The sequence below is a fragment of the Mauremys reevesii genome, linkage group 4 (assembly GCF_016161935.1).
Source record: "Mauremys reevesii isolate NIE-2019 linkage group 4, ASM1616193v1, whole genome shotgun sequence".
NCBI lineage: Eukaryota > Metazoa > Chordata > Testudines > Geoemydidae > Mauremys > Mauremys reevesii.
Genome location: NC_052626.1, coordinates 122,274,058 through 122,489,248, shown reverse-complemented (window position 1 = coordinate 122,489,248; position 215,191 = coordinate 122,274,058). Strand labels below are relative to the sequence as shown.

The window sequence follows — 215,191 nt, the reverse complement described above, 5'->3', positions numbered from 1 at the left end:
ATGACTTTTGAGCACGTGGGGTTGGCAGTACTGCAGGGTTCACTCCAATACCTCAGTATCAGAAGAGGTAGGTAACCTCATGGTATGAAAACCCTCAGCAAAAGTAGCCTGTAACCAGCATGCTGGCTCCTTAAGCCAAATATATGCAGCCTTGTGACAAATTCTTAAACCTCATGAGTGGCAGGAACATTTCCAGTGGAAAAAGGAACCGGAAGAAACCAAGTGGAAGGGAAGAAAAAGGGAGAGATACAAGAAAAGGAGACAGAAGTAAAATAAAATGGGATGCAGACACTCCAGGGAAGGAACAGGGGGAATGGAAACTGGGAATCACTTAGCATGAAAGTGAGTTGAATGCAATGGGCCCCCACTTGCAAACCCGGGTGCCTAAATCCATATTTAGGGCACAAAAATAGCAACCTGATTTGCTGAGGTGCTGAGCACCCCCAAACCCCACTGCAGAGCCTGGGAACTGCAGGCACTCAGCACTTCTGATAACCAGGCTGCTTTTACTAAGGTCCCTCCCCATGGATTTTTAGGAACCTAACTTTAGTCCCTGGGTTTGAAAGTGTTTGTTATGCTGATATGTCGTCATGGTCTAATCTAGATCTAGGGGGCTGGGTGGGGAGGAAGGCAGGGTGTATTAGAAAGGGACAGGCCCATAAAGCTTGGCTAGTGGCCCATCTCCTTGTGCTAATGAACATCCTAGTGCAGGGTGCAAACTGCCATGAGCTGATGCAAAGATGGGACACCTCTGGGAAACACTGCATGTTCCCCTTAAGCTTCATTGCTCCACCTGATTCCACAGCAATAACTGATGGCTACAATTTCACTCCCCTGTATGTGTTCCTAAGTCTGTCCTCTCTCCACTGAATAACAGCTGTACAGTCATTCAGGCCTGGCCCCAGTCCCACTTTTACCCCAGAATTAAGGGATGGGTTTCCACCTTTTCCATGTCTACTCCCCTGCCCCCCCGCCGCAACTCAAACATTTCTCACTCTTCTTCCTGCCTTGTATGCAGGGTCTGAGCAGCTGCTTTACAGAGGCTGTCCTTGAAGCTGCTTATGGTGCATAGCTCAATTGCATATCTTACTGTTAAAGGTGAACGAGTGCTCTTTGCTACCACTTTACGGATGGAGGATGTTCCTATGGGCCTTTGGTTGTAAGAAGTTGGATTTTGTTTAACGACAGAAAAATCAGAATGATGGAGATCTCACTCCCCTCTTTTTGCTGGGGAACTGGACCCGATTGTTCATTATTAGAACGTTTCTGAACTAGAATAACTGTGCTCCCAATAGAACGCTCTGGAAGCCTTTTTATAAACACACGGACAAACTGGTCGGTTACCCCAGATCAAATTAAACAACACAATGAATCAGTCTTCCCCAGGGAGGTCACAACGGGCTGAAGCCAGAACTGGAGCTTGTCCTGCTCTCAAGTGAGTCAGGACCAGGTATTTCTAATGCAAAAAAACAAAACCGGAAGGAAATTTCTGGTAAGCTTTTGAGACACACGGGAGTGATAAAGGGGACAGAACGTTTTTTGTGCTTTTAACTTCATCTTTAATGCAAGAGGCTCAGCAGAAGGGAAAGACCCATCCCAAGGCTGACCTACCCTGTGTCTGGTTGACTGGGGCGGGGAGGAATCAGGTCTGTTTTGCACTATTCTACACCCTGCTAGACAGACTGAGAGGCAAAAGTTAAAACACTGTTTTATTTTATCCATTTATAAATACTGTTGTGTTTACAAGCATCATATAGCTGTGAATATTATTCCCAAACTTTCAAACACATAATACTATATAACAACAACCAGTAAAACAAATCATTCGTCTCAGGGTTTGAAAGGCCACTCAAAGTTGCATAAAAATACATTCTTCCCCACCATTTCATAAGCTTTCTCCAAGTAGTGTATTTACAACGAGCTGTAAAACTCTCCTTACGAAAGGTAAGTACAGCACACATACTGCTTGGAAAGGTGACACACCAACACCACAGTCAATTAATCTCTTCCAAGGGTTAGCATTCGAGGGGTGAGCACACTCCCTGGCAAACACCTGGCTTTCTCGACAGGATAAGCTCAAGAAAACGAAGCTCATCAGGTGTTTTGCCCTGCTGCAGCCAAAGCACTGCCCAGGGAACTATTTAAAGAACCACATCAATCGAGTAACCAATTCTCACCCCAGGCAGAATTAGGGGATTGGCCTTTAGGGGAAAGAGACTGAAGGAGGAAGAAGAATCAACCCTAAAGCTCGTCTGAATTTCAGGTGCAGCCTTCTGTGAACCGCTCATGGGATGCTCCGAGGGGCTGGAGACTCCACAGTACCTCAAAGCTGGGTCTAACTACAAACACTGCAGTGAACTAAGCAGTCATTCAGGAAATTGCCATTGCGGATTTTTTCCAACCCTATTTCAATCCCCCCCACCCTTTTTTAAAGGCCATTTTACTTTCTATGCTAGAACCCACTTCAGCTCCCACATCAATCCATCTTTTCAGAGGGCAGCGAAAGCAGAGAGAGTCGAGGAGAAATACTGGTTCCAAACAGTTTCAGGAGCTGCTCTGTGCTTCTGGATGGTAACAGTCTAATGGGAAAGGGAATAACCAAGATGGAAGTTTGGAAAAAGGGAACCTGCTGCAAAACAAAGGATTGTGAATCCAGCCAGAGTCGATCTGGAAGTGTCAGACAAGAACTCCAGCTTCAGAGATTCCTCTCACCAACGACAGCTGCAAAGCTCAGACAGTCTTCATTCTCTTCACCTTCCTGCAGTCCAGTATGGCTGATCAGCCTGTTAACAGCAACAGCAGGCTGACATAGGCCTTCCACAGCCTGCATTCACGGGGAGTGATCAGTCACTACCAGATCCTTTTACCCTGGAACAATTGCAGGTGAACCTCAGACTGGGGGCAAGACAACTCTTCCTCCCTCTGAAATGGGCTCTGGACAAGTCTATGCAAGAGAACTCCCCGGTGCATCAAAAGATCTGACCGCCAGCTAGCAAAAGGGAGCATTTCTTCAGTATGTTATTGCCAAGAACACAAAACAAAGCAACCCTATACACCGATGCTGGCGGCTCTGAATTAGAGAAGGCCTGGATGGTTGAGAACACGTACCTTTTCCACACAGCCATATTTTGTGGATCACCTCCGAATTCTGTTCAGCATCACAAAGATCCCAGACCTAGATTCGTTTTCAACACCCAATCGTGGTAAGGATAGCTCCCTTGCTGGCTCAGTGCAAATCTGCACTTTCTTTGTCCCAGTGAGGTCATTTGGAATTTTTCTGGCGGTTCCCTCACTCAGGGCCAGAAAGAAGGAGATAACATTTAAGCACTATGAACATATCGGCAGTGCAATAGCCTAGAAAAAGTAATAGGAGCTACGGCATTTGGTGGAGGAGGACAGGAGAGGAGAGAGAAGTGGAAACTTTAAAGCATATGTACATGACCAGCATTTCAAAGCGTGGCCTGAGACTCCGTTACCCTTGGAAGTTAGGGGCTCTACCTAGCTGATGGATGAATGAGACAAATCCAGGAAAACCTAGCCTTCATCTCTGAGGGCTTATCGGTTGCTGGAGACTCGCCCTAGGAATTGCAGTCAGCAGGGAGAAAGTCCTCTATTAGCAATGGCAAGATTTCTTCAACCTATCCTGGGCAAACATGGTGAAGTTCTTACCAGCTTGCTCAGCCCCAAGCATGATGGGTAGAATCAGGGTTGGAAAGTCCTTTCCCCTGCAGGGGGCTGAAGTGTGTTATGGACTGACAAGCTTTGTACAGAATGGCTTTGAAAACAACCTAACTTGCTTCTCACCAACTAGACTCTAGCACTAGAGTTCACGCCCTTAAATCAGGTCCTTCCAAACAGAGTTGGGACTGAACTGACCTTTCACCAATGGACACGTCACAATTCAAAGAGAATAGTACAATACCTGCGTCACATGCACTTTGTCAATTGATTGATTATTGGTCATACTCCAATGTCTTATGACTGATAGCTGTAAGGGAGAAAGACCTGTAATGGCTGGTGAAAGCCCAAACCAACTGGGTATTATCTGCTGCACTTTATGATGGAATGAAAGTGCTGTAAAATTACCTGGAGACTGTGCCAGCCAATCCGATTTCTGTATGGCCGACTTATTCACTGATCAAAACTAAAAAGACACCAAAACCCTTAACCAGTCTGAAACCAGCTTATTCGTAAGAGTGCAGTACACTTATAAAAACCTGCACCACTGCAGATAAGTTGCTCTCTGATTGGCTGAGGCACATTTGGCCTGCTCTCTAGACTAATCAATTCACTACTTCAACACACAGCAGATCAATATTGGTACAGCGAGCTGCTGTCACCACTGTCCCACATCAATATCCATTAGATAAAATCCCTGGTCACATGGTGTAACAGAACTGAAGCCACACTGACAATACACCTATCCTATACAGATTCCACTTTGCCTCTGTTCTCTTTTTAAAAAATGCATTGTCCTTTAATAGCTCAGAGGTCACTCCCATGCAATGACCTCCAATTCATTCATGTTTACTCAAAAATATGAATGCCCACCTTAATCTCGAGCCAATACAGCCCATCACTCCAGATCTGTCCCACACTGGCAGCTTTCAAGACTAGCTACATTCCCTATGCAAGTGGAGAGTGCTTTTTTTGCAAACTCTAGCACCTCTGGTATACCTCTTAGCAAGCTTTCAATTTTACCCAAAACTCACCTTTGACAAACAGGCCCACTCCCACTTCAATAAACCCTAGCTTTGCAATTTGTGAGCAATGAAACTGAAACCTGAGTCCACGCTAAAGAACATTTCTTCCTCATTTCAGGTTATGTCTGTGGTCCTTTGTTACCTACATGGCCCAGCTAGTCAAAGCCAGAGTAGCACAGAGCTTGCAGCATAAGGATTTATAAGAGATATAAAAGCACTTCAAAAGATGAAAGGGTATTTCTGAAGTTCAGCTTTGATGCAAGTCTTTTGTGGGTGGGAAAGTAGCTGTAAGAGGCAGAGGACTCCTCTCTCAATTTAAACAGAATTCTCACGCACACCCTGCACAGTCCACATTTCCCAAGTGTGTTTAGAATACACAGATCTAAACTTCCACATTTTCCTCCTCACCAAATTTCTATTTGACAGAGAAAATTCTAGGAGTCACTGCAATGCTAGGTCATCCCTGCACACAACCTGGCTAAAATCTAACCCTTGCATGCCAAAAAAATGGAGCATTTTTTATCCAGAAGAAACACTTCTCTAGATTTCACTGCCAGTTAAAAAGACAGGTGTGAATTTTGCTTGTTATGGGGAAATAATTTACCAGGAAAGCCTGCTAGATAAATTAAGAAGCACATTAAAACTGTCCCTCAGCTACTGCAGCTGCAAGTTATGCTAAGTTTCTTGGATAAAAATGGGTTCACCCCCAAGCAATTGCTTGGAAAAAGCTCTAGTGCATTCTAGGGGAGACCACTGGCAAATGCTATGGATTAAAATAGGGAACATTTTAAAAAAACTGCTTTCTATGCACTCTGCCTTGAGCGTAGAAAGCCGTGTGCCTTGCACCGTATCTCCTCAGTGGGATAGTTAAGTCAGCTGAGCCCAAGAAACATTCTGACCAAGCTGGAGTACAACAGCACTGTATTACTATGAAACGCTTGTGGCTCTGGCTAGTCAATGCCATTAAATTGTTGTTCTGAGTTCTAACCTAGACGGAGATTAGAATGATAAACCTAGTGCTAAAACAGACACCTAATTTAAAGTGTCTTGGCTTCACACGGTACTACATGAGATTCATGCCTCTTGCATCCCATATTACCTATTGCAGATTCTTCATTAGGATCAAGCGCAGTAAAGAAAAAGGATTCCCTGAATTTTGTCTTTTTAATGGTCCAGGTAGGTAATGGCAAACTCATAGTGCAGAATGGAATCCTGCAGACTGGGTTGAAAAAAGCAGTGGTTCTTGTCCAATGGAAAACATGTTGGTGAGAGACTCGCAATAGCATACCAGCCAGCTGAAAGACATTGCTCTTCGTAGGCCACTGACAGGTGTAGAACCTCTACCTCCATATACATAGGAAGTGAGCAAGCTCCTGTCACATCTAGACTTAACAGTCCAAATCTGAAACAAACAGTGGGCAATAAAATGAAAATTCCAGGGGGATGGGGAAAACCCCAGAGAACAAGTGCTTACAAGAGGAGAGCAGCGCTTGGGTGTGAGTAATTAAACCAGATAAGCATTTGCCCATTTTAATTCCTGATGCTATGAAGTTCTAGAAGGAGTAAAATGGATCTCTGGCTCAGAGACAGTGCTATGCAGAAGGCCCAGGTGTCATGATTGGTTTTGGTCTCTTCCCCTCCTGACTAGATGTGTTGCAGTTGCAACAACTCAATGCATTCGGAGGAAAAGTGGTGTCTCCCGTCACACACAAGTGATGCCACTGAGGCTCTGAAGTGGGTCTTGTCATCCTGCTCAGCTGAGAGGATGGTGGATGCACCACAGGAGTTGGAGAGTAGGTGCAAAACCAAGTTTTGGATACAAAAAATAGAAGGGAGATAAGAAACTCTGCCCCAGGCCAACACCTACTGACGCAATAACCGAGATGCTAAAGACGGAGTTAGACTTTACCCTGTTGAGCAATTATGAAAATAATATCCATGTTCAAGTTACTCATCTGTCCCTGTCAACATAGTGGCTAGACTCACATCATCTGCGCCAGCGCTGGAATCTCTGAACAAGGAGGGTCCCTTCCCGAACCCACCACAAATAGTCCTCTAACAGTAGGCTCAGCAGATGTGTTAACAAGTTAATGCCTGGCTTCCACTGGAAGCTAGAAAGAGACGTGTGTAACATCTGGAGGAGTCACCTTCTTAATGCCCTTGGAAGTGAACACTTCCAAATTGTTCTAAGTACACAGGACATGAAAGAGCCCTTTGAGATTTTCATCAAGGTCAAATCCTGTTGCTAGCTTCCAGCAATCAAGACAGTTTACCCCACAGATCTGGTTACCAGTACACACCCCACACTGGCTCATTCTGGCCACTATTAAATGAAAACAGTTACACCCTCTAATGACATGGAGCTGGCAACTGATCACCGCTTAAGGTTTCTCAACCTTGCTGTATTAGCTGTGTCAGGATTTGCCATCAAAGGCCGGACTATCCTTTTTGTAGCCAAATACGGCCTCTCCACCCTCACCCCCTATAAAGCCAACTCAAAATACACCTGTATTTTCATTTGTTTTTGCTCTTGTTGGAAATTAAAACAAGTACACCAGACATCTGCTCCGAGTACTTTGCAGGGTGCTATCCTGTAAGTAACACTAACAGACAAATGCTCGTCCTGTTGCTACTGGAAGAAGATGGGGGTTGGTTACTTGTGCATGCGTACCTCCCTGCATGGATATTCACACCCAGATTTGTTACATGTGCATATGAGGGCAGCAGGTGACCTCTGCTGCTTCAGTTTCTCCTTCATCAGAGACCCCGGCCAATATCAGTGATGAATCTTATCACAAGAGGAAAGAGCCCAGATGCAATTAGCAGATGCTATTACCTGGATAGTAACTGAGATAGCAACTGTGGAAGGAGTACAGAGTGACCCACGATCGCCTGAGCTGCAGAAACGAAGCATGGGCAAAAGGGGAGGGGGGAAGGAGGGTCTGAAACTGGGATTCAGAAATGAAGATAACAAACAGATTTAAAATCGTACGTTAAATAGAGAGTCAGCTACTGGGACGACAGGAGAACAGAGCCTCCGTGCAAAGCAGCTGTCGTCACAGTCTGTCACAGAAACAAGCCCTCGTGGCTTTCACAGCATCACATTGTAACCGGACCCCCAACGCCAAGTGGGCAGCTGACGTACAGCCTCAGTGTAACAGCTCCCGCTCATGTCCCCCCGGCCCCAGCTACAAAGGTTCTGGACCCGTCAGATCACTTCTACAGAGTCATTTCTGTATCGCTTATTACAGTAGAAGCTTCTCTGCTCCAGACTGGAGTCCAATGTGGACAAGGCTGGGTTTGTGGCGGGAAGTTTTGGCAGCTCAAACCCAGTTCTCATGTTTCTTTTCCCCTTGAATAAAATGTCCAAGATACCACAACATGCTTAAATTAAAATAATAAAATGGCTGGGGGGTGCATTCAGAGGGGTGCTAAGGGAATGTACAATGAGGGGACGGGACAGGGGAGTGCGAGGCGCATTGTTCCCACGGCTGAAAGGCTTGCTGTACTTTTGATTGGAGGTCAAGAGGCGGTTGGGTGGCAGGGTTGGCAGCTTGTGCACAGAAGCCCCCTCCTTCCTTCCTTCCGACGCCCTACTTGGAGAGTTTGCTGATGACACGGATGAGTGCTCCATTTTCATCTTTCAGCCTCTGATTGTCTGACTTCAGCTCTGTCAAAACCTGCACAAAGACAAAGGCAGGGGAAGGGTTACACGGCTCATTGTTACCGTCACAAAAGCCTCACCAGGCGAATGGGAGCCAGCGGCCGGTGGAGAGGAACATACACACTGAATTACAGCAGTTCTGGAGACTCAAAGCTGGAGTGACAGGGGATGAGCACGGCGTGCTTTCAGTACTGAACACTTCACATCTGCTGCTTGCTCATGAGATTTTCCAAAACCCTCTGCAATTCTGGTCAGCCCATTCGAGAGATGTGAACAAGTGCGGCCACAGAGGCAGCTCTCTGGAATGACAATGCATGGACGAGCCAAAGGACCCAGACTGGGAGGTTCGGAGACAGCTTTCTTTCTTAAAGTTATGCCAGCACTACATGAAATGAGTTAAGCAGCAGGACAAAGGCAGGGCTAGGATGAGGGAATCATTTTAGAACTTGATCATTAGATCATGAATCGATTGCCAATGGCAAGTTATGATCGACAGACTGACTTTGAGGGTGACCTGAAGTATTTTTAGAAAGTTACGTGCATGCCCTGTTTTTGCCTCTTTATGGTAGACAAGGGAGACCGGAAAGGTTTATGATAATAGCGTCCACACTATGCTCTCCCGTTGCCTCACCCTACTCTTCTCAATCTGGTGGAGTGCATGAGTCGACGGGAGAGCGATCAGCGGTCCATTTAGCAGGTCTTCACTAAACCCGCTAAATTGACCGCCAATGCGTCGATCCCTGGGTAAGTGTAGACAAGCCCTTAGTAAAAAATCAGATGCAAGTCTGGTCTTCCCTGACTTTTCTGTGTATTGCAAGCTTTCATACTGCACCTGAAGGAGGAGGAAGACATTGACAGAGCAAATCCTTCCTTCCTGTACAGTGTTCATTAGTAATTTCAGTTAATAGGTGTTAAAAATCAAAACAGTGGCAGACTATTCCCTTCTCCTCTTGGGATGTCATTGCACCAGTCCTCTGGGGTAAACAGTATGTTTTCAAAGCCTTCCAGGCCACACAAAGCTGAAAGAGGCACAAACCCATTTTTTCCCTTGCAGGTCAACTTTAAATGGCCAAGTCAGAAATTCCAGGTAGAGGACAGGGCAGTTTACGTCCAACAAGTTTAGTCTTGTCTACACTAAACTGTGCTACGAAAAAATTCTCATGGATCACACTGGTATAGATTAAGCGCTGGACTCATGGCTGCTACAATCGATTGAAAACTGGATAAGTTGATGATGATAGGCAACACTGATAAGTTATCCATGTCAATTAATATCAATGTCGAGATGGATTTTAAAAACCTGGGAAAGTTCCCCCAAACAAAATCACAAATCTTTAAGAATCTGTTGATTTTGCTCAAGTGCGGACAATCCAGCACACCCATAAGGAGTCAAGAATTCACTAGCTAACATGCAAACTCAGTTCATACCACAAACAGCTACTGGAAAAACAACAACCCTACTTCCTCATTAGATCACCTACATTAACACCGCTGCCAACAGACAATTCCCAAGAGTGAAACACACCATTACACACTATTTCCACTTAAGCAATTCCCTCCATTAACAGCGTAGCCAACAAAGCAGGCTTAAACAACTACAAATCTACACTGCCCCCACAAATGTCTACCACTGCACAACGGCATTCAGCATGCCAAAGAGAAGGTAACCATGCCATGTTGTCTGAGTTAAAGGCTGCATGATTTGTATGAGTGAAGGAGGCATAATGTGGTTGTGGGTTGCAAGGTGGGGTGGGGATTTGAGTGATCTTTTGTTTTGTTTTTAATGGCTGTGCTGGTGGTCTGTGTGTTGGTTTGAAAGGCAAGCATTTGTTTGGAGTATTTTTATTGGCATTTAAGCAATAGGTCAATTTTACCAATAAAAAACCAACTACTGTATATACTTGATCATAAGCTGGTTCATTTATAAGCCGACCCCCCCCAAGATGGATAAGTAAAAACAGAATTTTTTTATGACCGGTTCATAAGCCGACCCTATAATTCAGGGTTGGCAAACTTTGGCTCCCGGGCAATCAGGCTAAGCCGCTGGTGGGCCGAGATGGTTTGTTTACCTCGAGTGTCCGCAGGCATGGAGGTAAACCTAAGTAAACAAAGTGTCCTGGCGCGCCAGCTACTTACCCTGACGGGCTGGGACAGCAACTGGTGGGGAAATGTTTTGGGGGTGAGAAGCTGGGAGTCAGGGGAGTATCCCTGTGACCATCTCCCACATGACCCCCACCCCAGCCCAGGACCCCCACACTCTCCCCATCCCATCCCTTCCCACCTTATCTGGGGCAGGCCAGGGGAAGCTGTCTCTGGCCTGGCTGGGGCTGCTCCAGCAGGCTGGGCGGCACGGTTGCAGCCTGCTCCGGCAGGCCAGACCGGGTGGCGTGGCCGCAGCACGTTCCAGCAGGCTGGGCCGGGCGGCACGGCCTCAGTGTGCTCCGTCGGGCCAGGCAGCACGGCCACAGCCTGCTCTGGGGCCAGGGCCGAGCAGCACGGCTGCAACCTGCCAGCCCCGGAGCTGCAGCTGCTTCGGAGGCTGCGGGGAGAGCAGCGTGGCCAGAAGCAGAGAGACTCTGGCCCCGCCTCTTCTCTTCTGGATCTGCTGCCTCTTCTTGCCTCCTCTGTGTGTGTGTGTGGGGGGGGTGTGCGTCCCATCTCTCCCTCTCTATACCCATTCATAAGCCGACCCCCTTCTCTGGTGCTTCCCTTTCTTACTAAGGAAGTCAGCTTATGAACGGGTATATACGGTAACTTGCTACTGTTAGGTGGATGGAGAACACCGTACATCACTGTAGTCCCAAGAGACCAGAGCATTTGGGGGGAAAGCATTTGGTATCTGGTTGCTTCTCTCCTGCCTTCCAACTCAATTTGCACCCCAAGCAAGACTCAGCACAGCCACACACAAACTGCTGGGTCAACAGACCTAGGCAGTTTAATCACATTGGTTCCTGTTTGCATGTCAGGATTCAGTTTCCAGACAAGCAAAGCTTCCCGGAAGCTGGTGTCCTCTCTACATCTGTTTGGTGGATTCTGATGTATGGTGAAGTCTTGAACAACCCCAAATGGCTGTCGGGGACCCTCTAGTTGGTGTGTCTGGTTCGGGAACAGGTAAATCTGTCATGGGTTCCCATAAGGAGTGAAGAGGTTACATAGCAGTGTCTCAATATTCACTGTTTCCTGGAAGCTCGGAGCTTGGCCACGTTTTACAAGCAAGGTCCACCAGGGTTTGGCAATTTATTGCACCAGTAAGAATGCAACTTTAACAATAAAACAAGTACTTCTAAAAAGGTTCAGCCCTGCACAAAGAAACCAACTACTCCCAAGGAAGCTTCTGAAAGTAGAACAGACCGGACTGCAGAAAGCCAGGCTTTCAAAATACCATCCCTCCTCCTCACCCTTACTTGCTGAATGTACCGGCTCCCTATTTGTTTCACTGTAAAGCAAACTGGAGTCTTGTAAAGTAAGTTAGACACAAAGCAGATTGACAATGACTAGGAAAGGCAACTGAACACTTTTATGGTCAATACAATACTGAAAGTGAACAAGTTGAACCAACACAGCAGCAGGAATTCAGTCCTCAGGACATCCCTTCCAGTGTTGTTTGACTGGTGTAACAATATGGTAAAGCAAATCCTACGTGTCCAAGTATTGCATATGCACTTCACTTATCTGTCACATGTCAGGTACAAGTGAGGGTGTGACTGGAAAGAGTGATGGAGACCTTTCAAAGGGATAGGGATTTTTAAAAAATTAAATAAAACCCTTTGAGAAATGGCACCATCACCCTGATATATGGAGTGGTTAATGGGGATGAAAATACTTGTCAGTTTTCATTCGTTATCAAGGCACTTTAAAAAGGAGGATAACCATTTTTTTTCATTATCCAGATTGGAAACTGAGGTTCAGTTTCCTGTTTAAGCTGATAAATGAGTCAGCAGCAGAGCCAGGAAGGGACCATTAGATCATCTAGTCTGACATCCTGTTACGCAGGCCAGAGTATTTTGCCCAGGTACGGTTGTACTGAGCCTAAACTTGGGTTTAGCTGAAGTGCATCTTCCAGAAAGACATCCAGTGTTGATTTGAAGATCTCAAGAGATGAGGACTCGACCCCTTCCCTTGGTAGTTTCTCCCAATGATTAATCACCCACACTGATAAAGATTTGTACCTTATTTCTAATACGAATGAGGCTCCAAGAGCTGGAACACATTGCCTCCCTAGTTATATCTGAGTGTGCCCATGTACCTCTGAACTAACCTGGCACAAGACTGACAGGGGCTTGAAGGGGACACTTAGGATTTACATGTTTAGTTCTCTTAATTTTAACACTGAGCAAGAAAAAGCCGGACAGAAGAGACCTAACTGCATGGCATGTGATGCGCAAAGCTGATCGAAACAGATAACTCTGGGGCTTTCAAACAGTAATTGCTCTGCAGTAAATTTAACAATTGTGAAAAAAGCAAATGCATCTTGCATGCCTCCTACCTGCTCATGTTAACCTTTAAACAGATTGCTTGGGGGATATTGTAAATACTGCATTAAAGTCCCAGTCAACACATGCCCTTCAAAACACAGAGGGGGACAAATGGTTTCCTCATACAAGTAAAGTTAAAAAGAACACAGCTTTCAACTGCTAAGCGCCAGACTTTTATAACCAGCTCTCTCATTTAAGATGTGTAATGCTTATTCACAGTCTCCACAGGAGGACATTAACTCTGACTTCAGATAATCCTGGTGTCACAGGCAGTGAGTATTAGTTGCTAGCTACTGACTTCTGACACAGCTCTACCAAGGTGAAACAAGAGCGACTCATAGTACCTGGTATGCTCAATTACATGCTGCAATAAATGCTCCCACTTTAAGATATAATGGATGGTGCTGGCAAATTCACTGGAATTTAGAAAACGAGTAACACGTCCATTTATCAGCATTAAGAGTCCCAGGAAAGCATGAGGTTTTGAGTAGCAGTTTGTTATCCACTCCAGCCCCTACTGTGTCCTCTGCTCAGGAGTTTTTGAGAAAAGCGGGGAGAAGTTGAAGTCTTCCATTTATGCAGGATGATGCTCTCCAATCTCAAGCCCACACATGGAAAACGCACCCTTGGAGTATGAGTGATTTGCAAAAGCGATGAGGCCAGCATCTCCAAGGTGGGGCAAAGAGCAGAGAAGCCAAATGCAGTGTACTCTAAACCCTGGGGTCAAACACAAAACTATGTCATGCTGGAAAGTTGGGTTTTTTAAGAGTGGGCGGGAGGGAATCCTTTGCCCACCACCCCTTTGCCACATGCTGAGTTTTGAGCCACAGGCCTACCAAACACCTTCATGGAGAGTGAAAAGGGGCAAGGGACAGTTCAGACAATAACAGTAAAGACCTGCCTGGAATAGAGGAAGGAGGCGAGGTGAACTGGAGGGGAAGAAGCTATAGCTCTTCTGATTCTGAGGGCTCGGTGGCCGCTGAGAGCCTGGCTACGACCCGGGTCAAGGCCCTGTTTTCAGCCAACAGCTGCTCATTCATCTGCCTCAGGGTGTGAATCTGTTTGAGCTGGTGGAGGTTCTGCAGAGAGTGAGACACAGAGTGGACAGAAAGACAGACAAAACAGACCAAGGATATAATAGGCCACAAGTGTGAATTTAGTTCACAAACACTAGAAAAAAAAGAACAGCAATGTGATTGAAGTGGAGAGATGTGAAAGCACACAAGAGGCTGGACAACACATTGAAGTATTAGAAAGGAAGCCTCAGGCACCATCCATTCTGCTACAGGCTAAACCCACTCAAACAGCTGGTTTAAGAATGGCAGCGTTCTCTTGTAGGCTGTGTCCCATCTTACTGTCCTTGAAAGCCACATATGGTAACCCTGGACACGGTACCTGAACTTTCCTTACAATTTACTAAGAGAGTTTGACATCAGTGACTCAATGGCCACAGGGACCATGGTTTTGAAAGCAGCTCAGGGGCAACTAAGAATCTCTAACCCTTCCTCTTCACATGACCTCCTGCCCAAACAAATGCAGCTTTGTGTAGTAAAGCAGGTTCTTGTAGTAGAGCTGCGTAGAGGAACTTTAAAAATACAGATTGCAACACACGCTAACTCTACTGTCCTTCACTCTCCAGCCTGCAGAGCTATTTCCAACAGCAAAGGGAAGGCTAACCTGTACCTTACAGTCCTGCCCCTCACTTTACCCAAGTACCAACCATCCCCATACTACGACTAAAGCACATGCATAGTTCTATCAATGCATCTGCTGCAGCCCTGCAATTTCATCCTGTGTCCCTCACCACTCTGCCACCCTGAACGGCAGCATCTTCTACTCTGGTGCCTGGTCATCTACCATTCGTGCCAAAGTGCATGTGTTTGTGCATCCCCACCGAGATCACCACTCAATTCTTCTCTCAGCCACCCAAGCTAAATTTGAGCCCCGATCTCAGTCAGTGAAAATTCAGTGCCTCAAGCCACCCAGCACCCAATGAATTAGTCGTTTTTAAATAGAAAAATATATTTCTTCCTGAACAGTGCTGCACTAAATAGCACCCTAAACAGCAGGCATACTAGGAACGTAGCATTCTCAATTAACAAAAGAAATCAATGGACCCAGGGCAATATAGAGATGAAATTAGTACAGTTATAGCTGCTACAGGAGAAGGAAAAAGTAAGATGAAGGAATGCATGGAAGACTCACAGGAAAAGGAAAAGCAGTGAGAGCAACACAGACACTAGCTGAATATCAGCCATTATTCAGAGATGATATTGGTATTATGCCACGAATGGCAATACATATGCCAAGTTCAAGTGACAGGAAGTGACTGAAGACTTGTCAGGTTCCTTTTTCCAGCAGAACCAACCACTAGCCAGTCCAACAGAGGCACAGCATGTGCAAGCTACAAGGCTCTATCATGGAGATGGGTGCAGGAAAGTTGAGCAGAGACTGAAGCAGTCATGAGAAGAACAATCCTAAATTCGAAAGTGAAAACATCTAGGCCCTGATCATGTCGGCTTAAAATCTTGTGTTCCCTGAACATTCAAACAGTCGAATGCTCCTCCGAGTACCTGGGCATATGATGGGGTGGGTTATGAAGGGAAGCAGCCACTGGAAAGGTAATGCTATTGATGCAGTTTAGTCAATATGGTGGATTAAAAAGGAGGCCTCTATTCACTGGGACAGCTGGTCTTTCCCGCACCGGCAAAGAGCTGAAGGACTACACCCAATTTGCATCAAACAACGCTGACTACAGTCACCAGAGGGGCCACCGCAGGCTGGGACCTGTAGCGTCTGAGGGCAGCTGCAAATGGCATTTGAGATCCCCATGCCGTAAACCAATAGCAAATACCATTCAGATGGAACAGATGGACAAAGGACTTTCTTGAACAAGTCAGGAACCAGGAGAGCTAACCCTAAAGCCTTGGAAGATAAACATAAGCAGCAGAGGCGAACAGAGGAGAGTGGCTTAATGCCAGTGTTGTCAAGCTTACACTATGTGCTAGTTACAAGTAACAAAACAGCTACTGCTACTTAGCCTGTTTTTATATTCACCAGCACTATTCATTTTATGTAGCAGTGAACGTTTGATACAAGGGGCCAAATTCATCACTGGTGTCAATGGCAGTTTAAGTTATGCATTTGATGCAAGGAGAAAATTAGTGGGGATTTGCAAAAGGATTCAGCATTCAGTTGATCGGCAAAATGAGTGGAGCTTACACATCAACGGGAAAGAACAAACAATGGCCTTTAGCACATTGCAATGAACATGTGTAATGGAATTGGAAAGAAATCTCCTTATGAATCTCAGGGAGGCAATATCCTACACTAGGGAAATGAGTCAGTCTATCCCTAATTCGTCCACGCCAAACTGGTCTCTCACTATGAATATTCGTGCACCTTTATTAGGCCAGAGCAGTCAGCCTCAAATGTGATCTAAACTGAGAAATATTGGGAGACTGATGCGCTTACGATACTGCCTCAAAACAGACACCAAGAGAAAGTCGTCCCCTTGTGGCATTTCAGTTAAGCTGCAGTGTGTTTCACTGGAGTTGTGTGGCTGGCAAGAATAGAACAAACATAAAATAGATCTAAGACGTAAAATGAGAGGTGTGTATTTGAGAGAGGGCGCTATATTGATTTAGAGACAATGTTCATATTCCAGCACAGATATTGGATCTAAGCCTCAGAATGGGGACAGGGGGTGGGGGGTAATAGGAGCCTATATAAGAAAAAGACCCAAAAATCAGGACTGTCCCTATAAAATCAGGACATCTGGTCACCCTATCTATTGATGACCCCTTTCCAACAGCAAGCCTCTGAGTACAACACTTCCCCCCACCAACACTTTTATAAATTAAAATAAAACTTTAAAAAAAAATATTTAACACTATTATAAATGCTGGAGGTAAAGTGGGATTTGGGGGGGGGGTGGAGGCTGACAGCTCACAACCCCCACGTAACAACCTCGCAACCCCCTGAGGAGTCACAACCCCCCAGTCTGAGAGTCCGTGCATTCGAGCATCCAGCTATTTCAAGAGGGCTCAATGCATACGTATCTCACCAAATGCTGGGATCCTCTTCTGCTGCACAATACGGGCAGCCTCCATTGGATTTCAGTGGAAGTTTCCTGTATCCTGTTTTAGGAGAATGGACCAGTCTTGGGAGCTTGGGCACTGAATTCAATTCAGCATAAATGGTAATTTTCTTTCTGCTTCATTAACCAGGTTCCTGCACCTTCAGTCAGAACAGCACCACCTCAGATTTAGTCAGGAAAACTTCAGCAAGAGCATGTCTGTGGGCACATTTTTCTTCACGCACTGAAGGTTTCTCAGGATAAGTTATTTTCTTCTTTCCGCTATTCCCTGCTTTTTGGTTGCTACCTTAGCATCAGGCTATGTCCATGAATTGGGGGAACCAAGTAACTAGTATTCCAAAGCACAAGATGGGGCAGAAAAGCTTTCCACTCTGTATGCCCAAGCACTGTGTGTGATCCTCACCTGCTTCTCTAGCCCTAGAGAGTCTGCTACAAGGGGATTCAAGTCCTCTCTATTCACTCTGGTTGGGATCAGTCTACTGGAGGGCACCTGATGCACAGAGCAGGAGGAGAGCAAGACACATACCAAAGGAACAGGGAACTTGGAAATAGGTCAGACATACAATAACTCAAAACTTGTTATGACTAATGGAAGGAAACCTTCTGAAAATTACAGGATTAACATTAGTGCTAATGTCTCAAGATGTTTGATTATTGGAACAACTCACATCCCATGCCTCCATGTTAAGGAACACTAGTGAGCTGGCTCAACTGACACCACTTCAATTCAGTAGGCAGAGATGGTGGGAATACAGAAGATTAGCAAGCAAGGGGAAGATGAGGGTCAGCAGCTCCTCTCTGGTGGCAGTGTTGGGAGTGATGCACAGTCACACAGGTAAATGCTTTAGGTTTCATAGTGCCATTCACACGTTAGCGCAGGGGTTGGCAACCTTTCAGAAGTGCTGTGCCGAGTCTTCATTTATTCACTCTAATTTAAGGTTTCGCGTGCTGGTAATACATTTTAACATTTTTAGAAAGTCTCTTTCTATAAGTTTATAATATATAACTAAATTATTGTTGTATATAAAGTAAATAAGGTTTTTAAAATGTTTAAGAAGCTTCATTTAAAATTAAATTAAAATGCAGAGCCTCCCGGACTGGTGGCCAGGACCTGGGCAGTGTGAGCGCCACTGAAAATCAGCTCGCGTGCCGCCTTCGGCACGCGTGACATAGGTTGCCTACCCCTGCGTTAGCGATTAAAATGCTTATTCTCTTAAACCTCTCATTCAGCTGATAAGACAGTGTCGATTCTCTCACTTTCAGGAAAGATGTAAGATGCTAGCGAGTAGCCTGCTTTTCTAACAGTCCTGAGCGCTCACAAGCATTGCCTCATTTAACATTTCTAGCTCAGCAATTTATACCCTCTTAATGAGTGGCTGGCAGCTAAGAAATGCTACAACACAGCAGGGTCTGACAGCATTCTTATGAACTTTCTGCAAGAGTAAGAAGTCAAAATGCAATGGCAGCATAGAGGAGCTGCAGTCAGGGTGAATGTATCTTTTGTTCTATTAACACAAGGTCACTTTGCTGCTTTCTTCGGGAGGAGCCCAGTAAAGTGAGGCTATGAATGGATAAAAGCAGCTGATGAAAAGAGTAAGTGTCAGTCCAGGGGCTCTGGTAGGCCAGTCCCAGTACTTTGTCAGCATCAAATGCACTGAAGCACACAGAACTGACAGGCCATCGATTGGCCTGTTTACTCCGCAGGTTAAGCTGCTTTGTGGTCCACATGCACACTTACTTGGAGGAAGATTTACACCTCCGACTGCTGCAAACTAAGTGTTCATATAGACAAGCCCACTGTTAGTATGACTGCTGTAAAAATTGGGGAACATGGTTACCCTGAGAGTCACATTTTCATGGCTATAAGCAAGAACAATTTCTCTGGGGTGATGAAATGCTCACTATTTTGGTGCTTACATTTAAAATAAATGAATACATGTGAACATCTAGCCCCCACTCCCTCCTCTCCCACCAGCTATAAGTGTGGATTTCAAACTTTTCTGCTAAGCAAACTACTGTTTGAAGGTCCCTAGACAAAGACTCCAGCTGAGCTTTGTTTACCCACAATCAATCATTGCAATTCGGATTCTTCATTCTCCCTGCTCTATTCGGGTTCTTACATAGTACTGAATGCCTGCCTCCCTATGTGAGCATGCAATTATATGTGACAGCATCGTAACGTGGCCTTTCTGGGACACTGACATCTCCGGACTGTGCCCAGAACCTCACTTTGTAGGACCATCTCTGAGCCCTGCCTACAACCGGGGAGTCGAGATCCTTTAGTAATTTGAGTTTAAGATACAGGAATAGCCAATTGGAGCTTTACTTCAAAGACTCATTATGCTCAGTAAAAATCTGAAGCTCCTTTGAGCAAATGTGAAATTGGAACCATCTCCAGCAAGGCAGGAAATCGCTTTCATCACTGCAATAGGTTAGGGGGATTCAGCAGCTCTTAACCCTCACGAGGAGAATTCTTCTTTTTGTTTAAAGTGATGAAGCTAAGTCCCACTTGGATTGCGTTCAAAGGGAAATGAACCAGGGGGAGAGAGAACAAAGAGGTGCATTCTATCAGTCAGCATGAGTGTATTGCGTAAGATGATGTAACATTGCAAAACCAGCTTAAAGCCTTCGGTTCACTGGGACAGCACAACATGTTGCCTCCCCCCGCCATCAGAATAAGCGGACTCCAGAGCGGTGCCAGCCTGATCAGTGCTCACAGGGCTTTCAAGCGAGGGTGGCAGTCCTTCCATGCAGCTGACTGGCGGGAGAAGTGGCAAAGCAAAGGAGCCATTTGAGTGGGGCAGTTGCTGCTCTGAGAGGGCACGTGCTACTCAGCATCCCTGTAGATTTCAATGGGGGTAAGAGGGAACAAATATAGGGAAGTCTGACGACAATCTTTTGTTCCAAGATGACTTACTGAGATTTCCTTCCAGCAGCGTGCTCTCGGAAGGGAGGGCAGAAGTACAATCATTTTAAGTGTGTGACTTCTCAAAGCCACCATCACCTCCCTGACAAACTCCTTTGCTTTTCCAGTTCACATGAAATGAAACTCTGAGGGCTTTACTTTAGCTTGCCTACTACTCCAGGGCATGCAGGATCAGCACAACAAAGCTCACCCGGGAGATCACAGAGGGTTAGTTTCTGAAAGCTCTCTGGGAGAAATAGCTTTCACTGTTGTGGGATCAAACGGCACAGATCCAATGCGAAATGCAACTGACTGAGTGATCATATATAGCAATTCTAGTATCAGACCATGCTCTGACAACATGGCCATTAACTCAAGTCAGGACTGCATAAAGGGACACACACAGAGGGTTACATTGGGCACCTCCTCCCACACAACGTACTCCACTCTTGCATGATAACCTCTACAGTCATTAATCCTAAACACAGAAGGGAAAACGGGGTGAGCAAATTATTACATACCTTCATCTCCTCCTCCATTTCAGAAAGTCTCCGCTCGAGGGCTCGTTTCCCCTGTTTAGAAACATTCGAAACACTGATGATCATTTGGGGAAGAACTCAATACTTTTTCTTCAAAGAAAAAAATAGTAGCTTATATTTCTATAGTGACATTCACAGAAAACCACTGAGCTATCCCTCCTCCCCTGAAGTATCCCAAAGCACTTCAGAAAGGCAGGAATTACTTCATTTACCAATCAAGTGTAGCCATCATTGGGATGGAGTATGGCAGCTGAACTTGCATGCAGTGTTACTAGGCACAGTTTTAAAGACAGGATGTAAGAAAGCTGTATGTGCTTGAAATTGCAGGGGGAGTTTCAGGAGGCAGAACTACCCCCCCCCCATCAATGAATTGGAATTGAACTAGAGCCCAGTTATACCCCTTTTAGGAAACTGTATTATGGGTTCTAGTATCCACAATTGATCAGGACTTCCTGCTGCAGCACTGGCTTGAGCCCCCTCAGAGGGGAAGAAAGCCATTGATTCAAACACTAGCACCACTGGCTGCAGCACCTACATGTCTGCTGAAGAGCCATCAACTAAGTACTGACCAGGCTCATCCTTGCTTAACTGGAGAGATCTGATGAGATTAAGACAGTATAGGCTGCAAGCCAAGGAGAAAGAATGTTCGCTACAGTGCAAACTAAGGATGCTTGAATGTCAGGGCCAGTGCAAGGATGTTTTGCGCCCTATGCGAAACTTCCACCTTGCGCCCTCCCCCGTCCCCGAGACCCCGCCCTGAGGCGCCCCCTCACCCCATGGCAGCTCCCCCCCTCCGCCCTGAGGTCCCCCCCCTGCAGCAGCTCCCCACCTCCCACCCTGAGGCACCCCCGCCCCAGCTCACTCCCGGTTGCCCTCCACCCCGAGCACGCTGTTGCTGCTTCACTTCTCCCGCCTCCCAGGCTTGCGGTGCCAATCAGCTTAGGCACCGCAAGCCCGGGAGGTGGGAGAAGTGAAGCAGTGACGGCGTGCTCGGGACGAGGCGGAGCAGGGGTGAGCTGGGGCGGGGAGTTCCCCTGCGTGCCAACCCCCCTCTTACTTGCTGCAGGCAGCCCTCTCCGGGCCCCCCTGCCCCAGCTCCCTCCGCCTAAATGCCGGCAGTGACCGGGGTGGCCGAAGAAAATGCCGCCCCCCAAATCATAGTGCCCATGGCAACTGCCTAGGTCGCCTAATAGGTTGCACTGGCCCTGTTAAATGTGACCATCTCTGAAAGACATAACACTGCTTTGTGTTTGCACACAAGTAGCTCAGGTCTTTCACTTCAGGAATTGGATTTAAACCCCATCCTCACAACTAGCAGAAGGCTCCAAAATCTAATTAATCAAATACTGTGTAAGTAATGGGATTAAGACATCACTTTAGCCAGGAATGGCAATTTAAGTCTTTGATCTATTGCCGTGAATTGGACTGCTCAGATAGAGGAAGGGAGTGCTCAGAGGCTCATATTTCAAGGTACAAGATACTACCCACTTGACTGGAAAAGGTTGGGTTTTTTGTTGAGATGGTCCTTTGCGTTAGTGAAGACTGGGCCAATAACCCTTCAACACCACGAAAGGGAAATTGTGGTTCTGTAGCATCTTGTGATAAGGTAGAAAGTGAAGTTCAACTGTTTTACAGTGAGCAGAAAAGCTTGGGGAGCTAAAAATCAGAACTCATGTATTCTCCCAAGCACTATCCCGTGGAGCAGAAACAAAATGTGCCCATGTTTGTTATTAACATTTTACTTCCAGAAACTAACATGCATATCAGAGCCATAAGAGTCAAAGAATGGGACACAAACACATACCCTTTTCTCCATTTCCAGCATACTCGATCGGTCAGAGGTTTTTTCCTGTTTCTGCTATTTAAATTAAAAATAGAAAGTTATTAAAACAGAGTAGCATGCACAGGGACAGCACAAAGGGACTGCCAGAACCTCCATACCTAAGAAAGCTGTCTTTCCAAGGAGGCAAATGTAGTTAACATGAACAATCATACTTTCCTCTTCAATAGCACCTTTCAGAGAATCCAAAGCAGTTTACAAGCAAGCACAATTTTCTTTTACGGAAACCATACCAGCACCTCCAAATCATAGGTTCATCAGCCAACACCCCCTCCTCCCATCTTCCTCTCCCCCCAGTTCTGGAGACCCTTTCTCCTCCTTACCTGGGCTGCTTTTTCCAGTTTCGATTTGATATCAGCGAGCTCCAGCTGGGCTTCCTGCAGTTTTGATTTCAGCTTTTGGTTTTCGGAAAGCGCGTCCTCATAGAGCTGAAACAGGAAGCCAGGTATGCGAATTGCTCTGTGCCTATCATATGAGCCTGCCTAACAGCCACAACTGCATGGAGACATGTTGCTCCACAGCTCTGAACATCAGTAGCAGGTTTTATAGCCGTTTCTGCATTGCCACCACTTTTTAAGACTGGCTCAGCTCTTCTGCACTGATTTCCCCGCCCCCAAGTTCTAATAAATTGATTTTGTAAAAGAAATTAAGAAGATCCTTTGTGGCTTTTGTAGTTTCTTAAAGCCACAGCAGTGGACAAAGAAAAGGGACAGAATGGCTTGCCTGTCTTAATAATTTAATATAATAAAGAACTCAGAGGTTCAATCAACGTCTCTGAGTTGGCTGACCATACCTAAACCTATAATTCAGCTGAGTGTGTGTTGCTCTGCTCTTACATGGTTTCACTTCAAGGAGGAGAGAAAACTGTCAAGACATTCTACCAGGGAGAAAGATTACCAGCCTCACCAATTCCTGAGTCCATCGCTATTTCCCACTTCTCAGAGAGGCAAGACAAACGCCTTTAGGCAAACTATGCTGGAACGTTACAGTCCTGCACGTTGACTGGCTGTTAAGAAGACACTGATTTCTAATTCAGATGGAGTCCTCTCTCACCATACCACATTATTTAAAAAACTAAAATGAGTACCTTTTAGGGTTTAACATCCCTGGGAATTAAGATCACCTTAATCTGTTCACCTTTCACACAGTTGTGACTTGCTATTACCATATTTTATTTCATTTATTTTACACACACACACACACACACACACACACACACACACACACACACACCCCACTCCCTGCTCTGACATCAGGTTAAAGAATGATTTCACCCCTTAGCTTTAGTTATTGAAGGATTAAGGCAAGAGTTAAATTAGGTTCTTCCAAAATAGCTATATAAGGTGGTAGCTTAACGCCCATGAACGGATGAACAGATAGTACATTCCCCTTGGCTCATAATATCAAACAACATATTTTGGTCTCCTCTGCCAACTAGCATTCCAGGTTTCATCCTGTTGCTAATTCAAAGCAGATGAAGAATGTCATGAAAACCAGTGGTTATAAACACCGAGCAAACATTACCCAGCGATAATGCACGATAAGGCTTTCCAAAATGCCACTCAGACTGTGTAGCTACTTTTCAGATGTTTTCATCTGTCATTTGAGAAATTCCCCTGAAAAGGAACTTTGTAAACTAGCTGCATGTTGTTAACAAAACCAAACAACTCTGAGCTGGAGCACTTCTCCAGCCTGCTCGCCTCTTTCCTGTGTATTCAATCTGCTCTCACTCCCTGAACCTCCATGGTTCTTTATACCTTTGAAGGAGGGTGATTCCAACAGACAGTGAAGTCAAGAGAAACAAGCCCTGTGATGGCTGGGCTGATAAAATAACCCTTTGCTTGCAAGGTAACTTAGTGATTCCTGAAAACTCTCCCTTTTTGATCTTTCACAGCTCCTTCCAGCAGACCTCAGGTTTCTGCAAGAAGGCTACAGCTCAAATAGGCGAGGGTACACGGGATATAAATATTACATATAAAAGAGCCCTACTTTTTTATAGTCCCTGTTAGTCTCCTCCTCTGTTCTACTGCTGAGGGAAGCCAGGCGGTTCTCTCTTCTGGTGTAAGCGCTGGAGCGGCTGGAGGCGCGATCGCTGTACGAGTCGCTGGTGGTAGGGCTTGTACCTGCTGATTCCAACCTAAAAACAAACAAGACCCAACCCGAGTAGAGTAGAGTACAGATCAGCCTGGGAACAGCTAAGATGCGGTCAGTGTGACCACGACTGGTCAGGACTCAAGACTCATCTCAACACCTACCAGAAGCAGCTCAGAACAGTCACTGATATAGCATCACTGCTATCATTCTGGAGCTCAGTGCAAAGCTTAAATAAAGTTCACATGAGAAACTCCTGGCCGATGTGGTTGCCTCAGCTTGGAAACTCAGAAAATGGGGTACTAGCCCCATCCCCGCCAAACAAGGATATACAAGTGAGCGGTTTCTGCCAACCTTTCCCACAAGGTATGGTTCTGCCTTGCTGGTGGAGAGGTTCCCCACCCATTCAAACGGCAGTGAAAGGGATAATTTCTTTCCTCTTGCTGAGTCACTGCCTATGTGTCAAGTATCAGAGGGGTAGCCATGTTAGTCTGGATCTGTAAAAGCGGCAAAGAGTCCTGTGGCACCTTATAGACTAACAGACGTATTGGAGCATGAGCTTTCGTGGGTGAATACCCACTTCGTCAGATGCATATCGTCGGATGCATTGCCTATAATTTATAAATAATGGAGATATACCCATCTCCTAGAACGGACCCTGAAGGGTCATCGAGTCCAGCCCCCTGCCTTCACTAGCAGGACCAAGTACTGATTTTGCCCCAGATCCCTAAGTGGCCCCCTCAAGGATTGAACTCACAACCCTCGGTTTAGCAGGCCAATGCTCAAACCACTGAGCTATCCTTCTTTCTTTTTGAAAGAAGAATGGTTCCAAAACTTGTGTGAGGCAAGTACTATATCAAGGGAACCCTTTTTGGAATCAACCTAGTCCTGGACTCTGATCTAGGGGAAAATATTGGGACTGCCACAGGATGGGGGTGGCGTGGGTTTTTTTTTTGTTTTTTTTTTTAAACACACTCACCCATCCGGGAGTTCGTCGGCAATTCAGCGAAGTCTCCTTCAGTCGCGGACGGTCTTTGGCGGTATTTCAGCGGCGGATAATAAACCTTGCCGCCAAAGACAGAAGCACCCGCCGCTGAAATACCGCCGAAGACCGTCCGTGACTGAAGGACTCTCCGCCAAATTGCCATCGAACACCACGAAACAAAATATCGGGAAAAATGGCATCCCGACCGTACTCTGGTTGGGACATGGGACAAACTCCTCAAAATCACGACAGTCCCGATTTTATCAGGATGTCTGGTCACCCTACCCTGATCCCTGCTTCATCTCCAATAAGCAGGAAGTGCTACTCATTTAGAGTGCTGTGAATGTAGGAGGCAAGACAAATATACCATTTATACCTGTTAACTGGAAAGTGTGTATGGTAAAACTCTTACCTGGAAAGTCTTTCATGCTAAAGGAAGAGGGAGACAAAAGAAAATAGGATTAGCAAGTGAGACACCATTAACAGGTCAACTCAAGAATTGCAGCTAAGCACTTAGGAGCTACTTTCCAACTCTGAAAGCAAGCCCCAAGAACACTGTTAAAAGCTTTTCCCCATTTATCCAAACTGTATTATCTCACGTAGCCAAACCACAAATCTCTGATCTTTTCCCATAACTTCTCAACTGCTATGACTTCACTGCAGCATTTCAGGTTTCAGCCTATCTGAAAAGGAATGAGAAGTACTGAAGACACTGGGCAAAATCCAAGTTTCCAAAATCATAACACTGTGGATGACTGTCAGGGCAGAAAGTGGAGTCGGATACGAGTGTGTGCGTCTGTCTGTAACAAAGACTGCAATGAGATTCCTTTACATGGAGGCAGTCCATTGGCTGTATGTTAAACTTCCTCCATCTAGTTCACATTAGGCTGACTTTAATTCTGTCTCTACCACGATCAATGATGGCTTACCTTTTACATATCCTTAAATGCAAGCCTAAAATATCCATTAGTGAAGACTGCTACTGTGTGTGCATTGCACCCAAAATCTCATTCATGGAAGGGATATTCGACATGAAAGTCATAATTCATTGGTTGTCAGATCTCCCTTAGATCTGCAACAAATGTACATGTGCTCCTCTCTAAATGAACGCATGCCTTCTAACACTGATGGAAGAAGTGTCCATTGAGTGAGATAGATGAGAACAGCATGGGAAAGTATGACACAAAGACAACCCTCTCTCCATCCCTCTGCATATTTGTGTTAGACTCTGAAAATCTGCAAATTGGCATTGTTTTCATGGCTGAACATCTCCCACCTAAAGCAAACTTCCAGCAGCAGGAATGCTCTATTCAGAAGTTACTCAAGAATGCTGAGGGGACCCAGCAGTACCTGAGCATAGTGAAACTTTGGGGGACCCTGACTGCAGAGCACTGGGCAAGATGATTTGGAATTTTTGGTGCAGAGTATTTCCCCTCCAAATCACCCTTGCAGTTCCTATTCTTAGCACTCCATCTGCTGCAGCCCACTTGTGCTCTTAAACCAAAGACAATCTGAGCCAACCTATACATAAAATAAATCAGAGCATAGTTTGGCTTGGCACAACAATCTGCTACAGAGGTTAGCTGCGGTAAGCCACGCTTGCTAAAAAGAGTCTTCTGGGTTGGAATGTTCTCCATTACATACAAGTGCAGAAGTCAAACAGTAGTGGCATAGACGACACAGCATATACCATCACAAGTACGGTCCCCATGCGTCCTTCCATCATCTCTGTAACCCTTGTGTTTATTTTATAGACATTTATCCAAGTTTTAATTTATAGAATCCAATGCCAACTGGACCACAATTTTCCGTGTTTTGAACCTTGTGTTAGTTTTCTCACCTCTAAAATGGGTGTAAAATGCTACTATACCACAGTATTAATGCTTTACATCCACTGTACTAGTGCAAGTGACAGCACAAAGCAGTAGAGAAGTGTGCCCTGTTTTAATCCCACGTCCCTCCCCCCAGTTAACTCTCCTTTGTTGGACTTGAGCTAATCAAATACGCTGACAAATTTAATGTCAAAAGCCTCACTTGAGTGGATTGGATACCTTGTTGCCCATTTTCAAGAGGTGAGATCTGAAGCCTTTAAGGGTGTCATGGGCTAAGACCCAGGATTTAGCTTGAAGTTGCCTCTTAAACTAGGGTTGCCAACCCTTCAGGATTGTCCTGGAGTCTCCATGAATTAAAGATGAATTTTTAATTAAAGATTATGTCATGAGATGAAATCTCCAGGAATACGTCCAACCAAAATTGGCAACCCTATCTCAAACTGCTGGATAGTGAAAAGTCCACCTAGGCTTCAAAACTAGACTTGCAGTCTTGTTAGACCAGGGGTGGCCAACCTGAGCCTGAGAAGGAGCCAGAATTTACCAATGTACATTGCCAAAGAGCCACAGTAATACATCAGCAGCCCCCCATCAATCAGTTGCCCCTCCCCGCAGCGCCTCCCATCGACCTGCAGCCCCGACGATCAGCGCCCCGCCCCATCAGATGTTTCGTGGCGTGCAGGAGGCTCCGGGGGAAGAGCGAGGGCACAGCAGGCTCAGGGGTGGCTGCAGGAAGGGATGGAGTGGGGGCAGGGCCCGTGGCAGAGCCAGGGCTTGAGCAGTGAGCTCCCCTGGCACATTGGAAAACTGACGCCTGTAGCTCCAGCCCTGGAGTCGGTGCCTATACAAGGAGCTGCATGTGGCTCCGAAGCCACAGGTTGACCACCCCTGTGTTAGAGTGTTTAGCATCTCTATCAACGTCTGAAGTCCAGGGGCTTCTCCATGTTCATGGAGAAATACACAGCAAATGGTTCTATATCCTCTCCTTGGCTATATTATTCTTATGAACAGGCAGGGCGAAAAAACCCTGCTTACAGAAACTGAGCAAGAACAGAGCAACTGAGAGAAGCACCACATCACTGTCAACTTTCCAGCAGCATGAGGCCTGCATCCAGTTTAACTCAAGCACAACCTTAAGGTGTATCCGAAGCTTGTGTGCACTGCCACATTTGCTTGTACTTAAATATTCTTCATAATTTAATCTCACGTTTCTATAGCAACAGAGAAGGATTCCAAAGTGCTTTGCAAACAAAAACGCTGTTCAAACCGTACACAGGGACCACTTCATTACACGGCCACCTCAGGAGTGAAACCTGGCAAGTGTTTAGCTGTACAAAGCAGCTCTACATAACAGTTCAATGCTGGGGGGAGCGAACAGTGAAACCGCATTTGATAAGTGAACAGAAATTGCTTTGTTGGTTGAGTTCACCAGCAATGGAAAAAAGCTGCCATCAATTAGCTCTGTCTTCTTTCTAGTTACAGGTGCCGGATCCCTTGTGTTACACACACACCATATATTGGGCACCCTTGTTTAGGGCCAACTGCTAACTCTTGAAGTAGCTCTGCCATAAAAGTTTGAGGAGATTTTCAAGAGACAAATTACAATTAGGCACCTAACTGCTATTTATACTTTTGAAATTCTTACCCTTAGCGTGTCTGCTGTTAGGGAAATGAGCAGAAAAGCTAACCACTATCTCCATGTAGGCAGTTGTGTGGCCCCATCACCATAGTTAGGGCCCTACCAATTTCATGCCCGAGAAAAACGTCTGATGTCCCCTTGTTCCTAGAAGCGCCCCTGCAAAGGGGGCTCCTAGCTCCAGCTGGGGACAGACAGAACTTGTCCTTCCCCTGCATAGCTGCTCGGGGGGTGGGGTGGGGGGACACTAGATCCGCCTCCGGGTGCCTTCCCCTGCTGCAGGATGCTCTGGGACTGGGCAGCAGCTAGAAGAGGCTTGTGGAGTTGGATCCAATCTTCCCTGTGCTGCTGGGAGCACTCCAGCAAAGTGGGCTCCTAGCTGCTAGTCAGGGAAGGGCTGGGGCAGGACAGGACTTTCTCTTTCCCTGCAGGGCTGCTCTTGGGTATCCCTCTGTCTGCAGATAGCTCTGCACCCCCTCCTCCCAACTCTGTCCAGCTCTGAAGGCAGCACAGAGGTGAGGGTGACAATCCCATGACCCCCCTACACAGGTTTGCGACCCCCACAATCTCCTTTTGGTTCAGGACCCCCACCATTACAACACTGTGAAATTTCAGATTTAAACATCTGCAAATGTGAAATTTACCAATTTTCAAATCCTATGGCCGTGAAATTGCCCATAATGGACCATGAATTTGACAGGGCTCTAACCATAGCATTTGGGTACCTCACCAACATTACTTTGTTCTGATGGCCAGCAAGATAAGGAAAGTTTGTTCTTCCCCACTGTACAGGTGGTGAACTGAGGCACAGAGGGATGAGAGGACATTTTCAAACACACCTCAGTGATTCAGGAGATGGTCCCATTTTCAAACGTGTCAGAGCACTTGGGGACCCATATTCCTCTGATCTTCTGAGAAACTTTGGCTCCTAAACTGCTTGAGCTGTCTTTGGCAGAACTAGGAATTGAACACAGCTCTGACCTTCCGTTCACTGCCTTAACCACAAGGCTACGCTTCGGCATGTGTCTTATTTTTCTAAGAGCCTTTGGTTGGAGCAGCTGTAATTAAGAGGCCTTGCAGGGAGTTAAGTTAAGGAGGAAAACTTCCACATTTTACTGGCATCTCAAACTCAAGCCTCTGTTTACCTTGAGTAGCCTTCCTGCTTCTGTCCTTACTGCCTGACACAACAAAGCCTCCTTGTTCTTTTGTAAGAGGCTCTAGTAAAACTTGCTTCTTAAAACAAAGTATCTCACTTCAGCACAAAAGTCAGACAGCTACCCAATGTCTTCTGGCTCCATCTTCTCCACTCAGCAGGGCAGAGGAATTAGGGGGTGATTAACAGCCCTCTTGTTGAAAATGATTCATGTGTTTTACAGACCAATATGCTAATCCCTTTCAGTGACAGCTTTCCTTACAGGTCATGGAAATAATCCACTTAATTTGAAGCTTTGCAGCTATTACATCAGGACTGTTTATGTTCTGTAACAGCGTTGAGAAAGTCCTCAAATAACAGGTCTCTTTTCCTGGAGGGCAGTGTAGGGGAAGAGGGGGAAACCATTTTGAATTGGGGAGAGGGGGGAGAGAAATCACCCAGTCACCTTATGAAAAGCAAAATGTGGTCACTTTGTTCACAAACCAGGGAAGTCTCTCAAGCAGTGGGGAGAGAGACTGAATGAGATGGGGGTGGGGGGAAGGGAGATGGGATTAAAAGGGAGAAGGGAGAAAAGAAACAAGAGCATTGTGTCATCCCGGCTCTACTCCCTTCCATGAGAGCATCAGGCAATATCCTTTCAGGCAGGGCTCTTCTTACTTCATTAGGGCCAAAATTACTGCTGGGAAGGACACTGCAGGGCAGCCCAACAGGCATTTAGGAACTGACAAGACAGGAACAGCCCCCTCGGTGGTTATTTTAAAAACATCTTTATACCACAACTTACAAAGCCATGGCTTCCTGACGCTTTTCTCGATGGGTGGGTCTGGGTGCACACTTAATCTGTGGGGCTAGGTCTTGTTAAATTAATCCAATTTATTATAAGAAGTTCATAATTTACAGGAAATCATTGGATTTCAAATTTGTACCCCAGACTGCAGCTCTGCAGAAAGTTTAGCATCTTTCCCAAGGACATCATCTTCTTGTGTCCTTCCACTCACAATCATAGTTTTTTTCCCGTTCTGGGCACATGATGTGTCCCGGTCTGTGGCTCTGGAGAGGTTCTCCATGGTATACGGCTCCTCCGGGAGCTAGCTGACCAGCAGATGGTCCATGGCCTATGTTTCACCACAGTCCCATGTCTGGGTCATTGGTAGCCCCATCTGTGCAGTGACTTTTGAATGGCCATCTCTTATATGGAGGTGCTTTAAACAACATCTCCAGGTCAACCAATCCTTCCCTGCACCTGTTGGAAGGCATTCGGCAACACTGATGTGCCTTTTAACACCCTCAGTGAGTATTTCTAGCTGCATGTGCCCCACTGCCAGTCACATGGCCATCAGTGATTTTCTAAGAGATTTCACTGGAGCTAGAAAGTGGGGGTTATTTCAGGCAGCTAACTGCCACATAGCAGATGTCTGGTACCTTCGACTTGATGCAATCATTCTATTTTGCTTGTGACTGATCTGCTGATATCCGGCGGAACAATTCTGGCAAGCCCATAGAGGCTGTTCACGTCTGGTGGCTTTAGACATCCTGTGATGTAACGACAGCTGTCATTCAGAACAGGGCCCAGCTTCTTTGCATGAGCCAATCTTTCCCACATGGGACGTGCGTATTTGGCCGTTGAATAGCAAAGTGCAAGTGGGGTGGTTCTTAATGTTGCTGGGTTAGCTTCCCATTTTGAATTTGCAAGTATGTTATTCCGAAGGTCTTGAAAGCCTTGGATGCTTTCCCTCAGCCTATTTATAGTCCGGCAGAGTGATCCAGTTCTTTTGTCCAAACCTGGAGGAACCTGCACTATAACCCTAATGTAATTAAAAGTTGAAAAACATTTTCCCTCATAAAACCATGCTTACAATTGACCACAGGCTTTTGGGTGTGTACGGGAGGGGAGGAATCACTTTTGAGACTGACATTTTCAATGGTTGGTCTTTGTCCAAAGGCCAATTTTGTGTGTGTGAAAGTTTCAAAAGAAAAGTTTCACATAATTTTAAGATAGTGGAAGAAAATAAATTTTCCCCCATTGTGAAAAAAAAAGAAGGTCAAGCATAAATTTTGGAACGGGCTTCACCAAAGGAGCTGAATTGTGAAAATCTGTCTGAACATAATCCTTACGGAGGCAGCTTTGAAGCAATGAGTATTTTAAAACTGATGATTGAGAACTTAAAGTATCTACTGTAAGTTTTCAGTTGTGCACTTCAGGAGAATACACCAGGGATGACTTGGGAAAGAGTAAATGTCGGGGCAAATTAAGAGGCAAAAGCTAGGCCAGTGTCATTTGTTCAAAGACAGACATCCAGATGTACTAGTCAGCACCCCAAAACGGAGGCATCTTCTTAAAAGAGCTCAACTCCCAATATACCCAGTTCTTTTGAAAATCTGGCCCAATTGTGGGCAGTGAGCTCATCTGAAATTCTGGCCAAAACTGCATTGGGACAACTGTCTTACTGACCAACGCTTCTCCCCCTACCAGTTTTCCCTTTGAAAAAGTTGTAGGAAAAATGCAATAATATTTACAGTGAAAATGCAGTGTTAACTCAGCCTCACTGCACACATGATACATGAGCAGTGGAGTGTGGTGTGTGCTTCAGAGACCTAGTCCCTGCCCCAAAGAGTTGGGAATCTAAATTCACACATGAAAAGTAAGGGCTGAAGACTTCAACCTCCTAAAGAGGAAAGGGGTGGGGAGCAGGAAGAGAAGGAGGAGGAGGAGAGTAGAAGGACAAAAAGGTTACCATAGTACAATGAGAGAGTTATTCAGTAAGACATGTACATACAAGTGTGGTATTTTCCATTCCTGTTTTTTGTTAAATGGATACCTTACATTATGCTATGTTAAAAGTATTCCCAGGAGTGCAATGCAGCTATAACTATCAGAACCTTAACTGTCCTTTTTATTGGCCATTAACACTGCATTTTCAGACACTATATTGTCCGTTTTGTCCACTTCATTCCATTTTTCTCAGGCCTTGCTGAAGTTTAACTAGGAACAACTGTAGCCTTACAACTTCAAGCTGTGAGATCATACATCTCACAAGCCAAAGAGGGCCAGGTTGGGGCAGTATTCAGATAGGAGACCAATGAAAACCAAGGAGCTGTGCTAGTGATACAGATGGCGATATGCTTCCTGAGTTGGTATTAAACCAATGTGCCGGCATTTCTTCAGGAAGCACTGAGCCCTAGAAGGTGCAGTCTTTTAAAGATGTAAAACCAGAGCACGGTGAAAAGGAGAACATATTGGCACACACTCAATTTTCTGGTAAGCCGTAGTGCAGTCTTTTAAAGATGTGAAACCACTATGGTCACATACAAAGGAACTACTCAAAACATCAAACCCTGGGGTCAGGTAGCAGCAACAGCACCATGTTCAATCACAGTGCAGAGGATGCATTATATTGTTCTTCAGCAACCTGTCTAGCCAATCCAGAAAAGGGTACTAATGAGGCCCAGTGGGAATCTCATCCAGATGAGATTGATTTGGTTGGCAGAAGGTAGGGCCTCTGAGGTGGGCTGGTGCTAAGGAACCAAGGAGACCAATATAGCAGTATTAGTTATCCTAATATTGCTCTGAACTTTCCCACATGAAGCTATTTCACTCCAACCCTCCCTGCCCCAGGATATTTCATTGGGCTTACTCTCTTCCCTTTTCTAATTAAAAAGCAGAGCTAGGTATCAGCAGTTTATTAGTTTGGATAGCAATGAGATTGAAAAGAGCCCCGGACAAAACCATATGGTTTTGATTTTAGAAACGTGTTTGGATTATGGAACACTGGAGACTTCCTTTAAAAAACTCAAAAGCTTTTACAGCTATTAGAAGTTCAGTAAAGTATAATTAAAACCAACCTCCTTATAGAAGGCTTAAGATAAAATGCAACCCTAAAAGGCAGTGCCAGAAGGGGCTCAACCTTTTCTTTTGCCAAAACAGAAATTGGCCTAATTGCCTTCAATTGCATTCTTCTGTGGCCAAGATCTGACCCTGCAAGGATTTTTTTGGGGGGGGGGGGGGGTGAAGGGGGAAAGAATCTAATATTTACATTTCTTCCAAAGACAATACATGGGCCAGGAACATTTTATGCTGTATCATCTCTAACTCGTCGAGCTTGGGAAAATCTGGGCTATTCTGGGATGTTTTACACGGGACTTGTTTTACTGTATTTTATCATAGTGTCCAATATCCATGATAAAATGACTATCCGTTAACGAGATCCTGGAGCACAGCTCAAGCCATACCCACTTTGTCACCTTTCCCAATGAAAAGGCCATGTTTTATGCACCGCCTGTAGTTTAATCTTCTGTTGCAAAGTATCCGCCCAGTGATCCTCATGAGTTTGGGTTTTAAAACAACTTGAAGCTCAAAGACTTTAAGGTATCAAAGGACCATCATGATCATCTGGTCCGACCTCTTGCACATTGCAGGCCACAGATCCTCACCCACTACTCCTGTAATACTCTGGTTGAGTTACTCAAATCATGGTTTAAAGGCTTAAAGTTACAGAGAATCTACCACTTACATTAACAAAAACCAAAAAAGTCACCTGCTTTTACGGGCATTTCCCTCTTCCCCACATGTGCATAACACCCAAAGAATTAGGAGGCATTGTTTGTCAAGAAGATACCACACACACACACCCCTTTCACCTTGTCTATGCCCGCTTCCCACTCCCAAGATTTTATACAGTTGCTACCACTGGTGCAGCTCCTCTGGTATGGCAGTGGTAAAAAATGACAGCTACCACTGGTGCCTTGTTCAGACTAGAGCTCTCTCTCACCATTACTACCATAAGAGGAGCTGCACTAATAGTAGCTTTGAGGAAAAGACCTAGGACATTACTGTATTGTAGGTTCTCATATCCCTATTCATACATATACAGATCGGACAAGTATATGATTCAGTCTAATGCCGCTTACCCCACGGATTTATTTAGAAGTGCATACGTTACTTAAGAACTGAAGAGTGCGGTCTTAGAATGGGAGCAGTATAACAAGGGCATTCATTCTTAAAGGACTGTCCTACTGGCGTAGAGTACTTTGATAACGCTTCTTGAAGTTATGGTATCTCTGGAAAAACAAGCCTACTGACATGACAGCTACATACTTCTGGAGCTTCCCGTTAGCTAGGGCTGAAAAAGAACACAGCTTGCCTTCTAATTTTAGGTATGTGTGAGTGCAAGTGTTACAAGTCCTGTGCATGTGATTAATAACCCTGTAAAACCAAACCACCTCCAAACCCCAATAAACCTAATGCAAAGTATGTTTTCCCAAACTATAAATCAGCAGGCTTAGCTTAATAACAGCTGCTCTTATTGGAGCACATTAGATGATCATCCAAGAATGAACAGCAGCTTCAGAGACTAGCTGAACAGCTTAGACAATTAAACATGCTATCCTCGTTGTAAATCAGAAACGAATACATACTACTATAATTCTGAGTGACAACTGTGTGTGATTAGTGAGCTGCTCCAATCCCAAACTGGGCCTAAAATTCAACCGTAATACTACAGTTTGCATGACTTCCAGTCCTACCCTCAGTTCCTCGTCTCTTCTCTTGCACGGCCCTTTGGCTTTACAACAGCTGAACTTCATTATCACAAACCCACAGGGATAAAAGTCTGCATGTAAAATGTCAAGCTGGATTGTATTTTAATTTAGTAAAGGCCACAATTCAGAAACCTGGTTTTGTGGCTGTTAATTCCCCCCCCCACACACACACTTTTTTTTTTGAAGGTAGATCAGATTTTATTGGTGAAAATTTTAATTTTGCAGAAAAGCTATATGATCTTAGCCACAATCCTCCAGACACGCAGCTTCAAGAGGAAATAAAAAGCAGGCACCCAAGTGACACAGGAGAGGGAAGGCTTTTTGCTTCTAAATTTCAGAAGGTCATAGGTTTGTACGGCTGTTGTTTCTTCTCTGCTCCCCTCCCCTTCAAATACCACATCTAGGCTTTTCCAAGTTTTAGTATGGGGGATTTAAAACACACATTTATGGCGCTTGGAAACTGGCCAGAATTCAAGTTGCCTAAAGCAGAGCTACTCCAACTTTCTGAGGGCGGAGCACACTCAGTGGTGTTGACCTAGGAACACTACCCCTACTTTTTGCAAAGGGGTAACTGTGGCAACTGCAACAATCACATGAAACAATTACACAGAAAAGTAATTTGGAGAATATTGGGTATGTTTAGCTGTCTTCAATGCACTAAATATCTTGCCCCTTTAGAAATAAGTTGGTCATACTGTCCCCTTTCGTTCATTTTATTTCTCTCTGCTGACAGCACTGTGTTATCACATAGCTATGTTCAGACCATCAACAAGTGCTCTGGATCACAAGAGGTTCCTAAACAGGTCTGTGAACCACTGCTCTAAAGATCATGAGATTAATATCAGTAGTTTTAGTGAGCAGCTAAGCTAATAAAGGACAGTATTTATGCATGGAATTGGAGTTAAAAATTGGGCAAAATAAAATGCAATAGCAACTTATGCATTTTGTGGCATTCAAAAGCAATCTTAATTTTACAATTTGTTTTACAAGTGAAAAATTGATACAATACATATATTGCCACTAGTGATATACTCATCACTGAAATGTGTGGACATGCAGTGAAGATGCAACTGGTGCACATTTCATTGTGTTACTTTGTTTAGGGACTACAGTACAATATGGAGGTTGGAGGAGTCTTCTGATTGGGGTAACAAGAACGGAAACAAACTCAAGCATGAAAGCTAAATGGCCAGTTTATATGCAAGCTGCTTGACAGCTAAAACTGAACCACCAGGCTCTTCAGCAGCAAATATCAGCAGTAAAAATGGTAGCAGGTCAAATGGAGAATTTTAAAAATCTGAGATAGGATGCTGGGTTCCAATCTGCAACCAATCACTGACTACGGTAACAAAACAAGCTTCTGAACATGCTAACTTTTACACCAGATTAGAATTCTGCCTATTAGACTTTGCTCATTGGTATAAAACTCAGATTCTTCATCTGAAAGTCTCCCATTATTCCTTCCTTGCTCTCACCAATAAGGGGTAAGGGAACATCATAGTGGCAATTCAAGTGATAGATAGATTACAGGTAGCTAGAAGGCCAGTACAATCCATTTCCAGATGCAGCCGAGTTATACATGAAAAGTCACACGGAAAAGCTAGTGCAATGCTCAGGAATCGGAAAGTGACTAAATGTGAAGCAATTCCTTATTCAGCCATTTAAGCAGCAGCTTTGTGGGGGAGCAGCAGAATTGGAATTGAGCAATGTTCACTGGTGTACAGGAACAAATATACATACACCAAAGAAGAAGAGTTTTGTTTTATGTTAAAATAAGTGAATAGCTTCAATCTATAGCTAGTCTGTTCCTTGTGGCTGTCTGTTTCTAGACTTTCACTCCAGGACCTCTGGCCCCAAAAAAGCATTCATCCCTGCTGTCATAAACATACAGTTAAGGGTTAATTCCTCCTTTACCTGTAAAGGGTTAAAAAGCTCCCATAGCCTAGCTGACACCTGACCAGAAGGACCAATAAGGGGACAAGATACTTTAAAATCTGGAAAGGGAAAAAAAGTATTTTGTCTGTGCTGTGTGTGCGCTTTTGCTGGAGACAGAAAAAAGGAGCCATCCCACTCCCATAGGGTAGTGAGTATTTAGAGAAGGAATGTATTAGATTACTTTTATTTTCTTGTTTGACAGTGCTTTCGCAAATAAGAGGGAGGATAAATTTGGGTTCTTTGTGTAACTTTAAAGTTTTGCCCAGAGGGAAACCCTCTGTGTTTTGAATCGGCTTATCTGTGAGATTATCTTTCATTCTAATCTTACAGAGGTACTCCTTTCACCTTTTTTCTTTAATTAAAATTCTTCTAAGAACCCGATTAATTCTTCATTGTTTTAAGATCCAAGGGTTTGGATCTGTGTTCACCAGGACTAAGTGGTGAGGGGATGGTCTCAAGCCTTCCCAGGGAAAGGGGTGTACGGGCTTGGGGAGGATTATTCTCAAGCAGCCCAGAAAAAGGGCGTTAGGGATTTGGGAGATATTTGGGGGAAGGCAGAGTTCCAAGTGTCTCTTCCTAAATATTTGGTTAACGCTTGGTGGTGGCAGTGTACTGTTAACCTAAGCTGGTAAAAATAATCTTAGGGGGGTCTTTCATGCGGGTCCCCACATCTGTACCCTAAAGTTCAGAGTGGGGAGGGAACCTTGACACCCCTTTATACCCTGATGGAGCTAACTGGATCCATCAGCATGACTTGACAGTATTCACATCACATCAAAACCCAATACTGGGACTTAGCACCAGCATCTAAGGTGACTCAGAGGAGCCCTGCAAATCTACATCTGTTATCAGTCTCCATACAGGCTGGCAAAAGGTACTCGTTTTGTGATACACATTCAAATAAGATGAGTCTCTACGAATCAGCTGTTGCGCCCACATACAGTGCTGGATTCTTTAATTGTGCCCACCACATCATGTTGTATCTTAGATTTGGTCTTTAGAATATCTTTGAACAGTACAGGCTGTAGGTTCTAAGTGTAAAACAGGAACATATTTATATAGTTTGTACATCTTCTGTGCAATGCACCCTCTAATTATGAGATAGTGTTCTGACTTGCTAAATGTCCCCAAGAAAGGATATCCATAAACTCATCTCCTAGACAAGAGATAAGCCAACCAGCATGTAGAAAAACAACACTGACCAAGTTAGCTCTCTATAAAGACTACAGGTTACTGTATTTGATGCTTAACAGGGTAACTGCAGATAGCATATAAACTAGTGCCCTCTAATCAGTCAGCACTCCAGGAGTAAAATGTCAGGAGGCCATTTATTTATCTAGTTCCAATTTATCGCAGTTAGAGTAATCCAACAAGCCATTTAGCAGAGAACCCAGAGAGAATATTTTCTCTAGGAATATTTACATAAAGTAACCTTTTCTGTAATTCATTTGCAGTTAAGAAGCAAGTCAAGTGACACTTAAGTAGTTTTACCTAATAAAAGAATAAAGCTGTTACCATTCATATCTGAAACAGGATTAAAAAACTTGTCACATGAATAAAAACCCTCACAAATCAAACAATGCAAAGGGACTGTCAGATCTGTTTGTACTCAAAACTATTCCAAGGCTGTAATCCAATTAAACACTTCTACCAAAGTCTGAGTGCACAAGGACAGTGCTCCTGGATTGGAAGTGACAGAACTCTGGTTTTGCTTGCATATCCACACACAAGATTTTATGCTGTTACTCATGTTTTAACATCTACGTTATGCGGCTCTTGTCTTTGTGCAGCATGTTTGCAGACTGAGTCGTTAACAAGTCCATGCACTAGCCTTTCTCCTTTTAAGACCTGGGTTAGAGTCTAGAATCACTTGTTCACATCACTAACCACCATGTAGCTTGGTGCACTTCAGTACACCCAGAAGCCTCTGCTCAAGAGAACTGCAGGGCTGAACTGGGAGAATTCTAGAGATATGAGTGGGAGCAAGTTGAGAGCCTTTGCCCTCTCCTCCCAACCAGATGCCACCATATCGAGAGTTGGAGATCAAGCATATGACCCACTCACAATGGAGACTGATCCTAACCAAGTTACTAGCGCACCCCCCACTGAGATAATACTTAGCATGCACATAGCACTTTAGATGGTCAAATGAGAGGTACACTGAAATCAGTCAGCATGGAATAAAATTGGAGCATCTTGAAATGTCGTAATTAAGGCAGTGAAGATGAGAATTCTGCTGGACAGTTCAAGGACTAAGTGGCCAATATGGAGGACTATTCCAAGATAAGACAGGAAAAAGGAACCTGTACTGCGACTGGCAATCTGGGAAGTAACTGATATGGAGTATCTTATGGACAAAGTATAGCAAAAAGACAGCATAGATTAACACTAGTCAGGGAAGGTACCACATGATTCAATGAAGGGCACAAACATAACTGATGGATTTAAAGTCACTGAGCTACTGACATGCTTTTTCACAGCCAGTCTTGAACAAGATGTATGGACCATTAGAAAGTAACGAGAACCTTATAAATGAAAATAACTATTGATAAAAACAGGTAAGGAAATACCTGAAAAAGCTGAATATACCCAAATCAGCAGTTTGGGAGGATATGCATCCCTGGGCATTAAAAGCCTTGGCTAACTGGTAATTATTCCTGGAAAAATAAAAATCACAGAAGGAGGTACCAGAGAGTTGGAAGACATGCTTAAACTCTGGGACAAAAAGAGGTGGGGGCCATTTGGCCTTCAAAGAGCATACCGGGGACTTTAAAAGACTTTAAATTAGACTCCCAACATTTTAAGCCCCAATCCTTTCCAACCTTGCCTGTCTTGCTCTGCGCAGGTTTTCCACATGCGTAATATTCAGCCCCTTGATATTGTGGAGTTACCTAACACTGAAGTAACCTATTAAAGCTCTCCTGGAACAAACTCTTGTCCATGATGGTGCAAATACTTTATATGAAGAAGATTCTGTTGGGGGAGAAGGAATCTGGTACAAAGTTTCCCCACGAAGAAGCTGCCACACAATTCCCACTATTATTTCATTGGAAGCTTTGGAGTGTTAAGCCACCCGGATGTTAATTTAGATCACCAAAACCTGAATTAAAGTAAAACCAACTAGTTAATTTTCTTTTGGCAAGCTGGGACATTGAGGTGAGCTGTGGTTAACTCTGGTATGCTTGATAGGATTTGTTTGGCTACTCCCACTCCAACACTATTGTGAATCGTCTTAGTATATGAAACAAAAAATAAAACATTTCAGGATTACTTGTTCTTGAACGACTCTGATGTGCCTAGGGAATTAGGACGATGGATGATCTTGAATACCATAACACAATGTGCTGACATAGAGGTCAGCTGATAACTAAGTGTTGGGATTCATCCTGAATTACCTCTGCAGTCATTTCAGTACCTGCAGTGATGCTCTGTGTTTTACTGTATGTTTCGCTTCTTTTTATTTGTAAAAGTTTATAATGAAGCGATGTGATCCCACGTCTCTGTTTTGTGATTAGGAGAGGTCTTCCAAATTAAGGGTGAAAAGACAACTTGGGTGAGATGGTACCACAATACAAAAGGAGAGACCACAGAATCTCAGAAGAACATTAAGCCAATTATGTATGGGTGCTGATAAATTCACTTTTCAAATGTCATTAATTATAAGGCCTTAAGATTAGACAAACCGAGGGGATCATGCAGTGCTCCCTGCTTTATTAAGATTGTCAAAATTTTTTTTTTCAAATCTGGGACTGGTACTGGAAGAAATACCCAAAGTAGGCCAAGTCGGTTAGCTAAATCCAACTTGTTTGGGGCTGTTATGCTCCATCTGAAACCTCTTCGGTAATTAACCATTGACATCCGTTACAGGAACGAGACAAAGTTACTTCTGACTGTCCTACACTGAACTGTAATAATGCTGGTGTACTTACAATCTGAAATCTTTTCACTGTTAAGTATCCCTGTGCTCTACCAGGAGCAGTGGCCTCACTAGTGCTATGAGAGCATTTCTCCCCTCATACAAATCCTCTCATTAGTGTTACAATCCCAAGTGAGCACTCTTCTGGGGCAAGCGACTCTAGATCAGGGACTGAGCCACCTGTCACAGAATCATAGACTATCAGGGTTGGAAGGGACCTCAGGAGGTCATCTAGTCCAACTCCCTGCTCAAAGCAGGGCCAATCCCTAACTCGGTTCTGTGATCTGCAGCTGAGCCACCCAAAGAGGCTGTGATCCTGTTCATGGTTACTCCAGATAAAAGGAGTTCCTAATCATTCTGCATCTTATGGGTTAGGTAGCCAGAGGGAGCTCAAGCGAGTGTCTGTGACCACAGCAATGACAGCTGCAGCCAGATGTGCATGTTATATGCTTCCCAGCACAAATGGTTGAAGAGGAGAGAATGAGTCAGCCTGGGTCTGAGAAACAATGTGGACATTGACCTTCTCTAATAAGTGGATGACTGGAGTATTTAAACATTCGTTTCAGTGTTCAGCTAAGAACAAAATTTAAAGGCTCTCCATCCACTATTTCCTCTCTTTGCCAATTGATCAATTTACTGTGCAGATGCAGTTGCAGAAACTGAATATTTTAAAAAAAGACCCATTCAGTTTCACGCAGCTTTGGAGGAAGATAGATACTCCCTGAGCTCCCAAATTAGCTCTCTGGCTCTGGCAATGAGCATCTAGAAGCTCCCAGTAGATGCAGTAATACAACTGATTGCCAGTGCTGGAGACCAACTCCCAGCATTACAGGATTAAATTTAACTGCTGGGGCGAGCAGCAGCCGGAGAGCATACAGCTAAAAGATTTATAGTGTCAATGACCGTTTCCCATAAGGAAATAGTGGTTTAAATGGCCTTTCCCATCTTTCTGAAGAGGATATTATGTCATTAAAATGTAAAGAGACAAGTGCATATTAGGCTTCTGTGACCACTTCAGGCTACCTAGAGATTGGTTTCACCTCTTCAGCCAAAGTTTTCCTGCTGGACTACGGTATGCATAAAATCTCTAGACCAAGGGCACACTGCCTACCTAACAATATTAGGGTGACCAAATGTCCCGATTTTATAGGGACTGTCCCGATTTTTGGTTCTTCTTCTTATATAGGTTCCTATTACCCCCCACCTCCGTCCCGATTCTTCACACTTGCTGTCTGGTCACCCTAAACAACGTGGACCCATGGAGAGTATTTTTCACACAACTCCAAAGCCACTAGCAATGTGATTGTAAACGTATTATTAAAAGCTGTCAGAGGGGTCATCTCCAAATGCAATGATTTGAAGGAATGGGACAATGCAAAATTACCACCACCTCCACCTAGTCATCTCTTCCAAGAGGCTATTTTCAAAGTTTTTGAAAATGACTCAGGTATGTCCCACTTCACAGGGCTGCTGGGGCTGAGCCCAGTTGCATGGCAAACTTCAGTGCATTTGTAAGATTTAAGTGCGCATGAAAAAACAAAGTGTAGTTTAACAAGCTGTTCAGGTTTTGCCTCATTTCCACTTCAAACACTTTTTGCTAGCAAACTTTCAGCCATTTTATGTACAAGGATTTGTGCTCACTGCAAAGAAACAGAAAGCAAACGCAGAGATAGGGTGACAAAGATTCTCTAATCATTCAGCCAAGTAACTACCACATGGGGACTGCGGAAAATACCTTTTTACAGGGTTCAAACCTGCTGCTACACAGGAGCTTTCCTGAGTTTATTTCATACTGTCACCCTGTGCAGAGAAACAAACCAGGTACTTAGGTCTCCCACTACAAGATGACAGACTGACTTCATTAATCTCTGGCTGTAACCAGCGCTGAAGAGGTCACAATGGAATACAGTAATGAAAACGCTGCTTACTCTGAGCGTCTTTGCAATCGGGGAGGGAGACGACGGGGGAGAGTCAGACTGAGACTTCCTGTTTCGGGTGAACTCCTTGCTCCTGGTGTACAAGGACGACATGGTTCCTCCGAAGCAGGAGTGGGATAGCAGCACCTCTGCAAGCAGCAATGAAGTCCAAGTCTTCACTTTCCTTCTGCTACGTGCTGCTGGGTAGCTCCTTCTCCCAAGTCAGATCAAACACACTTCATCATTAACACAGTTATGGTAATTTTAAAAAGCCTGCTGTTTGCAGTGTGATATTTTTAGGCATCAGAGTGTAGCTTTGTAGTAAAAACTGCCCCACAATGCTGCTTCCTGTTCAAGTTGAAGGGAAAGTGTTAAGGAATACCTGCGTTACAGTCCGGGGTGTTGCAGCACCGCCCTCAGAAGCAAGGCCTGCTTTAAGGTCTTCCACAAAAGGATGTTTCCTATGGATCATCCAAAGCCAGAATATTACTGAAGATCCCCCCAATAACTGCAGTAGGTAGAACTCCTCCAGCCCCACAAGGGTGAAGCCAAAGGAATAGCTAGTTTTATCCAAATAGGAAGCTTTTGCAAGAAACCTGTTTCACTCCACAGCACTGCCGATTGCTCTCTGCTGTAGCAGCAGAGCAGAGCTGCATGATTTAAGAGAAACAAAACAGTATAAATCAGGAACGAGCACTGTTTCAGAAAGGGGCAGTCCAGATGAAGTTGTGTTTTGTTCCGTCCTCCTCGTTACAGAAGCCTTTACACACACACACACCCACCCCTCCCCTCTTGCTATTTTCTGACATTCCAAATCCTTACTTGTTCAGCAAAGAATGCTGGAGGGAGGCCAAAGGCAAAGATTCACTTTCAACTTGGGATCTAGGCTGCCACTTGTAGGAAGAAGAAAACAGGCAAACTCCCATGGCGAAGAGAGCTCAGAGCTGGAGGTCACACAAATTCATAACACTATGCAAGACCTAAATTCCAAGCTACTATTTTGCAGCTGGCTAGGTCAAAGGCTGCTTACTTAGGAAGATACGGTAACATAACATTTCAGGCTACCATTAGACAGAATGCAGGCTTACACAGAGCATTACAGCACTTGGAGGACAAGTCGGGGTTTTTAAAAGCCTGGTTAGAGCTATGAGCAGGCAAAGCTGAGCCCGTCTGATGTGCTGCCATTCAAAGAGGTTTTTTTGTTTTTGTTTTTTTGTTTTGTTTTTTTTTAAAAGGTGTGTAGCTGGACAGCCCCTCTGCCTGGATTTTTTTGTTAACCTACAAACTCATTCATCCTGCCCTGCACCCTGCCAGTTGGCTTGTCAATTCTGGATACAGCCTTTATTGCACAAACTGGTCTGTTGGGAAAGCTGTTTTGAATGTTCAGTGCTGGCAAAGAAAGAAAAAAACACTTTGTACATTTGAATAAATGCACTTGATTGGCCGAGCAAATGCCACTCAAATCCAAATCAAATAAGCATAAACCGTACATTTATTTGAACGACTGCACATGAAGCATGCCCGAGGTGCTCTGGGAGGGGATGCAAGCACTTTGGAGGACAGGATTAGAATTCAAAACAGACCCTGGCAAACTGCAGAATTGATCAATAAAATGAAATTAAATAAACACAAGTGCAAAGTATTTGCTCAGGAAGAAACAATCAAATGCACAACTACAAAATAGGGAACAACAGGCTAGCGGGTAGTATTGCTGGAAAGGATATAGGGGTTACTGCACACTACAAATTGAATATCAGTCAGTGTGATGCAGTTACCAAAAAGGCTAATATTCTGGGGTGTATTAACAGGAGTGTTGTATGTAAGACGTGGGAGATAAATGGGTGGGGCCTAGGTTGAAGTTCTGTGTCCAACTCTAGATGCCACACTTCAGGAAAGTTGTGGATAAATTGGTGAGTGTCCAGAGGAGTGCAACAAAAATGATAAGGTTTAGAAAACCTGCCCAATGAGGAAAGGTTATAAAAACTGGGCATGTTTAGTCTTGAGAAAAGAACACCAAGTGGGGATCTGATAAGAGTCTTCAAATGTGTTATAAGGAGAACAGGGATCAATTGTTCTCCATTCCGGCTAAAGGTAGGACAAGAAGTAATCAGCTTAATTTGCAGCTAGGAAGATTTAGGTTAGATATTAGGGAAAACTTTCTAACTATAACAATAATTAAGTATTGGAATAAGCTTCCAAGGGAGGCTGTGGAATTGACACCGTTGGAGGTTTTTAAGAACAGGTTGGACAAACATCTGTCAGGAACAGCCTAGATATAGTTGGTCCTGCCTCGGGACAGGGGGATGGACTAGATGACCTCTTGAGATCCATTCCAGCCCTACATTTCTATGATTCTATCATTAAAGTCTTCTCATGTGTTAAGTAGGATCTCAGTCAAACACAGCATGTGTTTGAGAACGTGTGATCTCCCAAGCTTCTAACCCTACAGTGGTGTTCCTTATTGGAAACACATTACTCCAGGTATCTGTTTACTGGACTACTTCCATTTATCCAGCATTGATGAAGGAGCAGCACATTGCAACCAATGGATGGCGAACACCATAGGGCTTATTTACACTGACTTCTACTGAAGTCAACTATTGACAGAGGTGGTTTTGTGCCTGGAGTTAACCTACTTGTGTGTGGTATCTTGTCCTACCACCTCTATGAGTAGTTTATCACAGAACATGTTACTGTAAGTAGAACAAGCGTTTTTTCTTCCAGCACTTCTGTATCTGCCTGTCAGTCTAATACTCTACCATTTTAGCAAACTGCATGTCTGTGGAGTGTAAATATCAAGTGTATATTTGGAGAATAGTGCTTAGAGAGAACGATACAGAACTTAGACTTGAAATTCTTCAGTTATTCATCATATGTACTGCCTTCGCATGGGGGGAGGGGGAGGAGGGATATAATTTCTGTGGTACCCTAAGAAGGTGGGAAACAGTATATGCTTGAGAGACGCATTCTCCACCCAATAAATGAAGACATCTCAGAGACCAAGTTTACTTGATAAGTGATTGTGTTGAAGGGACAGTCACCCATTTTACAGGCAAACCAAAGTGACAGCTAGTGGGAAAGCTTGGGAGTGGTCTCATGTATCCAGACAATACTCCCTCATTTTACAAGATGGGAAAGGAAGCACAGAGATATTCACTGACATGCCTTCAGTCACACTGAGTCTGTGGCAGAACCAGGGACTGAACCCAGATGGCAAAAATCCCAGTCCAGTGCCTTAACCACATGACCATCCTCCCCCTCCTTAGTCTTGACTCAAACTCTGCTCTCTCTCACAGTTGGCAATAGTGCTATTTTGGTTTTCTAAATGGATGGTCATAGAACTCTGGCACATCTGTTTTTGTCTTACAAAGTCTTGCAATTGGAGGTTCCAAAACAGGCTAATTTGAATCATTGTATACTATCTTGTGTAGCAAACACGATGATAGAGTGTCATAACAGCAACAAGTCTGAAGAAGTCCATGCTAGTCACCAAGGTGGAGTTAAAGAACTCTGAATTGCACTCTATTGTTTCTTCATTTCCCAACAGTATGCTGATACTGCATTGTTCCTATGCAGTGATTCATAACCATTCATGGTCATATTCCTCTGGAGGGGGAAGGAAAAGCTCTGAATTCAGAGTTTAAGTGCAGTACAGTGATTGGCAGTGACCTTCTCAGCTTGATTATTAAAACCAATGCAAACACTGAGTTCTGTGCTCTTTACATATGCCAATTAAAGTTAACTACTCATCTGGAATGCAAGTGGGGCTAGCACTGAAAAAGTGTAAATTGTTCATAGAATCATAGAATATCAATGCTGGAAGGGACCTCAGGAGGTCATCTAGTCCTACCCCCTGCTCAAAGCAGGACCAATCCCCAACTAAATCATCCAAGACAGGCTCTGTCAAGCCTGACCTTAAAAACCTCTAAGGAAGGAGATTCCACCACCTCCCTAGATAACCCATTCCAGTGCTTCATCACCCTCCTAGTGAAAAAGTTTTTCCTAATATCCAACCTAAACCTCCCCCACTGCAAGTTGAGACCATTACTCCTTGTTCTGTCATCTGCTACCACTGAGAACAGTCTAGAGCCATCCTCTTTGGAATCTCCTTTCAGATAATTGAAAGCAGCTATCAAATCTCCCCTCATTCTTCTCTTCTGGAGACTAAAAAAATCCCAGTTCCCTCAGCCTCTCCTCATAAGTCATGTGCTCCAGCCCCCAGTTATTTTTGCTGCCCTCCGCTGTACTCTTTCCAATTTTTCCACATCCTTCTTGTAGTGTGGGGCCCAAAACTGGGCACAGTACTCCAGATGAGGCCTCACCAATGCCAAATAGAGGGGAATGATCACATCCCTCGATTTGCTGGCAATGCCCCTACTTATACAGTCCAAAATGCCATTAGCCTTCTTGGCAACAAGGGCACACTGTTGACTCATACCCAGCTTCTTGTCCACTGTAACCCCAGGTCCTTTTCTGTAGAACTGCTGCCTAGTCTGTAGCTCCCTAGTCTGTAGCAGTACATGGGATTCTTCCGTCTTAAGTGCAGGAATCCACACTTGTCCTTGTTGAACTTCATCAGACTTCTTTTGGCCCAATCCTCTAATTTGTTTAAGTCCCTCTGTATCCTATCTCTACCCTCCAGCGTATCTACCACTCCTCCCAGTTTAGTGTCACCTGCAAACTTGCTAAGGGTGCAGTCCACGCCATCCTCCAGATCATTAATGAAGATATTGAACAAAACTGTCCCGAGGACCGACCCTTGGGGCACTCCGCTTGATACCGGTTGCCAACTAGACATGGAGCCATTGATCACTAGTTGGACAAGGCCTAATTTTTGGCTAGAAAGGACAGCACAAGAATCACTCTCCACCACCCCATGAGAAGCAGAGCAAAGTGGTCAGCGGTGGGAGGGGAGGGAAGCAAGTGACTCCTTTAAAGTGTAATCACATTCAGACATACAGCTACCTAATTTCTTCCCCAGCTTTTAACACTGTTTCCCTTTAAGTTTTCCCAGTGTTGTTATCCAAACTGAGTCTTCTATCCCTCATGGTTCTGCTATTCACCATGTTCTGATAGAGACTGATGCTTCAATGTTTGGGATTGCTGCCTCAACCTGACTGGTTGTATGTTCTGCCTGGCCTGTTTTGAAATACTCTCATGTGTAAGCAGCAAAACGTTGTATTATGTAGCTATGTGTGTTGTTCTCCACGGTGATTTGATTGTGACTAGGAACATTTACATAGCTATAATTACGGTGATCTGTAGAACAAGGTATTTCAGAGAGAAAACATCTCTGCTAATGTCATGAACAGCCCCTTCTGACAGACTCCATTCATGGAGAGAGTCCTGGCAGGTACAGGACATTTACAACAATGTAAAGCAATTGAGTATAGCAACAGAAAAAGATTCTACACTCAGATCATTCCTTAAGTATAAATATAATACAGTCTTAATTACACCCAGCTGCTTCAGACAGCATACCATTTCATGCAGTCTTGTGCCCCTATCTATAACGGTATTTCAGGGAGAGGCAAGAGGCTAAAGGGAAGTTGGGTACAAACACAATACCTACAAATCACTCTGTGGATCTGATTAATAGAGGAGACTTATACAAATAATTAACGGAGAAAGCGTGATAAACTCTAACCCAACACTGCAGTGTATCAGAAAGACCAGGATGAAGCCCTTAGCCAAACAGAAAAATGTAAATCTTTTAGCTATAAAGCTTCGACAATAGATAATTTATTAAGACAAATACCCTTCCTAGGACATCAAGCCTTGAGCAAATTAGAAGTCTTCAAAGGATATGGAACCAGCAGAAGAAATCTATTCTGGGCAACAACCCTGCCAACTCTCTTCACTGTAGATGGGTTGCAGACTGGAAGCTGGAAACAGTTTATAAGATGTTCCCACACAGATTATCTATGATCCAACTCCATAACTCCCATGAATATTGCTCAGAGAAGAAAGAAGTGGGAAAATCCTTTTTTGAAGAGAATTTGAAGTCTACTAGTGAAACACTGAAGAGTAGGCAAGATTCAAAGAAAGAGACCAATGGTGTAGCATTTTTCCCATCTCTACCAAACCACTGCTTTGAAATCCCTATTGCCCTTCATTCCAGTTCCTACAGGCAACTAAAAATTTACCACCTTCCCCTGGATGCTTAAAATACACACGAGCACTGAATATGCACCATCCAATTTATTTTGGCACAACCTAACCTATGATAAAACTATTTTTCAGCTGTTCCGGTAAAACCTGATACTTTCACACTACAGCATATAATACAACAATCCCCTAAATCCCCGATTTTTGAGAGTTAATATTTTATTTATAGGGATTTCCATGTGGTGAGGAGGACTGCCCCGGAACAGATTTCAGAGAGTCATGTTTATTAACAAGGTTATTTCCCTTGATGACTCCCATAAAGCAAAAAGCTTCTGAGATCAGGCTACACTGAAGACAGCTTTGTGTACTACTCTGAGATCTCTGTAATGCCCATTTTAAATTCTTATTTTTAGACTGATTTTTTTAATATTTAACTTGGCAATTTTACCATTATTTCCTTGGGCCTAACTAAGAAGCATGCTCCTCAAGCCACGTGCCTTTTCAGTAAGTTACATCAAGAGCCCTGTGGTCTTAGTAACTCCTATTTTCCCTTTAGCATCCTATAAGGAGTTCTGAATGGAGAGGAGATTGTTTTAATATGGGGGTCAGGGCTGTGATCAGAAGGGACGAGTGGTGCAAAGAAAGTGGCAGGGAATATGCTACTTCATCTTTTAGTTTGGACCTACCATTGAGATTGTTCAGCTTTGCTTCAAGAAATAAAATAAGAGTGTCAACTAGCTCAACTGTACAACAGGCACCCAATAATCACGTCCATGGAATATAATTTAGATGTTTATTGCATTAAAAGGTAGGGCTGTCAAGAGATTAAAAAATTAATCACAATTAAAAAATTAATTGTAATTAATTACGCAGTTATTCGCGCTGTTGAGTAATATGTATCAGAGGGGTAGCCGTGTTAGTCTGGTTCTGTAGAAAGCAGCAAAAAATCCTGGCACCATTAGACTAAGAAGATGTTTTTTTGCATGCAGAGCTGGGTGTGAATATACCTTTGAGTAATAGAATACCATTTATTTAAATTTTTGATGTTTTCTACATTTTCAAATATATTGATTTCAATTACAACACAATACAAAGTGTACAGTGCTCACTTTATATTTATTTTTATTACAGATATTTGCACTGTAAAAAACAAAATACAAGTACTGTAGTGCTCTCTCTTTATAATGAAAGTAGAACTTACAAATGTAGAGTTATGTACCAAAACCCACTGCATTCTGCTGATGGCATCTGACTCAGATGATGAAAATGAAAATGTATCGGTCCACACTGCTTTGGATCGTTATCGAGCAGAACCTGTCATCAGCATGTCTTCTGGAATGGTGGCTGAAGCATCAATTGACATATGATTCTTTAGCGTATCTGGCACGTAAATATCTTGCGATGCCGGCTACAACAGTGCCATGCAAACGCCTGTTCTCACTTTCAGGTGACATTGTAATTAAGAAGTGGGTAGCATTATCTCCCACAAATATAAACAAACTTGTTTGTCTTAGCAATTGGCTGAACAAGAAATAGGACTGAGTGGATTTGTAGGCTTTAAAGTTTTACATTGTTTTGTTTTTGAGTGCAGTTATGTAACAAAAAACCTACTTTTGTAAGTTGCATTTTCATGATAAAGAGATTGCACCACGGTACTTGTATGAGGTGAACTGAAAAATACTATTTCTTTTATCATTTTTACAGTGCAAAGATTTATAATAAAAATAATATAAAGTAAGCACTGTACACTTCGTATTCTGTGTTGTAACTGAAATCAATATATTTGAAAATGTAGAAAAACATCAAAATATTTAACAATACAATACCAATTGAAATGTAACAGTGCAATTAATCACAATTAAATTTTTTAATCGTAATTAACTTTTTTGAGTTAATTGCGTGAGTTAACTGTGATTAATCGACAACCCTATTAAAATGTTATTTCACCTCTATCATTTCTGGAACTCAGTAATGCAGGCTAACTGCCTGATGCTCTTACTTATGCACATTATCCAGTTAGTCTTGCTCTGACTCATGGAAAGTTTTTAAAATCTGTATTCAAAGTTAGTTTTACACAACATTAAAATCAGGGTTCACAAGAATATTCTAAAGCCACATTTATTCCTGAGACACTGTTTTGTGGGAAAATTCCAAAGCTTATGAAATTAAGCTGCCCTGGCAGTTGTCCTTCTATAGGCCAAGCTACAAAGCCATTCTCTCAGCTATAAAATAAAATTAAAAGTAATTATGTTGGGATCAAAGAAGTTTATAGAAAATACATGGAAATTAATGTAAAAACCGAATTATCTGTCATGAGACAGATATAACATATACATCTGCCTACACTTGATTCTTGTGTTACTGGTTTGGTGCACAACACTAGACCCAGAGAATTGAGATGAATATTGAATTAGACCGGGGTTGGCAACCTTTCAGAAGTGGTGTGCCGAATCTTCATTCACTCTAATTTAAGGTTTCGTGTGCCAATAATACATTTTAACGTTCTTAGAAGGTCTCTTTCTATAAGTCTATAATATATAACTAAACTATTGTCGTATGTAAAGTAAATAAGGTTTAAGAAGCTTCATTTAAAATTAAATAAAATGCAGAGCCCCCTGGACCAGTGGCCAGGACCCAGGTAGTGCGAGTGCCACTGAAAATCAGCTCGCGTGCCACCTTCGGCACCCGTGCCATAGGTTGCCTACCCCTGAATTAAACAGTATACTAAGTTGTTTGTATTGAGTGCCTGGTGGTAATTTGGTAGGTTTGTAACGTGATCAGAAGTTATTGAGTTGCATGACTGCCTCAATATCACGATTTCCTCAAAAAATTCAGCTTATATCATTCCCTGTATATATTGAATAAACCCCACCATTGACTTCCACCGAGAAAAGGTCATGCCTTTTTTCCAATGCAGAAAGAGAGGCACTGACATTTGTTGAGGATGTGGGCTGCAAATGATCAGTGGTTAATAAGTTTTACTAGGGTTAGCCGAGACGTAGCTATTCTGAAATTAATATCTGTTGCTCTACAAATAGAGAAACGGATGGCGACAGCAACATTAAGTCCAGACAGCATGGAACACAGGTAACTGGAGTACAGGTCTGTAAGCATTCTGGTAAACAGCCACAAAAAGATTCTCAGATTCTTTAGGTCAGTGGTTCTCAAACTTTTGTACTGATGACCCCTTTCACATAGCAAGCCCCTGGGTGTGACTCCCCCTTATAAATTAAAAACACTTTTAAAAATATTTAACACTATTATAAATGCTGGAAGCAAAGCATGGAGGTTTGGGGGAGGGGGATAGCTCAGTGGTTTGAGCATTGGCCTGCTAAACCCAGGGTTGTGAGTTCAATCCTTGAGGAGGCCACTTAGGGATCTGGGGCAAAAATCAGTACTTGGCCCTGCTAGTGAAGGCAGGGGGCTGGACTCAATGACCTTTCAAGGTCCCTTCCAGTTCTAGGAGATTGGTATATCTCCAATTATTAAATTTTTATTAAGGTTGAAGCAAAAGGTGGAGGCTGACAGCTCATGACCCCCATGCAATAACCTCGCGACCCCCTGAGGGGTCCCGACCCCTAGTTTGAGAACCCCTGCTTTAGGTGGACTTGTATACAAATAAAAGTTTGAATCTTGTACATGCGATTGTTTATCCCATATTCCCATCATCCTTAAAGAAATGCTGCCTGAATTGCACTTTAAGCCTCTATTTCAGTGGGTGACCTTGTTTTGAGATTGGTAGCTTTATGACTTATGCATCATCCCAAGAGAATGAGTGTTTATTGTATTAGCGCTAGCCTTCTATTCTCAAAAGATATGCAGGAAAGTCTCCTTTAAGAGTAGTAACAATAACTTACTTTTGTTTCTACTATATGGGAAGAATGTACATTTAAAATCTGTTCCAGAGAAGTAACTATCCCTGAAAAATGTAATGTAGCACTCCAATAGGTAACATTAATACAAATAATGTCTTACAACATTTATTTAGAACCAAACAAGGTTATGTCCAGCAATAGAGGGTTGAACGGACTGTAGCAAAAAAATTCTTGGGCTGGCACTAGGCTCTGTTGTAAACATGTAAAGGCACTGCAGCAGTTTCCCATAAATGGAATACAAACTGTACAAGTGAATAGTCTTTCGTTTGCAGTGTACCAACTGGTGTTCCCATGAGCTGACTTTATCATATGTCTTGCACATTTCAGTCTAGGAAGGAAATGATCCATTTTCCCCCACTTTCCCAAAGTCACAGCAATTTCTCCTACTCACTCTCACCTCTGGAGTCGTACTTTTCCCCATTCTACATACTCCAATGTAACTGAAATGCAATAGCTTGTTTTCTGCTCATACAAAGGCTGGGAACCATAAAACAATAGCCATACTTCAATCAGCACTAAAACTAACTCACCATCATGTATAGTCATCTTAGCTCCTTGTTTCACATATGAAGTTCAAGGTTTCTGGACAAAGTGGTGCATGTGTCTCTGTGTTCTTTGTTTTTAAGAAATACAGAAAAAAGGCCACAGCTAAGAGCAATAAAAAAGCCACATGACCTGCAAGAAAGTGACTGGTCTTAGCACCTGTAAAAGTTTAAATACATTTATCTTCTAAACCAGGGGTAGGCAACCTATGGCACGGGTGCCGAAGGCGGCTCGCGAGCTGATTTTCAGTAGCACTCACACTGCCCGGGTCCTGGCCACTAGTCCAGGGAGCTCTGCATTTTAATTTAATTTTAAATGAAGCTTCTTAAACATTTTAAAAACCTTATTTACTTTACATACAACAATAGTTTAGTTATATATTATAGACTTATGGAAAGAGACCGTCTAAAAACATTAAAATGTTTTACTGGCATGTGAAACCTTAAATCAGAGTGAATAAATGAAGACTCGGCACACTGCTTCTGAAAGGTTGCCGACCCCTGTTCTAAACGTAACCTTACTATAGAAAGAAAAGATGAGGTGCACAAACTATTAATTAAAAGCAGCAAAGAGCTGCTTTTAATGAATAGTTAAGTGAATATCCACTTCGTCAGATGCAAGTATTCACCCACGAAAGCTCATGCTTCAAAACGTCTGTTAGTCTATAAGGTGCCACAGGATTCTTTGCTGCTTTTACAGATCCAGACTAACACGGCTACCCCTCTGATACTTTAAACTATTCATTATTCAAGCATAAAATATGTTAGAACAGAGCAGCTAGAAAGGTGGACATTTGTTCCCTCATTCTAGGGATTTCTCCAACTTATTTAGTGTCATGAACTAAAGAAGAGCTGGAGGGAGAATTCCAGTGTCAGATTCACAAACACCTGAAAAGACAGCAAAAGGGAGTTACAGCAAAATAGAACGTCCTTGGTGCCTGCAATCAAAAGCAACAATTCATGTTGGGAAACAGACTCCTCTTGAAGATTGGCATGGCAATGCCTATTCTGCCTACAATAGATGGTCTTAAAGACCGCAGTTTTAATTCCCTTCTAAATTCTGGGTAGAAAGCTCAGAAGCACAGGCAATGACAGTGCTGAACTCCCTCCTACCATCATCCCCACTGTGCTTCAGTCTCAAGAGGAGGGTTCACTTCTAGCGTTGGTTTGATTTTCGTGCCTGTTAGAATCTTGGATCTCAGCTGAAACTGAGCCATGTGTGACTACTGACCCATTAGGAATTAGATTGAGATCAAATGCTGATTTCACACAGGCAGCAAAAAGACGGTAAAAAAAAATCCCTTTTAACTTGTCTTTCCACATCCAGGTTCACGCCACAGAGTCAGTTCTGTATTTTACTCAGAAAAGGGAAGCAGCAACTTTAAAATTTGAACATGGCCTGACAAAAATAGCACTGCTCCTTTACACGGTCCATATACAATTCCCATTCAGGACAGTGCTCACGCAAGTGACTTAAAATTCCAAGCCCGTGTCTGCCACTGGATATAGCATTTTTTCAGAGTATAATATTTTCCACTAAGAGCAGCTCAACAATGATTACGTTATAGGAAATGTTACTCTAGTTTCCCTTGCCCTCAGTATAGCTCTTATACCAAAGATGCATGAAGCAGTAACAAGTCAAATAAATGAAAGAGGAACATAAGTTTCCAGAACATTGCTGAAGGGCCATACAGGGAAACGTGTACCCAAGGCCAAAGTAACACAACAATAACCAGAGGCAAATGTAGCACTTTTAAACCAAAGGGGACTTTCCAGAACATGAGAGCTTAATATATAAAAAGATATATGAAAGCTTCAGATGGCTATTAATATGCCTAAGACAAGTTTTATTCTATTCATCTCTGGATGTACCAGATTCCATGCGCCTCCTACCCAACCCAGCCATCCATGACTTTTCCTGTTCATTTGTATGGAAATAACCAGGGAGATATGGAGGATGGAACCAATCTGAAATACTTTAAATATGCCTGCTTTTTTAGTATGTAGAATAGTTGTAGCTGTGTCAGTCCCAGGATACTACAGAGACAAGATATTAGCTTACCCACCTTGCCTTTTTAATGGCACTGGAAACATTTATAACTAAGTCAACAAAATACCACTTCATTATGGTTTCTAGCCTATTTCTGAGTGCACTGCAAGTACATAAACTGGCACACCGAAAAGAACCCAAGCTAGATTGTCACCTCCTTTAGGAAATGTGACAATTCAGAGCCTGGGCCACATAGAAGGGTTCTCCAGCTCCAGCATGAGGGCAGCGGTCCACCAATTTCAAAGGAACTCTGTTTGGGACAGGGGTGCCCACTTGGGGCAGACAGCAGGATTGGGGCCTACGCCGATTTCACTTCCTCTTGCACGTTACCTTTTGTGCAACAGTGCTAGAGGTAAATTACCATTTACATCTCTACCTCGATATAACGCTGTCCTTGGGAACCAAAAACTCTTACCCCGTTATAGGTGAAACCGTGTTATATTGAACTTGCTTTGATCCACTGGAGTGCGCAGCCCCCTTCCCCTCCCCCCCGGAGCACTGCTTTACTGCGTTATATCCAAATTCATGTTATATTGGGTGGCGCTATATCGAGGTAGCGGTGTACTTCTCGTTATGAAGACAATCCCTCCCTACACCCATCCTTCCACATTTTGCCACTTTTGAGGCATATGTTGAGGGAGACCAATAGGTTATAACCTTCACTTTTAAAAACGCTTTAGGAGAATTGGTGAGGGAGACCTAGATATTGGTTTCCTCCCCAAGAGTATATTAATGGGAGTTTTATAATGATATTAATTCAAAACCAGCTATGAGGTATTAAAATCATAAAACCAGTAACAGTTCCTAACAAGTTTTGTCTAGAAAGATAAACCCTTTACATTGCATACTAGTTTAATGCTAGAACCATAGACACGCAGGGCTATAAGGGAACTCGAGAGGTCATCTAGTCCAGCTCCCTGTGCTGAGGCAAGACCAAGTAAACCTAGACCATCCCTGACAGATAATTGTCTAACCTGTTTTTAACAATTGACAGTGATGGGGATTTCACAACCTCCCTTGGAAGCCTGTTCCAGAGCTTATCTATCCTTAAAGTTTTTTCTAATATCCAACCTATTCAGCCTTGCTGAAGATTAAGCTGATATATCGTGTCCTCATGTATTTATAGAACCTCATACTGCCTTTCATGTCCCTTGCTAGGTATAACTCATTTTGTGCCTTAGCCTGATTTTGTCCCTACATGTTTGTACTATTCTTTTGTACTCATCCTTAGTGATCTGTCCATGTTTCCACTTTTTGTAGAATTCCTTTTTGATTTTCAGGTCATTAAAGAGCTCCTGATACAGCCATATTCTTAATGACGGGTTACTAAAATTGTAGCTTCAATTCCTTTGTCAAAATAATTCAGAGCTTTGCAATCCAAGTTCTTGCCATAAACTCTCACTTCCCTGGAAGTTTTGTGTTTCCAAGACCATGCCAAAACCTAAGTCCAAGATTTTCAAAAGTGACTAGTGATTTTGGGTGCTCATCTTGACACCTCTCAAAAGGGACCTGATTTTCAGAGGATTAAAGACTTATTGAAACTTGAGTCCCTTTAAGGCATCTCAAGCTGGACACCCAAAGTCACTAGTTGCTTTGGAAAATCTTGGCCTAATGCCACAAATGAAGTTATGTAATGGGTCTTTTCTGTCCTCTTTTCCTTTAAAAATGCTTTAAAATATATGATTTTCTGCAAATGCTACTATTTTGATCTTTAAATGATCACATTTCCTGTCTTCTATCAAGGAGGTCAGGATAGCCAATTTTTAGTGGGCAAACCTTCTCTTTAAGAGCTTGTGCAATTTTTCATCAAGATTTTAAGTTCTCCTAGTAAATAAATAGCTGAAGCTAGGAGCGGTGGACAAGATTTTGTGCAAAGGGCACCAAAATGTCACTGTGTACTAGCACAAATAGTAACGGGCACATAAAATGCACTAAGAAATGAACTACCCCTTACCAATGCCTGGTGAGACCAGGATGGATGACAATTTCTTCCAGTAAAGAGCCTTACAGAATAAGGAATTTACTTTTTATAAAATGGAAAGACAGAATACCCAGCGCAAAGCAATGCTAACCTCCAGAATGAGGAATTTAAGTCTATCAGAGTATAACCAATAATGACATTTCAATTATGAGGCCTCTTGCAGAAGTTAGCCATCAAGGGAAAATATAGCCAGTGCTTCAGAACAAGGGGAATGACTTTCTAAGGCCTAAAGTGAGAAGCAGCATCTACACACTGAAATCATTTAGAACACACAATTCTTCCTTTACAGGTAGGATGCTTTTTGGTCAGTCTGACTCCTTTTTTTCCCAAATGAATTTTAGGTTCTCTTTTTGTTCTACTTGTAAGCCACAAACCAATGCAGCCTCTCCATTTTCTTATGCTCTCTGTATACACAAGTTGCACACCACCCAGACATGAGCATGTATAATTTCTAGAGGCACCTGTAGGCAGCTAGGAGTGACAGCTACAGAGGAGCTTTGCCACACTATTCCAAGTATTTTGTCTGCTTCTTGGGGAATGAATAAAGGAAATGGAGGAAGCTTTTAGTAAGGAAAAAAGTACGAGCTAGCGTCTTCTGAAACCATTTCCTTCCACTATTTGGACAAAACCCATATAGTCTTCAAGAAATATACCCTTATAGCTACACAAATCTCATCATGTATCAGAGGGGTAGCCATGTTAGTCTGTATCTGTAAAAAGTGACAGTGTCCTGTGGCACCTTATAGACTAACAGACGTATTGGAGCATAAGCTTTCATGGGTGAATACTCACTTCGTCAGACGAAAGCTTATGCTCCAATACGTCTGTTAGTCTATAATGTGCCATGGGACTCTGTCGCTTTTTACAAATCTCATCATGACACTCACATTAACTTTCAGATATTTAGTAGTGCTTTCCTGAGTTATTACAAAGCAAAATCAGACATTTTGATAGGTCAAGTCAGTACCTCCCATTGGAGCAAATGGGTCCAGCTCCAGGCTAGTGCAAGCACTAAAATGCTAAATTGTTAAGTTACAAAAGGGGTAGGGAACCCACAAAACAGTCAACCAGATAAAGATGAAAAGAATCATAGAATATCCGGGTTGGAAGGGACCTCAGGAGGTCATCTAGTCTAACCCACTGCTCAAAGCAGGACCAATCCCCAACTAAATCATCCCAACCAGGGCTTTGTCAAGCCTGACCTTAAAAACCTCTAAGGAAGGAGATTCCACCACCTCCCTAGGTAACCCATTCCAGTGCTTCACCACCCTCCTAGTGAAAAAGTTTTTCCTAATATCCAAGTTAAGTTGTTAACATGCTATGAAGAGATATAGCTGGACACTATAAACAAACAGCCTGTTAATTTTTGTTTGGAAGGGTTTAGTTTGTAAGCATTCTGTTAATCCTTAAAGTAACAGGAATTTATTTCAATTATCTACGATGAAGTTATTGTTAAATCATATGCCTATAAACCAGTGATAATACAAACAATGCAGCGAATGTCCAGGTCCAGGTCCAGGTCATGACTTAAGGGTCATCAAACCCATCAAAGACCAACCTAGAAACAACTTATAAGCAACCTCCACAAATTAGTAGGTTTACACTAGACCAAGTCTGAAGGTACAGCATTAAACCAAGAAGTTGAAGCACAAGGGTAGCCTTTGGAGCCACCCAGACACAGAAATCCATAGCCACAGTCTTGTAAGAAGGTCAGTGTGAACTCCAGAAAGTATTACTGGAATTTTTTGTTGGTTTGGCCTCTCTTTGGACACAGAGCCAGGTTTAAGATGGCTTTGGCTTGCTTGCCTTCACCAAGCATATTGTTTCATCCTGCTCCTTCCATAGTCAGGACCTGGGTGATTATAGGGAGCAGTCTGAAGAGGCCATAGCATTTTATTTTACATGGAGTAGATTTGTGGGTGTGGATTACTCAGCTTTTCACAAAACATTTTTGTCCCTAAATGCCTGGTGCCTTAAATAGGAATTAGCCAGCTGCCACTTCACTTTTACTGTAGCATACAGGCCGATGACTTAAATGCTGTATCATGGTGATCCACAAATAGGAAGTCAGGCTTCCATCCTAAAACAGTGATGCTTAGGGTTGCCAATTTTGGTTTGGTTTGCCAACATTCCTGGAGGCTTCATCACATGACAATCTTTAATGAAAGGTTAATCTTTAATTTCTGGAGACTCCAGGACAATCCTATGATTTAAGAAAAAGCAACACATGGTCACGAGGCTGGACAAAACATACGAGAGATTCTGTGCAGATGGTGAGTAAAGCTTTAAAAATATGTGTACAATACATATTTATTTCTACAGTGCCCTGCCAAGATACTCAGGCTGGAGGGGTAGCTCAGTGGTTTGAGCATTGGCCTGCTAAACCCAGGGTTGAGAGTTCAATCCTTGAGGGGGCCACTTAGGGATCTGGGGCAAAAATCTGTCTGGGGATTGGTCCTGCTTTGAGCAGGGGGTTGGACTAGATGACCTCCTGAGGTCCCTTCCAACCCTGAGATTCTATGATACCAACATAATGCAGCCATCCCTAAACATATTAAGGGCTCCAAGGTTGAATGCTGTTGCAGACTAGTTTACTGCCATTTTTAGCCTCAACTTTTATTCAGATACATGTTGCCAACTACGCACATTTAGACTGCAGAACCACTTTCCCTGAAACATATACAATCCACTGTAGCTTTTTTGTTTGTAACAGGGCTACACAGAGCCAAAGTTTCTGAGAACTATCCCTATTCTGTGCATGATTAAGTGCCTCATTTCACTGTACTCATCTAAAGTGATACGAAGTTCCTCCCACGCTCCCTTGGACATGGGCCAGGATGGCTTCCCACCCATGTCATACCGCATCTGTGCTAGAAAGTGAATACAACGTGGTCAATATTTCTCCCCCCCCCCCCCTCAGAACTGGGCAGCAAACTGGTTTCTGACAGGAAGTTATGGTACATATTAACATTTTGCACTAATCTAGACAAGCAGGCTTTCCTTCTGGATCAGTCACTAAAGCATTCACCTATGGCATCTCTTGCTAATCAACTTCCCTTGCATCTGGACAAAACAGCCTGTGCTTTGGACATACCTTACCATATTAGGCAATCAGATCCTACGAAGGGGAGAACTCAAGATGTAGGCAGACCCTCCCTTCACCTAAAAGGGCAGGCTAGGAACTTCCTGTGCAGCAGCAGAACAGTTTCATTTTTGGAAGCAGGGAAAGGGAGGAGAATGAAAGGACAAACTCCATCATGGTTCTAAGTGATGGCCTTGCAGGGCTATTCAAATATGCAATCATACTATTAAAGACAGCACCTTTGTAATGGAGCCAGGGTCATGTGCTCTGAAATACAAGCTTCCAACTAGCTGGATTTAAAGATGTATATGTATTTTTTAAAGCAATGAGTTTGATTAGCCTGCCCCATCCCCCTCCCCCCCCCCCAAAGCTATGGTTCTGCAGCAGCTGTAACACTGCTACATGGCTGCTACAGTTTAATAAAAGGATTCTCAGATGCATCAGGTTTCACTTTGAATTTCTAGCTTATCCTGTAGAAGGGTTGAATTTCCTGAATGCGTTTTAATAAAAATGAGTTGGAGCACAAGCTCCTACAGCCTTGTCTGAGGACACTGTGTTAAAGACACACAGCACTCAAAAAGGTAAATGCTATGGAACGGAGTTTGGCTGGATGGTTGTAGCAGCAATTTCAAATACTCAGGAATCTTTTAGTAGGTAATAACAGGATAACATTCAATACAAACAGATGTGCTAAACCTGTAGCCATATGACTCACTTCTGGGTAAAGGTTCAAATCCATTAACATGGTTGTTGTGAAGTATTCTCTGGGCTGATACCAGAAGTTCATGTAAACAGGCCTTTTCTTCATCACCTCTCATTGTCCTGGACGTTTATAACTTTACCAAGTAAGCATTCACAGGGGTGCTTTATTGTATTTGTACACAGGCCAGGTTTACAGACAGTATTTCTTTAAGATGCTTAATTGTCAAACAAGTTTATCGGCATGTTCCTGTACTGAGAGAAATACTTGGCACAGAGCTGAGTGTTACAGAAAGCTTAAATGCCCATTGGACCATCTTTGGAACTTCTGGGCAAGGCACATTTTTTTGCCAGACAAGAATTCCACTGAAAAGAACTGCAGGGAAATAATTTCTCTATGAATCACAACCTTTATTCTACTTGTATTATATAAAATTTGCTATTTTAAGTTACATTTTTCTTCCATCTTTTTTAACCAAACAAAATCCTCGTCTAAACTTTGCATCCAGATTATCCAAGTCCAAATATTTGTTGATCTTCCAGGTTTTCTGACACACACCCAGTAGTAAGGACTTCTCTCTCCAATCAGCAGTGCAGAACCCCACACTACATTCTTCATCACTATGCCAAGTATTTCTCTCAGTACAGCAACATGCCTATAAAAACTTGTCAGTCAGTGCAGCATCTTACAGAAACTGATCTGGGACTGGTGGGACTCGGAGACTGGGACGAGACCTGAGAAGTGAAGACACTTGGACAAGGTTGTCAAAGAAAATGAGATTGGGATGAAGAGGCCGGGTTCCTGTGGAAAAAATACTATGATCATGTAACTAACAACTATACCATAATTCATATGCACAAGGGGGTTAAGGTAAAACAACCTTAACTCTAGAATTTTCTAGTTTTTGATTGATCAATTTTCACAAGAATGCTTGGGTTTTTAATATAGTTTGCATAATTTAATGGGTTTTTTTTAAAGCAAACATAGAAATTCCAGTTAGAACCTTTAGATCCACTGCACAGACCTCTGCTACTTGAGCTAAGTGAGTAACTGCTAGCAGTAGTAGGTTATAATCTCATCTATGGATCAGCACTAGAGGGGGACGGGACACTTTACCCATGGGTTTCACAGATATTTACTAACAGCAGAGGAATGGGTGGGACTCAGGAATATTGGAGTCCATTCCAGGCTCTGAAGGATGTGTCATTTAGTGGAACCAGGCTCTTCTGCCTGTCTTTCCAAGCTTGACACCGTCGGCCTTGTCCTCTCCAACCTGTCGAGGTCCTGCATCTTCCCCACCCCGGCTCCTCAGTCCAGTCCCATTCCCCTTGCCAACCCAGTCCAACTCTCCACTCTTCAGGCTTCTCATCCCAGTCCTAATCTGATCTGCTGCTCCATTCCACCCAGGTTTTCAGTCATCCCCTCTGCACACCAGCACCTCATGAGATCGGTTTCCCATTCACTCCCCACCAACCGGCTCCTCCCTGTCCAGTCTCTTCCTCTCCCCAAGTCAGCTTCACTAGGCTCCTCATCTCATTCTCCTCCTCCTGGTCCAGTTGCCTGCTCTCAGTTCTGGTGCCCGGTCACAACCCAGCCCAGAGCAGCAATTACATGAAAGACAAGTATAGTTCCCACAACCCTGAGCTGGTCTATACTCTGTTGCTCTGTTGGGATAGTCATGAGCAGTCTGGTCACATGCAGGAGCTATGAGGGGTTGGAACATGCTCATTGTGAGCAGATTTTGGGGAGATTTTAGCAACTAAACCCTAAGAAGTCTCTAGTGAGCACATAATAACTGAGGTTTTTCAAAGGCTTATAACTTTGCCAGCTTTTCACAGGAACAGCTAGCTCAAAGGCCACCAGCCTGCCAAATTTCAAGTTCCTGTTTCCAGAGAGCTTCCCAGAGAAAAGGATGACAGTGTGTGAGTACACACACACACCCCAATGTATTTTTCCACTTATGTCATTCTCCGAAATGGCTAAACAGTTTTGGCTGAAACTGCCCAGAAAAGTTTCTGTTTCAGCTTCAGGAGGACCCCTGGCATGGAACATTTCAGCTCAAATGATTAAAGCTTGGCAATCTTTAGGCAACTGAAAGCAGATTCTAATAACGGGAATTATGGTGCTACTGCTCTGTCTACAATACGGAGTCTGGGAAGAACATCTTGAGTACCATGTTTTTAGTGCTCTACAAGGGAAGGCTGGCATGATCAACTTTATGCAGTTGTAAGATAAGCACAGTCATCCCATTTGCCTACCAGTCTCAGTCTCTATCAGATTCACTTGTTCCAGGCTGAGTCAAAGTGGGGTGTTTTTAAGGAAAAGACAAGCGTCCATGACAAAGAAAACTTAATTTAACACCACAGAACTGAATATGGATCCCTCAACAGTTGATTAAAACAGTGCCACCAACCGCCATGCCACAAAATGATCTCTTTAGCAAAATATGTGAAAGCCATTTGGACTGAATGAAATTGGGTTCTTTTTAAACAATAAAATCATATGCCCATGGTGGCATCTGATGTCAACTGCCAGTGAGGTACTTACGGAGCCTTGAACTGCTGTTATTTTTCTCCTAGTCTAACAAATGATGCACTGATGGTTTCAGAACAAACTGTTCAACAGACTCAGGGGTGGCTCTAGGTATTTTGCCGCCCCAAGCACGGCAGCTTGCCTGCGGGAGGTCCGCCAAAGCCGCGGGACCAGCGGACCCTCCGCAGGCATGCCACCAAAGGCAACCTGCCTGCCGCCCTCGTGGCGACTGGCAGAGCGCCCACAGTGGCTTGCCGCCCCAGGCACGCGCTTGGCGTGCTGGTGCCTGGAGCCGCCCCTGAACAGACTAAGACACGTTCCTGGCCCCAAGCGTGTCTCAGCCCAAGACAGACAAGACCAAAAACAAGACAAGATACTAGACTGTTTAGGCAATGGAGGATTTAGCAATTATAGATGAAAGAAAGGAAGAGGGATTTGGAGAATAGCAAGACTGTTTCAGCTGTAGGGGATAGAAGAACAGAAAGCCTGAAACCCAGAACAAGACAAGGATGCATGCATGGGAAGTACAAATATACTTGTTTTCTAAGTTAGAATGAATCCCTCTTACTCTATTGAGCCACATTCTGAGTTCAGAGATCTCTGTTTCCCTTGTGACCCGTGATAGCCACACTTCCCAAATTCTGCAGTCAGCCTTTTGATACAGTATATTAGACCCCTAGCAAAGCCTTTATCTCACAGCCACTATTACAACCCTTCAGGTTTCCTTTATAATCAGACTACACAGATCTCGTAGAACAGTAGATTCAAGGTGAATGTGTGCCATAGCTTCCCAAGGAAAGCTCAGCAGCTATCTGCTTCACAGAACTGGAGTGAATACCAGGCCTGGAAGCAATGTGCTGTTCAGACAGACACACTTTTCCTAACAAATACAAGTGAATTCACAGCAGTCCTGCTGCCATCAAAATGTAGATGACAGCAAGGTAGTTACGGCAGTGTACATCGTTGGATCCTCACTTACCCGAGACTCCTTCACTTCCTCATTCCCATCAACCTCGTCGTCCTAGAGAGAAAGAAGAAAACGAATGTAGCCATGTAAAGGTAATAACTTCTATAGCAGCAAGGTTTGGATTTCCTGGTATTTAGGTGACTAGGCTTTTCAAGAGAGAGAGGTGCTGATTCCTGATATCTAGGTAACTGTGAAAAGCTTTTGAGAAAGGGACTGTACAAAGGAACTTTAAGTCTCAGTAATCAAAGGCAGATTCTCAAAGGCAGGAGATGGTGCTTATCTCAGAGCTTCTCCAATTACCTCCCATTTGATAAACTTTAAAGGACAAGGTGGGTGAGGTAATATCTTTTACTGGACCAGCTTCTGTTGGTGAGAGACGCAAGCTTTCAAGCTTACACAGAGCTTTTCTTCCTGGGACCTTTCAGGCCTATGCACTAAGCTAACAGGATGCAGCCATCCTATTCAAAACCAGAAGCAAATTCACTTTGAATGCGGTAGAACAAATTCCCTTTTCTCCCACCTCAACAAGGTCACTCACATCTTTTGTCCAGAAAGAGATTCCAGTGCCTCTTCGCCTCTCCTTTGGCCGCCGCCTCTCTCGGATTGACTGCTTGTTTGGAGATCTATCATCTAAATCCTGATCTTCACACTCTAGCCAAACAAGGACAGACTGCTTTGATTTAAATGATTTACCTGTGTGCTTTTCTCAAAGCCCTGGTGACATTTTCAAACTGGTTTCCATCACCAAGAAAGGGCTCGTGTTGTACTACACTTCAGTCATTAAACATACAAGATGGAATCCCTCTTCCCCACTACACCTAATATTTTGCACTCCTTTCTTCTAGACGGGCCCAGACAGTGGCTGTCCCTTTATCTGCATAGCTCCCAACAACATGTAGGGGCATTAGCTTATCAGGATTCTGAGGGAGGAGTTACATTAGTCAAGTTCTCTACCACTGCTTCTTGGAGGATCTAGATATTCCCTCCCTGTAGATGGTCAAAGGAAAAGCCACCACCTCTTATTCATGTCTGCAAAGGCAATAAAAATGGACCACTTCATAAGGGATTTGAATGCCCTCTTTCAGTCATTCTGTTTACATGCACGTCTGACAAGCTGGCAGCCCACCTGTACAAGTCCCTTGCTGGAAGAGCAGGAAATAAACCTAGAATCTCAGACTATGTACACTGAGCATATTGGTGTTTAATGAATAAGCTTGACCCGAAATGCTTGGATTGTCTTCTCATTTTAGGAGGTACGTACCATTTTTCTCCATCTCAGTGGCTGTGCTTTGGAAGTCTGCTGGGTTCACAGAGTCAGGGCCCAGAGATCTACTTGTCTGGGCCAGGTGAGAACTTGTGTAAAGAGAAGGGGCTGACGTAGAGGGAGATACTGGTGTTGTGGGTTTGTCTGTTTGTGCTGGACACCTTAATCGCCGATAGACAGACTGTAAATAAACAGAGCCATAAATAAAGGTTAGCAGAAAGGTAACACCTAGGAGAGCTGGACTTTAGCTACTGGATGTAATCACTTGGTGTTTACAGCCCTCCACGCTGCCGTTGGATAAACCACACCTTGCCACAGACGACAGATTAGGAAAACAGCATAAAATGTATTCCATCTGGCTGGGGTGAGTGGAAGAAGAGGAAACAGGTTTTTGTTTGTTTTTAAAGTAATTTTGGATTGCACAGTCACAATCAGAACACAGCTTGAAGACCAAAGAGCAGCCTTGCTTGACCCATACTGCCAAGACTAGCAGGTATCCTTTATAGAAATGAACTGTTGAGAGTATAAAGGGGACAAAAAAGACAGGACCATTATATATCTGTCCCCACTAAAGTGTTTGTAGTACTGGCCAATGTCACTCCTGCATAGATATAGGAGACCATCACTACAGGACTTGGTTTGCAGTGGGATGTGGTATGGAGGTGCAAAAAGCTGTGAGCACATTTTATGGGAAAAGCCAATCTGGGCTATCGAAGATGGTTAGTAGAAATATCACAGACCTCCAAGTTGCTTGCTAGGTGTGTAATATTTACTAAAGAGTTGCTGGACTCAGGCTTCTTTTCCTGTCATGTGGTTGTTAATCAGCTTCCAAGTAAAACAAGGGTGCATGCCAATGATAAGATTAACGGTTGTGTAACAGGTATGGTTAATTCAACAACTCAATCCTTTCCATAGGAAGTCAAGTCAATGGTGAGGTTTTATACAGAAGGGGTTCCACAACTCATCTGTTTACAATACTTCTTGTGATGTTCATTTACTTTACTCCAGCTGGATGTTATTTTGCAGTTAGTATTCTCTATGTAAGAAAAGTCACTTGGGTTCAAGAGTCCAAACAAACATAATGCCTGAGGAGATGACGACCTCCTATGAGACTTCTCTATCACTCCCCTGCCCTTACCCCCAATCACCTGACTCCACCAACTACATTCAAAACATCTGTAGAGGAACATTAAGGAATCTGGTGACACCTTAAAGACTAAAAGATTTTTTGGGGGCATAAGCTTTCATGGGTAAAAAACCCACTTCTTCAGATGCTAGGCCTCAGTCCAGACCCTTATTGCCAGAAGAGAGGAATTGTGGCACAATTCTCCTTTTATTAGCCTTCGCATTCCATGGTATTGTTACGTTTATGATTTATTTTGTCTGACGAGACAAGTGTTTTGTCGAGTCGAGAACAAAGAAATAGCTGAGCCATAACACAGCAACACTATACACAGATTAATTTCCAAGAACCCACATGTCTAGATTAATCAGGCCTGGGTCATTTCTGACTGTACTAATCCTCCTAGTAGCAAGTCCACAGGAGACAGTCAGAATAATTTTACTCGATCTCAGTTGTCCCAAACCACTGAACTCTCAAGTAGCAGCTATTAAGGATAGAGAGATCACCTCCTCATCCTGGTTTCTATTCCACCAGGGCCGGGTCTCCTCCCGTCTCTCACTGCTGTCCTCAGTGCTCTCAGGTTTCTCACTTTGTTGTTCCTGAGCTTGCCGCTCCACTCGAGACCGGCTGAAAGTTCGCTCTGCCTCCTGAAGGTCTGTGAGTGTTACACCCTGGGAAAGGGTAAGATTGCATCAGTTACACATGCTGGTTTGTTATGTGCTTCACGCACCTGATAAAACCTCTCTCTTTAGTTAGATGGCGAATTCTTCAAGACAGGTCCCCACCTGTCCACATTGCCTAGCACAATGGGTCTTGATCCTGACAGAGGTCTCTTGCCCCTACCTTATATAAAGTAATAGATTGGGATAGCACTTAATACTTCTCAGCTAACATGCATCATCACTGGACTCCTCAAAAGCAAAATTGGTGCAGAGCGTCTAAGAGTGAAGAGCAAAGGAGCTTGCAATGTTACCGGCAACCAGAACTGCAGCCTTAGCTTATACACATTTGGAGGGGGTACGCTGAATTAACTGTTCCCAGGAACACTTACTAGAGCTCACCAGATGTGCCAGTCTGAGGGTTTGGACTATAGTACCCCAATATATACTTTCTCCAGCCACTTTCTCATCACAGGATTTTACTTTTTATTCTGTTATACACACACACACACACACACTTTTGATGGCGTTTCAGTCTGATGTATTCTAGACTAAGCCACAAATGGTAACCATCAACTACAGGCTTCAATGTGTAAAGTTACTAAATTCAGACAGGGAAGTAACATTCCCAGAAACACAAAGGACTAAAACCCATATGGCAACAATCTCGTCATAATTCACATGACTATCAGACAGATTATTTCCCATTCTGAATGTAGAACACTCCTACCTTCCTTGGAGATGGGCGTTAAGGAGCTAGCTCCTTGGAAAAAGACCTTGAACACTAGATTGATTTCTGGGAAGTTTACCCCTCTCCTGGGGTTCCATGGGCCACTATTGTGCATAGACTAAGTATGTTTGTTTCTGAATTTTTAAATTGCGCAGGTGATAGATTTGAAGCCCAGGGTGTTGTAGAAATAGGCACAGCTCTCTGAGCAGAGACTGGAATGCAAGATAGAATGTAAGGCTTGATCCACCAGAGCCCAGATCAGTTAGCCTTCCAGGCATGTTGCAAAGCGCATCTTCTCTTTTCACTAAGGCTGCTGAGAATGACATGGGCTGTGCTGGATATATTTATAGGCAGTTCTTGGTTTAAATTCACATTGTGGTGTTTAATTTATGGGATGGGTGCCTAGAGTTATATTCAAAGAAATTTGATTCAGCCTACTTTCTGAATTTCCCTACGATGCTGCTATGTGTCTGACTTCAGCCCTCAAAAACATCGGCAGGTATATTACGAACACTTCATTACACATTTTTCCAATAATGGGTGACAACTGAGTCTACTTATCTGGTATGTTTACTGAAGCTGATAACCAAGCAGACGGGGGGTTTTTATGGGATTAGTGATGGCACCTGTGCCTCTAACAGACCACCCACATTTTCCTTGAATTTTGGATGGTCCTCACGTCAGTGTAAATTCATAGTAATGTGATCATTTATATTTTCTCCATTAGAACACTGATCAGTAGAAATATTAACAATTTAAAATGAGACTGCTTTGTTCCCTCCCCCACCGAAACCAAACTAGCAAGTCATTTGGGACTTCCTACCTGTAAAAAGAGAAGTCATGAGCTAATTCAGTTCAAACTAAATGGAAGGATAAACAAAAATAGATCTGGGACTAGGGCTTTTTATTTCAAAAGTGCTAACTTTAAAAAAATTAAGGAAATTAGTTAGGGAAGTGGATTGGACTGAAGAATTTGGGGATCTAAAGGTGGAGGAGGCCTGGAATTACTTCAAGTCAAAGTTGCAGAAACTACCAGAAGCCTGCATCCCAAGAAAGGGGAAAAAATTCATAGGCAGGCATTGTAGACCAAGCTGGATGAGCAAGCATCTCAGAATGGTGATTAAGAAAAAGCAGAAAGCCTACAAGGAGTGGAAGATGGGAGTGATCAGCAAGGAAAGCTACCTTATTGAGGTCAGAACATGCAGGGATAAAGTGAGAGAGGCCAAAAGCCATGTAGAGTTGGACCTTGCAAAGGGAATTAAAACCAATAATAAAAGGTTCCATAGCCATATAAATAAGAAGAAAACAAAGAAAGAAGAAGTGGGACTGCTAAACACTGAGGATAGAGTGGAGGTTAAGGATAATCTAGGCATGGCCCAATATCTAAAGAAATACTTTGCCTCAGTCTTTAATGAGGCTAATGAGGAGCTTAGGGATAATGGTAGGACGACAAATGGGAATGAGGATATGGAGGTAGATATTACCACACCCGAGGCAGAAGTCAAACTCAAACAGCTTAATGGAACTAAATCGGGGGGCCCAGATAATCTTCATCCAAGAATATTAAAGGAACTGGCACATGAAATTGCAAACCCATTAGCAAGAATTTTTAATGAATCTGTAAACTCAGGGGTTGTACTGTATGACTGAAGAATTGCTAACATAGTTCCTATTTTTAAGAAAGGAAAAAAGGTGATCTGAGTAACTACAGGCCTGTCAGTTTGACATCTGTAGTATGCAAGGTCTTGGAAAAATTTTTGAAGGAGAAAGTAGTTAAGGACATTGAGGTCAATGGTAATTGGGACAAAATACAACATGGTTTTACAAAAGGTAGATTGTGCCAAACCAACCCGCTCTCCTCCTTTGAGAAGGTAACAGATTTCTTAGACAAAGGAAACACAGTTGATCTAATTTACCTCAGTTTCAGTAAGGCATTTGATACAGTTCCACATGGGGAATTATTAGCTAATTGGAAAAGATGGGGATCAATATGAAAATTGAAAGGTGGATAAGGAACTGGTTAAAGCGGAGACTACAACGGGTCGTACTGAAAGGTGAACTGTCAGGCTGGAGGGAGGTTACTAGTGGAGTTCCTCAGGGATCGGATTTGGGACCAATCTTATTTAATCTTTTTATTACTGACCTTGGCACAAAAAGTGGGAATGTGCTAATAAAGTTTGCGGAAGACACAAAGCTGGGAGCTACTGCCAATTCAGAAAAGGACCAGGATATCCTACAGGAAGATCTGCATGACCTTGTAAACTGGAGTAATAGAATGAAATTTAATAGCGAAAAGTGCAAGGTCATACATTTAGGGATTAACAACAAGAATTTTTGTTATAAGCTGGGGACGTATCAGTTGGAAGTAACAGAGGAGGAGAAGGACCTCAGACTATTGGTTGATCATAGGATGACTGAGCAGCCAATGTGATATGGCCGTGAAAAAAGCTAATGCGGTCTTGGGATGCATCAGGCGAGGTATTTCTAGTAGAGATAAGGAGGTGTTAGTACCGTTATACAAGGCACTGGTGAGACCTCATCTGGAATCCTGTGTGCAGTTCTGGTCTCCCATGTTTAAGAAGGATGAATTCAAACTGGAACAGGTACAGAGAAGGGCTACTAGGATGATCTGAGGAATGGAAATCCTGTCTTATGACAGCAGACTCGAAGAGCCTGGCTTGTTTAGCCTAACCAAAAGAAGGCTGAGGGGAGATAGGATTCCTCTCTATAAATATATCAGAGGGATAAATACCAGGGAGGGAGAGGAATTATTTAAGCTCAGTACCAATGTGGACACAAGAACAAAATGATATAAACTGGCCATCAGGAAGTTTAGATTTGAAATTAGACGAAGGTTTCTAACCATCAGAGAAGTGAAGTTCTGGAATAGCCTTCCAAGGGGAGCTGTGGGGGCAAAAGACATCTCTGGCTTCAAGACTAAGCTTGATAAGTTTATGGAGGGGACGGTATGATGGGATTGCCTAATTTTGGAAATTAATTGATCTTTGACTATTAGCAGTAAATATCCCCAATAGTCTGATAGATCTTTAGAGAGATGCTCACACATCCTGGAAAACTGTCCCAGCCAAGTTCAGACCTGGAGAATTGGAATCTGCTAACCCTATTCTTCCTGAAGTTTTCTGTTCTGAACAGTGTAATTCTATTGTTGGCTGTTAAAAGGATGTCATGTTTCACCTATAAGTAGCTGCATTTCAGCAAATTAAATGACTCTTGTGTATTGTTTGTGGTCACTTAGTCTGTAAATGGCTTTCAGACCCAAATGGTGTACAAAGATTTCTCCAATCAAAGGACTGTAAAGCTGCCTTGGAACCTTTTGTAGGCCACCACCCAACTTCCCTCCTGTCTCCCCAGACAAGTCCATATGTGTATGGTGATGGACTAGCAGAACAAGATACCACTGCCCATTAAATGCCAGTTTGCCTGCTACTCTGCTGCAGGGCCATCAGGAATTTCACTCCTCACCTGCGTAGACCTACGAGTCTGGCGGGCCTGTCTGGATCGGGCCTTCCTTAGTGACTCTGCTTCCTCATCCCGCACAGGAGTCAGATACGACCTGAAAGAAAGGGTCAAGAACACAACATAAAATCAGACACTTTTGATTTGCAAGTCTCAAAGCAATGACAGTATTCATGCCATTTCATAGACACTATTGTGTTTTAATGTAGTCAATGGGAAGTACACCTTCTGCTCGCATTTCCTAGGGCCACCAAGCACCTGGCTGATTGCTGCGGCTGCCGCGTTCATGGTAGTATCTTCAAGCAATGACTTCTGAAATGTTAACCTGTTAGACACATTCTATGCTCCCCTGTAAGCCAACCCCATTAAAAGGCATACTCTGCATACCGTCTGGGACCCCATACACCCCTACCTCCTTCAAGTCTCGATACAGAATTAAATAAATAAATCCAGAAATGTGTAATCTCATTCACAATCAGACTTCAGAATATAAACAAATCCTGCATCAGTATGAAGTCTGTTACAATGGACCTGTGCTGAAGTGCAGTAATACTAAAGGAACTCACTCCAGCATAAATATTGGAGTAAACCCCACCCAACCTTCTTATAGTGAAAGGTGACCCATTTAAAAGCAGACAGAAGAAACCACTTTATACAGCATAGTTAACATATGGAAAGATTAGATGTTTATATGAGAAAATACCTGTACAATAGACATGATTAAAGAGTTTTAGAAGGTTTCTCAACTTTCCTGCTTCAGGGCATAAGCCATCTACTAAATGATAGGTGTTGCAGGAAAACCTTCCCCTCTAGGCAGGTTATTTCATAATTGTCTATCAAGGATTTCCTGTACCTTCCTCTGAAGTTTCTGGTAGCCTTTGTACTCAACTGGACAGTGATCAACTAGCTGAAGGCATGCTCAGTGAAACAATGGGTTGTGGACATTCTTGCTTCATTCACTTGCTTCATTCAAACTGCAAGTGAATTAGTTCTAAAGGTGAACAGCTTGCTCCTGAAGTTCCATGGAATAGGGTCTTCTGGCCACATCTAGCCAAACACACCTTTCTACATTCTGATTATTGCTCCCCTCCTCCTAAACTCCTAAATAAATTCAACTGTTGAGAAAAGTACCTGTTTGGTTAAGCACTAAAACAGGAAGGGACAAAGTGAAGGTTGCACACCAATGCATAAGAACAGTCTAAATCAGTATGATATACATTTTCTAAAACCTTCAACAAGTGAAGAGTCTTCTACTCTGCACAGCACCCAGAGGCCGTTAAAGTAATTTATCTGAAGAGTACAGTTACAAAACATACAACAAATTAAGTACAACAGAGCAGTAGTGAAATTTAGCCAGTGAAATTTTGTAGCTAAGTAGATTTGTTAGTTTACTGCTCTTAACTGCACCTAATGTATGCTGTGCTGCATGTTGGAGAAACTGTAGGATTTGCTAAATGAGTAAAATACATACCAGTAAGACATCAGCCCCGTGGAAAGTCTAAGTAAATGAAGATAACTGGACCATTCCAACAAAGTTTAATTGTACATGAAAAATTACAGCATGTATCCAAGACTGTAGGGAAAAAAGGTGTCTAATATACTGTAATTGAGAAACAGGATGTGATCGGGTAAATTGAGATAATGCCTGTGTACAAGAGGGTAGAATTAAAAGGACACCAGAGGCTGGGGTTGGGACCAGCAAGTCTTCTAAAGAGTTGCACCTGTGATGAGTCTTAATACTGCTGGGAAGCCCTGCCTAAGATGGCTGTAGTATTTGGAATAATCTCCAGGATATCCTGGTGTTAACATATTTGTGATGCATTCATGAGCAGGAAGTTTTGTGTATGGTAGGGTGACCAGATGTCCCAATTTTATAGGGACAGTCCTGATATTTGGGGCTTTTTCTTATATAATCCCTGGATGGGAGGTGGGTAGGGAGTACCTTATTTGTGTTTCTATTCTATTTAGGTCCAGTAAAGAACGGAGGCAACTGTAGATTATTTTGTCTGAAAAAACTTCTACATAAACTACAATGATTTAGACATGTATATGTACATATTTATTTGTTTTTCCTAAAGTTAATTACCATATATACTCGTTCATTAGCCCGTTCGTTATAAACTGACCCCTCAAAATGGATAGGTAAAAACAGCAAAAACTGTATGACCCTTTCATAAGCTGACCCTATATTTCAGGATTTGGAAAACATTGGCTCCCAACCTGTCAGGGTAAGCTGCTGGTGGGTTGGGACGTTTTGTTTACCTGGAGCATTCACAGGCACGGAGCCCCTCAGCTCCCAGTGGCCACAGTTTGCTGTTCCCAGCCAATGGGAGCTGTGGGAAGTGGCACCACTTCCCGCAGCTCCCATTGGCTGGGAACGGCGAACCGCGGCCACAGGGAGCTGAGGGGCTCCGTGCCGGTGAATGCTCCAGATAAACAAAACAACAACGTATTAGATATTCAATTCAATGATTCCATAGAGTTTATCATCATCAAATTCTGGTGTAGACCTGTTTATAAGCCGAACCTCGCTCTTTGAGGTATCACTTTTTTCCCCAAAAGTATTCGGCTTATGAACGAGTATATTATGGTAAGTATCTTAGGAAAAATTGTCAGAGTGGCCACCAGCATGCCCTAGATGCAGCCAGAGAAACACTTTAGCGCGAACCTGAGACAAAGCTAAGTGCTTCTGGATAGAGTAATGCCTGGAAAGAGGCATATTCTGCAACCAAAGGAACAGTCTCCAGCTGTTTGATTATTGTTGTGTTCAGGGAAACAGGACTTTATGTTCATTCTTTGTATATAAACTGGATTGCCCCAAAGAACAAACCTGATTCCATCAATTTCTCCTAAAACAGCTAATATTCAGGGTCCTGCGGTTTAACTGTTTGGATCAGAAGGGCAACAACAAAAAATGTTCCCCCCAAAGAAGGAAGAGGAGATTCAGGATGGGGCACAGAACAGGCAGCAGTGAAAGTGAGCACACAGACCGGTGAACCCAAAGTACTTGGGGCAGGTCAACTTGTTAGCCTGCGAGACCAGTGTCTCCAAAGTGAGAACATGCCATGGAGAGAAACACCTCCCAAGTGAGACCTAAGCAAAAAGAAACACTGCAGAACAAACAACATGGTAACCCTTTGGATACCTAGGGATACTGGAGAAGGAGGCGAATACGCCTGAGGCATACAGCAGTTTAAGATGCTTGGGTTAAAAGTGTTAGTTTCCTCCTTGCTAGCCTGTAACAGCACAAGCATCTTTCAGGGTCCAGCCATCCAAGTCAATGACCTATAGCCACGTAGACGGATACTGCCTAGCTATCAGCAGCCAGCCACTTCTGGCAAAAACATCCTCATCCCAGCAGAAGGCAGCTATGTAGCTTGAAAGCTTGTCTCCTTCACCAATACAAGTTGGCCCAATAAAAAATATCACATCACCCACCTTGTCTGTCTGACAGCATGACAGCCAGCACCTTTAAAGCTTACTGAAGTTACCATATTTTATTCTAATAGTAACGATGAAGGGCCCTTCGCCCCAAAGATATTAAGGTACACGTGGGTCAAAACTCAACAACACTGGAAGTTAAACATTTGTCTTCATTTAACTCCCAGGCTCTCTCTTTCATCACAGGGCATTTGCAACATTCAGCTGGAAAGAGTTATAAACCCAGAGGATGCATTTATCTTAAAAACTTACGCTATGTCTACACTACAGCCTATGGTCAGCATAATTTATGTCACTCAGAGGTGTGAAAAAAAAATCATGCCCCCAGGAAACGTAAGCTACACTGACAAAGGCTTGCGTGCGCAGCGCTATGTCGGTGGGAGAGCTTCCACCACCCACGGAGCTGGTTTCATTATGCTGATGGGAGAGCTCGGCATGTCATCGACATACAGCATCTTCACCAGATGCGGTACAGCTACGCCGCTGCAACGCTGTACGTATAGACACGGCCTTAGTTACAAAGGGTTCACACCCTTGTAAAACTCCTCGTTATCCTGACTATTCATATAAAGACCGATATTCTCACAGCAATAATAATACTAAGAATAAATGCATTTTGTGCAGACAATAAGTACATGATTTCCATTCATTTCAACAATGGCGCTGTTGCTGACAGAGAAGGGCTATATTTCATGCGGCTCATTCTACCTGGAACTCCCCCAATGTACTGGGCACACACCCTCCTTAAATCCCATCTCTCTATCTCATGACTGACTCTCTGAAATGTCCTTAATAGACAATATTACAGGACAGCCTAGAGATCTGTTTGTTTTATTTTCTTAGAAGCCAAAGCTGAATTTTGCTTCATGACATCTCTGGCTATGGGTTACTGAACCCTGACAAGCTACGTAATCTGCAAACGTTCAGCCCACAGATAAAGCCAGCACCTTGAGTTCCTGCTCCTAAAAGTACAGCATCACTATTCAAAATAATGCAGCAATTTCATGTTAATCTTTTCAGCAAAAAAAGTGGAGCAGGAATCTGCCACTTTACAGATATTTATAACGTTGCTAAGCATCTTCAGGGACTTGTGACAAGGCAGCTAACCCATTATGCTTTTTAATAACCGAGGGTTCTTTTTTTTAAATGGGAGCGTTTAAAAAATAAATCCATTATCCCTAGAAAGGAACCCTTCTGGTAGGATAGCACAGAGAAAGCATAAACATGTTACCTCCTAACGCAGGCCTGCATAGCAGCTTGAAGGTCAGGACAAGCGTGGAGATTTTGGGAAAGGTGGCGAAATCCTGCAGGATCAGCACTGTCTCCCTGGGAAACTAGTGGAAACCTGCACTGCCGCAGCTATCCCCGCAAGCTCGAGGTAGGGAGAGACTTGCCATTTGCTAACACACGGCCTGCAAGCTTTGTGGGGGAGGCCAGACGCAAGCGCTGCAGGAAACAGTGCTGATAACAGTTCCCAAAATACAATCCATTATACAGATACATATTTTATGCACTAGACAGCAAATCAATAACTAGGTTTACTGGGGAGGAGGCAAAAAAGCTACTCTCCTGATCACACAAAAAAGCAGACATGGAATGTTCCTGTTCTTTGCTTCATTTATTCCATCCTGGCACTAACACATTTCATGCATCAATCTAAAGTTAACTATAAATACTGATTAAATCAGTAGCCACAGAAAGCCGGCTGAGGAACATTTAGGGATACCTGACAGGCAGGAGTGAGGGATATGTCAGACTCTGCAAGCACTTTAAACAGAAAATCAGAAAGGACTGAGCCTGCCAACGTTGAGTGATTTAATAAGCTGAGGACAAGGGGATAAGATTTCAGGATCTAATACTCTAAGTGTGCCTCAGCTTACTGTAAACAGCTTGTCTGAACAGGCCATACGCCATTTTCAGTCCCTGGTGTTTCTGCCTTAACATTGTTTAGACTGTGGTGAATAGTTAGGCTTGGAAGGATTCGATTTTTTATTGGTAAGTGTTGATTTCACTCTACACACAAGCTGACAAAAATATTTCCACCGTAATTATCAAAATTTACAGATAGGTAAAGTAAAAATAAAAATGCTACTCAGAAACTTAAGAGTCAAAATCCAGTGGGGGAGGGATAGCTCAGTGGTTTGAGCATTGGTCTGCTAAACCCAGGGTTGTGAGTTCAATCCTTAAGGGGGCCACTTAAGGATCTGGGGCAAAAATCAGTAATTGGTCCTGCTAGTGAAGGCAGGGGGCTGGACTCAATGACCTTTCAAGGTCCCTTCCAGTTACAGGAGATAGAATATCTCTATTTGTTTAAAAAAAACAACGTGATTTAGATTTCTCAATTAGGCTTGTTACAAATGGACTAGCAAATGAATAGTAACAGGTATGATTTGTTGATTTAAGGCTATTTACTTTGTATACTTTGATGTGAGGTTGAAAATTTTTGTTTTAACAGTTTATAAAGCTTTAACTTTCTCTACCTCAGCATCTAGTGTCATTAAATGTCTGACCCCTCATCATTTCCCACAACTGTGACATTTAAAAAAAAATCAAATAAAAATAAAAAACTGCTTTAAAAATCATTATTTGTCAAAACAATAAAAACAAACTGATTTCTGCCAGTCTATGACGAGTCATCCTGCTTCAGCTTGAATGTGAAAGTCTTAACACAAAAAGGTTTAAATGTTCATGAGTTAGGATGATCTATTTTGCAGCATGATTAGAAGGGTGACAGAAACAAAGCTGAAATTCTGCATATGCTCAGTTGTACCTGATACAGTCAAGGCCTGACCCCCCAAGATGAAAAGGTTCAGAGGACTTGCAATCTGTGTCAGCTCCTATTTAAACTACATGTGCTCCTTTATTCCTCCTCTTTTGCTGCAATGCTTACAAAGACTTGGACAACTGTTAGGCAGCTGGTGTGCTGAGCCCGCTGCCTCTCATGCCATCTAGTGTTTTCTCACTGCTTCACTGTGCTCCCCTATCTCTCTGTACCCGCCTGATGACTTTTGTATTTAGACTGAAGACTCTTGGGGGTAGAGACTGGCGTTGTTCTGTGTTTGTACAGCTTTGTCCATACCAGGGCTCCTTGGACTTACTGCAATACAAATAAGCGCTTTGCTAGGGGACCCAAGTGCTGGCTGTCCTTCAGCATCAGGTGCTGCACAGTCTTCCAAAGGGATGAGGAAATGAAACAGTGGAACTGAGTCTGGACTAATTCAGGAAAACTCACAAAGACAGCAGGGAGGAAAACAGCAAGGAATTCGAGCCGGTGAATGTTTTGGATAATGCAAAAGGCTAAACTACACTCAGTTAATAATTTGGCTGACATCTTTCATCATATTCCCCCAAACCAATTATTGGCTAAACCCTATAGAGAAACCTGAAAAAATGTGATGCGGCGGTGCCCCTTAAATAGACTGCTTTTGTGTGTGGGTGTGGGTGCGAGCTTAAATCCAGTTTCTGATTGGGCTTGTTTTCTTATACATCTTAAATTTTAAATATTCTTCAAAAAATGCTTGGGAAGGTTTTGGGTTTTTTTTCCTGGTTCACGTGGAGCTTTTCAGCCACGGAAAGATTAACTGACTGCAGGGGGGAAAGAATAAAGTATACGTAAGTGCTGTCAAGTGCAAGGCAAACAGAAAGAATGGAAATAATTCCCTACATTAGCTTTTTAGCTGCAACGTTGTCTAGATAGAGTTAGGATTTTCAAGCTAGCTTCCCTTAAAAGTGGCAATGTGATGCCAAAACTACAGGTCCCAACGTGCAATGCTGTTTAGTGTCAGATCTAAATGGAACATTGCATGCTGGAGCTGCGGTCTCCATAGGCTGCACCTTTGTGTTAAAGAAGGGAGCTGTTGCATGAAATGGAGCAGAATGTAAGTCAGCTGTAGCACGCCAGGTGGAACACTCAACCAGGCACAGCTTGGGTGCCACTGCCCAGAAAGATTTCAAAGTCTCTCACACTCTCCTCATCTTAGAGTGAGAAGCATTTCTTGAATGAAAGCAGTGAACCAGGGCTGGCTTCAGGGTTTTTGCCGCCCCAAGTGATGGGGGGAAAAAAATAAAAAGCCGCCATTGGCGGCAGCTCCACCGCACTGCTTCATTCAGAGGTGGCAATTCAGCAGTGGGTCCTTCCCTCTGCTGAATTCCCGTCGAAGAGCCGAATATGCCACCCCTCCTCATTGGCCACCCCAGGCACCTGCTTGCTGCGCTGGTGCCTGGAGCCGGCCCTGCAGTGAACACATTTCATCTACAAGGTAAAGCCACACAGCAAGCAGGACTGAAATTAGAAGAACTCTGACAATAGATATTTTACAGTCTGCTGTAAGCAGAGCAATTCCTGGGAAAACACACACACACACACACACACACACACACACACACGAACACTGAAAGAAACATCTCACCATGAGAAATTCAAATGGAATGGGGACACAGATGAAATGCTATCAGAGGGGCAAGGGGTGGAACAAACCAACCAGGAACAAAAATGAATGCCCAGCAGACACTGTTCAGCAGCCCTCTACTGCCACCTTATGGAATCATGAGATTTCAGAAATGACTGAATACTTGCAAAAGAAAGGTTAGCCAGTGGTTGGAAGCTTATTTAGTAATATTGGCAATATTTTCTATAACTTGTAATAGATTTATATACACTGGATAGCTAGCTAAGACTGTCATCCTTTATCCTACTCAAAGCCTTTAGCTTTATGCTGAAGATACTCAATATTAAATGCTACAGGGGCTTTGGGGAGCAGTAATTCCTACCAAGATGAATGGAAGGGACCTAGCCTTTATTGCTGCAGATTATGCCAAAATTGGTGCACAAAAACTCCAGTGCAGCAAACTCACTTGATTCACCACTCAGTGTTCACCAGCAGGTGATGGGAGTTAAGGCAAATGCAACGAACGGCCCATGTTTTTAAGCTGAATTAGTTCTCAGCTATCCACACTGTATATAGTCTCCCATGAATACACCAATAAGTATTTAGCCTTTGGGGCCATTTTTGGAGCGGTGGTCTGTAAATCAGACACATATAGAGAAAAAACCCTGAATGGACACCTCGCACACAGACAACCTCGCTATCAAGTACATTGAGCAAACAAATGGGACACACCAGTGCCTTTGATTAGCAAGGAAGAGAGGTAAAGAGGAACACATTGGATGCAAAAATCTAGAAGCGAAAGGCAGTTTTACCTGCTATTTGTTCCATTCTGTCCCTTCTAAGCAGTTCAGAGAACACTGGAGCTACTTAGTTCTCCTGTGTATTCCTCTAGATTCTTGCATGTGCTAGAAAGCCATGGAGGTGACCCTTTAGGTCAGCAGGCCAGCCCACAGCCTGGGCTTATCCGTCCAAATTCCAGTTTCTTCATCGGGACCGAAAACGCAGGTCGTGGGTGCCAAATAAAATCCCCACCCTGAACACTGTGGAGCAAACTCAGTCCGGGAGCTGAAAGCCTTGCAGCACACCTGCTTGCTTTCTGCACAGGAAACCAGGCTCTCGAGAAGAGTGACACCCCACCCCTCACCTCGACCTTTCGCAAACACAAATGCAGCCTGATTTCCGATAAAGCAAACGCAATCTCTCCTCTGCCGAACATGGAAAATCAGAGAGCCAAAAGAATTCCTGACCCTCCCACGTCATCCCACCAGCTTTTTATAAAAAGGGACAATTTTATCTGAAAGAGATTAACTGTAAGAACATAGCAGATAAGAGCTTTCAACAGCAGGTGCCTGATGATTACTCGCTTTATGTGCAGGGAGACCTTTTAACTTGTTGCTGTCCTTTGCTTACCCAGTGTGTTGCATGAGGAAAAATCTCTCCCTTCTAATTAAGCAGGTATGCCCTAAGCACTCTGCTCAATTAGTTTCTAAGGCCCTGACAAACTTCTACAAGAACTATAAGGAGGTTCAGGCAATTGAAACGCTTTGGATCAGTTGTTTTCAAACTGTGGGACACACTCCCTTAAGGGTTTGGGGGAGAGTTAGCAGCAGTACCAGGCAGCTTGTGCAAACCCCACATGGTGGGGCGCAGGCCAGCTCCCACGGGGGGGAAGGGGCAAGGAGGGAGCCCCACCTGCACCCCCCCCCCAACTAACCTCAGCCTGTGGGTCAGTGTCAACATCTGCCGATTTCCAATCTCGGCAGCCTCTGTCCCTAGAGACCATCACACGTGCCTTCCCCTACTCGAAAACCTAAGGGGCTAGGGGAAAGGGGCAGGTAGTAGCCCTGTCCTACTGGTGCAGCCTGACTGCAAGGTAGAAGCAGCCGGCTGCTGAGGAAGCCTAGGCTGTACCACTGGTAAGTACACCTCCATCTCGATATAATGCTGTCCTTGGGAGTCAAAAAAATCTTACCGTATTATAGGTGAAACCACGTTATATCGAACTTGCTTTGATCCACTGGAGTGTGCAGCCCCACCCCCTCGGAGCACTGCTTTACTGCATTATATCCGAATTCATGTTACATCGGGTCACGTTATATCAAGGTAGATGTGTGTCTGTGTATTTGAAACTTGCAGGTGTCGGTAATTTAATTAAGATTGTGTTAAGGTCTCCTAGGTTTATGAGTAGGCTGTCAAGTGTACCTTTGTGTGTGTCTATTTTTGTCTGGGTTGGGCGGGGTGCAACCAAAAATTGTAACTCAAAGCAGGTGGGGAGGCTCAGCTCAAAAGGTTTAAAACCTGCCGCTTTAGATTAAGAAGTGAGAATTTACAAAGTGGAAGTCCATAGTGTGGAAACCATTTGTGTTCAACCTTGCAATTCATGGAAATGATCAAATTAACATATATACAAAACTTAAATATTGATTTGAACCAAAGTTCTTAACATCTGAAACACCTGATATCAGAAAGGCACTCAAATGTTAGTGTGGAGACACTCGTGATTTGTTCTAGTGTCTATTCTGGATTGACATACTAAAATATCACTTGAAAAAAAATATTTTTCTGGTCTAACCCTCTGGAGACCAGATTCCCATGCTGCTTTGCAGGCGGCTCTAGAAAATAACACCAAGGGTTAACAGCCATACCAGGCATCCACACTTTGTTAGGTCATTGTGTTCTGACTCTGGACAAAACAAGAATCACGCGGTACAATGGTCTTGCCAAAATCTGCTCTTCTAAGAGCACTGACGAAGGAGGGCACAGGTTAAGTTATTAATATAGATTACAGAACTTACTTAGCTATCTACATGCTGCTTTAATTGACAAATGGATCCCTGGAACTCTCTGTGAAATTAAAGGAAAGGAGGAAAGAGAAGGCATTTGCCAGAGATGTTTACACAGCAACAGTCAACTTTCTTTGTTCACTTGAGAAAAGTCTATTTGAGAGACTTGCACTCTCTTTAAAGAGCAGGGTGTGATGTTAGAATAGGAGGGAGCAAACAATGCCAGGACTTTTCCCCCCAAAACCCAGAAAGACACAGGCCCAACACTGTCATTCACACTGATCCTGTGACTTAGGCCTGATGTACACTAGAAAATTAGGTTATTATAACTATATCGCTCAAGGGCGTGAAAAATCCACACCCCTGAGCAACACAGTTAAACCCCTGGTGTAGATAGTGCTAGGTCAATTGGAGAATTCTCCTGTCAACCTAGCTACTGCCTCTTGGGGGTGGGTGGTTCTCCCATCAGCATAGGCAGTGCCTTCACTGAAACGACGCAGCGCTTATTCAAAAAATAAGGGAAACCAACCATTTACCATTCATCTGAAACTGATTATACACCAACAGCTTGCTCTGTGCACTCAGCACCTTCCCCCATTTCAATGGATCTTTCATAGGGGAACACTGGAAAGAAAGTTATGTTACAAAATAGGAAACTGATTATAAAACCAACACCAACTGGCAGGGGAACTGGGATGGGGCAGGAGCAGTAAACTGAACGACTCCTAATTCTTGCATAAACTGATTAGATTTCAACTTCAGAAATGTCTCTTTAAACTACTATCACTGCCAGGAGCTCAAAGGCCTGGTCTACACTTATAACTCATACCAGAAGAGCTATGCCAGTTAAAAAGAAAGTCAGGTGTAATCAGCATAGCCGTGCTTGTATAAGCTTTAGCGCAGATGCACTTACATCAGCACTGAAGTGCTTTTGCTGGTATGGCTTGTCTCTCTTGGGGAACTGCGTAAATAGGGCTTCTGGTTTTGGGGGGGTTATTAAATTCATTTTGGGGGTTATTTTCAGCAATGTGAGCTTTATGAAGCTGTCCAAAATTAGGGGGATGGGGGGGAGGGGAAGTTAGGCCCTCTGTATATACTGTACTGAGTAATGTGTATGTAATGTAATAAGTCATCTTTGTAATGTTCCCTAGAGCCCTTTAATGTAGCACTGTTTTAATCAGCACTGTGTTAAAGCACACTAGGGAACCTTCAGCACACACCAGTAGGATCTACAAGGACCAATTAACATTCAACACATTAACATGCTTTAGAAATCATACCACCATAACCCACATTATGCTCCATGTTGATAAGGCCTTAGATACAAGTAACCAGTTCCACTCATTTCATTATTATTATTATTGAATCAGGGTGTTTTATTAGTGTTCATCTGTTAGAGCTGAAAATCAGAAGCCCAATGTGCAAGCTATGCCAGCAGACCCACTTTTATGCTGGCATTAGCTGTGTCATACCAGGCGGGTTTGCCAGCATAGCTATGCCAGCAAGACTTTTTTGTACTGTAGAAAAGGGACTTGCCCCACAACCCTTTCAAAAAATCCTAGGGGAAGCTCATCTCTCTCAGCACATGGCACTTCAAAACAAGTGGTCCACTCCACACGAGCTTTTCAGCCAGTCCCTGGAGTGTGTGGCCCCTTATAGCCAAAGGTTTAGCAACCTCATCTGAATCATCCCTGCTTGATGAAAGGCTTCAGATAAGTCCAGACCCCTGCGATGCTTGTTCTGGGACCGGACATCTCACAGCAATACCAGACAAATCTAACAGCGAGTCATGACTGCCAAGATCTTCCAGAAAGTCACGTCCATCTACAAGGGACATAAGGCACGTCCATCTACAAGGGACATTAGTAACTGGACTCAGAACAAGTGGGCTGCATTCAGACTGGTGGGGGATGAGGAGAACATGGCCACCACTCGTGACGCTCAATGCAAGGTAAGGCCGTGAGGGGTAGTGAGCACTGCAGTGAAGGGGTGGACACAGTTCCTTGGGAAAAAGCGATCAAATAGCTGGTAACAGTTGAGAGAAATCATTGTGACAGCTGCAGAAGGGACAGCCTCTCAGCCATGTGAAGATCTTTCACAGGCAGTAAGGGTCATCATAGCATCTCAGAAAAACAATCACCTGACCAACAGCATGCCTGCAGTTCTAATTAGAAAAGCTATGGGAGTCCTTACCATCCATGGCAGAGCACCAACCCCCAGGAAGGTTGATCAATTAGCCTTGCATATGGAGGGGAAGGACTTGCATGTGAGATTTTTATATACTGCTTCTATAAGCCTGTAATCCATGCCTTTCCGAGATTTTATTTACACAGTTTGGCCTAGACTGGACAAAGATTTTACAATAGGGAGCAATCCTGCATTGGCAGGAAATAATCTAGACAGCCTAACAGGTGTTCTCCATCTCCAATTTCTCTAATTCCATGAAAAGTCAGCTGGCAAAAATACTAGAACAGCACAGGAGGCAGAGCATCTTTCCAGCTAGTAGGCTCAGCAACAGAATGCAGCAGCAGAATTAAGAGGACATTAACATACAGCTGTATATTATATACAAGTTTCTAAAATCAGCTGTCTTACAGGACATGGACAGCAGTTTGGTACGGCATATTCCAACTGCATAGGATAATCCCCACATGGATTTGTGAGCTTTTAAAGGAAAGATGCAGGTGCTTAAGATGTGATGCTTAAGTGATTACGCAGCATTTGCCAATCACAACATTTTGGTAGCCAGAAGAACAAAGTGGCAAAAAGACAGCGAGAGACAGCAGAGCAAGCCAGCATTTAAGACAGAGAGGTGTGCCACCTGCAGTGGAGACAGAAGAGCATCCCAGACCACTTTTCTAGTCATTTATCCTAAACCTAACAAAGTGTTTCACTTTAATCTTTTGGCTTCAGACAGTCTAAGGCCGTATGTTATGGAGGCATCTCACTGTTCTAATATTATCCAATGGGCTTGTTTACATGTTATTGTTGCTAAGAGGAACTTGGAGCTTTGGAAACACTGTACCAGACCAGAATGCTATTACGACAGCTGCCATTGGGAGCTGAAATCCATATAACACTTCCCTGACAACTGTTTGCCATTTTCTGTTTTTAACAAATTTGTTTCTTTGCCAATCAGTGCTTCTCCACTGAGGTGACCCCACCGGCTTCTGCCATTTCCAAACCCTAGATCAAAACCTGCAAGCAGTCACCGTTCCAGTATCCCTGCTGTCACAAGACTCCACGTTAACAAATGAGGCAGCTTGAACCCACTGGTGCAAAGCATGAATGAAAATACTGCATTTGATTATGCAGTGAGGGGAGATGGGGCAAGGATCTGAGGGTTTCTCTTCTTTATAGTTAACAGATTTAAAAGATGGCTCACTAATAAAAATGCAAGGCACCTAAAAAGACCCAATATCATTTGTGGGAACTGGTTTTGCAATACAATTAACTTTTTAGCCTTGCCTGTCTAATTCCAATCACTCAGATATCTTGGCAGATTTCTCTCCCCAACGGCACTGCAATACTGTCAAATCAGCACAGTGCACTTTGACCAGTCTCCACAATATCCCACAATGGAGTATTCACGGTAATGACAGCATTACAAAGCATCTATGCAAGCTAATGGGGAAGAACTTGAAGGCTGTGTAACTGTAACGGACTATGGTTAAGTTTCCATTCGGACAATACATTAAACTTGGTCTGGCCAGTTGGTGCCTAACTCCCACCTGAGCGCAGGGTCCTGCTCACCCAACGGATCAGTCTGGCCACTGAGACAGATTCAGATTTTACAAACTGCAAGTTCTCATTTTTTCCCCAAACATAAGCTTCAGCCCTTATTGTTGCAAAGAAACGTCTAAATATGAACTGATGGGATACGGTCTTAGATAGTCTATAGTGTCTGAAAGAAGGGTCATGGTCTTCTTTCATCAAAACACGGTATTACCTCGGAAGCCTAGTGATAACATGTGACCTTAAGAATCCCTCAATGCTAGCTGGCAACATGTTCACTGTTCTATCACAGTACCTCTTACCAGGCCTGAAACTTGCTATACCTAAACACTTTGCAATCATAATTTCTATTTATAAATGCTGGTCATTAATATGGCTGTAAATATTGATTATATTTTAAGTTATGACTATATACTGAAACTATGTCCTTATAGTTTTTAATCCATCTGTTATTCCCCAGCAGGGGTGAAAAACTGCTTTTGCCAGACAAAGATGTACGTTCACATGTCTACCTAAATTCATAAGCCAAACAAAATGGAAGTTACATCTTCATTTCAAGTCAACACAAAGATGTGAATGCACCTTGGAGTCAGCACATCAGGAAGGGAACCATGGCAGGATGGGGAGGGTCAAAACAATGAGTTTTGGGAAATATAAGGAGATAAAACTGGTATTCATTTTGGTATTCATTTACTGAGGAAATTCCTTGAAGGGTGTGGCATATACTCATGAAAACTTGGATCATGGTTTTGACTGAAAACTAGCAGCTCTGTCAAAAACTGAATCCTTGGGAGAAAATCTACTTTATAAAACAAGAAAGGTAACAATCAATAAGTGTAGACCTAGAATGGCGTTTTACATTTTGTTTTATGTGGGTAACCATTCTGTTTCCAATATTCTTACCCACTATTCATTTGATTCATTTGAATCTCTGTTCTTGGTTACTAAACGTATTTGTGTTTTATTATAAATATGTCTCAGTGCTGTGGTGTTAAATAAAGTGCAACTCCTCAGCTGAATGAAAGAAGCTGATGTACATACTGTTCCCGTTGGGGACAGCAAACATATCCATTTCTGTGAGTGTCCAGTGGTGGGCTGAACACTGCCAGGGATGTTTTCAGAGGGGCCCAGGGGCTGAGGTATACCTTTTGTTACCTATAAGGCAAAGTAAGGGTTGGCAGAGCCCAGAGGAGATTGTCTGGATGACTAGCAAACCAGCTGACTACCAGTTAAGCACAACCAAGTCGGGGTCTGTCACTGAGGCAAGGGATAACTAGGTAACTAAGTCCTGGGTGGCATGAGGAACCAATGCACTGGCCACACAGACAGGATTTACACACAGTTTGCTGGTTTGCTAGAGATCACACTCCCAAGCACCAGTAAATTAGACTGAGATTCACATGTGAGAAGGTTGAGAATAGACAAGGAGAGCTTACAGTTTTTTTCTGTTTGTTTTGGGAAATGGAGGGCATTGCATCGCATGCTGCTCCCGGGGACTCGCGAGTGACAGCAGCAGCGGTGTTGCATCAAAGTGGGGCAGAGGGGTGGGGGTGCCAGGGCCCTGCCCGTTCCAATCCCTGTGGCCGGGTGCAGGCCCAGGAGCGTGGCCAGTGCTGCCAGTCGGACCATGGTAGGGACACTGGTGCTTCCCAAGGGGCCCGAGCTGCTGGACAGGAAGCAAAGCGATGAGCCCCGACTCCAAGCTGCTGCTGCCACCGGCCCCAAGCGCACTACACCTCCTGGGCTGCCACAACTGGATGCTGCGGGCTCGGCACCACCGGTAAGTAGGGCCCTGTGTGGCTGTATCTGCATCCGATCCACTATCCACAAAAATGGTCCAGGGATATGAAGCAGATATCCACAGATTTGCAGGGCCCTAGTGATACAGATTTTGGCTGTAGTAAGCAATCTAACAATTTCCATTATAATCCTTTCCCTTCCCTCATTTTTGAACCAAGCACAGAACTCCCCACTCAGTAGGGCTGGGAATTGAGGAAAGGAGTTAACTTTAGCTTACAGGAGTCTAGTTGCTTTAAACATTCTTCTCCCATTGACAGTAACTTGTCAAAACCAGGCTGATAATTAGAAATATGCAAATCAGCATTGTGTCTTTTTTATTAAAATTTACTTGACCCTGATGTCACTGTAAGACTGTCCTAGCACATTTCACCTGTTTGCATGAAGGAATGGTGCTTGTGTGATGTTCTGCACTTCCCTTTTTAAAGAAAATCTTACCTTGCATCTGAAACTGGCTACCCCAGCCCTATTTCCCTGCCAATCTTAAAATAATTCCACATGAAAAGGAAAACAGCAACAGCAGCCTCATGCTTGCAGCAGTTTTTTTAAAATGCTGCTACTCCTAGAGCATAACTGACTGTCTAGCGATCATACCAGAATTCAGCTTCTGCTTAGTTATTCCCTTTCCTCTTCCTCCCACACTCAGGTCTAGATTGCTGTGATTGTAGCTGTAGGTTGTTATTGCTGTTTGTTTTGTGAAACTAACATGTCTTAGACCACAGTTCACTGTAGACATGTGTCCACACCACACACCACCACTGCAATTGGCATCAGTGTTTGTCTTGGCAGAAAGGCCTAAGACACTGAAATCTTCTAACTAACACCAGGCACCACCCAGAAAGAATGATTCTATAAATTCTTATCTGTATACACCACAGATGAAGTGCACCATCATTCTGATCACTAACCTTCTTCGCTCCCTGGCTTCTCCATTTGAGGAGTCCGTTCCAGTAGTTGACGTGGCGTTGGCAGATGTAACACCATTGGCAGTGCTGAGTACAGTGCGATTTGTGATTACACCTAGTGGAGTGCTAGCAGAGATGTTCTCTGTATTTTTCTCTACAGTAGAGTCAGTTTGTTGCCGGTATGGGGCTCTGAAACATACAAGACATAATGGGATACAAAGCAAGTGAACTCGATTGGCTTAGGGACCCAGTACCTTCAAGGAAACATTAGAAGCTAGGAACAAGTTTTCTCCAATTCTATGGATACAATGGTATGATGGAATGTCATAAGAAGGCATTTTTAAGGATGTCTAGAAGAATAAGCCGTAGGAGGAAATATTCCTGACATCGCTGCTGATTACTGTAGAAGTGACTGGAAAATCTGAGGGTATTTAATTGGTCAATAAGCAGGAGGAGGGATGGTCTCAAAGCTCCTGCAATTCAAAAATAAAATCTCAGTGGCACTACAAATTACACATGCTGTAAAGAAGAGCTACCTAGAAAAATAAGGATGCATAGTTAATCACAAGTCAGGAAGTGACAAAGCTAAGGCTGTGTATGCAGTCTTATGGTATGCATTGTTAAAACAGTCTGAACACAATATATGCACTTTTTCAACTGAAATGCCTCATCAGCACCCACTGTTCAGGAGCTCATTATATAATGGAACTGATTTCCAACCAGTTTAGAATTCAGAACCTCCACCCCCAGAACTGTGTGTGTCAGTTAAGGACATGAGCATTCTACAGTGTTCTCTGAATGAGCCCGGAGCCCTTACCTGGTATACTGGCGGATTGATGCAGTAGTGTTCGCACTAAGAGATGTAGGACAGGAAGAGGCAGGTTGCCACTGGGTGCCCAATGAGGTAGATGAACCAATGGTAGTGGGTGAGGTAGCAGATGTATTACGATTGGCTGAAATGTAGGGACTGTTGAGGTCACTACTTCTACCAAATGAAGCACTGTAAAACATCACAAGATCACTCCCTTCAGCACATGGTTAACCAGTTGCTGACCATCACAGGCCCTTAGGTGAATTGGAGGGGGGATATTTAAATCTCAGCAAAATGAATGCAAGAGACATTAGACCATGAAGAGGTCATCGAAGAGAACACTCTGGACATATATCAATGATGGTCCTGCTCTGTAAGTCTAGGGGAGAGAATAATGGGATCAAAGTGAATCAGGGAAGTTCAGAGAACAGGCAAAAACAAGGAAAATCCTGCTCCCACCTGTAGCAGCACCACTGGCACCACCAGTAGTGTTCTCAAGCACTGGGGAAAGGTGGAGACAATAACAGAGGATCAAATCACTTAACCCAAGGAATATTATATATAGAGATAGACATAGACAGAAGTTGCCTGACCCTGTTTCCAGTTGTTTATAAGTTCGCCAAACTTTTTAACACTTTGGGCTAAAATTTTCCATGCAGGGTATCTGCCTCAGACTGGATATTTTTGGAACATTTCAGCAAAAATGGTTCAACCATATGCAAGACTGATGCTAGGGAATTATGTTTTGCCATGTCAAAAAATTCTTACAGCTATTTCACTGAGAAACTCTAGAACCTCCGTGCTTTGAAGCAGGGACTTGACATTTGACAGGGAGGTGGACTATGTCAGGGATGTTCCTTTTGCTGTTCAAGAAAATCCACCCAAATTTGGCTAAGTTACAAGCTTCAGAAAAAGGTCAGTTTGCACATGAGCAGTAGAGACATGCAGCTAAAATCTCTGAAGATTCCATCCTCACTGAGCCCCTCCCAGCTCATGTGGCTGACCTGCATATGCATCATCCTCATAAAACAACTGAGCATGCTGAACTACATAGCTGCTGAAGTCTACTGAGCATGTACAACATGGGATTTTTCCAAAGGCTTCTAACTTGGGTTGATTTTCTCAGGAACAGCAAGAGGCATATCCCCAACACAAAGGCCATCTGAGTCCATGCACTGAGATACTAACACTTAACAAAAATAATGTTTTTCTAACATGGACAAAACATATACTTCTCTAATCTCATGCTCAGAAACAGCTGAAAGTTTAAAAAAAATCAGCCAGAAGGCAGACACCTTACATGCAAAATTTCAGCCCAAATGCTAAACTTTAACCAAAGTTATGCACAACTGAAAATAGGATATGTATAATAGGGAAGTGGTGGTCAGCTTTAAACAGGAGACACTACTGGCTTTGCCTGTAATAAATTTGACCCTACCCCTTCATTTTGTGCAAGACAATGTCAGACAATTTGAGCTGAAACCTGAAACGGACCTGGTTTTCCCAACTGTACATGGAATACTATGTTCACATGTGGAATAGAAGTCCAGAGACTGGCAATGAAAGTGATTAATGGGAAGCCATTTATGCAACAGACTGAAATGATCAGGACTGTGTAGATCTCTCATTCCTTCTCTAAAGTAAAGAATGGTACAGACAGACGTGTTGGGGCACTTCTATTCACCCTCGATATAAGAACAAGGGGACATTCAATTAAACTCACAGCAACATATTTAAAACTGATCAAACCTGTACAACACGTTCAAAAGCCAAGCCTGGGAGCTTAAACTCGTAACTTTCCTAGACGTTAAAAATCACGGTCATAATAAAGACGCTGGATTTACTGAAAACTTGTCTCTCACCAACAGAAGTTGGGCCAATAAAAATTCTCACCCACCTTGTGTCTCATGCATAATGAAAATATTTTCAATTATATTACATGGGGCATACCCCTTCTATATTTTTGTCCTAAGTATGAGAGCCTAGGGAGGAGTAGGAAGAAGCTGATCGTATAAGCAGGTTATTCCATTTTGGAGTATCTAGCATCTTCCTCTGAGGTATCAAGTTGCTGTCAAAGGATGCTACACTTGTTTGATTTGCGATGTCAATTCTTGCATGTTTTAGCATCAGCAAGTGACCTGAACTAGACCTTTAAGGCCACTATAATGGAATGGAAAGTGTTATGGTTGGTTGTCAGTCAGGGACGCTGAGAATTGTTTCACCACTGTTGTGTGCACACAGGAGGAGATTTTGTGGGGGCAGGTGGGGAGAGGGAATGACACTTTCAGCATCACTGAGAAATATTCCTGTCATTTGCCAAGTCTAAAGAACACCTTCCGAAATAATAATGAAAACAGCTGTCCCCTCCTCACTAGCAGGAAAGTGCTTTTCAGCACTGATGCAGGGGGATCTGTTGCTGATAGCTGGGGTCCACTATGCGTTCGTTTGCAAAAACAGAGGAGCATTTATAGTTTAAATGAATGTGTTTGAGATCAATTAAAGCAACTTGTGCGGGAAATGCAGAGATTAAGAAGAAAACTAAGGTCTCAACATGGAGCAGTAAGGTCTCAACATGGAGCAGCCTTGTATTCCTCATTAAGCCACACTAAAAAATTGGAGATTTTTTCCCTTAACTATATTAAAGTATGGCACATCCATTTTAAAAGTCCATCCTAAGATAGAGGGAATTGATTTTACAGTCCGATTTAGAGACATTTTAGTACCAAGAAGTCAAGTTTCTAGTGACAAAAAGTTACCTTACGTGAAGGACAATCTGATTCCATTCCTCATGCTACACACTGGTGTATGAGACTAGAGTCTTTCACAACCTATAAGTCTTTAACATTTCATACATGATCTATAAATAGTTAGCATTTATTTGTTTCTCTGTACTTTACAATGGAAGGATGTTTGAGACTACTATACAAACTGATCACAAGTTCACTCTTAGTGCATAAGATGCACAAGTTATCACCTTGTTTTTTTGTAGCCACATATAGCTGCGCATTATTCCTATTATGTAAATATATTCTCCCTTCAGATGAATGCTTAAATGAGGCCTTTCATAGGAAATAACTTGACTGTGTGCAATTCCAAAAGTGGTCAGTGCCAGCCAAAACTTCAGCTAATGCCTCCACGTTTAATCATGGCACCATGGGGCAGGTTGGGTAAATATTCCTTGTAAATCTGATTTTGGATTAGCTGAGTCACAAAGCAAGAAAGTTTTAAAATCCCAGCAGAACTGAGGTTGTTCAGTAATGTTACTGACCTGAACCATGTCAGCTAAAGTGACAGCATCTATGTTATGTCTAAGAGACAATCTGGCAGCAGAGGTGAAAGTCTTGCAACCAGCTGCCACCTGTCTGTCTGTCAAGTGAGAGAGAAGCACACACCGCTGGCTGGCAGCATCAGATCCCAGGATAGATGTAAATTCATTGGAATGGAACACTGCCTCACAAGAAAGGTCTCCTGCTTTGAAAATATCCAGCTGCTTCCCCTTTTGTATGAACAACTTCATTTACTCAGCAGCTAGATAGCCATATCCTATGAAAAGGCTGAGCTTTGCTATCATCCCCTAAACACTAGAACACAAGTAATATGGTAACATTCACAAGACTCTCCCTCACCCCATATATTCAGAGTTACGCCACATTAAGGACAAATTATTCAGTTTGAGGGTCTAGCACTTGAAAAAAGCCTAATCTAAAATGAAACCTATCATCTAAAATTGTAGACTTTACTTCCCTTGCACTAATCGGTGATGGTTTTACAGACTGAAGTCTTAAGCAATACACTTGTGAGTGAGCCTGTCATTTCACCAGGCAAGTTCAGGGGTGAAAATTTCACCATCCCCCTTCACTAGTAGCAAGTTTCCTCCCTCTCTCAATTGAGTCTAGAATATAACGTTTGTCATAAAGGCCCCTGGTTCATTCAGTCCAGGAGCAGCCAATACCAGGTGAACCTCTCCCTTCCAAACTGATAATGGACAGGGCCAATTGGGAAAAGCTGTATGTGGAGCAAATTTCTTTCCTGACTCTGCCACCCCATCCCATCAGCAAGCAGCAGTTGTCTATGTAGAGTGGCACATGCACCTGCACAAAAGCTATTTTCCTGCTGCCAGAAGAAATGGACTATGTTGGCTGATTTTGGATACCAGTCACATTCCTCACAAGTCTGGCTGTTAATGCTCATGAACTCTGGAGCACTCATTTTCTGCTCAAGCTGCTGGCCTTGGACTTAAGAGAAGCAGCACAGATAGGAGAGAAGAGAAACAGGAATGCTCCAAGTTATTTTTGGATAGTTTGTTATCCAAAGTTGTGCAGTAATATGCAACACCATTAGAAATGGACTCCCAGACCTGTTTAGGGCCCCCACAAGACTGCATTTTACAATTCTGTTACTGCACCCTCGGCTTACAAGGAATTTTGCTTTTAGCGATCTAACACAATTACACCAATATAATTTGTTGAAAAAGTTTGCATCTGAATTATGTGAATGCAATTTTTAAAGTTTAGCCCAATATTTTAAAACCCATGAAAATCTAAGTCGCAGACGACAGGGTTTGTAATGAAAAAGCTAAGCAGGCCCTGATGTTTGCTGCTGGGTGCGGGAAAGCAATGAGGACACCAAGGCCAGCCACACTAATGCAGCAATTAGAAAGAAAGCAGCCACTCAAAAGCCTGAATGGCATGTTAAGAACTTCAGTTTTGCTCCGTAAGCAACTTATTGTAAATGTTACAGGTGATACCTTTTCAGGTAGGTAGATACGTAGGTGGAAGGTGCACCAGTCTGGGGGGCTTCGTTTCCCTTTGGCTCATCCCTCCATGGCTGCCGGGCGTAGGAGCCACTCCTCACCAGGTTAACAGCAGATTCTCTGTTGAGGCAGGAGAAAGCACTTCGGCAGTTTAAAAAGACTCTGGAGCCATGTTGTCTTGGTTTAGCGCACTGCCAAGCATGCAGGTAAGTGCTGGAGTCCAACATCCAGTGGCAAGAGCAAAGAGCCCTCCACATTCAGGCAATACAAACCTTTTCCAGCCACAATCCTGACTCACCACAGGGATAACGGGGATATTTTGATTAATTATTTCCCTTAAAATTAGCTCTAGTAATTGCCAAGTATTTATTACTTATTTAATGTCACAAGAATGCATAATGTTTTACACACACATTAACACAAGGTCTCTGACCACAAGCACTTGATCCAAATTCAGACTATTTATAGAAAATCACTTCATGCATTAGACCTAGAAAGATCTTGCTCTCCCTGCCTCTCTCCTTTTACCTTCTGAAACATCAAGGACTAGTCACTGCCAGAGACAGGATACCAGGCCACGGATCAATGGCCTGAGCCAATATGAACAGGAGTACTTGTGGCACCTTAAAGACTAACAAATTTATTTAAGCATGAGCTTTCGTGAGCTACAGCTCACTTCTTCGGATGGAAACCAATATGGTAAGTCTTAGGCTATTGATTTAGGAGCCAGGAGCAGCAAGTATAAATATTTAGCAACAACTAGAACTATGTGCCATGATTCAGAAACAAATGAATGCCCCTATGAATGTTAATGTGTGAAGGAGCAGGGGAATGAGAGTTCAGAATCTGAGCTCAAGTCCCTCACTCCAATGCTGGAAGGTAATAGGTAATAATTGGAGATATACCAATCTCCTAGAACTGGAAGGGACCTTGAAAGGTCATCAAGTCCAGCCCCCTGCCTTCACTAGCAGGACCAATTTTTGCCCCAGATCCCTAAGTGGCCTCCTCAAGGATTGAACTCACAACCCTGGGTTTAGCAGGCCAATGCTCAAACCATTGAGCTATCCCTCCCCCTATCTTGTGTGTTGTTCTCTGGCAATTCCCTCTCGCCAGCTATAGAAATCAGAACCTATTTGTAGCATGAGCGAATATACATCAGAGCTCCCAATTATTTTTCAATTTTGATGTCAAGCTATTCGTGCTGTTTTACTTCAAGCCTCTAGAGCAGTGGTCTCCAAACTTTATTGATCGTGCACCCCTTCCAGTAAAAAAATTTTGAGCACGCACCCCCAATATCTGTATAAATTATATATACATGTACTACTACACTAATATATTATGTACATTATAAAACATACAAAAAATAGAAATTAAAAAAGGATGAGATAAAGATGAAAAACAATATTTTTAAAAAATTGTTATTTATTAACAGTACGAAAAACCTTTTTGCTCTCACAAAAAACAATTATTAATATTTTTAGTGAGAGCAATGTGATTGAATATGCTTCATTATTTCTGAAAATCTTGGTTTAAGACTTTGTGATACAGCGATTCGAAGGTCTGGATTAGGGGTAGGGTGCGGGAGGGGGCTCAGGGTGGAATGTGGGGTCTGGGAGTTAGGGTGCAGGAGGGGGCTCAGGGCTGGGGCAGGCAGGAGGTACAGAGCACTTACCTGGGGCAGCTCCTGTTTTGTGCAGGGGGTGTGCAGGTGACTCTGCACAGTGCGGCACCATCCCCACGGCCATGATTCTGGGAGCTGCCCTCCCCGCTCCCCCGGGCAGGGCCACCCAGAACGCAGGGGCTTTAGGGACTGCAGGGCCCTGGGCTAAGGGAGGTCCCAGGGCCCTGGCCTGCAGCTCTAAAGCCCCTTTCGGAATGTGGCCCTGCGAGCACGGGCCGGAGGACTCAGGAGGAGCAGGGGCAGCTGCACAGCCAGTGGCCGGAGAGAAGCGCCACTTTCCCCTTCAAAGCACTGCTTCTCTCCAGTCGGCTTTGAAGGGGAAAGCGCCACTTCTTTCCGGCCACTGGCTGCACGGCTGCCCCTGCTCCTCCACGGGCCGGAGGACTCAGGGCCGCATTCCGAAAGAGGCTTTAGAGCTGCAGGCCAGGGCCCCAGGGCCACCTTAGCCCAGGGCCCGACAGCCCCTAAAGCCCCAGCGTTCCAGGTGGCCTTGCCTGCAAGGGGGGGGGGGTGTGCGGGGCAGCTTCCCCGCTCACTCGTTCCCTCCCTCCTCCAGCTGCCCTTCCCCCCACCCCCAGCGGCACTCCTTCTGCCACGCCCCCCAATGGATCGTCTTGCGCACCCCACTTTGGAGACCACTGCTCTACAGCATTCCATGAAGCACTGATTTGGCTGGTGTTAAAAGAAAAGTACTGGAAAAATTGTGTCACACAGTACACTATGAATACCATCTGCTAATATAGCCTGATCCTCCATCATACAGAGCACAGGACACTTAGCGGCAATCAGCTGGGTACAGCACAGTCTGAGGCACTGTTCAAAAAACACTCAGCTTTATCAGTCATCCCCCCTGTAATTTCAAATACAAATTGTCTGCTAAGATCCAAATAATGGTGGCAGTTTGAGACTGAAGCTAGAGCACGGCAGGCAGGATGTAACAAGAACAGTACAGAATCTATAATTGCTGTGAAATTGTTTCTCAGAGCCTATTTGGTGTAACTGCTTCACAACAATTATAGTTTGTGCTGGGTCTACAAATCAAGCTGAGCTCAAATCTTATTCCCTTTAGATCACATTGCACGGAACCCACTGGAGGCAGCATTTCCCCAAATAATCATGTTATGAGACAGATGCTGCTTCCATTTTTATACTGCAGCAGCAGCAATGGGTAACCAAACAAGACTTGGGGCCCCATCCTGCTAGGCACTTTATAGACATACAGAAGAGTCCCTGCAACAGAGTTCACAAACTTAAGCTACATCGAGAAGCAACTGGTGGACAAAAACAAATGGGATGGAAGAGATGATGTCTGAACGAGTTACAGTACAATAAGAAGGGGTCTCAGCTAGAGCTCAAATTTAGACTTATTTTCAAGGACAAGAAGGCACCTGCATAGTATCACAATGGAGGGGAGAAATACGTGTATAATCATTGTTTTCAGCATTTCACATTTTAAATTCTGAAAGCGTGCCAATAGTTTAAGAGTTTAGGGAGCAGATACTATCGCCTACTGAGGGAAGGGCCCACTAAGTTCACTTTTCATAAAATGTTGCCAGATTTCGAGCCATATCAAACACCTATGTGCTTGGGAGTGATGTGTGAAAACTATGAAGCATGAGCACAGAAAAAGGAGCAGGCATTTCCAAGGAGTGAATTCCAGCAGAATATTCCCCAGAATAAAATCTGAGCCTTAAATTCAGTCCAAGTCCTACCTGTTTTCCTTTTCTTCTATGTCACCCGTACTGCTTAGTCTTCTAGGGGCTATGGGGGCAAAGTAGTTTTTGCTATCCTTATCCTGAAGGAAAAAACAAAAATTATTTCAAGATCATGTATATTCCACAAGGAAGTTACATCTTCAATGGCATTCAGCAACACCTCCGAATTACAGTGTTTCCATTCTTGCTTCTAGAAGTGAGAGTCAGTTTCTAATTTTTCCAAAATTGCCAATATTCAAGGCCTTTGCTCTAAGTTTAAAAATTGGCATGGAGGAGTCAGCCTGGAACCATTTCAAGAAATAGCCCAAAAGATCTGTTTTCTAGAATTACCATATGTTTTTTTTAAGAGAGTTGGCTTCCCTGGCAACTAGCATGATAAAGGTGAGGCTAGTAACTGAGGGCAGCTTCTAAATGAAGACAGATCGTGTGTAAATGAGCAGCAGAGCTGAATGGATGGAGAGCACACTGAGGAAGACTTTAGATTCAGAGCAGCACAATACCTACTGTGAACACAGGTCACTCACTGGCTGGATTAGACATTCCCCACTAAAGCATGTGGGATGCCAAACTGCCGGGGGATTGCTAAGCAGGCTCCAATTTAGGTAGGAAGGGGTAAAAGGAATGCTTTGGCTGAACTCCAACAATTTTGCATGAACTACCAACATAGAAAGTAAGATGGCGTACTTTTCAAAACAGGAGGAAAGTATAAATGTACTAAAGCATCTGAACACATGCAAGCAGCATGAAAAAAAGCTGCAAGAAGAAAGAGGAGTATTAAATTATGGAGATTACAAATAAGTGGCCATAACTGAAACCCAGTGGGATGACGCTCAAAAGTGGGATGGCATTACAGATGGGTAAGCTGATTGACGCTGCTTGGTAAGCACCCCTCAGATGGGATTCACTACAAACTGTTTTGAGGGAAAGGAGACCTTTTCTTTGTTGTCTAAGAATGCAGAAATCCGGGGACTCGATGAAGAGCGGTAGATGGAGGAACCTCTCTCTCTCAGTGCCTCCCGGGAAGCAGCTTCGCTTAGCATATTGTGGCTGCCAGTTTTCCGTAGACCAAGCCTCCAAGATGAGGGAGATTCATCCTTTTGCTCCTCTGATTTGTTGAGCAAACTGGTGAACTGCGGTGGGAGAAGACAACAGCGGGTAGGAAGCTAGGGTTCTGCAGACAGTATATAATTTAACTTCCCAGCGAATTTTACTAAGTAGGTTACACTTTAAAGCATGAGATTCAATGCAGACTCCAGCAATAGCTAGACACATACACACACACAATTCTAATCTGTAAATGCAAGTTAAGGTTAATTAGGATATAAAGAGGGAATAAAAAGGTGTAATATAAAGGTTTTGCCAGCATGTGTTTAAGGGTGCACTACTCAAGAATGGCAAAGGCACAAGTGCTTTATGCAGCTCATCCCACATGAGTGCAAGTGAACACTTCATATGAGAAACCATGCAACCGTGTATTCTGTACATGCCGCTCTGTATTGGTTTTATTATGGACTTCAGTATACAACCACATACTATTTCCTCAAATATACAATTGTTTCACAACTTTGTTTCAGCTACAGATATGTAGCATGTTGTAGTACTGGCATATTACTCTATGTATGCTAGAGAGATCCATGAAAATAACCAATACTAGAAGAGGGAGGCTCCTGCAGAGCATCTGCCTCCATCTACTTATGTGCAAGGTTATAGGAGAGATGTGTATTTTTTTTTTTTGGCTGTACCTGAGTAGTATGCACTCATTTTATTAACACTATTGCAATGCATATTTACAATGGGACAGAGTTAGTTTGCACATGGGACCTTAATTCTGGCATTTCGAGATCTGTGTACTTAACTCTGCAACCTTCATGTTTTTTTAAATGTGGTTTTGGATGGATTTCGCTCCAAAGAAAAAAAAGCTGAACACTACCAGATTACCTTAACCCACGTACCTCATGGAGACCTTACAGCTATTAGATTTTACCTTACAAGACACAGTGAGGCCATTATACTGACATTTCCCAGCAAGAAATCTAGTCTGATGGTAGTGAGACACAGGAAAAGCTCAAGAGGCAGGAGACAGTTGTTGTAAGTGAAGTTGTGTTAATTAAGGGATTTCGGTTAATCTGATGAGTGTGTGCAACAAGGAGTTTATCTATAAAACAAACATACACCTACTCTGTGTTAACCCACTTCAATTAATCAAAAGTCTCAAACTACTGAGATTTCGGATTTTCATACTTGCATAGGAAGCGCTCATCAGCTTGAGGTAGCTGCAATGCTTTGCAGCAGGGAAAGGGTTAACTGCACTATTCATAGTTGCTCGCTCTCTCTTCCTCATCACTTGCCTGGTTAGGTAAATTTAAGTTTATGCCATAGGGAGTGCTATCTTATTTGCTCTGGGCAAGCAATTAGGCTGACTGGCACATACAAAACAATTCATGACTAACTATGAAACCTCTTGCATCTCTCAGATCTATTAGCTCAGTCTCTAAATAAAAAAATAACCTAGCATATAACAACCTGCACTTCAGTGTATGAACCTGAGACATTAAGCACAGGGCCACCAAAAGGAATGCAAGATATGAAGGTTACTCAGCTGTAACTGGAAGTTCTTTGATGTGTACAGTCCCTATCTGTATTCCAAACATGGGTACACCCATGTTCTTTGTGCCTGAGGCCAGAGAATTTGCACGTTGTCTCTGTAGGTCTGTGCCTGAATCCTAGAGCCCAAGGGTGTAAGGGGAGGTGTGGACCAACTGCTTCTCCAGTTCCTTCGCTATCCCAAATCTAGTCAGGATCAAAAGCAGAGGGAAAAGAGGGTGGGTAGTGGAATACAGATTATGGTCCCATCGGGTATGCACAAAGAATGCTAACTCCAACATGCACCTACTCCAGATTCATCTATCATACCAGGAAAGCCATGACCTTGGCAAAGATTGTTACTTTGGTATTCATGTAGTCTCTGTCTGAAGAGTAAACAGCCCAAAGCCAGCCTGTACACAGAGGTGAAGCCTGGTGAATGGTGTTATGCAAGTACACAAGGCCATGCGGCCTAGCAGAGAAAGACAAACCTTGACTGTGGTTTGAGGTCTGAGGATGACTTGACTTATCAAGCTGTTCATGGCCTGAAATTGGTCCATAGGGAAATAGGCCCTTGCTTAAGTCAGTTCTTTGGTTGCTTCTATAAAGTCTAAGGTTTTTGTGGGACTCAAAGTAGACTTTGTTTACACAAATTCTCAAGGATGTCAGAACGTGGATCAAAGATAGGGTTGCTGAATGAACCTCCTGATTGGATCTGCCTGTTAGGAGCCATTCATTCAGGTACAAGAAGTTGGTATAGCTGTTTTGACTCATCTGGGCCACCACCATTGTGAGGTAGGCCCTGTTGCCAGTCCAAACAGAAGTACTCTGAGCTGGTAGTACTCTTGTCCCACCAGAAATCTGAGGAACCTTCTGTGGGGCAGATGAATGCCCACATGAAAGAAAACATCTTTCATGTTGAGAGCCGTGAGCCACATACCCTTCTCCAGGAAGAGAATTATCAATGCCAATGTGCACATACAGAATTATGATTTGCAAATAAAAATATTCAGCTGATGTAGGTAGAAAATGGGTCTTCATCCTTATTTTTTCTTGGAGACTGAAATATAGGGAGTAGAACCCTTTTCCTAGATGCTGAGGTGGCACTTACTCTATATCCCCTCCTTGGAGGGGACAGTCCACCTCCTTACGGAAGATTTCCTCTTGAGGGTGGTCCCTGAAGATGGGCCAGGAAAGGGGTTTGCAAGGGGGAAGGAGAGATAAACTTGATGGCATAGCCAGAGTGGATGCCATCCAATCCACACTTATACATTGTTATTGCCCTCCAATTGTGGGTGAAAAATGCGAGGGGGCCACCAAGGGTTTGGGGGGCAGTTGGAGATGACATCAATAAACGTATGTGGTTCTCAAGCATCCTGTCAAAAGTAACCTCTGGTTGGTGGATAGGGTTGAGTGGCTGCGTTTGAAAGAGCTGCTTACCTAGGGCTTTGCACCTTCTGACATTGCACGGCAGTTCGTAAGGGTGCTGGTGGTAGAACAGCTGAGGGAGATGTCTTGGTTTATACACCTGCTTGTGGTGTTTCCTCTTTGGTGCTGGTTATAAATGCCCAGGGAGCGGAGGGTCATCCTGGAGTCTTAATGAGTGCAGTGACTCATCCGCCTTTTCGTTACAGAGGTTAGACTCAAAGGGCAAGTCCTCAATGGGATTTCTCCCTGAAGAACCCCAAAATGTGAAGCCATGATTCATACCTCAAGTATCACTGTAGCAATAGCTCTAGATGCAGTATCAGCAGTGTCCATTGCAAATTGAAAAGAAGTCTTAGCTACCAGTTTGCCTTCCTCGGTGAGGGCTTGGAATTGGACCCTGTCCACTGATGGAGTGTCTTTGAACTCCAAGAATTTGGAGTAATTTGTAAAATTGTGCTTTGCTAACAGGACCTGGTTGTTAGCAATTCTCAGCCTTTTTCAGGGTGGGGGTGCAAGATGCAGAAGTATGCCATACCGCCCTGGTTGGTTCCATGATAGCCTAATTTACTGGGAGGCCCACCTGATTGGGGCCAGTGGGCTGCAAGATTTCCATGAGCTTATACTGCATATCATGGACCTCCTAGAATGGAATCTGGAGTTCAATTGCCACACTCTGCAAGAGCTCTTGGTATTGCCTGTGGTCTTCAGGCAGGGATGCTGAGGATGGAGCAATTGCCTCATCAGGCAAGGACGATGACATCTGTCAGAACCGGTTGATCCAGCTCCATTTCCTCCTTCCACGTGCTCTGATGGAGCCAGTTGGTGTTGACTAGGAGGAGAGGGCCAGTGGGATTCACGCATAGATCTGGAGTGTCTCTAGCATAGGGATCCCATGGATCCCAACAGGGCCAGTATGAAGTGTCAACTGGTTGAGGGGGAATCTCAATGCAGTGGATACCATCGGTCCTCTAGGTGGTCACCTCTGGGCATAAGATGGATCCAAGATCTCCTGCTGGCTCTGTTTGAGCTAACCCCCTTCATGGAAGTGATAGCTTGTCTGGACATCAGAATCAACCAATGAGAAGGTAAATTCTGGCTCTGTCGGCCGTACTAGTAGATGAATGCTTCAATTCATCTATGGAATAGAGGACTAGTCCCTTCTCCTCAAGAGTTGTTTCTTCTTTCTTCTTCTGTTGTTGAGGTGTCCCTCAGGAGGATCATACCAGAAAGGAGAGGAAACAGAGGACAAGATAAGGTGAAAATGTCCTCAAAAGAGGTAAAAGTTTCAGTCTCTCCCAGAACACGAGGTGTCCCAGTGATTGGGACTGATGGTGCTCAGTAGATCCTTCTGGGAACGAGTCAGTACAGTTGAAGAGGAGTCTATCTTGGAGCTCCCAGTCAGTGCTGGCAGGTGCCAATCCTTTGGCTTTCAAGTTGGAGCCAGAGCCAATACCGAGTCTTTTCTCCTTCACACCTTACCCTCATGGTCAGGTTTAGGCAGACCTGAGTTTTTAGGATCAACACGAGGGCTCACCTGACTTGGAAAGAGTCAGGGAGGGATCCTTCTTTTAGAAGCAAATGTGGAAGGGGATCTATGCCCCTAACTCTCCTAATAGGCCTGAGGCAATGACTACTCTGACTTAACAGCCCTGACCTCTGCTTTGGAGCTCATGCTCAGAGGGGCATTGCCTGCAGACCGAGGCCTATGTATCAGAGGGTTCACCTGCCAGGATCTGACTGGGTCTCATGACTTTCTCCATGAAGTACTTGCTCAGTTGAAACTCTTGTCACCTCTCTGGTTTGGGGAGGGAAGCAGAGGCAGATGCTGCACTTAGTGGAGATGTGAGCCTCCCCAAGACACTAAAGGCTGCATTAGTCGTCATCGCTGACTGAAATAGGGCAGGGGCAAGAGACATTTCTTAAATCCCAGGACTCTAGGCATGGTCCTCCTTCTGAGGGGAGTGAAAAGAAATGGAGAGGGGAGGCCCCAAGGCAGGAGCGGAGCACAGGGGGACTAAACTACGCTAATTAAAAGACTGAAAATACTAGCAATTATACACTATTATATTTACAGGTACAAAAACAGTGCAAAGATGGCTCTGGACATAGGATTCCGACTCAGGCTGGGCAACAGTAAAAATGAATAGGAGAGGCGGTTGGTCTGCACCTCTCCTTATACCATTGATACTGAGCACAAAGAACACGAGGGCCCAAAAACAGACCAACAGACACTACTTGCAAATTCTCCAGTCTCGGGCATGTATGGAATATACATAGGGACCACACTCATGGCTCCTGCTAGCCAAGTGGATTTAGAGTCAGAAGAGGTTTATGTCTAATCTCAGTAGCTATAGAGAGCTTCACTCAAGGGAGAGGGGGGGAGAATCCATTGCCAGAGAAATGACAAGCAGTCTCACCTCTACCTCATTAGTGTAGCATCATAGCTCATACAGTGCCATCAAGTCTGGTGCAGGTTATGTAACCTGGATGGATCTTCAGGCTATGTGCTTCAATACCAATTGCATTGTTGTCACATTGCCATGAAGAGCAAAAACAGGAATTTTACCAGTCGCTTCCATAAGGACAGTTTCAATGGAGTTCTCTCTGTTGCAGTACTTTCTGCTGGAAGGAACTAGGGGAAGAGATGTCAACAAAACTGCTTCTGTCACCGAACAGGCAGTGGGGTCCTTCCTGGCCAGAGAACCAGGAGTACTTGTTAAGCAGTAAAGTGTGTTTTTGTTTTTGTTTTTTTTAAATGGCCCAACTTATTTCAGAGGGTGACATAATGGAAAGACAGCACACCAGACAAAATTAGCCCTATTTGTGCATGCCCCAGACTATTATGCCGTTAACTGTGCCTCTTCGTTAAATCAGAGACAGAATAGTATCTGATTGTAAGTCTTGCAACCTCTCTGAACACCAGTTAAGAAAATCTATTCTCCAGTGCAACCAATTGCTTTAAAGCAACAATGGAATGCACAGTTGGACTCTGAGTCAATCCCCAATTCACTTACTTTTCTGCCAGGAGCTGCAGTGAAGGAGTTATGCTCTGGTGGTGGTATTTGCTCAGTGACGCTAGTCCTGGGTTCATGACCAGAATGGTTGGCAAAGGACTCTTTCTTTCTCTCTACAATTTTAGACAAGGAGAGGAAAAACAAGGTGTTTGAATGTTGCATTTATAAACCACTTTCCCTTTACCACTGTGATGTGCAAATAAGCAGACCCAGAGCCTGTGTAACAACAGAACATTCCAGTTCCCCACACTCAGAATAAAGGGAAGCACCCCTAAGTCTACTCATTGAACAAAGGGTATTTCTGCCCAGTCTTAAAACACCTCTGCACTAAGTGGTTACAACTGAAGCATGCTTTTACAGAGCCATCTATTTCACCCCCAGCAGGTAAACTGCCCAGTCTTTCCTGAGAGCATTTGAGGCCAGATAACAGACTTCATTCATTAGATTTCCTTTAACTGATCATTCTTGACAGACATATGGGTTTGAGAACTAGACTAAAGTATTCCTGCAATGCCAAAATATACGTAGTGGCATGCATGTCTGAGTCAGTCAGGTGAAGGATACCATGACATGGTTCTGCTGGCTATTCACCATGGGTTTGGGACATAGCTCTTGCAGAAAGAGGAAGATGGGAATCCAATGGCATAACTTATTTTTCATTTCTGTGTACAGCTGGGACTATCTGATCACTCTGGAGATAGTCAAGAATAAACTAACCGAAAACAGACAGATCCTGTGGCTACCTAGTTGCTCCATTCTACAAGCTCAAGTTTCCACCATTAAGGCTTTTTGATTTCTATTCAAGACAGATGCCTCTACCCCTAGAATATAGCATTCGGTTCCAAACACCTTGTTACCTATGCGTCCCCAAACAGCACCCACTCTCCACCCCCAAAGCCCCTTCCTGCTTGCTACTTCCCCTTTGGCCCCAGCCCAGGCAGGATGCTCCTTTTTGAGGAAGTGTGCTGGGGCTAGGGCGGCCAGCCTGCGGCTGGGACTTGAAGCAGGCTAGGCGGGCGCTGGGGCCATGCTGCCCGGAGCTCCAGGGCTGGAGGCGCTGGGCCTGCAGCGCCCAGGTGGGGGCTGCCAGCACTGGGGCCACCCACCCGGCACAGTTTGTCTTGCACTTGTTTTATCTTTCAGTAGCAGTTTGAAGCAGACTAGTACACAAAGATACAGCACTGCAGCACTTTTTGTGCACTGCTGTTTGCTCCTCAGGGACAGGGGAATGTCTCAATTTCACTTGGCTGCCTCCACTCACTTTGAGCAAATCAGAGAGCTGAGCAGAAATAGGGCTCTAAACTCCTGTAAGAGTTGTAAGAAATAAGGCCAAGACAAAAAACTCTGGGCTCTTTTGCCTTCTCAAGTTTTCATACCAGAGTCAGCAATTAAAACACATCTGTGTTTTACATACGGGAAAGCTACTTTACACCAAGAGTTGACAAAACAGGTCTGCTCTGACTTTAGTTTAACTTCAATTCCATATCTGTATAATGTTCATCCATACCGTTTCTGAAGCTGATACACTATGTGACACCACTTCCTGCAGCTAAACCGCTCCTTATAGGCAGGCTTGGAAGGCTTGATTAAATTTTTTTTAATTGGTAAACGTCAGTAAATGTTGATTTCACTGTACACACAAACAGAACAAATTTTCCCCTCAATAATCAAAATTTACAGATAGGCAAAGCTAAGAAAAATGCTGCTTAGGAGCTTACTAGTTTGATTTAAGGCTATTTACTGTACTTTGTATATTTTGACATGTAATGTTAACAAATTTGCTTTAATGGCTACAAAGCTTTAGTTTTTTGAATCTTAATGTCTGTCATTAAGTAACTGTCTGATCCCCCCATAATTTCCAACAGCTGAAAATTTAATTTGAAAATAAAAAATGTGAATACCTCATAATTGTGAAACTGTGAAAATTTAAAATGGATAAAAATAAAAAAAATGCTTGAAAATAGATATTATCCCTCAAAATTATAAAAAAAAGTTATTCTGCCAAACCTACTTGTTGATGTTTCATTTAAGCCCCTACTTTGCTTGAAAGACCCGAGATTACAAGACAAAGTCGCTGCCTATTAAACACTATTTTAATTAGAAGAGCAACTACACATGGACTAAAATCCATATGACATTTATTTTATTTACATGCCAAAAGATTTAATTTTAAAAAACTTTTAATCTTTGTCATTAATATACACAAAGACTTTTTTTTTAAACTGCCAGTTCTGCCAAGATCAACCTAGATGCTTCGGTCCTTTTAACTCATCATCCATCTTCAAGTTTGTCCAATCAGAGCCCAAGTGATAGTTCTTTCGCTGCATGACAAAAGCCAGGTTGTGCTTCCATAGCTGTTTGACAGTTTTGTAGTGCTCCATGGAATAAAGATTTACTGATTAGCACACTAAGGAAATAGACCGAGTAAGGTGCAGTTATAATCCATAGGCACACTAACTCTTGATCAATATTCGTCTTCCTTGTCTAGTGAAAAAAACTGAAAATATATCGATAAACTAAGTACCATCATCACCCAATGAAATGCTGTTTTGTAGCTTTCTAAAGTCATTGTTCAGAACAACCAGGATCCTAACAGTCTTACATCTATAGAACACTAGGGGGGAGACTTGTTTTCTGTTTTTATTCTGGGAATGAAAGCTAAACAGTGTCACAGGAATCTGTGGTCAGCCCCTCTTTACAGAGATATGGGTAAATCAGGAAGCAGAGACCTAAGTGTTGTCATTTGAACAACATGTGCACCACACACACCCTGACTAGGCTCCTAACTGAAGCCACAGAGACGTTATGAAGAAACCAGGAGCTTGGAACTCCAGCAGTTAGCAGCAGCAGCTAAAGCATGAGATTACATGATGTACTTAGTTAATTCATTATTTTTCAACAGACTGAAACCTTTATACACCAAGATCAGAAAAAGCTTTCCATATGGTGATGGGGTATTTAAATGTAACAGGAAACAAGTTTCCATTTCCTACGGTTTATTTTTCCTGAAAACACATTTTTAGTCCTTTATCTAGAAAAACAGCAAGTGACTTTTACTGAGCGGCATTAAAATGAGTTAACTAGAAGATCAACTTCTAGACACACCTTCATTGAGTTCATTATATTCAAGGTACAATAGGAGTACTATTTTCTCCACACATTGAACTGGTTACTCAAAACCTCTCATTCACCAAAATTTTTACCTTTAAGGGGGAACATAGGCAAGTAAGGCTGGAAACTAACGAGAGCCCCGTGTTATTCTCAAACGTGAAATAACCACAAAATAAAACAAAAAGCAATGTATAAAATGGGGGGGGGGGGAATCAAAAGCTTCTAGTCAGCCAGGGGGGAGTCAGTAGCCAACGGCAGCACCCATGAGCACAAATGGTGAACTAACAGGATCAATTCCACCAGACAGAGTGCATCCAGGCAATGGCGGGTCCCGCAAAGGTCACATGCGTGCTGAGCAGGTGGGGGTCAGCAGGAGGGTTTGGCAGCTGTACAAAGAGTGCGGAGGGGAAGGGGGTGAGGGGTGTGTGAGGAGACAGGGCTGATGAAACAAAAACACAAAATTTCCCAAAAATAAAATGGGAAAAAAAAAATCTAAAAACAAAGTTTCACGGGTGTCTAACTACTGCCCATCCCAAAGTTAGCCTTCCCCACCAGACTATGCTATCCAAAAATTCAAAGCATTTTAACACACTTATGCTGAGGAAAAGGCACCGTTGATATAAGACCTACATAACATTTTTGTTTTGTCCTGATGCAGAGCTGATGGAGAACATAAATTAAAACCTACTCCCAGATCTTTACTGACACTTATGCTGACCTATGAGCCAGTAAACAAAAAGGAAAAATGTCCTGTTTGCATTCAGTGCTCGAAACAACAATGCTGGTTTGAAACATTTGACAAGATGGAAGTTTTTATCCCTCTAAAAGGGTCTTGCAAAGTTGTATTAAACAAAAGGACGGGCAAGGACTATTAAATTCACCATTACTTTGCTTTCTAGCAATTCTAATTTTGGGTATTGAGATCAAATTCTAATTTCTCAACTAAGAAGCATTCATCTGTTTTAAAATAAATTCAGGATCAATAAAGTCAGGTCTTCCATTTTTTAAAAGATGTCTCACTATACAGTTATCCACCATATGCTGTACCAGTCCATGTGATTTACTTAGCAGCTCAGCTCACCTGAAGAAACATTTTTAAAATGCGTTTAGCCTTTGAAAAAACAGTGAGTGGGTCTCCCTAGCTGAGGCCTCATATCTTAATTAATTAACTAAAATCTCAGTGTTGCATTATGCATTACCTGCCTCCTTTTCAGCATCTGATTCTGACGCCTCATCCTCTTCGGCTTCCTCCTCTTCCTCAGAGCTGGAACTGCTCGATTCCTTGTTCTCCTCTTCTGGTTCCCGGGACTTCAGAGTGTCTTCTTCATAAAGAATCTTCTCTTTGCTAAGACAAATAGGAGTTTTTAAGATATGCCAACAGGGGAAAGCAGCTATCTGTGACCTTTACTCTTAAGGAACCTACAGATAAGTCACTATATCTAGAACAGGTAAGCACACAAGTACCTCTTACACACTTCTGCACCCCACCGTTTCCTACCCAGTACATTTGTTATGGGTGAAATTCCCGATCCTGCATTCCCCATGCTGGCAGGGACAGCTCCACTCAGCCTGGGGAGATGTGGACTAGAGTGCAATCCCTCTAGCTGTACTAAAAGGTTTCAAATTGAGATCATCAAGTCTTCAGACAGAGGTTGGAGATAGCTACCCAGGGAAGACAGGCGTGTAGGAGACTGTAGAAAAGACAAAAGCTACACCAGCTGTTTTGTGGGTCTTACTTTTTGAAGAGTCCACTTTGCAGTTTCCCATTCATGTCAGCTTCAATTAGCTTGTTTCTCGTCTCCTTCTCACTGCGCAGCTGTCAAAAGGTGGGAGAAGAATGGGAAGGTCATGTTTGAACAGGCATCAGCAGCACGAGCATCTCGTTATCAGTCTAAACTCATCCGAAACCTCATTTTGAGGAAGTGGCAGGTGTTTTTCCTTGGTAAGTGCTTTGTTGTTGTTCAATTTGACAGGCAAATACACATCTATAAGCCCACCACATCATGGCCAGGAATAGCTATAATAGAGTAAGGTAGATATCAGGTACATTGTTACACTCAAGTGTCACTTCATGGGAAATTCCATGGAAATCAGCAACAGTGCTGATGGAGGGGAGTCCCCTTTGACTCTAAGGGTCAGATGCTTGCCCCAGATGTACTGCCCTGTTCTTTCAAGCACATGCACAGAATTGGGGTGGGGGAGAGGGGAGGTTGTCATCAAGTGTCAATTCCTGCAGTGATGGAAGTGTTTTGGCCACCTGGTTCAGGAATCTCGTCACCAGTGATTCCATTAGGGATAGATAAACCATAGCAGCATGGTAATAGTCAGGGTAACTCCCAGGAGCTATAGGCATGTATTTATGTAGAGCAGAAAGAGATTGTAATTCTAGTGTAGTCGTGCATTTTGAGGATCATTCTGAGCCTGAAAATCCCACTAAAAATCCCTCAGCTTGGCACTCACGTTCTTCAAGTGAATGCATCCTGGAATCCCAAAATTGTAAACACCGCAGTGCAGGGTTTATAGGATTGGAAAGCACTGCGGGACCGCAGCATTGGATGCCTTAAACCAGTGGTCCCCAACCTTTTTTGTCTGGCGGGCACCAGACAATGAGCCACGGAGAACCATAGCGGCAGACAAGCATCCACCGAAATTCCGCCGACATGCGGCAACATCAATAGGCATGGCCGCCAACAAGCAGCGTCATCCAGAGGCGTCGCCACCTAAATACCGCCGAAAATCGGCAGCATTTCGGCAGCGATGCCTCTGGATGACACAGCTTGTTGGTGGCATTTTGGCGGATGCTTGTCCGTCAGACAGTATGCGGGCACACTTAGACGCCCCGGCAGGCGCCATGGTGCCCTCAGGCACCGCGTTGGGGACCCCTGCCTTAAGCTAACAGAATATCAAGACAGTGCTATAAGGGGAGGTTGACTGGGGTGGCTAGATCTGTTCAGCAGAGAACTTCTCCCCTCTTTTGCTTCTTCTGCACATTGCCCAAGGTAAGTTATAAGTTCTTCCTCTGCCAGGGCCGGCTCCAGACCCCAGCGCGACAAGCACGCGCGTGGGGCAGCAGTTGTCATCAGGGGCGGCAGATTGGGCCGGCGGACCTGCCGCAGTCATGCCTGCGGGAGGTCCACCGGAACCCCGGGACGACCGTACCTGCCGCAGGCATGACTGCGGACGGTTCGCTGGTCGCTCGGCTGGACCTGCCGCAGGCATGACTGCGGCAGCTCAACCGGAGCCGCCGGACCAGCCAACCGTCCGCAGCTGCGGGAGGTCCAGCCGAGCCACGCGACTAGCGGACCCTCACCAGTCAAGCCAGCGGGAGGCCCGCTGCTCCCGGGGCTCCAGGGTGTCTCCCGCGCATGACTGCTTGGGGCGGCCGAATATGTAGAGCAGGCCCTGTCCTCTGCTGATAGAGAGGCCCAGAATCCCTCTGGACATGTAAGAAGCACAAACATATTCACATCTTTGAATGCATGCCACATTTGGGATCGGGAAAGAATTTTCCCCCAGGGCAGATTGGCAGAGGCTCTGTGGTTTTTTTGCCTTCTTCTGTAGCGGGGGACCCGATCACTTGCTGGAGGATCCTCTGCACCTTGAAGTCTTAAAGCCATGATTTGAGGACTTCAATGGCTCAGATATAGGTTAGAGGTTTGTTACAGGAGTGAGTGGGTGAGATTCTGTGGCCTGCGTTGTGCAGGAGGTTGGACCAGCTGATCATAATGGTCCCTTCTGACCTTAAGGTCTATGATTCGATGATTCCAACAGACATAAGCCCAGGAAAGTTATTCATGACTTGAAATATAGAGCTTCTCCTAAGAGCTCTGAGTGCCTCATTTAGCCTAAGGTTAGGTGAGAACACAGAAGACATCCCACCATTTTTCCTGGTCCTGCCTGAAAGAAATATGGCAAGATTCATTAAGAAATTTGTGTATGGCCTGTTCATGCATGTTATAGCAGTTTTTTTATGCTATATGCAAGAGAATTTGTACGTGTATTTTTTTTTTTTTTGGAGTGCAGTTTTCTGCATTAGGCTGGTTCACACTTCCTGGGAGAAAAGCCTAAAGAACTCTGTTTATATATTAGTTTATCAGTTCCCCTACTTTGCTGAGAAGTTGGTTCACATTAAAAACAGTTTTAGAAAAGAAAAAAAGATGCAACCAGAATTCTGGGTTCTCTCTCTCTCTCTCACTGCCCTATTCCTCAAAGCTGTAAGTACTGGTATCACCACCATGTTTTTATAGCTAACGTTTACTCTCTAGCAACACCGCCTTAATTCCACCATGTTATGCTGCATTCTGGCTGGATTTTTTTTTTTTTTTGCTTGATTGGATCTTGGTGACATCAATGAATGTGTGGCAAGTCTGAGATGGACTAGGAAGGAATGCAACTCCAGGCCAATGCTGCAATATGAGGATCAGTTTTCATTTGATCTCAGGACACACAGTTTTTTGCTATCAGCTCGCTACCCTCACCACCTTCACCAAAGGCTTCCACCATATCACAAGATGACATACTATTTAGTGTGGGTTTGAAAATGTTGGGGTTCACATAGTAACTTATAAATACTTCTCCCTCACTCAGCCTTGCTCTTCTAAAAGACAATACAGAAACAAATATACCAGTTCAGAATACAGCAGGACACAGTGTTTGAGTCACCTTCTCTTACGTGAAGTTATAGTAACCATAAGCATTCCTTAGTTGCTATGCAAGTATCTCCCAGAAACAAGAGATTTAGGGACAATGGTAAATATAAAGATTAACTGTACAGCTACACTCAATGTCTAGAATGCCAGATGTTGATAAATCATTGCCCCTCTTGCTACAGCTGAGTTGCTAGCAAACCGGTTCTGGAACTTTAAGTATTCCATTACGTTTAATGTCTCCCGATTATCTAAAAATGATGGCACATAGTTTCATGCCTCCACTGAGACATCATATGTATGTTAGATTATCCATGCAGAGAGAGCTACTTAGAAAGCAAGAAAGAGGTCAGCCAAAAACTCACCACATTCTGTTTTTTCTGCAGCATCTCCAAGTGCTCAACCAGTCCCTCATCAGCCACATCAAATGGTGTCTGGCCCTGATGACATGGGCAATTAGAAAACAAAGGCACCATCCAAGCTTCGTTAATATGTGAGAAATGTTCTTTAATGTTCTTCGTTAATATGTGAGAAATGTGGATAAAAGAACTGAACTCCCTGCCGCAGTATGCAAGCAGGAGACCCCCACCTTCAGAGACCTACTTGGACCTCCAACTGCCAGGTGACATATGGAATGGGATGGCAGAGAAGACAGCCCTCATGTCATTCTGCCATAGTCACTTAATTCCTAGACTAGGAATGGCCAAAAGCAGAGGCTGCAGTTTTATAATGCAACCCATGGCCAGACTCACCTTTATTACAAATGCAGCTTAGAGAAAATGAGATCCCATGCTCCAACTCAGCAGCAAGAACTATTGCATTTGGGTCACGTGCTCTCCAAAAATTGCACATCTACATTAAGGATGAGGGTGACCTCAACCTGCCCTATTCATTAGTGCACCCTAAGCTCCTGGCAATCTGCCAATGCAGCCATCAACAGGACAACGCTGAGGGGTCTCTGTCCTGAACTGTTATACATAAATACACCACTACTCTGATATAACGTGACCCGATATAACACAAATTCGGATATAATGCAGTAAAGTAGCGCTCCGGAGGGCAGGGCTGCGTACTCCAGCGGATTAAAACAAATTTGATATAACATGGTTTCACCTATAATGCAGTAAGATTGTTTGGCTCCCGAGGACAGCGTTATATCGGGGCAGAGGTGTATAAAATAACTAGGAGGCCACATTGGGATGTAATGCAAGAGACCTGCAACACTGTCATTTTAATCAAAATACTCAGCCACCTTATTAATCACATTAATAATGAAACCTGATGGCTGTTGATTAAATGAAGACTGACAGGCCACAGCTCCTGGCCAGGGAATTTACAACCCATAGCCAGATCACTAAAGATATTATGACCCACTTAACTTTCAAAGGGATTGTTTGCAGAGCAATAAGGCAGTAGAACCTCACTAATTTGCAGCAGTTACCAAGACAACCATTGAAGATTACAGAATTTTGCAAATTCGGTCCCAATCCGGGGTGACAGGGGTCTGTCCATGTGGTTCTCTTTGCCAGATCAGGCCTTAGGTGAATGATCATACAAACAAAAATAAACCGAATGAATCACAAGTGTAATTTTTCAAATCAATTTCCACTACAAGCAGATGTTACTCTATTCCTCATTTATACAAGGAGGAAAATGCCAAACTCAGCCAGACACTTTAAAAAAATAATTTGTTCTCTCAGCCGCCTAAGCCTCCTGCCTGGATTCATTCACTGATGTTGCTCTAGCAGGTATAGTCTCAATCCACTGCCAAAGAAGTGGCCATGATATCACAGCACTGAATCAATTCAGGCAGGAAGCAGTTTAGACAGGTAAAAACAGTTTCATACACATCAGAGTTCAGAAACAACAGGAAAGGAGAACAGGATGGGAGTTTCATGGGGGACAAGTACATTTTTAAACATTAACAGTATGTGGCTCTGAAGTGAATACTGTAATCAGCAAAAAAAATAGTTACACTGTCTCTCTGCTTCCCACCCTCACAACTAGAGAATTCTGCAGGTTCCCCTAGCTTATATGACCAAGATGTTCAGAGTGAATGGAAAGGATTTAAAACCTTCAGCATCCAATCGGTTATCTCCAAAAAGCTACAGGCTTCCAGTCACAGCTACATGTCCACAATTAAAGCTTTCCCATTAAAAGCTCTAGGTTTACCACCACCAGGTTTTTTGTACCTGGCTTATTTCCCATGCAAATAAGACTGATTTTTGGTTACTTTTAAGTTGCCAAGACAGTATTAAAACAAGACAGAAGATACCCTGCACTCCCCTCCCTTACATTCCTGAGCTTTAAGACTCACTGACTAACCTTTTTCCACAAGACTAGGGAGGGTAGCAGCCTCAGAAACAGGAAGTCTTTAAATTCTGTGTTTCCAAATACGTTTCAATTTATACAGGGTAATTAGAGCTGGTCTTCATGCAACTTACCAGATGGCTGAGCTGAGCAATGGGCAAAAGAGGTGTGTGCACATTTCTCTATAAAAATCACACTTCAGCTCTGACCTAACAGGGGCCAGGACTCTTCTAGGTAAAGACTGTTTCAGCAGAGCAGAGCATAACAGTAAAATTGTTGCTTCCAGACAGTCACTAGAACTCTGGAGTTGCATCAATAGTTTAACACTCACTTACCAGCTTGTTCCTGATGTCCATGTCACAGAGCGCTTCAGCCAAGATAGTGCAAGCTTCTTTCACTCCCCAGTGTGCAGCAGCATGGAGTGGAGTCCAGCCATCGTTGTCCTGGACATTCAAATTAAACCCAGCTTGGATCAAGAGCCTAAAGAAAGAAAAAAAGACAATGAATCCCCATGCATAAGTGCCATACTGGGGGGTTAGCGTGGTAAACATTAGGCCATTCGTATTTTTATGTTCATTTGCAAATAAGAATGTAACAATGGCCGTACTGCGTCAGACCATCCCTCCAAGCCCAATATCCGGTCTTCTGACAGTGGTTGGTGCCAGATGATTCAGAGGGAATGAACAGAACAGGGTAATTTTGAGTGATCCACGCCCTATTATCCAGTCCTAGCTTCTGGCAGTCAGATGTTTAGGGACACCCAGAGCATGGGGTTGTGTCCCTGACCATCTTGGCTAATAGTATTCATGGACATATCTTCCATGAACTTGTCTAATTCTTTTTTGAACCCAGTTATACTTTTGGCCTTCATAGCATCCCCCCGCAACAAGTTCCACAGGTTGACTGTGGCTATGGCTACACTTAAACTTCAAAGCGCTGCCGCGGCAGCAGCGCTGCGTAGTAGTGTAGCGCCAGCGCCAGCTGAAAAAAAACTCTCCCAGCTGCTGTCCCCTCCTCCCCCGGAATACAATACTGCGCGGCGCGGCGCTGGGGCTGCGCTGGGGCTTTGACTGGCGCTTCGCTTGCGCGCCGCTTTTGCAGAGGTGTGTGGTGTGTTTGTGTGTTCTGCGCTGCTGCTGCAGCGTGTAATTAGTAAAGCCCTGTGTGTTGTATGAAGAACTTCCTTATCTTTGTTTTAACACTGCTGCCTATTTATTTCACTGGGTGTTATGTGAAGGGGTAAATAACATTTCCCAATTCACTTTCTCTACACCATTCACAATTTTATAGATCTCTAGCATCCCCGAGTCTCTTTAAGATAAAAAGCCCCCGTCTTTTTAATCTCTCTTCATATGCTTTGTTGCTCCACACCTCTAATCATTTTTGTTGCCTTTCTCTGTACCTTTTCCAATTCTAATATATCACTTTTGAGATGGGGCAACCAGAACTGCAAATAGTATCCAAGGTGTGGGTGCACCATGGATTTATACAGAGGGAATATGATATTTTCTGTCTTATTATCGATCCCTTTCCTAATGGTTCTTAACATTCTATTAGATTTTTTGACTGCTGCTGCACATTGAGTGGATGTTTTCAGAGAACTATCCACAGTGACTCCAAGATCTCTGAGTGGTAACAGCTAATTTAGAACCCATCATTTTGTATATATGGTTGGGATTATATTTTTCCAATGTGCATTATTGTGCATTTAACATTGAATTTCGTCTGCCATTTTGTTGCTCAGTCACCCAGTTTTGTGACATCCCTTTGAAACTCTTCAGTCAGCTTTAGATTCAACTACCTTGAGTAATTTAGTAATTTAAATAAGTTAGTCAACTCTCTTGGGCACATGACAGTCATAATATGAAAGACAATCAAAAGGCAAATGACAAAAAAGTCAATTTATTCTTCCCTAGCCCACAACAGGACCCTCTCACTCAGGATATACCAGAATGGAAAAAACATGACTTGTAGCCTGTCCTGAAGGGCAAAGTGACTTTGGTAGAACCAAAAGGGGAAGACCTTGTCTTCTACTGGGGGTCTATTAACCAGATCATTCCAGCTGATTGCAGCTGGTAGGACAGTGCCTAGGGGGACTCATGGTTGCCATGACAAGCCATGCAAAGCCTTACGGATTAGAAGTCCCAACATCCTGAATTGCACCTAATGCACAAAAGAGAAGTAGCATAATCTGTGCATGAGCCACTAAGTGAACAGTTTGAGGAGGAAAATCTTAGAAGGGCCACACACAAAATTGGCCTGGAAACAAAAGCATACTTTGGCAATGCAGGGAGTCTGGGGGGAACTCGGAGACTTGGGAGAGGTCCAGCCACTGTGCACCACTACCCCAGCACCTCTAAGAAGAAGCCTGCATTTGGAAGGGGAGGCCAGATGGGATCTCTGCAGTGTGAAGATGTTTGGCAGAGAAGGAGCCAAACAAAGACACAATAAGTTTTGGGTAGAGAAGTCCCAGTAATGGCTTCTAAGAAAAAGCTGGTTGCCTTTCACTACAGACCAGAGTCTAGTGCTGGTTCGGCCAAAGAGCACAACTCAAATTCCACAGACTGACAGGCCAGTGGAGGCAGGACTACCAGAGAGGGATTGGAGCGAGGATTTCACTGCCTGTGACTGACAGCTAATGAACAAGTCAACCCACAAATCAGGATTACAAGACATGCATCTTAATAGACTGGGATCTGTGCAGTAAAAGCAAATCCTGGTGCAAGCCAGACACTTTGGGAACACCTCCGCCACATATGCCGTTGTCTGATTTTCCCCCTCACCTGTATATCTGATCTTTGCAGATGCCATGAAACACTGGCACCCAGTCAAGACCTTTATGTGAAGGTTTTTGAAAAAACTGGTGTCCATAGTTGAGATCCTAAGGGATTTTCAAGAGTGCCAAAGTGACTGAGAAGTACAAGACCTGCTGCCTTTTAACAACACTAAGCACCCACCAACCTAAACGTTTAGGGAGGTCACAGTAGGGCTCTACGTGTTGAGATGCTTGCCACTGTTCTTTGATTTGTATTTTGGGGATTCCACCATCACCTTCAAGAGTCCCCACATCACCACAGCAACCTTCCCTAAGGCAGAGGTGCACTGGACAGGCAGTGAGCACCTATGTGCCATTCCAAACTGCCACCACTGATCAGAGGCAGAGCATGCTGCCTTTATAGCACTGTCATTCGAGGAAGCATTGGGATTTTGACATTGCTGCTGCTTTTAAACCCCCGTGTTTCAGTGCTAATTAACTATAGTATTGTTAAATGACTCACATAGCAGCTCAGCTGAAACGTGCTTTTCAATCAGGTGCTGACTTAAGCTAATTTTCCAGCTGAAGAAAGTGGGGAACAAGGCTTTTAAGAGACTTGCTCAAGGTCAAAGAGCAATTCTGTGTCTCATCAAGAGGTTTGCTAGCTCCTGTCTCTCTGCCCTTGGTGTAAGTCACTAGAGTTTAGATTTGAGCTCAAAGGTGGTCATAAAATATCAAAGATTAGCTCAGTTTTATTTTCTGAAATAGCTAGAAGCAAGGGGAAGTTCTCCACAAGAGGTATAAGCACCATGCCCAACAGTGACTATTGGAAAGTGCAGCCACCTCATTACTGGACTGTGTGCAAAACACTGCTAAGGACAGACGTGACAAGGCACCATTATTTTTACGGCGGTTGAGCCCAAGGGCCCTGATCAGGGCCCCACTGTGTCATTAGGCGCTATACAAAGAACAAAGACAGCCCCGCCTCAAAGAGCTTACAATCCAAGTATAAGACAAGAGCCAACAGGTGGAGACGGATGATGGAGCACAAGGAAACACTGAGATGGTTATGAAGAGCTGGATGAAAACAGCAGTCTGAGCACATCAACTGCCTAACCGCAACTGAGTGTCTTGTAGCCATCACACTGGAGGAGAGTTTTCAGAGAGGATGTGAGCCTGAACAATGGAGCAGCCTTGTGGGAGTTTACAAGGTGTTCCTCCATAGCACAAGAGGTGGCATGGGACAAAGCACACAGGTGAATGTTGGAAAATGCCTTGCTGGAGAAAACCTCACTAAGGCCTGGTCTACACTGGGGCGGGGGGGAGGGGAGGGTGTCGATGTAAGATACGCAACTTCAGCTAGAGGAATACCATAGCTGAAATCGACATATCTTATTCCGACTCACCTCCCATCCTCACAGCACGTGATCGACGGCCGTGGCTCCTCTGTCGACTCCGCTACCGCCACTCGCTCCGGTGGAGTTCCAGAGTCGACAGGAAACATGTTCGGGGATCGATCACTACCTGCCGATATGTAGTCTGGACGTACCCTCAGTTCCGTTTGCCCAAGTACGTTACTAGGCTGCTCAGGGGTTGCTGCTTTTACACTCACAGGCTTATCAGAGGAGCCAAGCAGCTTCAGCTCAGCAGCAGTCCAAGTTCAACGTCTCCATTATAGAAACTGCAAGCAGCACTAAGGGCTCGTCTACACTGCCAAGCTGTCAACAAAACTTTTGTCTTTCACGACTACTTAAAAAAGCCCCTCTCCCCCGCCCCCCTGGAAAGACAAAAGTTTTGCCGGGGCAACTGGCAGTGTGAATGCGGCATTGTCGGCAGGAGCGCTCTCCTGCCGACAAAGCGAACGCCGCTCACAGGGCTGGAAGTATTTTGTCGGCAAAAGTGCCGACAAAGAGCGTTTACACACACCGATGTTTAGCAACAAGGCTGTGTCGACACAGCCATGTCGCTAAAAGCTGTGTGGTGTAGACAAGCCCTAAGTGGAATGTGCGTGTTAAGAGAGGACTGGCCAGTGTCTTTTTCCCTAGGCTGATAAGTTCAAACAACAATTTTGCAAGACTAATTTAACTTATTTAGCATATGTATAGGAAAGAGTGCGACAGGGGCTCAAGTTATGGGGGACCAATAGTTACATGCAAAAAGCAGTAAAGCTTAATATTACATAACTGGTACATCACTGTACCATTGACTGCCAGTCATTAGTTTCCTGCAAATAATTAGTTACACTTCAACCCAGAGTTTCCAGGCAAAACACATTTGGTACACAGACTGCAATCACTTTTATCCTGCAATAACATTTAACCTGCAACTCCCAACTCTGCATAGTCAAGAATTAACCCTACAGAAGTGCTACATTATATTACAGCATATACTCGTTCATAAGCCGAAAATTTTTGGTAAAAGAGTGACACATCAAAGAGTGGGGGTCCACTTATAAACGGGTCTACACCAAAATGTGATGATTTTAAACTCTATGGAATCATTGAATTGAATATCTAATACATTGTCATTTTGTTTACCTGGAGCGTCTTCAGGCATGGAGCCACTCAGCTCCCTGTAGCCGCGGTTCGCCGTTCCCAGCCAGTGGGAGCTGTTGTAAGTGGCGCATCGCTTCCCGCAGCTCCCATTGGCTGGGAACGGCAAACCGCCGCCACTAGGAGCTGAGGGGCTCCGCACCTGCAGACGCTCCAAGTAAACAAAACGTCCCGACCCGCCAGTAGCTTACCCTGATGGGTCGGGAGCCAAAGTTTGCCAAACCCTGAAATATATGGTTGGCTTATGAAAGGGTCATATAGTTTTTGCTATTTTTACCTAACCATCTTGGGGGGTCAGCTTATAAACGAATGGGCTAATGAACGAGTATATATGGTACTTTGTATTACTATAGCGCCTAGAAGCCTCAGTCATGGACCAGAGTCCCACTGTGCTAGGAGCATAAAAAATAGAGCAAGACGACAGTCCCTGCCCTGGAGAGCAAACAATCTACATGTAGATGGATGCAGACAGATGGCGAAGTACAAGGAAGCCATGAGACAGTGTTGTCTAAATATACAAGACAGAGACAGGGTGGGGGATGGGGTAGAACACACCAGCAAAGTCAACAATGTGATCGTGGCAAATGTCACATAGCTCCATATTTTTTCTCCTTCTTTTGGGTAGGTTTACTTGGGAGGGGATCAGTTTATGGAACGAAGAGAGAGTGAGGGTAGGAGGGGCAGGTGAAGAGACTGAGTTAGAGGAAGTGGGAAGGTTGGAGTAAACAGCCAATCAGCACAGGGCACAAGACATCTGAAAACATTTGATGAGAATGTCCCCAGATCCCTGCTGTAGTTGCTTCTGCTCCTACAGGCTGGAGTCTGGTTGGCTCCTCTCTGCAATTCTCCCCTAAGGTCACATGGCAAGGGGAAGGAGAGGCACACACCTTATCATTTCAATTTCAGGCTAAGAAACACCCCGAGGCACCCAGAGCTTTGGATGGGCATCTTTTGGGGTGCATATATTTATAAACGGAACAGCTGAGATTGAATGGGAGTTGGGTGCCTAACTCTTCCACCACCCACACTCTCAAAGCAAACCCCACCTTCAACTAGGGCACTAGGAACGCCCCTTTCCACAACAGAACTGAAAGCAAGGCACTGACCGATGTAAAGGCGTCATTACCTCATGACTTCAGAGTAGCCCTTGGCTGCAGCTACATGCAGAGCAGTAGCACCTGACCGAGGTTGCTTTATATCCTCAAGCTTCCCACTGTTCAGCCACTGCCGTGCATCCTGCTGCATCTGTTGCTCTTCCTCTTTCCTTGCCAAGTCCAGGTCCACCCCTGTGGGAGCAGATCACAGATGGAAAAACAAAATCAAACCAAAACTCACCTGTACTTGTGCGTCAATTTAAAATGGAATAATTTTAACAAAAATTTTGGCCGTTTTGCAATGTCTTCCACAAGCTCACTAACAGCATTTCCTAGGATGTAGGAGAACTCCTGAACCACCCTCAATAGAAACAAATTCACTAATATTAATAATACTTAAAATTGAGAGTCTCATTCATAAGCCAGCCCACAATTAATTGCTAGGTAAAGCATGAATCAGATATGGGTGCAAGAATTGGGTCCTCAATAATGCAGACCTAGCTTGAAAAGAGTCAAGCACAGCCTAAAGAACAGTCTAACAAACTGATTTAAACATGAATATACATTTAATCTATTGTGTACAGCTGATGAGATGCACCTCAGACGCTTTTTGCAAGGTTAAAAAAACCCCAAAAATATTGATAAATGAGCTTATTAACAGTGCATTCCTGCATGCCCAAAACTCACTGAAGTCAATGTGTTGTATTGCAAAGAAATAGGTGATGAATTTAAATGACCGCAGAAATGCGAACAGACATGTTGGTGTGCGCCCACATGGAAGGGAACAAGATTCATCACATTCCTATAATAATGGAGCCACTGATCCTGCCCCAAAGATCACTTAGGAACAAAACAGCCAACACAACGTCTAAGCTGCATATGTGGGTTAAGGCTGGATTCATTCCAGTACACAGACTACTCCAGCACCAACATCATTAGTAAGCTATGCAACAATGAAGCAGAGTTAAATGGCTCTCGTTTCCAAGGGAATGTAGTAAAACTCAGAAAAGGCTACATTTTCCATAGAAACTCCTGGCGAACCTTCTAGGCAGGCTTTCAAGTTTCTTCCTAAGCAAGGCTTGAAAATTCCAGTCTCCCAGATGCCAATATCAAGTCGGAAACGGTCTCTGAGCATAAGGGCCCAGCTCCATTAATTACTACAGACTTTAAGCTTCTATTTTTAAAAGTTAAGGCTCTAACCCTTATAGCAGCACAGAAAACCTTCCAAAAAGGAAGGACTACAATGGTGCCTTCCCAAGGCTGCAGATAAGGCAGGTTAGTATATTTACTGCTGTTTAGACCTTCACAATTTTACACTGGTGCAAGCTTCCAGTGGAGAGGTGCAGAACATGCTTAGCCACACCAGCGCAAAGATAGCCAGTCTAGGCAGTGCCTTGTAGAGGGAACACTTAGGCCTTGTGTGCCCCAGGGGGTTATACATCATCATTAGGGCTCTACCAAATTCAGAGTCCATTCTGGTCACTTTCATGACCAGAGGGTTTTATGAAATTGACAAATTTTATAACTTCAGATGTTTACATCTGAAATGTCATGGTGCTGTAACCGTGAGGGTCCCGGCCCAAAATGGAATCACGGAGGTGATTGCAAAGTTGTTGTAAAGGGGTCCCAACGTTGCCACCCTCACTTCTGTGCTGGGTTCAGAGCTGGACTCTGAAGGCAGCACCCTCCCAGCTTCCTTCAGTTAGAGGTGGTTCCCGGAGGTGGAAGTGAGTAGGATCTCGCCCATGCTTCTGGGAGCACCCCAGGCAGGGGCTCCTAGCTGCTAGTCCATGCCAGGGACAGATTAAGGCAGGGGCCCCCGGCCAATTTTTGGGCCCCCAGGAAAAACAGGTGCCACAGCCCCAGAAGAAGCCCCGTGGCAGAAGCTTCTACCAGGTCGCCCTGACCCCCAACAGGAGCAGCAGGGGAAGAAGCCCAGAGCCCGGGTGCCCTGAGCCCCGGCTGCAGTCGTGGGGCTGAAGCCTCGAGCCAGGGCAGCCCTGAGCCCCAGCTGGAGTGGGGGGGAGGGGGTGTGTGTGTGGAAACCCAGAGACCACGCTGCCCTGGCTGGAGCTGCTGGGGCGGGAAGGGAGGTGGAAGCCCCGAGCCCACACTACTCTGGCTGGAGTGGCAGAGGAAGCCCCAGCCTGTACTGCCCTAAGCCCTGGCTGAAGCTGCGGGGCTGAAGCCCAGAGCCTGGGCTGCCCCAGCTGCAGCCACCGGGAGCAAGACCTGAGCTTGGCACCTGGTGCTGCGGGTGGAGCCACTGGGGGGGAATGGAAGCCCAGAGCCCAGCTCCTGGGCTGCAGCAGCACAGAAGTGAGGGCGTACCACTCATTTCTGTGCCGCCTGTGGAGGTGGGTCTGATCTCCCCACCAAAAGCAGCCGTGCAGAGGAAGGACAACTCCTGACCCGCGGCCGGAATAGCAGCTAGGACCCCCAGGTTCCCAGCAGCAGGGGAGATCAGATTTCACAGGGAAAGGCTGATTTCATGGTCCGTGACATGTTTTTCACGGCCTTGAAATTGGTAGGGCCCTAATCATCATAACTAGCACCAATGCTTTTCATTGTTGTAAAGAGCAACTTGCACCAGTGCAGTGCAGTTGGTTTGAAACTGGCGCAAACTACACAGACATAAGACGCTTTTTAAAACAGTGTAGCTGCTATAAAACCCCAGTATAGACAAGACCTTTGCTGTTCCCAGTGGAGAAAAATATCAAATGCAAATCCAAGTTGCAATAGTTTTTCTTGCTAGGAATAACATGATGGCAATATTATAACAGACCTCAGTGAAGTTAGGACTTCACAGATACCAACTGGCTGGATAAAAATCAATTAGCTGGTTTAAAAAAAATCTTTTATTCAAACTGGATTTGTATTTAAAGACATTTTTCTTTTTAAAAATAAACATAATATGAGTTGTCATTATTTCAACTTCAATTTTAAGGCCTAAATTTACTATAATTATTAAAATCATTTAAATTAAAGAAAAAATATTCAAATGGTACTATTGCTGCCAAAGTTTTAAATAAAGTCAAACCACTGAACTTGAAGTCACTGGCTAAGCACCTACAGCCAGAGTTTGTTGAAGTGCTAAACCAGCTTTTGACAAGAGTAACCTCGTCTGCATGTACAGAGAATGTTTTCATCATTTCAATTCATTCAACTAGTTCAGTTCAATGACTAGTTCATTCAGAGTTGAAAAACCAATTGCGAGTTGAAAAAGCAGGAAAAATGCCCCTTTCAATCAATGAATAAAAATCATGTGAGAGGATGGTATTTACTCCCCTGGGAGAATAACATGATGGGGAAAGGAGTCGAGGAAAGCTGGCTGTATTTTAAAGAATCCTTATTGAGGTTGCAGGAACAAACCATCCCGATGTGTAGGAAGAAAAGTAAATATGGCAGGCGACCAGCTTGGCTTAACAGTGAAATCCTTGCTCGTCTTAAACACAAATAAACAGCTTACAAGAAGTGGAAGATTGGACAAATAACCAGGGAGGAGTATAAAAGTATTGCTCAGGCATGCAGGAGTGAAATTAGGAAGGCCAAATCACACTTGGAGTTGCAGCTAGCCGGAGATGTTAGGAGTAACAAGAAGGGTTTCTTCAGGTATGTTAGCAACAAGAAGAAAGTCAAGGAAAGTGTGGGCCCCTTGCTGAATGAGGGAGGGAACCTAGTGACAGAGAATGTGGAGAAAGCTAGTGTACTCAATGCTTTTTTTTGCCTCTGTCTTCACAGACAAGGTCAGCTCCCAGACAGCTGCACTCTGCAGCACGGTATGGGGAGGAGGTGACCAGCTCTCTGTGGAGAAAGTAGTAGTTCGGGACTATTTAGAAAAGCTGGACGAGCACAAGTCCATGGGGCCGGATGCGCTGCATCCGAGGGTGCTAAAGGAGTTGGCCAATGAGATTGCAGAGCCATTGGCCATTATCTTTGAAAAATCATGGTGATCGGGGGAGGTCCCGGATGACTGGAAAAAAGCTAATGTAGTGCCCATCTTTAAAAAAGGGAAGAAGGAAGATCCAGGGAACTACAGGCCAGTCAGTCTCACCTCCGTCCCTGGAAAAATCATGGAACAGGTCCTCAAGGAATCAATCCTGAACCACTTAAAGGAGGGGAAAGTGATCAGGAACAGTCAGCATGGATTCACCAAGGGCAAGTCATGCCTGACTAACCTAATTGCCTTCTATGATGAGATAACCGGCTCTGTGGATGAGGGGAAAGTAGTGGATGTGCTATTTCTGGACTTTAGCAAAGCTTTTGATACAGTCTCCCACAGTATTCTTGCCAGCAAGTTAAAGAAGTCTGGGCTGGATGAATGGACGGTAAGATGGATAGAAAACTGGCTAGATGGTCGGGCTCAACGGGTAGTGATGGTTCCATGTCTAGTTGGCAGCTGGTATCAAGTGGAGTGCCCCAAGAGCTGGTGCTGGGGCCAGTTTTGTTCAATATCTTCATTAATGATCTGGAGGATGGTGTGGACTGCACCCTTAGCAAGTTTGCAGATGACACTAAACTGGGAGGAGTGGTTGATACGCTGGAGGGTAGGGCTAGGATACAGAGGGACCTAGACAAATTAGAGGATTGGGCCAAAAGAAATATGATGAGGTTCGACAAATATGATGAGTCCTGCACTTAGGACGGAAGAATCCCATGCACTGCTACAGACTAGGGACCGAATGGCTGGGCAGCAGTTCTGCAGAAAAGGACCTAGGGGTTATGGTGGACGAAAAGCTGAATATGAGTCAACAGTGTGCCCTTGTTGCCAAGAAGGCTAATGGCATTTTGGGTTGTATAAGTAGGGGCCATTGCCAGCAGATCGAGGGATGTGATCATTCCCCTCTATTCAGCACTGGTGAGGCCTCATTTGGAGTACTGTGTCCAGTTTTGGGCCCCACACTACAAGAAGGATGTGGATAAATTGGAGAGAGTCCAGCGGAGGGCAACAAAAATGATTAGGGGGCTGGAGCACATGACTTATGAGGAGAGGCTGAGGGAACTGGGATTGTTTAGCCTGCAGAAGAGAAGAATGAGGGGGGATTTGATAGCTGCTTTCAACTACCTGAAAGGGGGTTCCAAAGAGGATGGATCTAGACTGTTCTCAGTGGTAGAAGATGACAGAACAAGGAGTAATGGTCTCAAGTTGCAGAGGGGGAGGTTTAGGTTGGACATTAGGAAAAACTTTTCACTAGTAGGGTGGTGAAGAACTGGAATGGGTTACCTAGGGAGGTGGTGGAATCTCCTTCCTTAGAGGTTTTTAAGGTCAGGCTTGACAAAGCCCTGGCTGGGATGATTTAGTTGGGTTTGGTCCTGCTTTGAGCAGGGGGTTGGACTAGATGACCTCCTGAGGTCCCTTCCAACCCTGAGATTCTATGATTCTATGATTCTACTATTTCTAAAATCTTGCAGGACATGGTAACCAGACACAATCAGTTCAATTAATTAACAACAGATAGTACTTCTGTTTAATAAATCAGCATTAAATGTAAAACATGTTATGGGAAACTTACTTTTTTCCTATGTATCCAGAACTTTAAGGTATTTTTATAAAGACAATTTTAAAATGCTTTGGTGCATTTAATTGAATTCCAATCTCCATCCAAATGCAGCTTGACAAATCACAAGTAAAAAATAATCTAGTAAAGAAATGAGTCACCATTTTCTAACAAAAAATGTTAAGAAACTGAATAAATGTAACCTTTATAATTGCTTAAATAATTGTGTATAAATAATATAGTGTACCATCCTGGTTAGTAAAAAGTACCAAATTTAATGTAAAGGCTATTTCAGTTGCAAATCAACATGTTTTATGGCTATCAAACAATGAGAATCAACCTTTGATTAGAAAAGTAACTCAAAAGTACAAGTGCAACACAAGATTAAAACAAATTATTTAAATCAAAATTTTGTGGCTGATTATTTTAAATCAGTGATTTAAGTCACTGATTTAAATCAATCCACTCTGGATATCAGAGACCTGAATTTAACTTAATCTGAGAGTAAAGAAATCCTGCATGAGGTATTATCATTTTCAGCCATGTTGTATTTTGCCTTCTTTGCACAAGCCCTTTTACAGAGGATGCAGAATGGAAACTAAGTATTAGTAATTTGTGAACTATATCACAGTGTGTTTTATACAATGATTCTAATGCCAGGCCATCAAAGTTAAATTGTTCTGCTACTCCTTAGGCCAGATTTCAGCTTCATCAAGACCTCTAGTATATCCAGTTTCCTTATGAAGACCCTAGAAGGCCCAAAGGAAGCATGTTCAAGTGCACAGCTGCCTTACCTTGTTTCTTTACTTGTTCCAGAAGCAGGTCCTTCATGGCTGCTTCCTCTGCAAGGTCAGATGGGACTTCACCTTCACTGTTCACAGCAGCCACGTTGGCTCCATGGCTGAGCAAGTATCTATACAAATTAGACCCATACTGATGTATCAGACTGTTACCAGATTTGAAATTCATATATGACAGAACAGAGTATCTGGTTTTCTGATTCAAGTGAGGTCCCAAATGAGACTGCTCTGTAAGCCTCTCAATTTAGAGTTTAGAACTCCTGCTGCTCCTCCATCGCAGCCCATGCAAACAGTTGATATACACCTATTTCTATACAGCCAGTTAAAAAAACCAAACAAGACTGATCTTCATTATGTTCTTCCACTTCCCTTTTTATAAGCGAATCAAAAGTTCATACAAGAGCAGGCAATTCCTCCTTCAGCCTGCATGTCATTAAAGAATGTGACAAACTAGCAACGTTCTCAGTTAAAGGTCTTACAGGTTAGGGAGGGAGTGGCAGGAAAAATATTGTTTCCTTATTCTCATCCCTTTCAGAAAAGCTTATTTGAAATTTGCGAAGCTTATCTAGCATTGAAAGCTTCTCTGGAGGAGGAAGCCTAAAGTTTTAAACAGTATCTGGAAGCTTCTCTACGCTCTGGATTTAGACATGAAAAAACAGTAGCTGTTCCCCAAACTCTGCACATTCATTAAGCTTATTAGCTCCATATCATCTTTGATGGGGTTTTAGGATATGCAGAAATTGCATTGATATTTGATGCCAATTTTATCATTTTATACTTGAGCTTCCCCTAAATGTCCTCTATCAAAAATGTTACACATCTTTGTCAAAATGTTCTTCCTCACCCAAGTTAAACACACAAAAAACACCTTCCTTAACCCTTTGCCATTGGAAATTAGCATTCCCTGCCACTCACCATCAGTGCAATGGTGCAGAGTTTGCCTGGGTCACTCAGGCAAAAGGCCACCCACGAGAAGACGGGAGTAACTGAACTGTAGTGGACATTTCTTGGGTTAGGACAGTGCATGGAGCAGCGATTGAAGAAAAAATTGCTAATTTCTATTTGCCTTGGGTATGAGCCAGTCTGCTTTTCGGAACCACAGCTCAACCAAATGAGAACCCTATGGCTTAGTTTTACAATATTTTGATTCCAATTATTCCACTTTCTGAAACAGATGCTCACAGTAACTGGCTGGCTTAGAACAACAAATCTAACATCATAACATCTCCCCCAATGCAACTAGAGTTATTGGTCCCATGGGTTGGAATGAATACCACGGTCAATTGCAGAGTGTTAGTCCTCTCAGCACACTTATTGATTCCAAGTACTGAAGTCAGAGTAATCTTGAGAAGCAAGTCACTCACTCTATGATCTTATCTACACCAAATTAAGCCTACTTTAATTCTGAATGAGAGTGTCCACATAGGTGCAATTTAACAAATCCAAAGCTTTAGTTAATTTGTATTAACTTTTCTGAGTGTCTCCATGTAGACAAGCCTTAAGGGGAGTGGGGGCGGGGAAGGGGCAGGGGCCATGGGGAAGAGGCGGATCAGGGGCTGGAGCAGCACACAGCTACGCAGGGCACCAGGAAATGTGGTGCCCCAAATTTTCTGGTGCCCTACGCAGCTGTGTACTTTGCGTATGGGTAAGGACAGCCCTGCTCCAAGAACCTGTCTACATTAGGAACATTTTCAAGAGAACATAACTATAGTTATCCTTCAAACCCCTAGTCAGAGGTGCTGCATGGGCATAAAAAGCAAGGCTTTACACTGGTGCTGCTTAATCCAATAATTTAACCACTTTACACTTGTGCACCATGTCTGACAGTAGGGGTTTAAACTGGAGTAACAGCATCACGGTAATTATACACCTTTTACGTTTTTCAAATGTACACCAAAAATAGAACCTTTTCAGTCCCAAAGCCCCTCTGTAAAGTTTAAAATTCTGCATGCATTCCCTTTCGAAGGGGGACAGGCACAGCTGCTCAGCAAGCAGTTGAGCTGCAGCTGATTTGTGCTTTACTAATGTGACCGGAAGAAGAGCTCTGTGTAAGTTTGAAAGCTTGTCTCTCTCATCAACAGAAGTTGGTTCAATAAAAGATATTACCTCACCCACCTCGTTTCTCTAGTGTGCACACGGCCAGTCATTGTGCTTCTGTTTTAGCTTAGATATCTGACATTGCATTAAGCACTTCAGATGCAATTATCAAAAGGCAGACTGGTGACATCTTCCACCCAAACCCCTACAATCAGTAGCAAAGACTAAAAACAACTTATCTTCTGTCCTTTTAACTTAGCATTACCAACATCTGCTGTTCTGAGTCACATGGCATCAGCCTTCCCTGTGCCAGATCTGAGGAGGAGGGTGTGGAATTTGTTATTGTAAATACCCATGACAGCTTGAAACTCACTCACTCTGCTATGTTCAGATAGCCACAGGATGCCACAGCATGAAGGGGGGTCCAGCCCTCATTATCCTGCTGGTTTACACTGGCTCCATTTTCTACCAGGAACTTCACCATGTCCAGGTTCTCGTCTATACAGGCCTATGGGGGAGGAAGCAGGTGGTGTTAAATATAGTAAACAACTTCCATTTTCGGTTTACTAGCAGTAAGTGATACCTAGGCTTCACACCCACACTATGCCTGCTCACTGATGTCTGTCTACCTGACAGCTCTGCCTCTGATATCTCTATACTGGTTTGTCCTGTTCCCTCCCTCCCCATACACACCCTGCCTCAGAGGAAAGGATCATGCTGTAAAGTGATCTGTCTATATTCATCTTAAGTATGGCATTAGATTCCTGTAAGCAAGGCAACTTGTAGATTTATTTAGATCATGCTGTTCCAGAAAAGTTTCAATGACATGAATGCCAGGACACTCCAGGAAATAACTATTGCATTAGGGTTGTGCAGCCAAAGTATGAGTTCAGGGAAATTAACAGTCAAACATGCAGGAAAATCAGAACTTCTGCAAATGGGATATTTGCCCCTTTATACAGATGACTCCGTAGTGAAAATGAAATTTTACTGAGAAGTGACAACATAAAAATGTCATATTGTTACTCAAACTCATTTATTAAGAGTAGTTTTTGCTTACTTTACAAACTAAAATTAAATCTGACTATTCCTGTTAAATAGCACTACAGAATCCAAGCAGCTAAGAGAGAGTGGGGTTCTAATCTAGCATGTGTATCAATACTACTAGATTTCAACCGCAGACACTTTTGCTAGGAGGTTGCCAGAAAGAACCAGCTTGACTTTCAGATCCCAGGCTAAGCCTGCAGAGCTGAGTGTAAGGACAAATGTTTTTCTGTGTAACCTGAGCAGATCTGGCATGGAAATCATTTAGACAGACAGACATGGATCCTCACAAAAACATTTGTACAATCATGTTTCAGACTGGACCAGCACTTAAGGTTCCATTCCGCTGTGAAGATGATTTTGACCATCAGCTCCCTTTAGCTTCATCAAAACATAACAATCTGCCCAATAGTTGACATACAGAGTGGCATTCTTCTGATCGGTTTTAGGTAAAATGGACAATGTTTCAAACATACACAAGCTCACAAAAGAGAATGAATACTTGGAAGTTAAACATTTTACCCCTTCATTGCTCAAAAGTAGCTGGACTCATATGTGATTCTCTATTGTGTTCTTGTTTGTGCTTATCAAAGGAGTCCTTTAACTTTTTTGGCAGGGGAAGGAGTAGATGGGAAGATAAAATGAGTTACTTGGAGGCCAGAGGTGTAGTAAGTACTAAAGGATTACACACCTCCTATGTGCACATATATGGGCGCTTGTCCTCTGGCCAGACTGATCATCTGTAGGCCATGGCTGCAGGCTTCCTAAGGTCCCTAATGAGGCCACCATGACATGTTTGTTGTGATACACAATCTAAAAATAGCCACTTTGTCCTTTGAACAAAAAGCCAGTTCACCACCAAAAAAACAGTGAGGAAACAAAGAGCACATCTTCTGAAGTTAAATAAAAATACTATGAGGTTCCCTTCATAAGCATATTCATTCCTCAAACAACTAAAATAAAAAGCCTGCATTCTGTAATTAAACTATAGCAGAATGGGGGGACTCATTAAATAGTTAGGACTCTTACCACTCATGTCCACCCAGGGTATTTGTGTACTTTTACCAGGATATTTGCTCTTTCAGCGAGGAGCCTACTTTGAAGCTTTAAACAAAATCTGAATATGTTAAGGACACACTCAACTGATGCTGAGATAACTAGTCAGGAAGGGAGGTTTTCAAAAAGAGGTGACAAAATTCTTAAGCTTTCCCATCTCATGGGTTACATATCATTCCTGTCTCTAGCCTGCAGGGAACCCGCCCTTTAAAAAAAAAAAAATCCTGCTGTCTACTGATTTGCACCTGAATGGAGATGGAGTGGCTGGACTGCTAGGATACTACACTGGTGCAAACACCCCTAAGTGCAGCAAGTTACAGCGCTTAAAGCACCACACTGGGAGGTGGAGTACCTGCAGCGCTGGGAGCCTAGCCATAGCCCTAGGAGGAATTCTTCCTTTGTAGGATTTTTTATTACAACCCACTCCCTACCCTTTAAAGCCCTGAGGCATAAGGTGGAGGGTGTCTACATTAGTACTTATGTCAGTGTAACTTATGTGAACAACGCTACGTCAGTGGGAGACCACCTCCAACCAAAGTAGCTTCTGCCGCTCGCAGAAGCAGTTTTATTATGCTGACGGGACAGCTCTCTCCCATCGGCATAGAGCATCATCACCAGACTCACTGCAGTAGCGCAGCTGCATTGCTGCAACTGCACCGCTGTACATGTAGACACACCCTCAGCTTGCTCCTTAGTATTCTCCATACCCAGCCAGTATGCTCCCTCCAAGAGCATCAAAACTGGACTGGGAAGCAGAAACAGGGCAGTAGCAGCAGCCTGATCTATATGTGGGAAAACAGCTCACACCACTCAGAGGCAAGAACTGCATATACTTGGCAATGATTCCTGTGCAGCCCAAAGGTCACTGCACTCAGTCCTATTACAAGATTTGGAAACATCTACCAATTATGAAAGGAAAAAGCCTCATAGAACATTCTCTCAAAAAAATCCACTAGCATCATTCAAAATCAGAAGTATACCATGAGAACAGTTACAGTCACCTAAACAGCTTTAACACTGCTCCGGCATTTAACCCAGAACCACAAAAACCAAGAGACAATCCTATATACCCCAAAATACACATCACTTACTCCAAAAATAATACTATATACCCAGACTATCCTACTTGACAGACAATGCAATATTGGAGTATTCAATTTCAACTAAAGTACATTCTCTTTTTATCAGGGCTGGCTCCAGCTTTTTTGCCGTCCCAAGCAGCAAAGGGGCGGGGGGGGGGGGGGGAGAGAAGAGAGAAAAAGCCACGATGGGTGGCACTTCAGCAGCAGCTCTACCACGCCGCTTCATTCTTCACCGGCAATTCAGCCGCCGGTCCTTCCCTCCGAGAGGAACCAAGGGACCCACCACCGAAGACCCGGACGTGCCAGCCCTTTCCATTGGCCGCCCCAAGCACCTGCTTCCTGCGCTGGTGCCTGAAGCCGGCCCTGCTTTTTATCGCAACAAGCTATTCCTGGGTTACTTTAGGTCACAAGCAGTCACCCAAAAGAGATTTGTTTTCAGATCTCTTCCCCAAAGTGACCAAATTCCAGATAACCCTCTCATAGTATATTTACACTTTTCATGTATAAGAAGTGTTATACATGTCTCCAACTCTCAGTTATTTTTGTGGGCTGTACAGAAGAAAGAAGAGGAAGTTACATGAGAGCAGAACAGGGAGGATTGATTTAAATCACACATTTTCATCATGATTTAAAAATCAGCAAATAGGAAGCCTTGATTCAAATAACTGATTTAAATCTTGTTTTGCATTTGCACTTTTAGTTGTTTTCCTAGAGGTTGTCTCATTGTTAGTAACAATTAAGCATGTTGCAAGTCTTTTCACTACATTTGGTACTTTATTTGCTAACTAGGAGTATAAACAATATCTATACACATTTAAGCAACTATAAAGCTTAATGTACACTTATTCAGAGTCTCAATTTTTACAATTTTGTATTGTTAGAAAATTATGAAAGACGCATTTCTTATTTACTAGATTTTTTTATCTAGTGATTTGTATTAAGCTGCATTTGAATGGAAACTGGAATGGATGGAAACATATTGATTAGCATACACAAGAGAAAAGAGATTAAACAAAATGTTGAGTTTGAAATTAAGGATTTCTTAGCAGTTAAAACTACCTTAAATGTGCTGGATACTTGACAAAAATTTGCAGCTTTGAGTGGTTATGCAAGACAACTTAATTTCAAACTCAAAATATTTTATGTTTTGTTTATTTCTTTTTCTCGTGTATCCTAAGCAGTAAATTTCCAAATTTTGGCGTTAGATTTCTAGCATTTCCACCATGAGACTAAGCAGGTCCAAGTCTCTGTACTCAAAACACTGAACCATGTTTAACATTGTACAGTGAAAGAGTCACATTAAAACTTTTGACTCTGGGACCATTTATTCCACTGAATTTAGCACACAAGAGTCCTCTTCAAGAATTTCATCAAAATGTCTCCATCATACACCAATTCTACCTAGCATGCTTACGGTTCTATACACAAATTTTAAATTAAGTTGAGCTGGAGGCAGAATGGAAGGTCATAATCTCACCTGTCCCCTAAAAAGAGATAAAGTCTGGGGAAACCTGAATTAAAGAATAGACAATAATAAGCTTAGCCTTCAAAATTCAAAGATGCCATTCTAAACACAAGATAAGATTCAAGCTTTCCCCACCCATGTTTCAATAAGTGATATTTACAAACTCAACTCCATGTTACCTAATTTTTAACCTGGGAATGTACATATAAAAAAAAAGCTAATTATGCCTGGAAATCCTGTATGATCAATAAGAGTAAATAAAAGGGCTTAACACAACATTTTAAATGTTTCATGGCTCATAGTTTTAGCAGACTGCAGAGTTCACTTAAATTCGCAGGGAACAACTTGTAGTCTGGGGCTTTGAGATACAAGTTATTTGGCAAAAATTACACATTTGTTGCTTGTGTAAAATTACTTTGTTATTCTGTTTGAGTTTTACCTGAAAGGTAAACTTTAAATGATTGACTTTACAATCAGGAGAATGTACTCACATTGTCTACACTGTACGAGTTAGACAGAAATAGAAAAGAGTTTATTTTGTTTATCATCTGTACTACAAAAATAGCCACCACCAACTATAAGTGCACAGATTGGGTGTCAGCTAAGGGAACTGAAATGGTCCTCACTCAAACCACTAGATTAACTGGGCTCCAAGGAAGCTTTCTAGACGCAAAAAAGCGGGGAAATGCATTCTTTGCGGGGGGTCTGTCTCATACTGGCCTTGAATTTATCACCCTGCACGATTCCTGTGGAATGCAAGCTGGAAAGAGAAAGGATAATGGGATAAATCCCCACCTGTTCCTGCAAAGAAGTCTACAGCATAGTAATTTGATTCACCTGGGTAGTGCAGGATAAAACAATGAGTAAAGAAAGGCTACAAAGCTGTGCTCGCCTGTTGGCATTCACTTGCCACCCCAAAGGTGGCAATATTTGCCTAGCCCATGTATGCATGCAGTTTGAGCATTCCCGGATGCAAAAGTGGATTTAAATCCTTAATGTAGCAATGATGCAGCCTTTAAAATCCAAACAAAGCAATCCTCACTCCAGCCCTGTACATCTATATGTCATGAGATGTCATTGCGCTGGGTTATAAGATCATGCAACGTGACGACATTGCTTAGCAAATACTTATTTTTTTAAATATTAGTTAGCTATGTGGAAGAACAGATGTGAGACAAGGTTCAGTGATGTGTATGATTTCTAATGACGTGAGGTTGAATAAGGATTAGCAGTTATGATTTCTTGCATGCAACTAACTGAAATGCACAGGTAGCTTTTGTAATAAATACTTATGTAACCGTAATTCTATAGGTCATGGTTTTCAGGAGGGACTTTGAGGCCCTAACTTGATACCTTACTGGGATCTGTTTTTCAGAGTGTGGGTGCTCAGCACTTTCTGAAATTAAGCCGGATGACAGTGTCTCCTAAAATGGGCTTCCTAAGAACTGAAGCACCTAAAATTGCTAATCACTTTGGAAAATCTTGGATACTGTCTCTACATGGAGAAAACTCACAGGTGCACGTGCATACGAGAGAGAGAATATTCATCTGAAATTACAGGAGTGATTTTAGATAAGATGAACACAACGCCTATAATCTTATAAAAATACTACTGAATCTTTTATTGAGCACAAGTCATCAGGACCTGGCATTTATATTTCTTCCTAAAGATAGTACCACAAAATGCCATACTGCAGCACTGGCTCCATACACATTCAGAAGGAAGAGCTCCAACTTCTGAAACACCCCTTAGATTTCTTTGGTGGCCTCTTCAAGTGTTAACAGTCCTTCATGTTGACATTTTAGGAGATCCAAGTTAAGAGCCAGAAGTGATGAGGCTGTAGAAAGAGTCCTCCCCTTGGATTTGATGCAGTGTTTCTCTTTGGGAACACACCAAAAACACTACATCAAACTGAGCGATATTGTATTAATACAGCACACAGCTTTCAACTTCTCCAGAAGAAGCTTAGCATAGAAATAGAAAACACCATTTTTTAGCTGGGCAATTATTTTGTATGAAACATGGAAGACAAGGCCCCCTAGCTACACTGTTTATTGAATTTTGTTTTCTTGTGTATGGAAAAGTAAAAAATAGTCAAGAATTCTCACCCCTTTTAGCTTTAGACAATACAAGAGTCCATTACAACCAGGGCTTTGGAGCGGAGCCCAGAGCTGGAGCACGGTGCAGCTCTGGAGCAGAGGAGCTGCAGGTTTTTGCCTGGAGCTGGAGCGGAGCCGGAGCACAGCTCCAAAACCCTGCTTACAACAGTTGCTCAAATGTGGAAACATTGCAAGTTTCCTCTAGAGCAGGCTAAAGTACAGTACTTACAATGTGTGATTGTGTAAAACTTGCAAAAAGTAGAAGAAATATAGCTTGCACTGGAATCATAGAATCTGAGGGTTGGAAGGGACCTCGGGAGGTCATCTAGTCCAACCCCCTGCTCAAAGCAGGACCAATCCCCAACTAAATCATCCAATGGGATGGGAGAGGAAGAAGAGAAATTATGGATACCATCTGTACTGTTCACTCTATCCCAGAGGTTCTCAAACTGTGGGTCAAAACCTCATTTTAAAGGGGTCACCAGGGCCAGCGTTAGACTCGCTGGGTCCTGGGGCTGAAGCCGAAGCCTGAGCCCTGCCGCCTGGGGCTGAAGCCAAAGTACAAAGGCTTCAGCCTGGGGCAGTGGGGCTCAGGCTCCGGCCCACCCCCACCCGGGGTCATGTAGTAATTTTTGTTGGCAGAAGGAGGTCTCAGTGCAATGAAGTTTGAGAACTGCTGCTCTGGCCCAAGATTTTCAGCAGGGCTGCCCTTAGAAAGGAGCCAGTGTTGGCCTCTTATGTGGGTAAAAGTATTAGTGACCCATGTATTTTTATTGGCAGCTACTTCATTCTAAATGCTTTTTACAAGTATATTATTTTATACTTTAGTGAATCTCACTGCAAGTTTCATGCAGTGCCTAGAACTAGGATTCAAAAGAAGATCGCTTGTATGCTTCAAATCTCTGGCGTTGCTGAGTAACTTCTATCTGCACCTCCGTGTGTTCCCCTCTGGTCCTGGCAGGGGACCAGACCCCCTAGCAGTTTTTCATTGGGAGGAAAAACTCAGTTTATAAAACTTGCAGATTCCAAATACAGGAACCCCTCACTTAACATTGTAGTTATGTTCCTAAAAAATGCGACTTTAAGCAAAACGATGTTAAACGAATGCAATTTCCCCATAAGAATTAATGTAAATGAGGGGGTTAGATTCCAGGGAAATTTTTTTCACCAGACAAAAAAAATATATATATATATATATACACACATATATATATATATACACACATATATATATATATACACACATATATATATATATACACACATATATACACACACACACACTCAGTATAAGTTTTAAACATACAATTTAATACTGGTACACAGTGATGATGATTGTGAAGCTTGGTTGAGGTGGAGGAGTCAGAGGGTGGGATATTTCCCAGGGAATGCCTTACTGCTAAATCAGTGGTCCGCAACCTTTTTGTGGCCAGTAGCACATTCATGTTTTCAGAAGAGTGTGGCAGGCGCCAACAATTTTTCAAGGCTTATTTTGTATTTGTACATTAAATAATACAAAAAACATCATATTTAATATTACAAAATATATGAATCCATAAGATAAAAAGGGTAATTTTACATGTAAAAGGTATTAATTAAATTATTCGGCAATTACTCTTTTACCTTACCATGTGAATTTGCTATTTTTATCTACCTGTAAGAAAAATTAAGGAGTTTTTAGAAAATAAATATCATAAACAGTTTTCATCTTTATTATTTTAAAAAAGTAAAACGTTGTTGAACTGCTGGTCCAAATATATTTATTATTCTTACTTTAACATAGAATGAAGCCTGCAGGCCCGGAGTTCTCTATCCCCCCGGCAGGTGCGGGGCCGTGGCTTCTCTCCGGCTTAAGCCGCAGCCCCGCTCCTGCCGGGGACCAAGAACACCGGCGCCTGGAGCCTGCAGCCCCGAAGAAGCTGGAGAGAAGCCGCAGCCCCGTGCCTGCCAGGGACAGAGAAAGCCAGCGCCCGCAGCTCTGGAGTACTCTGTCCCCAGCAGGCGCGGGGCCCTGGCTTCTCTCCCCTGCTGGGCACTAGGCGGGCCCGGCGCCTGCCGGGGACCAAGAACACCGGCGTCCACAGCCCCGGAGAAGCTGGAGAGAAGCCGCAGCCCCGCGCCTGCCAGGGACAGAGAACCCTGGCGTCCGCAGCCTGCAGCCCCGGAGTTCTGTGTCCCTGGCAGGCACGGGGCCGTGGCTTCTCTCCCCTGCTGGGCACTAGGCGGGCGCACATAAATGCCCTGGCGGGCGCCATGGCACCCACGGGCACCGCGTTGGGGACCACTGTGCTAAATGAACTAGCAATTGACTGAGCCCTGAAGGGTTAATTTTCAACACTCTACAAGGCAGCAGAAAAGGAGGGAGGGCAGACAGAGAGAAAAAATTTGCATTTCCCCTTTAAGTAGCTGACCCCAGGCTTAAGTACACTGCCTTGATAATTAAATCAGCTCCCTCTCCCCGCTGTTTCTCTCCTCAAGCAAACACTAGCTGTAGACATTCATCCCCCTGCCTGCCTCATTCACAGCAAACAAGAGCGGTGTTTGTATTTTAGATAAGCAGCTCCCGGAGCCCCGAGTTCACAACAAAACAAAGAGAGGCATCATAACAAAAAGAGAGTAATTTAGTTAAAAGCATTCTGGGATATCTCCTAATACCCTGGAGGCCAATAACAGCGTTGGTGTGTGGCCACACTTGACGAGCAGCGCTGCATCACCAGTGCTGCACTCGTTATACCCCAAGCAGACCAGGTGTACAGCCAGTGCTGCAGCCAGGGAGTTGCAGCGCTGGATGTGCCTTGCAGGTGTGGACAGTTACTAAGTTGCAGCGCTGTAAAGCCTCCACCAGCGCTGCAACTCTCCAGTGTAGCCAAGCCCTAAGAAAAGTTTTGTAAATGAGTTCCAATAGTTCATGGATTAGGATCCAATTCTATGGGGTTCCAGGGGCTTCTGTATAGATTTAGGTTAATCTTTCTATCTACCCAATGGGACTCAGTCTAAGATACCATCAGAGATGCTAACCTTTGCAGTTCTCAAACTGCGGATTTGTGTCTCCAGAGATAACATGCTTGTTAACAGCAAAACTGTTTTTAAATAATATATAGAGGTGAGAAATAACAGACCTCAACCCTATTGTCCCTCTGCAAATTTGTGTACACAGAGTCAATCCCTCACCTCTCTCTAAAAGTGCGAAGTTTCGAAAAGTTCAATGAATAGAACATTTTGGGGGGCAGAATAGATCTGGACAAGGAGAAGTCTGGAGATGAATGTGAGAAGGGAGGGACAGGCAGGAGAAACAAAAGTGAAACTGTTTGAGCAGCATATTCCAGAAGTCTTGAGGTCTTTGAGTGTAGCTTTCATTGATTTGAGATATACCATACCATACCATATTTTAAGTTTCTCATGTTGACCTGACTGACAGAGTCTGGTTTGTTGTTGTTTTTTTTAATATTTCATTTAACTATTTTACTTAAAAACAATTTTTAACAAAAACAAACCTGATTTTAAAAAAACTTGAATGTTTATCTAAATTCAAAAAATCATATGCTTGTTTTGTTAAAATATTATATATTTGCTGTTGAAGAAAAAAATCCAGAATACATAACGTTGTTTTAGTTAAATAAAACAATTTAAATGTCTGTCTCGTGATGTTCTCCTAATACAGCAGGACAAGAAAAATCTCCAAATACTAATGATTAACCTGTTGAATTGGAGATAGTTCACCTCCCAGTGACTTCATAAATACCTGCTTCAACTACCTTTGGTAAGTGAAATAACCAAAAAATCATTCATTTTCTGATCTAGCTGTAAAACTAATCTGAAAGTTTTCAAAATAAATCAATTAAAAATGTATAATGTGTACCTTCTAAAAATGAAACTTACATCTATCTCTGAATTGTGAAGAATATGTATTAAGGTTATAATAACCAACAAGAATACACTTTTACGTAGAAATCCATGATGAAATCAAGTCTGACTGGTGATTTAAATCAAATCCATCCTGATCCAAAGAAAGCCTGGCTGTGTATTTCACTCCTCTTAGGACGAGACATGAAGAGTGGCAGAGGTATTGATGGGGACCGGATACACGTGGGCCGCAATACACCAACACAGATACCAACAGTCTGCTCAATGGGGCTGATGGAAGATTTAGTTTAGGGAAATAGAAGAAAATGAGCTGAAATTCTCATGAAATGTTTGTGTCTGACCAGATTTACTGCTCATTTATGCCAGTGATCTCAGAAGAGATCCCCAGCAGGTCCCCAGAGAGACTATTTAGACTGTAAGCTCTTTGAGGCAGAGACTGTATGTGTTTGTTAAGTGCCTAGCAGAATGGGACCCTGGTCCATGACTGGGGATCCTAGACACTATCACAATGCACCTATATATAGGTGAGACTCCCCCTCCCCCACCTCATAAGATTTCCAAGGAATTGTCTGGAATCAGCTGGGTTACAGGAAAAATCTCATAAGTAGGGAAAATGTGTATGGGTTCAAGTGTGGATGAATACTGAGGCAGATGGAGACAGAGTATTACAGATGTTCATGTTATGCTCCTCCCCACCCCCCGAGGGTTCACCAAATTTTATGGGATTTTACTACATACTCCAGAATTGAGAGATCAAATTATGTAGAATTTAATTAACTGCTTAAAAATAAATCCTGAAATTGGCATGTCACTCCTTTCCAGGACACAAGTAGGACAGCCCATATTAATACTTTAAGAGAGTACCTTCGCTCCCCAGTACTCTAAAAGCCTCTTAATTGCCAATTTACCTGTGTTGTTTGCTAGTGTGATGTAAGTCAGTGAACCAAGTTAAATGGTGTGACTGCACTTGAGTCAACTCAGCTATGCCAAGGGTGATCTTTGCCCACAGTATTTCCATTTCTATACTTCACTTAGTCCAGTTAAACAAATATTTAGTTTACAAATAGTATGTCCCATTGCCCAGTGCCATGTGATCACAGAACAGCTTCCATGTCTACACACAAGAGTTTGGGAGCAAAGCTGCCACAGAGCAGTTGCTGATTCACTATGCTTTAAAACCATAGACCACCTCTGGGCTCCCTCCCCTGTTTAGCAGAATTTGTTTAAGACTAAAAAACCTCCCGAAAATTAGGAGATTTGTTTGGATATGCAGAATGGGGAAATGGTGAGCAGGGTAACTGGTATGGCTTTCATGGCATGCTGACCTTTACTATAAATAAACTGGCCTGTGGCAGAACCCTGTATCAGCACCCTCCCATGACTCGTGCAGCTCTTAAGAGAAAAGGCAATAATGTTGCTGAGTCAGACCCCTGGGCAGCAAACCTCACCCATTTCTAGCAAGAGAAAACAGTAATTAAGAGCTCTATTTTAACATGCACTTCCCTTTACATGTGTAGAGTGTAAACCGTCAGCTGTGTACCACCTTCTTACTGAGAATTACAGCTAGAACAGCAGAAAAGTTGCAATGTAGCATGCAGCAAAGTAATCAAGTTAAAGAGATTCAGACCCTCATTTTATCCTATCTTGATCACTGCAACGTCCTCCTCTCTGGCTTCCCAAAGACATGTTGCCCCATCCAGTCTATTCAAAATGTTGCCAGTAAACTTCCTTGTCCATGACTTTGTTCATGGAACTCCTGATATATTTTTTTTTTAAATTCTTTCATTGGCTTCCCAGCCAATATAGTCTCAAATTTAAACTTTGTTATCACCTTCAAAGTTCTACATAACTCTGCCCGTCCTTGTCAAGCTTTGCACAATCAGATTTTAATATGGTCACCTCCGAGCCTCTTTCACGCAGCCCACTATCCATGGTAGGACCTCACTTCATGCAACAGCACAGGCCCTACCCAACCCATATGTAAATCCCTCGAAAAATCTCCCTGTCACACTGCCAATAGTAAAGCGATTTGTATACAACTTGCCTATTTTTACTCCCTTTCCTTGACCTCTGCCTTTAGATTATGAGCTCCTCAGAGCAGGGACTGTCTCTAAGTGTTGGAAAGACAGCTAGAACTACAACATAAAAGAAAGGACAGCAAAAATGTATTCCTTTAGTGTTCTTCTCCACAGAAGAAACCTATCCTAGAAGAAACCTGAAGTAGGTACCTTTGCATCACAAAGAGGTAGCTCTACCTACTGAGCTGCAGGAGATTCTGCATTAGCTGTCTAGAACAGTAGAAGCTGCTGATTTAGCCTGTCCATCCCAGGAAATTTACCTGGTGCTGACAACAGGCATCTGTAATGGGAGCAACCAAACAGGTGCAGCTAAGCCATTTTCAGCAAGTTTAGGCAAGTCCAAATCATGCTAAGAATTTTGTTTTAAAGGTTTGCTCTGAACAAGGTGGAGTTAAAGAGTTATAGTAGCTGGATACTGGCAATGAGGAGTGCCTAACTATGAGTACAGTACTATGCTCTGAGAGTATACAAGAGTCTTATTCGGTTTAGAAAGCATGGTTTCTGCATCCTTCCCCTCCATGCAAGAGACTAAATGAGTTTAGTGTCAGTTGTCATTTGCCAAACTAGCTAAACAGCAACTACAATTACTCTTTTGCTACGGACATGAAGCCTTTAAAGCTTTCTCTCAATCAGCTACTGTGACAAAACTTATGACATACTTGTTAGATTTTTAGTAGAGACATCATGAAAGTTATGGTCATGTTTAGTCTTTGCAATAAATATGGTCAACCTAAATATTTGTCTAAAAACAGTAAAAGCAATTCACCCTTAATAAGAACTAATGAAATCTGAGTTATGCAAGTAAAATGTCTGGAAACAATAATATTCCTTGTATTTTTGGCTGATTTGGGCAATTTTGTTCAGGATACCGCCACGATGCATTACACAATTTGTTCCCTATTACTGTTACAATGCATACTAACAATAGCGTAACTGAAAGATTACACCAAAAAAATCATGTTTTCAGTTTAATTTGTGCATTTGGCTACACTTTATAAAGTCAGTTTCCTCTGTTTGGATGGGTCACATGGCAACACTATTAAGATAGGTAAAAATTGGAAAATAGGTCCAAAAAAATATATATATATATATTTTTTTTTTTTTACAAGAACCAGCAGGGGGACTCTGAAGTCCCCAAAGCTACTTTTAACTGATTTTTTTTTTAAACTCAGCAAAATTCATGAAGACTGTCTTTTTAATACTCAACCCTTTGCTTCCATTGTGAGAGGAACGTCTTCCCTCCAAACTGTTAGTTCTATAATATGCATAACTGCCTAAGACTAATTTATTTGGCATGACTGATTAGGAAATTACACAATAATATACTGACAATTTGCAGTTATATAGCATTACCATATCATGATTGCAGAGTGCTTCAAAGCTTTTAATGAGTTGAGCTCAACCACCCCACCCTCCCTCTTTGATGTAGGTAGGTATCACCCCCAATTTTACAGACAGGGAAACATGAAGGAGAGCAATTTAGTGATTTACCAAAAGTCACACAGGAAGTCTACAGCACAACCAAGAGTAGAACCAAAATTACGCAGTTTATTCCTACACCTTAGCCACAAGATGCCTTGATGTATATTATATGGTGCACCTCAAAGATAACTAAAGCCAATACAATGCCCTGCTCCCTATGTAATCAAGGAACACAAACTGTTTAAGATTTGACTGGAGCTAACAAGCTTGTAACCTGACTTCAAAAGTGGTTAAAGATTTACAACAACCAGGAAAATGTCAGCTGCGCCTGAAGATTTTAGCTACTGTATTAACACCCTGGTCTGTGAGAAATGGCAGTCCAGTGAAACCACACAGTCACTATTGTACATAGGTCTTACTAAGTTTTGTTACAGCAAGATTTATTAATATTACATTCTCTTGATAGAAGCAGAACATCTGCAGAACAAAGCCTTTGACTCCATGACTTCAGGCTAGGTTTCTTCTGCTAAATGCATGGAAAGGGTAAAGCTACTGTGTCAACATACACTGCAAAAGGACCAGCACTCAACAAATAAAGGCAAGCCTGATGACAGCTGAACAGCATCAGAGTTAAATCCAGGAACACAGAGACAGAAGTGCAGAGAAAACAGAACGGAGCTCCCAAAATAGCTTTGCAACTGTCACCACTAGCAGTTGTCAGCACGGGAAGGTATGACCTTGCCATTATGTCCCATGATCACAGCTCTCCACTTAAAGGGTCGTTTGTCAGAACTGACACCACCAAAAATCCCACTTTCAAGCGATCCTGTATCTCCAACACCGGGTTACATTTGCCAGTGGTTCTGTAAATCCAAATATCTGCCAAAGAGTAGCAGGGCTTTCCCCACACTTACAACCTACCCTTGCTAAACTATCAGTATACCCAATGGGAATACCACGGAAGGCACTTCCCCGCCAGGAATCCACTTTTAAAATCCATTTCCATTACCCTTTGAAATCCCTCATGCAGGCCATAACTGTTTCAGAATTCTTATATTATAACTATATCAAGAGAAACTCATGTCTAGCATACTAAAAATGAAGGCAACACTGATTTCTAAACACCACTCATGTGGCTGTGTCGCTCCATGCTTTGATATTCGTTGCATCATTCTCACCAAGAGAAAGTAATCTTTCTAATCTGGCTGAAGATTTACAGACTGCTGTCACCTTTTACTGTAAAAAAAATTAAAACCTTAAAGTCCACAGCAGTATCAAGGCCAGTTAACAGAACATAAGACAATTCCCCTGAAAACACAGTAGTTGTTATAAATCAGAAGACAGTTAATAAAAACCCTGCAGGGCTGAAAGAAAGGGCAAGAAGGTAGCAGACAGTGAAAAAGATTTCAGTAATGTAAACTCATTGGTTTAAGCACAAGACTTGGAGTCCAATTCTGGATTCTCCCTATGGCCATGCTATTGTCTTTACGTGTTCTTGGGCAAATCACTTCAACCCTTGTTACTTAAATTTACCTCCTCTTAAAATGAGGATAAATAAGCCACATTCCTTCCTTAGAGGTTTTTAAGGTCAGGCTTGACAAAGCCCTGGCTGGGATGATTTAGTTGGGTTTGATCCTGCTTTGAGCAGGGGGTTGGACTAGATGACCTCCTGAGGTCCCTTCCAACCCTGAGAGTCTATGATTCTATGACTTCTGTGAAGTAATTAAATGCTTGTAGAATTCCTTAAAATCCATGGATGAAAGGTGCTATGAATGTATATGAAATTGCAGTACAGTTCTCCAGTGGCATGCTTCCCTTCACCAATAGTTTCTGTATTATCTCCTTTCATCTGGTTCTCCCTTGGCATGTTAATACTCTGCGATACAATCGCCCTTGGTAAGTAACAGGTGCCATCCATATAAAGAAAGCAAGCTCAGACTGACATGTAGCCCCTAAATTTAGTCAACCCAAAAGTTTGCTAAGCTAGGCCTAGGAAGCAAGGTAATAGCCTCTACCTTTGCTATAGGACCGGCAAACATTCATATGTATGTACCAATCACCACTGCAGACAGCTACCCCCTCATTAGATTTGCAGGCAATTATCATTTTGATGAACATGCACCAATGATCTTTTCCAATTATGCAAAGTACTTCTATGCATACACTAATATTAAAGGCCTTTATTATGGGCTGACGTTACAGTAGTGTGTCTTCCGTAAGTAGAGCAATACCAGTTTAAGTTATTCCTTCACTCAGTGAATGAAGGATTGATTTACATGCATACAATGATCCACACAGTCTCGAATCAGCTTTCTTCCATTCCTAATCACTGACCAGAATTAGTGTTTTGACAACTCTCACTGCCCAGAATGCATACCTAGTAAAGTGTCTGTCATGCTTTACTCCCTTCCTTCTGCCTTGTCTCCCCTGCCCCAAATTCCAACATGATTTTAGTATCCAGTATTGAAATGATCGCTAGAAGCCAATGCTTTATACCATCTGAAAGCATCCTGGAATTAGTTCAATATCTTTTGAGCTGCCAGAGCTAAAAAATAAAGCCTGTCACTAGAAAGCTGACAACCCCAATGGTTCAGTAGGTTAGACACCATAAACATGTCACTTGACCTACTAGTTCTTTTTGCCACACAGCTGGGACTGAATGTAGAAAATCCTGACCCTCAAACTACTGTAATTTTCAGCCCCTGGACTAGGTAACTTCAGATTTCCTAACAGAAAAAAGTTCTGCCTATTGTACATTAGTCAGGGATAGAAGACTGAAGGAGGATTTAGCTACATTCAGTGTTTGTAACTAGCAAACGGGTTCTAATAAGCGACCCTTGTGTTCTTAGCTCTAGAAGTAAATGGCATCAATTGTAAAGGGCCATAACCATTGACAGTAGTTCCTGAAGGAGTTTAAGTTAGTAGTACAGTGTGGCTGGATCCACAGTTATTCATGTCTGAATAAACTGGAGTCTGAAAGATCAATCCAACACAAATATTCTATGCTTTCAGCCAATTTCGCATCTCCTACCAAAAAATGATGTCATGCTAACAACACCCTACAATGTTTTAGCTCTGTGCCTTCCCCCACCCTCCCCCCGATAAACATAGGCCAAGTAATTCAGCTCAGGGGTGAAAGTAAGCCAGTACTGCGCACCGGTAAAAAGTGGCCACCAGTACTGGCCCATATGCAGCAGGGCCGCTGCCGGGGGGGGGGGCACAAAAGGGCCAGCAACATTAAAGCGCTGCCGCAGCAAAGGACCCTATTTAAAGTGGTGTTGCCTCTTTTGCCCTTCCCTCCCACCCCGGCCACTGATGAGGGGGGCAAAAGGAGCAGCTGCCCCGGGGCTGGTGATTTAAAAGGGCCCATGGCTCTGGCCGCTCCCTTTAAATCACCATTGGAGCCCCAGACACCGCGGGCCAGGCAGCGCAGCGCAGATAATCTGGCCCCCCAGCACCGCTCCTTCTGCCCGAGGCCCCCGTACCTGTGTTAATTTCACCCCTGTTCTAGCTCCAACTTTACAAGCGCAGTAAGTGCCAAATGGCAGAGTGGAACCTTTCCAGCTAGATACATAATTTTTTTCTGCTAAGATACATCACGATGTAGCATGGTAGTGGAGACTGGCCCTAAGTTTCCTAGGGCTTGGCTACACTGGAGAGTTGCAGCGCTGGTGGAGGCTTTACAGCGCTGCAACTTAGTAATTGTCCACACCTGCAAGGCACATCCAGCGCTGCAACTCCCTGGCTGCAGCACTGGCTGTACACCTGGTCTGCTTGGGGTATAACGAGTGCAGTGCTGGTGATGCAGCGCTGCTCGTCAAGTGTGGCCACACACCAGCGCTGTTGTTGGCCTCCAGAGTATTAGGAGATATCCCAGAATGCTTTTAACTAAATTACTCTCTTTGTTTTGTTATGATGCCTCTCTTTGTTTTGTTGTGAACTCGGGGCTCCGGGAGCTGCTTATCTAAAAAACAAACACAGCTCTTGTTTGCTGTGATCAATCTGTAACTGACTGTGAACAATCAATTGAGATAACCCACTTCCTTGCTATGAATGAGGCAAGCAGGGGGATGAGTGTTTGCTTGAGGAGAGAAACAGTGGAGGGAGGGGGAGAAAGGGAGTCCGTTGGAGCAGCTGCTTATCTGGTCTGCAGGCTATTTGCAGTTAAGAGTAAATGAAGGGTCGAGGAAATTTTCAGATTTTGCAAGGCAGGGAGCTGAAGTGTCGGCTCCAAAAATCCACTCTCTCTCTCTCCCCCCGCTCCCTGTCACACTCCACTCCACCCCCCTCTTTTGAAAAGCACGTTGCTGCCACTTGAACGCTGGGATAGCTGCCCATAATGCAACACTCCCAACAGCGCTGCAAATGCTGCAAATGTGGCCACACTGCAGCACTGGTAGCTGTGAGTGTGGCCACACACCAGCGCTTTCCCTACACAGCTGTACGAACACAGCTGTAACTCCCAGCGCTGCACATCTGCAAGTGTAGCCATATCCCTAGTGAGCAGGAATAGGTGTACGCATTGCCATTGCAAAATGCAGTAGCTAGAGTTTACAGCTTGCAGGGCAAGTTCCCTTCATATTGACAGAGGTTTCAACCTGTGAGGAAGCGTTCCCTTTGACACTTTAAAAATAACTTGACAGGGTTTCTTCCCCAAACGGAGAGAAGTTGTATATTTTCTGGAGATGAGCAAAAAGATTGGAGTTGTTTACAAACATCTTATAAATCCAGAATGTGGCCAGCACTAAGTTCTTAGACTAATGAATGAGGAAAAGAGCAAGCGTAAGAGTCTGCTGTCAGTCCCCTGATAAATTATGTTTCCACTTGCTATGTTTAGTAAGTTATTTTTAAAGAACAATATAGAATTGGCACAGGCATTTGATGCAATTTAAGAGGTGTCAATCACGCTTCTGCTCAGAGCTCACATTATGCTGCCCTTAATCATAACAGGATGCTCTCTACCCTATTAGGGATACTAAACACTTCTCTTGAATATAGATAGGCTTGGAAGAATTAGAGTTGTACACCACGCACGCACAAACCGGCAAATACATCAATCGATAAGTGAAATTTATGGATACCAAAGTAGCAAAAATGCTGCTTGAGAACTTAAGAGTTTAATTTCAGGATATTTACTTTGTATATTTTGACATGTGATGTTGACAATTTGTGTTTTAATGTTATAAAGTTTAACTTTTTGAATCTCAGCATCTACTGTCATTAAATTACTGCCTGACCCCACTGTCTGATCCTCCTATAATTTCCCACAGCTCTGAAAATATACATTGATAAAAATTAAAAAGTGCTTTAAAATAAACAGCTGTGATCCATCAAAGTTGCAAAAAAAAAAATCTCATTTGACCATGCCTAAATACAGGGAAAGGAAGTTTTGTAATTTTTTTTTTAAATAAGCCTCCTTCAAACTAAAATATGAAATAAACAGAAATTAACAGATAAGTTTCCAAGTGCATATCTCCCATACTGCCATCTGTGGACTATCAGTGGTTCATGAAGCCTTTCCTGGCAGCCCCCAGGAAAAGACATTAAGAACCATGTATTGAGGACTGGGATATTAGGGGAGGTAGTGTGTTGAAAGATCTCTTATGAAGTAGAAGGAAGGAATTTGAGAATTACTATACCCAAATGAAAAATAAAATAACAGAGGTCATGGACAGAGCATGCTAAGTAGTGCATTGTATAGGTTCCTTTGGCAATTTGAGAGCTGCAGCTTCAAAACCTGCTACTGAACCCTTCATCGAATGACAAATGGGAGATATTTACCACCACTGTTTAAAAAAGGAAATTCCCATTAGCAATGAAGTAGCACAGGAAATCCATTCTGTAGGAATAATTCTGTTTGTTCTTCAATACTCAAATTGTTTGAATAAATAATTCACAGAAGCCTGGAGAGAACTGTATAGTTAAGGGTGTTAAGGATTTTGCAGTTTTCTCCAGCTTGAGATTTAAGCAGTTTCTAGCCTTTCCAATTTTAACACCCTGGATGACATTATAACCAAGGCAAGGTCATACTGCTGAATCTCAGCTTGAAAGCTGAACAGTGCTAAGGTGTAAACTTTCCTCATTAGTCTTAATGAAGCGTCCCTTTAAATGCTAATAGTCAGGAATAGTAATCTTTTGTGTACAAAGTAATGCAGAATCAGATTTGCTGTTACAAATTTCAGTTTTATTCCCAGTAGAAATGCAGAATTTCAGGTCTCTAGGAAGAAGGAAGAAACAACAGAATACCTGTTCCAACCCAATGTCTTACTGGCAGCCCTTGGTCCCTGAAGAGCCCTCCAGAGTTTGAATAGATTGTACACCATTTCCCCAATGGGGCCTGTGGAATCATTTCTATTTATCACTTCTGCATCCCTTCATCTTCCCACTGTGGTGTAGTGCCGTAACTCTGTCACCTCTCACTTTGGCCTGGTCTACACTAGGCGTTTAAACCGGTTTTAGGAGCGTAAAACCGATTTAACGCCACACCCGTCCACACTGAGAGGCCCTTTATATCGGTATAAAGGGCTCTTTAAACCGGTTTCTGTACTCCTCCCTAACGAGAGGAGTAGCGCTAATATCGGTATTACCATATCGGATTAGGGTTAGTGTGGCCGCAGATCGACGGTATTGGCCTCCGGGCGGTATCCCACAGTGCACCACTGACTGCTCTGGACAGCAATCTGAACTCGGATGCAGTGGCCAGGTAGACAGAAAAAGCCCCGCGAACTTTTGAATATTTCCTGTTTGCCCAGCGTGGCGCTCCGATCAGCCCATGTGATGATGCAGTTAAAAATCAAAATAAAGAAAGAGCTCCCGCATGGACCATGTGGATGTGATCGCTGTAAGGGCAGGCAAATCTGTTCTATCAGCGCTCCGTTACAGAAGATGAAATTCAAAATCATTTTTAAAAAATCTCCAGACAGACGCCATAGCAGGGGCTCAGCGCACTGCTGCGTGACAAGCGTAACGGAAAGCCAAAGAATCAAATGGACGCTCATGGACTGCAGGACTCAAGCTATCCCACAGTTCCTGCAGTCTCCGAAAAGTATTTGCATTCTTGGCTGAGCTCCAAATGCTTCTAGGGTCAAACACAGTGTCCGCGGTGGGTCAGGGCATAGCTCAGCAATTTACGCACCCCCCCACACACCCCCAGAAGTGAAAGGGAAAAAAATCCTCTCTTGACTCTTTAACATGTCACCCTATCTTTACTGAATGCTGCAGATAGATGCGATGCTGCAGCACTCAACACCAACATCCTTGCTCCCGCCCACCATGGGTGGCTGATGGTGCAATATGACTGGTACCCGTCCTCATCATCAGCCTATTGGCACATGGGGCAGTGCAAAAGGACTGGTAACCATGCCGACTAGCATCAGTTAGGTCAATCAAGGGCGCCTGGCCCTAATTTTTCCTGGTAGATGGTGCAGTATGGCTGATAACCATCGTCATCATAGCAACAGGGGGCTGAGCTCCATCAGCCCCCACCCTTCATGTGTAAAGAAAAGATTCAATTGCCCCTGGACTAGCAGAGGGATGCTGGGCTCCTCTCCTCCACACTCCTTACTGTCCTGTCTGGACTATCATAGCAGCTGGAGGCTGCCTTCCACTCATTTCTCACTAACAAGTCACTGTGTCTTTTTCCGGCATTCTTTATTACTTCATCACACAAGTGGGGGGACAATGCTATGGTAGCCCAGGAAGGCTGGGGGAAGAATGGAATCAACAGGTGGGGTTGTTGCACGAGCACCCCCTGTGAATAGCATACAGCTCATAAATTCAGCAGGATCTGACACAGAGAGCTGTGCTCTCTGGTTCTATGATACAGTGGTTCTCTAGTACACTTGCCCATATTCTAGGCAGGACTGATTCTATTTTTAGATACCAAAAAGGAGGGATTGACTCAGGGAGTCATTCCCAATTTTGGCTTTTGCACCCCTGGCTGATCTCAGCCAGGGGCACTTATGACAGCAGCAAATGGTGCAGTGCAAAAGGACTGGTAACCATGATCATCTTATTACCAATTTATGGTATGGTAGATGGTACAGTATGGCTGGTAACCATCTCTGCTGTCATGCAAAAGCAAAAGCATGCTGCTGTGTAGCGCTGCTGAATCGCCTCTGTCAGCAGCATCTAGTACACATACGATGTCAGGCACAAAAGGCAAAACAGGCTCCATGGTTGCCATGCTATGGCATCTGCCAGGGCAATCTAGGGAAAAAAGGCGTGAAATGCTTGTCTGCCGTTGCTTTCCCAGAGGAAGGAGTGACTGACGACATTTACCCAGAACCACCCGCGACAATGATTTTTGCCCCATCAGGCACTGTGATCTCAACCTGGAAATTCCAAGGGGCGGGGGAGGCTGCGGGAACTATGGGATAGCTACGGAATAGCTACCCACAGTGCAACGCTCCAGAAATCGACACTAGCCTCGGACCGTGGATGCACACCACCGATTTAATGTGTTTAGTGTGGCCGCGCACACTCGATTTTATACAATCTGTTTTGCTAAACCGGTTTATGTAAAATCGGAATAATCCCGTAGTGTAGACGTACCCTTTGTCTGACTGACAGCAGGCACTGCAATAGAGCTGACAGTGCACTGTATAACGGCAGGACAGTTTGAACATTATCTGCAAGAGCAAGAATTAAAAGCATTCTATTCTAGAAGCTTTTCCCCCTGCAAGCCATAACAGTATCAGCCATGATTTATGTGGCACCACAAATATTTACTGTTCTTTACAAAACAGACTAAGCCATTACAATCTCAGACACTAGACAAGAGACAGACAATGCATTGGAAGGACAAGAGGTCAGAGAGTGGGGAGGTAATAGACAAAAACAAATGAAGGAGAAATTGGGAGGAAATAGGACACTTGGAAAGTGACTGGATTAGAAGGAGAGCAGGTATGGGCAGGGACAGTGAAGGGAGCAAGAAAGGGAACTAAGGCTATGTCTGCACTTAAACCGCTACACAGCACAGTTGCAGTGCTGCATCTGCATTGCTGTAGCACTTGTGTGGACACGCATTATAGCAACAAAAAGGGTTTTCCCATCGCTGGTAGACAGATTGATGGAAGAATTCCAGGGTAGATTTTTCACATCCCTGAGCAATGTAACTGGGTAAACCTAAGTTTTAAGCGTAGACCTGGCCTAAGAGAGAGATGTACGGTCCTGAATTGTATAGTAGAAAGAAAACAAGGGTAAGGATTCAAGGGAGGGTGAGGGCGTGATCAACAGGAAAAATGACTTGAGATGCAGTGTTTTGGCTAGGCTGGAGGAGGGAAAAAGACGGTACAGCAATCGAAGCAATATATGACCAAGAGTTGTTGCAGTAAAGATAAAGAGAGGAAAAAGTAGTTTTTGATATACAAGTAACAATGACAGAATTTTGCAATATCTTCAAGATTAGATTGAAGTTTAAGATGGCAATATTGCAAATCATGTGAAAGGGAAAGATAGTAGATGAAGTAGGAACTGCCACATTCATTGATCATGTTTTTGGAATCACAACTGCTTGCATTATTCTAAGAACCTAGATTAAAATCTGTATTTAAAATAAACTTTTAAAAAGGGACACTTTGTTCCCAAGATCAAGGCAGACATCCTGCTGCAACATTGGATTTTCCACAGTTTAGAACACACTGGGCTATACAGTGCATATAGCTTTACCACTACAATATTGCTGTTTAATAAGATTAGCTTTGGGAACAAATTACATTAAGAGACCAGCCCATTTCCCTTAAGTAGCAGGTTTTGATTTTGTAAAGGGCAACAGCGGAAAGAGACTTTTTATAAACAGCACAATTTACAGAAGTCTAGCAACAGTGTGTCAGCATATATGGATTTATTCCCAGCTATTGCAGACAAAGTCCACTCTTTGTTCCCTGTCCACTTCCTGCTACTTTAAGCAGTTTTCTTAAGGATTAACAGGTTTCCAAGTTAAAATTGGACGCCATGGCACTGATCCGTTTGTCTACTGAAGACAACCCAATAGGGCTTGAAATGGCCATGGTAGAATACATAATATTTAGGCATACCTGTCGGTATTTCTATAGCCACTATTGACTTGGGATCTAAATAAGTCTTTCAATATGCTCTGAACTTTAAACTCATACACTTGGAATAAGAGGTAGCACTAGAGTTGCCAGGCATCCGGTTTTCGACAAGAATGCCCGGTTGAAAAGGGACCCTGGTAGCCCCAGTCAGCAGGATGTTAAAAGTCCAGTTGGCAGCGCAGCGAGACCCTGGGGCTCCCAGAAGCAGCCGCCTGGGGCTCCCAGAAGCAGCCACCTGGTTCCTGTGGCCCCTAGGCACATGGGCGGCCAGGGAGGCTCCACACACTGCTCCCACCCTGAGTGGAGATTCTGCAGCTCTCATTGGCCAGGAACCGACCAATGGTAGCTGTCAGGGGCGGCACCTGCGGGCACGAAGGCCGTGCACACCACAGAGCTGCCTGGCCGCCAACACACCTAGAGTCCGCAAGGACCTGGCAGCCGCTTCCTCAGAGCTGCAGTAAGTGCTGGTGGGACCCTGCACCCCAACCCCCTGCCCAACCCAGAGTCCCCTCCCACACCCAAACCCCTCATCCCCAGTTGGAGCCCTCACCCCCTCCCCCCGCACCCAAATCCCCTGCCACAGGGAGGGGGGATGGAGCGAGTGGGGGAGATCCTCAGAGAAGGGGCAGGGCAGGACATGGGTGGAGCCTCAGAGAAGGGGCATGGGTATTCAGGTTTGTGTGATTAGAAAGTTGGCAACCCTAGGTCTACCCAGCACCACAATTAACTCATTTAACAGAGTTACATTTATAAAGCCCACGTAGGGTGACCAGATGTCCCATTTTTAAAGGGACAGTCACATTTTTTGGGACTTCTTATATAGGCGCCTATTATTCCCCACCCCCATCCCGTTTTTTCACAGTTGCTCTCTGATCACCCTAAGCCCACCCATCCAGTCCATTGGGAGAGATCAACAGCAAACTTAAGTAAAAATCAGAGACCATCTTCTTCGAACTTTCATCAAAAACAAACAAACATGGAACTACCAGTGGTTACTCACAACCATGTGGAACACAGGTTTGGGAGGATGTGGACTGTGTGGCTTACAGAGAGAAAGTGGGAAGGAAATTCCATACCTAGGGTCAAGCAGGGCAAAGGCAAGATTGTCTACCAGTTATGATGAGATGGTGGGGAGCTTTCACAGAGTTGGTATTTGGGTAGAAATGCCCATGAGAAAAATGCAAACACAGATAAGGGCTTTAGGATCAACAGTGCCAACTTTGTGAGTCAACAAAGAACCCAGTGCAGGTGTAAAATGATCACGCTAGCTAAGCCAGCAAGCAAAGGTGAGACTGCTTTCTGAGCAAACTGCAATCATAGAGAAGCCCAACTAAAGAGGAATGACACTCACCTGCCCTGGTGGTCACGAGGACACGTGCGGTTGTTTGTGAGGTCACCACAGGGTAAGCAAAGCACAGCCTGCAGAAGTTGTGCAGTTCAGACACCTAACCACCTCAGACACACGAGATTTTCTATGGAAAGGGCAGAGAGCACGTTTCTCTATACCATCTCCAAGTGAAACCACTCAGGCACACACATGCAGAAAGAGTGCCTGAGATGACTCAGAGGCAAGGCTGCTGCCTTTGCAGGGCTGGCAAGGTAGCTCTAAAGCATTTAGCTGGCAGTATCATTCAGGCATTCTTCCAGTAGAGCATTAGCATTACCTGACCAGTGGAGTATCTAATTGGGTCATTCTGGCAGCGCTAGAGAAAGAGCAAGCTCAGGAAACAAAAAGGCAAGGAGAGAAATGCAGGGCATATAGTAACTGCAATGTACTTGTCTAGCGCCTTCTAGCTAAGCCCCCAAAGTGCTCAACCAACAACAGTTTTTGTGAATTCAGCCAGACAGGCAAAGGGATCAGTTTACTCACGACTGAAGTGCAGTTACCGCTGCAGTGAAACAGGACAATTATCTAAAAGTCCACAGCAACCTTGCAACTGTGGAGCTGCAAGTGAATGGGGGAGGAGGGGGGAGAAGGGGAGGAAGCAGAGTCCAATCATCTAAACTGAGATTTGGACACAACACCCCCCTTTTATGAAGAGATTCACTGACATTTCAAGATTGCAATATTCAGGGCTTTGTCTTTACGTTGTATCTGACAGAAGCTCCACAAGCAGCAAAACCATCACCTAGCACCGGGGTGGGGCACTGTCAGAGTGAGAGGAGAGAGGACTTCCTACTCCAGTGCTTTTCATGTATTTAGGCTACTGAAGTGTTATTTGTACATATTACTTCCTACACTGAATCGTATTGCTCTGGAAAATTCCATCAATCTGCTAAAATGCAAGGTCTACAAAGGAGGAAGATGATGACAGAATGTTGCTGATCAGACAAATCAAATCATTTATTCCTGAGCCCTGAACGAAATGATCAGGGGTAATATTTCTTCAATTGTCAATTTTTTTTTCTGGATTTCAAATCCTGGACATGTTTTGCATGCACTAGATTCTTGGTTTGTAACCGGCTTGGAGGGGCTTTGAGATGTACAGTGCTAAGTATCATTATTTTAAACATATTGCGGGGCTAATTTGATGTTGGGTATGAAGATGAGCCCCTCCTCCTATAGAGCTAGTTCATGATGCTGGATTCACAGACCCCTCTAAAAGCTAGCTCAGTGGTTATGTAGAAGAATAGCTGCACATCCTCAGCTTGGGATGCTGGGAGCCTTAATGCAGCTACATTGTCTCCCCAAGGATGTGGTATGCATCCACAGTGGGGCTTGTTTTGCTTTAACGATCCTGACACAGCTTAATAGTACAACTCGCTTAAACAAGCCCCAAGGAAGACTTAAGATAGCACAAAATTGAACTTGGCCCTTCCAGTCTCTCTCAACTACACGATATTCCACCAAAGGAGAAAATCCAAACTCCTAGTCAACATACCTGTTCCTACACAGACATTAATTTAAATGTCAGACAATTGAGTGCACCTATTATTGGCTATGTGGACAGCGAACACATGACAAAATCCCCCACAACCTCTGATTGGGACAGACTAACCAACCCTTGCATACATTCTAATCTTGACCAGGCAAGGTGAGAAATACCTTTTATTATGTCTGAGATTCTTAAACTTGTTTACACACAGGGGTTGCATCCGTTTATTTTTAAATCATTTGAGTTACACTTGTGAAACCTTGTGGAGGGGGGCACTCCGCCTTGATTTATATCAGTTTAGCTTGCGCTTGTATGACACAAACTACACAGATGTAAACCACCAGAGTGCCCCCACACACAGTTACACCAGTTTAACTAAGGCAGTTTTAAAACCACCGACTGTTCAACTGTACGATGGTATTTAGCCCAGACCTTAGAGTTTTGAAGTCACCCCTTTCCAGACCAAACTGAACTTTGCAGAGAAGCAACACTAACAGCCTGGAAGGCAGCAGCGAATGACAAATTATAAATAGGAGGCAGCTTCAGACAGAGTCTGGAAATGGATGCTGAGCGACTGCAATGTCAGATCAACTTTGCAGCTCAAAGTATCAGAGTGGGGCCAGGTTTAGTTTTAGCCTGAAAAGGCAATGACACAGAAAAGGCTAATGGCAGGTGGTCATTCCACATTCTGTACATTTCACAAAGATTTACGACTAAGGCTCAATGCTGGAAAAGCAAACCCGATGTTGCTCTAGTGTCCCTCTGCAAGGTCAGCTTATTGTATTGTGGAAATGTTGGGAGCGAAACTCAAAGTTAGGGGTGAGGTTCCATTTTTCCAGTTACAGCAGGATTTAAATCCCTTTGTTAGGAGTGAAAACAAAGTGAGTACACCAAGACCAAAGTTACACCATTTGCTTTTAGGGTAAAGATTTAGTTTTCTACATAGTTTCAAATAAGTCCACTCTGTGACCAAGGAGTTGAAATGACTCTTGAATTTTTAGGGCTGGTTGTAAAATATTTCAGAACTTAACTTACAAACATCTGTTTTTACACCTGAAACTTGAAGTGGATTTAAATCTAACCAGAGGCCCCTGCACAAGATTTTCCTCTCTAAAGAACACAATTAGTATCCATTTGTAAATCTTGCATACATTACAAAACATAAGATCAAATGCCGAAGTTTTGAACACTGGAGTTGTGATTTTTATCATTTAAAAGCTCTTCATAATTGGAGATATACCCATCTCCTAGAACTGGAAGGGATCTTGAAAGGTCATTGAATCCAGCCCCCTGCCTTCACTAGCAGGACCAAGTACTGATTTTTTCCCCAGATCCCTAAGTGGCCCCCTTGAGGATTGAACTCACAACCCTGGGTTTAGTAGGCCAATGCTCAAACCACTGAGCTACCCCTCCCCCCTCTTGACAGAGGAAAACAAGATGCCTAGCCAGAAGTGCTCCAAGCTCAGCACAGTCCAATGAACTCAGGAGCACAACAAAACCAGCACCTTCCACAGCAACTTGCCTATCGGCATGCAACGGAGAACCCTGCAACCACTACACACAAGGAGTGCTGCTACTTCACACCAGCTGATGCGCATTAGCAGACTTCCTATTCTGCCCTTCTGTTCTTCTCAGGAGTTGCACAGAAAGAGGGAGGCAGGAACACTGAGGCATCCATAACCTCTACAGGGTACTGACAGGTAAAAATAAGTGTCCCAGGAAACCTCCAAGCTCTGAAAAACACTGATGGTTGTAGGAGCAGGGATGATTTGGGGCAGGGCAATCTCCCTTCCCCTCCATTTTCAAGGCTTTTTAGTTATCAGTTAAGAGCCTACAAATGCCCCCCTCTGGGTCTGCACAGAGCTACCGCTAGACAGGTTATCTGTACACCGGTTCAAGCTGAAGGTACAGAATGAGTCCCACAACAATGGCTCTGGGATTTGTAAAGTTCATACAGGTTCCTGTGAATTTGCAGTCCAGGGAGGGAGACTGCAAGAGTGCACCTCCTAGCGTACCCCTGCTGCGTCTACCCTCGGGGAACATTTGAAATTAACTTCAAACCCAGATCCCCGGAATCAGAACTGGCTCCTTCAGCATGTTAAAGCTGTACCACCACCACTAGGCCAAGCAGCCTCATTCATTGCATGGAGGATTTTGTTCTTGAGAAAAACAACAAAATATCCCTGAAAGGGTCCTCCATTTCTGTTTTGAGTTACACCCTACCCCAGTCCTCTAAAAAAGGCTTTTTTCCCCGCATAAGTTATAGCATGTGTAACTCCACCCTCTCACCCCTAGCCCAGAAGAGAATTATCTTGTAAAGTCTGTAATAAAAAAAAAAAAAAAACTCATTTGCGTGGTGTTTCACTTTTTGACAATTGTTCTAATATACATACTTCTACCACACCAGCTTTTCAGACCTGCTGCATGCACTAATCCTCAATGGAGAGCTAGATCATGGGACTATTTTTATCAAGTTGAAGTGCTACATTTTTTAGTGGTTAGTGATGATCTCGATGTGTTATGGCCTTTGTGAGAACTGCGGTGAGTGCCGTACGAGCCACACTCCACCTAATCGGCACTTTCAAAAGAGTCCCTAGCCCCCTTCGTTACCCTTCAAAAATATCAACTGAACCCTAGCCTTGGAAGTTTACCACAGACACTTCTGCCTATTTCATGTTATAGAATGTATTGTAATCTCATTCAGGCTTTAACAGCAACAGAACTCTTTCAACTGGTTCCTACAGCTCAGGCTTCAGATGTGCTATGACATAGCTGTAAATTGGCAGAGCATTCCAGGTATTCAGTGTGAGAAGCAGTTTTTATGCAAGATTCCTATATCACCTGCTGGCATAAGGAGCAGTATTTACGCAGGTTGGTCATAAGGCCTTCAATGTGTCTTCATATTAGGTCACAGTATTGTTACACCCACCCAGCACCTTAAAGGTTTATTTGCCACAGGCAAAAAGAATGCTTCCTGTAGAATCCAAGCTTTCATTTAAAAAAATAATAATTTATAGTGGTGAAAGTAAATTTCCAAGCATCATTTGAGTGTAAACAAACACAGTGCTCCTCTTCTGAAATCTGCAGACAGCATTACTGCTACTGCTCAAAGCTTTCTGAAGCATTAATAGACTTAAAGGGCCAGAGTCTTGTCGGAAGAACCCTGTAAATCCACGGATGTCTGCTTTATATCTGCAGATAACTGCATCCAGATATCCACATGCAGATCTGACATGGATACAAATTTTGTATCCACACAGGGATCTACTTGTCAGTTCTCAGAGCTGCTACTGAGAAAGCTGGGGACAGCAGTGAAGCTAACAACAAAAAAATCTCATCAATTTCACTTTGTTCTTGCTTGGGAAAGCTCTGAGCAGCCCTACTAAGGGCTGAATGGAGGCTGGAAAAGGAAGTAGCATAGATGGCCCTCCCCCAATACTGGTGTCAGTATGCTGGAGAAGGAACAGAGATACCCCTGCCCATCTTCCTCCCAGCTAGTAAACTGGGGGTGCAACAGAGTGGGGGGTATTAGGACTACAAAGGATGTCTCCTCCCCCTACCTTCTAGCAGCTGGATAAGAGGTATGAGGGCTGGCTTCAAAATGTAACACCTACTAGCCAAGAGAAGGATATAAAATATGCTGCCCCTGATGAAGGGCCAAGAAAAGCATCCTGGTAGGAATTCCCTAATAGATGGGGGAGAAAGGGTGTTGGCTTCTCACTGGACACTGTCCTGGCCAGGTAGTTACCAGTTTGGTTTCAGTATGTGGTTAATTTTAGTCCTCCGGTTATTCAGTGCCAGGCATAATTTCCAAGCCTACTTCTGGGCACATGGACAGGTGTATGGAGGCAGGTGTAAGGGACTGAGGACAGCTCTTTTAAAAAAAAAAAAAGGCCTGATCATGATTTAATACAGCAAAGAAAAGATGTGGAGTGAATGCAGAAAGGAAAAAAAGTTTTCCAAAGGCAAGAGAAATTGAGTGAATTGGGCTGGTCACAAAGTATTTAGTGATTATTCTTCACATTTCATCAGTCCTTGTCCAATTAATTTGTCTGACCAATCCATCTCTGGGGTATTCAGCTACACCCACAGCTGCTCAAACAGTAGTTGGAGAATATATTGTTTGACGAACAACAGTAAAAGATATCAAAGAAGACATTTCTTTCCTACTATTCAACCAGCTCTAGTACTAAGTTATATTTCTAACAATTTATCAAATAGAAATTTGATGAACAATGTTATAATTAAGTAGAGTACAACCAGTACAGCACTGTTTAATTTAAATTGCTGGAAGCACAGCTTGGAGAAGTGGCTTTGTGCAGGTGTGATGGCACAGGTATGTTTCACCTTGACTAGCAAACCAGTCCTCTGACTTGTAGGAATTGAGTATGTTTCAGTGATACCTAAATGATATTAAGCTGGATGTATAGGCAAAACTAAATTTAAAGATATAGAGGCCAAAGCAGAACATGCAAATGTGATGTCTGAATACTTAGCCAAATATACCCTTCACTACTTCATACATACCTCCTCCTGAGAGCCCCTCCTGGCTGCTGTGAGAATGGGGAGGTGGCTTCATTACACTACCTTTCCCTTCATCTCGAATTTTTGGGCTCCCCTTTGAACTGCACTCCCTTCATGAATAGCTCTAGTGCCTGCTGCTGCTCAGAGTTCTCCTAAACAGCTATAGCGTAAAGCCGGCCCAAAACTTTAGTTCCACTAATGCCCTCAGGGTTCCGAATGGCAGCAATGAAAGTGCTACAAATCTTAATTTCACACTGCTGCTGCTTGGCCAAGTTCTGAAGATGATCAGCACAGGCACTGGAGGTGCCTACAAGACCCAAAACCACGCAATGGTCAGAAAGTTGTCTTCACAACAAGGAGAACTAGAAACATTGTTTTTTAGAGAAAGTTTAAAGTTTTGCAGAAATTGATTGCTGAGTCCCGCCTCCCACCCACCACGAACAGTCTTGAGTCCTGCTTCAAAGCATGCCTAAACTATTTGAAAATAAAGTCTAACTGAAATTGGTATTTCTAATTCTCCAGCTGAAATGGAGGCTTTGCTGATGTGTGGAAACAGCTGGTGTCATTAACTTACTCATTATATCAGAGATACTAAACTACTTTCCATCCTGCTTAAAAATACTAAAAACAATCAAAGCAAGAATTTTTATATTGAACACATGTAAAGCTACTGAAGGTTTACATGGTGAGTTTGGCTGATGTTAACCCAGAAACAGTTTTACGGTCACTGGGCTAAGTGCACAACTTCAATTGAAGTCTACTTTGAGTTACACCAAACATATCTGAGATCAGATCAGGCTCACATACCACACATGACACTTCTCAGAAAGATGGCCACCGCCAGCTGGAGGCTCTGTAATGCCACTTGTAATTTCAAAGGTCATTTTCAAAATACAATTTCACAGTTATATAGCAAAGAGTAGGTCTCCCGAAGTACATATATATTTTTTCTTAGCAAAACCGGGTGAAACATTTATGGAAGAAGAGACCAATAGCTATGGCTATCCAAATGGAAAAGTGCAAGATGCTTCAAATTTACCCTGTATGAAAGCAATAAAATGTGTGAAGCCACTGAGTGCTTCCAGTGAAACTAAACCAATATTATTTTGTGTGACATTTTATATATGAAGATGTAAAATCACGCAAGAATGAAATAGCAGGAAGTTGAAACTCACATTCTTAACTTGCGTAAACCAATGAGCTACCAGCGGTTCTCAAACTGGAGTCCACAAACCCCTGGGGGTCCGTGAGTCATGTCCGAGGCCACTGACCCCACTGCAACTCCTCCCCCCCCTCCCAGTGCCTCCTGCACACCACGGAACAGCTGTTCAGCAGTGTGCAGGATGCGCTGGGAGGGAGGGGGAGGAGAGGGGACGGGGCACGCTCGGGGGGAGGAAAGAGGCGGGAAAGAGGAGGGGCAGGGGTTGAGCAGGGGCAGGACAAGGTGGGGCCTTGGGGCAAGGGGTGGAGACGGGGTGGGGCCTGGGGCTGCGCAGGAGTTGAGCACCCCAGGGAAAAATCAGAAGCCGGCTTGGAGCGCTGCGAAAAATTTTAAAACAAAATGGGGGGTCTTCAGGTTACTAAAGTTTGAGAACTGCTGAGCTAGACAAACCTCTGCTTGTACCGAAAGTCTCATTTTAACTCCTTGAACACAAGCACCTAGTTTGCCAAAACGTACTTGCTTTAATGGAAAAGAAAACATTTCCTACCAACCACCCCAGCAACAAAGCAGACTTGTTCCAATTAACAGAACCCCTGTCCTCTTTACGGAGCCATTTGGTTTTACAAGTGTACGTGCACATCATTCACCCTATACCATCTGCCCTAAATCTCTCCCCAAAATATGTTTTTAATGCCATTAAAAATAACCGTATTTCAGAAATATTCAGACTGTATTATATTCTATTTGTTGCAGCTTTTGTCAACACACTAGCTGTTTGTCAGGACCTTCAACTTACTTTGGCTTTGAGGGATGGCTTCACACTATCCAGAGTGTCATCTTCCAAATAGGAAAGAAAACATCCTGTGACCCATACACTCAATACCAAAACACCATCACTCAGATTTTCAGATATATTACGGTTACACATGCATTATCATTTGATGTAAAACATGTTGTACCTGACAAATTTATATCAGTCAGCATCAACTTTATCATATATAAACAGTGTTCCATGAATTCATAATATATACAAGAATGTTTAGTCTGGCATCATGGTGAAAAATTGCAACACTAACACGGGAGGGGGAAACTAGTGCAAAGTTTATTAGCAACCAAAATATCACCTCCCTTCCTGCAAATCTTTACTCATACAATTAAGCCTCACACTTGTGAGTAGTCAAAGTGAAGCAAATGAAACTACACATGTCTAAGAACTACTCTTATGGATGAGTTAACAGTTTACAATATCAAGGTTTTACTAAATGTTATTCTTCACTTCATAACATTCAAAAACCAGTGGGAGAACACTTCAAACTCTCTAACCACTCAGTGACAGACTTGAAGGTGGCAATTTTGCAACAAAAAAACTTCAAAAACAGACTCCAAAGAGAAACTGCTGAACTCGAATCTCAATTGATTAGACTTTTCCTGTTGTTATGCATACTTCCACCTTTTCATGTTCTCTGTATGTATAAATGTCTCCTGTCTGTGTGTTCCATTCTATGCATCCGAAGAAGTGAGCTGTAGCTCACGAAAGCTCATGCTAAAATAAATTTGTTAGTCTTTAAGGTGCCACAAGTACTCCTATTCTTACTGTGTTATCCAACACTTTTGTTAGTGACTAAGATAGAAACCTTTCCATATGCAAATTGAAGTTTGGGTGCTGTCTGTTGATCGCTGGTCCCTCATTCAATAAATCTGATCTCATGGTAGAAAGAATATCATCATCAATGTCTGAAAACTCGGACAAGTAGCGATATGCTTAATTACAAGCTTTTTTTGGAGGTCTGCATTGCAAGCGTCAGCAAGGCGATATAATAATTTCCTCAAACTGTGGCAACAATTCCATCTTGGACTCCAAGAGAACCTCTCCTTCCAACTCTACCATGCTACATCCACCACTAATTCAATTTTCCTCTATCAAATACTTTTTACACCCTAAACTCTTCAATAACTACTTACATTACGGTTGTTGCTAGAGTCCATGGGATTATCCATTATTACCACCAAGATAATTAAAGTAGAAGTACAAATGTTATATAGCTTATGAGGTACAACTTATTAAATAACACTATCAGAAAAATGTGAATTATGGCTTTTCACTACGTTTTCTTTTGGTGTTTTGCACAATACCATAGCTAAAAAACTCCTTTAATACCTGTAAACTCAAGCAATCAGACTGGCCCAGAGGAGGAGATGGGCTAATAAGGATATGTCAAACCACGTCACCTTTGGTCATGAGAAATATGAATGCAGACCACAGCCTACATCGAGATCAGAAACGGTCACATTCCTTGAACAGAGTTGCTAGGTGTCCCATGTATTTCAGTTCACAATACTAACCAAACCAAGACAGGAGCTACTACACGACTCAACTACTGTTTCTTTTTTGTGCCACCATAATCAGCATATTCTTTATAAAACCATAATTTCAAGGTCTTATCACTTGACCACAAAAATCTAATGCAGTGATAGTTAGTCTACAAGGTCTCAGCCAGTGCAAGAAACAAGAACTTTTAAATACAATTTAAAATAAACCTGACTTCACTGACAAAAGCAACCAGCTGTAATTTCAGATGCTCTGCTAAGCTCCTTGCCAGTCATTTTAAACATATAGCTGCCTCACTGTTGTACCAGGGTACCACAGATCTGACATTAATACACTGTATCATGTAACACATTGCATTACACAGGCACAGTGTAAGCTAAGGGATGAATTGGGCTTGATTCTGAATTTCCAAGATTTTGACATTTTAAGGCTAGCCTCTAAGGTTACTTTTGCGTAGTTTGCGGTACATTTGGATTTATATTAATAGAATCCATGTTGCTTATCTGAGACTCTGGCACCTTGTGGTCTCTGCAAAGGTTGCCAAGAAAAAAAAAATTTTGGAAGTCAAAAGTATCAGGGCAACTCCCACATGGTAGATACGAGGAGGCAGACAAGAGCCCATTTTGACCTTGCAAAAATGGCAACCCCCAAGTTTTCCAAGTACAGTAGTTATTTCTAGACATGAAAAAACACAGTCCTAAAGCTGAAACAGTTTCTACATATAAAGTTTCAAGAAATCAGGGTTGTCAATTTCTCTCTCTGCTGCAACATTGGACAGCCAGCCCAGCACTCTATTTGGCTCATTTAGCTGCTCCATTTCCTTGTGAGATTTTACAATAATCAAATTGCCTGATTTTTAAAATAGCCAGAGCAGATAGCATGTTATTGCACTAGATGCTACAGGGTCAGAGACAGATATGCAAAATGGACCTCTCTCACACCAAAGCCTTGTTTATTTCACTTTGTTCCTAAACATCTTAAGACCCAGATATAGGCATTGCAGGTAAAAATGGCCAATCTGATCTTGCCCTCTCCTGCAAGAAACTGACAAGATATTTGAAAGCTTTGTTTTCTTTCTCCTCAGTGATTCCCTCCCCACAACCCAAGAGGAAAAGACAACGGACTGAGCCAAGTCTCTACAGTCTTATTTTCTTCTCCTCCTGGGTTCTTGGGGATGAAGTATTATTTGTTACCGGTGGAAAGAAAACCCATGTGGCTATTATTGGGGGAGGGAAGGCAATGTAGCATAAGGCATGGAGAGTGAATAGTGGCATGGTAGGGGTGTAACTTGCTGCAAGGAGAACATTAAACTGAGGGAGAATGAAATTTGATGAGCGAGGAGAATTCTCTGTACATAGCGCTGGGCAGTGATCAGTAGTTATTCCAGAGTGGGACTGTAAAGGGCCAGGTGGGGGGAAGAGAAGAAGAGGATTATCTTAGTCTGGTCAACAGCCTGAAGGAAGGTTATTACATTGTGCAGTGCAAAGATTACTTGACACAGGAAGTTGAAGGGGCAGATTTTGTTTCAGTGGATATGGGGTCCTTAGATACAATTACCTGGAGAAGAACTACCAGGTGTATTACCTGGTGAAGATGTCCACTACAGGAAGGTGATGGGACAGCACCCCTTGACCCTTACTACCTCCCACCTCCACAGCTGGTACTTGACATAGGTACTTGGTTCTTCATAGCCCTGTCTGTGAGATTTGGAGGTAGCAATTACCCTGCCTTTGTCAGGAAGTTACCTCTCAGACACCAGGGCATAACCAGCCTGTCCCCCAGGAGTCAGCCACACGAAAGTGGGCATCAAGCCCAAGAAGTCCTGGCCCCTGGGGAGTGGAACAGACCACCTACCGGGGAAGGAGATGACAACCCTGGGGATGGGTGGGGAGATCAGTGTGGGGTGGCCCCATGGGGTAAGTCCAGAACAGTCTGGGAGAGAAAGTCCCCTGGGGGTACCAATCCCACAGGAAGAATCATTCAGGGGCTGAGGGTGCAGAGGGAAGGCCCCCTGGAAGTGCCAGTCCAGGAGAGATCTGAGGGGTCCCAGCCCCCCCCCCGGGGGGGGGGAAGTGTGTGACAGCCCAGGGAGAGAAGGTCTTGCTAATGTCAGTCCCATGGGGGTCCCGGAGAGAGGCTCTCCCAGGGGTATGGGGGTGTGTTGCCAGGCTGTCAGTTTCCTGGGGGATCAGGCGCGTGGGGTCTGGTGCCAGGGGGCAGTCCGGACCGGTGTCCGGGCCGAGGGGGGAGGGTGTCAGGAACGGGCGCGGGGAGGGGGTCCTGTCCCCGGGGGTGTCAGGAACGGGCGCGGGGAGGGGGTCCTGTCCCAGGGGGTGTCAGGAACGGGCGCGGGGAGGGGTCCGGGCCGGGGTTGTCAAGACCGGGCGCGGGAGGGGTCCGGGCCGGGGGAGTTGTCAAGACCGGGCGCGGGAGGGGTCCGGGCCGGGGTTGTCAAGACCAGGCGCGGGAGGGGTCCGGGCCGGGGGGGGGGAGTTGTCAAGACCGGGCGCGGGGAGGGGTCCGGGCCGGGGGAAGTTGTCAAGACCGGGCGCGGGGAGGGGTCCGGGCCGGGGAGTTGTCAAGACCGGGCGCGGGGAGGGGTCCGGGCCGGGGGAGTTGTCAAGACCGGGCGCGGGAGGGGTCCGGGCCGGGGGAGGGGTCCGGTCCCGGTACCTGGTGCAGCGCTGTCAGCCCGTCCACGTTGGCCGTGTTGATGCGGGCGCCGCGGGCCAGCAGACGCTTCACCTCCTCGGCGTCCCCGCTGGAGCAGGCGGCCAGGAACACGGCGCCCTCTTCGAAGCGGACGCGGGGGGCCCCCCCGCCGCGGTGCCGGCCCCGGGCGCCCACCGGCGCCACCGGCTCCAGCTCGGTCAGCGAGCCCTTCCAGCGCCGCAGCTGCTCGGCCCGCCGCAGCCGCGCCGACTCGGCCCGCTTCACCCCCAGGTGCCCCGGCTCCGACATCGCCGCCGCACTGAGGAGCAGGGACCGCAGCGAGCTTCACCCCGGAGGAGAGCGCAGCGCCCCCGCCGCCATGTTTACTACTCCTCGGCCGCACCGCGCAGGCGCCACCGCCCAGAAGCACCATGGGACACGTAGTTCCCCCGGGCCCTCCAGCCGCCGGCCCTGCGCGGACTACAACTCCCAGACGCCTCCGCGCCCAGGAGCCGCGCCCGTCCTTTCCGCCCGCTCGCGCACAGCCCCCTTCGGACTACAACTCCCAGAACTCCAAGCGGACAGGGCCGCGAGGCTGCAACCTCCGAAGGTGGAAGCGCTTCCCCTTTCTTGCGGGCTGGGTAGACGCAGCGCTTCCGTCTTCCCCTGCAGCCCCACTTGAATCCAGCCCCCCTCCCCCGCAGGGATTCATGACCCCCAGACGGGCAGGGGCTATCAGTCAATCACGTCCCCCAGCTCCCAGGCATGCAAAGCTGAGGCTGTTCCAAACATGGGGCTTTAGGTTGGCCAGCAGCCCCTCGTGACAAGGGTCGTCCCTTGTCTCTGCATCTCTGTACAGCAAGATCAGGAGTTGCCGCGTGCTGCAAAAAGCAGCAAGAAATACCTTGTAAATGCAGGTGAGTACTGCGTATTATTGCTACGAATGATGATGACAGTGAATATAATACCCCTGGAGGAGGGGTAGGGCAGGGGTGCTAAGAAAACTGCCCTCTATTTTTGCACTACAATGTTAGCAGCCCTAGGCGTCTGTTACAGCGTGGCATCGTATTTTGCCTCTTGGGGGTGTCTTGCCAAAACAGTCCCCAATTGTGGATTTTCTAAGTGTGATTCAAAGAAATAGATTGTAAAATGTATGTAAAAAAACATATGTTAAATCTGCCCAGTTAGGCCTTGAGCCTGCAAACACATCCACCCAGACGGCACTTTAAGCACATTACTGGGCCCACTGAAATTTGTAGGATTAGGGCCTAAAGCATTCAAAAGGCCGGAAGTGTTGATGCCAAACTGCAAATGCTTGCCTGACTTTACATGAGTGGTCCCATTGAAACCAATGGATAATGTATAACTGTTTGCAGGATCAGGGCCTAAAGGCACACATACAAACTTTCCCCTGCCTCCTCATAAGTGTGTTTTTTAATTACTCAATAATAATGAATTGTAATAACTTAATATAACATGTTCTTTCTTTTTGTCTTCTGTTTGATCAGTAGGAACATTTGATTGAAAGGAAGAACTTCATTGTTTAGAAATAAACCCATTCATGCGCCTTATTCTGAATTCAGTACACTCCCTTTGATACATCACATCTGTTTGTAGTGGGAATATTTTTAAGGTTACAAACTGAGAAAGAAGGAGCAGCAGATTAATTTTTAAGTAACAAAGTTCCTATCTTCATAAACAACAACAAGTAGAGACGGGGAAAAAGGAAAACAGAACATATTAGATCAGAGCTGAATTGTTTCAAAACAGAATATTTTTCAGTTTTCCATTAGGAGTCCGTGACTACATTTTATTTGATAGTTTCAGTATGTTTCTGTTACATATACAATAGAACCTCGCTGACACGAACACCAGAGTTACAAACTAACTGGTCAACTGGTCCACACACCTCATTTGGAACCGGAATTACGCAATCAGGCAGCACCAGAGGGGGGAAAAAAGCAAATACTGTGTGACTAAGCAAAATGGCAAGCAGTAGGAAGCGCAAACGTGTCACGCTTTCAATTGACACAAAACTAGAAATATTAAAAAAACTCGACAGTGGTGTTAGCCTCAGCAACATAGCAGTAGAATATGGTATCGGGAAATCAACCATCACAGATATTCGGAAAAGCCAGGAAAAAATAAAGCAATTTGCAAAAGAAGCCAAAGACAACGGGACAGTAAAAAGCAGGTGTATTGTGCGCAAGGCTGCTGATGATGCTTTTGATAAGGCAATGCATCTGTGGTTTGCACAAGAGAGATCAAAAGGCACTCCTATAAGTGGCGTCATGGTTACAGAGAAGGCAAAGATACTCTACCGAGAAATGTATCCAGACAAAGGTGAGAACCATTTTAAAGCAAGCACAGGGTGGCTTTGTCGGTTCAAAAATCGGCATGGAATACGGCAGTTGAGGATGCAAGAAGAGTTTCTAACAAGTGACTGGAATGCTGCTGGTGTATTTAAAAACATTTTCAAATCATTTATTGAACAGCACGAACTTACCCGGGACCAAGTGTTTAACTGCGACGAGACGGGCTTGTATTGGCGCCTGCTTCCAAACGAGACTCTGGCAGACAATTCAGAAAAACAGGGGAAGAATTTCAAATCTAGTAAAGATCGGGTCACGCTGATGGCTACTGCTAACGCAAGCGGGGATTTCCGTCTCCCATTGGTGTTCATTCATAAAAAGGCGAAACCTCGCTGCTTTGCAAACGTCACTATGTCAGCTCTACCTGTCCATTACTACAGCCAGCGCTGTGCTTGGATGGATAAAGGCATTTTCTCTGACTGGTTTTTTAAACACTTTGTTCCACTCGTGAAGGACTACCTTACCTCAAAATCGTTACCTATCCGAGCTGTGCTACTGATGGACAATGCTCCATCTCACCCTGCCATTGAAAATCTATTGACGGAAGATGGAAGCATTCGTTGTTTGTTTTTGCCACGAAATGTCACCAGCCTCATTCAGCGAATGGACCGAAGCATTCTGGAAAACATGAAATGTCGATACAAGCGAAACCTCTTACAGCGATTATTACTGGGATCAATGCAATTTGAATCTTACACAGATTTTTGTAAACAGCTGACAATCAAAGATGCTGTCTACATGTGTGCCGAATCCTGGAGTGAGATTACCTCTGAGTCTTTGAGACGCTCATGGAATACACTTTGGCGGTGTATTGATAACACTGAACCAGATAATTTGGAAAACAATGAGCAGATGGAAATAAATCAACTAGATTTTTCTGAAGAGCGACAGCTTTTGGATATCACCATGGAGGAACAGGAGGAATGGCTAAATGCAGATAAACATGAGAATGGACACCCTATTCTTAGTGACCATGAGATAATTGAATTGGTACGAGAAACAGCACAACCGGACAGTGACAGCGACAAGGAGGGGGAGAACGCCAAGAAGATCCCACACATGCAAGCAGAAGAGTGCTTCACTGCCTGTCTTCAATGGCTTGAACAACAGCCTGAAGCCACACCAATTAACCTAATGATGCTTCACAAGCTACGCACCTTGGCAGCAAAAAAGCTTGTTAGCAACCTCAAGCAAAGTACGATTAAAGATTTTTTCAAGTCTACATAGTTTATGCTGTAAAGTTAAGCAGGAAAATTAAGTTTGGATACCTTTTTTTTTTTTAATTGTCATTATAAAGACTATTGTCGGTACGTTTTGCTGCACCATTTTTTTAGTGCTATTTGAGTGGACATTGGAATTGGTGGGCCTTTATGTTGGCTTTTTTATTTCATGGATAACTAACACTAAAAAAGAAGCAAGAGAAATTACTTAAAATTGAAATATAGTACCATGTTAAACGTAAACTACTAAAAAAAAGGAAAGTTTAAAAAAACAGTTTGACAAGGTAAGGAAACTGTTTCTGTGCTTGTTTCATTTAAATTACGATGGTTAAAAGCAGCATTTTTCTTCTGCACAGTAAAGTTTCAAAGCTGTATTAAGTCAATGTTCAGTTGTAAACTTTTGAAAGAACAACCATAACCTTTTGTTCAGAGTTACGAACATTTCAGAGTTAGGAAGAACCTCCATTCCGAAGGTGTTTGCAACTCTGAGTTTCTACTGTATTGTACATTATGAGCGCCCTCTGGTGGCCAGAATTGGCACTTAACTTCCCTGTTACATATCTGTTTGCCCAACAATCACTTTGCAGAGCCTATGGGGACGTGAGCCTACCAGATGCTTAGCATTCTGCCCTGATCCAGCAAAACACTTAGGCCTTGGCTACACTGGCGCGTTACAGCGCTGCAACTTTCTCGCTCAGGGGTGTGAAAAAACACCCCCCTGAGTGCAGCAAGTTACAGCGCTGTAAAGCGCCAGTGTAAACAGTGCCTCGGCACTGGGAGCGCGGCTCCCAGCGCTGTAAGCTAATCTCTCTCCCAGCGCTGGCGCCGCGACCACACTCGCACTTCAAAGCGCTGCCGCAAGTGTAGCCATACCCTTAAGCACATTCTTAACTTTAAACATAGGGGTAGGCCCATTGACTTCAGTCTAGTGTGCAAGATCGAACTCTTGCTGAACAATAGAACTAACTACTCATGGTAATAAGCATTATACTCATGGTGTTAAGTGTTTCCAGTTTCAGGCCTTATGCAGGCTGACTTTGATATAGGAGGGAGACCATGGTTTTAAATCATGTTTTATTAAAATTCTTTCTCCTGGTTGTCAGTGGTTCCCACATCTGTTGCATCTTAGTTGTTTTTATTTATCTCTGTTTCCAAAAATCTCTGTAATTCTGCATTAATTGTGTTTTTCAAAAAGGACTTTGGCTGTCAGTGTGACAGATGTGGCAATTTCCTTAAATATCCTGGTCCAACCTTATTGAATGAAGTTAAACCTTATTGAATTAATGTTCAGTATCTTAGGAGTTCATTATATTAAAAATGCAAATGTGTATGTATAATTGTGGGATTGTATAGAACATCTCTAGGGAGGAAACATGGCTAAACATTTACCGTAGGAAATGTTGTGAACTTCAAAGGACTCTTTGAAACAGTGTCCTAGACAAACAAATTTAAGTGGGATTCGTAGGAAATATTTGGGAAAAGGTGAAGGCAACTTCTCACCTCTGGACTCAACCTTTGACACTGTGCTTTGAGGAAAAAAGTAAAGCGGACCTGCTTAGGCGATCTGAGTTTTTTGGGGAATTCACAGTGTACACAGGGAGCTGCCCAGCCTGGAAAGTCATAGATTCCAATCCCAAAAAGGGCCATTGTGATCAGCTAAGCCAGGGGTTCTCACAACAGTTTTTTTGGTGGCCTCAGAGTGCAGCCACCAACTCTTGCTGGTGGTTGCTCTGATAATTTTTCCTAAAATACTTAATTAACTTTAGGAAAAACAAATAAATATGCACATATACACATCTGAATAATTGTAATTTATTTATATAGGGGTTGTTTTTTTTTGCAGACTTAATAATAAAAATAATGGACAGTTGTGTCTATTCTTTACTGGAATAGAAACACAAATAAGATGTTTGCATGTTCTTGTCTTTTTTGTTGTTGTTTCTTTTGCTTTTGTGGTTGCTTTTTTTTTTTTAGACTTGCTAGCTAGTAAGTCTGCTGCTGTGAAAAGTGATACTTGTATATTAATACACCTCTACCTCGATACAACGCTGTCCTTGGGAGCCAAAAAATCTTACCGTGTTATAGGTGAAACCTCGTTATATCAAACTTGCTTTGATCCACCAGAGTGCGCAGCCCCGCCCCTCCGGAGCACTGCTTTACCGCGTTATATCCTAATTCATGTTATATCAGGTCGCGTTATATCGAGGTAGAGGTGTATCATTTTTTACAGTCTCCCAGCTAGCTTCTAAGTCTTGTAGCCAATTATTTTAGTTTATTGTTCATTTATTGTGTGATATTATGATTAACTAACATGTTATGTCATATATAATCATTGTATGTTCAATAGAGTTGCGTTGTAGGATTATAAAAGTACAAGATTGATCAGTAGTTAGGAGGGATAATTATGTATTAGGTATCTAAGTAAGTAGGGCTAAAACGCAAGGCCTACAGGCTGAGGCTTGTAAGATTTTAGCTTAGCCATGCTAGGCTTAAGAAATGCTTGACATAAGTAAGTGACCAAAGAATGACCCTATGCCACAAGATTACGGAAAAGATGTACTAATGGGTGATATGCCAAAAAATTAACAATAACAGTAATAGTTTGCTTACAAGATACGTGTTAGTCACATTTTTCTAACACATGCCCTAACCACAAGGTTCACTATGTGTGTAAATGCTAATGATGTATAGTCAGAATCACACTTTAAAAAGAGGGTGCCCAAATTAGGAAAATTGAGCTCCCTATGGGAAACTCCAGCAGGAACCATCCCTCTACTGATGATCAGTTGGCAAGGCAGCCATCAGACCTTAAGAATATCATTAAGGATGTGAGGATGGCTATATATGTAACTTGTGAATAGAATTTCTTTATGCTTAGGTAATCATAACTTTAACTGTAACTTTAATAAAACTTGGAAAACCTTGTACTTGTGAATGTCTGTGTGGTCATTACCCTTGTTCTTTATGTGTTCCTAGAGATTCCTAATCTGAAGCAAGTAGCAAAGGTGACTTTCACTCTGTTGAGCTTGCAACTAGCAACCAGAGGCGAACCCACGGTGGTGTAATACAGCATTACTAAATTCACTTTAACTCATATCAAAGGATACAGATTGGCACCCAGCGTAGAGCTCTAGAGAACACAGACTACGTTAGACCCTATGGGTGTAATTAATACTATGCTGATCTGTGTGTTATAAGAACATGTAGCAAATTAGACTAGACTAAAGTGTGTTTAAGTGATGCCTAGACTCTAGATAAAGGTGGATTTCACCCCAAAACTGAAAGTTATTGTTAAACTCAAATATCTGCCAAGAGCAGAGTCCAAATTGTATAAATAATCAACAGTGGGAATGTTTAATTTTGCACTTATGTGTACACATCCCTCCTGTGATTCCAGCAGCCCTGTCCATGCCGGACAGTTCAGATCCCCCTGATCCCAGGTGTGTCACATTGTGTCCTGAGCATATAAAGTAGAGACGGTTGAACATTAAGTCATTAACCACATTTTTCCCACAAAGTGGCTTTTTAACAAAATGGACATTTTTGAGATAGTTTCCATTTTTGTCAATGTTTTTCAGGTTTTGGTGAGAGCCACCACCACCACCCCCGCCCAAAAAAAACCCTAAAAACCTGAAAACCTAATCTTTGTTGTTTGACAAAATACTTCCAGTTTGGGGTTTTGTGTGTTTTTTTTCTGAAATCCTGAAAAATTCAGTGAAAATGTTAAAAGAAACAAACAATGTTCATTTCCTTTGAAAAAAATTTGCAGAAAATAAATCAGATTTTTCAACCTGCTCTGATACAAAGAGCCAGATTTTCTCTTTCCAACCCAACTTCTTTGAGAAATTTGATTCAAATGAGTGGAACCTGGCCTTAACTGACATATTGAGAGGATTACCAGTGGGCAGGGGCAACTCTCAGCTTCTATAAAGCTGGCGTAGGCAGGTCCTGTGTCAACTGCCCCCTGCCAGTGTATGGAGTGTGTCGGGAGCAAGAGAGGATGCATCTCAGTTGGTGTATTGGCTCTTGGGGATAACCAGCTACCATAAGTTAGAGCAACTTCTAGGGTATTCCAAGATTGTCTAGATTCAAACTTGCACCAGTTTAACTTTAAATTCATTTAAAACTGATTTAATTAAACTACTTCAAATCACAATGCAGACTCTCTTAATTCTATTTACATCATGATTATCTCAATTTAGCATAAATTAATTGTTATTGAATTAAGTTAGATCAGTAGTGTGACGGGTTCCTTCCCAGGTGCCACCTGGAACTGGGGTACCACTGAGCCCTCTGACCCGCCAGCCTGGGCTCCCTCTCTCACTTTGCTGCTGTGCCTAGCTGCAGACCCGCTCCCGGTCCTACACTTCCACCAGCATTCACACAGGTAGGGACACACCCAGCTGCAGTTACATGCAGGCTCTCTGGCCAGCCACTGCATGTGAACCAGCAATAGGGAGGCTACGGCCAAAATAACCCCCAGCTTCCCAGCCTAGGACCCCAGAGCCGTACCATCTTGCCCTGGTCCAAACTCAACCAGTATGAATTTTATTATCCAGTTTGCCCCCTCCTCAATGTGGAGAGGAAATGAAATAGCCCCTCTGAGCTAAGATTCCCACGCACGTCACTTCAAACTCATTGGTTTAGATTAAAACATAAATTTATTAACTACAAAAGATATAGATTTTAAGTGATTATAAGTGATAGCAAACAGATCAACGCAGATTACCTAGTAAATAAATGAAAAAGCAAACTAAGCTTTACATACTAAAGAAATAGGAATTGACTTAACAGTCTCTCAGCCTGATGGATGATACAAGTGGGCTGCAGATTCTTAAGATACAAGTTGCACTTGTTTTTACAGCTTGGAATCCCCAGGTTTTTCATACACATGAAAAAATCCCTTTAGGCTGGGTCCAGCACTCTCCCCCCCCCCCCCCCAGTTCAGTCTTTGTTCCTCAGATGTTTCCAGGAGTCTCCTTGTGTAGGGAGTGAAGAACAACAGAAGATGTCACTCCCCTGCCTTATATAGCTTTAGCATATGGTGGGAACCCTTTGTTTCAAAACTTGGTTCCCAGACCAGTTTGTGGAAAAATACTGATGTCCCAAGATGGAGTCTGGAAACATGTGGTCTGGTCACATGCCCTTGCAGTGTTATAGCAGCCATTGCTTACGGGCCGGCCAAAACGCCCACATGAAGGTTGAGATATTCCATAGTCCATTGTCTTTGCTGATGGGCCATCAGCCCTGTCTGGTATCTTCATTGTTGTACCTGAAAGGCTGGCTGTGGGTGTTTTCCAAAGTAAGCCCATTTGAAATGCAAATCTCTAGTCAATATTCATAACTTCAGATATCAAAATGATACGTGCATACAAATAGGATGTATTCAGCAAATCATATCTTTTCCAGTGACACCTCACATGATCACTGAAGAATATGGGTTGTAGTGTCACAGATATAAATCATGTTTAAATTAGACTAAGCATCTACTCTGCTTTTTGCACCAGTTTAATGAAATTAGATTACAGTCACTGATCCTGCAAACACGTTTAACTCGACTACCAGGAGTAGTTCCATTGACTTCAGTTATGCATGGTAGCATATATGTGTTTCCAGGATCAGCGTCTTAGTTAAACCAGTGTAACTCTAAGTCTAGGCAAGGCCTAAGTTACAGCTGGACCAGAACTGGAGCTTGCATAGATTGATCCACAAAATCAGACAGCTGTGTCTGGCCCCCAGCATTCTCCTAGTTTGGACCAAGCAGATTTTAGTGCAAGAGAGACGACAGCCCATCAGCGGTTCCCAAACTTCATTGCACCATGACCCCCTTCTGACAACAAAAATTACTACGTGACCCTGGGTGGCGGGCAGAGCACTCAGGCTTCGGCTTCAGTCCCGGGTCCCGGCGAGTCTAATGCTGGCCCTGGTGACCCCATTAAAATGGGCTTGCACTCACTTTGGGGTCCTCCCGACCACAGTTTGAAAACCACTGGCCCAGATTATTCCACTCTCATGAAAATACCAGAGTATGCAGGCTTGAAATTGACTTTCTATGAGCTGCCAGGATAATAAGGCTTGATTGCTTGAATCTTTAAAAATAAATTGCTAATAATTTCAGACTACATTCAAACAAACAACTGGGTATTAATGCAAGGACTCTTGTATTGCAAAATACGAAACATACAAAGAACAATCAGGAGCCTAGATATTGGAAAGAAAACAATGCCAACCAAACCCCCTTGTTGTACAATAAAATAATGACGATCCAGAAAATTGTTGTTGTTAAAGGACAGTATCAGAACACAGCTCCCAGCAGGACTTTGTCTGGGGGGGTTAAGGTAAGTGCCTATAGCAGGGTTCTTTCCTCTGAAGGGGTTGATTTTGGACGCAGCTGGAGACAGCATCTAGTACCAGAAGGAGCTTCGGTTTGATCCAGTCTGGTGGTATGTTCCTTTATAATATTGGGTTACAGGCAAGTAGAAACTGCAGAACAGCCTTTGTTTATTTCCCCTTTAAATAAAATGGCTTAATGTATTCGAGGCAGTGAAGCCTAGCGGATGAGCTCAGGAGACCTGAGACTTCCCCTCCTCATGCCTCAGTTTCCCCATCTGTAAAATGGGGGCAATGATACTTATCTCCTTTGTAAAGTACTTAGAGATATACTGAAGAAGAGCGCTATATGAGAGCTGGGTGTTGTTATAAATAAAGAGCTCTATGGCAGCCATCACCTTTCACCAAAGCCTGCCGAAGTCAGTGGGAATCTCTCCATTCACTTCAGTGGGCTCTGGCTCAGGCTTTCATTTCAGCCAATTACAGCATCTCCTTTTGGCAGTCCAACCTCCAGCAAGCTAGGAGTAACTTTGCAGGGAAACAACCAGCATCACGTTGCAATGGTAACAGTAGGGGGGCGCCATTGACAATTGGACAGTGTCTGGGCAAGAACTGCCTCCTCTTGCTCTCCAAAGGAGCTATGGAAATGAAACTGGAGAATCTGTTTGTCTGATAAGTACCGAGGCTGCCCCAGCCTAAGGGGGAAAGTGACAGCATGAGCAGACCGTTGCCTCCCCCCCGGAATGGGTGATGGTTTGGGTTCGAAACTGGCCTCTGCACCTGCCTGTCTCTCGACTCCTACCAAACCCGTCTCCACTTGAGTCCTCCTGCGCTCAGCTAATCCCAAGTCCCGCCACGTCCCCTGCCCACCTCCCATGCGACAGAGGGGCCGAGTTCTTCAGTGTTTCCACCTGTCTCTGGTCAGGTGTCCCAGACTGTGGCTTCCAGAGATGGTGGGAGGAAACTCCCCTGTTTCAAGGGGAAAGAGTAGGGCAGACCCTGGCAGAAAGGCTATTGACCTTGAGGAGGGATGTTTTGTATGGACTGTCCTGCCCCTGCGAGATGAGAATGATCACTGATTTGAGTGCATGGCCAAATCACCCTACCAGCCTGGGGAAACTGAGGCAGTGGCTCCACCTCCATGCTGGAGAGGTATGATGGCTGTTATATGGGTACTCCCGCTACTTTATTTACTGCATAGGCAGATGGTCCTATCTGCATCTGCAGTAAGGTGATGAGAGACGTGTGTTACTGTGTTTTAGTCTATAAAAAAAGCCAAGCGACACAGTGGTATGGTATCCTATGGAAGTTCCTGCCCAGGGTGACCGCCCTGCCCCTAGAACCAGCCCTGGCTGTGGCAGAACAAGTGGCTCTCTGGGTGTGGCCTGAATGGATGACTAGACGTGTCAGCACAAGCCTGTTGTGCCTCTGAGCAGGACAACAGGATTCAATATTAGTCTATCATGGGGCCAGGGGTCAGCAGTGTGACCCTAGTCCACAGCCAAGGGGAGATCAGGACCATCAGGGCTAGTAGCCCTCTCTTTGGTGATTTGTTCCTCAAAAACATTTCTTATACCCTGTAACTTCCTTCTTGCACTTTCTCCTCTCTACGATTTCACTCTGGCTGGATTTCTACTTGCTGAATGACACCCACTCTGCCCAAACAATCTCTTGAAGCTCGACTTCAAGGCAGTCTGATTGTTTCCTAAGAACGGCCATACTGGGTCAGACCAATGGTCCATCTAGCCCAGTAGCCTGTTTCCAGCCCATGTCAGATGTTTCAGAGGGAATGCACAGAACAGGGCAATTCCTGCTTCACTTTCTCTATAGGGGCATGCATAGACTCTCTTCTGGTTGCCCTCTTCTCTTGTCTTCTCTTTTCTAGACACAGAAGTTGCATCAGTTTGAAAACTGATTTAGTTAATCCAGTGCAAACGCCTGTGTAGACAAAATATGTTTACTTAAAACTAGTTATATTGACTGAACTTGCATCCGTAAACCTAACAGCTCAAGTTAACCTGATGTAGGTTTAAACACAAACCTACATGAAAAGGACATTAAGGTTGCAAAAGCAAGCACTCAGAAGTTAGGCAATGCTAGAATTAAGGCTGCCTATGCAACCTTAATTTGGCCCGTTGTGAATGTGCATACACGCTACAATACAATTTTTAATGACATGATCACATACTTTTCCCCCCCACACAGAACCCGGCCTCATTCAATGCACAGGCTGAGCCTGCTCTGGGAATGAATCAGGTCTGTGTAGCTAAGCAGGCCATCTTGACCACTTTGATGTTCTTTTAACATAGTTTTGTATGTGTAACTTCCTAGGTGGTTTTAAAAGCAAATTGCCAAACTAAATTCCATCATATGGACAGGTATGTGGTTCATCAGCAGGGTTGGCACCTTCAAATCTACTGCACAGACCTCTCCCACTTGAGGTAAGGAAGTATCTGAAAGCAGTAGTAGGTGTTTATCCTCTGGACCAGAACTAAAGAGGGTGGAGCACTTTGCCAGCAGATTGTATAGACTTCAGAAATTATAAATGATTTTCTAAAGCAAAGTAACTATCTTGGTCCTCTTTATGGCAGATAGTGATTAATTATCACTGAACAGGATGGTGGTGCCTAGGAACCAGTAATCCTGACCTGACTATATTCAATATGGGCAAGCAGAGGACAGTTCCAACCAGTAAGAGATATACCTGGTGCTTCAAAATGGGTAACTTCCCAAAGCTGAGGAAAATTACAAGCAAAATTGATCAGGAGGAAAAGCATAGGTGGGAAATCTTTGCAACCAAGAAGGCACGGAAAACACCGCTTTGATTATTCAAACAGATAAAAATGCCAGTGTTTACCATGCAGACAAGAAAAGTTACGTTTGCTGTTCAGGCATTTGAAAGTTGTGTTACTTAAAATTTTGGAACAAGGCATTTTAAGTGATTAGTTTCTCCTTTATTGGGGGAGGTAGCAGAGCAGTACCATGAGAGGAGTAGAACAGGAAGAAGGCAGAATTGAGACCTTTCAAAGTTTTGGCCCGAGCGAGGAGGTATGGGGGTGTCATTTGAGTTCCCTGCCTCAGGTGCCAAAATGTTGTGGGCCGGCCCAGCCACGGGATCAGTGCTCAGAGTGTTCTCGCAGCAGCTTAGCCTGCAAAAGTGCAATATGAGAGATGCAATGGTCCAAATAGTTAAAAACTCGTCCTCCCTGTTTGTCTCTGCGGTTTTTGTGTTTGCAATTAAAGGAAGCCAGATATCTAGCTTCTTGAGAGACCCCTTGTTCCAGTCAGAGTGAAAATCAGCGCTCGCGTGCGCACAAAACATTATAGGGAAAAGATGGATTTTTAACCTAAAGCCACACTCAGTTCAGAAGATACCAAGAGGAACTGCCCTCTTTCAAAACAGCTTGTGTCTTCTATTCTCAAGGATGGCTCTCTGGGCTGACATGGACCACCAGCTTCTGTGAGGGCAGCTTGACTTTACTGCTTTGGAAATAATGGCAGATGGTGGTGTTCCTATTGAAAGAGGACCTCTTTGCTTAAAGGCAGCTTTAGCCTCATTCCTGTCAACAATGATGAGAGCTGGTGGCCATTTTGAAAGGTTGCAATTCTCTGAAGAAGAACAATTCACCATTAAAACTTTCGGAAAATGTGCCTCTTGCCTATGGACTTTTTACACACATACACATAAATTCTTATGCATCAACCGTTTTAGCAGAAAATTTCAGCTTTTTCTCAAAAAAAAATAAAGCTTGAACTCTGGACATTTTTATTTCTCTTCTCTGGACTTTTTCAATTCTAATCTATCTTTTTTTCTTTTTTTTTTTTAGATAGGGCAACCAGAACTGCACAAAGTATTCAGGGACTGAGGATACAATATATTTATATATAGGCAATATGATATTTTCTTTCTTATTATTTATCCCTTCCCTAATGGTTCCTAACATGAAGTTAGCTTTTTGAACCACCACTTCACATAGTTTTCAGAGAACCATCCACAATGACTCCCAAGATCTCTTTCTTGAGTGGTAACAGCTAATTTAGATCCATCATTTTGTATGTATAGTTAGGATTATGTTTTCTAATGTGCGTTACTTTGCATTATCAACACTGAATTTCATCTGTCATTCCCTGGGCTGATCGCCCAGTTTCGTGAGATCCCTCTGTAACTCTTTGCAGTCAGGTTTGGACTTAACTATCTTGAGTAGTTTTGTATCATCCGCAAGCTTTGAACCCTCACTGTTTACCCCTTTTCCCAGATAGTTTATGAATAGTTTAATGCAGTTCTTTATGGAACCTCATTGTTAACCTCTTTCCATTGTGAAAGCTGACCATTTATTCCTACCCTTTGTTTCCTGTCTTTTAACCAGTTAGTGCTCCATGACAGAACCTTCTCTCTTACCCCATGACTGCTTAATTCGCTTAAGAGCCTTAGGTGATGGGCTTGGTCAAAGGTTTTCAGAAAGTCCGGGTACACTATATCCATTGGATCACCCTAGCCTACATGTTTGTTGACCCCCTCCAAGAATCCTAATAGACTGATGAGGCATTATTGCCCGTTCAAAAACCATGTTGACTCTTCCCTAACAAATCATGGTCATCTGTGTATCTGATAATTCTGTTCTTTACTATAGTTTCAACCAATTTGCCTGGTAATGAAACTAAGCTTACTGTTGTAATTGCCAGGATCATCTCTATGTTGTTTTTTGAAATCAGGGTTATATTAATTTTTCTGCAGTCATCTGATACAGAGGCTCATTTTTGGTGATAGGTTACATACCACAGTTAGTAGTTGCGCAAATTTCATATTTGAGTTCCTTCAGAACTCGTGCTTGAATAACATCTGGTTCTGCAGTAAAGACTGATGCAAAAAAATCCATTGAGATTCTTCCCAATGGCCTTATCTTCCTTGAGTGCTCCTTTGGCACCTCAATTGTCCAGTGGCCCCACTGGTTGTTTAACAGGCTTCCTGATGCTGAGGTACTTAAAAACAACTTTCTGTTTATGTGTCTTTTTTGCTAATTGCTCTTCAAATGCTTTTATGGCCTGCCTGATTCTATTTTACACTTGGACTTTCTCTTAAGCTTGGTTTTCCTCTGCTAGCCTCAGGACTTGCTCATGCAATACTCCAGGTGCCTATGAAATGCTACCTCACTTTGAAAAGGCTGCCCCGGGTCACTGTAAACACTTCCTGGGTTGCATCACTCCGTAGGAAGGTAAAACCTCCACGGAGTCTGAACTAAGGTGGAGTTGCTCTAGGAGCTCACAAGGGGGCACAGGGGGTGCTGGAGCTCCACCACCCAGTCCCAGAGCAACTGAGGCTGCATGTCCTGCCCTTGGGAAAAGTGGTGACCCTTTAGACAGAGTACTAACGAAAACAAGCTTGCAGGTACAGTGATTTAGAAATAAATTACTATGTGAATTGTTTCAAAGACTATGACACTATCAATAGTGTTTTGTTAATACATCTTGCTCTGAAGGGGACATTTTCAGTTCAGTAAAATAGCAGGGAAAAAGACCTAAAAAGTTCTTTAAAAAAACTACCCACTGCCCCAGAACCACCCAAGACTTAGTTCTTTGGTCATTTCCATTGAGATAGGGAGGACCTGGGTTGGGTTATTTAGGGAGAAATAAATGGTTTGACACTGTTAAATTTTTAAAGGACATATTTTTTAAATTAATTTTAACTCAGAAATTAATTAACAGATTCACTAGCAAATTCTCAGAAAATTCATTCTTTAGTTAGGGTGTAGTGCTGTAAATATGAGGAGGACGTGGCTTAAATATCTCCAGAGTCAACAACTGGACACAGACAGATTAATATTTTGCACTAAATCCTGATCTTATTAAAGACAAGTGGCAAAACTTCAATTGACTTCAAACTACCTGAACTCTAATAATGCATATGCAGAAGGGGAAAGAGTTAAGATTTCACCTGTACGTTTAACTTTGCTGTTTCCTAACTCTTGTGTAACACTGGTAAAACTGTTTGTCATCTATGTAGCCCCTTCTTTGTTTAGGACCAGAATGTGGTATATTGCTACCCAGGTCGAGTCCAACTTCCTCTGATGTTTCATGGGGAAAACAAAGGAAACCAAACCCCAAATATTTGGGTGGGACATTTTCAGTGTGTGGTGAAATTTGGAACTAAAACCCTACAGATTTTAATAACATTTTTTTCAAACCCAAAATATTTACGTAGAGAGGAGAGATGCTGTTGTTTTGTTTTTCTGAAAACTGTGATGTTCCTGGGGGGAGCCTCCATGAAGTTTCCCACGAAATTAAAATTTAATTATTAAAATTAAATTAATTATAATTTAAAATTTCTAACCAGCTCTAATGCATCTCCATGACTCATCAATGTATATGAATGGTGCAATCTGAGGATTAAGTTACTTCCCAACAAGAGAGACTGTCTCAGAATCTTGTCCATCATGAATAATTTCTGCACTGTTTGCTTCCTATTATTTTAGCTGGATTTTTAAGATGAAGTGTTTATTGCTCGTTTATAAAGCCAATACAGATTCCCTGGAGTTTTCAGATCTCTTGATGACAGAATCGCACAATTAAGTAACTAAGACTCATGTTGCAGACAGCCATTTTGGGTACAGAATAACTGCCCTCAGATATATTGTTCTGTTGGGAGTGGGGGTGCGAGAAGAGATTTTTACTCATGCCCACTATTTCTATTCCTGTTTTCTTGCACAGGGATAATGGATCTTCCACATTTGGGTGGAAGAAGGTCCAAAATAAAGCTCCAATTTCTGATTCTATTCTATATAGACTTACATCACCATAATATCTGAGCATCTTCCTGCTGTGTATTAAGTGACATGATTATTTGTTCTCACTTCTTCTCCCCATTATTCCTGGGGGAATTCTGCACCATTGCACAATGCGCAATTCACGTCGCATTAATATTCTGTGCAGAATTTCCTTCACCTCCCCCAGATTTGGTAATGCAGAGCTGCTGGCTGCCACTAGGGGCCGCTGGACCCAGAAGAGCCCAGCTCCCAGCTTGCCCATAGAAGATGCTGCCAGGATAGAGAGATGGAGATGAAGGGTTCCCGGCACACCCTGAAAGGAGGAGGTGACATGCAGGAAATGCCATACAAGCACAGGGCCCAGCGTCGGGTTGTTTCTCCCTCTGGATCCCTGGGCTTTGGAAAGGGAGGAGTGCGAGTGTCTGGGCTTGGAAGGCTGCAGCTGGGCTCGGGGGGACAGTAGGGGTCCAGGTGTCTGTGCCAGGGGGGCCCTGTGGCTGGCAGGTATTTTGAAAAATTACCCCATGGAGAAATCTCTGTACAGTGGAGTATATTGTTGTGGTTGAGGTTATTAATGATTATTATTTATTATGAGCTGGTTTACACAGCTGGAACGCCAGAGGATTTCAGTGTAGTTCCTCTTGATTTGCATCTGTTTATAGCTGTTTAAGAGAGACCTGAATCAAATCTGACTTCAGATTTCAATTTTCAGTGTAACGGCCTCAAACCCGCCTGTCACAAGCACCCCTCTCTGGCGGATAAGTGCCTACAGTCACTCAGTTTGGAATGGGGCAGAACCCACTGGTTCAGATTCTCTCTTTAGAAGGAATTTGATCTGCAGAAGCATTTGGATTCACCAGTCTTTTTATGAAACACTGAATAAACACATAGAAATTGCCAGATTGGATCAGACCTGAGCTCCATCTAGTGCAGTATGTTGTCTCTGATACTGGCTAGTATCAGAGGTTTCAAAAGAAGGTGTAATAACCTTCAACAGGCAGATGTGGAACAATCAGCCCTTCCCCACATCCTGCCATGATCTGTAATAATTAGAGAATTGTTTAAGCCCTGAAGCACGATGTTTAGTATCCCTTTAGCATCCACATGATCCATACGCTATGCCATATAAAGCTGTCAAATCCCTCCAGTTTCTTTGCAGTGCTGCTCTAACAGCTTTCCTAGCATCTACAGACATTTCCCAACTTCTCAACTCACCCAGAACAAAAGCTCAGACCAGCAAGGTACTGAGCACGCTAGCCCCAATCCAAAGAAACATAAGCACAAGCTTAACATGCTTTAGACTGTAAGAAGCCCCGTTGAAATCAAGGACCCTGGGGCTCTGGTCTCAGTTTGCACGTCCAGTCACTACTGTAAAACTAACAACATTGAACTACGGGCAAGTTTCAACCACATGCCAGGCTCCTTCTAGGATCCCTTAGGGATAAGGAGTAATTGGACACTCTCTTCCGCCAGTAGCTGTGATACAATACTTCTTTCTTTCAGTGGAGGTGGCATAGCTATTTTCCTTTGGTTCTGATTCCTGGACATAACTTTCCATTTTCTCCATGTACTTGGAAATGTGATGTTAGTGCAGTCAACAGTTTTGCAACTTAAGACAGACATTGTTTGTTTGTTCATTCTTCTGTCTCGGGATAAATTGCAGTGGCAATGGACATGGTTCATGGAAGACCCTGAAAGGTCCAGATGGATATTAGGTAAGACTCCAGTATTATACATAGAGATGAACCTGAGTTACACACTTCAGATCTGGAATCAGATTCAGATCCGACTTCTTCAACCTTTGAGGATTTTCAGATTCTGGGCTTTGGTTCCAGCCAATTATAGAGATAAGTTCAAGGTTGTAAAGTTTGTATTTATTGCTGTTGTGTTGTCAATTAGAGGTCAATGCCCCACTGTACTAGGTTCTCTGGAAAAACATAGTAACAGAGAGTTCCCGCCCTCAAGAGCTTAAAGTCTAATAAACAAGACAGAAGAGGGTGGGCGAAAGGAAGGATTATTATCCACATGTTACAAAGAGGGAATCGAGGCAAAGAGGGAATCTTTGCTTTGTCCAAAATCACACAGGGGGTCCATAGCAGAGCCAGGAATTGAAGGACGATCTCAGTCTAATGCCCCTAGTGCCAGTCTGACCGTTACCCAGTGTTGTGTATGCGTGTGAGTCGGGGAGGGGAGAGGACGGACACTTGGAGCCAGTGGGTTCTGGTGTGGCTGATCTCTAACCATAAGGAGGAAATAACAATAATTATTTGCACTGCAGCAGCATCAGTCATGGTTGTGTTTGTTTGAAAAATGTAACCACTGGGCAGCATTGGAAGGGCGTAGGTGGTAGATGACATTGCAATAGCACATGAGCCTCACTGTGTTAATAGACTGGGAAGGGCCTTGGATTGAGAACATGCTGTTTGTGTTTGATGAAATGGGGAAGGGGGAGCCAGAAGAAGGAAGCAAATGGAGACAGCCTCACTTTTGAGGTGTTCCATAGTTTTGCCTTCTTACGATACCAAATTCTGAACTATAAAAATCGTGCACAAAACAGAATTACACTTCCCTGCCCCCTCTCTAAACGCTGGGTGTGTTATTTTTTAAACGATCTCAAGATTTTAAGCCAATTTCATGATTTTTGGAAGCCTGATTCATGGTTTTCAAATGCTTGGGATTAGCAACACTGCCAGGGGATGTGTTATGAAGCAGCAGTAACCAAGTGACTGGGGCATAACAGACATTGTGGTCATCTAAAAGGATTATCTGGAATAGGGTGAGCAGATGTCCCGATTTTATAGGGACAGTCCCGATTTCTGGGTCTTTTTCTTATATAGGCTCCTATTACCCCCCACCCCCGTCCTGATTTTTCCCATTTACTGTCTGGTCACCCTAATCTGGAAGGATCTAAAAAGTATGAATGCTTTCTAACTTACCCTCAACGAGCAGACACTATAAAGTACCCAGCTCAAACCCAAACACATACCAGGTATATTTCATTGGAGAAAATTTGTGATAATGTACATGAATCTGGAAACTCCCTATGGGGAACTGGATGCCTAATTCCAGTCAATTTTATGGAGACTTAGATGTCTAAATCTCCTAGACAGCCTTGAAAATCTCAGCCCTGTTAAAAAGTGAGTGTAAATCTAAAGCTCCATCCCAACTCTTCCCAGACATCACAGCGGCTGGTTTCCTGTAAGATATTCACTACCTACTTTCAAGACCAGTGGTGTCATTCAGATTTAATTCATGCCATGAAATTTCCTTCTTCCATGCTGCTCACTCTTATTATCCCGGCAGGTATGGTTTCATGCACCCCTGTATAAATGGCTAAGCATTAACTTGAGCATGAGTTCGAACCCTGGCCTTACATTGCATGGTAGATGTACTGTGAGGTGACTGGTGCTTCGAAAAGTCACTGTTGTAATTTGCCATACCCAAAAGATTCAGCAATGGCCAGTGATTTTGGTAGCCTCTGTTTATGCGTGCCCAACTTCAGTCCCCTCAGTCCTGATTTCCAGAAACTTCACCACTCCAGCTGAAGTCAACGGGAGCTGTAAGTACTCAGCACTTGAGAAAATAAGGCCCAAGGTCTTTTACATTGAGATCCCAATAACAGTGGCATTCACAACCAACGACTATCTTTGAAAACGTGTCTGTATATGTTTGGTCACCTAAACTACCTGCTCTTTAATTGTGTGACTCCTAAACTCATAAAGAGTTGTGTGGGGGACTTTTGGTGTGAGTACTGAAGAAATATTACATCTGACTGAGCATTCATGACATTCTCCCTTTCAACAAACACAGCTTTGAATATAGTATCACACACACAAATGTCTCTCAAAAAACAGATGAGTTGGGCTGTGGATCTGATTGAAGCAAAATCACAAAATTTAATTGAACAAATATCTGTCAATGGTTTTGGACATTAAAACCAGACCTGGTTATTGCTCATGAATCCATTGTTGCAGTGTGAACTTTTCCCTTTTATTCAGTAATTCTAAACAATATTTAAATCAACCTCTTCTATCTTACACTGAAAAAAACAATTTTAAAGTATTTTATTATAGGCACAGGGGAGCAAGCCATCATTTAATAACTGACATGGCCTTTTTATGCACATAAGGCCTCTATTCAGGAACACATCTCTCTTCAAAGCAGCACTTAAATACATGTTTAACTTTAAACATGTGCTTAAGCCCCACTGAAGTCAAAGGGAGAGATCTTAAACATGTGCTTAAGGTCTTTCTGAATCAGAGCCAATGGGCAGGTCTACGCTACGGGGACAGGTCGATCTAAGCTACACAGTTTGAGTTACGTTAGTTGCATAACTCAAGTTGATATAGCTTTGATATACTTACCACGGGGTTCACATTGCACTGGGTCGACAGAAGAAACTCTCCCGTAGACTCCCCGTACTTATCTCGTTCTGGTGGAGTCAATGCCAGAGTGATAGTCTGTTGATCCAGTGGGTCTTCACTAGACCTGCTAAATTGTCCCCCGGTGGATTTATCACCGCAGCATTGATCCACCCCATAGTGGAGACAAGTCCTATGTGTGCAGAGAAGCCATTGAAGGAGTTGGTTGTCCTATTCTGACACCCTTTGGAGGAAAATGGGCCCTCAATTTTGCCTCTATTGCTCTCCTCAGGGCATCCTTCACATCCTTGTTCCTCAAGCTGTAGATGAGGGGGTTCAGCATGGGGATCACCACAGTGTAGAACACGGAGACCATTTTGTCTGTGTCCAATGAGTAGCTGGTGCTGGGTCGGAAATACATGAAAAGAATTGTCCCGTGGAACATGGAGACGGCTGTCAGGTGAGAGGTGCAGGTGTAGAAGGCTTTGCGCCTGCCCTCGGCGGAGCGGATCCACAGCACAGTCACAATAATTAAGATGTATGAGATGAGAATGGTCACAATGCTGATCACCTCAATCAGACTGCCAAAGAGGAAAACAAGCAGCTGATTGATAGAGGTGCCAGAAGAGGAGAGCTTTAGAAGTGGGTTGATATCACAGAAAAAATGATTCAGGATATTGGAGTCACAATAGGATAATCTTAACAAACCGCTCGTGTGTATCACGGAGTTCAGGAAGGCCCATAGATATGAACCAGCCACTAGCTGCAGGCAGTGCTTTGGCGACATGATGACCATATACAGCAGTGGGTTACAGATGGCTACATAACGGTCATATGCCATTACTGCCAGCAGAAGGCACTCAGAGATGACAAACAATATGAAGCTAAAATATTGGATGATGCACGCTGTATAGGAAATAGCTTTCCTCTCTGCTAAGAAGCTCATCAGCATCTTGGGAGTGATGACTGTGGAGTAACAGGCATTCACGAGAGACAAATTCTTGAGAAAGAAGTACATGAGGGTGTGAAGACGGGGGTTGATCCTGATTAAAACCATCATCCCCAGATTCCACACCAGGGTGATAACATAGATCACTAGGAACACCACAAAGAGGGGGACCTGCAGCTCCAGACGATCTGTCACACCTATGAGAATGAACTCGGTCACTGCCGTACAATTTCCTCCAGCCATTCATTCAGCCTGGGGCACTAGCTGCGGGAACAACCATAAAGGAAGGCCCTAGTTCTTATGCAAACGGTGTATGCTAATATAAAGAACTGTGGTCATATGCGTAAAGACCCTTTGAGTTGTGGAATGGAACCAGGGGTGGCTCCAGGCCCCAACATGCCAAGCGTGTGCTTGGGGCGGCAAGCCACAGGGGGCGCTCTGCCAGCCGCCGCAGAGGGTCCGCTGGTCCTGCGGCTTCGGTGGACATCCCGCAGGCGTGCCTGCAGAGGGTCCGCTGACTGCGGGAGGTCCGCTGAAGCCACGGGACCAGCGGACCCTCCGCAGGCAAGCCGCCGAAGGTAGCCTGCCTGCCGTGCTTGGGGCGGCAGAATGCCTAGAGCCGCTCCTGAATGGAACCTGGAACAACTGATGGGAAAACCCAGAACTCTTTCACTTCTTCTAAGGGAGAAAAAAATCCTTTATCTCTAGGAAAGTGCATTACCCTGCCATTTAGTCTGATTTACACATTTTTGACCCTGATTCTGCTGATATTTTAATTTCACTCAGTGGAATGCCTCGCATGAATAACAATATATTCAATTTTGTGGGACTGGTACCTTAGACAATAGTAGAATCCGTGGATCTCCATTACACCTGGGAACAATAACATGGTTAGGAGGAACGCATAGTTTGCATCGCACTCTCTGGTTATTGGTTGACATACTTTCATTGAGAAAATATTTAAAAAATGGAGCTTCCAAATTTATCCCTTCTGGACACTGCAGCCATGCTGACTCAATCCTATAGCTTCTTGTTCTTCGGCTGCTGAAAAATTACCACACGTACACGTCTAATGATCAGACTAAAAGCGTGTCGCCAGGGGTGAATATTTCTGAGAAAATTAACAACAGTGAACATATTTTTAGAAACATATTCATAATAAGAAAAAATATTCTATGTATAGATTGATCTTTTAACCTGTCTTTATAGGGATAAGAAATTGCCTGTAAACCTGTTTCATCGTATGTCAATATCCTCAATGCACCTCTTTCCTCACCCCATGTCACAATAGCGATTGCCAAATCATACAATTGTTAATTGCACTTAGCTCATGTCGCACATTCCAGTTTGTGAAATTATGGGGATGGCTTGGTTCTCATTCCTAACACCCTGGCAAGATGAAAGGTAGTGAACGTCCAGTGCGATCATGAGGTATGTATGTGTCGAAGAAAAACTCAGTTCTCACTTTTTGTTTGGATGCAGCAAAATCAAATACTTTATTATTTCTCCAGTAATTACCATGGAGGGAGAGAGTGCCATAGGACACAGGGTCCTGGACAGGTCTCTCAACTGGTAAAACAATCACAGCAAGCCTTTATACCTTTTACAGACAATTTCTAGCAATAATACAGACAGTAAAAAACAACAAATACATTTTGTTTATACATAAGCTTTCTGCTATCTCACTAGAAAAACAAGACTGCAAGACTGCACATTGCAAGGTCGTAATAACTTTCACACAATTCACTCTGTCTTACATTATCTTGCTTCCTCACGTCACCAGGGTCACAGTTAACCTAACTCATGCTAACTAACATTCATTAAGATCTCTTCAAAACCTTGTTAATTATTTACTGGCTTCCACACTCCCCCCTTTTGTACTTCTAGTACAACAAACATTTCAAATCCCAATTTGCATCAAACCATGGATATCAGATTCTACAGCAAATATGTCAATCTTAGGGTTTCCATGGGATGTAATGACAATGCATGATCAGCACGAACATGAAAGGTATTGCTATTCTTACGTTATTTACAACAACAATATATCCCTAAATTAACTAACAACATTACAAATAATAACAATCCTATAGGAATAATATAATGGGGCTGTTGTACAATCGTGAACACAAAGCACAAAACATCATACCTAGTACATAAAGTAAACACTCTATAAGCTGTATGAAAGGTATTCCTTCCAGCTTGATATACATTCTAAAACATGGGAATTTGCCCTTGCAATTCAGAGATTCTTTGAACCTTTGGTAACAATGAAAGCAAATTTGGAAACTGATCAGGCACCATTCTAGTCCAATCAAAATATACCTAAAATCTAAGAGCTACTTGTAACATTCTATCTGCAGGCCAGGAAATGATAGGATTGCCTGCAGCAGTGGTAAGATCAATATGTATATCTTGTAAAGTGGTGTCATTAACGCACACACAGCTATCATTAGCTTGAAAAAGTGGGTGTCCTGTCAGGTAGTTCCTTGACCTCCACCCTCAACAAATATTGTCATAAACAGTGACAACTTCTCCTAGCTTCAGTTTATAGATACACTGAGCTGTGGTGGTTCTAACGGCCAAAATGTCCATTGACTCTCTATTCTTATCCAAAATGTCAGGTGTCATTCTAGGGGTACTGTCTAGAAATCAGTTGGAGATACCAGGTGGTCTAATTTCCCCAGATGTCTCGGTAAACAATTACAGTCCCACAGGCATCCTCCCCATGGACCCAGCAGGATTCGGTATGTGGGAGCCCACACCCACCCTAACCGGTCCATATGCTTGGAAGGAGCACTGTGAATGTCCACACTTCCATCCAGAAAGTGTCCAAGTATGTCTTCATGACCACAGATCAGATGGTACTCCTGACGTCTGTAAGGGCAGTGGGCCAAGTCTAGTCTAGATCCCACTGCAATGCCTTCCCAGCCTCAGTGATATTCAATACCAGCTCTGTCAATAACTTCTGGGTCATAGAACTAAGGGTGGAAATTACATGTAACTCAGCAACTCCAGCCTGTACTGAAGATAGCTGAGCTTCAAAAATAAGACTAGTGGCCTTTTCTAGTTGCCCCAATTTCTTATCATGTTCTTGGCCTGGAAGAATAGTCCAAATGGCTACTACACTATTGGCCAGATGAAATAACCCAGCCCACAGGGATCTGGTCAATTCCCTTTTTGTCCAGAGGAAATAACCCAGGCCTTTTTGTTGTGCTAATCTAATGGTAGCCCCTTGTGAGCAATCTGGGTATGTAGAAAACTGGATAAGGGCAATGTCAGGTAAAATCCAATTAGGGAGGGCAATACATACTGAAGGATTTATCCAGAACACAGGGCGCAGCCTGTAGAATAAACCCCAAAATCCAATTAATACCACAGTCCCAAGCATGGGTCCCACAAATTTCTTCCTGCCAGTATGTAATTCTTTGTTTCTTCACCAGGGTCAGTTCTCAGTGTCCTTTTCAGTCAGGAATTCCTGGACTTTGGCAATGTCAGTGGAGTGAGTGTGTCTTCTGCATTCCCAAAACAATCGAGGTTTAGCATCCTACAGGGGAGAGGTTTCCAGCACATATCACCCTGTAATAGCTGTGCTCTTTTCTAGAAAAGTCTAAAGGCACAGTTGGTCTGTCAGTGGTCAAGGGAGCTTTTTCCTTGCTGTCCAGAAGTACAGTAGAACTAGAAGAAAGAATAGGCTAATCATCAATAGGAAAATTCTTCTGATGTGGAGGGGTCTTTCTTGCAGTGAGAATCCTGGGTCCAAGCAGTCAGTTTGTGGCACTTCACAGCGGTGTCGGTAGTCAGCAGGACTGGGAAAGGGCCTTTCCAGCATGGAGCCAAGGCAGTCTTTCGCTGATGGATCTTTATGTAGACCCAGGCTCCTGGTTCCAACGAGTGGCAAGGTTGCACAGGATCCTTTGGTAGTGCTTCCATCACCTGTGTATAAAAAGACTTAACACATTTCATTAGTGCCTGACAATATTTAAGCATTATGTTATCCAGCAAATGAATGTCCATCTGAGCTGGGGTCAGTGGGGGTGCAGTTGGTAGTCAGCATTGGGTGTCCTGTCAAATTTCATGAGGGCTGAGTCCAGTCGTTCGATTGGGAATGGTTCTCATACACATTAGTGCCAAAGGAAGGGCATCTGGCCACCTTAAGTTCGTTTCAGCACAAATCTGGGCCAGTTTATTCTGTAAAATCCCGTTATGGCGTTCCACTGTCCCAACTGTGGGTGGTGAGGGCAGTGAGTTGCACATAACTCCTTCACAATCGGTCCAGTAAAAATGAATTCCACGATCACTGTTGATACCCACAGGGATGGCAAAACGTGGCACAAAATCTTTAAGCAAAATGTCACAACAGTCCTGACACCTGCTTTCCTGCAGGGAAAAGCTTTAACCCAATTGGTAAATACATCAACTAAAACAAATACATATCCATAACCACAACATGAAGACATCGAAATAAAATCAATCTGAATATCTACAAAAGGTCCCCAAGGAGGAGAGTGGGCTGGCCGCTGCACACCAATCTCGTGTAATTGCAGCAACCATTTCCACCCCCCCCCTTCCCTTGGTAGGCAGCCAAGCGGTGTCCTTGACTGGGGCCAGCGCATGTTAGCCATTCTCTACTTGGCTTTTTTTTTTTTTCTTCATTTAACCTACAAAGGAAACTTTTACTCTTCAATTATACACCTTTTTCATACCATGAACACATAAACAGTACTGTTATACAGTACAGAAGTATTATCATTCAATGTATGCCACATATACCCTTTCACTAAAATAACCTTATTACAGAACTTTGGAAGAACAAGCCAGGACAAGCACACCCACTTTGAGAAGTTCACTTAATATAACTTCTAGTCCAATAGCTATCCACCATCCCCAGCCCTCTGGCTAAAAGTCTGAGGTAGCCAGAAGGATCCCTCGTACAATATGGGGAGTGGGTTAACTTTTCATGTCCTTGCGTCCAAAGACTGTCAGTATGCAAATTTTAACAACAATTCTCAATTAAAAGATTTGGCCAATGTAGTTTCTTTCCCTTACTGAAGAAAATGTATTAGACTTTAGTATATCACATTTTTCTGATATAACTAAACACTTTGTACTCTAAGTTGAACAAAACAAGTATCTGCATTGCAATGCGACATTTTCGCTTGATGTCAAATCAGACCATCTCATGAAAATATTAAACACAACAATTCTTTGGCAAAACACCACAAAACAAAACATAGAACACACAACATAATTGTGACTGCCAGTAAATCATAGGATGTTGAATGCTGTGTAGCTGGCATTAATGTTCTTTGATTATCTGAAAGACAAAAACAGAGGTCCACCCCTTCGGGGCAGTTAAATACTTAAAATATACAAATACTCTTGTTGATTCTAGGCAAAACAGAGGAATTACCCCATATTTTCTCGTATGTGCTTCTTAGACAGCCCTGATTCAGCTGGTTGTGGAAAATGGTTGTGGAAAAACCACAAACTGGTTGTGGAAAATGCCTCTACCTTATCAGTTAGTTAATTTGCATTAACACAGATGCTCTCCGGCTTGCTTTTTATTTCTTTTAACTCCTGCTTTTAAACACTGAAAGAAAACATCACCACTTATAGTGCCTGTAGGGCCTAATACAATGTCATTACATAGCACTGTATACATTCTTCAACTGATTTAACAAAATTGTTCATAGCCAAATGAGTGCAATCTAATAATTTCTTTGCCTGAATTCATTCACAAACATGTCAAAGACACCAAAAAACTGTTCTCTTCAGCTTTTTCACAAAGTTAAAGTGCTGTTCCCCCCAGCAAACACAGAGTCAATTTTTCATTTTCCCTTAAAAATCAATTGCTTTCTCCTTCCAACAGCCACTTTACCAATGCAAATCACCATTCCAAATATCTTTCTGAGTATTTGAAATCCTCATGCTTATATTCACTTACTCCTTCTTTCCACTACACCGTCAAAAGTTTCCAAATCTCTCTGTCTGTTGCCCGCCTGCCTGGGCCCGATCCTTTTTTCCTCACTGAATCGTCCCGTCCATGGACACTAGCTTGTTCCACAACCAGTTCTTAGCTAGGAGGGTGGGCTACGCAACTAGCCCCCACCCTTCTGGTCTTGTCCCCAAAACATTTCTACTCACAAGACTACCTGAGTCCTTCCTAGTAAGGCTTGCCACCTGGGCAAAAATACATGGCCATTCACTTAACACATAATCCAAACCCCTTTGGGGGTCTACCCAGAGACCCACCCATTTGTCTGCTGACACTTAAACAGAAAAGAAAATTACACAAAAAGCAAAGAAAATTACAGTCTAAGCCAAATTTTTTCTACTTCTATTATATTGTCCGCTACGGGGGGGCGGGACTGTAAAATTTCAGGACAACCTCAGAGCTTCATCGCACACATGGCTTCCACCCTGAGGAATTACGAACGAGAAGTTCAGTTCCGCTCACACACCTAACGCCCAAATGAACAGAGCAGAAAAACATCAGTAACCGGTTAAACAAAACAGAGCCAAAGCTAAATAGTGCACCAAAACCAAATAGTGTTTCCTTATTCTATTAGAGCTCACCTATAATCATGCTATTCTTAACACAAAACACCAACAGTACCAAACAAAGCAAACATAAACTAACAAGGGTAAAACAGATAGATGGTGTAAATTCTGCAATTGCTCACCAAACTGTGACAAATTCCTATTACTAATTTATCCCTCATGTCAGGTGATCAAACTGACAGAGCATATAATCAAATTTTAAAGCTTCATTAAAATAATAAAACAACAATGGAGAGCGTTGGGAATGCTCCCACATCACTCGGGAAAAATATGAATGCCCCAAGCCTTAAGCCACTTTAATACTTACACATATCCAGACTGGCATGTCTGTGTATAATGTTCAGAGAAGGGAAATAGGTGGACGGAGATTATCCTGTATACAGCTTGTCCAGCATTTCCAACATGCTGCCACTCTTGGGATGGCTGTTCTTTTACACCCTGGAATCTCCTGCGCGTCTCTTTCAGAGATTCCAGTTCAGGTCAGCTGCCTGTCCGGCTTCAGGGTTGCAAAACTGTTGGATCTCACTGAACCGTTAAGCTTTGCAAATGCAATCTCAGTTTCGTAACTTATACTGCTTTTTTGTTTGCCTTTTTTTTTTATTTTCCACAACCAGCTGGGGCTGAAGCAGTTTTACTTAGCACTTAGCATAGTCCACACTAATTCATGACCTTGAAGACAAAACAACTTCTCCCTTATCTCAGGGCTAAGCCGAATTTCAAATTAACCTGTTCCTAGACAAATTGCTCACACTGTAACAGAGGTTTTTCCTTATGATTAAAGCTCCACTGAGATATATGATCTTATCTAGATTGAAGGTACCTTCTAATGGGCATTGTTTAAATGAATTTTCACGCGTATACAAATTCCAATCATTTAAATACCTGCAGGTTTTAGGACCATAATGTACGTACATGTAATATGCTGGGGTACCCTTAGGGGGTAAGGTGGAAAATTTAGACAGTCCCTTACCCATTTTCCACTCACACAGGAGAGACTCACAAGGAAAGGGAGGGAAGATGGGTTCACACACCGAGACCCAGGCAGCTTCCTCGCCGGACTATGCCAGGCTGAGTCAGCCCACCGTGGGTCGGATCTCCTAAAGATCCACTAATTACTGGGCTAGCCCGGGAACAGCCACTCACACTGGTGTACACACACACACCAATGCCTCTTTTTCTTCCTTTCTTATTTTTCTTTCTTTTTTTTTTTTTTTTTTTTTAAACCATGATGCATCTTTACCTGGTCCGGCCAAATAACATGTGGCGGGATGACAACCCCACTTGAGGCGGTAAAACCCTCAGCACCGGTGCAGTCTAATGCATTTACCTATGCATTACCTTATGCATTACCTTATGCATTTCCTTGGCCAACTCAGCAGTTCCCAGTACTGCAATAAACTAACCTTATTGGGGCCTCTCCCCAATACCACTTTGCATCTGATCCTGCTGCACAGTCAATAAGTTCAGATGGCGTGAGCCCAACAGAGAGACAGACGTCCTCACGGACAGTCCTCCTCCGATACCCCAATAGAGATTTCAAAAGGTCTCATACCTCTCATGTGGCGCCATGGGGTTTGAAGGGGAATGATCCGTAGTAGTTGTCTGTGGGTCCGTGGGCGTTGCCATCCCGGACGAGCCCCCAAATTGTCGAAGAAAAACTCAGTTCTCACTTTTTGTTTGGATGCAGCAAAATCAAATACTTTATTATTTCTCCAGTAATTACCATGGAGGGAGAGAGTGCCATAGGACACAGGGTCCTGGACAGGTCTCTCAACTGGTAAAACAATCACAGCAAGCCTTTATACCTTTTACAGACAATTTCTAGCAATAATACAGACAGTAAAAAACAACAAATACATTTTGTTTATACATAAGCTTTCTGCTATCTCACTAGAAAAACAAGACTGCAAGACTGCACATTGCAAGGTCGTAATAACTTTCACACAATTCACTCTGTCTTACATTATCTTGCTTCCTCACGTCACCAGGGTCACAGTTAACCTAACTCATGCTAACTAACATTCATTAAGATCTCTTCAAAACCTTGTTAATTATTTACTGGCTTCCACATATGTGTAGTATGTTTTTTGTGGCCAAAGAGCAAGAAAAAGTATGTATGTGTGTGTGTGTGTGTGTGTGTGTACATATTCATACACATGCCATATGTACACACACATGTCATTTATTTCTTTACCCACTCTTTGGTGTTGGCCATGTCGAAGAAAAACTTAGTTCTCGCTTTTTGTTTGGGTGCAGCAAAATCAAATACTTTATTATTTCTCCAGTAATTACCATGGAGGGAGAGAGTGCCATAGGACACAGGGTCCTGGACAGGTCTCTCAACTGGTAAACAATTACATCAAGCCTTTATACCTTTGTTTCAGACAATTTCTAGCAATCATGGAGACAGTAAAAAGCAACAAATACATTTTGTTTATACATAGCAGAAAGGAGTGAGACAATAAGATAAGCCTAAGAAAAGCAAGCCTGCATTTTGGTTAGTGATTGCAAGGTCGTAATAACTTTGTACACAGTTCTTGTCCTGTCGCCTCGCACTATCTTTGCTCCTACAAGTCTCACGTCATTAGGGTTACAGTATGGCCTGACTCTTGCTAACTAACATTCATTAAGATCTCTTCAAACCTTGTTAATTATTTACTGGCTTCCACAGCCAAATAGCATGTCAGTCAGTCGGTATTCAGACAAATATTACAAATAAGTGGGCTGTAGTCCACAAAACCTTATGCCACTAGTACTCCTGTTCTTTTTGCGAATAGAGACTAACACGGCTGCTACTGTGAAACAAATAAAATGATTATTCAACTTCAAAGGCAGCTTGCTTAACATGCAGTTCTACAGAAGATAGAAAGGAAGAAGGACTTGACTTATTTCATCAAACGCATCCAAGCAAAGAACAATAGGTCATTCAGGGCTTGATCCTGCGTGGAGCTGAGCATTCTTCCCTCAGTCCAGCAGAACATTTAAGCAGGTGCATAACTTTTCATAGAATCATAGAAATGTAGGACCTGAGGAGGTCATCTAGTCCATCCCCCAGCGCTTCTAAACCTTTCATCATTTTTATTGCTCTCCTCTGGGCTGTCTCCAATCTAGCTCCATCTTTCCTGAAGTGGAGCACCCAGAATTTTAAGCATGTTGATTTCAATGGGGCTGCTTACGTTCTTCAAGTTGCTTAAAGTTAAGCATGTGCTTATATGTTTCTTTGGATTGGGGCTAACGTGCTCAGTACCTTGGTGGTCTGAGCTCTTCTTCTGGATGAGCTGAGAAGTTGGGAAATGTCTGTAGATCCTAGGAGTGCTGTTAAGAAGGAACTGGAGGGACTTCAACAAATCTCTAACTATTAGAAATCATGGTGAGATGGGGGAAGGGCTGATTATTCCACACCTGCCTATTGAAGGTTATTAAACCTTCTTTTGCACCATCTGCTACTAGCCACTATGAGAGACAAGACACTAGATGGAGCTCAGGTCTGATCGAATCTGGCAATTTCTGTCTGTTTATTCAGTGTTTCATAAAAAGACCGGTGAATCCAAATGCTTCTGCAGATCAAATTCCTTCTAATGAAAGAATCTGAACCAGAGCTCAGCTAGTTACAGTATAGCAAATTTCTGCTATTTCCTACCCCCACTTTTAAAGGAAGTGCAGGATTGATGACCATAATCACATTTTTAATGCTAAAAGAGCTCTCCTGCCTGTTCACAGATCTCAGATCCTAAAAAAATCTATCTATCTATCCCTGCACACCCTTCTCATCTATCTATCTATCTATCTATCTATCTATCTATCTATCTGCAAGTGAAAAGGGCTCTCAAAAGAGGCTGTAGAATTCCCCTCTCTATAATTCAAGGAAAGATGGAGTTAAAAACATCAGAGAAAAGATTAATGTAAACACATTCTACTTAATGCTCAGTAGAGCATCTGAGCTGACCATATCAATGAAAGCCCATCCGATTCACAGAAATGATTTATTTTCATTGCACTGAGCCTTTGTAGACATTATCTCTGCTCGGCAAAGGAGTGATGTTCTACAAAGTGTTAATGAACATGCATTCCAACCTGCCGCGCTCGACACAGCCAAACCTCCACATGGCACTCAGAGAAAGAGCTGAGCCTTACACTGTGCCTTGAAAACTCAGAGTTTGGACGTGTGTACCCAGGGAAATGACCTTCAGGTTTAGAAGACTCCCCTGTGAGAATGCTCGACCATCACTCCTCACATATTTAATCTTGGCCCCATTGAAGTCTATGGCAAAATTACCATTAGTTTCAATGGCCCAGGATTTCCTCTTAGGTGAAATATCTGCTGCAATTTAGTGGACTGCTGCATTTGGCAGTAGCTGTGCTTGGGCTGAGTTTCTCATGGTAGAGGTCCACTCCAAAAGGTATGGACTATAAGAGACAATTCATGTGAAAGATTCAGAACAATCTCTTTTCAGTTCCCACATGGCTGCATTATAGATTCAAATAATCAACAAGTTGACTTCTACAAATTTCTGCCTTGGGCAAGATGACCTGAAAAGTGCTATTACCTGCTGTAACTAACAAAAGATTTCAGTTCTATTGTAGTGGAAACAGTGTTCACTCCTATCTTCTGAGAGATGTCGTCTTTCTTGATTTCAAAGTCTAGGATGGAAGTGTGTTCATGTTTGGCATAGCATCATTTGGGAGAGGATCCCTGTAGCACCTTTGAGCTCTGATCATCAAGACAAGCACAGGCAGACTCATTAAAATACAGCATATTTCTCTAGGGGACAGGGGATAATCACATGCAGATGCATTATCTTTAAAAGTTTTGCGAAGGATTTTGCCACTGGGGGGATATGGGCTCTATGGCTGATGTAGAACCCATCCCTTGCCTCCCCGACCCAGCACCTGCTATAGGAGGCAGGTTGGAGCAATCCAGGGGAAGGACAGGGTGTGGCCAGACTGCACTATTTTGTGGTTCTACTATGCTGGTGTAGTTACCCTGAGTAGATTTAACATCATTCTTATCATTGATTCTCAACGGGCTGTAATAGTGTGGTGGAGAGCATGACTTGGTCTCTGGCATGCAGCATCCGCTCCAGCAACGGTACCTGTCATGTTCCATCCTGTTTACCAGAACAGGGTACGACTTGCAGTGTATGATGCTGGTTTTCCAATTTATTTGAATTCTGAGAACATGACCTTGTGTCTGTGAAACTTCACAGCTGAACTAAATGGGATTTAGGGATGGTTCTGAACCGCCACCTTCCGACCAGATTGGAGCCTAGAACTTGAAATTCCAGGAAAGCTGTTGGGTGCACACATTCAGGGTTCCTGTCTGGCCCTGGTTGTAGAGCTGTCTCCTCCCAAATCCCACTCCTCCCCTGCTCAGGACCTCCTCCCAAACACCCCCTCATGGTCTGAGTGGTCCTGCAGCACCCTGCCATCCATCTCTCCCTCCTCCGGGCTCCAGAGCTGCACTCACAACGGATCAGTCTTGCCGACCCTTCCAGACGGGTTTTATTTATTTTCCAAGAGACAAACCAAAAGGAGAAGAACAGCATAAGGCAATTTTATTGCTGGCCTTAGTCTCTGCTCTCTCGGTCTTTCCTCCAAGGTTATTGCCAAACTCTCTCTCTCTAGCCGTCCTTGCTGCTCCTTCCTTTCTCTGCAGCTCCCGCAACTCTCTCAGCCACTTCCTCTTTTGCGCCCTGCTGATCAGTACACGAATCAGCTGATCCCTGTTCAGGTGGGCCTCCTTAGCCGCGAGGATTGGCTGAGCTCAGGCCTCCAGTCCTCATAATGCCAAGCCACCCCATGACAGGGCTATTTACAGGGCCAGGGCCATAATCAAAAATCTGGTCCTTTTCTAAACATCACCTCCCTCCCTCTCTGTTTTACCAGTACAGCTAGCACCAATGCCACACGTGTTTCGTTCTCCCATTCCATTCTTTGTGTGTTTACATATTGCTCCTTCTGCATAGAACATCCTCACCACACAAGTTCCCCGATCCACCACCCTTTCTTTAATAATAATAATTCATAATAAATGACTATTCCTCAAAAGAAAGAAAGTCCTAGTTCTTACATCTCCTGCTTTCTTTGTATGTGTCAGTCAAAGGGGCTTTGTATGAGGGAGTGTCCTTGCTTTTTCTGTCTTGTAAAGCGCACACTATTGACACTGAGCAGATAAATAATGGAGACATCACAAAAAATTAAAATAACCAAACCCTTTGTCATAAAGACTGTTCTCCTCAGTAAAGCAAGCTATAAACATTAGGAAATGCACAGAGGACTAAAAGGCTGCAAAGTGAAGCACTCTCAAGTTAGAAAATACCAGAATGAGCATTTCCTATGCGACATTAATTCTGCAATAAATGAAGCAGGGATCCTATAGACAACAGACTCCTTCAATACACAGCCCCAGAGAAGAAAACCCTGTGCTCTGAATAAGGAAGGGGTCCTGTGGAAAAAATAATAATATGGGATCATGTCATTAAAGTCGGCATCATCACGCAAACGCACAAGAGGTCTGAATTAATGATGCAAGAGCAACATTTATTTGCACATTTGCTAACCTGAGAATGCTTAACTTTGTAAACGTTTAATCCTTTTAAAAACCTTGACTTTGTATTTCCTAATTATTTTATGGTTTAGTTTATTGATGAAAGCAAACTTAAGTAACATTAAACAAAGGGGTTTTTGTTTGTTAATTTCCTTAGTTTTTAATAGAAAGAAAATATTTTATATGTGCTATTTAAACAATGAGGCTCTTACTCATGCGTTTTCAGTCTAAATTTTATTGCCATTGTTATCTTTGTGAAAATCCCACTTTTATCGCTCAGTGCTGTGCTGATCAGAGTATTGAAACTAAAGAAATTCAACTGTATTAAAACAAAACTCATTTTATGCAACTTCAGGGTGAAAGCTCTCAGCTGTAACCCTGAATGTGCAAGAAGCAGGGAAACAATATCCAAGAAGGAGAGCTGGAATTTTGCATCTTGTTTTCACCTAGCCCTTACTAAGGAAAGTAGCAAACACCTGCCCTTTGCGAAGGAACACAGCACCGTACCGCAGCACCAACCCCACTGAGCACAGCAGGGGCCGTCCCGGTTATCCAGATCTAGCCCTGTTTCATTACAAACTTCCTGTCTGTGATGATGTTCTGGTAACAAGGGGGCAACCAGCTGTCAAAGGGAGCTGTTGCCATGGCAGCCAGGGTGCTAGTCATTCTCCCCAAGTACGAAAATGAAGCAGAGGGAGGAAGTGCTGAGTGGTGGGTTATCTCTGATGTCACAAGGCTACTGCTCAGGCAGCACCAGTGGGCAGCAAATGTGTGATGTGTATGTGTGATTTCGGGGGGGGGGGGGAGGCTTTCCCAGTGCTCCTGTTTTCACACATTTCCTAAAGAAGCCAACAACATAACTACCCAGAATACACATTAATGATGATTCCACCCACATGATGAGTAGTCGCTGAAATTTGATTCAAATCTTGCATGGCATGTTTAGAAACAAGGGTTCCAAAAAAGGAGAGGCCTTGTAAAACAGAAAATGTTGATGCTCTGCTGCATTTGTGGTTGTGTTAAAATTGAATACTGTGCCTTTAAATGTTGGGCAGGGTTCCTGGGCGTGCTTGCATGCTAGGGAGCTCAGTAGGGCAGCACACAATCGGGGCGTAGCAGCAGCCAGTCAGCCGGTCCCCAGTGAGTTGTGCCTCTCTTTTATAGGCAGTAGCCTACGTTCTCTCCCTCTGGTTTTTGGGTTCTTACGGGTTGTTGTTCTGGCTCCTAAGAAACAAATTAGCGAGACTTTGCGAATGTCCAGCAAGAGTATTTTGTTTTCTCTAACTTGTCTGCTTGTGTGCCACAAAACAGGAAAGGCACAATCTCATCCAAAATAAAATAAACTTCTCAAGCCAAATGTCCTTTTGAAACAAAAAAATGGAACCATTTCATTCTGGTCAAGTTGATCTTACTGAAGCGCTTCACTTTTCATTTCCCTTTCACAGGGAGGAGCCTAAATTAGGTTTCCCTAAATCCATGATTGGAATAGCGATGCAAAGCCTCACTAGAAGCCAGGCAGCTCGGAAAGAATGGGATGATCACAATACAGTAGAACCCTGTTCATCTGACCCTCCATTATCCGGTTCTCCGTATTAATCCAACAACCAGTGCACACAGGTCCAGAAGTGGGCAATCTCTCCTATTGTCCCTAGATGGCGCTGCAGCCTGGCACTTTCCCATTCATCCGCCTATCCGACGTTTTGGTTAACCAATCTGGCCCTGGTCCCAACTCGATGGGATAAAGGGGGTTCCGCTCTCCTTGTGGGTGATCTTTTGATGCAGGGGATCTGCTGCTGGTGTTATTCCTTGTGGAAAAGTACAAATTCCAAAACTGATGAGAGGGGCCTTCTGAGGTGGTTGGGAGGGGTCACGCTGTTACCTGCAATGTACACAAGCCCCACAGCAGGGACACACCTCGGACTGTGCATATAAACAAGTTAAAAGTGCATCACAACAGTGAAGCCGTTGTCAAGATGCTATTCTGTGCAGAGGATTGTAAGACAGCCCCTGTTCCTGATCTGAGGCCTGAATGCCATAGGGAAATCCCACTCAAGAGCATTGAAGTGTGTGAAGAGGTTACCGTAACTGAAAAGATAGAGGTCATGGCTGTGCTGCAAAGTCATGGGCAGGTATTATCAAGCAGGCCAGGCCTGACTCACAAAAGTTGCCTAAGATGAACACTGGGATCACAACCTGCACTCAGCAAAGCATCCCACATTTTGCTGATGAGTGTGGGGGGCAGAATGGGAGAAAACACGAAGGGGCTTGTTTGAAGATTTAACAAGGGAGTGATGGTGGTTAGCATCATGGGCCATGTAACTGCAAACACTGTGTGCCCTTAGTCCAGAGGTGGGCAAGCTGGTTCCCAGCCAATGGGAGCTGCGGGGGCGGTGCTTGGGGCACGGGCAGCGTGTGGAGCCTCCTGGCTTTCCCTATAAATAGAAGCCAGATAGAGGATGTGCTGCGGCTCTGGGAGCCACATGGAGACATGGCACTCGCGTTTTTGTCGCTCTTATCTGGACTCTGTGCAATTGGTCCACATCTTTCCTGAAACGTGGTGCCCAGAACTGGACACAATACTCCAGTTGAGGCCTAATCAATGTGGAGTCGGGCAGAAGAATCACTCCTTGTCTCTTGCTTACAATACTCCTTCTCTTACCTCCATATTACAAGTGGCAAACAGAGGTAGAGGGAGACTAAACCCAGGTTTTTAAAGCCACATAAATCCCTTTGATTTCAATAGGAATTAGGAACTGAAATTCCCTTAAAAAATCTGCCCCTAAATGATTTGCTCAAGGTTGCAAAGGAAGTCTGCAGTGGAGGCAGAATTTAAACTCAGACCCCTCAAGTCTTAGGCAAGTGCAATAATCTCTGGACCATCCTTCCTTTCTCCTGGGTCTGTCTAATGCCGTGTTTCTGTCTATCTAACCTCAGACATAACCGTGTCTCTCTCTATCTAGTCCCATAGAAAAGCATCCATCTGTCTAGTGTCTTCCTGTCTATCACCTTTTCATAATTAAACCAGGAACTATGCTATGAATAAGAAGTCAATTAAAATCACAAACTAGGAATAAATTCTGATTAAGTTCAATAACCAGCATTCTTGTTGAAATCAGTAAGATTTTCACAATGGTTCACTGTATATTAAGCTGTGCCTGATGTGAGCATCAGTAGTCTGAGGACGGATAGCTTCGTGGTTTGAGCATTGGCCTGCTAAAGACAGGGTTGTGAGTCCAATCCTTGAAAAAATCATCTAAAGTCTGAGGTAAAATGCTGTCTGGGGATTGGTCCTACTTTGAGCAGGGGTTTGGACTAGATGACCTTTCAACCCACAAATACACTTAGAGGAGCACGGCAAGATTTTAATCAATAGCTACCAGGATTAGGGCTGTGAAGACCACTTCTTTCAGAGCAGCAGGACTGGATGTCGCACAGCCAAAGGGCAAGGAGCATTGTGCTGCTGAGCGCTGAGCGAGAAGGAACATTTGCAGCAGCAGCATGAGAGGGTCCAGGACTCCAGTAAAAAGTCAGGAAATGCACCTGCAGGTGCCTGTCGGATTCAGATCTTGATTTGCGTTGTCAAGGGCCCTCAGTAAAGAGCCTGTCCTGCCACATGCCATTTAGCTGAGCCATGGGAGGATCCTTATCAGGCAGGATAACGAGGGTGATGCTGCAGCTGGGAACAGGGAAGATCCTGCCAATGTCCCTAAAGGCCAGGATGTGACCTCACATTAGATCAGGAGGACCAGTTTGGAGACGATAGCAGTGAAAACTCTGGAGAGGGGGATGTGCCTGGCCAGAGACTGGAAGTCCAGGTGGTTACTGCAACTCTCTAACCCCTCCCTCCCATTGTTTTCTAGAGAAATTGGACTTTCAACACTGAGGATTTTGCAAGTTATGGGCAAATAATTTACTGTCCTGGATATTACGCCCTGCATTGTAGTGTGTGTCTGTGGGGTAGTGCAGACGCCACAACATTTGCATGGCCTCCTCTCCCTTCCCCTCCCCTCCACCAGCCTCTGCTGGGCACAATCCCAAGTGGATCCAGGGCACCGGGGGGAAAGGTTTCGGAAAAGCAGCTTTGCTGTTTATCCAAGAGTTCACAGTATGGGCTGTACGGCTTGTGCTGAAGCCCACGGTCTGTAGCAAGTTCACAGCTAGAAATCAGTGCCCCTCTGTCCGTTTCACCGCGGGCAGGCAGGTGGGGGTGGAGGGGTTCAAACACGGCTTGGATCAATGTTCTTCATCCTAGCTCAGGCTTTGGTTGGTTTCCTTCGTTTCCCCCCAGTCCTGGTAGCTTATTCTGGGAAGTTTTTCAGGCAGCAGGAATTCTCCATGGCCTTTCAGGAGAACTGGGAGTGCAAACCTGCTCGGGCCTCCATAATAGCCAGGTCCCTACCACATTCAGGGCTCACTTTGACTAGTTTACAAACCTCTGGCCTTGAAATTGACCAACATCACCATTTCAATGTGTCCACCTGACATTTCCTGGTATTGTAACCATGGGGGTCCCGACCAACCTGGGAGAATGGGGGAGTTCAGAGGTTGTTGTGGGGGGGTCACAGCATTGCCACCCTCATTTGTGTGCTGCCTTCAGACCTGGGCTCCAAGGGCAGCAGCCAGCAACATTTCTGAAGCTAGAGGAGGTTCCCAGATGTGCAGGTGGGTCCCTGCTATTGGCAGCACCTCAGCTCCTACTGACTACATGGGAGCACCTCGGCTTCTACCATTTTCGGGGCATCCAGAGAAATGGACACGTGAGCCCCAGAAGGACCTGCAAGGGTCTGTGCATAGGCCGGGCAGAAGCCCCGAGCCCAGGCACCCAGAGCGCCGGTAGGAGTGGGGAGGGGCATGAAAGTCCTGAGCCCAGTGCCCCAGCACTGGCTGCAGCCACAGGGGGCCAGAAGCTCTGAGTCTGGGCACCCAGAGACGTGACTGGAGCAGAACTGCCAAGAGTAAAGCCCTGAGCCCAACGCCCGGCTGATGCAGCGCACTCACTTCTGCATTGTCTCTGCAGGTGCGTCTGCTATCCCCACGGAGAGGAAGTCCTGTCCCCAGCTGGGCAGACAAACAGCTAGGAGCTGGGTTCTCCTGGCTGGGGGGCTTCCAGCAGGACGGGGAGATCGGATTTCACGGGGCAAGGCTAATTCGATCTAGCCAAAAAAGGCACAACAAGAACCAACAGCAAGCCAGAAAAATTCAAATGAGACGTATGCACACGTTTTTGACAGTGAGGGAGACTAGCCACTGGAACAAATTACCCAGGGGAGAGGTGGAGTCTCTTTTTCCTGGTGTCTTCTCGTCACAACTGCCTCTCATTCTGGAAGGTGCCTTTTAGTGACTTAAAAGCAATTGGGCTTCATATGGTGCAAAGTGTGTGAAATTTCATAGCCTGTGAAATAGAGGCCAGATTAGGAGATCGAATTGTTTCATAACCTCTATGAAAAGCTCAATGTGGGGCGAGGAAGAGACTCTGCTGTTTTACTGGGTGGCCTGCTTGCTCCCCAGAATCAATAACGAGCAAGTGGGGTGATCCGGGGTGCAGCTCAAACACCCAGCTGGGCTGGCCAGGGGCAGACATCAGGCCTGCCAGGGAAAGGTGGGTGTGGCAGTGATGTCACAAAGGCCTTTGGCAGGAACTCAGCCTATTGGGCAACGATGATGATGCGTCTGTGACCTCACAGAGCTCCCTTGCCAACGGCCAGGCAGGACAGGGATGCGGGGCAGGGGGAACCTCGGAGAGCCCTGTAGCCTTGCTGCAGAAAGCCTCCAGCTCGCGGTCTCTCACCGAGGACCAAGAGATAGTTGCTGCAGAGGAGATTCAGTGCCTGTGGTTTTCATTCCCGTGTGTATTTGTTTCCAAGACGTTGTCATCTGTGTAGAAGGTAAGAAAAAATATAGGCTCTAAGTACAAGATAGGGGACTCTATCCTAGTAGAATCAAAGGCATCACCACCCTCCTAGGAAAAAGTTTTTCCTGATATCCGAGCCTTCCACCTTGCAACTTGAGAGCATTGCTCCTTGTTCTGTCATCTGCCAGCTCTAAGATTTCATGAGAATCAATCTTTCATTAGGAAAATAATTCAAAAATGCAAATACAAAACACTTTGAGTGAAATCAACCCCTCCTGATCTCTAGTGTCTGGGAGTGTGGGCCTTGGGCGCCAGACTGAGACCCTCATGGGCTAGTAACACCCAGGAAGGCAGTAAAATAATTCCAGTTCTCTTAGCATCCAGGCCTCCCTAATCCAAGGAACAGCTGAGGGCTGTGGGAGACAGAGGGGTGCTGAGAAGGTCTAACTCATGACTGAAAATACAGAGATGTGTTATTGGCTTTGGTTGGGGGACAAGTAACAAATCCGTTGGGATTCTTGCCCCAAACAACAATCACCCATTGTCCCTTAGAGCACGAGGGCCCTAATGCGCCTGACTTGCTCAATCTCTCCCCTGCTAGGGCTGAGAGAACTTTCTCCATCCCCCAGGATATCGAGGGAAAGAGAAAAGAAGTGACTTCTCTTTGGTCACACAGCAAGGTCATGCCAGAGCTAGAAAGAGAAGCATAAGAAAGAAGTTGTATCAAAATGTTTTGCATTTCAAACTGACAGATTTCTTAAACAAAGGCAATTTGATGTGTGGTTCGTGAACTGAAATGATACATTCTTGTCTCCACATGTTTCTAGATTGATGATCCAGTAGATCTGTCCCCTAGGTTTTATCCCTAGATGGAGGGAGGAAAACAAGTTTGCCTGTTTTGTTAATTCCCAGTGGCTTTCTTCAATTTCAACAAACTGGTCAGTTTGAATAAACTGAAAGGAAGACAATATTATCTGCACCTTTACTGCTGCCCAAAGCTGGGTTAGCATTTCAGCTAGCTTTGCTTCCGGGGCCTTAGCTATCACATCAGTGGTGCGACTGTCTGAAAAGCTTGGCAGTGAACATGTTCTACTGAATGTTATTTTTTCTCTTCTATTTAAATTGTTTAAAAGATTGTCATAAATTGGGCCCTTATCAGAGGTTGTCAATTTCCAATGTAATGATGACAGTGAGGGAGACTAGCCACTGGAAGAAATTACCCAGGGGAGAGGTGGAGTCTCTGTTTCCTGGTGTCCTACCATCATAACTGGTTGGGAAGGTGCCTTTTAGTGAATTACAAGCAATTGGGCTTAATTGGGTGCTAAGAGTGTGAAATTTCATAGCCCGTGAAATAGAGGCCACATTAGGAGACTGAATTGTTTCACAACAATTGTTTCACAGCCTCTATGAAAAACTCAGTGTGGGGTGCGGAACAGACTCTGCTGTTTTACTGGGTAGCCTGCTTGCTCCCCAGAATCAATAATGAGCAAGTGGGGTGATCCGGGGTGCAGCTCAAACATCCAGGTGGGCTGGCCAGGGGCAGAGGTCAGGCCTGCCAGGGAAAGGTGGGTGTGGCAGTGACTTCACAAAAGCTTGTGGCAGGAACTCAGCCCATTGAGCAAAGACAATTAGTTGGGAATTGGTCCTGCTTTGAGCAGAGGGTTGGACTAGACACCTCCTGAGGTCCCTTCCAACCCTGATAGTCTGTGATTCTATGAGTGAGGCGTCTGTGACCTCACAGAGCTCCCTTGCCAACAGCCAGGCCGGACAGGGATGCGGGGCAGGGGGAACCTCGCAGAGCCCTGGAGCCTTGCTGCAGCAAGCCTCCATCTTCCCTTTACCAGAGAAAGGTTATGAGTAGACAATGGCTGGAAGCTGAAGCTAGACCAATACACACTGGAAAGAAGGCGAGGAGCATTTTTAACATTAGAGTTTGGAGCAATTCACTGAGGGTTGTGCTGGATTTTCCACAACTGGCCTCTTTTAAAATCAAGCTTGGGTGTTTTACTAAGAAACCTGCTCTAATTCCTATGGGAATTATTTTGAGGCACATTCTATGGCCGAAGTGAAAGAGAAAGTCAGACGACAGTGGTTTCCTCTGGGCTTGGAATTAATCTGTGACTCGCTGGGAGCGTTTGGAATGTGGCCATTTTGCTTCCCTCTTGTCCCCTCTTCTCAATTGGAAAACGGGCCACCAGAAAAGCCTGATTTCCACCCTGTGCCCCTTCCATTCGTGCTGTAAGCTGAAGGGCATTGTGACTTGAGAATTAATTCAGCCAGTCAGTGCTAACTCTCCACAGGTGATTTGCATAAGTCAGTAAATGAGCCTGCAGGTTTCCGTGGGAGCGATGCCCAAGGCAGGGCTCAGGCTTCGGGTTTACGCTCCGGGTTAGTGGAGTCAGGGAGCGGCAGGTGGCTGAGTTACCTCTGGTGTCACAATGTTACTGCTCAGGTTCCTCTGCCTGCTGCACCACCTGGGCAGTGACTGTCAAGGGGAAGGTTTTGTGGATTTGAAACTTAGAAACCAGGAAGCGCAGGAGGAGAGGACTGGCTTAGAGAGTTTGGCAGTAAAATGTAGGTTTTGTGGCAATATCCTTTGCAATTGCTACTGCATCTGGGATGGAGACAGCATTCCTGCCCCTCCCACCACCTCTTAGCTGGGCCTACATAAAAGAGACTAGCTAGAGTTTTGCACACTTGTTTGTTTGAGACTGAGCAAATAAGGCCCAACAAATTACTGCTAGGATGACTTTTGCTGCCTCCTCTCCTTGACTAGAATAAAAGCAGTTTCTGATTCTCTCAGATGAAGTAGTTCTTCTAAAATCAAGGGCAAGACCAGTCAGTGGCTTTTTCACAACCTAACCCCCCCTCCCCCACAAAAGAGATTTTATTTTTATTTAAACTGGGTTTTTTAAATTTATATAGAAAAAGCTTTTTTTTAAACTTATCCAGTATAAAATTTGAAAAGATGACAAATGATGTTAAGGCCTCTAGTTGCTCCAGCCTATTAAAGTAATTTAAATAACTACATATATGAAGAAGTCCATGTTTGCTGCCAAGTGTGAGGGGAAGTCAAAGCACTGAACTGTTGGAAGTCATTGCCTACGCACCTGGGGGTCCAGAAGTTATTGAAACGCTCAGCCAGATTTTGGCAGCACTAGCCTCTTCTGCGGGTGCAGAAAGAATATTATCTTCATTCCAGTTGATGCAGCTACTTCATTGAAATGTAAGAAACTGATTGGGAGTTGAAAAAGGATGAAGGCTTCTTTTCCCCTTGTAAAATATGAATAAAGGCTAGAGAGGAGGAGGTGTGAGCTACTACTTCTAAAATCTGGAAGGATGTTATGAGCAGGAACAATCAGTTCAGTGCACGAACTAGAGATACTTCTTTACGTCAGTTTGTTTGAAATGAAAACAAATGGTTCAGTCAACCTTTTTGTTTTTCTGTATCCTGCAAAACCAGCAAGTCAGCATGTTTGAATGAATCCCTGTTCCTAGCATCATAGAAGACTAGGGCTGGAACAGACCTCAGGAGGTATCTAGTCCAACCCACCTGCTGCAGGCAGGACCAACCCCAACTTCATCATCCCAGCCAGGGCTTTGTCAAGCTGACCTTTAAAAACTTGTAAGGATGGAGATTCCACCACCTCCCTAGGGAACCCATTCCAGGGCTTCACCACCCTCCTAGTGAACTAGTGATTCCTAATAGCCAAGCTAAGCCTTCCACAGTGCAACTTGAGACCGTTGCTCCGTGTTCTGTCATCGGCCACCACTAAGAATTTCATGAGAATCAATCTCTCATTAGGAAAATCACTCAAAAATACAACTACAAAACATTTGGAATGAAATCAATCCACCCTGACCTGTTGTGTCTGGGGGTGTGGGCCTCTGAGCCTAGACTGAGACCCTCATTGGCTAGAACCACCCAGTAACAATATACACTCCTGTTACCGTCCAAGCCACCGCAGTCCAAGGAACAGCTGAGGTCTGCGGGGGACAGAGGGGTGCTGAGAAGGTCTAACTCATGACTGCCAACCCAGAGATGTGTTATTGGCTTTGGATGGGGGACAAGGAGCAAATCCGTCAGTCACTACAACAGGTCCCACTCGGAGCCAGGAAGACTGGGAATCGAGTCCTGCTGGCACTGCCAGCTCTGGCTTTCTGGAGGAGGAGGAAGCCCCCAGCTCCGCTAGCTGACCCTGAGGCACCTTCTGGGCCCAAATGGAGGTGGCCCCGGGTACAGCTATGGAGTGTCCCAGGAGCGTTCCGCTAGTGGCATTGTATTGTTTTCACAGCCAGTTTCGATCGCTGGTGTCTACCCCTTGCCCTGCTGGCAGGGCATTGAGCGGCCCCTGTTGCTGGCCACCTGGGTGCGGAGAGCAAGGAGGGTGAAGGGAGGAGCAACCCCGAGCATCTGCCATTCAGCTCCATCTGATCTAGAGTAAGTAAGTGGAGTTCTCCAGAGCCATCCCCAGTGTGGTGGGAATATCCCACCACTAGGGCTCCCAGCCTGTCCCTTGTCAGGGTTTGTCCCCCAGGTTGAGGGTTCCTGTGCCCTGCGGGGGGGATGTGTCGGGAGGAGAAATTGCCTCAGCAGAGGGGAGGTGGGCAGGGGAGCAGGCAGGCTTGTTAATGAGAGGCTGCTTTGAAGCCAGACTCATGGCTGCTCCCCACTCACTTCCAGGATGAGGCGAATCAGGCAGATGCTCAGGAGGAAGGCCGGGCAGGTGGCTCCACAGCCAGAAGACATCAGCCAGCCTGCCCAGGTGGAGAGCGGCCCCTCTGTCCCCGCAGGCGGGGAAGAGGCTCGTGGCCAGGGGAAAGGGAGGAGCTGCTTCGCCTGCTGGAGGAGGCAGAAGACAGCAGCTCCTCTAGCTGACCCGGAGGAACCTTCTGGGCCGAAACGGAAGTGGCCCCGGGTTCAGCCGTGGAGCAGAGAGCCAGGGGAGGGCAGGAGCCGGGGACGGCAGCTCTGGGGCTTCCTTTTCAGGAAGCCAAGGATCTAGGAGCTGCGCCCCAGGGCCCAGCAGGAGCCGCCAACCACCGTGGCAGCTGAGGGGGCCTCCCGCCGGCCCCAGCCTGGCCCCGGAGGAAACTCCCGCCGGCCCCAGCCTGGCCCTGGAGGAGCCTCCCGCCGGCCCCAGCCTGGCGACTCAGAAGCCTCCCGCCAGCCCCAGCCTGGCGACTCAGAAGCCTCCCGCCGGCCCCAGCCTGGCGACTCAGAAGCCTCCCGCCAGCCCCAGCCTGGCGACTCAGAAGCCTCCCGCCAGCCCCAGCCTGGCGACTCAGAAGCCTCCCGCCAGCCCCAGCCTGGCGACTCAGAAGCCTCCCGCCAGCCCCAGCCTGGCCCCGGAGGAGCCTCCCGCCGGCCCCAGCCTGGCGACTCAGAAGCCTCCCGCCGGTCCCAGCCTGGCGACTCAGAAGCCTCCCGCCGGCCCCAGCCTGGCGACTCAGAAGCCTCCCGCTGGCCCCAGCCTGGCGACTCAGAAGCCTCCCGCCGGCCCCAGCCTGGAGACTCAGAAGCCTCCCGCCGGCCCCAGCCTGACACTTGTGGCGCCTCCTCCCAGGCCAGAGCAGGAGTTCAGTGACAGCACCAGCTCCGTATTCTCCTGCGGGTCCAGCAGCTCCTCCGTGGGGTCTGGGAGCCCTGTGTTTCGAGGCTCCCTCTTTGGAGGTGAGGGGAGACCCAGGAGAAAGGGAGGAGGACTGGGGCGGTGGGGGACTAGTAACACCCTGTGCCCATGGGCTCGCCAAGGCGCCGGGACTGACCCACATGAGCCCCACTGACACCAGTGGGGGTGGCACAGCCACGCCCCACAGCAGGGGATGCTGGGTGGAGTTGGGGAGCTCCGGCCTCCCCTGATCATGTTGGGGTGCGGGGCTGACTGCCACGGGGCCCTGGGGCTGATGGGGCTGAGGGCGTCTCTGGGAGGGGCAGGGTGGGGCCCTGGCTGCCATGGGGCTCCTTACAGAGAAAGGGGAAACATGGAGCTTTCTCTGTCCACTGCATCCCCCCAGCAGCAGAAGGGATTAAACTTTCTCCTTTCCTCCCTGGTGCAGACACCCCAAGCGCCCAGGTGTGGTGGTGTGAGGAGGAGGAGGAGCAAGAAGAGGAGGAGGAGGAGGATTCGTCCCCCATCACGCCTCAGAAGCCTCCCGCCAGCCCCAGCCTGGCGACTCAGAAGCCTCCCGCCAGCCCCAGCCTGGCACTTGTGGCGCCTCCTCCCAGCCCAGAGCAGGAGTTCAGTGACACCACCAGCTCCGTATTCTCCTGCGGGGCCAGCAGCTCCTCAGTGGGGTCTGGGAGCCCTGTGTTTCAAGGCTCCCTCTTTGGAGGTGAGGGGAGACCCAGGGGAAAGGGAGGAGGACTGGGGCG

At 43.9% G+C, this 215,191-nt stretch overlaps 3 protein-coding genes across 12 annotated transcripts; 1 reads left to right on the top strand and 2 right to left on the bottom strand.

The window, feature by feature from the left end:
* Positions 1-1,691: 1,691 nt before the first annotated feature.
* PPP1R12B (protein phosphatase 1 regulatory subunit 12B) lies at positions 1,692-168,235 on the bottom strand. Of its 9 annotated transcripts, XM_039534401.1 has the most exons (27): positions 167,882-168,233; positions 130,529-130,659; positions 128,109-128,227; positions 121,849-122,008; positions 115,751-115,895; positions 113,471-113,545; positions 110,196-110,275; positions 109,659-109,804; positions 105,349-105,461; positions 99,256-99,453; positions 98,321-98,403; positions 94,922-95,047; positions 90,181-90,363; positions 89,367-89,552; positions 72,321-72,411; positions 67,955-68,119; positions 66,323-66,506; positions 65,600-65,712; positions 65,074-65,115; positions 25,714-25,730; positions 24,215-24,362; positions 22,549-22,653; positions 22,190-22,243; positions 20,368-20,418; positions 17,345-17,431; positions 13,744-13,921; positions 1,692-8,383 (listed from the first exon to the last, which is right to left on the bottom strand). In XM_039534401.1, exons 1-26 carry the CDS (start codon positions 168,167-168,169, stop codon positions 13,787-13,789), a joined length of 3,225 nt encoding a protein of 1,074 aa, XP_039390335.1. In that variant the 5' UTR covers positions 168,170-168,233; the 3' UTR covers positions 1,692-8,383; positions 13,744-13,786. The 9 variants fall into 9 exon arrangements, with proteins under 9 accessions (XP_039390335.1, XP_039390341.1, XP_039390337.1 ...); XM_039534407.1 differs by lacking the exon at positions 90,181-90,363 and having other exon boundaries at positions 167,882-168,235; XM_039534403.1 differs by lacking the exon at positions 113,471-113,545 and having other exon boundaries at positions 167,882-168,234.
* A 208-nt stretch (positions 168,236-168,443) lies between these two features.
* LOC120402912 (jerky protein homolog-like) lies at positions 168,444-172,198 on the top strand. Of its 2 annotated transcripts, none has more exons than XM_039533493.1 (2): positions 168,444-168,777; positions 169,372-172,198. In XM_039533493.1, the coding sequence occupies exon 2, from the start codon at positions 169,846-169,848 to the stop codon at positions 171,457-171,459; it is 1,614 nt and encodes a 537-aa protein (XP_039389427.1). In that variant the 5' UTR covers positions 168,444-168,777; positions 169,372-169,845; the 3' UTR covers positions 171,460-172,198. The 2 variants fall into 2 exon arrangements, with proteins under 2 accessions (XP_039389427.1, XP_039389425.1); XM_039533491.1 differs by having other exon boundaries at positions 169,369-172,198.
* A 16,899-nt stretch (positions 172,199-189,097) lies between these two features.
* On the bottom strand, positions 189,098-190,096 carry LOC120403999 (olfactory receptor-like protein COR4). Its single transcript, XM_039536013.1, has one exon. The coding sequence runs from the start codon at positions 190,094-190,096 to the stop codon at positions 189,098-189,100; it is 999 nt and encodes a 332-aa protein (XP_039391947.1).
* Positions 190,097-215,191: the final 25,095 nt, after the last annotated feature.

Excerpts from the sequence above, each read along its gene's own strand:
- PPP1R12B (XM_039534401.1), bottom strand. The coding sequence starts at position 168,169 with ATGTCGGAGCCGGGGCACCTGGGGGTGAAGCGGGCCGAGTCGGCGCGG. Across the intron at positions 115,896-121,848 it reads GGCTACTCTGAAGTCATGAG|GCTCTTGATCCAAGCTGGGT; the intron begins GTAATGACGCCT and ends TTCTTTCTTTAG. Across the intron at positions 66,507-67,954 it reads ATAGAAACCAGGATGAGGAG|TCTGTCTATCGGCGATTAAG; the intron begins GTGATCTCTCTA and ends GTTTATTTACAG.
- LOC120402912 (XM_039533493.1), top strand. The coding sequence starts at position 169,846 with ATGGCAAGCAGTAGGAAGCGCAAACGTGTCACGCTTTCAATTGACACA.
- LOC120403999 (XM_039536013.1), bottom strand. The coding sequence starts at position 190,096 with ATGGCTGGAGGAAATTGTACGGCAGTGACCGAGTTCATTCTCATAGGT.